General features: G+C 43.5%; 1 protein-coding gene and 1 pseudogene across 2 annotated transcripts; one reads left to right on the forward strand and one right to left on the reverse strand.

Annotated features, from left to right (window-relative positions):
* Positions 1-85167: 85167 nt before the first annotated feature.
* Positions 85168-236902, forward strand: ly75 (lymphocyte antigen 75). Of its 2 annotated transcripts, none has more exons than XM_068035268.1 (35): positions 85168-85360; positions 87269-87646; positions 109537-109707; positions 118250-118414; positions 120490-120600; positions 121222-121368; positions 125556-125744; positions 135771-135928; positions 140400-140513; positions 141076-141164; positions 144702-144871; positions 146576-146772; positions 152627-152769; positions 160974-161055; positions 161944-162015; positions 170441-170558; positions 171189-171224; positions 178898-179073; positions 182744-182808; positions 185332-185426; positions 191561-191703; positions 195279-195384; positions 198385-198545; positions 201331-201454; positions 203750-203979; positions 205300-205468; positions 206305-206472; positions 206775-206891; positions 212254-212451; positions 220113-220336; positions 227195-227369; positions 228182-228346; positions 229278-229400; positions 233151-233324; positions 234431-236902. In XM_068035268.1, the coding sequence occupies exons 1-35, from the start codon at positions 85264-85266 to the stop codon at positions 234634-234636; spliced, it is 5256 nt and encodes a 1751-aa protein (XP_067891369.1). In that variant the 5' UTR covers positions 85168-85263; the 3' UTR covers positions 234637-236902. The 2 variants fall into 2 exon arrangements, with proteins under 2 accessions (XP_067891369.1, XP_067891370.1); XM_068035269.1 differs by having other exon boundaries at positions 206308-206472.
* Positions 135191-135321, reverse strand: LOC137372447 (U2 spliceosomal RNA; annotated as a pseudogene).
* Positions 236903-248722: the final 11820 nt, after the last annotated feature.

Genomic DNA, 248722 nt, shown 5'->3' on the forward strand with positions numbered 1-248722 from the left:
AAAGAAAAGCTTCCTTGTTTCACTTTTAATTGCTCGAGCTCTAATGTTAAGATTATCAACTGCCACACCAAAGGAAATAGTTTTTCTGTACCAACCCTATTGAATCCCTTCCAAATGTTTAACACCTCAATTAGGTTCCTGTTCAACCTTCTAAACTCAAGGGAATACAAAGGAAGTTTAGGCAACCTGTCCTCACAATTCAATCCTTCAAGCCCAGGTATCATTCTGGTAAATCTGTACCGAAAATTCTTTTCAGGCCATTATATATTTGCTGAGAAGCGGCGTCCGAAACTAAGTGCAGTACTCCAGATGGGCTCTAACCATAGTCTGTACAACTAAAGCATCACTCCTTGCTTTCATTTTCAAACACCCTTGAGGTCAAAGTCAATATTCCATGATCGTTTTGATTGCATTTTTAGCTAATGATGAACAAAGATATTGGGGGCGAAATTTGTTCGAGTAGCACTGCTTGAGGAACAACGTGCGGGTCATGCAGGTAGTGGCCCGCAGTGCTGCCTGCTGCCAAAGAGCTGAACGGCACTGCACGAACGAATTCCCCCCCACCCAGTCTCTGTAATGAGGTCACCTAAGAAATGGTTAATTTTGTTTAGATTAATTCACCAATTGAGCATTAACAGTTGCTGTATAATTACTGGGATTTACAGCAAAAGCGTAGTATATGCAATGAAGCATTATAGCCTGATTATTAGGTAATGTTTGTTTTTGTGACAGTTTGTTGCATAGCACGTGTTCTAAAATTTCATTTATACTTGCCCTGTTCCATATATGAAAAATATTTAGTCTCAATCATATAATAATGAAAGGAAGCTTGCCAGTGGTACTGCAGAGAAAGTGGTGAACCAAAATATTTAATTAATTATTCAATTAACCAACAGTTGCAAATAACAGTTAATTTTACAGATTTTTTTATTTGTTTGATTTGCTTTGTTAGCACAATAATTGTACTGTCTATACCAATATTCTTAAAAACATGCTTCCTCAAATACTGTATGGTGCAGTTTTATTTAGTTACATTTACTTCTACTCATTCACCAGCCGTGGTGGTGATGTTTGCTTGTACTATCATCTATCCAGTTTTTGGGCAATGAAGATGTGATAAAAACTTAGGACAAGATGAAACTGATTTTTTTTAAAAAGATATTCTGTTATTAACCAAGTATGACTTACAAACTTTTCAGATGAGCACTGTTACCTCATGTTTATCCTATCAAATTTGGACCCGTACCTGTTTCAAAAAAGAAAAATCTCTATGCATTTCTACTGTGTTTTCTTGCTACTCTCTGTTTGTATGTGTAAAGTGGAATATTTCAATTAATTTCCTGTACATGGTTTGTTATAATAAATGGCAAAATAATTCTGGCAAACATGTTACATTTCTCTACCAGTTTTGTAAACACTGTAAATACTGCATTGGTTAGGAAATAATTTGTGTGCTAGATAATTAACAAACCAAAACCAAAACCATATTCTTAATGAAATGAATAATTTAAAGCATTTGTCTTTATTTGTCTGAAATATATTTTATTAAAGTAGAGTTTGTTGACTTGGTCCTATGGGTGCCACATTTCCTTGGCCAGAACAGCGGAAATCAGGAGGTCCAATGGACGCAGAATTCTGAGCTGGACCCGAGGATGCGGGGGTTCTCCACTTGGCAACTTGCTGACTTCCAATTTACACAGGGGACTTAGCAGCAGATCTTCTGTCCAGTCTAAACATGGCTGGGGGGGTGGGGGTGTGTGGATTGGGGGGGTGGGGGCAGGGTTGGGCTAATTATTACACCAACCGTTCCTCAGCACCAGTCTCCTTATTGCCCAGCAACCTGAATGTCAGGATGAACCACACTTATAGGTTGCCTCCATGTTGCTAGTGTCGCCTATCTGGGGTGCCACGCCTGGCCCCAAGCAGTTGACATTCTTATTTCTTTACAAACTCCTAAAAAAAAAAACAGGCTATTGCAACATTTTGCACCAGCAGCTTGTCTATGACACTTTTCCTGTCCCCTCTCCTCTATTTTTTGTCTAACTGCTTCACAAAAGCTAATTCTTTTCATTTATGAATTGAAATCATGGCAAAGTATATTCCTGATGAATGTCGCATTGCATCAGACCAATGGAATCACAGCCATAAATCATGCCAAAATTAATTGCATTTATAACAAACAAATAAAACAATGCTATTTTAAATCAAATATCTCATGTTGGGCTGTAGAGAAAGATGCCTCGATGAAAATGATCTCTTGTACTCATCATTTGTGTCTCCTGGTGGTTAAACTTGACGTGATACAGGGGTGGACCATGAAGATGTTGGCAGGTTAGATTATCGCAACCTTTCACTGAGAACAGCAAGAACAGCAACTTACATTAAAAGTGCTATATAAATATAATAAAACATCCCACGGTGTTCCACAGGGCATTATAAAACAAAATATGACACCGAGCCAACATGAGATATTAAGGTAGATGATCGGAGTGGGGTTTGAGGAGTTGTGCGTTGGTGGCAAGTTTGGGGCGGGGGCGGTCATTGTTGACAGGAAGCCCCTCAATGAGTTACGGAGCATCCATCAAGGAGGGCCCCCCCCCGGGAACCCGCGAGGGTTTACCTTGGCAATCTCCCCACATGGCAGTGGGCCTTCTCAATGTGGGAAAAATGCCCACAGCGGCAGGAAGTCACCCTTAATTGAACAGTATGTCATGACAGTGGGAAGACATCAGGCTCCCCTCCCAATGCCTTCCTCTGCAATATTGCCAGCCCTCCCGCCTCCCAGCCCGTCTCTAAAGGGCTGGGAAAAGTCATTCTAGGAATGATGCTGGAGGATTGAAAATGCCCCACCCTTGTTCAAAAACGGGGAGAAGGATAAACCTGGCAATTTCAGGCCAATCCGTTTAATGTCGGTGGTGTGGAAACCTTTAGGAACAATAATCGAGGAAAAATATTACTTTGCCACTTTGACCAGTATGAACTGGTAAAGGAGAACCAGCATGGACTTGTAAAGGGCAAACTGTGTTTGATGAAATTGAGTTTTTGTTGAGGTAACAGGATGGATGAGTGCAGTGCAGTTGATGTGTATATGGACTCTGAAAAGGTGTTCGATAAGGTACCATTTGTTAGGCTTGTTAGCAAAATTGAAGTCCCTGGGATAAAATGGGCAGTCAGAGCATGGATACAAAATTGCTTAGGGATTGAAAACAGAGTTTTGATTTTCCAGACTGAGGAGAACTATACAGTGGTGTTCCCCAGGGTTGAGTTCTCGGACCGCTCCTGTTTTTATATACATTAATGACTTGGACGTTTGGGTATAAGGCATAATTTTGAAATCCACAGATTCAAAACTTGCAAGTGTAGTAAACAATGAGGAAGATAGTAATAGACATTAAGAGGACAAAGACAGGGTAGTGGAATGGGCGAACACATGTCAGATGAAATTCGTCGAAGAAAAGTGTGATGGTGCATTTTGCTAGGAAGAATGAGGAGAGACAATACAAGTTAAATGGTTCAATTTTAAAGCAGGTGCAAGAACAGAGCAATATAGGAATGGAGGTAGGCCATTTAGCCCCTTGAGCCTGTTCTGCCACGGTTGATCTTTGACCTAACTCCATATACCCACCTTTTCCCACATTCCGTAATACCTTTGGCTAACAAAAATCTATCATACAATCATAAAATGGTTACAGCACAGAAGGAGGCCATTCAACCTGTCAAATCCCACTCCCCTGCCCTTTCCCCATATCCCTCCAAATTTCTTCTTTTCAGGTGCTTATCCCATTTCTTTTTGAAAGCCACAATGGAATCTGCCTCCACCACTCTCAGGTAGTGCATTCCAGATCCAACCAATCTCTGTATTAAAAAAAAAATCCTCATGTCGCCTTTGGTTCTTTTGCCAATCATCTTAAATCCTCTAGTTCTCAACCTCTCTGCCAACGGGAAAATTTTCTCTTAATCTTCTTTTGAATAGATCCCCTCATGATTTTGAACACCTATATCAAATCTTCTCTCAACCTTCTCTAAGGAGAACTGCTCCAGTTTCTCCAATCTATCCTCACAACTGAAGACCCTCATCCCTGAAATCTTTCCTGTATCCCCTCTCACTTCTGATGCCCAGAATGAGATACAATACTCCAATTGAAGCCAGACCAGTTTATCATAACTTCCTTGCTTTTGTATTCTTATGCCCCAATTAATAAAACCCAGGATCCTGTATGCCTTTTAAACTACTTTCTCAACCTGCCTTGTCACCTTCAACAATTTGTGTACATATACGCCCAGGTCTTTCTGTTCCTACACCCCCTTTAGAATTGTACCCTTTAATTTATATTGCCTCTCCTCGTTCTTCCTACCAAAATGTATCACTTCACAATTCTCTGCATTAAATTTCATCTGCCATGTGTCTGCGCATTCCATCAGCCTGTCTGTGTCCTCTTAAAGTCTCTCACTACCCTCCTCACAGTTCACAATCATTCCAAGCTTTGTGCCATGTACAAATTTTGAAATTGTGTCCTGTACACACAAGTCTAGGTCATTAATAGATATCAAGAAAAGCACTGTTTCTAGTACCAATCTCTGGGAAAACCAGTGTATACCTTCCTCCAGTCCGAAAAACTACCGTTCACCACTACTCTTTGTTTCCTGTCACTTAACCAACTTTGTATCCATGCCACCACTGTCTCTTTTATTCCATGAGCTTCCAGTTTGCTGACGTCTATCATGTGGCACTTTACGTTTGATATACAACACATCAACTGCATTACCCTTATCAGCCCTCTCTGTTACCTCATCAAAAAACTCAATCAAGTTGGTTAAACACAAATAAAAACAAGAAATGCTGGAAATACTCAGCAGGTCTGACAGCATCTGTGGCGAGAGAAGCAGAGTTAATTTTTCAGGCCAGTGACCCTTAATCAGAAATGAAAACACAAATATTCCTTTGACAAGTCCGTGCTAGCTTTCCTTAATCCACACTTATCCAAGTGACTGTTAAATTTGTCCCATACTATCATTTCTAAAATCTTTTCTGCCACCGAGGTTAAACTAACTGGTCTGTAATTGCTGGGTTTATCCATACAACCTTATTTGAACAACGGGTTAACATTTGCAATACTCCAGTCCTCTGGTACCGCCTCTGTACCTAAGGACAATTGGAATATTATGGCCAGTACCTCTGCAGTTTCAGCCCTTGCTTCCCTCTGCATTCTCTGATGCATCCCCTCTGGTGCTGGTGACTTACCTAGTTTAAATACACCCAGCCTTTCTGATACCTCAGTTACCACCTCCTTCACTATGATTTTGGTAGCATCTTCTTACTTGGTAAAGTACTCACTTAGTACCTCAGCCATGGCCTCAGCCTCCATGCATAGATCCCCTTTTTGGTCCTTAATAGACCCCATCCTCCTACCTTTCTATTTATATACCCATAGGAGACTTTTGGATTCCCCTTTGTCTGTTGCCAGTCTCTTCTCATACTCTCTCTTTGCCTCTCTCATTTCCTTTTTTACTACCCCTCTGAACTTGCTATATGCAGCCTAATTCTCACTTGTATAATCAACCTGACACTTGTCATAAGCACCTTTTTTTTGGCTTCATCTTTGTTTTTCGTCATCCAGGGTGCTCTGGCTTTGGTTGCTTTAACTTTCCCCCTCATGGAAATGTGCCTTGACTGTACCCGAGCCATCTCTTTAAAGGCAGCCCATTGTTCCGTTACAGTTTTGCCTACCAATCTTTCATTCCAATTTACCCAGGACAGGTCTGTTTTCACACCACTGAAATTGGCCCTCCTCCAATTAAGTAATTTTATTCCAGATTAGCTATGGAAAAGGACAAGGAGCAATCTGAATCTTATGATACTATGATCACTGTTCCCTAAATGTTCCCCGACTGACACTTGATCCACCTGATCCACCTCGTTCCCCAGAACCGGATCCACCAATGCTTCCTTCCTCATTGGGCCGAAAATGGACTGATCAAGAAAATTCTCCTGACCACACTTCAGAAACTCTTCTCCCTCTCTGCCCTTTACACTATTACTAGTCCAGTATATATTAGGATAATTAAAGTCCCCCATTATGACTATTTTATAGTTTTTGCACCTTTCTGTAATTTCCCTACAAATGTGTTCCTCTATATCTTTCCCACTTGTTGGGATTCTATAGAATACATCCAGTAATGTAATAGCACCTCTATTTTTTTCTTAACCAACAAAATAGATTCTGTCCTTGACCCCTTCAGGATATTTTCCACCTTCACGTGTAATATTCTCCTTCATCAATACTGCTACCCCTTCTGCTTTCTTTTCTTTCCTATATTTGCTGAACATCTTGCATCCAGGAATATTTAGTACCCCTTTTTTGAGCCAGACTCCATTATCGCAACATCATATTCCTATGTGGCTTTTTGCATCTGCAGCTCACCAACCTATTACTCTAAGTTTTAAAATTAACAATTGATCCAATATTAATTGTCTTTTGCCAAAGAGAGTTCTAAACTTAACCACCCTTTGCATGAGGAAGTATTTCCTAATTTCACTACTCGAAGTTCTGGCTCCAATTTTTAGATTTTTCCCACAGCCCAAGACTCCCCCCACTAGCGCAAATAGTTTCTCCCAAGCTATCCTAGCAATTCTCCTTAATGTCTTTAAAACTTTGATGAAATCATCCATTAACCTTCTAAATTCCAGGGAATACAGCGCTAGTTAGTTTAATCTCTCCTCGTATCTTAACCCTTTGAGTCGAGGTATCATTCTCATAAATCTGCACTGCACTCCTTCTATGGCCAATATATCTTTCCTAAGCTGTGGTGCCCAGAACTGCTCACAGTACTCATGGTGTGGTCTAGCCAGGGCTTTGTTCAGCTGAAGAATGACTTCTACCTCCTTGTATTCCAGTCCTCTAGTTATAAAGACCAGCATTCCATGAGACTTTTTGATTATTTTCTGTACCTGTTCGTGACATTTTAATGATCAATGTACATGGACCTGCACTATTTCTAGCTTTTCACCATTTAGAAATTATCCTGCTCTATCTAGTTTAGGTTTAAAGTAGATGACCTCCATTTTTTCTACATTGAAATCCTTTTGTCCATTCACGTAATCTATTAATATCTCTTTGTAATTTTATGCTTCCAACTACATTGCTTACAATGTTGCCTATTTTTGTGTCATTGGCAAATTTGAATATGTGGCTTTCTATCCCATCATCTAAGTCATGAATGAATGCAGTGAATAGTTGAAACCCAACACAGATCCTTGCAGGACACCACTAGTCACATCCTGCCAGTTGGTGTTCCTGTCCATTATCCCTAATCTCTCTCGACACTCAGCTGGAGTGTTGTGTTCTGTTGCAGGCACCACACTTTTGCAAGGATGTGACTGCTTTGGAGAGAGTACAGAAGAGTTTTACTAGAATGGTTCGAGGGATAAGGGATTATAGTTATGTGAATAGACTAGAAAAGTTGGGGTTGTTCTCTTTAAAGCTGAGGAGGCTAAGATGAGATTTGATAGTGGTGTTTAGAAGGGTTTAGATAAAGTAAATAAAGATGAACTGTTTCCAGTGGCTGAAGGCTTGATAACCAGAGGACATAGATTTAGGATGATTGGCAAAAGAACCAGAGGCAACATGAGGAGTTGTTAAGATTTGGAATGCACCGCTTGATAGGCTGGTGGATACAGATTCAAAAGTGGCCTTCAAAATGGGATTGACTAAATACTTGAGAAAAAAATTGCAGGGATATGGGGAAAGTGCAGTGGAGCGGGCCTAACTAAGGTGTTAGCGCAACCCTGATGGGCTGGATGACTTCCTTCTGTGCTGTATTATTCTATGATGGACAGTATAATGGCTGTTATCAGAATTGATTTCTTTCTCCTTGGAAAGTGTAGAGTTAGTGGAGATGTGTTTGAAATTTTTTGAGTGACTAAGGAATAGATTTGCTGAATACACTACTTGAGCATATAAAGGGATGAGAGCTAAAGGGCATATGTGTAAATTATAAAACCAAGGAGTTAGATGTCAGGAAGTACTTCTTTCCATAGACAGCCATTGCTCTCTGGAAAATATTACTGGCTGATTATGGGTTCCCTGCAATTCTTCAAATGGGAGCTGGAAAAGTTCTTAAGTTGGATGTCCCAAGTTATAGAGACGAGGTGTCAGGGAACTTTTTTTTATTCATTCGTGGGATGTGGGTGTCACTGGCTAGGCCTGCATTTATTGCCCATCCCTAATTGCCCTTGAGAAGGTGCTGGTGAGCTGCATTCTTGAACCGCTGCAGTCCTTGGGGTTTAGGTACACCCACAGTGCTGTTAGGAAGGGAGTTCCAGGATTTTGACCCAGCGACAGTGAAGGAACGGCGATATGGTTTCAAGTCAGGATGGTGTGTGGCTTGGAGGGGAACTTACTTATCGTGGTGGTGTTCCTATGCATCTGCTGCCCTTGTCCTAGGTGGTAGAAGTCGTGGGTTTGGAAAGTGCTGTTGAAGGAGACTTGATGATTTGTTGCAGTGCATCTTGTATATGGTACACACTGCTGCCATTGTGAGTCAGTGGACAGAGTGACTGTTGAAGGTGGTGAATGGGGTGCCAGCCAAGGGGGCTGCTTTGTCCTGGATGGTGTCAAGCTTTTTGAGTGTTGTTGACGCTGCACCCATCCAGGCAAGTGGAGAGTATTCCATCACACTTCTGACTTGTGCCTTGTAGATGAACAGGCTTTGGGGAGTCAGGAGGTGAGTTACTTACTGCAGAATTCTCAGCCTCTGACCTGCTCTTGTTGCCGCAGCATTTATGTGGCTGGTCCAGTTCAGTTTCTGGTCAATGGTGACCCCCAGGATATTGATGGTGGGGATTCAGCAATGGTAATGTCATTGAATGTCAAGGGGAGATGGTTAGATTCGCTCTTGTTTGAGATGGCCATTCAGTCTCCAGGAGACTTTCTTGTTTGCCTTTGAGAGTCCGTGAGGAATTTTCCAGAGTTTTTCCTAAATTGGTTTGTTTTTTTTCTCTTTTTGCCCCTCAGAAGATTGCATTTGGATTGATTGTGCATAAAGATTGCACCATGGATGGAGCATGCTTGATGGACCAGATGACATTTTGTCATCCATGTTATGTGTTTGTATTCAAAACTAAAATGAAATGTCGCTCTGGAACTGGTAGTTGCAATGTCAACAAATCTTATCTAATATGCTACCTGAATCTAGTAATCCCTGCCACATTAATAAATTTCAGAAGTAAACATGCTTTGCATTGACATAGAGGCATAACTTCCAATGTTGTCAGCATGTCATTTCAATATCATTTTCAAATGGGACAGTCTAATGCTATTGTTCATTTTATGTAGAACAATTTCATGAAACATTCATGGTAGGGCAGACTGGAAATAAAAACTTGATCCAATTTTTCTCCAATTCAGTAATTAGACCTTATACAACTTTTATGCTGAGATATTAATGTGTTGTATCCATAACCTAATAAACATTATCCCACCAAAGGCAGTCAAAGCTAAGAGCCATATTAGGGAAGGGGAAAAAGTAAGTAAATGGTAAACCATTAGTGCCTACGCATCAGTGTTTCATAGTTCATAATGCACTGTGAGGTGTTGTATCAAGACATCCAGACCAGGGAGGTTCCGCATTTGATCCCTGGTCTGTGCTGAGTTGGCAGATATCAGCCTGTCAGCAATGCGTGCAACAATTTGCTTCAGCCTCTCCAGGCTAGGAGATGACAACTTAGTTTGGGCTTTGCTCCTGATTGTTTCCTGATGGAAAATGCACATGTGTGAACATCACCTGGAACAAGTTCAGATTTAGGTAGGGTCAAATACAAGGAAAATACAGCTGCTTCTTGGCTCCATTGACTTTTAGATTTTTTTTTAGATTTAGATATACAGCACTGAAACAGGCCCTTTGGCCCACTGGGTCTGTGCCGACCATTAACCACCCATTTATACTAATCCTGCACTAATCCCCTATTCCTACCACATCCTCACCTGTCCCTATATTCCCCTACCACCTACCTATACTAGGGGCAATTTATAATGGCCAATTTACCTATCAACCTGCAAGTCTTTTGGAAACACTTGCTGGAACATTACTATTTTAAAAATATGCCCAATAATGAGGATGGTTAGAAGATAAAACATTAGAGTGGAAGAGCTGAGTTCACAATCTGAACTAGCATTTGCGTGGTGTTTCCCGCTGACAGACGAGTTTTGTTCAGTTTTACTGGGTCATCTCTGGAAGTGAGTGAAAAATGTCAGGGATGTCTGTGATATCCTTAAAGCCACTCAGTGGCCCATCTATGATGTTTAAACACGAGTATTGTACTTCCTGGCCTATGTATAATAAGGAAGAAATAGAGAAAGAGAAGATAACATGTAGAGCTGTTGTTCAGTGCTGCTTAAAAATGCGTTGTGTTTTTTAAAAAATCACTAGCTTCATTTGAGGTTTACTTTTTAAAGAAATTAAGTCAGCTGTAATACAGACCTGCAGAAGATAAGATTGCATTTGTCTTTGCATGCAAAAAACACTTCAATTGACAACCACTAAATGACAGTTACTCAATACTTTACAGCTGCAATAATAGAGAAAATGAGAAAGATTTATTAATGCAGCTGAAAATGGGTCTATCACAAAAAATAAGCTGTTTTACTTGGAGTGTTAAGTCCACTATCCATTATTTGTGAGTAACCTGGTATAAAACAACTGAAAACAACTTTTAAAAAAACTATGCAGAACCATTTCATTTTACACATTTCATTGGTGCCCAGTAATCGGTTTCCTAGTAAAATACGATTTTTTTTTTGTATTTATAAACTTTTAAAACATGCATATTCGTGTCCCTGTGCCTAAAAAAAAACCTTAGCTTCGAGCCTCCTTGAAGACCCACATGAGTGCAATTAGTAGAAACTTGCTGATGTGATTAATTCTGTTCCAAGGCGTGGATGGGGAACAGCTTCCAGCATGATTTTTTAAAAACTAGCACAAACGATGTCGAAGCTTGAGTTTTTTTAATTCATTCATGGGATGTGGGCGTCGCTGGCCAGGCCAGTATTTATTGCCCATCCCTAATTGCCCTTGAGAAGGTGGTGGTGAGCTGCCTTCTTGAACCGCTGCAGTCCATTTGGGGTAGGTATACCCACAGTGCTGTTAGGAAGGGAGTTCCAGGATTTTGACCTAACGACAGTGAAGTTGCACTGGATGTGATTTGCAGCTGAAATTCCTTGATCTTTTGCACTGGTTTGGCCAATTTTGGATGAATTGAGCTGAAAAACCTGTACAACCTAGCAGAAATTCCAAGCTTCTTATTGACAAAAACCCTCCATAATTCAGCATGCATGTAAAGCAAAACAAATGCAATTGCTCTGGTCATGAGTAAAAATAGCTGCCATAATATCAATGCAAAAGCCACCATTAACATTGTCGATGACTAGGAGCCCATGTAAGAATATTGAACTTTACGACATATTTCTTGAGAACTACTTTGTGCAAAGCTTTTTAATTGTCTCCCAAACATTGGACTGTGATTTATAAAGATTCAAATGACAAGGCTAGCAATTCGAGAGAAAGAAGCTGGGCTTGGGATGGCAAAATGGAGTGCCCCCTGCAGACGGTTAGTTAATTCTGGATTCCAGCTGAATTTTCTGTGTCTATAATAGTGTCATTAAATTGAAGGTTTCATTTGTGAACATTCTCTGAGGCATCAAGCTATCAAAGTCCTTATTGTATTGATTATTCTGATGAACTATGGTTGGACCAATCAGTAGCACATAGGTCAAGCAAATTACCATTGCATCCTAACAGCTTCATGAAGTTATGCAGCCAGGGCTTGGGCTCTGCAACAGTTGACTTGCCTCCGAAAACTTACTGATTTTTTTTCCCCCACATTTTATTATCAATTATTCACTTGGAATTAAATATCTTATTCCTTCTTTTTTTCTTTAATTCTTCTCTTTTTCTCCCTGTCTCATTCTGCCTTCTCATTCCAGGCGTCACTTTTAATTTCCCCCATTCATATTCCCTTTCTCTCAATAGCTCTCTTACATTCTTTTCTCATTATTGCTTTCATTTCCCTCTTTCTCTCATTCCTTTCCCTCTTTCTCTCATTCCTTTTTCATTCCTTGCTCTCTCCCTCTTATTCCATTGTCCCTACTTCCCCTCTCCCCCCCCCCCCCCCCCCCCCCCCGCCATTCCTCATTCTTTTTCCCTTCCCACAGTTACTAGCAGTGGCTCTTTGTTTTATGGATACATATCTTCAGACTTACTTTTCTCTTCCTCCATCATCCACACCAGCCAGTAGACTCAGTGTAGTCTAAATTTAACACTGTTGTCCACATTTAATGGACCTAAAACAGACACAACACTAACCAATTTAGCAGTGCAGAGATATAAGGAATGGAACATCATACAACCTTCAATTTTAGCTAACACAAAGAACAACTGCATTTATGCATTTCAAATATAGAACAACATTTTAAGGTGCTTCACCAAGGCATAATCAGAGAAAAATGGATGATGAGTCAAATAAGGTGTCATTAGAAGGGGTGACCAAACGCTTGGTCAAACAGATGGGCTTTTTAAAAAAGTAGGGGAGGGAGGTGGAAAGCTGCATGAGCTTTAACAGAAAACTCCATGGAGTCTAGATAGCTGAAGGCATAGTCAGTAATGGTGTGGCAAAGTGGCAGGAGGATGTACAGATGACCTGAATTGCGAAATGGAGAGTTCAGGGCTGGAGGATCTTCCAGAAATAGGGAAGTGAAAGACAATGAAGAAATTGAAATGAAAGGATGAGAATTTTAAATTTAAGGCATTGAGGAATAGAGAACCAATATAGGTCAGCAAGGACAAAGGTGATGGGTGAGTGGAATTTCATGCAAGATATGATGGTGGTAGAAGAACTTTGGAGAATATGAAGCCAGCCAGGAAAACATTGGAATGGTAGTTTGGAAGTGACAAAGTATGGATGATGGTTTCAACAGCATATGCCCAAAGGTAAGGATAGAGGCGAGCAATGTTAACAGGTAGAAGAAAACTGACTTTGTGATGGAAAGGATTTGGGGTCAGAAGCAAAGTTCCCTGTAAGCTATGCACACGTGGCCACACAGCAACTCATAAGATACTACGCAGGCCACTCACAAGTTGTCCTGTTTAAGATATGGCACGTGTGTGACTGCACAAAGATTTTTTAATGATATTTTGCATTCAAGTGAATAGGCTGCGCATAATGATAACTATTTAGAGGGGATATTGGTCGAAAGCACATCTTAGGATCAAATCTGGTGCACACTGTGGTTTTGCCTGAGACTAGTCAGTTGTGATGAAGGTATGGAATATGTGGCTGGGTACAAAGACATTGAGCAGCATTTTAGCTGCCAAGGGAGGCTGGTTCAGGTGCTGGCAGGACGGTGGTTAAAGCCCCAAAAAGTGGTTTAACCTGGGCTTGCAGGTGAGCGGGGACCGCCCCCCCCCCCCCCCCGGAATTATGTAAATAATTAAAATATTCAAAGAGGCATTTAACTCAGAATTTAATCCGCCATTATGGCTTTAACTGCTAGTGGGTGGGTTCCTGAGCTGTGTGCAACTTGCCAGGGTCAACTAGGTGAGAATACAGTGGAGATTGTCTCTTCAGTAAAACTGATAGGCTGGGAACATCCAAATGCTGAAACTGAACAGCTGCAGCTATGCCCAGGTGAGGCTGCTTCTCTCAGCATTTCTTCCAACAGTGTTTTCTTACTGCTGGACAGGTGATTTCCTTCACCTGTTTTGGACTTCACTCATCCCGATCTGCACTTCCCTGCTGTCAGCCTTCACTGCGGCATGGGAGCAGCTTATGCAGCTCTACCTTGTGCCTCTAATGAGGAGCGAGAGGAGCAACAACACTACCAACAGCACCAGGAATAGTAAGAACAACACCAGCAACATCTTAATAATAAAAGAAAAATACTGCGGATGCTGGAAATCTGAAATAAAAACAAGAAATGCTTGAACCCCTCAGCAGGTCTGGCAGCATCTGTGAAAAGAGAAGCAGAGTTAACGTTTCGGGTCAGTGACCCTTCTTCGGAACTGACAAATATTAGAAAAGTCACAGGTTATAAGCAAGTGAGGTGGGGGTGTGGCAAGAGATAACAAAGGAGGTGTAGATTGGACCAAGCACATAGCTGACCAAAAGGTCACGGAGCAAAGGCAAACAATATGTTAATGGTGTGTTGAAAGACAAAGCATTAGTACAGATTAGGTGTTAATACACTGAATATTGAACAGCAGCAAGTGCAAACCTGAAAAAAACAGTGGGTAAGCAAACTGAACAAACAAGATTAAATGAAATAAATGCAAAAAAAATTGTAAAAAATGTAAAAAAAAGAATGTAAACACAAGGAAGAAAAAATAACTAAAAATGAAAGTAAAATGGGGGGCTGTCATGCTCTGAAATTATTGAACTCAATGTTCAGTCCGGAAGGCTGTAGTGTGCCTAATCGGTAGATGAGATGCTGTTCCTCGAGCTTGCGTTGATGTTCACTGGAACACTGCAGCAATCCCAGGACAGAGATGTGAGCATGAGAGCAGGGGGGAGTGTTGAAATGGCAAGCAACCGGAAGCTCAGGGTCCTGCTTGCGGACTGAGCGGAGATGTTCCGCAAAGCGGTCACCCAGTCTGCGCTTGGTCTCCCCAATGTAGAGGAGACCACACTGTGAGCAGCGAATACAGTTTACTACATTGAAAGAAGTACAAGTAAATCGCTGCTTCACCTGAAAGGAGTGTTTGGGGCCTGGGATAGTGAGGAGAGAGGAGGTAAATGGGCAGGTATTACATCTCCTGCGATTGCAGGGGAAGGTGCCATGGGACGGGGACGAGGTGGTGGGGGTAATGGAGGAGTGGACCAGGGTGTCGCGGAGGGAACGATCCCTTCGGAATGCTGACAGGGGAAGGGAGGGGAAGATGCGACTGGCTTCCTTTTCCTCAGCCACATACCATTCCACAGGACAGAGGGATGGACACAGAGACCAAGTTGCAAGGAGGCAGGACCCCAACACAGAGTCTACAGGCAAAGAATCAGCTCTCTCAACATGTGTGGCCACTGGTGCCTCAGGTGGTTCAGGGTTTCACAGCAATTTGTTGCTGACATCTGCAACCTTCTGGAATTAGATTTCCTTCCCAGTGGACCAAGTGGGCACGCATTACCAGTGGCCATCAATGTGGCTATCACTGGAGACTGCTCCCACCCCATTTCCCTGCCTCTCCCTGGAGTTCTGCACTCTATTCTCTAAGGAGGGAAAGCAGCGATTTGTGAGTGCAAGAAATGAATTTTATGAAGGAAGGAATGACAACATTTGTGAAAGGTGACTATGAGGCATAGGTGTGAAATGGCACAAAGATGAGGGTGAGTGTGAATGTTAGCTGTTCTGACGAGTGTGAGGAAATGCCTGAGAGAGAGGAATGAGTGAAGCTGCAAGCTGTGTTTGGCTAAGGAGTGCTGTACTGGAGAATTCTGGGAAAGTCAGAATGTAGGATTGGCACCTGCAAGTGTTATGCCACTCCCCTTCCCTGCCCTCCTGAGGTACTTGAACCTCTTGGGCATTGTCTTCAGGTTCGAGGGACCACACGCCTGCTGCTCACTTTCACGGCCCTTCTATCCACATCTATTTGGTTTGAGAGTCTGGCCTCTTCTGTACTTGGGAAACATCACCTCACTTCAGTCCCTCAGATCCCATAGCCTGACCTCCAGGTAAGAGTCTGAGACCCAGTCTTGGGTCTCCTTTCCTGGTCTCCTTTCCATTCCTGTGGTTGCTGAAGCCAGAGGTATCAATGTACAGCTCAGGCATTCTGACCCCTGCCACATCCTTTTAACTAGAAATCCTTTGACAGATTCAGTGCGTCATTCCACCCACCCTCTCTGGTCAGGATACCCAGAAGTATTGTGCTACTGCTGTGGCTGAGCCATGAAAAAGCCCGCTGACAGAACAAGCCGGTTCCTGACCCACAGCCGGCCTCCCTGCTGCATGCGTTATGATAAAATTCCACTCAGTGGATTCTTCCTATTAATTTACTGAAGAAAATTGCAACTTATCCAAGACTGGGTGTTGATGAAGCAGTCTGACAATACTGACACAGAGAAGGAGTTAAGAGAGGGAGAGGTGTGTGCCACCCATATATTAAAACTGATCCCATGTCTGTGGATGATGTTGCCAAGCAGTAGCATATGGATGAGGAAGAGAAGGGAGCCAATGATCAATCCTAAGGAACCCCAGAGGTAATACTGCAGGGGTGGGAAGAGAAGCTATTGCTATAAATGATTGGGCTACAATTGGCTAGGTAAAAATGGAAATGAGTGAGTCAACCCCATTGAGCTGGAGGTAAAAGGTGTTATTGATCATGTCAAAGGCTGCAGAGAGGTCAAGAAGGGATAACTGAGCATGGTCAAGTCAGACCATATCATTTTTGAATAAAAGCAAAATACTGCGGATGCTGGAAATCTGAAACAAAAACAAGAAATGCTGGAATCACTCAGCAGGTCTGGCAGCATCTGTGGAAAGAGAAGCAGAGTTAACGTTTCGGGTCAGTGACCCTTCCCCAGTTCCGAAGAAGGGTCACTGACCCGAAACGTTAACTCTTCTTCTCTTTCCACAGATGCTGCCAGACCTGCTGAGTGATTCCAGCATTTCTTGTTTTTGTTTCATATCATTTTTGACTTTGGTTAGGAATGTCATGATACTATTGGGATGGAAACCTGATCGTAGAGATTCAAACAGAGTTATGAGAAAGGAAGCCACAGTCCAGAAGGCAACAGCATGTTGAAGAACTTTGGAATGGAACGGTAAATTAGAGATGGATAGTTTGCAAGGACAGAGGGGTCGAGGTTGGGTTCTTTGAGGAGGTGGTGATGATGCTGCTTTTGAAAAGGAGGGGTAATGAACCTGAGGAGAGGGAACAATTTACAATGTTCTCTACCTTGGGCCCAGAAATTGAAGTTGGATGGTTAGCAGTTTGGTGGGAATGAGGTCAAATGAGCTGAAGGTTGGTCTCATAGATAAGATGAGCTTGGAGAGGGTACGATGTGAGTTAAGGGAAAAATCAGAAAAGGACACAGGCAGTCGGGAATGTGTGGGGATGTTTTTTCTTGGTAGGCAATGTGAAGGAGGAAGCAGCAGAGGCAGATGAATCAGTCTTAATGACAAAGAAGTCCATAAGCGTTTTGTACTTGCTGCTGGAGGTGAGGGTGGAGAAGGCAGGGGAAAGGGGTTCAAAGAGATGGTTGGTAGCTGGAGGGTTATCTTCACATTTCAGGATTATCCTGGAGTAATAGTCGATGGTTTCGGTAGAGGAGTATGAGGCCCAATGGCTCCTGTTGTCTGATCAGGCTCGTGTTGATGCCTAAACCAGTAAAGTACATTGAATGCGACAGCTTCTGTTACAGCCCCCTCCACCCCTTTACTCACAACTGTTTATATCTTTCATGAGAAGGAACCTGAGTTAATATTTTTCTTCAAACCTCTTCAATATCTCTAAAAAGACAAACCCAAGACACATTTCGCAGCAGTCACGTGAAAATTTAAACTTGAAATTTTGGATTGCTTGTTGATTTTGTAATATATTCTGAGTGGTTGGAGGTGGTTGAATCTCTTTTATTTGTGTATATGAGAAAGGACAGACCATCAAGGACTGCAGAAAGGGGGTTAACTTGAAGCAAGACAATTCTGGAGTACTGCACCATTATTTGAGGAAAAAAATGAAGTTCTGGATTAAAAAGTCCTTATTTCAGACATGTTGGGCTGAAGTTCCCTCAGATCAGTGGGTTTGCAGCAGGACCAAGGTTTCTGCTCACCCATGTGGCTCGATCATTCTGAACCTAATTACATATTTGGAAAGGGTTCAAAGTAGCATTGTCTATTGGCTTAACACTGGTAGGAGGAAGGAAAAGTTTTAATACACTGCTGATTAAAAGGGAAGACATTTTTGACAGAAAGCAGAAGAAGGGCTCTCAGATTTACTGGTGCATATTGTGAATGTCATCCTAGCATAAATAATGTCCAGAAAAGAATTATTTCTGGAGACTGAAAGCAGGAAACCCCATGAAAGGGGTGGTGCAGACTTTATGAAGGCAGCTGGCAGTGACTGCAACCTCCAACTCCCATAAACTGTCACACACTGCAGGCAGAGGTTTAATGACCAAGTAAAGGCAATGTTCCCCATGCACATCCTGTTGGAATGATAGAGGAACAACTCATCACCTTACCATTCATGTCTTCACTGTCAGTATATGGGTGAAAAGAAAATTGTCCTATTTACAAAGAAACTCTGGACACAGTATTGCACTATGTTAACTCCAAACCACTGTGAGAACATGTGTTGTCTGCCACAATGGGTTTTGCTAATTTTGGGAGGCAGTTTTTTTAAATTTGTGATCTGGGCATTGCTGGCAAAGTCAGCATTAAAACCCGTCCTAAATTGTCCTTGAGAAGGTGGTGGTGAGCCGCCATCTTGAACTGCTGCAGTCCATGTGGGCAGGTACAGCAACAGTGCTGTTAGGAAGGGAGTTCCAGGATTTTAACACAGTGACAGTGAAGGAGTGGTGATATAGTTCCAACTCAGGATGGTATGAGACTAGGAGAGGAACTTCCAGATGCTGGTGTTCTCATGCATCTGCTGCCCTTGTTCTTCTACATGGTAGAGGTCACGAGTTTGGAAGGTGCTGTCGAAGGAGTCTTGATGAGTTGCTGCAGTGCATCTTGTAGATGGTACACACTACTGCAACTGTGTATTGATGATGGAGAGGGTGAATGTTTAAGGTGGTAGAGGGAGTGCCAATCAAGCACACTGCTTTGTCCTGGATGGTGTCAAGCTTTTTGAGTGTAGTTGGAGCTGCGCTCATCCAGGCAAGTGGGGTGTATTCCATGACACTCTTGACTTGTGTCTTGTAGATGAATAGGCTTTGAGGAGTCAGGAGATGAGTACACGCCACAGAATTCCCAGCCTCTGACCGTCTGTTTTAGCTACAGTATTTATATGGCTGGTCCAGTTAAGTTTCTGGTCAAAGGTGATCCCACGATGTTGATGGTGTGGAGTTCAGTGATGGTAATGCCATTGAATGTCAAGAGGAGATGGATAGGTTTTCTCTTGTTGGAGATGGTCATTGCCTTGCACTTGTGGGGCCTGGGTGTTACTTCCACTTATCAGCCTAAGCCTGAGTGTTGTTCATGTCTTGCTGCTTGCGGGCATGAACTGCATGAAGTTGTGAATGGAACTGAACACTGTGCAATCATCAGCGAGCATCCCACATCTGACCTTATGATGGAGGGAAGGCATTGCTGAAACAGCTGAAGATGGTTGGGCTTAGGCCACTACCCTGAGGAACTCCTGCACTGATGTCCTGGGTCTGAAATGATTGGCCTTCAACAACTACAAGCATCTTTGTGTGTGCTAGATATGGCACCAGCCAGGAGAGTTTTCCCCCAATTCCCATTGATTTCAATCTTACTCGGGCTCCTTGATGTCACTGTTGGTCAAATGCTGCCTTGATGTCGAGGGCAGTCATTCTTGCCTCAATTCTGAAATTCATCACTTTAGTCCATGTTTGGACCAAGGCTGTAATGACATCTGGAGCCAAGTGGCCCTGGCAGAAACCAAACTGACCATCAGTGAGCAAGTTATTGATGAGTAAGTAGTGCTTGATAGTACTGTGGATGACACCTTCCATCACTTTGCTGATAATTGAGAGTAGATTGATGGGGTAGAGGTTGGTCAGATTGGATTTGACCTGCTTTTTGTGGACAGGGCAATTTTCCACTTTTTTGGGTATATGCCAGTGTTGGAGCTATACTTGAACAGCTTGGCTAGAGGTGTGGTTTGTTCTGGAGCACAAGTCCTGAGTAATACAGCGGGCTATTGTCAGGGCCAATAGCCTTTTTCTGTATCCAGTGCACTTACCTGTTCCTTGCTATCACGTGGAGTCAATCGAGTGGGCTGAAGACTGGGATCTGTGATTGTGGAGACCTCAGGAGGAGGCCGAGATGGATCATCCACTCAGCAGTCCTGGCTGAAGATGGTTGCAAACGCTTCAGCCTTGTCTTTTGCACTAATGTGCTGGGCTCTGCCACCATTGAGGATGGGGATGTTCCTGGAGTCTTCTTGTCCTGTTGGTTACTTAATTATCCACCACCATTCACTATTGAATGTGGCAGAACAGCAGAGCTTTGATCTGATTGTTGGCTGGGGGATCACTTAGCTCTGTCTATAGCATGTTGCCTCCACTGTTTAGCTTGTATGCAGTCTGTGTTGTAGCTTCAATAGATCACACCTCATTTTTAGGTATGTCTGGTGCTGCTTATGGCCTGCTGTCCTACAATCCTCATTGAACCACTTAAAGGGAGCCTGCACCTGAAAGTCTCATAAGAATATTATGCATGCGAACATGTGGATGAAAAAATGCGACATTCTTTTAACTTTGTATTATCTTGTTGCAAAAAAACATTTATGCCTAACCAGCACCAAAAAACTGCAACTGGAGGAAAATGCCAATCTTGAGTCTGTACGAGGAAAAAGCTTTGAATTTGTAGGAAGACAAATGGGAGAGGCTGTAGGTGATGGCGATGTTGGAGGTGAGGTGCGAAGATCATCATAGTAAAGGCAGAGCAGGGGGAATGCAGGTGTTTTCAGCTTTATGTGGATTGTAAAAGCATAATGAATCAGAATGTCAGATTGCATGTGTAGGCAATGGAAATGATTTCCATACATACAGGTATAATTAATTTTTATTGGGCTTCTCAACTTTTATTTACTGCAAGCACTCAACTACAAGTTACTAGTTCCTTTATCTTGCTGCAGGATATGGCTCTATAGCTCCACTTCATCTCTTTCCTGTGTACTCTTCTCCTGATATGGGAATGAGTACCTTCTCCATCTGCTTCATTATCATAATTCCTCTCAGCTTCAAGAAATAGCAACACCTTCTGCATAGCAATATTAGATACAGCAAGCTACAATGATACTGGAAACTTTCTGGCTATAGTGCAGGGCTCCACCAGATTTATTCAGGCACCTCAAATGAGATTTTAGCATATCAATGGTCTTACCTATGATAGTTCCTGTAATTCCACGGGCCTCATTATGTTGGTTCTCAGATGTATCACCACCACCCCTGCCCTCATTTATTTATTTAGAGATACAGCACTGAAACAGGCCCTTCAGCCCACCGAGTCTGTGCCGACAATCAACCACCCATTTATACTAATCCTACATTAATCCCATTACCCTCTCACATCCCCACCTTCCCTCAATTCCCCTACCACCTACCTATCCTAGGGGCAATTTATAATGGCCAATTTACCTATCAACCTGCAAGTCTTTGGCTGTGGGAGGAAACCGGAGCACCCGGCAAAAACCCACACGGTCACAGGGAGAACTTGCAAACTCCGCACAAGCAGTATCCAGAATCGAACCCAGGTTGCCGGAGCTGTGAGGCTGCGGTGCTAACCATTGCGCCACTGTGCCAGTAAATACCACACAGAAGTTGTAAGTTATCATATATGGTTGTGAATCATCAAGGACTGGTCTGGTAGATTGGAGCATAATGAAATCATCATAACATTCCAAGGTAACAGGCATCAATAGTAAGATAATTGGCATTGTGCACTGACTGTGTATTTATTAATTAATTAAAACCTTTTTCAGCTCATGAAATTGTTGTGATTATCATATGGGACTTTCATTGTCACACAAATTCTGTCAATTGCTCCTTGCACCAATGGCAACCCTGCCTGTCTGTAGAATTGGATTGCTCTCATTTTATTACACAGGTTCCATTGAGCAGATAATAAACTATGATGTCCATCTGATGAGAATGTCATTTACCTTCTCTATAAAATGGTGAGCTGCTGCCTGATTAATGTCATCCTCAACAGCCTGGAATGATCCACTGGGGAAAAAAGATTCAAGGGAGTGGTCACTTCAAATGTTTCAAGAAAATGTTATCTGGCCTTCAGCCAGAAAGTGACATAACTCTGTAATAGCTTCTGGGGCTATGTGCAGCCATCTGAAGAGCTGATGGGCAAGTAAATAAGACTCAGAACTGTAAACATTGTTGAGTAGATATCTAGGTAATAGACACAAATGTCATGCATGTTGCCTCCCTTTAAATTCCCGCAATCTAGTAAATTCCATTTCTTCCTACTCCTCCTCCTCCACATAACATAGGACACAGCGATTACCCATTTCTCCAATCCAGTGTAGTAAAACTAGATATAATAAACAAAGGTTTTGGATAAATAGGTAAAATTGACTCCAGGCAGGCTGAAACAAAATGGGCTGTTGAGGTACACCTCAATGATTTCAACAAAAGAGCAACAGACCACAGTAGGAGCTTGCAGAACCTGCTTCCAGAGCGATTAAGTTCTACATAAACTGGCTACATTAAAGACACTGAAAAAAAAAGCATGGCTTGTCAATCAATCGTGTGGTTGTACTTGAAGAAGCAAGCAACTGCCTTCGAAGTGTGGTTAAAAAAATTACAAACCGTGTGGAGGAAGCTGGCTCATTGTTTCTTGCAAGTTATTTCATGTGCAGCTACTCTGATCATGAGAGAAACTCTGTGCTAAATCATAAACTCACGTCCATCAAGATATTTAGAGGGCCTTGGCAAGCTTGAGCTAACAATGGTAATATATAGATTTTTGCTAAGGGGGTTAGTCTGGAATAGACCTTTGTTTTCCAAATGGGTATGCATTTTGAGAGTCAAATTTTTTTTCTTGTTAAAAGAATTCTTAATTTTGCATGAACTATTATTTAATCCTCATGTCTAACTGTTCAAGTATATAATAAAATGTTTTTTTCTTTACAAAATCATAGTTAGGCCATGTGTTTCATTTGCCAAAAGATTCCACTAAGTGAAATATAAAATTCATCGTGAAGGGATAAAAAGGCACTTCCTTAAATTCAGGAACTAAATCACATTATGACATGCCAACCTAGAAAATGTACAGCAGTTGACTAACAGCTGCCACAGGCCTCAAAAAGCTGACAACCTAAGAATTGCTGTGGGTATAAGCTTATAAAACAAGTAAAAGTGAAAGGCTTTTAACTCACATTCCTTACGCTGAGAGTGTGCTTTCACTACTTTGGAGGTTTGCATATCTGATCCCCACTTTCTATCTGTCATACATAATTTATGCTGCATCATCTTGAACTTCAGTTGAGGACCCACGATGAGCAAAAGCAGTGGGGGGGTGGTGGAATGGTTAACAGCAGGAGTGTGCCAGCAGTCTCCACACAGGCCTACCATCCACAGGAGAGAGGGGATGAGCACAGTGGTGTAGTTTGTAGGAGGCTATACCCTCAACAGGGAGTATATAGGTAGAGGATTAGCTTTTTCAACATATCTGACCACCAGTATTTCAGTAGGCTCAGGACAACCTGACAAGTTGTTGCAGACATTTGCAGCCTACTGAAAAAAAACCTGCAATCAAATGGACCTAATGACCATGCTTTGCCAGTGGTTGTCAAAGTGACCGCCTCCCTCAACTTCTTTGCCTCAGGCATCTGCAGGAGATATTTGCAGAGCATCACAGTCTGCTGCCCATAAATGGATTACGTAGGAGACCGATGCCCTGTTTGCAAGACAGGAACTTATGTATACATTGCCACCAGTGAGCAGGGCATGATTGACTGCACACATGTGGCAAACAAAGCACAGCCAGATCACTGAGATCAGCCGGTAGTATTCTACTCCATCAAGGTGCAACTCGTGTGCAGGTGCATGCAAGATTCCCAGGGAGCTGCCATGATTCATTCACCCTTTTTTAAATTCTTTCATGGGATGTGGACACTGCTGGCAACCCAGCATTTGTTGCCTTTGAACTGAGTGGCTTGCTAGGCCATTTCAGAGGGCAGTTAAGAGTCAACCACATTGCTGTGGGTCTGGAGTCACATGTAGGCCAGCAGATTTCCTTCCCGAAAGAGCATTAGTGAATCAGATGGGTTTTTACAACAATCCTCGATGATAGTTTTATGGCACCATTACTAAGACTAGCTTTCAATTCCAGCTTTTTATTAATTGAATTTAAATTCCACCAGCTGCTGTGGCGGGGTTTGAATCTGTGTCCCCAGGGCTTTTGGAATTTTAGTCCAGTGACATTACCACTATGCCACCATCTTCCCTGTGTCAGTGTACCCTCCCTGAGCACTTTTGACCTCTGTGCAGACTTATCAGCCGGCTCCCTGAGGACATGAGCTATCCACTTAAAACATGACTGATGACACCCACAAGGAGTCCAAGCAATGAGGCCCAAGAGCACTGCAATTGTAGCCATATGTCGATGAGCTGTATGATGCAGCAAGCAATTGGGATGCTGAAATAGCACTTCAGATGCCTGGATGGATCTGGAGGCACCCTTCAACATGCACCAGCCAGGATTTCAAGAATTATCATTGTGTGCTGTGCTCTGCACAACATAGTGCAGCAGCAAGGTTTTGAGCTGCAGGAGGAGCAAGATGTAGAGCAAGAAGAGAAGGAACATGATGTGGCCATGGCACCAGCAGCAGCACACCTTTGGCACAAATTAATTAAATTACACCATTACACCCCTTTAGTAACCGTATTCTGAACCTACTTGTCCCCCCCTCCCCCTCCACAAACACAAAACTATCCTGCAATTAACAAAACATCCCTATCACAGACACCAATTGCTCGACTTCAAGTATTGTCTTACTATTCATCACGAGTGAGAAGGCAGTGGGCAAAAATGGGCAAGACAAGAAAGTGGTGCACACAAGTAATTTTTGTGTGACTCAAAAGTAAGCAGAAACTAACAATCTAGCATTGTGTTATTCACCCACCCTTTTGCAATTACAAATCTTTACTCTTCCTTTTGCTGCTACTCCTACGTGATGCAGCCTTGTGGCATCAGCAGAGGTAGAGGCAGGCTGCTTGGATCCCTGCTCTGACTGCTGAGATGTTCTTGGCCAATGTCTTCTGGGTTTTGAAGCCCCATGAGGGCCCTGCCAAAGACTGCTCCACCTGCACCTGTGCAGGGGCAGACGTCCATCAGGACACGAGGCAGCATGTGAGATATTGACTGAGGGGGTGAGGGGGGCAATGGATGAGAAGATGAATCACTTTCAGCAGCATCTGCACTTCCATGTCTGAGGAGTCTTCATTCTCCTTCTGCACCACCGCCTCCAGGACGTTTGATGGGCCTGTAGGAGATTAAAGACATGAATTGGAACTTTTGAGGTTAGAAAGTCTTAAGTTATCGTGATCATATTTCACTGGTTAATTTCATCAAATCAACATGAGTGAGAATTGTACGCCACGTGACTGTGTGCGCTGAAATCCTGACACCAAATAGCTAGGAATTACCCATCTCTCCATCTGTGATGGCCAGGTGTGAATAGACTTAGCTTATCTCCAACTCCTGCAGCCCTTATCTCCAGCTGTCAGTATCGAAATGACTAAAGGGCCACTTCCAGTTTTCTGCCTCTTTCTGGTGTTCTGTGCTGTCTTCTACAAGGAGGGGAAGAAGAAACCTATGAGACAGAGTCATGGAATGTGTCGAATGGATGGATAGACAATATTTGTTGAGGGTGACTGTACAGGAAAGCCGTGACCTGGCATAAAGATGATGGTGAGTGTCAGAGATGTGAGGAAGTTGTAGACGGAGAGAACTGGGTGAATCTGCATGGTGAGTTGGTGTGAGGAGTAGTGTGCAGGAGTAGACTTAGGAAGGCACAATGATATAATACACATGTCAGGATTTGGTTGAATGTGCCACTGTACTCACCTTTCCTGCCCTGAGTAGGCCATTAAACCGCTTTCAACACTGAATCCAGGAGTATGTTACCACACTCGGGCTGCTAACCTTCTCAGCAATCTCCAGCCAAGTGTTCTTGCTCTTTTAGGCAGGTTTTTTCCTTCCTGTCAGCAGGGAACAGTAAGTCCCTAGTGCCACTTACAGCCCCCAGCATCTGGTTTAGGAAGGAATTTGTGAAGCTAGACACAGCCATGCCACTTTAGGAATCCTTTGTTGCTTCCTTTGTTCCCCCACCTGCACAAGCCGTCAATTATCATCTTCACAGTTCCCCTTTAAATAGTTCCGCTGAAATCACGTCATGCATGTCATCACTATATCCTCTCATGCTAATTGGTTGGGACACCTGAAAGTCAGATGCAAACAGTGGTGAGTTAAAACGCCACTGACAAACGAGCTGGAGAGACTTCTGGGATTCCCACATGCTAACTGGGCTCAAACGCTCCCGATGAGTCAAAACGTTATAGTTCCACACAATGGGCAGAATTTTAACTGCTATTGTGAGGTGGGTTTGGGTGCAGGAGTTAAAGCCCTGAAAAGTGGCATCAGGTCGGAATCCAACATGATCCCACCCACTTCTGTTTTTAACCCAGGTGGTTTTGCAGCCAAGTAAGCATGGGAACAGCTTATGCAGCTCTAACTTGAACCTTTGATGAGGAACAAGAGGAGCAGAAACACCAGCACCAACAGCAGCAAGAGCAACACTTACAGCAGCTGCCTTCTCTTCAGCCCCATGTTGCTCCACAGGTCAGAGGGTATGGACACACAGATCCATGTTGAAGGAGGCATCAGTTCTCTTGACATACCAAGCACCACTGGTTCATGAGGCTCAGACACTCCGAGCAGGTCACTGCTGATATCTGCAGCCTCCTTCAATACGACCCCCTTCCCAGTGGACCAGGTGGGCACACATTGCTAGTAGCTGCCAAGGTGGCTCACTGAGGGCCCTTCCTCCCCCACCACCACCCCCCCCCCCCCCCACCCCACCCTCACCTCCAGTCTCTCCCTCTCCCTCGAGTTCTGCGCTCTCTTCTGCAAGGAGAAAAAGCAGAGAGCTGTGAATGTGAGAAATGGATTGTGTGGAGAGGATGGAATGTTAGCATTTGTGGAAGGTGTCTGTGAGGAATGGATACGAGATGGCACAAAGATGAGGGTGAATGTGAGTGTTGACTGTTCAGATGGGGATGTGAAGAGGTGCCAGGAGGGAGAGGAATGGGTGGAGCTGCAAGGTGTGTTGGTCTGAGGAGTGCTGTGCAGGAGAATGCTGGAAAAGTCAGAATTTGGGGCTTGGCACCTGCAAGTGCTATGCCACTCACCTTTCCATCCTCCAGAGGTCCATGAACTTCTTGGGACACTGTGTCCAGGTTGGAGGGTCCACACTCCTGCTGCTCACTTTCTCGGCCACTTCCATCTACACCTGCTTGGTTTGGGAGTCTGGCCTCTTCCTCCTGTCCTTGGGAAACATTACTTCAGTTCCTCAGATCCTGCAGCAGGATCTCCAAGTAAGAGTCTGAAGCCTAGGGAGGGGGGTGGGGGTAGTGTGAGTAATGTTGCAGGACAGCCACAGGAATCAAAGTATAGTTCAGCCATTCTGATCCCTTTTGGGATCCCTTTTACTAGAAATCCTTCCTTTGACAGATTCGGCATGTCATCTGGCTCACCCTCTCTGATGACCAGGAAACCCAGATTCTAATGTCATGGTTGAGCCAAAGAGCCATGGCAAAGCCCACTTCAATTACAAATGGTTTCCTGACCCACTACCCACCTCCCTGCTGCATGCGAGTCTATTCAGTTAAGATTCCACCAATGTCTCTAATCAATAGGCATATAGAGAAATAAACAATATTATTCCATTTTCTGTCTGGTTACAGATGCAACCTTTGTCAATCCTTTCAATCCTGACTTTCTTTGCATATTGTGAAGGAAAGTTTAAAATATTTATAAGCATCTAATCACACAAAGTGTCCTTGCTGATTCATTATGGCATGACAAGAGTTATTGTTAACAAGTCCTCCAGAATGGGGTAGTTCCTACAAAAATTCCAAATGGCCAAACTGTTTACCATTATTTAACATATAACTAATCATCTTAGCCATATTGTCCATTGCTTTATCCCAAAGACTTCCTTGGCCACTTTGTTTCACAATGTGATGACAGAAAGAAATCACATGGCATGAATCACACATCCTATAACCCACTTCCTGCACCTCAGTTGAAAATAAACACCATGGTCATTCCAATATACAGTACAAATCCACCCACCATTTATGAGTAAAAAGCAAGCAAAAACTTTAATCATAAAATTCATAATCCTGCCTAAATATATATATATATATATATACACACAAATAGGTTATCTTACAACAGCATCCTCACCCCTTCCTTTGCCCCCCCTCCCCTCCCAGGGAAATTAAAATATGATACAAGTCTTATCCAAAATTGTAATCGCACACCCCCACCCACCCCATGCTCCCATTGCACCATCTGTACACCTTCTGAATCCTAGAAATTTGGGGTCCTTGGTCTATATTTATCAGTCATTTTTAGTACACAACTTTCCACTGTCAATCATACAATGATTTTGAAGTCAGAGGGAATAGAGAACTTCCCATACTTAACTTTCAATACAAAGTTACATCAACATTACATGCAGTGTTCACCTTTGGATCGGAGTGCATTCCATCTTCTAGTGGGGATACAGTCTACTTACCTACATCCAGATCGCTTGAGCACAGCTTCACAAGAGACAAGGCTTCAGGAATCCCAAATATGATTAGGGTACGACAGGAGTTTAGCCACATTAAACTATAAAGCTTACCAACAAAGAGTATTGATAAGCTTTCCATGACCTGTTCAGCCAAGATTACACTACCAATCAGGACATTGACCATTGGCTTGCTGAGTTATCTGGAGTTGAATGGAAGGATCCTAAGCCTTGACGGCAGGTCAACTTTACAAGTTCCACTAATGAACCAAGGTGTCTAATCAAACGTCAACAGTGCCCTTGAGCACAGTAGACCTGCTTGGTACAGTTATCAGATTGCCAAGTCTGCTATGGAGGATGGGAATGTCATTGACTGAGTTTCCATCATCCATCATCAGGATCCTCACCTTGGAGAAAATTCACACAAATTTCTATTACTTGCATGCCCAGAAACAAGGTGGTTAGCAGATGCCTAAAAGGGACAGGATTGAACTCTCATTTGGTGAACAGCCAGTACCAGAATTTCTTCAAGAGTGCTGTTGTGAACAGCACAACACACCATAAAACATGGGAATGGATGGCCACCACTTCATGATAACATCATGGAGTCACATCACAGTACTCTACAATGACTTCACCAATTGGAGGTGGCTTTCCCACCAATTGAAGCCAGAAGAGGCCCAGACAGACTTTTTTTTACTTTAATTGTGGGTCCAGCAGGAGTAGGGTCCCACAAGGAAAGTTTAGGCCTCCTCTGCTGTAGACTTGACTACTCTTGCGAAACCCTTGCTAGATGGCCCTGGCAGCCAATCACACCACATTCCTAACATCAGCGGGCAGTCTCTGCATCGTGAGATTTAACACTCCTTCCTGCTAACTTGCTACCTGGATTTGAATTTGGCCTGGGAGTTGAAATAGCCTGTCCTTATTTCTGGATTAGCGGGTGAGTTTCTAACTCACACCACTACTCACCTGCCCAGAATTAAAATCAAGCCCACATTACAGCTTTTAATGGATTTCACACATCAGGTTAATTGCATGCCTAGAAGTTCTAAACCGTGAGATGGGTCTGAATTGTTTTTTTAAAAAGATTTTTAACTATGAGAATTCAGACAGATAATGATCTCATGGACAGTACTTCCATCGATTTTTCCTCCCACCTGCTATGCAAAAGGAGACATTTAAATGATGCAAAACATTTTACATCATATGTCATATGCCACTGTATAGCATGCCTACAGTCACATGAAAACAGCACTTTTGTATTTGGATGAAAGTCAGCAACAATATTACCTGTGCAAGCATACAGGAAAATAACACGCTTGGAATTTTAGAACTGCTTCGCTTCAGTTATAAGTCTGTGATAGCCCCTAAACCTACTGAAGCATTTACAGCTTGTCATGTGAGAGCAATATTTGTTTTCATGCCTGCAAGTTAACTCAATTTAATGTCCAAAAGGTCACTTGGATCAAAATGAAGAATCTGTAAGAAAATTAAATTACTGACATAATGAGTGCTTCATCCCCTGCTGTCATAGACATTGCTAGAGGGAACACTGATTCACTCAATTCTCAGTTTGTCATCTGAAAGCTAAATTAATTTTGAAAAAGAAGATAAATTTTGAGATTTTGTGTGAGTAGATTATGGTGTAGGTTTTAAATGCCTCTGTATTTATTCTTGTCCTCATAATTTGACTAACTTTTGAATGATTTGTATAATCTTTCTGGTCAACATGGGAATTAAGTTTTTACGATATGTGCAGGACTCCTTTCATACCCAGAATATAAGAAGTCCAAGACACATTGAATCATGGCTGAATCTTGTAATTGGAAGGAAACCAAGGCAGATAAAATAAGTAAGTGTAGGGGAACATCTAATCATAAGATAATAAGGTTTAAAATAATGATTGAACAAGTAAAACGAGGATCAAACTTATAGATTGGAAGAAACTAATTTTGAGAGGATGAGAACTTGGGAAGATAAACAGGAAAAAAATAAGATGATAGAACAGCAGTGGGAAATATTTAAAACAGTGATCAATAGAGTTCAGGGGAAATATATTCCTCTAAAAAAAAAGAACAAAGCAGTCAATAATGAAACACCATGGGTGAATAAAACAAGAAGGGTAAAATTGAAACAAAGAAGAAGGCATACAATAAATACATAGATAATAAAGGGTGGGTGAAAAAAGGAATGTAAAGACATTAGGAAAAAAGTCACAAAAGCAATTAGGAAAGCAAATAGGAGTGACAAAATTGAATTATCAAGGAATATAGAAAGAAATTGTAAAATATTCTACAGACACGTAAATAACAAAAATTAAAAACAGGATAGGGGATAGGGCCACTAAGGGAAGCACAAGAAAAACTCATTGGTAACAACAGTAAAATGGTAAAAATATTAAGCTGGATTTTCTGGGCCCTTTGGGAATGGGATAGAAGGCGGGAGCAGGTGGGAAATTGGGTCGAAGATGCTGGGATGGATGGAGGCCCAACAGCTTCATGTTCCAACTGGATATTCCAATGGCAAGCTGGCATGGCGGAAGGACCTTGCGCTACAACACGGGACGATAATTAAGCCAATTAATTAGCCAATTGACAGCAATTTTATGGGGGGTTTTCAGATTTTCAATAGAGTGCATGGGAATCACGGGGCTTCAGAGCCTCGCCAGGTATAAGGAGGTGGCAAGCAAGCAGAAGGTCAGTACAGGCTTCAATCAGTAGCCATCGTGAGAGCCAGCATGGCTTAGCAAGGAGGGTGGAGAAGTGCAGGCATTGGCATTCGCAACCAGGAGTGGGGAAAAAGATGCCAGCACTGTGGGGATGTGCCACCAGAGTGCCATATGGGATCTGGCACTAGTGTTGATTAAAGGGAGATGAAGGGGTGGAAAGGCTTCTGGATAAGAGGCACTGGAAACTGAGAGTGGCCACCTGCCATGGGCCTCATTCACTTAGGCTTCTGGACCTCTAGTAAGGAGGAACAGCAGAGAGGAAGAGAGCTACAGCCACAGGCAGCAGGACAGCAGCAACCTCAGGGCCAACAGGAGTGCCAGCTTTGGGGTGGGAACACAGGAAAAGGGTGCAGAGGGGCAAGCGAGCAGCCTCCGGAGCGTAGAAGAGGGTATCTTCCAGCGAGGGTGTACCGTCAGAGCAGCTACTTTCAAATGCCCAAGTGGCAGCGTTGCTAAAGACTGTGCCTCTCCAGGGAGGTTGTCACAGATCTGCATGCCATGATGGAGGATAGGTTGTGCCCCATTGGAGGTGGTGACCATCCAATGCCAATGGCACTGAACTTTTATACCTCTGGGTTTTTTCAGGGATCCACTGGATATATGTGTGAGATCTTTCAGTCTGCAGCTCATCAATACATCAAGGTGGTGACCGATGCCAGGCAATATATGCGTTTTCGCACCAATGTGGACATTCAAGCTGAGAGAGCTATTGGGTTCAGGGCTGTCGCTGGATTTTCCCAGGTGCAGGGTGTGATCAACTGCACGCATGTGGCCACTAAGGCTCCCACAGACCAGCCAATGGTCTTCATCAACAAGAAGGGCTTCCACTTGCTCAACGTACAACTGATCTGTGACCACCGGAGTTGGATCCTGTAGATGTGTGCACAGTTCCTGGGAAGCAGTCATGATGCCTACATACTAAGACAGTCCCAGGTGCCCGGGATTTTCTGTCCTCATTCAGGGATGAATACTGGGAGGTAAGGGCTACCCACTGAAGACCTGTCTACTTACGCCTGTGAGGAACCCAAGCACAGATGCAGAGGAGAGGTACAACACTTGCCATGGGGCAACCTGAACGACCATTGAGCAGGCCATAGGTCTCTTGAAGATGTGATTCAGGTGCCTAGATCAATCCAGTGGCGCCCTTCAATCTGCCCCAGCAAGGGTCTCAGGTATCATGGTGCTCTGTTGTGCTCTGCACAACCTGGTGCTGCAGAGGGGGGAGCTGTTGAACAATGAGGATATCGCAGAGTGCGATGCCTCCTCCAATGGTGAGGATGTGGAGGAAGCTGCTGACCAGGCATGATGAAGGACCCCAGGGACCACAGGCCAGGCGCAATGAGATACACACAAGGGAGGCTTAGGACGCGCTAATAAAGGCACGTTTCAGAGGACCCTTGATAGCTGATACATCCATGCCATTTCCCTGTCACCCCTGTGCTCGCTGACCTACATTGCCTCCCAGTCAAGCAACGTCTTGATTTTAAAATTCTCATCCTTGTTTTCAAATCCCTCCATGGCCTTGCCCTCCTTACCTCTGTAATCTCCTCCACCCCATAACCCTCCAAGATATCTGTGGTCCTTTAATTCTGGCCTCTTGTGCATCCTGATTTTAATTGCTCCACCGTTGGTGGCCACGCCTTCAGTTGCCTGAGCTCTGAAATACCGTCCCTACACCTCTCCGTCTCTCTACCTAGCTTTCCTCCTTTAAGACACTCCTTAAAACTGACGACTTTGACCAAGCTTTTGGTCATCTGACAATATCTCTTTTTGTGGCTCGGTGTCATACTTTGTTTTATCATGCTCCAGTGAAGCGCTTTGGGACATTTTATTATGTTAAAGGCGCTGTATAAATCAAAGTTGTTGTTGTGACTAATAAAGCTTCACCTTCTGCAGCACTGTTGCCATTTCATTTACCATTCCATTGCCCTGTGCCCCGTTACACATCGCACCATGACATAGGGAAAGCGACGCCTCACGTGGTATGGTCCCTCCCATCCAGCCCTTTGAGGGAGCCAGGGACTTCCTGAAATCTGAGAGGTCCACAAGAAAAGGAAGGAGATAAAAACAAGAAATGCTTGAACCACTCAGCAGGTCTGGCAGCATCTGTGGAAAGAGAAGCAGAGTTAACGTTTCGGGTCAATGACCCTTCTTCGGAACTGACAAATATTAAAAATGTCACAGGTTATAAGCAAGTGAGGTGGGGGTGGGGCAAGAGATAACAAAGGAGAAGGTGTAGATTGTAGAAGGAAGGAGATGATGCCACCCTGCATTCCATTTTTATTACACAGGAAAAGAGACACAAGCCTTTACTCTTTTCTGTCTTCTCACCCGTGCACACTGAATGCAGCTAGGTGTTCTTCTTAAATCTCTTAGGTGTGCTCTTACGTGGTGCTCCCCCTGTGCTGTCAGCTGAGGTAGCAGCAGGCTTCTGACCTTGCTGCCCCATGGCTTGGGAAGACCTTGGCGTTCGTCCTCTGGCTCCCTGAGGCTTGGAGGGCCCTGGCATATTTGAGGGCCTCCTGCACTGATCCCTCCTCTGTCATTGCAGCTGTTTGAGGTGCTATTGTCATTGACATAGGGGCTAAGGAGCCACTGATCGCACCAGAAGTACCCTGTGAGGGGACCCCAGATGCAGAAGGTGGCCTCTCCTCCTCTCTTACAAGGGACACTTGTACCTCCTTGTTCACCTGAGTAGCCCGAGGACCTGACGTCTCATCCCCCTCTCGCCCAGACATCGATGCACATTGCTTATGGAAGCAGTGATGGTATGAAGGTCAACGCGCATCTCCAGCATCCACTGATGGTCTGCTGGATCTGGCTCTCCATGAGGGTTGCTAGTCTTTCGATGGAGGAAGCCAAGTGTGCAAACGCCAGGAACATGGCAGAATTCATGGACTGCATGGACTCCTTCATTGTCCGTGCCAGGGTGCGCATAGCCTCTGGAAGCTTTGCCAGATGTTCCCACACCTCATGCTATAGTTCCAGCATCTGCCGTTTTACCAACAACGACAGAGGCATATCATCAGCCTGAGGCTCAGCATCACCCTGGCCTCCCATAGTCCTCTGAGTGTCATTGGCCTCTGTTGTCACATCCTCCGTCAGTTGCTCGGTGCATCTGTGCTCTGCTCACCAACTTGTGACCCCAAATCCATGCACGAATGGAAACCCACCGATGTGAGAGTATCTGTGCTGGTGGAGGGTGCAAGGAAATGATGTGACAGTGCACCCTCTGAGGTTCCCTCCTCCCGCTCAGAGGTGTGTGGCTGTCTCCTGGTCACTCCAGCACTCTGTTCTTGTAGCTGACCTGCGTAAGAGAAAAGATAGATTAAACGATTTTGCACTTCCAATCACGTCCTTCCAACTACTCCTAATGTGGAGCTCCATGTCTTCAGTGGTGGACACATGAGCACTAATGCCTCATGCTCACCAGAGGCTCTCTTGTGCCCATCCATTAGATTACTCATTCTCTTGAGTCTGCACTCCTGTCTCACCATCTGCGAATGAGCGGCCCCCCTGCTGCCCTGTCAGTTCCAGTGCCTCCTCCTCCATGGGGGTCAGGATGGCCAGGCAGGGGATGCCGCCGCTAGCTTTGGCCCTTTCCTTTACATTGTGGGCTGTCTTCTCCTGCAAGCACAAAGATCAATAACGTTTGTTGCCCAACAAAGACAAACACAATGCTTAAACAGGTGGCAGCCTAGCTGTCCATGATGGGGGCTCACAAAGGCATCCTGCATGCAGCCACTTTGGATCGACCTTGCTAGAGCCAACACTGACAGACGGGTGCCATTGACCGAGATGCCTGAGCCACGCAAAATAGCAGCATGGCTTCCAGGGCCGGCAGAGGTAGGCTCACCCCTCCCGCTTTCCAGTCGGTGGGGGGAGGGGGTATGCCTCATCATGAAATTCTGGCCTTTACCTCAGTATTTACCAGGGAGACTAATAATGTTGGCATACCATTAGAAGAAGAGATCAAAAAAGATATAAAGACATTTAAAACACAAGGGGGAAGAAAATTGCTAAACGAATCAAACTTAGGGAGAATAAAACCACTAGTCTTGATGGATTGCATCCACACATATCAAAAGAAATTAGGGAAGAGATAGCAGAGACATTATTACATATACATAAAAATTCATGAGGAAAGGGAAAAGTAGACTTCATATGCATTGACCTTCAACATATGTTTACTATGCGGTATCATGGGATCATGGCTGAATAGCCTCCTTTTTGACGTAATGACTCTGACTCAGCAACATGGGCTGCCCCCACTAAAACATCTCCCCCTGCACTACACTCCGACAACCTCCCCCTCCCCCAACCCCACCAGGGCCTAGCCAATTGTCCCCGGTGAGGCCTGACCCACACTTAATTTTTTGGAAGTTGACATCCACCATCCTCTTCTTGCTGGCTGCAGTTCCAGCAGTGACCACTACTCCAGCTGCCGTGACTGAAGAGCTTCCAGTCCTCTGATTGGCTGAGGGGGCAGAAGCCCTGACGACAGCTAATTAAGGGCCTGAGCCACGAAATGTAGCAGCATGGTTTGCAGGCCATATACTGTATTATTCTTGTCTGCCCCTTCTGCTACTTCGACAAAGAATTCAATAAGATCATGTCTGACCTTCGCATTTGGAATCCATGCTGACTACTGCTTATTATATTTTCGGTTTCTGTATGTTTTACTATTACATCACATTAAGTAAAAAGTCTTTCTTACCATAGATATTAAGATAACTGGTAAGTGTAAGGTGGTGAATTTTGGTATGAAGAATAAAGAGGTTGATTGTAAGATAATAAGATTGTAAATATAGAAAATGGAAAACATAAAAATATTACATCACAGGCGGAGGCCATTTGGCCCATTGTGTCTGTGTCAGCCATAAAAGAGCTATCCAGCCTAATCCCAGTTACCAGGTCTGTAGCCCTGTAGGTTATGGCATTTCAAATACATATCCAAGTGTTTTTAAATGTGATGAGGGTTTCTGCCTCTACCATCCTTTCAGGCAGTGAGTTCTAGACCCTGATCACCCTCTTGGTAAAAACATTTCTCCTCAAGGCCCCTCTAATCCTTCTACCAATTACTTTAGATCTATGCCCCCAGGTTATTGAACTTTTTGCAAAGGGAAAATTTCCTTCCTATGCACTCTGTCTAGGCCCCTCATAATTTTATACACCTCAGTTAAATTTCCCCTCAGCCTCCTCTGTTCCAAGGAAAACAACCCCAGCCTATCCAATCTTTCCTCATTATGTTGCCATTTCTGGCAACATCCTCATGAATCTCCTCTGTACCCTCTCTCATGTGATCACTTCCTTCCTGAAATGCAGTGTCCAGAACTGTATGGAGTGACCTAACTAATGTTTTATATATTTTTTTTATTCATGCATGGGATGTGGGCGTCGCTGGCCAGGCCAGCATTTATTGCCCATCCCTAATTGCCTTTGAGAAGGTGGCGGTGAGTTGCCTTCTTGAACCACTGCAGTCCATGTGGGGTAGGTACACCTACAGTGCTGTTAGGAAGGGAGTTCCAGGATTTTGACCCAGCGACAGTGAAGGAACAGCGATATAGTTCCAAGTCAGGATGGTGTGTGACTTGGAGGGGAACTTGCAGGTGGTGGTGTTCCCATGCATCTGCTGCCCTTGTCCTTCTAGTTGGTAGAGATCGCGGGTTTGGAAGATGCTGTCTAAGGAGCATGGATGCTGCAGTGCATCTTGTAGATGGTACACACTGCTGCCACTGTGCGTCGGTGGTGGAGGGAATGAATGTTTGTAGATGGGGTGCCAATCAAGCGGGTTGCTTTGTCCTGGATGGTATCGAGCTTCTTGAATGTTGTTGGAGCTGCACCCATCCAGGCAAGTGGAGAGTATTCCATCACACTCCTGACTTGTGCCTTGTAGATGGTGGACAGGCTTTGGGGAGTCAGGAGACGAGTTACTCGCCGCAGGATTCCTCGCCTCTGACCTGCTCTTGTAGCCATGGTATTTATATGGCTACTCCAGTTCTTTTTCTGGTCAATGGTAGCCCCTAGGTTGTTGATAGTGGGAGATACAGCGATGGTAATGCCGTTGAATGTCAAGGGGAGATGGCTAGATTCTCTCTTGTTGGAGATGGTCATTGCCTGGCACTTGTGTGGCGCGAATGTTATTGCCACTTATCAGCCCAAGGCCGGATACTGTACAAGTCTCTGCTGCATTTCTACACGGACTGCTTCAGTATCTGATGAAACATGAATGGTGCTGAACATTGTGCAATCATCAGCGAACATCCCCACTTCTGACCTTATGATTGAAGGAAGGTCATTGATGAAGCAGCTGAAGATGGTTGGGCCTAGGACACTACCCCGAGGAACTCCTGCAGTGATGTCCTGGAGCTCAGATGGTTGACCTCCAACAACCACAATCATCTTCCTTTGTGCTAGATATGACTCCAGCCAGCGGAGGGTTTTCCCCCTGATTCCCATTGACCTCAGTTTTGCAAGGGCTCCTTGATGCCATACTCGGTCAAATGCTGCCTTGATGTCAAGGGCAGTCACTCTCACCTCACCTCTTGAGTTCAGCTCTTTTGTCCATGTTTGAACCAAGGCTGTAATGAAGTCAGGAGCTGAGTGGGCCTGGCGGAACCCAAACTGAGCGTCACTGAGCAGGTTATTGCTGAGCAAGTGCTGCTTGATGGCACTGTTGATGACACCTTCCATCACTTTACTGATGATAGAGAGTAGGCTGATGGGGCGGTAATTGGCCGGGTTGGATTTGTCCTGCTTTTTGTGTACAGGACATACCTGGGCAATTTTCCACATTGCAGGGTAGATGCCAGTGTTGTAGCTGTACTGGAACAGCTTGGCTAGGGGCGCGGCAAGTTCTGGAGCACAGGTCTTCAGTACTATTGCCGGAATATTGTCAGGGCCCATAGTCTTTGCAGTATCCAGTGCCTTTAGTCCTTTCTTGATATCACGCGGAGTGAATCGAATTGGCTTTAGTCCTAGTATAACCTCCCTGCTCTTATATTCTATGCCTGCCCCATCAAACATTCTCAGGATGAGCACAGCTCAGGTTCCATACAGAGTAAAAGCAAAATACTACAGACGCTGGAAATCTGAAATAAAAACAAGCAATGTTGGAAATACTCAGCAGGTCTGGCAGCAAGTGTGGAGTGAAAGCAGAGTTAACGTTTCAGGTCACTGACCCTTCATCAGAACCGGTAGAGCCAGAAATGTAATAGGTTTTAAGCAAGTAAAGTGGGGGTGGGGCAAGAGATAACAAAAGAGAAGGTGTTGATAGGACGTCACAGAGAATAACTGACCAGAAAGTCATGGAGGAAAGGCAAACCATATGTTAATGGTATGGTGCAAGACAAAGCATTAGTCCAAAGAGGGTGTTAATTGACAGAAAACTGAACAGCCTGGCCCCAAGCACAAACATGAAAAAAACAGTGGGTAGGCACAGTAGAAACAAACTCAACAAACTAAAATAAAATAAACATATGAAAAATTAAAAAATAATAACTAAAAATAAAAATAAAAAGCGGGGCCCGTCATACTTTGAAATTATTCAACTCAATGTTCAGTCCAGCAGGCTGTAGCGTGCCTAATCGGTAAATGAGATGCTGTTCCTCGAGCATGCGTTGATGTTCACTGGAACACTGCAGCAATCCCAAGACAGAGATGTGGGCATGAGAGCAGAGGACAGTGTTGAAATGGCCAGCAACTGGAAGCTCGGGGTCATGCTTTCGGACTGAGGGAGGTGTTCCGCAAAGCGGTCACCCAGTCTGCGTTTGGTCTCCCCAATGTATAGGAGACCACATTGTGAGCAGCGAATACAGTATACTAAATTGAAAGAAGTACAAGTAAATTGCTGCTTCACCTGAAAGGAGTGTTTGGGGCCTGGGATAGAGGAGGTAAAAGGGCAGGTATTACACCTCCTGCGATTGCAGGGGAAGGTGCCATGGGAAGGGGACGAGGTGGTGGGGTAATGGAGGAGTGGACCAGGGTGTCCCAGAGGGAATGATCCCTTCAGAATGCTGACAGGGGAGGGGAGTGGAAGATGCGTTTGGTAGTGGCATCACGCTGGAGGTGGCGGAAATGGCGGAGGATGATCCTTTGGATGTGGAGGTTGGTGGGCTGGTGGGGTGAAAAGTGAGGACAAGGGGAACCCGGTCGTGATTCTGGGAGGGAGGGGAAAGGGTGAGGGTAGAGGTACGGGAAATGAGCCAGACATGGTTGAGGGCCCTGTCAATCACAGTGGGGGTGGGGAATCCTCGCTTGAGGAAAAAGGAAGACGTATCAGAAGCGCTGTCTTAGAAAATTGCATCATCAGAGCAGATGCGTTGGAGATGGAGAGACTGGGAGAATGGAATGGAGTCCTTACAGGAGGCAGGGTGTGAAGAAGTGTAGTCGAGGTAGCTGTGGGAATCAGTAGGCTTATAATGAATATTAGTAGACAGCCTATCCCCAGAGATAGAAGCAGAGAAGTCGAGGAAGGGAAGGGAAGTGTCGGAGATGGACCATGTAAAGGTGAGAGAAGGGTGGAAATTAGAAGCAAAGTTGATAAACTTTTCCAGTTCCGGGTGGGAGCAGGAAATGACACCGATACAGTTATCAATGTACCGGAAAAAGAGTTGGGGAAGGGGGCTTGAGTAGGACTGGAACAAGGAATGTTCAACATATCCCACAAAAAGACAGGCATAACTAGGACCCACACGGGTACCCATAGCAACACCTTTCACTTGAAGAAAGTGAGAGGAGCTAAAGGAGAAGTTGTTCAATATGAGAACAAGTTTAGCCAGGCGGAGGATGGGGACTGGTTGGGCCTCTGTTCAAGGAAGAAGCGGAGAGCCCTCAAACCGTTCTGGTGGGGGATGGAGGTGTAGAGAGATTGGACATCCATAGTGAAGAGGAGGCAGTTGGGGCCATGAAACTGGAAATTGTCAAAATGACGTAGGGCGTCAGATAAGTCACGGATGTAGGTGGGAAGAGACTGGACCAGGGGTGAAAAGATAGAGTCAAGATAGGGGCAGGCACAGGCTGAAACAATGAGTCTGCCGGGACAGTCCTGTTTGTGGATTTTGGGAAGGAGGTAGAAGCGGGCTGTCCGGGATTGTGGGACTAAGAGGTTGGAAGCTGTCGAGGGAAGATCTCCAGAGGAGAAGACGTCAGTGACAGTCCTGTGGACAGTCACTTGATGTTCGGTGGTGGGGTCATGGTTCAGGGGGATGTTAGAAGAAGTGTCTGAGAGTTAGCGCTCAGCCTCTGCAAGATAGAGGTCAGCATGCCAGACAACAACAGCACCAGCCTTGTCTGCAGTTTGATGGCAATATCGGGGTTAGACCTGAGAGAACGGAGTGCCTCAAGTTCAGAGAGGGACAGGTTAGAGTGAGTGAGGGGGGGCAGAGAAATTGAGATGGCCGATGTCTCGCTAACAGTTTTCAATGAAAAGATCAAGAGCAGGTAAGAGGCCAGAGGGAGGAGTCCAGGTAGAGGGAGAATGCTGGAGGCGCGTGAATGGGTCCGCTGGTTGGGGGGAGGACTCCTGGTCAAAGAAGTGAGCCCGGAGGCGAAGGCGACGGAAGAGGAGCTGAACGTCATGCCGAGTACGAAATTCATTGAGGTGGGGGCGTAAGGGGATAAAACTGAGTCCTTTGCTGAGTACAGAACGTTCAGCGTCAGAGAGGGGAAGGTCAGAGGCTATAGTGAATGCACGGCAAGGGGTCAGACCAGGAGGGGTGGAGTCAGAGGGAAGTGATGGGGAAGAAGGATCTGGAGGGGCATTAGTCCCCATCAGCTGCTGGAGCTTGCGTACCTTAACACCTGAAAGGAAGAAAAAAGTTTTTTGTTAATGCGAACGTTACATTATATTACATACAGAGTAAATCTCTGTCTAAACTGTCCCATCAAACACTCATCAAACATGGTCGGAACAGTTTAGGGGTAGATGATCCCAAGATACAGATACACAAATCACTAGAAGTAGCAATGCAGGCTAGAAGGCCATAAAAATGCAAAGCACTGAGTTTCATTTCTCGAAGGATAGAATTGAAAAGCAGGGAAGTCATATTAAGCATGTATAGAACTTTGATTAGACCACACTTGGAGCACTGTGCAAAGTTCTGCTCTCCATATTATGGAACGGATATAGAGGCATTGGGGAAGGTGCCAACATGTTTCACAAGGATGAAGGCAGAGGTTATGAAAGGCCAGATGAAAGGTTATAACTATCAGGAAAAACTGATCAGACTGGGGCTCTTTCCTCTAGAAAAGAGAAGGCTGCGGGATAACCTGATAGAGGTCATTAAGGTAACAAAAGGATTTGATAGGGTAGAGGTGGAGAAAATGCTTCCACTTGTGGGAGAAACCAAAACTAGAGGCCATAAATATAACATAGTCATGAATAGATCCGGTAGTGATTTCAGGGGAAACCTCTTTACTCAAAGAGTGGTAAGAATGTAGAATACACTACCACAAGGAGTTGTTGGGGCAAATGGCATAGATGTATTTAAGGGGAAGTTAGATAGTACATGAGGGAGAAGGAAAAGAAGGGTATGTTGATGGGGTTAGATGACGGGGTGGAAGGAGGCTCATTTGGAGCATAAACACTGGCATCAACCAGTTGGACCAAATGGCCTGTTTCTGTGTCATAAACTTGATGTAACATCTCATCAGAGGCAATTTGCGAGATGAGTTCACTTTTGCTCACTATTGTGGAAAAATGATATATACAATGTGAGCCATGCCAATTATACCACAACAATTATATTTATGAGGAAACAGAAACATTTCTTATTGACCTTTTGCTCTCCAAACACTCATTTCTTAATGACAAACAAAATTCTTATTTGAGCAGTCTTTAGAAAGGCAAGAATGCAAATATGTTATCTAGAAGTCCAAACAGACAAGCATTATTTGGTTGAACAAAGTCAGCTTTGAATATTTAAATACAGTAAACAATAGAAGACGCACAGCAAAAGGTACAAAATAGGCAATGTCGCCAAATTACAGTTTAACTTGGGTTTTTAAAACTTTCTATCGACATCCCATTTTGTAACCACATTTCAATCCACAAACTATCTTAAATTTTTCCTGATAAAACAGAGCTAAGCAATCTCACAACCAACAGATCCGATCAAAGCTCTGCAGTCCTGCCACATTCAGTTGTGAATGATGGTGGATAATTAAACAACCAATAGGAGGGTGAGGCTCCAAAAGCATTCCCATCCTCAGTGATGGCAGAGTCCAGTACATAGTGCCAAAGACAAGGCTGAAGCATTTGCAACCATCTTCAGCCAGAGTGCCAAGTGGATAATTCATCTCGGCCTCCTCCTGAGGTCCCCACCATCACAGATGCCAGTCTCCAGCCTATTCAATTCACTCCCACGTGATATCAAGAAATAACTGCAGGCACTGGATACAGCTAAAGCTATTGGCCCTGACAACATCCTGGCAGTAGTACTAAAGACTTGAGCTCCAGAACTAGCTGCGCCCTTAGCCAAGCTGTTCCAGTAGAGCTACAATAAAAGCAAAATACTGCAGATGCTGGAAATCTGAAATAAAAACAAGAAATGCTGGAAATACTCAGCAGGTCTGGCAGCATCTGTGGAGAGAGAAGCAGAGTTAACGTTACAGGACAGTGACCCTTCATCAGCACTCTGATGAAGGGTCACTGACCTGAAACATTAACTCTGTTTCTATCTCCACAGGTGCTGCCAGACCTGCTGAGTATTTCCAGCATTTCTTGTTTTTATTCCAGTAGAATTAGAACACTGGCGTCTACTCGACAATGTGAAAAATTGCCTAGGTATCTCCTGTCCACCAAAAGCAGGACAAATCCAAAACGGCCAATTATCACCCTATCAGCCTACTCTCAATCATAAGCAAAGTGATGGAAGGTGCCATCGACAGTGCTAAGAAATGGCACTTATTCAGCAATAATAATAAGGGGTAGGCAGTGGCGTAGTGGTATTATCACTGAACTAGTAACCCAGAGACCCAGGGTATTGTTCTGGGGACATGGGTTCAAATCCCACCACAGCAGAAGGTGGAATTTGGATTTAATTAATAAATCTGGAATTAAAAGCTAGTCTAATTATGGCCATGAAACCATTATCGATTGTTGTAAAAACCCATCTGGTTCACTAATGTCCTTCAGGGAAGGAAATCTGCTGTCCTTACCTGGTCTGGCCTCCATGTGACTCCAGACCCACAGCAATGTGGTTAACTCTTACATGCCCTCTGAAATGGCCTAGCAAGTCACTCAGTTGTGCCTAATTGCTACGAAGTTAATGAAAAGGAATGAAACTGGACGGACCACCCGGCATCGACCTGGGCACTGGAAACGACAACGGCAAACCCAGCCCTGTCGACCCTGCAAAGTCCTCCTTACTAACATCTGGGGGTTTGTGCCAAAGTTGGGAGAGCTGTCCCACAGACTAGTCAAGCAACAGCCTGACATAGTCATACTCACGGAATCATACCTTACAGACAATGTCCCAGACACTGCAATCACCATCCCCGGGTATGTCCTGTCCCACCGGCAGGACAGACCCAGCAGAGGTGGTGTCACAGTGGTATACAGTAGCGAGGGAGTTGCCCTGGAAGTCCTCAACATTGACTCCAGACCCCATGACGTCTCATGGCATCAGGTCAAACATGGGCAAGGTAACCTCCTACTGATTACCACCTACTGCCCTCCCTCAGCTGATGACTCAGTACTCCACCATATTGAACACCACTTGGAGGAAGCACTGAGGGTGGCAAGGGCACAAAATGTACTCTGGGTGGGGGACTTCAATGTCCATCACCAAGAGTGGCTCGGTAGTACCACTACTGACCGAGCTGGCCGAGTCCTGAAGGACATAGCTGCGAGACTGGGTCTGCGGCATGTGGTGGGGGAACCAACACGAGGGAAAAACATACTTGACCTCATCCTCACCAATCTGCCTGCTGCAGATGCTTCTGTCCATGACTGTATTGGTAGGAGTGACCACCGCACAATCCTTGTGGAGACAAAGTATCGCCTTCACAATGAAGATACCGTCCATCGTGTTGTGTGGCACTATCACCGTGCTAAATGGGATCGATTTCGAACAGATCTAGCAATGCAAAAATGGTCTTCCATGAGGCGCTGTGGGCCATCAGCAGCAGCAGAATTGTACTCAACCACAATCTGTAACCTCATGGCCCAGCATATCCCCCACTCTACCATTACCATCAAGCCAGGAGACCAACCCTGGTTCAATGAAGAGTGCAGGAGGGCATGCCAAGAGCAGCACCAGGCATATCTCAAAATGAGGTGTCAACCTGGTGAAGCTACAACACAGGACTATCTGCATGCCAAACTGCGTAAGCAGCATGCGATAGACAGAGCTAAGCGATCCCATAACCAACGGACCAGATCGAAGCTCTGCAGTCCTGCCACATCCAGCCGTGAATGGCGGTGGACAATTAAACAACTAACTGGAGGAGGTGGCTCCACAAATATCCCCATCCTCAATGATGGGGGAGCCCAGCAAATCAGTGCAAAAGATAAGGCTGAAGCATTTGCAACAATCTTCAGCCAGACGTGCCGAGTTGATGATCCATCTCGGCCTCCTCCTGAAGTCCCCAGTATCACAGATGCCAGACTTCAGCCAATTCGATTCACTTCGCGTGATATCAAGAAACGACTGAAGGCACTGGATACTTCAAAAGCTATGGGCCCTGACAATATTCCGGCAATAGTACTGAAGACCTGTGCTCCAGAACTTGCCGTGCCCCTAGTCAAGCTGTTCCAGTACAGCTACAACACTGGCATCTACGCTGCAATGTGGAAAATTGCCCAGGTATGTCCTGTACACAAAAAGCAGGACAAATCCAACCCGGCCAATTATCACCCCATCAGCCTACTCTCTATCATCAGTAAAGTGATGGAAGGTGTCATCAACAGTGACATGAAGCAGCACTTGCTTCGCAATAACCTGCTCAGTGACGCTCAGTTTGGGTTCCGCCAGAGCCACTCAGCTCCTGACCCAATTACAGCCTTGGTTCAAACATGGACAAAAGGGCTGAACTCAAGAAGAGAGGTGAGAGTGACTGCCCTTGACATCAAGGCAGCATTTGACCGAGTATGGCGTAAAGGAACCCTAGCAAAACTGAGGTCAATGGGAATCAGAGGGAAAACCCTCCGCTGGCTGGAGTCTACGGGCTGAGAAGTGGCAAGTAACATTCGAGCCACAGAAGTGCCAGGCAATGACCATCTCCAACAAGAGAGAATCTAACCATCTCCCCTTGACATTCAACGGCATTACCATCGCTGAATCCCCCACTATCAACATCCTAGGGGTTACCATTGACCAGAAACTGAACTGGAGTAGCCATATAAATACCATGGCTACAAGAGCAGGTCAGAGGCTAGGAATCCTGAGGCGAGTAACTCACCTCCTGACTCCCCAAAGCCTGTCGATCATCTGCAAGGCACAAGTCAGGAGTGTGATGGAATACTCTCCACTTGCCTGGATGGGTGCAGCTCCAACAACACTCAAGAAGTTCGATACCATCCAGGACAAAGCAGCCTGCTTGATTGGCACCCCATCTACAAACATTCACTCCCTCCACCACCGACGCACAGTGGCAGCAGTGTGTACCATCTACAAGATGCACTGCAGCAAAGCACCAAGGCTCCTTAGACAGCACCTTCCAAACCCGCGATCTCTGCCAACTAGAAGGACAAGGGCGGCAAATACATGGGAACACCACCACCTGCAAGTTCCCCTCCAAGTCACACACTATCTTGACTTGGAACTATATCGCTGTTCCTTCACTGTCGCTGGGTCAAAATCCTGGAACTCCCTTCCTAACAGCACTGTAGGTGTACCTACTCCACATGGACTGCAGCAGTTCAAGAAGACAGCTCACCACCACCTTCTCAAGTGCAATTAGGGATGGGCAATAAATGCTGGCCTGGCCAGCAATGCCCACATCCTATGAATGTATTAAAAAAAAATCTGCATTATTAGGATATTAACATTTTTCCTGAAACTTTAACTTTATTTCTCTCTGCACTGTTGCTGTCTGACCTGCTGAGCACTTTCTGTTCTGGTTGTAAATATTTTTTGAGGAAAATAGGAGGTTAGATTTTCTGCCCACTGAGTATAAATGCTTATTTTACATTCACATGACTGGTAACGTCCCATCCCATTATGTAATTAACATACTGTCCGTTCAGAAGTAAGTAATCATCTGACACTGTTCCCAAATCCCAGTCACGAGGGAAGAGCTATATAAAAAGTACGGCATGTCTTCTTTTAGTGCAGAATTTAAAAAGCTAATGATATGTTGCATTCAAAATTTGATTACTGCTTGCTGGCAGGAACTATTTAATGTCTGGATTGGAGGTTAATTCTGATTGTGGGATTTTCAGCTTCTGATATACAATATTCACTGCATGTGATGTAAGTACTCTCAGACCACAACATGTTTGGAATTGGGCAGGTGAGATCTCTTCAAATATACAGAGGTAGAAATTAGTCATCTTTGCGCCCATTTTCCAGATGAAGATGGAGGCAAAAATGATCAAATTTGTAGGACTGTGACCTGCACGCAAGCTTGCCTGAGAAACATCCGAAGCCATACCGTGTTGGGTAATTTTCACACATCCATGGCAGCCGCTAAAAACAGGCATTAGGTCTTTTGCCTATGCTGTTGAGAGGCCTACCACCTGTTTTTGGGCCCCTCAGGGAATCTGGGTGCCTTGCCTTCTCCATTCAGGGTTTGCTGCTGTGGATATGGTTGAGGAAGTTGCCATCACCAAACAAGTAAATTTTTTTCAATTTTAAAGTGGAGCCAGGAGGAACAAGATTGCTTCTGTCATCTCCACTGCATTCCTGATGGTCGCTGTTCACCACTTCATCTGGGCCTTACCTGAGACCACTGCCAGCAAGACTAGCAGCCCAAAATTCAATTCAACTGAAGAGTGAGTTGCCATAGGAAATAGGAGCAGGAGTAGGCTATTTGGCCCGTCGAGCCTGCTCCGCCATTCAAACAGATCATGGCTGATCATCTACCTCTACGCCATTTTCCCCCACTATCCCCATATCCCATGATGCCATTAGTATACAGAAATCTATCGATTTCTGTCTTGAACATGCTCAATGATTGAGCTTCCACAGCCCTCTGGGATAGAGAATTCCACAGGTTCACCACCCTCTGAGTAAAGAAATTCCTCCTCATGTCAGTCTTAAATGGCCTGCCCCTTATTCTAAGACTATGTCCCCTGGTTCTAAACTCACCAGCCAGAGGAAACATCCTATCCACATCCACCCTGTCACACCCTATAAGAATCTTGTAAGTTTCAATGAGATCACCTCTCATTCTTCAAAACGCTAAGGAATACAGGCCCAGTTTCTGCAATCGCTCCTCGTAAGACAATCCCACCATCCCAGGGACTAGTCTGGTGAACCTCCGTTGCACTCGCTCTATGGAAAATATATCTTTCCTTAGATAAGGAGAACAAAACTGTACACAATACTCCAGGTGCAGTCTCACCAAGGTGCTGTACAATTGCAGCAAAACTTCTTACTCCTGTACTCAAATCTGCTTGCAATGAAGGCCAACATACCATTTACCTTCATAATTGCTTGCTGCACTTACATTCTAGTGTTTAGTGGCTCATGAACAAGGACACCCAGGTCCCTTTGCACATCAACACTGCACAACCTCTCCCCATTTAAGAAATATTCTGCCTTTCTGTTTTTTCTACCAAAGTGGATCACTTCACACTTATTCACATTATATTCCACCTGCCATGTTCTTGCCCATTCACTTAGCCTCTCTAAATCCCCTTGAAGCCTCCTTGAATCCTCCTCACAACTGGCATCCCCACCTAGATTTATGTCATCAGCAAATTTGGAAATATTAGATTTGGTCCCCACAAATCATTTATATAGATTGTGAACAACTGTGGCCCCAGCACTGATCCTTGAGGTACACCACCAGTAACAGCCTGCCATCCTGAGAATGACCCATTTATTCCTACTCTCTCTTTTCTGTCTGTTAATCAATTTCAATCCATAGCAGAATATTACCCCCAATACCATGTGCTCTAATTTTTTTTTACTAACCTCCTGTGTAGGACCTTATCAAAAGCCTTCTGAAAATCCAAATACACCACATCCACTGGTTCTGCTTTATCTATGCTACAAGTAACATCCTCAAAAAATTCCAACAGGTTTATCAAACATGATTTCCCTTTCATAAATCCATGTTGACTCTGCCCAATCATATCATTATTTTCCAAGTGTCCAGTTATCACATCCTTTATAATAGATTCTAACATTTTCTCTACTACTGATGTCAAACTTGCAGGTATGTAGATCTCCATTTTCTCTCTTGCTCCCTTCTTGAATAGTAGGGTTACATTTGCTACTTTCCAGTCTGCAGGAACACTTCCAGAAACTATCGAATTTTGAAAGCAAACTACCAATGCATCCACTATCTCTATAGCCACCTCCTTCAATACTCTGGGATGTAGCTCATCTGGTCCAGGGGATTTATCAACTTTCAATCCTATTAATTTTTTGAGTACTACCTCTTTATTGATACTAATTTCATTCAGTTCTTCATTTTCACAAGTCCCTTGGTTCCGTACTATTTCTGGGAGATTTTCTGTGTCTTCCTCCATGAAGACAGACACAAAGTAATTGTTTGGTCTTTCCTCATTCTCCACCACAAACCCTCCTGTCTCCACCTGCAATGGACCCACATTTGTCCTTGCTAATATTTTCCTTTTCACATACCCAAAGAAGCTTTTACAGTCCGCCTTTATGTTTTTAGCTAGCTTGCATTCATACTCTATTTTCCCTTTCTTTATCAGTTTCTTGGTCCTCCTTTGTTGGATTTTAAATTGCTCCCAATACTCGGGCTTACCATTTTTTCTGGTGTCCTTATAAGCCACTTCCTTTGACATAATGCAATCTTTAACTTCTTTGGTTAGCCAGGGTTGATTCACCTTTCCGTTGGGTTTTTGTGTCTTAGAGGAATGTATATTTGTTGTAAACCATGTAATACATCTTTAAATACTAGCCATTGCCTGTCTACCATCAAGTCTTTTAATGTATTTTCCCAATCCACCATTGCCAACTTGCTCCTCATACCTTCATACTTTCCTTTGTTCAGATTTAAGATACTAGTTGCAGAATGAATTATATCTCTTTCAAACTTAATGCAAAATTCTATCATATTGTGGTCAGTATTTCCTAACGGCTCCTTGACAGCAAGGTTATTAATTAGCCCTTTCTCATTACATAATACTAAATCCAAAATAGCCTGATCCCCAGTTGGTTCTTCAATGTACTGCTCCAGAAACCCATCTCGTACACACTCCAGGAATTCATCCTCCACAGCATTAATGCTAATTAGGTTTACCCAATCTATATGTAAATTGAAATTGCCTATTATTATTGTATTTCTCATGCTACATCCAACTCTAATTTCCTGATTTATACTGTGCCCAACATTACCAGTACAGTTTGGTGGCCTATAAACAACTCCATCTATGTTTGCTGCCCCTTGCTGTTCCTTAGCTCCACCCAAACTGATTCTACTTCTTAATCCTTCAATCTAAGATCCTCTCTCACTAATATACTGATCTCGTCCCTTATTAACAGTACTAAGAAACCTCCTTTCCCCCCCGCCTATCCTTCCTAAATGGTAAATAACCCTGACTATTCAGTTCCCAGTCCTGGTTACCCTGTAACCACATCTCTGTAATGGCAATTAAATCATACCCATTTACCTCTATTTGTGCCTTCAAATCATCTACCTTGTTGCGAATGCTGTGTGCATTCAGACAGTGTCATTAATTTTGTCTTAACATTATTCCTCATTCCGATCCTATTTGATGTTTGTCTCGTCTGCCTTTGAATTTCTCTTACTACTTTTCTATTTCCTGTTACCAGTTTTGCTTCCTTCCAATCTGAGCTCCCTCTTAGGTTCCCAAACCCCTGCCAATTTAGTTTAAACCCTCCTCAACAGCACTAGCATATCTCCCTGCGAGGATGTTAGTCCCGGTCCTGCTAAAGTGCAAACTGTCCATCTTGTACAGGTCCCACCTACCCCAGAATAGTTCCAATGCCTCAGAAATCTGATGCCCTCCCTCCTGCACCAATTCTCAAGCCACATGTTCAATCATTTAACCCTCCTAGTCCTGCGCTCACTAGCATATGGCACTGGGAGTAATCCTGAGATTACTGCTTTTGAGGTCCTGCTTTTTGTTTCCTAACTCCCTAAACTCTGCTTTCAGGACCTCATCCTTCTTCTTACCTTTGTCATTGGTACCAATGTGGACCAAGACCTCTGGCTGTTCACCCTCCCCCAGAATAATGTCCTGCAGTCGCTCTGTGACATCCTTGATTCTGACACCAGGGAGGCAACATACCATCCTGGTGTCACATCTGCAGCCGGAGAAACACCTGTCTGTTCCTCTAATTAACAAATCCCCTATCACTATTGCCCTTCTACTCTTCTTCCTCCTCTCCTGTGCAGCTGAGCCACCCATGGTGCCATGGACTTGGTTCTTGCTACTCTCCTCGGAGGAACCATCTCCTTCACCAGTATCCAAAATGGAAAACTGGTTAGCAAGCGAGATCAACTCAGGGGACTCCTGAACGACTTGCCTGGTTCTCTTAGACTGCCTGGTGGTCACTCATTCCCTCTCTGCCTGCATGTTCCTAACCTGCGGTGTGGCCACCTCTCTAAATGTGCTATCTACATAGTTCTCTGTCTCCTGGATGCACCAGTGTCTCCAGCCGCCACTTGAGTTCCGAAACCCGGAGCTCAAGGTTCTGCAGCTGTTGACACTTCCATCAGATGTGTTTGTCAAGGAAATATGGTGTGTCCACGAATTCACACATACCACAGGAGGCACATTCCACTCCGCCAAGCTGCCCTGCCATACCTTATCTTTACAAACTAATTATTGTTAGTATAATAAGTAGAATAACTTACTAGTTACTCACCAATCAGCTTCTTCCCCTGTATCGAAGTAAGAACCAAATACTGGAGGCTGAAAAGGCAGAAAAAGAAAAGAGACAAAAGAGCACCTCTTTCCCCTTGCCACTGAACTCCCTCGCATACCAAACACACAGCTTCATACTCTGCTCAAGAAGCACTTTCTAATAAATTACACTAACTAAATCCTTAGTAATACTAACTTTACCACTTATAAGAAAGCTATTTGAGGGTTCAAAAAAAACTACTTTTTTTCTGATTTTCCAGCTATTCACAGGCAGTTACTCACCAACCAATCAGCTTGCGGCTTTCAAGTGATGTCACTGCTAAATGTTTTTTCACTCTTTCTTCAAACCCAGTGTGCGCCAACTCCAGCCAGCCTGCCTCTCCGCTCTCCCAGGTAAGTGCAGGTCATGAGCCTCGATCTTGATTTATAGCTCTCTCTCTCCAGCGCAATTCCTCACATCTCCGCTGCCTCTCCACTCTCCCAGGTAAGTCAGAACCTGTGGGAGTGTAAAATGCTCCAACATCTTGCCTGGAATATTTAGATGAAGCCTGAGGGAAAATTTTTGGTCATCCTTGAGACTTTTGGTTCGTCTGCACAATAGTCTGAGCCTGAAATAGGCCAAGACAAATTTCTAACCCATGTACTCCTTGCTCTCATTTCTGTTGATTATCAAGATGATGGCAAGAACTATAGATAACAAAGCAAAAACAAACTACATTGATTTAGAGGGTGTGAAATTCATGCCCCTGATTTTTCGACGTGGGTGTTGCAATTCATGCCATCCCTGCGTCCTTTGGAAACGAGATTGATAAGACACAAAATTCATCTTCCCACCTCATTTTCATGATTGTAGCATGACCCCAAGCTGCTCCTGGACAGCCCCTGTCTCCATTTCTGTAAAGGTGTTGTCTGCACACTCCAGGCGGCCCAAGTAGCATTGGAAAGAAAGCAGTTGCTCCAGGTAGCTTTCCCTTTTTAAAGGCACAGTCTCTATAAAAGGGAATTGGCAGTAATACACAGCAGGTTGCTGGATAATCGTTTTTGCCATTCAAGGACAAGCTGTGGCACACCAGAGGAAGAAGAGAAATCCCCTATTTTCTGACGCCCCCTCAGATGTACTGTGTCAAGAGGTCAAGGCCAGAAAGAAGGATGTGTTTCCAGCAGGAGGCAGGAAGCTCTCGAGACTAACCGTCTGAAGGGAATGGGAGCAGGTGGTCAGGGTTGTCAATACCCAAAGTGTGTGGCACCATGAACATGGCATAAGTGTTGAACAAAGTTTAATGACCTCACTCAGGTGGTCAACGTGAATGAATGCATCTGTACATCACATCTCTCACCCACCGCACATCTCATGCTACTCAATGCACTGCTCCTCCATCACTTACCCAGCAAACACTCTGACACTCAGGACTCACCCTTTACATCCTTACACCACACCTCATGCTCACGCACCTTTCAATACTGCCAACTGCACACCCACTTCTCACTGCCTCCACATACCTCTAGCTATTCAGCAATTCCAGGCACAGCCAAACACAGTGCTGCACAGTTACTGACATTCTGCCATCTCTTTTGCAGCAGAAGATCACCCACAACAGGCATGAGAAGCAGATGACTGGTGGAGGATCACCGAGAATCCATCCCCTCAGTGTCCTGGAACAGATGGTTCCCAGGATCATGGGCACTACTGTGATGAAGCCAGTGGCACCCGGCACTGGCATCCAGGATGACAGTAAGTTGCTGCCTTATTCAGCTTCCCCAGTAACTCCTCACACTCATCCTGAAAGGTGCCATGAACTGGAAGCTGCAAATGGAGTGACCATGGACCTTCTGCTTCCCTCATCCTTAGGCCAGGATTTTATGTGGGCGATGGGGGTCTCAATGTCTGGCAAAAGCGCCTCCTAGATCCCTGTGTCATCCCTTCCGTGGGAGGCATACTGAATTAAGTGCCAATTAGGCACTTAACTGGACAGTGGTGGGCCTTCCACAGGATCAAGGACTTTTGCAACGGATCAGAGGCCAATCAAAGGCCAGCAGCTCTTTAGCCGAGCAGCAGCACTGCAGAGGTGGTGGCTGCTGCCTGTGGAGCACCCACCCAAGGCCCAGGAGCGGCACTGGACCCAGGCCACAGGTAGGTCAGGGCAGGAGGAGTCACGCAGGGCAGGGTTTGCTGGGGGGTCAGCAACAAGGGCAGGGGGTTGGCTCTCAGCGGGTCCCCCCTTCCTGATGCCGGGTCCCTCATTCAAGCACTAAGTGCCTTTTAACAAGGGACCCCCACCCCCGAGCTGGAAAGCAAACCACACAGTTTTTCTTGCTGTGCTTCCTGCCCACCGCTCGGCTAATTGCGATGGCCCCACTCACGGGCCTCAATTGATGGCGAAGTGGGAAGGCCGTTCGCAGGCTTTATCCTCCCCTTATGCATGTATGCTTTCAAATAGTCAAAAACCGCCGGCTGCTCAGCCCCTGCGGAAGAGTGGGAGTTGGAAGAGAGCTCATAGGTTGAGTGACAGTGCTTCTTCCTAATACTCACAGCCACCAGCTCAGATATTGGCACTGCACGAGTGTTAGTAGCTAGTTTAGAGTCTCTGCATGTGGTGAGTCACCAGGCATGAGTGAACTGCAGCCAGGACAGGGGGGATAGGTCAGCTCAAGTGCAAACTTTCCAGAGGGTGAGGTCGCACACCAGTTCTGCTGCAGAGGGCTTAGATGAGGACCGCGTTGGGATGAACTATGGGAAAGCACTGATGGTGATGCACACCAAGATGCTTTGGGCATTAACAAGTCTGCCAGACAGCCTCCAGTCACTGGCTAACTGGCTAGGAGCATTGAGGAGTCCAGCTCTACTGTGGCAGGGGACATCGCACAGAGCTTGCAGCCCATCCTTTCCATTGTGGAAGTGGTGGGCACCTCCATGGCAGCACTACCTGAGTGGCCTATGATAAAGAGTCTGCTGACCACTGTCTCAGCTTCCACTGCTGCACAGGTGGAGTCCTGCTGATGTATCAGTGCCGAAGTGGAAGCTCAGATAGAGGTCATGAGATCCCTGGCTGCTGCCATCCAGGAGCAGACAGCTGCCTTCGTGGATGCAGATCTCAGTGCCTGATGGAGCATGCAGGCTGTCACAGTAGTCCAGCAATCTGTACTGCAGCAGAATACAAGGATTGCTGAGGTGCCACCCAGTGCGAGTGGAAGTGGCACCTTGGAGCACAAACCTGCTGTCGTCTTTCAGCATCCTATCACCTCCCAGATGCTTCTATGGACTGTAAATTATGATATGCTGCTGACGTCACCAGCTTCTGCCTGGAAGGATCCCGTTGTGAAGAAACAAAAGGCAATGGTGATCTTCACAACCACTGGGAGGGTCATCCTTACCCTGGTTTGAGGCTCCAGGTCTTCATGATGGAGGTGACACAACTCTGTCACTACCTCCTTGTAAAGTGAAGCTTCCTGAGGTACTGCACCTGGCTCATCCCAGTGTAGGACTGGTGCTCCCTGAAGACCCTCTCAGGGTAGGACCTTCTAAGTAGAGTCCTCCTTCCTTGCAGAGGTTCCTCTCTCTGCCTCCTCCTCCTACTTGTGTTGCAGAACAAGTGGCACTGCAGCTACTGCCCCCAGACCTACAGAAGGCACTGTAATTCTCTCCCTCTCTGTGCTCAACAGAAATCTCAACCACCTCCAGCAACACACCACAGTGCTTCCACCAATGTTGCCTGAGCACAAGTAAGTTAAAAGGATCCCAGCTGCAACTTGTTAAATAACTCCAGAACAGGGCTTACCTTCCTAACGCTTGTTTCAGGAGTGAATAAGGAAGGCATTCCCTGTACATTGGCCAGTTTTAGTATTCATGCATTGCATCAGCTCATTGAAGTCAGTGACGTCACTCCTTCACCCTCTTTGAGCACACACAGAGGATCACACTTGTGTGCACCAGTCCGGTTGCATCAAGCTCCATGGACCATGTGGGAAGTGGCCAGCAGCCCCTCCCGTGCTACAGCTTTGGAGATAGGCTGCATAGTTCTGCTAGAAGCGACGCAACATGAATGAATATTGCGTCCAGAGTCTTTAACATAGAAAAGCACCTTTAAAAGTGTGATTGAGACAGAGACTATTCCTGGACTCCAGGGATGCTCGTGTAGTTCCAATTTTTAAAACAATGGCAAAGCAATACCCGGAAACAATAGGTCCATTAGTTTGACCTCAGCCATTGTTGAGATACGCAAAGATATCATTAGAGCAGCTCTCTGTGATCACCTAAAGATAATTCAAAGGAAGGGAGAGGTGGGGGGGGGGGGGGGGGTGGGGGGTGGGGGGTGGTGGCGGTGGTGGGTGGGGGTTTAGGTAGAGACTTCCAGAGTGTAGGCCAAATCAGTTAAAGGCATGGCCCCCAATGGGAAGGGATGAGGAACCACAGGAAACTAGAGTTGGAAGAACTGAGAGTTTCGGGGAGTGTTGGGCTGGAGAAATACAGAGGAATTAGGCCATGAAGGGATTTAAACACACGAATGGGAATTTTAAATTGGAGTCATTGAGGACCATGAGGTCAGGAAGGCAAGGGGTGATAAGGGAGTGGCTCTTGATGAGGGATAGAATAGGGGTAGCTCAGTTTTGGGTGCGCATAAGTTTATAGAGTGTGTAATCATAGCATCACAGAAATCTACAGCATGGAAAGAAGCTATTCGTCCCATCGTGTCTGTGCCGGCTGACCAGTAGCCATCCAGCCTAATCCCACTTTCCAGCTAAAATAAAAGCAAAATACTGCGATGCTGGCAATCTGAAATAAAAACAGCAAGTGCTGGAATGCACAGCAAGTCTGGCAGCATCTGTGGTGAGAGAAACAGAGTTAATGTTTCAGGTCTGTGACCTTTCATCAGAATACCAGAACCAGAACGCTTACACGGAAACTCAGCTACAAAGACTCATGGACTGTCTCTCCTGTGCCTGTAACTTGTTCTCCTTGACTATAAGCGTCAAGAAAACCGTAGTCATGAGACAAGGTGTGGCATCTCCACCCCGATCACACTAAATAACAGCCCACTGGAAGTGGTTAACAAATTCTGCTACCCTGGGTCCACACTGACTGACAATCTGTCCCTTGATGCAGAGCTCGATACACGCATTGGGAAAGCAGCTACCATTTTTAGCCAAATTGTGAAAGGCGCATGTGATAACACCAAGCTGACCCTTAGGACCAAGCTGATGGTTTATAAGGCCTGTGTTCTCAGCACCTCACTGTATAGCTGTGAAACATGGGTGACTTACAGCTACCGGGAAAAGAAGCTCAATAATTTCCATCTACGTTGTCTGCGGCGCCTTATGGGTATATCCTGGCAGGACAAATTCATAAATGTGGCAGTCCTCTCAAAGGAAGCGCTCCCAAGTGTGTTGAAACTAAACAAACAGATGTGGCATTGGTGGATGGGACATGTCCACAGGCTGGAAGGGCCTTCTCTATGGTAAGTTGCCGGGGCCAGATGATCAGTGGAGTTCTCAAAGCTCTGCTTCAAGGATGCTTTGCAAACATGACATGAAGGCCCTAAATATCGACTATCACACCTGGGAGTTATTATCTGGCAAAAGAGGGAAATGACAACACATCCTGTAGACCGGTGTGCACTACCATGGCGAGCAGTTGCTACAGCAGCTTGGCAACAGGTGCCAACATCAAAAACAACAACTCACAGTGTCATTTGGCAGCTTCAAGTGCGACACTTGTTATAGAACCTGCCTCTCAAGGATTGGCCTCCACAGCCATCAGCAAAGGTGCACCAAGAGAAGACACCCCACCTAAATGGATTGTTTGCTGCCTGTCCATCATCTTTCGTAGATGGGATGATGCCAATCATTGTGTATTCTCTTGCCTTGATAGTTTTCCCTAAATGCATTACCTCAAACTCCGTTTGCCACTGTTCCGTCCACCTGACTAGTCCATTGAGAGCTTCCTGCAGTCTAAAGCTTTCTTCGTCATTATCAACCACATGGCCAATTTTTGCCAATGTCATTAGTGCCGATATGGAACACAACTGCTGGTTGTTCATCCTCCGCCTTCGGAATGTCCTGCAGCTGCTCAATGACATCCTTGATCCTGGCACCAGGGAGGCAACATACCATCCTGGGGTCACGTCTGCAGCTGCAGAACTGCCTGTCTGTTCCCCTCACTATTGAATCCCCTACCACTATTGCTCTTCCACTCTTCCTCCTCCCCACTGTGCAGCTTAGACACCCATGGTGCCAAGGACCTGGCTTTATCTGCACTCCCCAGAGGAACCATTCTCTCACCAGTATTTGGAAGTGAATACCAGTTGGAGAGTGAGATGCCCTCATGGGATTCCTGCCTTGCCTGCCTGGTCCTCCTTGTCCTTCTGGCGGTCACTCATTCCCTCCGTATCTGAACATCTTTAAGCTGTGGAATGACCACCTCCAGAAATGTGCTATCCACGAAGTTGTCAGCCTCGCGGATGCCCTGTACAGTGACTCCAGCTGCCGCTCAAGCTCCAAAACCCGGAGCTCAAGCTGCTCTAGCTAGCGGCACTTCCTGCACAAGTGGTCATCCAGACCACAAGAAGCATCCAGGATTTCCCACATGGCACAGGATCTGCATTCCAGGGGCTGAGGTTCCCTGCTATACCTTTACTTTCTAGATTATTAACTAGAAACACTTCCCAGCTACTCACCAATCAGCTCCCTCCCTGGTTGGGAGGTTACTAAGACTATTTGGAGATGTTGCTTTTGTTGTCGGAGATTTCGCTGGAGGCTCTCTTCCCCGCTTTAAATCCTCAATCTCTGTGCTCAATCTCCACCCAGGCCCACATATCTGTAATATAGATAAAGGCCTCCCTGTTCACCAAATTAATGCCTCTAGACTTCAGCTCTCAGGTCTTGCTGTCTCCCATTCCCTCACAGACCACTCCTTGTTTAAATGGCTAGAACAGCACCTCTTCCCTCCCTGTGTTGAATTCCCTCATTCACCAAATTCCCTGAGTTAAGTACTCTGTCAAAGCAGTACTCCGTCAAGCTACTTGCTACTTACTTCTTGTGTAAGCAAATTCCTCCTGTATTTATACTAGCAAAAATTCCAAACTTATGGAGGCTGACCAGAGGAGCATTTGAAATAATCAAGTCTTGAAGTTACAAAGGCATAGATGAAAAATTCAGCAGCAGATGGGCTCAAATAGTGGCAGAGATGTTATCGAGATGTAAGTTGAACTGTGCATTTTCAGCTTGCATGTGCAAGCTGACCTTATGTCTTCAAGTGATGTCACCAAGGGGCAGCCTGTAGATGAGGAAAAGGACAGAGGGGTGAAGGGAGACTTTTTGAGGAGGGAGGTGATGACCACATTTTTGAAAGGGTTGCAGCCAGCATCTGACAAGAGGGAACCATTTAGAATATCAGTGTGCATGGGGACAAGGAAGGAAGATTTGGTAGTAAGAGTAAGAATTGTGAAAGATACACTTGTGGTTCCATTAGTTAGCTAAGAAGCTGCCTTTGCCTAACTTATTAATGTTGCAAATATTTGTGTTTATTTCTCACATTTCCATTTGTGCCAATTTATGAGGTTTCATTAGTTTAAAAATAAACGGTGAGCAAACTCCTACTGTTTGAAAGGGTGGATAAAATGAATGAATGTATTGAATGAATGTAAGGGCATAATTTTTTAAATGCAACGCAAGCACAAATATGCTTTTTTAAAAAAATTGATACATGCTTGAATTAGTTCAGTGTTTGTGTAATTTAACCATATGTATTGACATATTTGTCTCATACTATGATTTTTAAATCAGTAATCAAATGTGTTCACCATGCATTTTTTAAAACTGAACCCTGGACTAAATTGAATACATCTGCATCTAGTAAAATTCTTACATAAGACCATGTGAAATTGACATGTAGGAAAAGATCAGTTGGCCGATCAAACCCATCCCACACATGATGGCTAGAGCATCATGACCATACACCTTGGCCGGGATTTAATGCTGGCAACGGGGGTCTCAATGCCCGGTAAAGGTGATGTCAAAAACCACACGCCGCCGCTTAAGTGGAAGGCCTGCCGAATCTAGTGCCAATTACACACTAAAGTGGCCAGCGATGGGCCTTACACAGGATGAAGTCCTTCCCTTAGAGAGCTGCCAGCCAATCAGAGGCCACCAGCTCTTCCACTGACCACTGCCACCGTGGAGGCAGTGGCTACTGCCGATGGAGCACCTACCTGAGGCCCAAGTGCATCGCTGGACCCAGGCCACAGGTAGGTCAGGTGGGAGGGGTCTCGTTGTGTGCGGGTCGTGGGGAAGTGGGGTTGTAGGGGGTTCATTAGCAAGGGCAGGGGTGTGGCTCTCAGTGGGCTTCCCCCTCCCTGATGCCACTAATTGCTTTTTAATGAGGGGAGCTGGGAAGCAGCCCACACGGTCTTTCATGCAGTGATAGGGCTGCCTGCTGCTTGGCTAATTGTGGCAGTGGCAGTGGTGTGAGACCTTTGACTGGGCATTAATTTTGACAGAGGCTGGAAGGTGGCGGCCACCATCCCACCCGATTTTATGCTCTCCCTGTCTCCAAACCTGCCTCGGGGAGAGCATAAAATGTCTGCCTTTGTTTTTACCCATCGCCTCCCATGTAAGGAGTGGTTTGCTTCATTTTCTTACCAATCGCATGCACCTTATTTCAAAGTTACCATGATTGCATTAACTCTAACAGATACCTATATTTAGAATGGGAACATAGGAATTGCTAGATGAAAAAAGACCATGGTCCACCAACTTTATTTTCTGGTACATGATACAACCATAATGGAGTTGTTGACTAATCATGGCAATCAATCTCCGTCATTAGCCTACAACAGACACAGACATGAAGCAAGATAAACCCCAGAGGTGGAAAACTTAGAGAACCACAGGAACTAAAATCACTTGTTCCTCTTAAGCATGTTACACATACCTTGTCCTGAATTACTCATAAAGTGTATGCCACAATTTTATTTACTGGAAGAAATAAACTATTGGACTCATTTCCCCGGTGACACTATAAGAATGTGAAAACTGCCTATCTGCTATGCTGGAAAAACATCTACTAAATGAATTCCAGTAAAATACATAATTATAAATAAAAAGATTGCTTTAATTTTGCAAACTTAAAGGGAAAGAAAAGTCCAGGAGAAGTACTTTTTGTTCAAAATACTCCCCATTTTTATATAAGAATACTTGATAGGGAGAATTTTGATTGATTTTTTAAAAAAAAATTAATATTCTTATCAGCATAGAGTCCAGCTTACTTGGCTGAGCCAGTAACCTGAAAGGGGTGCAACTTTAAACTGGCATTGTGGCAGTGGCAGTGGTATGAGAACTTTGACTGGGCATTAATTGCCGAGTTAAGGGGCTCAATTGGTGGCTGGACGGCACAGTGGCGCAGTGGTTAGCACCGCAGCCTCACAGCTCCAGCGACCCGGGTTCAATTCTGGGTACTGCACTGTGTGGAGTTTGCAAGTTCTCCCTGTGTCCGTGTGGGTTTTCTCCGGGTGCTCCGGTTTCCTCCCACAAGCCAAAAGACTTGCAGGTTGGTAGGTAAATTGGCCATTATAAAAAAATTGTCCCTAGTATAGGTAGGTGGTAGGGAAATATAGGGACAGGTGAGGATGTGGTAGGAATATGGGATTAGTATAGGATTAGTATAAATGGGTGGTTGATGGTCGGCACAGACTCGCTGAGCCGAAGGGCCTGTTTCAGTGCTGTATCTCTAAAAAACTAAACTAAAAATAAGGCAGGGCTACCAGTGCATGAAAAAATAGTCCATTGTCTGGCAACTATCATAGTTTTTGGTGGTCCACAACTCCAACATGGATTTTAGCTCCATTAAAGTCACATCTTCTGCTGTTTCTTAAGGAGCCACTCCAGGATGCACAGAAATGCCCTCTGTTGCTACTGTTATTGCAGACATCGAGTAAGGAGAGAGATTTGACTTGAAGGGTCTCTTTACCACAATGAAAACTGACATTTAAAAAATAAAATGATCAAATTTCTCCTGAGGGCTGTATTTTTGGGTGTTCGCCTTGGCTAAAAAGTCGCACTCTGGCTTCTGAGTCAGAAGGTTGTGGGTTGAAGTCCCACTTTAGGGGCTTAAGAGTATCATCTAGGTTGATCCTTCAGTGCAGTACTGGGAAGTGCTGCTTTGTTGAAACGTGAAACCAAGACACGATCTGCCCTTTCAGGTGTATGTAGAAGAACCCAAAACACTATTTGAAGAAGCACAGGGAAGTTCATCAGGTGGCGTGGCCAACATTTATCTCTAAACCAACGTCACTAAAATGGATTATCTGGTCATTTATCACAGTTATTTATGGGACCTGGCTGTGTGCATATTGGCTGGCATATTTCCATACATTACAACATTGGCTACACTTCAGAAATACTTAATTGGCTGCAAAATGCTTTGCGATGTCCTGAGGTCATGAAATTCACTATAAAAATGCAGGTTCTTCCTGTCTTCTGAAAAAAGGGATCAGTTTGAACGAATTAATCCTAAACCTCCCTTCACCTGTAAAATAGGATATAGAATTGTAGATAAATATCTTGGGATACACTTAATTAGATAATATGTTATTAAACCCATGCCCCCAAAAAAGATGTAGATGGGGATGGAAGAAATTACTGTACATGGACTATAAATATTTATTTGAAGAATGTCAATTATGATACCTAAGGAAAAGTAACCTACCTTTCGTATTCACTACCAAATTGCACATCTCTTTCTCAACAGTTACATCGATCCAGCAGTGCTTAGTGAAGCATTGCACATTACTGCAAGTTGCTGCCTTACAGATATCCTAGAGTGGCATTTTGCCTAGCTGCAAGTTATGCCCTAAGAACTAATAGCAAAGCAGAATGCAGATAGTCAATGTGGACACAAAAATATCTAATGATTTTTTTCATATAGAACACAATCAGGTTATTATCTGATACCTTAAATTCTGTCACCATAGCAACAGACACCCATTTTAAAACTAATCATTTTGAACGAATGTTTGTTCTTATGCCGATGAGGGCCAAAGTAACAGCATGGCTTTGTATCTTCCAGAACCAGTTAGATATTTGTCATCATCTTTGGCCATGAAATCAAGGCTTCAATCTCATAATATGGAGTTGGGTTTGAAGTAAAGATATTTTTTCCAGTCATTTCACAGGGAGATAAATAATAGCTGCTGTATATGCTCTAATAGAACTGGGTTTGTCACAACCACTCCCCGCACAATCAGCAAGGGTAAAAGTAGTTCATTACTTGTTCTACTTCATTGGTTACTTTTGCGCGACTATACATATTTTTTCTAAACCCTGATGCTGACACTATGTACGAACCTTGTAGTTGTGTACCTTTTATGTGCAGGGGTTGCTGGATGCTAAATAGCATATGTATGATTCAAGTTTAACGCCCATGAAGTAATTTTAATCCTCCAGGCATAAGTCAACTTCAACCATCTTCTCCATCCTTTTGGTTAGACTTTGCAATTTCAGCTTCCAGAAGAGACAAAAGTTCTGAAACAATGGTTATCCCAAGATGTAAGGATCTATAAGGATCTGTTTATGACTAGCCTCCATCTTTCCTTCTTGTTTGCCATGCTAGCTGACATTGTAAATTGGTTCCCTCTTCTCAGGTACCATCCTCCTCTATTTCAAAACAGACATCATCATCCCTTCCTCAAAAAAAACACCTTTTGCCTTTGCAAACTATCTGTTCTGTTTGGACTGAAAATAACTCACACAGAGGGCTGGATTTTGTTCTCAGCCCAACGTCGGGTTTTATGATAGTGGGGGGCCAGAAAATTGGTGTGGCAGGAGCCACCACAGAGCCCGACGTTGGGATTACCAGGCCCAATCTTCCTGGTGGCAGTGGGGACCATACATTAAATATTTAAAATACCTCACTGCATAAATTTATATTTAATTCACTGTTACAACCAGGTGAGAAAGGGGTCTAGGGTTCCCCCTCAGCCTTCACCTGGTCTTACCGTAACAGGGTTTAATTTTAAGCCCACCTTGTTTTTAGCTCCCCCTTGGTGAATCCTTGTTCACTGCTTTCCAATTATAAGGCAAAGAAACCAGCCAAACAGGTTTTCTTTGGTTTAAAGAAGAAAGGTTGAACTGTATTAAACTTAAACTCTAATTCGGTTAACGCCTATGGTAATGCTACGCGCCCACGCTAGCGTGCATACGCGATAAACACATGCAGATAGAGACAGAAAAGAGTAGAAGAAATAAAGTGGAAAATTTTGAGGCAATATCTGAAGATGGTTTTGGTTACTGTTCTTAGAGCTCGTTGTAGAGTCCTTGATTATAGGTAGGTCTTACTTTTTGTTGGGGCCCAGTATTCTTCTTAAACCTTGTTCGATGTAGAAGACTTTTCTCTCTTGAGGTTCACATCTTCAGTGGATTTCGAGTTCCGTGAGAACGATATGGGAGCAGACAGGAGAGGTCTTCTCAGTCCAGGAGCAAACAGTCGCTCTGAGTTCAAACTCTCTGTGGCTAGTTCAAAAAAGCCTGGACCAGCCAGTTAGTCATGTGACAAGCTGGTTTGACCGAGTCTGTTTGTGGATTCAGCCATATTAGCAGTCATCCTGGAATGTGAGCTTCCTCACCTTCAATGTCTAATAATCAAAGTCCATTGTGGGTTGAATTTGTCAGGGAATGGTCCTTTGTTTCCACATGCTCTGTCTGTTAGTACATAAATGTTTTTTCTTGCCTCAGCTGATCTGTTTAATAAGTCATTTCCGCACTCCAGAAACAGTTTAGAATCAATGTTCATATGACAAAATTTATATGCCTCATTCTTGGCAGGTGGGGATCTGCATGACATTCACCATGATCTTACCTTCAGTTCCCAATCTTGAGCTTGTCATGTGGCACTCATGCATCTTCACTTTCCCATCCAGGAGAAGCTGGCACCACCGAGGTGCGGAAGGAGTCAACTCTGCATGATTTGTATGGGGAAGGGGGAAAGGGATCAACGCTGCATGATTCATATGGGGAAGAGGGGGAAGGGGTCAACTCTGCATGATTTGTATGGGGAAGGGATCAACTCTGCATGATTTTTATGGGGAAGGGGTCAACTGTGCATGATTTGCATGGGGAAGGGGTCAACTCTGCATGATTTGTATGGGGAAGGAGGGAAAGGTTATATTGAATTGTATGAAGGGCTACAGCCTTTTGAAAATGACGGCAGCACCTGTTCCTGCATCAGGTGACACTGTGAACGGCATCTCCAGTGCCACCCTGCTACTGTGATTGGGGGCCGCTGTCAATATGTTGAATCGCTGCCTGCCGCATAATCAGGCTGATGGAGAAAGTGAAGGCGCTTGGGGTCCAAGGTGTACTAGCTAGATGGATAAAGAACTGGCTGGGCAACAGGAGACAGAGAGTAGCAGTAGAAGGGAGTTTCTCAAAATGGAGACGTGTGACCAGTGGTGTTCCACAGGGATCCGTGCTGGGACCACTGTTGTTTGTGATATACATTAATGATTTGGAGGAAAGTATAGGTGGACTGATTAGCAAGTTTGCAGACGACACTAAGATTGGTGGAGTAGCAGATAGTGAAGGGGACTGTCAGAGAATACAGCAGAATATAGATAGATTGGAGAGTTGGGCAGAGAAATGGCAGATGGAGTTCAATCAGGGCAAATGCGAGGTGATGCATTTTGGAAGATCCAATTCAAGAGTGAACTATACAGTAAATGGAAAAGTCCCGGGGAAAATTGATGTCCAGAGAGATTTGGGTGTTCAGGTCCACTGTTCCCTGAAGGTGGCAACGCAGGTAAATAGAGTGGTCAAGAAGGCATACGGCATGCTTTCCTTCATCGGACGGGGCATTGAGTACAAGAGTTGGCAGGTCATGTTACAGTTGTATAGGACTTTGGTTCGGCCACATTTGGAATACTGCGTACAGTTCTGGTCGCCACATTATCAAAAGGATGTGGATGCTTTGGAGAGGGTGCAGAGGAGGTTCACCAGGATGTTGCCTGGTATGGAGGGCGCTAGCTATGAAGAGAGGTTGAGTAGATTAGGATTATTTTCATTAGAAAGACGGAGGTTGAGGGGGGACCTGATTGAGGTGTACAAAATCATGAGAGGTATAGACAGGGTGGATAGCAAGAGGCTTTTTCCCAGAGTGGGGGTTTCAATTACTAGAGGACACGAGTTCAAAGTGAAAGGGGAAAAGTTTAGGGGGGATATGCGTGGAAAGTTCTTTACGCAGAGGGTGGTGGGCACCTGGAACGCATTGCCAGCGGAGGTGGTAGATGCGGGCACGATGGAGTCTTTTAAGATGTATCTAGACAGATACATGAATGGGCAGGAAGAAAAGAGATACAGAACCTTAGAAAATAGGCGACATGTTTAGAGAGAGGATCTGGATCGGCGCAGGCTTGGAGGGCCGAAGGGCCTGTTCCTGTGCTGTAATTATCTTTGTTCTTTGTTCTTTGTTCTTATCACGGTGGCGCAACGGCGGCAGGACAACGAAATCCAGCCCAGAGACTACTTAATTAGCCTCGTTGTCTTACTCCTTTAGTCAATGTAACCTCCCAACAGAGAGGGCTGTATTACAAAATGATCAGCTCTTACATTGTACAACACTCCATCACCAAGTAAAGAAAAATGATTACCTCATAATACAATACAACTCAACCAATCTCAACAAAACCTGCAATTTAACAGGTTGGGTTGCATTTTGCTTGTCATGTAATCACAACCAATACATATATGACTGGTACAACCAGAGTAAGTTACATGCTTAAAAAAATTATTTTGCCTCAATACTAGTGTGTGTATGACGACTATCATCACTGGACAGGAATTAATGAAAAGAACAACTTTTTTCCTGAAATAACACTGCAATATGTATTTGTATCGTGTGTCTTATGTACAATTTGCATTCACACAGTATCTGACTGCACTACTTCAAGTATTTCAACAAACCATTCAGTCTAATGGCCTTTTATTCAACAAAACAAATAATAAAAAAAAGTAACCCCTCTTGGAATGGAAAGAAGGCTTATACTTCCAATTTCCTAATTTCTCTTTAACTTCTTGCTTCTTCCTTCCAACAGGTCTGGTTATCTTCTACCATTTCCATGAGCTTGACTCTGCTCTCTCAACATCTCTGACAATGTCAAACCTGAACTTTGACTTTGACTACCAACTCACCTAATGGTTGGGACTATGACATTGATTGATTAGTCTTAATCCAAGTCCCTGGCTCACTTTGCTCTACTTTGCTGGAATCGGTGATACCAGCAAACTTGCACTTTCCTTGTGACTTTCCCTTTCTTCCTGACTTCCACCTGGGACTGCAGGAGGAATTTGGACTATAGCAGGGTTATCATGCTCTCCTTTCATTGGATTCCCCGTTCAAGCAAATAATCTACATGACACTGACAGAGTCTCTCTCCAATCTTCATTAGATGCATGAATGCACCTAGTCTCTTTTACAACAACTATAAACACACACTTCTTACCACTTCGGTGGTTTTTCACCATGACCTTCTGACCAGCACTGAACTCTCTAAATTTCATGGCTGGTATATCATAACTCAGCTTCACTTTGTCTTGCTTTTCTCTTACTTTGCTATTGATGTCAGGCTTAAGCAAACTTAACCTTATCCTAGGAGCATGTTTAAACACTAATTCATAATATGAGCAACCTGTTGTAGACTGTGGGGTTCTTCTGTAAGAAAACAGTAAATTGTCTAGTCTGTGTTGAAAGGAAACATGGGAATCACTTGCTTGTCACGTTTCATATACTTTTGCAAAGACCTTTTCACAATCTGCACACTCCTTTCTGCAGCACTATTTGTTGCTGGGTAATATGGTGGTACCAGAGTATGTTTGACTCCATTCTTACTCAGAAATATTCCAAACTCTTCTGAATTAAACCATGGGACATTGTCTGACAACAATACCTCTGGCAACGCATAAATTGCAAACCAACATCTCAAAACCTCAACAGTGGTATTGGGCATAAACATATCCACTTGCTATAGCTACCAAAGCAAAATACTCTTTACCTTCCACTTCAAAGAAATTGACATGTACTCATTCCATGGTTTCCTTGTGTTTCACCATGTAATGAAAGGAACTTTGGGTGGATCATTTCTCGTTCTGAGACACACTTCACAACTTTTCACCAATTCTTCAATATCCCTGTCCATCTTTGAATACCAAAAGTAGCTTCTTGCTGCTGCTTTCATATGGACTATCCCTGTGTGCTCTTGATGTAGTTCCTCTAAAAATCTCTCTCTAAATCTTGGTGGAATATGACTCTTAAATCCCAAAAGAGACTGCCTTGATTCGCACTCAATTCATTTCTATGTGTGCAGTACTCCTGTAGTTTCTCATCATCACACTTTAGGCCAGTCATTCCTGATATAATTTAGCACTTTACATCCCTGTGAGTTTCTTCACTAATTTCTCTGACAAATACTGGCATATCATTTGTGTATGTACAGTAACTCAGTGGCAAAAAATGAATTTTTCTTCATGGGAAATCTTGAAAGAACGTTGGCATTAGCATGCTCTTTTGACTTAAGATATTTAATATCATACTGATAGGCCATCAAAATCAATGCCCAACTCTGAAGCTATGCTGCCACTAGGGATGGTATCCCCTTCTTTGAACCAAATATGATCATCAGGGCTTGGTGGTCAATTAACAAAGTGAATTTCCTACCACACAGGTACTTGTGGAACTTTGTAACACCATATATGATAGCTAACACCTCTTCCTCAATTTGTGTGCAACTTTGCTCTGACTTTGTTAACGTATGTGAAGCAAATGCAAAAGGCCTCTTCATACAATTTCCGTTATGTGAGATAACACCACACGTAACCCTTGTGGTCAGGCATCACATGCTAAAACCAATTGTTTCTTGGAATCATAGTGGGCCAAAATAGCATCTCTACTCAGTACTTTCTTCACTTCTTCAAATGCTTTCTGGCACTCTACAGATCACTCCCAAGCGATTTCATTTTTGAGCAGTTCATATGGTGGAGTAAAAATGTTAGCTAAATTGGGATGAACTTAGAATAATACACAATAATCCCTATGAATGTTCGAAGTTCTTCTTTAATCTGTGGTCTCTTTGCTTTCAAAATCCCCTCAACTTTCTCCTGCATGGGTGGATACCTTCACCATCTATTTGGTGACCCAGTTATGTTACTCTTGACACCATGAAGTAACACTTGTGCTTTTGTTGCTTTAATGCCATACTCTGGAAGCTGATCTAGGATTTTGCTCAACCTTACAATGTGCTCTTCCTCTGTCTTACTTCTAATTAGAACATCATCTAAGAAGCAGCACATTCCCTTCATTCCACTTAGTACCTGATCCATGATGCTCTGGAAAACTATGGATTTAGTAGCCACACCAAATGGTAACCTATCATAATGGTACAACCCTTTGTGTGTATGAATAGTAAGCAATTCCTTTCTTTTTTCCATTAATTCTAATTACAAGCATGCATTTGACAGATCTAACTTACTGAATCCCTTCCCATTGGCTAAATTAGAAAACAAATCTTCACTGGTAGGCAGTGGGTAAATATCATTTTGATCACTTTATTTACCGTTGGTTTGTACTCTCCACAAATCTGAATGGACCCGTCTGCTTTTTTAAATATCACAATGCGTGCAGCCCATTCACTGCTCTTCACCTTCTTAATTGCCCTGATATTTCTAATCTAGGCAACTCTTCACTTACTGCTTCTAACTGGGTGTAAGTCACTGGTTTAGCCTTGCAAAATGTCAGCTGTCCTTTATCTTGACTTCAGCCTTGTGATGCCTAATTTTACCATTTGGTCCTCCTTGCTCAAAAAACATTTTATGCTCTCTTAACACTTTCTTAATGTCAATACGTACTTTTACTGATCCCTACTGTAATTAACTCAGCCCAGTTCAACCATCTTCTTAAGCCAATTCCTTTCCATAGGGGAGACTTTGTGCCCTCCAACTACTACCAATGGCAAGTGATATGGACAGGTGGGAAATGGCGTGGCTGGTTTCTACTGGTCACCTCCCAACTAACCACAGGTAGTATTTTGTTTAAATTAGTGTTTCAGCCCCTGTGTTTTGTTAGTCAAGTAAACATACAGTGATAGGTTTTCTCATGCATTTTAAACAGAAGATTAAATAATTATAAAACAATAATCACCCAAAATGTTCACAACACCACCCACCCACACATTCATTCTCTCATGCACGCTCAAGAAAAGACAGATAGAAGGTAAAGGGTAATAGGTGTTAAGAGTTCAAGATGTAAAAATCTTATGTTTTCAAAATAAACCTGTGGGATCCTCTTGCCCTTGCTGGGTTGCTGAAGTCTCCTGGCAAGCAACACTTTAGTTTGAAGATGATGCTGGCACCTCTTAGTTCAATTTTCACAGGTGGAAGAGTTGTTCAAAAGGCGCTCTCTTACTTCTCTGCTGCAGTTGGTTGCCAACTCATCTCAGTAGGGTTCAAATGTCTCAGCTGGAATTGATCTCTCTCTCTCTCAGCCTTGTGCTGGAATTAAAGACGGCTTTTGATGTTCTCTCTCTGTGGCTGGAGACCCCAGACTGCTGATCTTGATGTTCTGTTGACTGATGACTCTCTTTGTCCTCCAAAAAGGTAAGTTCATAAAGGGTTAGTTCCACCCATGTGAACTTAGGCTTTCCGTTCCTGAAGGACTATACAATGGCTCCTGATCTCAGCCCATTTGATAAGATGAGGGATGTTCACACCTTATTGTTGTGATTATATCTGAAGATGGAATGTCTGCTAATGCTTTTGTTTTAGCTCACTTTGTGGATGGCTCACATCCATGTGTGATGAGTTGTTTAATTTCAATGCAGATGGGGTTAATGAGTTTCAGTTCTAGCAGCCATGGATGTATATTTCAGTGCAGGAGAATGTATGTATCATGTGACTTTGTCCTCCATCTTGTTGAAGGTAAGTGTACCAGTCTGTTTAAATTGTTCCTTTTTATAACTCAGGTTTATTTTGTATTTCCTGTGAGCATGACATAATCAATAGGATGCATCATCATATCCCACCCTAAAACTAATTTAAGCTAGCATTGGGATACTGTTATTGGAATAATTATTCAGTTTCACACCAGTTTTGCATAAAGGAATGTGACTTAGGGATCCGTCTCCGACACATCTGCTCTGATGATGCCACATTCCATGACGATGCTTCTGATATGACCTCCTTTTTCCTCAACCGAGGATTTCCCCCCACTGTGGTTGACAGGGCCCTCAACCGTGTCCGACCCATTCCCCGCACCTCTACCCTCACCCCTTCCCCTCCCTCCCAGAACCGTGACAGGGTTCCCCTTGTCCTCACTTTTCATCCCACCAGCCTCCATATACAAAGGATCATCCTCCGCCATTTTCGCCACCTCCAGCGTGATGCCACTACCAGTCGCATCTTCCCCTCCCTTCCCCTGTCAGCATTCCGAAGGGATCGTTCCCTCCGCGACACCCTGGTCCACTCCTCCATTACCCCCACCACCTCGTCCCCGTCCCAGGGCACCTTCCCTTGCAATCGCAGGAGGTGTAATACCTGCCCATTTACCTCCTCTCTCCTCACTATCCCAGGCCCCAAACACTCCTTTCAGGTGAAGCAGCAATTTACTTGTACTTCTTTCAATGTAGTATACTGTATTCGCTGCTCACAGTGTGGTCTCCTCTACATTGGGGAGACCAAGCGCAGACTGGGTGACCGCTTTGCGGAACATCTCCGCTCAGTCCGCAAGCAGGACCCTGAGCTTCCGGTTGCTTGCCATTTCAACACTCCCCCCTGCTCTCATGCTCACATCTCTGTCCTGGGATTGCTGCAGTGTTCCAGTGAACATCAACGCAAGCTCGAGGAACAGCATCTCATCTACCGATTAGGCACACTACAGCCTGCCGGACTGAACATTGAGTTCAATAATTTCAGAGCATGACAGCCCCCCACTTTACTTTCATTTTTAGTCATTTTTAGTTATTTTTTCTTCCCTTTTTTTTGCATTCCTTTTTACATTTTTTACAATCTTTTTTTGCATTTATTTCATTTCATCTTAGTTTGTTCAGTTTGCTTACCCACTGTTTTTTTCAGGTTGTTTTTCTTCAGGTTTGCACTTGCTGATGTTCAATATTCAGTATATTCACACCTAATCTGTACTAATGCTTTGTCTTTCAACACACCATTAACATATTGTTTGCCTTTGCTCCGTGACCTTTTGGTCAGCTATGTGGCCTGGTCCAATCTACACCTTTTCCTTTGTTATCTCTTGCCCAACCCCCACCTCACTTGTTTATAATCTGTGACTTTTCTAATATTTGTCAGTTCCGAAGAAGGGTCACTGACCCGAAACGTTAACTCTGCTTCTCTTTCCACAGATGCTGCCAGACCTGCTGAGTGAATCCAGCATTTCTTGTTTTTGTTGTGACTTAGGGATTTCTTGTACTCTCCGAGATAGCAGACACTGCTGCAGCTGTATCAGAGCATCAGATGAAAGTAAGTTGTGAATCTTCTACTTTCATTTCTACTGTGGGTGCTGGAATTATATCTTCAGCCCTATAACTCCCATTTTCCAAGTGTTGTTTTCATTGCTCTCTGACAGAGTACAACTTTTGATCTCCCTGCTCGATAACATCAACTTCTGTTTCCATATCTATCATATGCACATTTGAGGACTTCCAGGCTCCCGAACTAGCTTTTGATCTACCCCAACCTGGACCTGGTGCTTGACCGTGAACCGATACTTGGCCCTGACCTGGTGCTTGACCCTGAACTGGTGCATTGCTGTTTCCTCTACTCCTGCATGCCATCTGGAAAAGACTGACATTCCCACAGGCATAGCACTTTGACTGAAAATGGAGACATTGAGATGGTTTGTGGCTACCATGGCAATGGTAACATCTGAACTTCTGACCCTGAGACTGTGGACCTGACTGCTGTGGCTTGGATCCCACTGAAATCCACTGGACCTCACCTGCCAGTTTGGAAAAAGAACTCCCTTGCAATTTGCAACTATTTCTTCCGTTTGCATGACTGTGGCCTCATCACAGGCTTCCCTCCATATCAGCTTATTTCCTTTACTCAACAGCTTGGCCTGGATTTTGTTGTTCTTCAAGCCTCCTATGAAATTGTCTCTAAGGTTTATCTCAAACAGTGCGGGAAAGTTTTTTTAACTCAAGAATGTAATCCACTACAGACTCACTTGGCAACAGTTTCCTTTGACGGAATACAACTCCCAGTGCGATTTCATTCTTAGTCTGCCACAATAGGAGTCTAGAATCTAATTTATTTTGGTGTATTGCATAGTAGTGGGGTCTGTTGGCCAACATTGGTTAGACACTACATCAAAAGCATCTGGTCCCATCATGGTAAGGAAGACATTAACTTTATTCTCATTGCCTATTTTATTAGCTTTCATCCAAATGTTAAGTCATCGTTCATAATTATTCCAACCCTCTTTGTTAGAGTTGAATTCCTCCATTGACCCCAAATAAGCTTTTACTGCCATTTTTTTCATGCAACTACATACACCACTCAGTCTGAATGCGCATCTCCTCACAGTTCATATCTGAATCACTAAGCTGTGCAGGAACGCAACATGTGCACACAGGGCAATCTTTCTAAACCGCTCAAACATCCTCAAATTTAACTTCAGGGGTTCCAAAAAGTGTCACAATGTTCTCTGGTCCTTTATTACTTCAATTAAATGTAAAAAAAATCCATACCCTCCTCATCACCATCTTTCTGTTGTGTTTGGACTGGAAATAACTTGCACAGAGACTCTACTTAATCGGCCATGTTGTCGCACTCCTTTATTCAATGTAACCTCCCAAAGGGAGGGCAGTATTACAAAATGTGTAAATGTGTCCATATATTGTGAACAGCTTGGGCCCAAGCACTGATCCCTGCAGTACCCCACTAGTCACAGCATGCTAATGCGGAATGACCCTTTTATTCCTACTCTCTGCATTCTGCCTGTTAATCAATACTTAATCCATGCCAGTATATTACCTCCTATCCCATGTGCTTTATTTTTTTGAACCAACTTCCTGTGGGGGATTTTATCAAGAGCCTTCTGAAAATCCAATTATACCACATCCACCAACTCCCCTTTATCAATTCTGTTCGTAACATCCTCAAAAAACTCCAACAGGTTCATCAAACATGATTTCCCATTCATAAATCTATGTTGACTATGCCCAATCAGATCATTATTATCCAAGTGTCCATTTATCACATCCTTTAGAATAGATTCTAGCAATTTCCCAACAACTGATGTAAGGCTAACCTAAGGTCCCTGAATAAACTCCACACCATTGATTCCCTCCCCAGTAACTGTCTCAGTTGAACCAGACTGTTTGTAATCTCACCATCCTATTTGATTCTGAACCGAGCTGCAGATACCGTATAATCTCCATCTCAAGAATTGTCCATTTCGACCTCCGTAACTTTGCTCAACCATTCCTGCTTCAGCCCATCAACTGCTGAAACCCTCATGCATGCCTTGGTCACCTCTAAGTTTGACTATTTCAATGTTTTCTTGGCTAGCCTCGCATCCACCAAACTCCATTAATTTCAACTCATCCAAAACTCTGCTGCCCATATTCTATTCTTCACCTACCCATCCAACACCTGGGCAGGATTTTTTGTCCCCACTGTGGCTGGAAACTCAGGCGGGTGGGTGCTAAAAATAGCGCTGCTGGCCAGCATGCTGGTTCCATGGCTCCACCTGTCCTCGGCCATTTTCCCGGAGACGGGATGGGGGTTGGCTGGGCATGCGGCAGGTAGCCAGTTGAAGTAATTAAAGGCCTATTGAAGGAGGCTGACTGGGACTTTTCACTCAGCCTCCAAGTCCCCATGGGTGGCGGGGGTCAGTTTAGCTGCCTGGAGGTGGCCTCCTGGCAGAGGACCGGGGGACCAATGCTCCAGGCAGGCTTAAAGGCCCTCGCTGCATGCTCGGGTTCAACAGCAGCCAGAGGCTGCTGCCCTGTGGAGGCCCCCCTCCGCCCCTCGACAGTGGTGTCCTGGCTGCAATGGCCTTTGTTTACATCAAATTTTAAAAAGTTGAAGAGAGGGTACCTCCACTTTCAAATGCGCTGTCTCTCACTTACCTGCCATGGCATCCTGCATGGCATCCTGCATCCTGGTGGGCATTCAAGCTGGAAGGCCTGCTATTGTCCCTCCAACCTCAAGAGGCTGCCCACCATCCTTAAGTGGACGGCAAGCCTGTTCTCTGGCTACTAATTGGCCTATTCGGTGAAAATCACTTCTGACTGAGCTTCTGACCCGCATTTGAACCTGACGGAAGGGTTCAGAAGCCCACAGGAAAATCCTGCCCCCTGTGCTAGCTGACCTATATTGGTTCATAATGCCTCAAATTTAAAATTCCCCTTTTTGTGCTTAAATCCTTCATGGCCTCATATTTCCTATCTCTGTAACTTCTTCCAGCTCCATAATTCTCCATGAACTATGCATTCTTCCAACTCTGGCCTCTTTTGCCTCAATCACTTCCTTCACCCCACCATTGGCAGCTTCGGCATCACAGCCTATTCCCTTCCTAAACTACTCTGGCTCTCTATTTTCCTCTCCTCCTATAGGACCCTCCTTAAAACCCAGCTTTTTCACCAAGTTTTTAGTTATCTCACCCAATATTTCTTCAATTGGCTCAGCATTCATTCTTGTCTGATTATGCTTCAGTAAAGCACCTTAGGATATTTTACTATGTTAAAGAATGCAATTTATTGTCATCACATTGAAAATTGAATGATTTTATTTACTAAACTGCTGCTTTTTAAAAATCCTGCTTCATAAGGGCAATTCAAACAAGTTGGCAAAAGTATTGGATGTTCATATTGCCACAGCATTGCAAAGAGGATTTCCTTGTTAAAACAAGTCAAGTCATATCAGGAATTTGTACAAACATTTCTATTCCAGTATTGTGCAATAAAATCGAATGATTACAGTTTCTTTTCTAAATTAGGGGCATACTTAAACTCTTGCTATACATAGTATATACATAAAAGAATTGATTTGCTATAAACATTTCATGTTTTATTATTTTACCTTTTTTGTATTGATAGCTGCCTTGTACAGTATTCTGAAGATTGTAAAGGGTATATACATGAACATGCAGGACTCCTAGACTTGTTTCAGTTTCATAAAAGCACAGCACAGAAACAGACTGTTCAGTTCAACTGATATATTCTGCTGTTTGTGTTCTACATCAGCCTTTTCCCAACCTTCTTCATCTAACCACTCTTTGGGTAAAGATCTTTCTCCTAAATTCCCTGTTGGTTTTATTAGCAATTATCCTATATTTATGACTTCTAGTTTTAGTCTCCCCCACAAATGGAAACATTTTCTCCACACCTACCTTATCAAACCCATTAATTATCTGAACAAAGTCCATCGGGTCACCCCTCAGCTATCTCTTTTCTCGAAAGAAATTCCTTAGCCTGTTCAGTCTTTCCTGACAGTTATAAACTCTCAGTTCTAATATCATCGTCAATCTTTTATTGCGCCTTCCCAAATCTGTCTATATCCTTTTCATAATATGGAGACCAGAACTGTGCACAGTACTCCGAATGAGGCCTAACTAAACTTCTATACATGTTTAACGCAACTTCTCTGTTTTTCATTTCGATGCATCCAAAAATGAATCTCAGGGCTTGGTTTGCTTATTTTTTATTATCTTATTAATCTGCATTGCTACTTTTAGTGATTTGTGTATCTGTACCCCTAGAACCCTTTGCTCCTCTATTCCATTTAGTCTCTTATTATCCAAGCAGTATGTACCCTCCTTTTCTTCCGACCAAAATGCACCACCTCATACTTATCTATATTGAAATTCATTATTCAATTATTTTTCTTTCTCCACAGATGCTGCCAGACCTGCTGAGTATTTCCAATATTTTCTGTTTTTAAACCAATTACATGCCCATTTTTAAGATTATTAATGTCTTGTGGTATTTTGTCGCATTGTTCCTTTGTATTATCTATACCCCAAATTTGGTGTTGTCCTCAAATTCAGAAATTGTACTTACAATTTCCAAGTCCAAATCATTAATGTAAATTGTGAACAACAGTGGTCACAGCACCTATCTCTGTGGAACACCACTTCCTACCTTTTGCTAGTCTGAGTAGCCGTCCTTAACCCCTGCTCTCTGTTTTCTGTTTTGTAGCTAGCTTGCAATCCATTCAGCCACAATTCCCCTGACTCCAAATACTCTGACTTTGGTTATGAATCTATTATGCGACAGTTTATCGAAGTCCTTTCGAAAATCCAAATATATTGCATTGTCATGTGTACAAGATGTGCGACAATGAAATATTATGGACTAAAACTGAAGAGTTATAAAAACTGATTTTGTCTTTTAAAAAATGGACCTTTCTTTTAAAAAGTGAACAATTTGCTCCGAAATGGCTGCCAAATGAAAAGGACTTGGCCTTTGTATATTCAAACTGTCTGACAGGGATAAAGGAAAATCTTCAAAGCTAAGAGCTGTCAACTGCATCCATCCTACACCCATCCTGAAATATTCTAGAATTGAATGGGTTCTTCTGAAACAAAGAAGGTGTGAAGTAGCCACGTCTGGGCCATTGTATGACCACCATGGGGGAGAGACAAAAGCGTCTCCTACCAGGAGGCGAAATGTAACACATCTCTACCTTAAAAGGCAGCCTAGAGAAAGAGAGAAAGAGAGACACCCAGAAAGCAGTATTCAAAAAGCTCGTTTCCAGCAAACCAGAAGGGACACAGCCTTCTGTCGAATTCTGCATCTATACTTTATACAGCAGTGAATTAGAAATGATGCACTGACTTCAATTGAACTTTCAACTAAGAGAGAAATCTACAAACACCTCAGGACCGAAACCAACGAGAACCTGACTTCCAAGAGAATTCAACAGGTTTACTGTGACCACCTCCCCCCCCCACCCCCCACCACCCCCACCCGACCGACTTGTAATCTCTTACTCCTTTTTCCTCTCTATCTGTCTCTTGTGTGTGTGTGAGTGAATGCATGAGTGGATGAAGTTGTGACAATTTCAGGTTAAGACGTATTGATCACTAAGTAATTGATTTTCTGTCTTAAACCTACAAGAAAATCATTGCTGTCAGTTTATTTGACAAATAAAACACCAAGGGGTTAAACCCTAATAACAACCACACTTGCTGCAGTCAGGTGGGAGTTGAACAGTGGGAATCACCTAAAACTCACCACGTTGCCATAATAACATCTACTACATTATGCATGTCTACTCTTTCTGTTTACTTCTTCAAAGAATTCTGTAAGGTTTAGCTAGCGTGACCTTCCCTTTTGAAATCTGTGCTGACTGCTCCTTATTTTATTTCTGGTTTCTATATGTTTTTCTATTATATCTTTGAGTAAAAATTTCATTATCTAACCTACCACTAACATTAAGCTAACTGGTCTATAGTTCCTTGGGTTTGTTCGTTTTAAGTATGGGAGCAATGTTGGCTGTCCTGCAGTCCTCTGGCGCTATGCCTTTTTCTAATTAATTTATATATATATGTATAGTGCCACTGCTATCACTTCCCTACCTTCTATTAATATGTGTGGATGCAATCCTTTTGGACCAGGCTTTTATCATCTCTAAGTCTGATTAGTTTATCAATTATCTCCCCGCTATTTATCTGATATGTCTTGGGTGGTTATTTTGGGGAAAGGGTGAAAACAGTGGGTACTGTGCTAGTAAGACACACCTGTTTTAAAGTCTGATTTTAACCCACAGTTTTGGGGCCAAATTGTGATTACAGTGATTTATATGTGCTTGGAGGCACTGAAACAGAGACTTACAAGTTTGAAGCTGTATATGTAGCCTCCACGTTCACATTTCCGCTGAAGGTGTGGAGTCTGCTGGCTGTTAGACAACGGCACATATCGTGATGGTTCAGCGACAAAGGGAGAGGGCTCACAGGTTCTCAGTGGTCATACTGGAGATCCTTGGTGGAGGAGGTACAACAGAGAAGGAATGTCTTGTGCCCATAAGGGGACAGAGGCAACTAATGAGGAGGTTGCAGGCAGGTGCAACTGCAGATTGTGGGTCGAGTGCCACAAAACATTTTATGTTTTAACAGGAGTGGTCAAGGTAAGATCTCACAAACACACTTCTCAATAACTGTGCCACCAACAGCATCACAACTTTATCACACTGGATACACCTTCTAACTATACACTGACATTCACATAAACTACAATATTGCATCCTTCACAGGCAATACTCATACATCACATTTCACAGCTCTTTAACCAAGTGAGACATCACACACACATAAACACACTTTCCAATTCACTCATTCAAAATCAGCTCTCTTTCTCTTCCAAGACAACACAAAACAGGCACCAGCAGGACCTGACCGGGGAAGGGAAAGCATGACTCCATGAGGTAACTTCCTTGAGGAGGCAGTGCCAGCGGTAATCAGGAGGGGAGTAGCAGCTGCTCTGGTCGTAGGCAGAGCAGGGAACAAATTGCCTGAAGGTATGTGGCCACTCCAGATTCCTTATATATCCACAACTATTCCTGGGCTCCAATCTCTCAAATCAATCCTCACTGACAAGCTCCATATAGACTCATCACACACTTCCTTCTATAGTGGCCACACGCATTGCAGCCTAACCCTTCTAGTTTTATCATTGCAGGCTCCCAGGAGCAAAATCCACCTTGCACCCCACTCCCTGGAGAAACTGAAAGAGGAGGAAAAGCCAGTTCGCTTGCCTTCCCCCAGTCCCCCGGAGGAAGAGGAAGATAGTGAGGATTAAGGGCAACATCAATTCCAGCACTGTCATAGGCACCACCTCAGAAACTGGCACCATGCAAAACATAGAGGCCAGGCTAGAACACAAATCCTCAAAGTGGGATGCACTGGGCACTATGGGCAGTAACCACGCCAGTTGGAAGGGAATCCACAGGTGGCAACTTAGCAGGGGGCAAGGTCACATACTAGTCCTGCTGACGAAGAATCAGATGAGGATTTTGCAGAGTCAAGCTTCAGAAAAATGCTAGTGGGTTCGACAAGCCAAATCTTTGATGCAATGGACAGTCTCCCTGAAAGCTTATGGGTTGTGGCTAGGTGTTGGAGGAGTCTGCCTCCAGCCTGGCTCGTGGTTTGATGCAGAGCCTGAAATTGAGCATGGAGAGGCTAGCCAATATCATCCAGTGGAGCCCAACATCATGCAGCATCTGACGGCTGAGGTCACAGCTGACAGCAGTTATAGCAGCTCCCGTGGAACATTGTGATCAGTACGTTTCCAGCCCAACCAGGAAGGAAATGATACAGTGCTGGAGGATTGAGGTGGGTCAAGCGGTTCAAATGTAAGTAGGGGAATATTTAGGGAACAGTGATTATCGTATCATGAGCTATAGGTTATCTATGATAAAGGAAATTGGAGGAGGGCCAGTTTCAGTGGTTTGAAAATGGATCTGTCCTGGGTAAATTTGAATCAAAGATTGACAGGCAAAACTATAATTGCCAATGAGCTGTCTTTAGAGAGAAGATGGTTTGGATACAATCGAAGTACATTTCCACAAGAGGAACTAAAGTTAGACCTCCTTGGATGGCACAAGAGATAGAATAATATGAAGGAGAAAAAGGGCGCATATGACAGATGTCATGTTGATAATACAAGTGAGAATCAGGCTGATTATGGAAAGTTCAGAGGGGAAGTGAGAAAAGAAAGAAGAGGGGCAAAGAGAGCATATGAAAAGAGACTGGCAGCTAACATAAAAGGGAATCCAAAAGTCTGCGATAGGCATATAAATAATAAAAGGGTAGTAAGAGGAGGGGTGGGACTGATTAGGGACCGAAAAGGAGACCTACACATGGAAACAGTGGCTATAGCAGAGATACTAAAGAGGAACTTTGCATCTGTCTTTAACATGGAAGAGGCTGCTGCCAAAGTAATAGTGAAAGAGGAATTAGTTGAGATGTTGAATGGGCTAAAAATTGATATTGAGGAGGTACTAGAAAGGCTAGCTGTATTTAAAGTTGATAAGTCACCAGAACAGATGGGATGCATCTGAGGATGCTGAGGGAATTAAGGGTGGAAATTGTTGATGTATTGGCCATAATCTTCCAATCCACCTTAGATACAGGGGTGGTACCAGAGGACTGACGAATTGCAAATGTTACACCCTTGTTCAAAAAAGGTTGTAAGGATATATCCAGCAACGACAGACCAGGCAATTTAACCTCAGTGGTGGGAAAGCCTTTAGAAATGATAATTTGGAACAAAATTAACAGTCACTTGGACAAAGGTGGATTAATTAAGGAAAGCCATCAAGGATTTGTTAAAGTAAAATCATGTTTAACTATCTTGATTAAGTTTTTTGATGAGGTAACATGAAGGGTTGCTGAAGGTAATACTGTTGATGTGGTGTACAAGGACTTCTAAAAGGCATTTGATAAAGTGCCACATAATAGGCTTGTCAGTACAGTTGAAACCCATGGAACAAAAGGGACAGCGGCAGCATAGATACGAAGTTGGTTGAGTGACAAAAAACAGAGAGTAGTGGTGAACAGTGGTTTTTCAGACTGGAGGAAAATATACAGTGGTGTTCCACAGGGGTCAGTACTAGGACCACTGCTTTTCTTGATCTATTCAGGATTTATTCTTGGGTGTACGGGCACAATTTCAAAATTTGTGAATGACACAAAACTTGAAAGTATAGTGATCTGTGTAAAGGATAGTGATCGACTTCAAGAAGACATAGACAGGCTGATGGAATGGTTGGACATATAGCAGATAAAATTTAACGCAGAGAAGTGCAAAGTGTTACACTTTGGTAGCAGAATGAAGGGAGGCAATATAAACTAAACGGTACAATTCTAAAATGTATGCAGGAATAGAGAGAGCTGGGAATATACATGCACAAATCATTGAAGGTGGCAGGACAGGTTGAGAAAATGGTTAAAAAGGCTCTCAGGATCCTGGGCTTTGTAAAGAAAGGCATAAAGTACAAAAGCAAGGACGTTGTGATGAACCTTTATAAGACACTGGTTTGGCCTCAACTGGAGTACTGTGTCCAATTCTGGGCTCCACATTTTAGGAAGAATATGACATTAGAGAGGGTGCAGAAAAGATTTACAAAAATGATTCCAGGGATGAGGGACTTCAGTTACGTGGATAGAAGCTGAGGTTGTTATCCACAGAGCAGAGAAGGATGAGAGGAGATTTGAGGTATTCAAAATCTTGAGATGTTTAGACAGAATAGAAAGAGATAAACTGTTCCCATTGGTGGAGGGGTCGAGAAACAAAGGACACGGATATTAGGTGGTTGGCAAATGCAGCATGAGAGAAACTTTTTTACACAGTGAGTGTTTACGATCTGGCGTGCACTGCTTGAAAGGGTGGTGGAGGCAAACTCAATCATGGCTTTCAAAGGAGATTGAATAAGCACCTGAAGGGAAAAAATTGCAGGACTGTGGGGAAAAGGCAAGGGAGTGGGACGAGCTAACTTGCTCTATCAGAGAGCCAGCATGGGCTTGACAGGCCAAATGGCCTCCTTCTGTGCTGTAGCCATTCTATGATTCTATGATAAACAGCTTTGTCTTCCATTCACTGGGCTGGCTGAACAGATATCCCAAAGTATGATCATCTCTCTAAATGCCAGCATTCCTGCTCCCTCCCCCACCACTCCACCATTGCCCTAACATTTGCCTGCCAGCCAGGTGACCCAGACTGTTCAAACCCATGCTGGGATGGTGTAATCTGAGGCAGGGCCACCAAGGCTCTCAAGGGCACCGTAGGAAGTCATTCAGATTTTCAGAAGCCATCCACGTCGCGTGCTGTTGCCATTCACGTTGCACCTTGGAGATGCACCAGATTAGGTAAGAGCACTTATAGAATAGCCACTAAGTGTAAGCACCAGGGTGTGTAGTTTAATATTTGTAAGTCCTGTTGGTTATGTTGTGCTTTCATTGTTTGTGTTTGCTGTAGATAAAGAGAAAATATGGCAGTTGTGTAGTGCTGAAATTCGTGGTCTTTTTTATTGTGTTCTTCATGGGGAAGGGGTTGAAAGGACTGAGTGCAGATGATGGACTTCTTGATGGAATCTCAGTCACGGAAAGTAAGGCATGTGACAACAGTGTTTCGAAGTCTGCTGGTGGAGGACATTTCTCAAAAGCGGTGTCAATTAGATGGTGGTGAGCATCCTTCCCAGGTGTGAGCCATCGACCCACATGAGCTGCCTTGACTTCCTCCTCCTGCTCTTGTAGCTCCTATGCTTGACCCTCTGGAATAATTGCCAGTGATAATGATTGGTTTCTCATGATTTCCAGATTGTGGAGCATGCAGCGAGTCCTCATAATTCTGGAGCCCTCCTGCTCCTTCTGTCCCTCTTCTATTCCAGTAGCTGGTGCTGCTCTGCCTGACCTCCTCTCCTCCTCCCATTCCTTCTCCAGACCAAGGAAGCTATCTCGCAAGACACCCATGACTAATCTCTCCCTTTCTCCTGGTCACTCTATAAAGTCTCCAATAAGGTATAGTAGCACAGCACTCACTCTCATTAGGTGAGGTCCTCAGAGAATTTCTGAAGTAAATGTTGATAGAATGTTGTTGAAATCTTGACAAAGTATTCCAGAAAGTCGTCTTATGTCTTTTTTAAATGCAGTGTCATCAGTTGATCTCCATTAGAAAGTGAACAGTGAAAGCTAAGCATGGCTTTAGGTAGTGCTTGCAATCCTCACCAATGACTTCTTTATTCCTGTCAGGTTGCCACAGTTAGGGGACATAGGGCTGAATTTTACAGACCGCCCCCCCAACGTCGGGGGGGTGTGGCAAGGGTGGGGGTGGGGGGGCCAGTAAATGCCTCTGGGAGAGGCCCGTCACAGACCTTGATGCCATGAAGGCCCAGCCCCATATTGCCGGTGGCGGCGAGGCCTCGTTGTGGTCCCCTGTCGCTCGGTGACGGGAGCTCAATTTAAATAGGTTAATTAATGTAAATAAATGAAATGATTACTGTTGCGCTCCTGCCCCGTCTGTCCCGGTGCGATATCGGTGCCAGTGGCTGACACTCCCGCACCTTCAGATCCCCGTCTGGGGATCCGAGGTATAACACTGGTGAAGATGGGGGAACAGGTAGGTTTTTCAGTGCAGGAGGGGGAAGCAGCAACAGAGTCATTTCATTGGTGTAGGGGATGGTGGGAAGGGATGAAGTTTAAAGTTTATGAACTTTGGGGGGAAGATCAGGTGCACAATGTAAGTATTTTGGGGGGAAGGCAAGGAATTAAATCTATGGTTGTTCGGGGGTGGGAGAGGGGCACGATGAATTAATTTAATTTTAAAAAAATCCATTCTCCTTAAAATATTTAAATGTAACAATGGGGCTCGAAGCGCTTTAAAAATTATGTCAGCGCCTGCGCAAAGGCAGTTGAGCCCATTGTTGGGCACGGACCGCCCGCTCCTCCACATCATCAGTGGGGGGGGGAGCGGTCTGTCCACCCTGGACATTTAATTGAGTTGCAGTGTTTAATATCGCAGCGGCTCCGCGACTTGCGGTTCGCATGGAGAGACTGCCATTGTTTACGTCCGCCACTGATTTCGGCAGTGGGAATGTAAAATGCAGCCCGTAGTTAACTGCAGCGCTAGCCAACAAAATGACATGCAGCCTCTTTAATGAGCATTAGGAGCAAATTTAATTGGTCATCACAGCCCTAATCATCCTTGGGGCGGCAGTTCTAAGCGCACTTAAACTCCCTTGACAAGATGGTGTCTTGCGCCAAAGGCACGCTAACCAGGCGTTAATGCTCAAGACCCCATTTTGGCCACCTCAGAGACTCCTTGACACCTAAAGTACCTGGGAGAATAGTTCTTTTGTACCTTTTTTGATCTCTTCTAATGTCATGCCCACCTTAGTTTCCCTGGTAAATACTGAGGCAAATTAAACTATTCAATTTGGGGAGGCGTTGGCGTAGTGGTATTGTCACTGGACTAGTAAACCAGAGACCCAGGGTATTGCTCTGGGGACATGGGTTCAAATCCCACCACAGCAGAATGTGGAATTTGAATTCAATTAATAAATATGGAATTAAAAAGCTAGTCTAATGATGGCCATGAAACCATTGTCGATTGTTGTAAAAAAAAAACCCATCTGACCCACAGTAATGTGTATGACTTTTACATGCCCTCTGAAATGGCCTAGCAAGCCACTCAGTTAGGGCAATTAGGGATGGGCAATAAATGCTGGCCTGGCCAGCGACGCCCACATCCCCTGAATGAATGATAAAAAAATATATATTTCTGCCATTTTGCTGTCATTGCCTGAGTTAAGCTTGTCCCTAGTGTCCTTATCCTGATTTTTCTTTTCTTATTTATGTTTTAGTGCTTAATTATTCAATTCCTTAGTTCCTCTTTGCTTTCCAAACTGCTTCTTTAAAACTTATTTCCTAACCTCTGCATATTCCTTTCTGTCACCCTCCTTTATTGCCTATGTACTTCGTGTATGCCTTTTGCTTTCGTTTTAGTTTTGTCCTTGTCTCTTTATGGTGTTTCATGATTAGCTAAAGGAACATCTATCTCTTGAACGCCTTTAATCACGGTTTAAATCTTATATGTTATGATTGCTACTGCCTAGATGAAAATCACAAACCCATATATATGTGAGCACGCAGAAGACCCAGACAGGTTTAAGTTCCATAAGAGCACAGGAATCTAAGCGTTCCCGGAAATAACTTAATACGTGCACCATTCAAACATATAAAACCCCTAAAGAAATTGATATTCCAAGGTCAGTTAACGCGTTTAATTACTGATGCAGTCAATGTATTTGTTCAAACAGATAAGGTTAATTTTTTTTAAAAAGCTGGATGGGAATGGCTTTCACTTTTGTTTCTGGTGGCTTTTGAGATATGGTGAATTATGCATATGGTGACCAGCCAATAAGAAACTGTTAATTGAAGGACATCTTGCCTCCGCCAATCGAGTGTGGTGTTGTTTGTGTGGAGCAGCAGCGGGGTGAGGACAGGCTCGGTTAATTTCATATTCCGCCGGCATCGCAGTGTGAGTACCAGAAACATTCTGGAAACTGCGCAGACATGAAGAGGTGGTGCTGCGGACAGATGCATCTTTATTTTTTTCTGATATTTGAAGTCTTTGCTGAGCTTTGGGCGATAGCAGCTTCTCAGAGTACAGGTGCGGTTAAGTTTAGAGCAGTAGCGATATATGTATGCATAGCTGTCGTGTATTTTTAGTAAATATCGATTTTTGTGTTTCCTGTCAATATATTAAATGCCGTTTTTGCACGATATGTCGATTATTAATGGGATTTTATTATCTTCCCGGCTTTAATGACAAGAAACAATTGCTCCTCGAGTAAGATTGGATAGTCCCTGGCTCAATTCCAACTATCCCAACACCGGTGAAGAAGGAAGTCGCCTGTTTGCTCACTTGCAACTGTTTTCTGGTCGGGGTGGACTGGTAATTTCTGGAAAACGTGTTCCAGCTAAATACTGAGCTTCTGCAAAGGCCTCTATGCATATTCATTTAAAAGTTCGCTTGGGAAAGAACAGCACTGGACTTCAATTTTGAACATTTGTTTGCCCCTGTCCGTTCCTTTTGATTTTGTTCCCACTTGCAGGATGCTCAACCCATTTGAACATAATTGTAGCTGAGTGGGTCTGAATTCCAATCCTCCTTATGATTCCTGTCAGATATTAACGTGATTGTGCAGAGGGGGTACATTTGGAGTTGGAAATGTCACTTTCTCTCGATACTTTCATTGGCAGTTAGAATTTAATGTGGCTTTCCTACTGAGAACTGTATAAACCTGCCGAAGTGTGGTTGACGTATTTGAGTGACAGGTGGTCCTGTGGCTGAGTTGACAAGCTGCTAGTTGAAAGTACAGCATTCCAGAAGCCTCTATTTTAGTTGACAAAATCAAATGGAATGGCATCTGGGAGGGAAATGGATGAACAATTTTCACTCAAATCATGATGCTTACCAATGATTTTGGTTTAATCAGGGTTGCCATTTTACTGTCTTGAGTCTTGATTGCAGATCAATGAGATCTAGGTTTTGTGAGCTTGCTTTGTGGTGTGTGAGGGGAAAGAAATGTTGCCAGTGCTTTGCTTCACTTGATAATGTAATCCAATATCTGCTCCTAATTTGGCTTAAAAAAGCATTTCTATCATATAAGCTTAATTTTCCATCAAATTATTGGTAAGCATACAAATTATACCTATGTGGGTCCTGTATTAATTGTCCAGTTACTCCCATCTTCTAAGTTTGTGGACAGAATGGTTGCTGCTTTATTCTTCACCTGCCAACAAAATTACTTCTCATTGAATTTTCTATTTAGCACAGCAATAGCTTTTATAAATCTTGTTAAACATTGTGTAGGACAACATTGTATGAAATTTACTGATTATGATCTGAAGCTATTTATCTCACTCCACATGCTGATGGAGAATCATTAAATGCAGGCATCTCATCTTGTGAGCAGCATTTTATTTTGTATTTTCTGTAATTGAAGTGTTGTGTAGTTTTTTTCTTTACTCTTTAGTATTGGTACTGTACCCATGACTCACCCATAAGAACATTAGTATTGAAATTACAATACTTAAAAATCCCCTTTCATTCTATAAGAACAAGGTGTGTCATATAGCATAAAGGGAAGTAAAATATTTTGCGTGTACATGTTTGTAATAATTGGCATTAATTCTGGGATTGAGAGTGGAATTCTAAATAAATTTCATGATCAGGTATCATCCTGTTGCATAATGCAGTGCACAATGGTCAACAAGGGAATACCTGGATAATTCCCCTGTGCCCTAATACATTTTTTTAGTGTGGGTCCATCAGTCTTAACTCATGAAAGACTGTGCCAATCACCCAAAGGATACAGTGCTGTCATTGCAAAAAAATATATATTTTTTTAAATTATCTTGTGGATGCCAGTTTGAAAGCTGGTGCTTTGGTCAGTTAGACTTTTATATTATTTGTATATTTGTTCCTCATGTACGAGATGAGCTTCCTCTTTGAAATAAAGTGTTTAAATTGTTTGAGTTTCTCATATCTTTTGTCTTTTTTCTTGTCCCTTAGGTAATGGCATCTTTGCCATCCAGCATCGAAATACTACAAAATGCCTCAAAGTAGATTCCTCTGGAATTGCTATTGACAAATGCAATCAGCTAGAACAGGTTCAGCAATGGAAGTGGGTGTCTGAGCATCGGCTGTTTAATATTGGCATTAAAAAATGCCTTGGCCTTGATTTTGACAACAAGAAACAACCATTAAAAATGTTTGAGTGTGATGCAGAAGTTACAACTTTGTGGTGGCGCTGCAAAGATAGCACAGTGTATGGCTCATCCTCTTATAAACTGACTGTCAAAAATGGTTCACCAACAGTGAGTATTGATGCAACTGATACATGGAAACAGAGTGGTGATGACCATGACATTTGTGAGCAACCATATCATAGTAAGTAGCATTTTGGTATCCAGTATAAATGGTAATGTAGTTGTAATGTATAAAATGAGTGTTTTGCTAAGCAAGTTATTTACATTGGACATTAAACATGATATCAACTATGATGAATTCAAGACTTTCATTAAATTTAGAGAATTTTGACAGTAAATAAGTAGAGTTTTTGCTGAAGATTGCTGAACATCTCTGACTTATTCTTTGAATGTTGTCATAAAATGAAAATGCATTGGTGTGTTTAGCAGGGGAATCTTGGACAGTGGCTAGATTCTGATCCACGCATAGGAATATAATTTATCCTAAACCCTGCCCTTGTCAGGAGTCCAGGGACCTCCCTACAATGAAGGTGGAATTTGAGAGGAAATTTTCACATCTCGGTTATGCTGGCTTTATATTAAGTTTAGAAATTTAGCTGTTGCCCTTGCTAACAAATAGCATGGGTAAGATTGTTTGCAATAGTGTTGAAGTAGAAAACTAAGGGACTCATCCTGTTTATAGTACAGAATGATTCCGCAGCAGAAGGGAAACTACATGTTTATTTGGCTGGAAAGACTTTAAAGCACCTGTATACACTAAATGGATTCAAAGTTGCACTTATAACTTTGACAGTCTGACAATGAGCTTCTCTATGGTCAGGTTAAGATCTGTTTATGTTAGCAATGAATTATGTTGCTGGCCTGTACTCATCCCAGTGTGTTGAAAGTTCATACGCAGGTGGCAGATGTAAATGGCGTTTGTGGACTTGAGGTTTTGCATCAGTTGCAAAGCCAAACATGAGTAGAGATTACTTGCTGCTGACAACAAGAGTGTTGGTTCATTGCCTCAGGTGCTAAATTACCATAATAGAAGCCTTAATAGGCGCAAATAGCAAAGTTCTGGGAGAAGGCTTCCTGCTCACATTCATTAGAGATGTGTGCATCTCGCAGACTCATAGGAAAGAAAATATAAATCATCATTGACTGCCTTGTTCATCTCAGTGTTGCCCTTTTGAATTCCAGGCTGAATGCCCATCTTTACTGGGAGAACTTTCACCTGTTCTTAGCCATAATTCTATGGAATTTTATATTGGTTCAGAGCACTTTGTTTCAAGGAGAGGAAAGGAGCAGAAATAATGCAACCTTGCTTAAGTTAACTTGTAACATGCCAAACGCTTCATACGTTATCAGAAATGGAAATAAGTTTTCTTGGGAAGGCTTTTAGTCCAAACAGGCCAGAAAAGGTCATATGCAGCAGAAAGATAATTTGGCTTGCGAGTTGGTGAGTTCTTTGTACTACTTCAACATTGGAAAGTATCTCATCCAGGCTGTTTGTTCAGGGGGATTTTCTAGTGATTTACGTGCAATTGTGACCATCCCAGAAACTGAACTTAGGGTCTAAACTGATAAGTTGGTAAATCTTTCTTTGGCCTCCTTATCCCGAGAGACAATGGGTAAGTGCCTGGAGGTGGTCAGTGGTGTGTGGAACAGTGCCTGGAGTGGCTATAAAGGCCAATTCTAGAGTGACAGGCTCTTCCACAGGTGTTGCAGAGAAATGTGTTTGTCGGGGCTGTTACACAGTTGGCTCTCCCCTTGCGCCTCTGTCTTTTTTCCTGCCAACTGCTAAGTCTCTTCGACTCGCCACACTTTAGCCCCGCCTTTTAAAGTTGGTAAATATGTCTCCTAGAATTAAGTGTCTTCTTTGGCCTATGTATGAAGATCCATGCGCCTACCAACTAGAATTTCAACATACAGGAAATTGTGATGAGCTCTGTTTACTTTTCTTCCGTAACACATTGGACGGAACTTTGAACTTCGAAGGTGTAAAATTGCCACAATCTGATCATCCCTGTCAAAATTGAAAGTTCTTGCAATTGTTGATAAATCTCAGATATTGTCAATTTAATGTTTAGCAATTTAAGCAGCACAGATAATTGACACATTTTATTTGTTCATGGGATGTGAGCATCACTGGCTAGGCCAGCATTTATTGCCCATCACTAACAGCCCTTGAAGGTGGGGGTGGGCTACTTTCTTGAACTGTGAACCTTGAACTGAATTTATTGGACCAGGATTTTCTCAGAAAATCCTGGGAGTTTAATGTGCCTGCTGTTATTAACGTGTAAATAACCCAGTAATTTGTGGCAAGGAAGAGATGTCCAGCGGTGCGAATATCCACAAACAGTTGGATGGTCGGAACTGCTCCACTGTTAGCCTCGCTAAATCAGGAGCTTGCTGTTAATCTCCCTACGAGTTTCAAGAAATTGCTGCAAATCTGCTGTTGAAACAAATTAAACCTGATGCAGAAAGTTAGGGATGGTACTTAATAATATAAGGGCCCTTTTAATGATGAGGATTTATGCTCTTGCAATTCCACTCCCCTTCTCTGGCACAAAAATGAAGCACTTGAAAGTATAGAGTCTGATTCTTGCAGATAGCAAACTGTTATGGAGGTTACATTTTTTTTAAAAAAACCTTTTTCCACTTTGTCTACCCACTCACTTAATCCAATCTTTATTTCCCCCTCTTCCTGTATCTAATTTGACTATCGCTTTGTCATTCCTCTGTTTCTTTCTCTCTCAATGAGAATCAAGCATATAGACAGTTGGTCCCATCATTCACCAAGGTCTTGGATGCACTGTTGACCTTACTATGCCAATAGCAGCTCACGTTCACGTCCAGCAATTTGCGGCACAACTTTTTCGAACTGAAGGATGAGGGGAGAAAAATCTAATCAACTGAGCAACACTGTGAGATGCCCCACCAGAAAATTCTGTGCCATTAAGCAGCATTATTCTAGAAGGACTGAATCAAAGGGACCAGGGGACATTTTCATTCCTTATCTATGTTGTTTTCAATCCCAGAAAGTAAGTAGGGATGCAGACTTGATGAATTATGGCAAAATACTATTAATTTAGATATCCTCACTGAATGCAATATGTTTTTATGTTGACTAGTGAACATTTAAATTTGTGTTTTCCATTGATACTGGCAAGGCTGTTGTCAAACTCTTCTGCTGATTATGGCAATATTTTGAAGGTTTAATATGAAGGCAATGAGAAAAAGCACAGTCAACCATTATACAGAAGCAGGAAGTCATAGTTTCACTTGCAGTGTAAAGTGTTCCAACAATTGTATGAACTTCCTCATTTAGAACATGTGCTGATTCTAACCCTGGACATCGTTCATAGATAATCCAATCTGATTCTGCATTGTCTGTAAATCAACTTCATTCCACCACTGGGTCTCAGACTTTAATTTTGTACAGTTTCATTGTGTCTGTTCCCTGTTTCTGATCAGGACATGTCTCTCGCAACCTGTGCCCTGCCTGTGTAATCAAACTTCTCTGTCTGTCCACAATTCCTGGTTTGAATTCCCTTTAATAAGTACAAGCCTGCCCTCTGTGCTTCTCTTGGCATTCTCCAACGAGCCCATTGAGGCACTTATCACACAAATTATATTTTGGTCTGTCTGCTTGCACCTTTGGAACTTTCTCCTTTTTGAATAACCTGCCCTATACAATCTTCTTGCCTCCCTTTTAAAATCCTTAGTGCATAGATTGAGGGAAGAAAGGAACTTGAAACTCAGGGTAAGGCTTAGAGGTGGTTGTCTACTTCCCTCAGCCCCTGCATTGAGGTACTCCTTGACCTCAGTGATTGCAATCTCCATCTGAATTCTTGCTGTCTTTCCTCTGTATTCACTGCTGTTCTGTCCTGTCTAAACTTCTCCCATATAAACTCTCCTCCAGTTTCCTGCCTGCCTCCCGTAACCCTCAACTCCCTTGTCGATCAAAAATCTGTCTAACTCAGCCTTGCCAGAGATCCAGCCACTTCCCTGTATCCCACACCACCAAAATATCGCTACTCACGTCTGACCTCACTTCCTTCTGCATTTGTCTCTGAAAAGGGGGTGGGGAAACTCTCTCACATTACTTAACTGCATTTTCACATGCTCAGCTGCCTAGCCTTTGGCTTTCCATTTGCTGCAGTACTTCTACAGCCATCAATTTTCTTAACCACTCACTCATCTTAAATGTTAATGCCCTTTTGCTCCAGCCAAATCTTCACCAACTCGCATCCAGGTTTTTCCCCCTGATGCCTATCTTTGCTTCTTAAGACCCAAGGGCCACAAACTTGACTATATCTAGTATATAACTGACTTTTTCCTTTGACCGATCTGGCTGGATTACTTTGGGGGTTCTACCATACAAACATAAAAATATAAATAGATGCAGGAGTAGGCCATTTGGCTCCTCGAGCCTGCTTTGTGTTATTCTTTTCTTTTCTTTTGGGCCTCCTTATCTCGAGAGACAATGGATACGCGCCTGGAGGTGGTCAGTGGTTTGTGAAGCAGCGCCTGGAGTGGCTATAAAGGCCAATTCTGGAGTAACAGGCTCTTCCACAGGTGCTGCAGAGAAATTTGTTTGTTGGGGCTGTTGCACAGTTGGCTCTCCCCTTGCGCCTCTGTCTTTTTTCCTGCCAACTACTAAGTCTCTTCGACTCGCCACAATTTAGCCCTGTCTTTATGGCTGCCCGCCAGCTCTGGCGAATGCTGGCAACTGACTCCCACGACTTGTGATCAATGTCACACGATTTCATGTCGCGTTTGCAGACGTCTTTATAACGGAGACATGGACGGCCGGTGGGTCTGATACCAGTGGCGAGCTCGCTGTACAATGTGTCTTTGGGGATCCTGCCATCTTCCATGCGGCTCACATGGCCAAGCCATCTCAAGCGCCGCTGACTCAGTAGTGTGTATAAGCTGGGGATGTTGGCCGCTTCAAGGACTTCTGTGTTGGAGATATAGTCCTGCCACCTGATGCCAAGTATTCTCCGAAGGCAGCGAAGATGGAATGAATTGAGACGTCGCTCTTGGCTGGCATACGTTGTCCAGGCCTCGCTGCCGTAGAGCAAGGTACTGAGGACACAGGCCTGATACACTCGGACTTTTGTGTTCCGTGTCAGTGCGCCATTTTCCCACACTCTCTTGGCCAGTCTGAACATAGCAGTGGAAGCCTTACCCATGCGCTTGTTGATTTCTGCATCTAGAGACAGGTTACTGGTGATAGTTGAGCCTAGGTAGGTGAACTCTTGAACCACTTCCAGAGCGTGGTCGCCAATATTGATGGATGGAGCATTTCTGACATCCTGCCCCATGATGTTCGTTTTCTTGAGGCTGATGGTTAGGCCAAATTCATTGCAGGCAGACGCAAACCTGTCGATGAGACTCTGCAGGCATTCTTCAGTGTGAGATGTTAAAGCAGCATCGTCAGCAAAGAGGAGTTCTCTGATGAGGACTTTCCGTACTTTGGACTTCGCTCTTAGACGGGCAAGGTTGAACAACCTGCCCCCTGATCTTGTGTGGAGGAAAATTCCTTCTTCAGAGGATTTGAACGCATGTGAAAGCAGCAGGGAGAAGAAAATCCCAAAAAGTGTGGGTGCGAGAACACAGCCCTGTTTCACACCACTCAGGATAGGAAAGGGCTCTGATGAGGAGCCACCATGTTGAATTGTGCCTTTCATATTGTCATGGAATGAGGTGATGATACTTAGTAGCTTTGGTGGACATCCGATCTTTTCTAGTAGTCTGAAGAGACCACGTCTGCTGACGAGGTCAAAGGCTTTGGTGAGATCAATGAAAGCAATGTAGAGGGGCATCTGCTGTTCACGGCATTTCTCCTGTATCTGACGAAGGGAGAACAGCATGTCAATAGTCGATCTCTCTGCACGAAAGCCACACTGTGCCTCAGGGTAGACGCGCTCGGCCAGCTTCTGGAGCCTGTTCAGAGCAACTCGAGCAAAGACTTTCCCCACTATGCTGAGCAGGGAGATTCCACGGTAGTTGTTGCAGTCACCGCGGTCACCTTTGTTTTTATAGAGGGTGATGATGTTGGCATCGCGCATGTCCTGGGGTACTGCTCCCTCGTCCCAGCACAGGCATAGCTGTTCATGTAGTGCTGAGAGTATAGCAGGCTTGGCACTCTTGATTATTTCAGGGGTAATGCTGTCCTTTGTGTTATGACTCAAGTCAAAGCCCATAAAGAAAATATATGATTCTGATTGTGGTGTGAGAAACAGTCAATTCAGTCCTGTCCCTCCACAGATTGCCTAACATATCACTTTAAAGCTTCCAAATTCAAGAAAACCATAGCTGAATTGAACCATCTATTAACCCTGAATGAGGCGAACCAAATCAGGTATCTTTAGATGAACAAATGAACTGTTGATTAGAGAAAACTGAATTCTTAAACACTACTAAGATATAAACAACATTGTTTTTAAAAAGTAACAAAGTCCTTGCAGATTTACACTCCTCCCGAAGTGGAATCTTCCAATGTGGAACATTCGAAGGTTGCTTGAAATCCTCGCAGCCATCCGATTGGGGGGGATAAAATGTTTTTCAACAGTAGGATAGTCAGCAGTCTAATTCAGCCGTTGAAGTGATGCTCTTCTTCTACAGCGATGAATTCAGCAATTACAGTTCAGTAGTTAAAGTAATTGGTTATTTTAAGAAATTAATCTGGCTTGAAGCTACTTTAAAATTTTGAGAGTGTATAATAAATAGAGTTTAATCCGACAGAGGGTGAGCTCTCCTATTTCCTTCATTATATGCTGGCAGATAGTCCGTGTCTGTCAAAAGCCAGTTTTTCAGCTAGTTTTAAAAATTAATTACAACATTGTATATTTAACTTCGTCTGAGTGGCTGTATCCAAGGAAACCAGGATGCACTAGCTGAAATTGGTTGGTTCAGTCTCAACAGCAACCAGAATGCACCGTCTTGATAACTTCTGAGGCTTGCTTGTTCTTAAAGCAGTACTGGTCCTTTGCTGACTTAAAGACACACCGCAAACTTCCTGAAAAAAAACCCCACCAGGATCATAACATCTGCCATTTAATAAGATCATGACCTGATCATGGCCTCCGTTCCAGTTTCCTGCCTGCCTCCCGTAACCCTAGACTCCCTTGTCAATCAAAAATCTGTCTAACTCGGCCTTGAACATTTTAATGACACTGTTCTCTGGGGTTGAGAATTCCAAAGAATAGTGACCCTCCTGAGAGAACAAATTCCTCCTCGTGTCCATCTTAAATGGGAGACCCCTTATTCTGAAACTGTGCCCCCTAGTTCTAGATTTTCCCCCATGAGGGGAAACATCCTCTCAGCATCTACCCTGTTAAGTCCCCTCAGAATGTTGTATGTTTCAATAAAATCACCTCTCATTCTGCTAAAGCCCAGTGAGTATAGGCCCTACCTGCTCAACCTTTCCTCATAAGACAACACCTTTTATCCCATGAATTAGCCTAGTGAGTCTTCTCTGAACTGCCTCCAATGCAAGTATATCCCTCCTTTAAATGAGACTAAAACTGTATGCAGTACTGTAAATGTGGTTTCACCAACGCACTGTACAATTGTAGCAAGACTTCCCTACTTTTATACTCCATTCCCTTAAATAAAGGCCAACATTCCATTTGCCTTCCTTGTTACTTGCTGTACCTGCATGCTAACCTTTTCTGTTTCATGTTCGAGGACATCCAGATCCCTCTGTATCACAGCATTCTGTTGTCTCTATTTAAATGTTTTGTTTTTCTGTTAGAACCATGGAACCATAGAAAAGTTACATAGAAAGAGGCCATTCAGCCCATTGTGTGGATAACCTCACATTTTCCCCCATTATACTTCATCTGCCAAATTTTTGCAAACTCCCTTAACCATCTGTATCGCTTTGCAGTCTGTGTCCTCCTCACAACTTGTTTTCCCCACTACCTTTGTATGGTCAGCAAATTTGGCTACAATACCCTCTGTCCCTTCACCCTTCATTAATATAGATTGTAAATAGTTGAGGCCCCAGCACTGATCCCTGTGGCATCCCTGAAAATGACCCATTTATCCTGACTGTTTTCTGTTAGCTTGGATAGAGGAGTGGCTAACTAATATTACCCCCCAATATCATGAGCTCTTATCTTGTCTTGTGACCTTTTATGGGACACCTTTTTAAATGCCTTTTGGAAATCCAGATATGCTGCATTTATTGGTTTCTCTTAATCCACCCCTGAAGCTACATACTCAAACATGATCTCTCTTTCATAAAACTATGTTGACTCTGCTTGATTTGTATTATGATTTTTGAAATGTCCTGCTGCTACTTCCTCGATGGATTCCAGCATTTTCCCAATGACAGATGTTAGGCTAACTAGCCTATAGTTTTCTGCTTTCTGTCTCCCTTTCTTGAATGGGACATTACATTTGTGGTTTTCCAGTCCACTGGGACCTTTCCAGAACCTAGAGAATTTTGGAAGATTACAACCAATGCATCCACTATCTCTAGCCATTTCTTTGCAGGCCATCAGGTCTAGGGGACTTGTCAGCCTTTAGTCCCATTAGTTTTCCTAGTACTTTTTCTCTAGTGATTTGTTTTAAGTTCCTCACTCTCTTTTACCCCCTGATTTTCTACTATTATTGGGATGCTTTTAGTGTCTTCTACTGTGACAACAGATACAAAATATTTGTTCAAAGTGTCTGCCATGTCCTTGTTTCCCAGTATTAATTCCCCAGTCTCGTCCTGTAAGCAAACACCGTTTACTTCAGCCACTTTTTTTTCTTGTAGAAGCTCTTGCTGTCTGTTATATTTCTTGCGAGTTTACTCTCATTCTATTTACTCTTTTTTTTAAAAAAAAAAATTATTTTGCTGGTTTCTAAAATGTTTCCCAATCTTCTGGTCTACCATTAATCTTTGCAGAATTGTACACCTTTTCTTTCAATTTGTTACCATCCTTAACTAACTTAGCCATTCTTCTCGTAGAGTCTTTCTTGTTCAATAGAATATATCTTTTGAGGAGATATTTCATAACTCTAAACAATATCTGCCACTGCTTATCTACTGTATTGCCTTTTAACCTATTTTCTCAGTTCTTTTTAGCCAACTCTGTCTTTGTACCTTTGTAATTGCCTTCATTTAAGTTTAAGGTACTAGTGTCAGCCCCAAGTTTCTCACCCTCAAACTGAGAGTGTAATTTATCATGTTATGATCTCTCTTCCAGAGAGGGTCCCTTACTATGAGATCATTGAATTAATCCTGTCTCATTACACATTACCAGGTCTAAAATAGCCTGGTCGCTGGTATTGTTCTTAAAAAAAAAAACTGTCCCGAATACACTATGAACTCCTCTTCCAGGCTACCTTCGCCAATTTGATAGGTCCAATCTATATGAAGATTAAAATTGCCCATGATTGTTGCAGTACCTTTCTTGCAAGCGCCCATTATTTCTTGATGCACATTCTACAGTGTAGCTACTGTTAGGGGCCTACAAACTACTCCCACCAGTTACTTCTTTCCCTTGCTATTCCTTAACTCCTCCCAAACTGATTCTACATCTTGATCTTCCAAGGCATGATCATTTCTCACGACTGTACTGATCTCATCCTATGTTAGTAGAGCTACCCCACCTCCTTTTTCTTTTCCTTTCTTCCTATCCTTTTGAAATGTCAAATAGCCTTGAATATGCAGTTCTTGGCCTAGCTCACCTTGCAATCAAGTCTCTGTAATGGCTATCATATCATATCATACCCATCTATTTCTATCTGTGCCATCAATTCATCTTTCTTATGAATGCTATGTACATTCAGATAAAGAGCCTAGAATTCTGTCTTTTTGCCATTTTTCCCTATTCTGACCCTGTTTGCTGGTGTACTATATTTGTATGCACTGTCCCTTCCTGTCACAATCTGGTTGTCATTACCCATATTGCTACCCTGCTTTGGTGTCTTGTCCTTTTCCTTTAAACTTTCTAAATTTCCCCTCACCTGAAACCTACAGGTTAAATGAGTGTATCCACACACATTCATATGTTGTAAATTGGTGATTTTGGAGGTGATTATATGTTTAACTATGTAATGAATCGTGTGCCTTGTCTTTTGTCTCAAGTGCTGGGGAATGACCAAGAACTTGCTAGAAGTTCTGGCTACACACTTACTAAGATAACGAATGTGTTTTTGAGACCTTTATAGTCTGTTCCAGGATGCAAGTAGAAATGCAGCAATTGGGGTTTTCTTGTGGGAAGTTTGGGAAGAAGAAACTGTTTGTGGATGCTTGGGGTAGCTAGGGTAGGAGTGGGGAGAAAGGAGATCAAAAATCTTTATGAATTCCCCCTCCCTTACCAGGGAAATTTACAAAATAATTTCCCAAGCACTGTTTAAGTGCATGCTGTTTTTAGTGTATTGGCACTTCCCCAGGAGGGGACATCCCAAAGTTGTCATATGACATGATCGGGAATTGGCATAAGTGAGTTAAGTATTCGCTTAAACCATTTATAATGAGAAAAGTGCAGTTGAAACATTTACAGCTTAGTGCCAATGCCCAGACACATCCTTCTGGGATTTCCTCCGTGCCAGATGGATGGGAAACACAGATTTTTGGCATGGGGAAGTTGTGGCATTGGTCAGGCAGGGGGGTGACAGCAACCAGTGGGGAAAGACCATCTTGGTACAGTAGGGGGAAGAAACCATTTCTGGAGAGGCAAAGAGAGCCAACAAGGGGATTATTCATTCTGAAACTGGACACTGATTTCTTCCCAAAATTGCACTGTGGAATCCAGCACATGACCCAAAAATAGAAGTTGCAGCTCCCTCTGCAACAAGCACACAGGAAAGTAACCAAATAAGACAGGAAATACCTTACCCAAACTCCAAGTGCTAGCCAAAAAGGTTCTGATCCTATTTTTTTCCACTCTGACTTCCTCATTGAGGGCATGTTCCCATTCTTTGTGCCCAGTGGCCACGAGGACACCACTGAATATTTTTGTTCCCAATTGTGTTTCATGTACCACCTCCTGGAAAGAGGGGGAGTGTGAAATCACAGAGCATCTTGCACTTTATTCCAATGCACTTGGCTCCCACAACAAATGGATCAGATTAAAGCTCTGCAGTCCTGTCATATCCAGTCCTAGTCATTTAAGGTACAGTCGTGAATGGTGGTGAGCAATTAAACAACCAACTTGACGAGGAGACTCCACAAACATCCCTATCCTCAATGATGGTAGAGTCCAGCATGTTGGTTCCAAATACTTCAGCATAGTGCAAAAGACAATCTTCAACCAGAAGTGCTAAGTACATGATCCATCGATGCCTCCTGCTGAAGTTTCTAGCATCAGCGATGTCAATCTTTCAGTTCATTCCACATGATATCAAGAAATGGCTGAAGGTACTGGGTGCAACAAAGGCTATAGGCCCTGACAATATGCTGGCTGTAATACTGAAGACTTCTGCTCCAGAGCTAGCCGCGACCCTAGCCAAGCTGTTCCAGTACAGCTACAACACTGGCATCTATCTATGTGAAAAATTGCCCAGGTATATCGTGTGCACAAAAAGCAGGACAAATCCAATCCAGAAAATTACTGCTCCATCGGCCTACTTTCAATCATCAGTAAAGTGATAGCATTGTTGAAGACAATTTCCATCAAGCAGCACTTACTCACCAATAACCTGCTCAGTTTGGGTTCACCAGGGTCACTCGGCTCCAGACCTCCATTACAATCTTGGTCCAAACATGTACAAAAGAGCTGAACTCCAGAGCTGAGGTGAGAGTGACTGCCCTTGACATCAAGGCAGAGTGTGGCATCAAGGAGCCCAAGTATAATTGAAGTCAATGGGAATCGAGGAGAAAACTCTCTAGCTGGAGTCCTACCCAGCTCAAAGGAAGATGGTTGTGGTTATTGGATGCCAATCCCCTCAGCCCCAGGACATTGCTGCAGAAGTTCCTCAGGGCAGTGTCGTGGGTCGAACCATGTTCAACTGCTTCATCAATGTCCTTCCCTCCATAAGGTCAGAAGTGGGGATATTTGCTGCTGATCGCACAGTGTTCAGTCCCATTTGCAACTCCTCAGATAATCAAGTAGTCCACACCCACGTGCAGTGAGACCTGGACAATATACAGGCTTGGGCTAATAAGTGGTAAGTAAAATCTTGTTCCCCACAAATGTCAGGTAATGACCTCCTTCAACAAAAGAATTTAATCACTTTCCCTCGACATTCAATGGATTGCCATCACTGACCTATTCCCCCACCAGCAACATCTTGGGGCTTACCATTGACCAGAAACTTACCTGGACCAGCGATACACTGTGGCTACAAGAACAGATCAGAGGCTAGGAAATAGTTACTTCACCTTCTTTGTTTCAGAAGAAACCATTCAATTCAGAAGTGTCTCTCTTGATGGGTTCAAGATGAGAATAAATCCGGTTACAAAGTTTCCACTTCACACCTTCTTTATTTCAGGAGAATCCATTTAATTCAGGAATATTTCAGGATGGTGTAGAATGGGTGCAATTATCACCTCTTAACTCTGAATTCTGTGATGTGTACCTTTAGTTCCTGGACAGTGCGGCTCCAACAACATTCCAGAAGCTTAACACTATCGAGGACCAAGCAACCTGCTTGATTGGCACCCCATCCACAAACTTAAACAGTCACTCTCTCCACTACCTGCGCACAGTGGCAGCAGTGCATACTGTCACACATACAAGATATGTGACAATGAAAAGTTATGGACCAAAACTGAAGAGTTATTAAAATTGATTTTTTAAGAAGTGAACAATGTACTCCAAAATGGCCACCAAAGGTTAAAAGATTTAGCCTTTGTATATTCAAACTGTCTGAGAGGGACAAAGGAATATCTTCAAAGTTGAGATATTAATTGCACCCATTCTACACCATCCTGAAATATTTCTGAATTAAATGGACACTCCTGAAACAAAGAAGGTGTGAAGTGGAAACTTTGTAACTGATTTATTGAACCCATCAAGTGACATTTCTGAATTGAATGGGTTCTTCTGAAACAAAGAAGGTGAAGTAACTATGTCCTAGGCAATTATCGATTACTAGTTTAGTTTAGTTTAGAGATATAGCACTGAAACAGGCCCTTCGGCCCACCGAGTCTGTGCCGACCATCAACCACCCATTTATACTAATCCTACACTAATTCCATATTCCTACCACGTCCCCACCTGTCCCTATATTTCCCTACCACCTACCTATACTAGGGGCAATTGCTAATGGCCAATTTTACCTATCAACCTGCAAGTCTTTGGCATGTGGGAGGAAACCGGAGCACCCGGAGGAAACCCACGCAGACACAGGGAGAACTTGCAAACTCCACACAGGCAGTACCCAGAATTGAACCCGGGTCGCTGGAGCTGTGAGGCTGCGGTGCTAACCACTGCGCCACTGTGCTGCCCTACAGAGAAGAAAATACCTGTCTTCCAGCAGAGTTGAGATGTGATACATTTTTACCTTTTAAAAGGCAGCCTAGAGAGAGACCCAGGGAGCAGTCTCCAAGAATCTTGTTTCTAGCAAACCAGAGGGATGTGCCCTACTGTAGAATACTATATCTACACTTTTTATACAGCAGTGAAGTAGAAGTGATCCACTGTCTTCAGCTGAACTTTCAACCAATAGAAAAATCTACAAATACCTCAAGGCTGCAACCAATGAGAAATTGACTTCCAAGAGAATTCAACAAGTTTACCGTGATCCTCATTCTAAAACCTATCCCCACTAAAACCCTCTTACCCCTTTTCTTCTCTATATCTGCTTTTTCGTTTACGTGTGTGAGAGAATAGATGTGGTTGCGATATTTCGGGATAAGGCATATTGATCAATAAATAATTGATTTTCTGTTTTAAACCTGCAAGAAAACCTGTTGCTGTCCGTTTATTTGACAAATAAAACACAAAGGGGTTAAAACCTTAATAACAAAACACACTTGCTGCAATCAGGTAGGAGTTGAACAGTGGGAACCACCCAAACCCCCGGCCCCCCGCCAACAACGTGGCCATAGCAGTACCATCTACAAGATGCAGTGCAGTAACTTGCCAAGGCTCCTTCGACAGCACCTTCCAAACCTGTGGCCTCTATCACCTAGAAGAACAAGGGGAGAAGGTGCAAGGGAACACCACTGCTTCAAGTTCCCCTCCAAGTCACGTGCCATCCTGACTTGGAAATATATCGCCGTTCCTTTATGGTTGCTGTGTCAAAATCGTGGAACACTCTCTCAGCACTGTGGGTGTACTACTACTTGGTCTGCAGCGGTTCAAGAAGGGGTTCACCACCTTTTCAAGGGTACTTAAAATGGGCAATAAATGCTTGCCACTGTGGTCCACAACCCATGAAAATTTTTTCAAAAATCATTGTCATAGAGACCCCACCTTAGTCTTAAAATATGTTGCCTTACTGTTCTGTCTGTCATCACTAGAGCCTCTTCCATTTCCAGCACCTCCAGCATGATGCCACCACCAAATATATCTTCCCTTCCCTTCCCCTGTCAGCATTCCAAAGAGATCGATCTCTCCGTGACACCCTGGTCCACTCCTCCATCATCCCCATCCTCGTCCCCTTCCCACAGCACCTTCCCATGCAATCGCAGGAGGTGTAATCCCTGCCCTTTTGCCTCCTCTCTCCTCACCATCCAAGGCCCCAAGCACTCCTTCCAGGTGAAGCAGTGATTTACCTCTACTTCCTTCAATTTAGTATACTGTATTCGCCGCTCACAATGCGGTCGCCTCTATATTGGTGAGACCAAAGACAGATTGGGTGACTGCTTTGAGGAACAGCTCCACTCAGTCCGAAAGCATGATCCCTGAGCTTCTGGTTGCTTGCCATTTCAACACCACACCCCCGCTCTCATGCCAACATTTCTGTCTTTGGCCTGCTCCAGTGTGCTAGTGAACATCAACGCAAGCTCAAGGAGCAGCACCTCATCTTTCGATTAGGCACTCTACAGCCTTGTAGACTGAACTTTGAGTTCAACAACTTCAGAGCATGACTGGCCTTTTAATATTTTATATTATATTTTTATTTTATTTTATTTTCTAACCATGCGCCTGTTTTTCATGTAGATAGAGCTGTTCATTATTAACACTCTCTCTGGACTAATGCTTTGTCTTTCACCATAAGCATTAACACACTCTTTGCCTTTGTCCCAGGACAGCTTTGTTATTTAATCTCTCCTGCCCTATCACACAGCTTCCCTTTTGTTTTCTTTCGCCCCACCCCCACCCCCTTCACTTGCTTAAAACCTAATTCTTTTCTAACCTTTGCCTGTTCTGATGAAAGGTCACAGACCTGAAACGTTAACTCTGCTTCTCTCTCCACAGACGTTGCCTGACCTGCTGTGTATTTCCAGCACTTTCTGTTTTTATCGCTAGAGTTGATTTGTTGTGAAACCACAGAGCTCTGTGTGTGTGACCCACCTTTCCTGGCTATGTCAAATTTACTCACTGAACCAGTTCTACCAGCTTCAGCGTCAGATTGGGCGAGTATGTTGATAAAACAGTTTCAGAATGTCAATGATATTTACAATACGTGATGGTTTTTCAGGTGTTGTGCTGGCTCCACCTGATAATCACTTGTCAATGTGGCTGTAGTTTAACTTAGGTGGAAGATATGAATTGGAAGTAAAGAAAAGCTGAAAATGCTGAGCAGGTCAGGCAGTATCTGTGGAGAAGACAAAGCAGTCAACATGATGGGTGTGGACCTTTTGTGAAAACTGGAATATATCACAGATGAACAGCATTTAAAAAGGAACAAAGGGAAGTGTGTGAAAAGATATGCGGTTGCTCTCACGAATATACTTGCACACAAGAAGAGAGACTGATCTGCAAAATGCTTGTGAAAAATAGGAAATAGTTAACTGACAAGTGATATTAGAATCAGACAGTAGGAAGGATAAGGTTTTCCAGTAAAGCTCTTTACAGGACATCATTTTATTTTCTTGTCTGTTACATATAGTACATAGAATGTACAGCACAAAAAAGGCCACTCAGCCCAACTGGCTAATGCTTTACACAAGCCTCCTCCTACACCTCTTCATCTAACCCTATCAGCATAACCTCCTTTTCCTTACTACTTCATGTGTTTATTTAACTTCTCCTTTAAAGGTTTCTATGCTATTCACCTCACATGCCTTCCACAGTCTGGGTAAAGAGTTTTCTCCTGAATTTCTTATTGGATTTATTGATGACTACCTAATTTCTGGCTCCCAGTTTTGGTCTCCCCCCATGGGTACAACATCGGGCTGAATTTTAACACCTAAAAACAGGTCATTTGGAGTCAACTCTGATATTCAATTTTTTAAAATCTGAAACTTGACTCCGGCCCACCTACTTCAGGGTTTAGCAAGACGAGGGACGGGCAGCCAAGCTGCTCGCAAGAAGCAGGTGGGTAATTTAAATATTTTAATAAGGCTGGGAGCCTCTGATCTAACCTGTTTTACAGGTTTGACAGTGGCTGACTGGGTTTACCAGGCTTTGGGAAGCTGATGGGAGGGGAGGACAGCTTCAGGGGAAGATAAGTGTATTTACAGCACTAATTGTGGGTCAGGTGGAACAACACTACGTCCCAGCTTGCATCTTTTGGTGGCCTACTGTATGTTCTCTGCTTCCCCTTCATCAAAGCCTTGAACCATCAAGTCCCTGCACTTTGGAATTACCTTCCTAATCCCCTCTGTTTTGGTCCATCTCACACGACCTTTTAAAAAAAAAAACTGTTCAGAGTTGAGAGGCTTTTTGTATTTGTCTGTGGGATGTGGGCATTGCTGGCTAGGTCAGCATTTATTGTCCATCCCTAATTGCCCTTAAGAAGGTGGTGGTGAGCTGCCTGCTTGAACTGCTGCATTCTTTGGGGTGTAGGTTCACCAACCGTGCTGTTAGGAAGGAAGTTCCAGGACTTTGACTCAGTGACTGTGAATAAATGGTAATATATAGTTCCAAGTCAGGATGGTGTATGGCTTGGAGGGGAACTTGCAGTAGTGGTGTTCCCATACATCTGCTTCCCTTGGCCTTCTAGGTGGTAAAGGTCGCAGGTTTAGAAGGCGCTGTCAAAGGAGCCTTGGTGAGTTATTGCAGTGCATCTTTTAGATGGTACACACTGTTGAATGTTGAAGGTGGTGGATGGGATGCAAATCAAGTGGGCTGCTTTGTCCTGGATGGTGTCAAGCTTCTTGAGTGTTGTTGGAGCTGCACCCATCCATGCAAGTGGAGAGTATTCCATTACACTCCTGACGTGCCTTGTAGATGGTGGGCAGATATTGGGGAGTCAGGAGGTAAGTTACTCACTGCAGAATTCCCAGTCGCTGACCTGCTCTTGTAGCCGCAGCATTTATGTGGCTGGTCCAGTTCAGTTTCTGGTCAATAGTTGTTGATGGTAGGAGATTCAGTAATGGTAATGTTGTTGAACATCAAGGGGAGATGGTTGGATTCTTTTCTTGTTTGAGATAGTCATTGCCTGGCACTTGTGTGATGCAAAGATTACTGCATAGATAGTGGGTTGAGGCAATGGAAGGATTTATAAACAAGGCTGACAATTTGATAAATCTGTTCGCTGGAGTGTCCCATTTTGCAACATTAAAAGGCTAGAAGGTCATCATCCAGTCAGTTGGATAGCCGTGGCAAGCCCTGGGCAGCAACTGATCCAGCCTCTGTGCTAGAAATGCTGTGTGGCAATAAAGAGAAAATTGTTGTTGTTATGGTAACAATAGATAAGATGCGAAAAATATATAATGCAGGAATAAATGGATAGTTTTGGAATATGATTGATGACTTTCCCAAAGAACATTAAATCTTTATTGGGGTATGGTTCTACAGGTGGCAGGTGCCTTGCCACGCTGTCCAAGCAGCCATTTTTCATGCATCAGCTGAGATAGTGAACGCCAGCAAGCTGTTAAACTGCATTACAGCTGAACTCACCCCTGTAGTGACCCAACATGCACACTTGCATCAGGAGTTTGCTGGACAGCAAGCAGGAGCAGCAAGCCTGGCCAATTTTCACTTGGCCACTGAAGCCAATAGCAACACTCAACATCATCTCCATGAAGATCAGGTAACTTGTCACAGACTAAGAAGTAAACCTGGTTGTGTTTCTCCCCCATCCTTTTTGTTTTTTTTTAGATGCTGTTTATCTGTAATATCTTCCAATTCTAATGAAGGGCCCACATCCGAAGTATCGACTCTTCTATTCTCTCCACAAATGCTACCTGATCTGCTGAGTGTTTCCAGTATTTGTTTTTGTTTATAAAATAAAGGAAGGCTTCGACTAAATGGGAATATATAATTTGTGGTATTTCAGGTTTATTATAACTTTAGGAATTGTTGGAATAGTTTTTTTAATAATCTGTTTATTTAGCACTGGTTGAAGGTGAAATATCTTTAAGTGGGTGTACTGCTTTATGTTCTGATTTTTAATCATGTAGAAATGCAGAGGTCATGTGATTGGCATATCAAGCAGCTGCAGCTTTCATTTTAGAAGTTCCCACTTGTTTTGTCGTGAAACGTATTCAGACAACTGAGCCTTTTGTTTTGCTAAATATTGGCAGTAATTTCAACTTCTGTTGAAATTGAGGGGGATGTCCTGTCACTGCAGCTGCTGGTTTAAAAAAAGATGGAGATACCTTCCCTTTTGTTTGAACATATCCTGAGGAATTGGGCAGGTTTCTCTTGGGAGTTCTTTGTTTTATAATGTGCTATATCTAATTTTGTAGTTTCGGTATGGTGTTGGGCCACTGAAGGTTTGGTAAAACCTTCACTGTTGCTTCTCGTGAAAATGTGCCATAACTTTTCAAGAAGTTATGTCCTGCCCGGAACTTGTTATTTTAACAGCTGCTTAACCTGAGAAAGACTGAAATTTTGGAAATCAAAGTGGCCCACCATGCACAGCAGTGATTTTCTTCTTTAAAGACTAATTTAGAGATTTGCAGGAAACCTGAATGCCACTGGTGGAAAATGCAGTGTAATTCCTTTACTTAGCTGTTGTATGGTTGCTTTTTGAGTGATGTGCCTTTAAGATCTTAGTATGCTAATGAGCCAAGTACCAAGGCACAATCTTATGACTTGGAGCCAGAGTCTCTCTGCAACTGTAACATCCAGAGTAAGGTTCTGTCAATAGTTAGCTCTGTACTGTATATAATAGCCAAGCTGTAAATAAACCTTTTTGAGATCTTCAGCTAACTGGACTCCACGCATCTCATTTATATTGAATCAGACAACACAAAATAACTCATTATATGGTGACAGCTGTGATGAGAAGACAAAGTCTGAGGTTGAAGATCATGGTTAAAACAGCCTTGAAAATGACCTTCCGATAGCCATTAGAGAGAAAGTTCAAAAAGAAAACTGGCTCAAACAGTGAAAAAAGAACTTGTCTCCAGCTGCAGAAGACAGAGCACAGAACACAGGCTGCAAGTAAATCGGGTGAGTCATTGTGCCAACGGGCGAGGGATACTGCTTTTTTTTAAGAAAAAACTTTGAAGGCCTTCAAAAGATCTGTTTTTTCAAAAGACCCAACTCTTTTCTCAAGCTGACCAAGGTCGGCGCCATTACAGGACATGTCCATTAAGAAAAATTGTGGGAAAACCCAGATCACTGCAGAGTCTTCATCCATGCAGCCAAAGTTTAAAAAAAACCCCATTAACCCAATTGAGCATGAAGAACATAAACAAACTCTAGCAAAAAAAAAAGCGACTGAACTGCCCCTTGAGCAGCTGAGTAAATAGAACAGGCTTAAGTGCTGGAGGCACTTGCAGTAGCAAATACCTGCTCCTGTTAATAAAAGCAGCTACTTTGAACAACAGAGCTTCTTAAATGGGAAACGATGTAGGGTTACAGAGCCAAGTCCTAAAGCAAGTTTTAAGCAAAAGAACAGCAGGAATATGGATACCAAATTTCCCAGCATTAATTGGAAGGCCTTGGGTATCCTATCTGTGTTCCGACTGTTCAAACAAAGAATGCAGTTGTGCTTTACAGACCAAGTAAGACTAGAGAGAGAAAAGCAAGCTATAAAAATACTAATAGCAGTTGGAAATGAGGGATTACTCGGAATCAATACTTCTGGCTTATCTGAAGAGGACCGCAAAGATATGGAAAGTGATAGAAGATCAAATCCAATTGAATGAATTTTTGAATTCACCACCTGGAATTGATGTCCTACGGGTAACAGCCACAGGAATCAATCGACCAGAACATTAGTAGATGCTGTAGTAAGGGCAACGAATGCGACTTCTCAGAAACTGAGCTGTTAAATTGAATAATGGAGCTAGTGATTGTATCGACACCCATTGAAGCATTTCAGAAAGACCTTTTGGGATAAAAGGCCACAGCAGTGATGCGCTGCTGGAAGGTAGCAGGAAATACGAAGCCATTGTAGCTGGACAACAGCACCTGTAGGCAACACCATCGGCACAATAATCAGGTTGAAAGGAGTAAGCAAACTGTGGTAAGTATGGTTTGTCCCACTCGCAGCGAAGTTGTTCTGCATTTCAAGACATGTGCAAGGCGTGCAGTGCAAATGGAAACTGGGCCCACCTATGGAGGAATTCTCGCTCCAAAGACGCGGCCAGAAGTTGCAGCAGGGCACAGACAAACAGACAGGTGCAGCAACAGCAGCAAGGAGAGCGCTAGAGACCTGCGTAAACACAAGCCGATATATGAAGTCCACAGCGAAACAGACCTGAGTTGAGACTCAACGAGGAGCAATTCTCAGCCAGAAGACAAACAGGCGTTGCACTTTGTGAACCTGACCCATCATGTTGATGAAGTCAAACAACCGAAAGCTTTCGCCACTACTAACATCATGTGCCCAAAGAAAGCAGGCAAACGGACACTTGGTCAAGGTTGAGACCGGCGCTAGTGCAAATATCCTATCGGTCCAAATACTCAAAGGTATGTACCAGAGTTGTTGGAAATCAATGATAAAACTGACAACTGCCAAGCTATCTGTATATAACAGGTCACCCATTCCTTGTAGTGGCACGCTAATAATGCAATGCAGCAAGTCGGCATAGAAACCACGAATGTTCTACCTAGCAGACACAAACGGACCAGCAGTGGCAGGACTACCAGTGTGTCAGGACCTCAACGTCATAACTATGCACAAAAGCATTGCCAAGGGGAAATCTCCAAGGACCGAACCCGCTCATAGACTCTGGCCAGCATCAAAAGGTGTAGTCTGGAAACCCAGCAACAGCACAACTATGCCACGCCTTCTCCTCTGCTCTCTAGAGAACCGCCAGTACAACGAACCAAAACTGACCGGTACCTCCATGAGGCCAAGTCCTCCTCCCCTATCAAGTCCTCGATCTTGAGCCCCAGGCTTTCAGACACAAATGGCGAGGAGAGGCAATGGACACAGTGTCCTGAAGAGGCAGAGGAGGAATGAGTTGAAGCATTGTCTGTTGGCTCTTTGAGATGAGGTGCTGGAGTTTTCCAAGAATAACAAGGCCTCAAAAGTGGTCGTCATGAGAAAAGCAACAGAGTATATTAGCAGGCTGAAGGCAGAGCAATAGAAACTGAATGCAGAGAGGGAGAAATTTCAGAAATAACAGCAACAGATAAGACGCAAATTCTCTGAGCAAGAGTTGGCAAGCCACCAAAACGATATATGGACTTTTGAGCCTCTATACTTGTAAATTTTATAATCTATATCCTGTACAGCTAGTTTTGGTGTTAATTTTGTGTTTTTACTTTTTGGCATATGAGACTTCCCTTTTGGAAAGAAGGGGTATGTTGTATGATTGCCTTTTAAGAGTGATGACCTTTAAGATCTTAGTATGCTAATGATCCGAGTACCAGGACGCAGTCATGTGACTCAGAACTAGAGTGTCTCTGCAACGGTAACACCCAGAGTAAGGTTCTTTTTAAATAGTTAGCTCTGTACTGTATATAATCTAGCTGTAAATAATCATGTTTGAGATCTTTAACTAACTGGACTCCACGTATCTCATGTTGCATCAGAAAACATAAAAACTCATTACATTAACCAGGTCTAAGCTAAGTTGTATTTATGTAATATAGTTCCTTTTAGCAAATATATAAAGCTAAGTTAATGCATCTCGATACACTTCTACAGTTTATTCATTTATATTTCTTGCCACAGAGATTTACACAACTGAAGGAACTGCTTATGGAAAGCCCTGTGTCTTCCCATTCAAGTATGGAAAAAATTGGTATTACGAATGTACCACTGACGGAAATGGCGAAGAGGAATGGTGCGCTACAACTACTGACTATGTAAATGACAGAAAGTGGGGGAAGTGCTTGAAACCAGGCAAGTAATGATCTTCACAGCTCAAGATTTCAAGATAGCAGATGAAAACATTTCGCAATCTCATTGGAAATATCATGGAAACAAGAGTCGGCCATTTAGCCCTTCGAGCTTGTTCCACCATTCAGTGAGATCATGGCTGATCTGTGACTTAACACAGTATAACCAACTTTGCCTCATATTCTTTAATACCTTTGGAAAGCAAAAACTTATAAATCTCAGTTTTTAAATTAACTATTGATGTAACATCAATTTCTGTTTGCAGAGCTTGCCACCCTTTGTATGTAAAAGTGTTTCTTAATTTCACTGCTGAAAAGTCTGGCTCGAATTTTTAGACTGTGCTCCCTAGTCCTAGATGCCCCAACCAGCGGAAATAGCTTCTCTCTCTATCTACTGTATCTGTTCTTAATATCTTGTAAACTTTGATCACAGCATTAACCTTCTAAATTCTAGGGAATACAATCCCAGTTTGTGTAATGTCCTTTCTTTTTGTAATTTAACCCTTTGAGTCCAGATATAATTCTGGTAAACCTACACTGCATTGCCACCAAGGCCAAAAAATTCTTCTTAAGATACAATGCCCAAAACTGCTCACAGTACCCCAGGTTTTCTCTAACCAGGGCTTTGTATAGCTGCAGCACGACTTCTACCCCTTTGCATTCTAGTCCTCTAGATAGTATTCTGTTAGCCTTTTTGATTATTTTACGTCCCTGTTCATGACATTTTGATCTATGAACCTGGACCTCTACTGTTTGTAGCTTTTCACTGTTTAGAAATTAACCTGCTCTAACCGTTTTAAGTGCAAAGTAAATGAACTCCTATTTCTCTACATTGAAATCCATTTGCCACAGTTTTGCCCATTCATTTAATCTGTCTATATCTCTTTTTTTTTGTAATTTTACACTTCCATTTACACTGCTTATCTTCATGTCATCTGCAAATTTGGCTATATAGCTGTCCATCCCATCATTTAAGTTATTCAAATATGATAAATAGTTGAGGCCCCAACACACACCTCTGTGGGACACTACTAGTAACATCCTGCCAATTAGAGTACTTGCCCATTATCCCTACTGTCTGTCTTTTGATGCCCAGCCAATCTCCTAATGTGGTCACTAATTTGCCTTCAATTCCATGAACTTCACCTTTAGCTAATGGCCGAGATACTATTCCAAATTCCTTCTGGAAGGCCACATAAATAACATCCATAGACAGTCCCCTGTTCGCTACTTTCGACATCTGCTTAAAAAAAATTAGATGTTAGTCAGGCATGACCTACCTTTTACAAATCCATGCTGGTGCTCTCTAATCAGCTGAAAATTTTGAAGGTGTTGAATCACTCTATCCTTCATGATAGACTCTAGTAATTTCCAGACTTTAGATGGTAGGCAGGTGAAGCAGCGATTTACTTGTACTTTTTTCAATTTAGTATACTGTATTCGCTGCTCACAATGTGGTCTCCTCTACATTGGAAAGACCAAACGCAGACTGGGTGACTGCTTTGCGGAACACCTCTGCTCAGTCCAAAAGCATGACCCCGAGCTTCCGGTTGCCTGCCATTTCAACATAGGTTTACCGATTAGGCATGCTACAGTGTGCCGGATTGAACATTTGAGTTCAGTAATTTCAGAGCATGACAGGCCCCCCTTTTTTATTGTTTTTTTTTTGCTGTATACTTTTTATTTTATTTTACTTTGTTTCATCATTCATTTTTCTTTACTATGTGCCTGTCTGCCCATTTTTATTTTTCTTGTTTATGCTTTGGGCCGGGGCTGTTCATTTTTCTGTCCATTAACATCCCCTCTGTACTAACGCTTTGTCTTTCAACAGACCATTTGCCTTTGCTCCATGACCTTCTAGTCAGTTATTCTCTGTCACCCTGTCCTATCAACACCTTTACTTTTGTTATCTCTTGCCCCACCCCAGCTTTACTTGCTTAAAACCTATTACATTTCTAACCTTTGCCGGTTCTGATGAAGGGTTACTGACCTGAAACATTAACTCTGTTTCTCTCCCCACAGATGCTGCCAGATCTGCTGAGTATTTCCAGCATTTCTTGTTTTTATTTCAGATTTCCAGCATTTGCAATATTTTGCTTTTATTATATATAGATGGTAGGCTAACCGGTCTATAATTCCCTGGTTTCCCCTAAATTCTCTTTAGTGCTGTGGCATGTGAAATTTTACAATCTAAAGGTGTGGTTCCTGAATTGATGGAACTTTTGGAAGATTATAGTAGGGGCATTGGCAATGTTTGCACCTACTTCCTTAACCCCTGGATGGAAACCCTGGGGATTTGTCACTCTTCGGATGCATGATTTTCTTCATTATTGTAGTTTTGCTTATGTTAATTTTGGTGAGACCCCTTTCTCTTATTCAATATTAGTTTCCTTGTGATTTCCAGCATGTTGTTCTGTTGCTGTACGGTAAATACTGGGTGCAAAGTAACTATTCAACAGGTCTGCCATTTCCTTACTTTCATTGACAATATCACAGTTATCAGTTTTCAAGGGGCACCCATTTACTTCTGACCACTTTTTTTTCTTAATATAATTGTAAAAATGTTTGGGTTGATTTCGATATCCCTTCCTCGTTTCTTTTTATGCTTCCTTTTTGTTGCTCTTACTATCTGTTTTGTCACACTTTATGTTCTTTGTATCGCTCCCATTTGCCAGGATCAGTTTTTCATTTTGCATTTTTGTATGCTTTTTCCTTTTTAATTTTATGTCATCTCTCACCTCTTTTTTTTTTAAAAGTTGTCCACGATTGTTTTATGGCAAGTAGAAATCTTGTCCCTTCGGAGTACAAACTGGTTCTCTAACTCATTCTGTTTTGAATGCCTCCGACTGATTATCTGTCATTTTACCCATGAACAGATTTGCCCAGTTTACTGTGAACAGTCTGTCTCACCTCATTTGAAATCAGCTTTAACTATGGCCAGATTTTTATGCCCCTCCCCAAAGAGTAGGCTGGTGGCCAAGAGGAGAGGTGGGTATAAAGTAGAGTGGTGGGGCTCAGGGGGCCCTTCCTGACCCGCTGCCGCCTCCACTGCCATTTACCATGGGGCGGCAGCAGCGGGAAATGGCCCGCCCACCCCAGGCCAATCTAGGCCCTTTAGTGGCCAATTAATAGCCACCTGAGGGCCGGGCGGCCCAGGCCTGAGAAAAGCCACCTGACAAAAGCAGACAGCTTTCTGACAGCCTGGTGGGGGCCCTCCTGATTTGGCACCCTGTGCCTGACGGAGGGCCTCCCCTGATGCCCCAACCAGCCCCAATGCACCTCCCAATCGATCCGACCCCCCCCCCCCCCCCCCTCCCCACCTTGCCTCGCTGGTGCCCGACTGATCACCCCTGGCAAAAACCTAAAAACCTACCTTTTCCCGGGGCCATCCTTCCTTCTCTTCTTGAAGCTGGGTTGCAGTCCACTCCGCTCCAGGTGGGACTAAGTGCTGCTGGCCCGCTGATTGGCCAGCAGCTCCATTCGGCGGGACTTCCTGTCGCAGTGAGGTGGATGTCCCACCTAAGACCAATTAAGGGCTTGGGGACCGTAAAATGCGGACTGGATCTCCAGGCCCAACGTTGGCGGGATCGCCACTGAATTTTCGGTCGGTGGACAGCTCTTGTCCGACAAGGGAAAATTTCTGGCTTATATCTAGAATCTTGGTAGCCTCTTCACATTTCTCCCTTTTTGAACACTATTGAACATGATCGTGTTATGATTGCTATTAGGTACATGTTTATGCACAGTTAGGCTGTTAACTAAATCTGGCTCATTGCTCATTAGTAAATCTAATGTGACCTGCCCCCTTGTTGGTTTTAGGGCATATTGTTGCAGAATATGCAGACACTCAAGAAATTCACTTCCATTCTGATGTGTGTTAGTCTGCTTGTCTCAATCTAATTAAAATACACCATTAAAACTACACTGCCTTTACTACATGCTTGTCTAATCTCTGCACTTACACCATCTACCCCTTCACAGTTGCTACCAGGGGGTCGATACACAACTCCTACTACAGTCTCAAGTCCTTTTGCTATTTCCCAATTCTAACCATTAAGTCTCCACTGCCTGGTTACCTCTCCTTTATATCCTCTCATATCATTGAAGTGATTTCATCCTTCATCAGCTAAGGCCACTCCTCCCTCTTTACCATTTTCCCTATCCTTTCCTGTAGACCTTATAATCTGGTATATTTCGTTGCAGTTCCTGACTGTCTTGAAACCATGTCTCATATCAAACCTGTCTTTTTTTAACGTCAAAATCAATTTGTAAGTTGTACATAGAGAGAGAGAGAGTCCTATAGAGATACAGCACTGAAACAGGCTCTTTGGCCCACTGAGTCTGTGCCGAGTCAACCACCCATTTATACTAATCCTACATTAATCCCATATTCCCTACCACATCCCCACCTTCCCTCAATTCTCCTACCACCTACCTACACTAGGGGCAATTTATAATGGCCAATTTACCTCTCAACCTGCAAGCCTTTGGCTGTGGGAGGAAACTGGAGCATCCGGCGGAACCCCACACAGTCACAGGAGAACTTGCAAACTCCGCACAGGCAGTACCCAGAATTGAACCCGAGTCGCTGGAGCTGTGAGGCTGCAGTGCTAACCACTGCGCCACTGTGCCGCCCGTTCCTTTGTATTTGGATATGTCACTCTGTATTTTCCATTTTTTTAAAAAAAACAGCAATTTCAGTGCCAAAATTGCTATTTTAAATAGGTAAAGAGTAATTTTATTTTCTAACTTCTCATAGCATAATTATGGATTAGGAAGACCATTTAACTGCTCTTGATCCATCCATGAGAAATATATAATTCCTCACCAATTTCTTAAATGATTCCATGGTTTGCGCCTGCATTACTCTATAAATATTCATTCAGTGTTTTCAACACTGCGTGAAGAAGAGCTTCGTGATGGCAGTCTTAAATTAACATTTTTACTGATGTGAACCATAATTCCTTTGATTTTGAAGACTTGCCTCATGCTGGGGACTGTTTTCCTGTGGTCACTGATGTTGGACTCCAGCCATCTGATTGTAATGCTCGGTCAGTCAATTCCCAGCAACTTCCTCTATGTTTTGATTGGGAAGTTGGCCAGCGGAATGGTAATGAGGCCCAACCATTAAAATCAGCTGTGCCTCTCCACCTCGGCTTGCTAAAGAACCAGCTGCTTACTCGGCTGTGGTCTTGCTCAGACTTAAAGTCAAAATCCTCCTCTCCAGGCTGCATTGCTTAACTTTCATCCAGTCTTTCCTCATAATGTAGACATCTTCAGCTCCCTCGATCCTATTCTAACTAAATTGTTGACTACTCAACTTCCCTTACTGGGACCTATGTTAGCTGATATTGTTAATAGTTCCCTTTCCTCGGGTACCTTTTTCCCCTCCCTCCTGCTTCAAATCTGGTGTCATCATCCCTCTCCTCAAAAGAAACAACTCTAGACGATTCTGTACCTGCAAACTATCAGCCCATTTCCAACCTCCCTTTCCTTTCCAATGTTCTTAAATGTATTGTCGCTTCTCAAATTCATGCCTGTCTTTCCCATAATTCTGTGTTTTTAAAGTCACAAATGAAATGTTTTTGTGACTGTGACTGTAACCTTTAATAAACTATTCCTTTATGTCCTTCTAGACCTGTCTGCAGCTTTCGGCAAGAGTTGACCATGCCACCCTTTCTCCATCGCTGCTCCTCTGTTGTCCAGCAGGGTGGAACTGCCCTTGCTTGGTTCCATTCTTATCTATCTAATTGTAGTCAGAAAATTGCCTGTAATGGCTTCTTTTCCCACTCTCTCTCTATTACTTCTTGAATCCCCAAGGATCTGTTCTTGGCCCTCTTCTATTTCTTATCTACATGCTAACCCTTGGTGATATTATCTGAAAATGCCACATCATGTTCCATATATATGCTGATGACACTCTGCTCTATCGTGCCACCATCTCCTTGGACCCCTCAACTGTCTCTGATTTGTCGCACTATTTGTCCAACATCCAATGTTGCATGAACAAAAATTTTCTCCAACTAAATATAAATACTGAAGCTAATGTCCTTGGTGCCTGCCACAAACTCTGTTCCCTGTCTGCCATTCCTGGTAACTGTCTTAAGACCATTTGCAATCTTGGTATTGTGTTTGACCCCTAAGTTGAGCTTCTGACTGCAAATCCACAACATCACCAAGACTGCCTATTCCATCTCTAACATCACTTAACTCCGATCCTCCCTCAGCTTATCCGCTACTGAAACCCTCATCCATATCTTTGTTATCTCTAGACTTGGCTAGTCCAATGCTTTCCTGGCCAGCCTCCCATCTTTCATCTTGCATAAACTTGTGCTCATCCAAAATTCTGCTGCCTGTATCTTGCTCCAAATTTCATTCACCCATCACCCCTGTGCTTGCTGGCTCCCTGTCCATCAACACCTCAATTTTAAAATCATCATCCTTCATTTCAAATCCTTCCATGACCTATATCATCATAACTTCCTCCAGCCCTACAATCCTTCGTGATCTCTGCTCTCCTCCAATTCTGGCCTCATGAGCATTTCTGAATTTAGTTGCTCCATCATTGGCAGCCATGCTTTCAGCTGCCTCGGCCCTAAGCTCTGGAATTCCATCTCAAAACCCCTCTGAGCGCAAGCTGTCTCTTGCTCAGTAAGATGTGCCTTAAAAAAAAAATCCACATCTCTTTTTGACCAAACTTTTGGTCACCTTTCCTGGTTTCTCCTTGTATGACTCGATCTTTGACATCTTTTGACACCATCTTACGAAGTGCCCTGGGGCATTTTACTGTATTAAATGCACCCAGCTGTTTGACACCAGTGTGGTTCTTCTCTGCATTGCTTCCAGCAATTTAATGCTTTTCTCACTTCTTAGCAACTACAACTGGATAGACTACTGTCTGGGCTGACTAGAGCACTGTACACTTGGATCACAGCTTCTCCTGACTTTATTCTACTATTTTGCTTATGTGGGTCAATGTTCTATTGAATTTGCTGACTTTTGCATTAGTTAGTTAACATTCAACATCTCTTAAGACTCTTGGATCGCTTTCAGATTCATTCTTTGCTATTTCAACCCTGTCCACGGAATGTGTATGTCACCCATTTTTCCTCTTCGATACAATAGTTTACACTTGTTTACATTAAATTTAATCTGACATTGTACTGTACGCAAATTTTTTTTGTACAATTTTTTGCTGGGATTTCTGAACTGCATCTTGATTCCACTGTCACTCCTAATTTAGTATCATCTGCAAATGAGACTTAATTTCCATCGAGTTTCTGACTCCAAACAATTGACGCCAATTAGAAACCGAAGGAGTCGAACACCGCTTCCGTAATCCGTCTACGAACTGCCCATGGGGTGACTGCTTTCTGCACCACACTGAGGCTCGAGAGAGTGGTCAGTTTGACTTGGAGCAGCACAATCATCCAACACTTCATGCCACTGTACTGATCCTGGTTGTCTTGTAGATCGAAGAAGGCTTGTATCATCCATACCGCACACCTACCTAACTTTACAATTCCTTTTGCCATTTTTCTAAATATAACTTATTTACTTTTAGATGCTATAAAACAGGCTTTTCTTTTGATGAGTTGAAGGGGTGGTGGGTGCGGGGGTGGGGGGTAAATAACAATCCAGCAATGGGTTATCGGGGCTGTACTATGAAAAACAAGGTGGCTGCCACTGTGTACAAACTACAGTGAGTCTTTTTTTTGCATCTGCACATATGTGAATGCTGTGTAAAAAGGTGAAAATACTTGAATACTGTTGGCTTTTCCCAAAATTGAACACGATCTATCTCTGTTTAGACATGAGGCTTGTAATTTTCCACTTCTGTGCGTCCCAGCACTTTATTTTCTTCTCCCATCCCCGTCATTTTAACTCTAAATAGTTATTATAATGTGAAAAAATTGCCCCCTTTCGCTATGATGACGAGATGGGAAATTGCTAGCAGTCTGTTAGAACTTCTGTGACAACAGCTTACTGACAAATGTGTTGGTTTTATTAGCATTATAGCTTTTTTTGGACTGAACAAGACTATGTGCTGAGGGGCACGCTAAAGCTTGGGACAGCCGCCACAAAGCCTCAATGGGGAAAGGCCACAATTGAACCCCACCTCCTGCAATAGTATACTGAGGGGCTGGAACCCGTGTCAAACCCGCCTGACAGTATGATTGACATAAAATGTATTTTGTAAATATAACCTGTAATTATTGGAAGTACAGTGAGGCACCTCCGTGCCACATACTGTATTGAAAGAAATTGAACTGTATTGCACTGTGATGTCAGATTTCAACTGTTACATTGTACTTTTATAAATTTTATGAATTAAGTATATTTTTGGAAAAAAACTTAGTTGTTTTGGACTGAACACAGCAGATCTGCAACTGCTTTTTGCCTATCTGCTTGAGGTAGTAATTTATCTAGAATGCAATTTTCTCCTTTCCTTCCCCTGTCTCAAGTTAATTATTGAACCAGGTATCACGATATATGTTGTGGTTATTTAGCATGATGAAAGTAAATTCTCTTTCACTGTTTTACAGATACTGAATGCAAAACCTTCTGGGAGAAAGATAGTGCAGAACAGACTTGTTACGAGTTTAACTTTCAGTCTTTTCTCTCATGGAATGAGGCTCGTCTTTCCTGTCAGAGTCAAGGAGCAGATTTACTGAGTGTTGCTGATCCACAAGTACAAAAGTACATTTCTGGTGAGTTCGTGTTTAATTATCCAGGACATGCATGAAGTGGTCTGTCAAAACACACCAAGATTTGCTGTTCCATTCCATCCATGACTTAGTCTACATTAATACTGGCAAATTGTGAAAATGTAGACCAAATTATGATTAGAATGTTGCATCCAAAATACCAAACTAATTTGATAATGCTCAGTTAAAATTTTGTAGCGTGTTCAGCCCAGATTAGTTGTAGCAGTTGGCTATGTTGCAACTTATTTTGATTTATATAAAAAAAGTAATAATACTTTGGGTGAAGGTTGGCTAATGTGGCAAAGCAGAGGAATTCAGGGTTCAGATTTCCAAGACATTAAAAGCAGCACATTAAGTGGGTATGGCATTAAAAAAACTGGTGAAATACTGGATTTTATGTATCTATATAAAATCTGCAGTTTTGGGCTCCATGCTATAGGAAAGATGTTGAAGTAACAGAGAGGATACACCACAGAATCACTCACATGGTGCCTGGTATGAGGAAATAGGAATGCAGAGAAAAATTCTGAAAAATTGGGGCCATTATCACTTAATCAGATTTAGATTATAGGTGATTTAATGGGTGCTTAAAATTCTGAAGGGATGGAATAAACTAAGTAGAAACAAACGGTGTTTCCAATGATTCAGGGTTTTAAAAAAAGGGATGGGCATAAAGGATTAAGTTTGGAGCGGAGACTGGAGTGACTTTTCTTTACACAGAGGGTTGGGAGGCTGTGGAATGCATAACCAGAGTTGCTGATTGAAGGAGAAGCCATATTAACTTTTTAAAAATAGGTTACTATTATTACAACAGTGACAGCCAGGGAGTTAAAGGGATAGGGAAGCAGAGTGGGCACATGGGATTAGGCCTACTGCTAATATGGTGCTAAAACACTAGCACTAATTTGTTGGGCTGAACAGCCTGTTTCCATGTGTAGTTTCTACATAATTCACCATTTGCCTACCTTGGAATAGTTACAGTACAGGAGCTCTGACAGATTCTAATTTTTTTTTTAGCTTTTCTATTGAAACATTATAAATAATTTATTTGTGACACTAGGTGGCATCCAAACATCGGCAAATGTATCTCCTATATATAATATAGTACTATGGTATTTTTCTTTTTATGGCTCTTCCATTGATGCTACCTGCTCTCACCTGAAGAGGTAGAATGGTTCAGGCCACAGTCTTCTGCATTGACAGCTATCAATGTCGGTTGGTAATTGGCTAACAAGTATTATCTAGCTGTAGGGTCATATCAGTTCTTCCAACTCCCCTCGTCCTGTGATATTTTGTAAGTTCAAATTGCAGTTGAAACGGAGACTCGAACCCAAAAGCCTCGATGTTAACCTCACCATGACAGATGGGAGAAGCTCAGAGAGAGATTAAATCTTTAAACGGGAACCCACTCCCGCTGCAATTTTTTTTTTAAACAGTGGTGGGTTTTGAGACATGTAAGTGTCCCATCTTGGGGATGCAGGACACTTCACCACTAACTTGTTTAAATCAGGCCTCCACCTCCAATTGGGAGCCTAATTTTAAATTTAACTGTTGCCAGTTATGTTTGCCAGGCCTTGGGGGAACCCAACAGCAAAAGGGAAGCAGGAGTTTCCGCCTCCAGAAGTCAAGAGCTCCCCTGACCCTCAAAGCCTTTAGCCTCTCCCCTGCTGATTGCAGTCTCTCACTTCATCCCAGCCCTGCCTTGATCTACAGGCTGTCTTGCAATCATGGACCCCCCTCCCCCCACTCCCCCACCACCAACCCAGTCTCAACTGGCAACCGGACAGAAATTTTTTTTTTTTTTTAGGTCCTGCCGTTGAATTCAGCAGGACCTTTGTGTCCCCAGCCTTGATTGGTTTGCTCTACACTACCTCATTTCCCCAACACCCTCCCTGCCTCCTGCTAAATATTGAAGCCAAGCTGTCATGTTTAAACTCTAACTTTCTAGAAACAGCTACAGCATCTTCTAATATGCAAAAATGTTAACCACCTCAACATGTTTGGACCAAAGCTCTTAAATGTTACCCGAACTAAATATTTCTACATGTTTCGTTATAATTAATGTGCTCTTTTAATAGAGCAACCAAATATTCCGAAGAAAATGTGGATTGGTCTGAATCAACTGAACATGGCTGGTGGCTGGCAGTGGTCTGATGGAACGCCTCTTGTATTTGCTAATTGGGACGATGGTAAATATTTTTCAGTTACAAGGCTGTGTTGGAACAAAATACGTGGTGAATATCAGAAAGTTGGCGGAGACGAGAGATTTGAACTCTAACAGTCAGAATGCACATCACCATAACTATTCACAACAAAATATATGTTTAGATGCTTTTTGGTTTAGAAGAAAAAATGGTTTTCGTAGTGATTACATGAAGTCAACCTGAGCGTTACAGAAAAGGCCTTTTTTCCTTTTCTGCCCTTGCACTTTTTGTCTCATCTTTATTCTCCTTTCCCTGTTCTGTCCCCCCATTATTAAAATCATTGATTTTATTTCTTCTTCTGTCTATTGATTTTTAGATTTTTTTTTTGTTATTCTATCTCTCCTATTCCAGTTAACTATTTTTTGATTTTTGTTTCCGTCTTCCATCATTTCATTTTCATTGCTGTTCTCTTCCATAATGCCGACCATCCTGTTCATCTCGTTCAGCGCATGAGGTCATGGTGAGCTGATCATTTAATGAAGATGTAGAATGTAGTGCACACTTTTAATTTACCTCAAGCTCCTCTGAAACTAAACCAACTAAATAGTTATTCCCAGATAATGATGAGACATCTCAGCTAAAACCTTGCAACTTATTAATGTTTAGGTATACTTGATTTATATCATCTTGAGGAATCCAGCTGTGCTATTATGGACTCTGAGTCTGACGGTCGCTGGCAAACTAGCCCCTGTGAAGCTGCCCTACCATATGTATGCAAGAAACCATTCAATCAGACAAGGATGGTGTCAAATGGTAAGTGTAGTTTGCTTTTCTTTTCCTCTCAGTGCCCTCGGGCTTTACGATGTGGTTTTGTGTGTCAGCAGCCCTCTGGTAAAATCAACCAAGTGGCTGCTCCTCATGATGAATGTTGGCAATCAGTGTTTGGTCAACTGTTTGATCATCCTGCCGAGCTCGGCCTTAACACCTGTATAAACGGACTTCCAATCGAATATCAGGGTACAAATGAACACCGCCCTCAAAGTGCATACTTTCTTTTGTTCTATTGAATGAACTTTTGGTCCATTTCAAGTCCTGATCAGCTGGCAAAGTCCATAGAACATTTGAGGGATTAAACTCTTTTATTGCTTCACATTCTTGTGAAATCAATTCCTCCTGGTCTGTTACTGATTAATCTCTTATTCTGAAGAAGGGTCACTGACCTGAAACGTTAACTCTGCTTCTCTCTCCACAGATGCTGCCAGACCTGCTGAGTATTTCCAGCATTTCTTGTTTTTATTTCAGATTTCCAGCACCCGCAGTATTTTGCTTTTATATTGATCTCTTATTCTTAATTGTTTGTTCTTTTGGTCAGACATATCTGTTTGGGCTATCTTAATTGGCACAACCACTGACAAAATGGTGCTAGGGACATGGGACGGAATTATTTAGACGTTAGCAAGATTTGAATTTATATGGCACCTTTCACTACCTCAAGATGGCCCCAAGTGTTTTACAGCCAATGAGGTACTTTGAAGTGTAGTGACTGTTGTAAATTGCTATATATCAAAATGCAAGCAACTTGATGACCCCAGCTGCAAATGTACAATATAAATTAAATTGTCATAAACCTTGCCACATTCTGGGCAAAGTTATTCTTGCATCCTATTTAGTAACGAATTATTGGGAAATCAATTGGAGCATACAAGCCAGGGAAGAGAAAACATTTCACCTGGGGGAGAGACACGTCACATGGATGGTCAGCTTAAGGCATTCGGGGACCCTGATGTGGGACTAATAAATCTTGCACATCTCTGATCTTTGAATAACAGAGGAACATCTTGTACAGCATGCTGATCAGGGTCCAAGAAGCAATGTGGCAACTGAAATAGTATGCATACTGATCAATTGCGTGGGGGAATGGGGTTCGGAGAGGTTGGTGAAAGAAAAAGCTAGCATTCACTAAGAAAACTATACAGTTGAGCAATGTTAGTAGAATAACAGAAAGCACCAGGGGCACTCATCTAATTAGTCTCCCTCCGATAATGTGCTCTATCAGATAAAGACAGCAAAAAAAAAAGAGAAACCCAGGTAGATGGAGAGCATAATAAATACAGACATTGATAGAAAATTAGAAAGTGTATGGAGAGTGTAATGGAAAAAAGAGTAACTAAGACATAGGAGGGGCAAAAGCTCCCATCCTTGCTCGAGGAAACCCACATTTATACAGTTGGCAAAACTGGACGCATGGAAAGGTTGGGGGAGAGAAATGGAAAAAGGGGCAGAGTAACAATGAGATACTTCTATTGAATCTACAAAAAACTGAGATCTGAAATAGATGAATGAGGTAAGCAGAACTTGTTTGAATATAATTGGAAATCCCTACTTATGTGTTGGGTTGTATACTGGAAACAAAAAAATAGAGAAATACAACAAATTGTGTCATTTTGTATGTACACATATGGATTTTCCACTCCTTTTTGTGCATTAAACCCAGAATATGGCGATTAAAGCTGCAAAGCTTCGCTTGCAGGAGACTCCCAAACCTTTTACATGCATGTGTTGGTATGGAAATCTGTGTTGCCTCTATTTTTCACCAACGTGAGGAGACTGAGGTTGTCTTTATTCAATTACTTTAGCTTAATTTCAAGAACTATTCTGTGCTGTGTTCCAAACATTAACAGGACTTTTTAAAAAAAAAAACTGCTCTGAAGCCCGTTTTGCCATTCACGTCAGATGTTCTGTTTTAACATGAGTGCGGCCAGATTCTTCCCTGGGTTTAGTTTTTTTTTTAGCATCTTCAGAGCTTGCAAAATATCTTGCGTCACAAATTCAATTTTTTTTTTGTCTTTTTTTACAAAAAAAATGCTGACAAACAAAATTGAACCTTTGGCCCCAATCTTGATTGGGGTGGGATTTGTGAGCTGACTGGAGGAGTTTTCATTAGGAAACCTGGATGTCCAGCTTTCCCCACACACTGTGCAGTTTTAATGTCGCAGCTTGTGTCCTTTTTCCCCAGCTCATTCCCTGCCCGGAAGCCAGTCTGGCAGACAGACATGGTTGTGTGTTAGGCGGGGAATGCGCTAGAGGAGGCTGCAACCTAGGAGCAGGTAGGAGCCTGTGGCTGGGTTTGTGGTAAGAAGGAGTGGGCTGGGGGGAGGAAGGTAGGTGTTGCTGATCCTGGGGCTGAGGGAGAGGTGGGGGGGCTTGCTGGTAACCGTAGGGAGGGAGGCTTTCTGATTGCAGCAGGGAAGAGGTGAACTGGGAGGAAGCATTCCTACTCCTTTTTGCCTTTTACAGCACGACTTGTTGGTGCTTACCCTTTCCATGAAGCAGTCCTTGCCTCCCTTTAGCTGTTGGGTTTTCCAAGGCCCAGGAAATGAGGCCAGCCAAAGTTAAATCTGAGACACCCAACCTCATTATAATCATGTGACTAACCTGCCTCCTGGGAGCTGGTTGGTTGCCTTAAGGTACATAGTAATGGCCCTCATCACTCACTCTTTTCTCTGCACACCTTATTTAAAACTGTGTAAATGTACCCTCTGGCTTCAAACTTGGTTTTTTTTCCAATCAAGACTGAACTCCAGTGATCTTGTCATGAATCCAAAGTTCTAATATTTTATGACTTGCTCATATATATGTATATTTATTGGTGTATAATTTATTTTTATATTTATCCCCACATAAATACATGTTTAAAACATCTTTTCATGGGTCAGAAGACAGGAAATAGTCTCTGCTCTTTTCCAAAAAGCCAGTTAAATGTGCATATCAGTTGTCAAAGTAAATTGCTTTCACTTTATGGAACTGCTTTACTTCGACTTGGCATTTCTCCCGATGTTCTTACATTGCTAACCTGCCATGTGATGCATCACAAGTTGCAAAACCAAGTCATATACTACAGTATGCAACAACCAGCCACACCACTGGCCTACTTCCTCACTTAATTATATTAATTCTTAAATGATTCTCGATTGGATTATTGCTTAAGGGATACATGAAACCATGCACCGCCAGTTACAGAATTATTTAAGAAAAATAAAATAACAAGTAGATAAAACTTAATGTTTCACTAGAATATATCCCATTTAGCACTTTACGTGAATTACTAGCAATAATTAAATGTTCACTGGTGGCTGTGCAATCTCATTACTTCAGCCATGTTTTTCTTTTTGAAGATTGGTTTTATTCTCTCTGTCTTGATAGGGTAGAATCATTGTAATGAAAAGTTAATTTTGAGAGCTTTTTTCTCTTTTAAAACTTACAAAGCTAAATTTGTATTTTCTGAAATTTGCTCTGGTCATCAAATATTTGTTCTTTTGTAGTTTATTTTGCTGATTAAACTTAATAGTCTAGAAATTCTTAAGACATGTTTAAAGCACCAAATAGGTACGTGAACAATCTCTGCAACCAAACACAGAGGCCCAAGGGTCACAAGAAATTGGTCCTCAGGCTTCATCATGGTGAGCTGCCTCCACTGACAGCTAACCCCTGCAATAAATCGCAGGGCAGGTAAAGGACAGTTGCGGGGGGTTGGGGGTGGGGTATGGGTGGTGTCAATCACAGCTGTAAGTGGCCATTGAAAGTACTGCAGCTCCTCCTGGCTCCACAGATCCTGAAAACCTGAATGAAGTAGGCACAAGGCCTGCTTCGATCAGGGCAACCTGATTCCTGGTAACAGTCCTTAAACAGATGATAGGTCCTTCATTAGAATATGCAAGAGGTCTAATGTGTAAGGTGGCCATCCTGAATAGCTAGAAAATGGCTGGAGCAAATTTCAGGTTGGATGTTTCTCAAGCATCCTTGGGGCCTGGGATGTTGTGTCCCAAGATTTACACCTGTAACATGGGCACAATGAGAAACAATTTGTAGCCTACTGTTTACGAATGACTGCCAAACATTAATTTCTTAGGAAGTTAATATACAAGAAGGAAATTGTACAAAATAAGATAGAAGTTGATGTTTGAAATTTACAAATTTATTCTGGCTGCTTTTATTATCAGATCCTTGGAAGTACTCCAGTACAGAATGTGAAGCTGACTGGCTTGCATACAATGGCTTCTGCTTTTATATGCACAAGAAAGAGTTGAAATGGGATGATGCAGATAGTTCCTGTAAATCCAACAAAAGTCAATTGATCAGCATACATTCATTGGCAGATGTGGAGCTGGTTGTCAGCAATCTTCATAAAGGTAAGAGTAAGCATAATCTTTTTCCCAACAGCAAAAATAGTGTAACAAGCCTAGATTAAACCTGACCAAACATGTATTCATATCACCCTGGAAAGCTAGCAAAAGCTGACCAACTTCTTAAAAGCTGATGCTGTTTACAAGGAACTGACCCTAAAGAATCACCCGTATTGCAAGTCTGTGATTTGTGAAAGCAATTACATAGATGGAAATTACAGCATAAGTTTTGTTTGTAAAATGATTGTCTCCATAGGTACTGTCTTTCTCCCTTTCAAAGCTCCCTCCTCAAAAAAAAAATACACCTTTCTTCAACCAGAGGACTCCATAAGGAAGGCTCCAACTTGTGCAGGGATTGAGGGTTGGGAATCCGTGCATAGATTGAGAAGGGAGAGATGGAAGGCAAGAAATTAGTAAGTGACTTTGGAAGGCAGAGAAAATAAAGGCTAGAAAATATACAACAAAGGTGTTGTCCACTGATTAGTGATGTGTAATGCAATGCAAGGAGTCTAGTGAACAAGGCTGATGAGCTGAGAGCACTGATAGACACTTGGAAGTATCATATCTATTACTGGCATGCTAGGGTGCCACCTGCCAAGAATGAGGCACATTAATTTTGTCATGAACATTGATGTTAGACTGTTACTGGAGTGAAGAAAGGACTTGTTAAACAGATCAGCCGTAGCTGGAAAAGACATTTGCATATTAACATGGTGATTGGAAGGACAAAAGACCATTCCCTGACACATTCAACCCACAATGGACCTTGATCACCAGGTATTGTGTGTAAGAGGAGCATTCCAGAGACTGCTAAGGTGATACAATCCAACACATGGTCAGACCAGTTAGTCACATGACTAACCTGCTTGGCAACCTGAGTTTTTCCGAATTGTACAACAGTTTGAACTGAGAGTGTCTGTTTGCTCCTGGACTGAGAAGATCTCTCCTGTCTGCTCCCATCTCTTTCTCATGGAACTCCAAATCCACTGAAGACACATGAACCCCAGGGGTGAAAAGTCTCCTACAGCGAGCAAGGTTTAAGAAGAATGCTGGGCCCTAACAAAATGCAAGATATACCTACAATCAAGGACTCTACAATGAGCTTGAAGAACCGTAACAAAAACTTTTCAGATGTTGCCTTAAACTTTTCCACTTTTTTTTCTTCTCTTTTCTGTCTCTATTTGCATGCGTGTAACGTGTACGCATGCTAGCGTGGGCATGTCGTGTATCCATAGGCGTCAATCGAATTAGAGTTCAAGTTTAGTAAATTTAAACTTTTCTTCTTTAAACCTAAGAAAACCTGTTTGTGTTGATTTCTTTGCCTTATAATTGGAAAACAGTGAACAAGGATTCACCAAGGGGGAGCTAAAAACATGGTGTGTTTAAAATTAAACCCTGTTACAGTAAGACCAAGTGAAGGCTGAGAGGGACCCCGAGACACCTTTCACACTTGGTCGTAACAATTACTGAAACGTGGCTTAAAGGGCAAGAATGGCAACTCAACATTCCTGCTTAGAGTTTTCAGACTGGATAGAGAGGGGGATAGAAAAGGAGGAGTGGTCCCCATATTAAACAATCTCAGCTGTTGGTGGGGGGATGATAAGCTAGAAGAGTCATCAAATGAGACCATATAGGCTGAACTGAAGAACAAAATGGGGCAATCACACTGCTGGGAGTATACTATAGATCCCCAAACAGTCAGAAGGAGATATAACAACAAATAGGCAAATTGCTCAGAAGTGCAGAAACAATAGGGCAATAATAGGAGGTTTTAAGTACCCTAATATTAACTGGGATAATTTCAGTGTAAAAGGTATAGAAACATAGAAAATAGGAGCAGGAGTAGGCCATTCGGTCCTTCGAGCCTGCTGCGTCATTCATTATGATTATGGCTGATCATCCAACTCAGTAGCCTGTTCCTGCTGGAAGGATGTTCCCGATGGTGGGGAAGGCCAGAACCCCCTAAGGATACTATCTAAGGATACGGGGTAAACCTTTCAGGACTGAAATGAAGATAAATTTTGTCACCCAGAGAGTGGCGAGCCTGTGGAATTCGCTACCACAGAGAGCAGTTGAGGCCAAAACATTGTATGTTTTCAAGAAGGAGTTAGATATAGCTCTTGGGTCTAAAGGGATCAAAGGGTATGGGGCGAGGGCACAGAATTGTTAAAATGCATTCAAGAGAACATTTTTTTGCAGGTGTGTAGCAAGTCCAACAAGAGCTGGGGCAATTCTAGATTTAATTTTACAAAATGAAGCTGGGCAGGTAGAAGGGTAACAGTGGGAGAATATTTTGGTGGAAATTATCATAATTCAGTTACATTTAACAGTTATAGAAAAAGTCAAAGACCAAGAGTAAAAGTTTTAAATTGGGGAAAGGCCAATTTTACTAAGCTGAGATGTGATTTGGCAAAAGTGGACTGGAAACAGCTACTTAAAGGTAAATCAGTGTCAGAATTTTGGGAGGTATTCAAGGAAGAAGTAGATTTCAGAAGAAATATGTTTCCAGAAAGAAAAAGTTTGGATTCTCAAATCAAGACCCCTCCTTTCTTCGCCACCATACCCCCTCCCACCGGACAAAGAACATACAGGGTAGGATGGGGCAAAAAAGGGAAGATTGTGTTAGATACCAAGAGCTGAATACTGCAGAAAGCCTAGAGGACTATAGAAAGTGCAGGGGTGAAACTAAAAAGGAAATTAGGAAAGCGAAGAGAGGGCAAGAAAAATTATTGACAAGTACAATCATGGAAAGTCCAAAAATGTTTTATAAATACATAAAGAGCAAGGGGATAACTAAGGAAAGATTAGGGCCGATTAGAAACCAAGCCCTGCAGAACCCCACTGAAAAGAGCCTTCCAATCACAAAAACACCCAACCATTACCCTTTGCCTCCCGTCACTGAGCCAATTTTGGATCCAACTTGCCAATTGCCCTTAGATCCCATGGAATCATACTTTTGTGACCACTGTGCAACATGGGACCTTGTCAAAAGCCTTGCTAAAATCCAAGTAGACTACATCAAATGCGCTCCTCTCATCGATCATCAAAGTGATGGAAGGTATCATGGATAATGCTATCAAGCTGCTTTTGCTCTGCAATAACCAGCTCACCAGTACTCAGTTTGGGTTGTGCCAGAGCCAGTCTGCTCCAGACCTCGTGACAGTCTTGATCCAGAGTGACTGCCCTTGACATTAAGGCAGCAATTGACTGAGTATGGCATCAAGGAGCTATAGTAAATTGAAGTCTATGGGAATCAAGGGGGAAACTCTCCACTGGTTGGAGTCATACCTAGCACAAAGGAAGATGGCTGTCGTTTGAGGCATTCATCTCAGCCCGGGACATTGCTGCATGAGTTCCTCTGGGTAGTTTCCTAGGCTCAACCATCTTCAGCTGCTTCATCAATCACCTTCCCTCCATCATAAGGTCAGAAGTGGGGATGTTCAGTTTCACTCACAACTGCTCAGATACTGAAGCAGTCCATGCCCACATGCAGCAAGACCTGGACAACATTCAGCTTGGACTGTTAAGTGGCAATAACATTTGTGCCACACAAAGTGCCAGGCAATGACAATCTCCAACAAGGAAGAATCTAAACATCTCCCCTTGACATTCAACAACATTAACATCGCTGAATCCCTGACCAACAACGTTACCATTGACCCAATACTGGACCTGCCACATAAATACTGTGGCTTCAAGACCAGGTCAAAGGCTGTGTATTCTATGGCGAGTAACTCGCCTCCTGACTGCCCAAAACCTTTCTGCCATCTACAAGGCACAAGTCAGGAGTGTGATGGAATACTCACCACTTGCTTGGATGAGTGCAGCTCAAGAAACACTTGAGAAGCGTGACATCATCCATGACAAAGCAGCCTGCTTGATAGGCACCTCATCCAGCACCTTAAACATCCGCTCCCTCCATCACTAGTGCACAGTGGCAGCAGTATGTACCATCTACAAGATGCCCTGCAGCAACTCGCCAATCAGGCAAGTGGGGAGTATACCATCACACTCCTGACTTGTGTCTTGTAGATGGTGGATAGGCTTTAGGGAGTCAGGAGGGGAGTTACTCGCTGCAGAATTTCCAGCCTCTGACCTGCTCTTGTAGCCACGGTATTTAGATGGCTGTTCCAGTTAAGATTCTGGTCAATAGTTACTACATGGCACTTTTGTGGCACAAAAGTTCTTTGCCACTTATCAGCCCAAGTTTGAATTTTGTCTAGGTCTTGCTGCCGTTATCTGAGCAGTTACAAATGGGACCGAACACTGCAATCATGGAGGGAAGGTCATTGATAAATCAGCTGAAGTTGGTTGGGCCTAGAACTTTTCTTGTCCCAAAATATATTTTATTCATAAAAATCTGTTTTAAAAAAGAAAAATACATGACAAAACCGTTCCAAACAGCACCAAGTCAAAAATTACAAACCGTGCAAAGGAGGTCAGTTTCCTTCAATGTAGGAGTGAGTTGCCTCACAACCCTTCCATTTCATTTTTCATGCCATATACATTTTACAGCAAACGAAAATTTTCCCGATACAGTTCAAGGGGTTTTCCATGGATCCAGCCCCTCAGTTCAGCTTGGTGGGGGGACCTTACACAGTGGTCTTTCTCCATTGAGCCTTTGCTGCGGCTGCTCCAAGCTTTAGTGCGTCCCTCAGCACGTAGACTTGGACCTTGGAATGTGCCAGTCTGCAACATTCGGTCGTGGACAACTCTTTGCGCTGGAAGACCAGCAAGTTTCGGGCAGACCAAAAGGCGTCTTTCACCGAATTGATAGTCCTCCAGCAGCAGTTGATGTTTATCTCGGTGTGCGTCCCTGGGAACAGTCCATAGAGCACAGAATCCTGTGTTACCGAGCTGCTTGGAATGAACCTCGACAAAAACCACTGCATCTCTTTCCACACCTGCTTTGCAAAGGCACATTCCAGAAGGAGGTGGGCAACCGTCTCTTCCCCACTACAGCCACCACGAGGGCATTGTGCAGAGGAGGTGAGACTTCGGGCATGCAGGAAGGATCTGACGGGGAGGGCTCTTCTCATCACTAGCCAAGCTACATCTTGGTGCTTGTTTGAAAGTTCTGGTGATGAGGCATTCCGCCAAATGACTTGGGCGGTCTGCTCGGGGAACCATCCGACAGGATCCACCATCTCCTTTTCGCGTAGGGCCTTGAGGACATTCCGTGCTGACCACTGTCTGATGGATTGGTGGTCAAAGGTGTTTTTCCGCAGAAACTGCTCCACGAAGGATAGGTGGTACGGCACCGTCCAACTGGATGGAGCGTTCCGCGGCAATGTGACCAGGCCCATCCTTCGCAACACCGGGGACAGATAGAACCTCAGAACGTAGTGACACTTGGAGTTTGCGTACTGGAGGTCTACACACAGCTTGATGCAGCCGCACACGAAGGTAGTCATCAGTATGAGGGCGATGTTGGGTACATTTTTCCCGCCCTTATCCAGAGGTTTAAGCATCGTGTCCCTCCGGACACGGTCCATTTTGGATCCCCAGATGAAGAGGAAAATGGCTCGGGTGACCGCCACAGCGCAGGAGTAGGGTATGGGCCAGACCTGCGCCACGTACAGCAACAACGTGAGCGCCTCGCACCTGATGACCAGATTGTTACCACAATGGAGAGATCACTGCTCCCACATGCTCCGTTTGTATTGTACCCTGGCTACTCGCTCCTCCCCAGGTTTTGGTGCACGCCCCTGCCCATCCGAACCATATCCCCTGCACCTTCAGGTAGTCTGACCTGACGGTGAAGGGGACAAAGGATCAGTCAGCCCAGTTCCCAAAGAACATGGCCTCGCTCTTGCCGTGGTTAGCCTTGGCTCCCGAGGCCAGTTCGAACTGGTCGCAGATGCTCATCAGTCTGCGCACAGACAACGGATCCGAGCAGAAGACGGCGACGTCATCCATGTACAGGGAGGTTTTAACCTGAGTGCCTCCACTGCCTGGGATTGTCACCCCTTTTAAGCTCGCATCCTTCCGAATAGACTCAGCAAAGGGTTCAATACAGCAAACAAACAAGACAGGGGAGAGAGGACACCCCTGTCTGATTCCAGATTGGATCGGGAAACTTTCTGATTCCCACCCATTGATTGAGACTGCGCTAATGATGTTTGTGTCGAGCAGTTTGATCCAATTGCAGATTCCCTCCCCAAACCCCATTTTGGAAAGCACGTCCATCATGTAGGTGTATGATATCCTGTCAAAAGCCTTCTCCTGGTCCAGGCTGATGAGGCAGGTGTCCACCCTCCTGTCCTGTACGTAGGCGATCATATCCCTGAGTAGCGCGAGACTATCAGAGATCTTCCTGCTGGGTACAGTACAGGACTGATCAGGGTAGATCACCAACTCCAGAGCAGACTTGACTGGCTATAACTTTGGACAGAATCTTGTAATCAACATTAAGCAGTGAGATGGGCCTCCAATTTCTGATTTCTGCCCTCTTCTCCCTTCCGCTTGTAGATGAAGGTGATGATGCCTTTCCTCATGGATTCTGACATGCTGCCGGCCAGGAGCATACTCTCGTATACTTCCTGCAGGTCCAGGCTGACCCAGTCCCACAGGGCCGAATACAACTCAACCGGTAAGCCATCCGGGAGTTTTACTCGTCTCGAAGGACTCGACGGCCTTTGTCAGCTCGTCCAGAGTTAGCGGCTTGTCCAGTCTCTCCCTCCTGACGTCATCTAAGACCTCTGTGATCGATGACAGGAAGGACTGGGAGGCTCTGCTGTCTCTGGGCTTCACATCATACAACCCAGCATGAAAGGATTTGCTGATTCTTAGTATGTCGGACTGCGAAGACGTTACCGAGCCATCCTCTTCCTTCAGGCTGCTGATCACAGAGCTCTCTCTGCATACCTTTTGGAAGAAGTAACGCGAGCACGTCTCATCCCGCTCAATGGAGCGGACTCTGGACCGGAAAATGATCTTGGAGGCCTCCGTGGCAAAGAGCGAGGCCTGCTGGATCTTCACCTCATGGAGGTCCTCCTTGACCTCGACCCCCATCGACTGCAGCCAGAGCAGATTTTGCATACTTTTCTGGAGCCGGGACATTTCCCTCTGTCTCTCTCTCTCACCCTCTGAACACCTTTTGAGGATAAAGAACCTCTTGAATGTTCTCCTTGATCGCTTCCCACCAGTGAACTGGAGATTCAAAGAGGGGTTTCATGGTTCTCCAACCTTTGTAATCCCTTTTGAGTTCCTCAACATTCTCTGGGGTTAGCAGTGTAGCATTGAGCTTCCATATCCTCCTGCCAACCCGCTGGTCGTCCTGTCAGTGACAGTCGGCCAGTAAGAGGCAATGGTCGGAGAAGAACACCGACTTGACGTCGGTGGATCTGACCGTGACAGCACGGGACACAAACAGGAAGTCAATCCTGGAACGGGCAGACACGTCCAATCTTGACCAGGTGTATCTACGCTGCGCTCCGTCTGCGGGTTTGCTGAAGACGTCGTCCAGTTTGCTGTCGTCTCTGCCGGATCGTCCAGCTGCATCGATGATTTAGTTGAAGTCACCACCTAGGATGACCGGCCTGGACGTCGCCAGCAGCAGTGGGAGCTGCTGGAAGACGGTCAGCCACTCGCTGCATTGAACCGGGGCGTACACATTGATCAACCGGAGCGGAGCATTGTTGTACATTACATCTGCTACGAGGAGGTGACCGCCCACCACCTCCTTAACTTCAGAGATGGTGAAGTTACATCCCGCAGCAGAATACCCAGGCCGGAGGAACGGGAATGATTACCCCCTGACCAGATCGATGGCCCGTGGGACCACCATTGCAACCATTGCTTGTAGGTGCTGCGGTGTGGTATTTCACACTCCTGCAGAAACAGTAGGTCGGCTTTGACCTTGGCGAGGTAATCCAAGATTGAAACACATCGCGTAGTGGATTTAATGCTACGCACATTAATTGAAGCAATCCTTATACCCATTTTTTTAAAGTTAGTTGTTGCTTCCCATACCATTTGTCCTTGCTAGTCCCAGTCCTTCGGGATGTTCCTGCATACCCATAGTGTATGCAAGCTGTTTCACGTACATTGGGCTCAGAAAACCCAGGGTTTGTTCGGCTGGGGTTACATCGGTGGGGTCTTGTAGGCAGCAGAGATTGGGCTGTCCTCTGCTGTTGCCCTCTGTTTCTCCTCGAAAACATCACTGCTCCAGGCTTCCCGGACACCAGATGTGTCTTTGCTCTCGGTGTCCCGGAGCTGGGATGCGCGGGCCATGTCGCTAGGTGTGGCGCTTTGGGGTTGGGGCACGCCGGGCCCATCACAGCTTCCAGTGCCCGGGGGCTGGGGGGCTTTATCTTCCAGCTGCTTTGAGTTCTGCCGCCTCTTTTGAAGGTGCCATTGTTCCAGCACTTCCTCGTCCAGTGAAGAGGAGCTGCTGTAGTCTGTCTCAGACGGTAGCCTCCTCTTGCCATTGGTTTGGGTGGTGGCCTGTTCTGCTTTTGGAGGTCTTTTCTTTTGTGGTTTTCCTTTGTACCACTTGCCACTGACCTGCTTGTTCATCTGCTGCCTCCTCTTCCATTGATTCTGTCTGTGGAGGAGGGGTTTCCGGGAGCAGGGTAGGTGCTGGGTCACTGGTTTCAGCTGCCTCCCCTTTCTCCTTCTCAGGTAGACTTTCCTCGCTGCGGAGAAGGTTGCTTGTCTCCTTTCCAGCACCGGATGCCTTAGTCATACCTTCTCCCGGCCTTTCCTTGGACCTTGCCGCCTGAGCATAACTGAGGCAGCGTTTGGGGCAGGTTTTGTAGAGGTGGCCTGCCGCACCGCACAAGTTGCAACACTTACTCTGCTTACAGTCCTTGGTCTGATGGCCTTCCTGCTTGCAGTTCTTGAAGACAACCGTGCTGCAGTTAGCTGCCACGTGACCAGATTTGCCACAGGTGCGACAAACTCTGGGCTGCCCAGCGTAGACCAAGAAGCCTCGACTTCCCCTGATAGCGAAGCTGGAGGGAGGGTGGATGATGGCTCCATTGGCATCGACCTTCAAGGTCACCTTGACCTGCCGCTTGCTGGTCCAAATCCCAAAAGGGTCCTTGACATCAGTGCTGCTGCCGGCCACCTCGACGTACCTGGCGAGAAAGGTGAGTACATCCACCACCGGAACATGGGGGTTGTAGAGGTGAATCGTCACCAACCGGTCACGTTGTGACGGAAGCGTGAAGAGCGGCTTCACTGTGAGGATCGACAGCGGCACCAGATTCCTTTTTCTCCTTGAACGCCTTCAGGAACTTCATGCATCCCGCCATATTCTTGAACGTCATGTCGAAATATCCACTGCTGGGGAAATCCTGCAGGCAGAAGATGTCCGTAGCTTGGAATCCACAGCAATCGATGAGAATTTTCTTGTTGAAGAAGGTGCGATCAACCGGTGCATCTCCTTCCTTGTCCTTCACCACCACCCGAACAGTGTTACGCACTCCGTGGCCTGAAGCTCGAAGATTGGTTGTAGCCATTTTAATCAAAGCTTACCCAGGATCAAAGGCCACTGATCATGGTTTCTCCTCTGCCAAGTAAGTACTGATGAGAACAGATACTACACTTGATCTTAGCCAAAAGGCCCAAAAGGTTGGGCCTAGGACACTGAAATTCACAATGCATTCTTCTGTCTTTGATTTTCTGTGTTGTCTCAATGATTTCCCAAGTCAAGGTTAGTACTCTACTTAAAGGTGGAAAGGTGCTTGCAGCTGTCAAATATCTTAATCTTTGATTTTTAAAAAAATACGATGAACAGCCCGGTTTCGGTGGTATTTACAATATTTTTTTCAAAACATAGCTATTGCCATTGTGTTGACATTGTCCAGATTTCTAAAATTAAACCTTTGATAGGTGTTCATTACCACCTTATATGCCACAATATTTCCCGGTTAAAGTCTGTGTAACTTCACATGCAAATATCAAAATTCAATTATGCTATTTGATTAACTATTCTCTAAATTATCCCAGGATTAATGTAAGTTTCTGTAAAATATAAATCTCCATTTAATTTCTCTAGCTATTATTACGTAAGTTTTTTTTTAGATTACAGATCCAAACTGTGGACTGGATTAAGAAGTAATGAGTTTCCAGCCTTGTTCAAGTGGTCAGATGGGTCTTCCGTGACCTTCACTTATTGGGACCAGGCTGAACCTAAAATCCCCTATAACACCACAAAGCACTGTGTATCCTATGCAGGAAAGGCAAGTTCATTACTAATTCATTACTTCTATATTTTCTCCTCCGAGTGCATTTCTTCAGTACATTAACAGACTGTTAAGCCTCCTTTTTTTTTAAACTCTGGTTGGAAATCAGGTGGCCAACTGACCTGACCTTGGCAGCCTGAGGCCTGGGAGATTTTTGACTCCCCCAGGTCTCATCTGCATGCCCACAGACAGTTTCCTGCCTAAACCATCAAACAAAATTTCACTTCTTCCCTCCCCTTCATAACAACATAATCCTTGAGGTCTTTCATAATTGGGCACCAAAGGGTCCAGGATGTGTAATGGATTGTGTAAATATTATTTAAGTTTCATTTGTTTTGTGAGATTTGGGATTCTATTACTTGCACCCCTCTTGTGTTTTTTTTTAAAAAGGGGGCACTTCTGGTAGATTTTATTTGGGTTGATTCTGGGACAACCCATCGCCTCCTTATAGGTTAACAGGAAAGGAACGATCCACTATTCCATCCCCACAAACATCTGATCTCCTCTTTGCACCTTTCCATGTGAGTGCAGTAGAAACAACCAGATTTTAGCTGATTGTGACATCAGCTGGTTTCCAACATCTTGGGAAGTAGCCCAGCACTAACATTAGTGAAAGCTCTCCTCCTCTCCGCTTCCTGAGTCAGCCCATTTATCAGGCATCACAGTTGGGCTCCTTGCAAATGCTAATGAGGGGCCTACCGGCCGGCCCACCCACCCACCACACCACACCATCTGATGCAAGTACCCCCATAGTACTGTTAGGAGCAGAGTTCCAGGATTTTGATCCAGCGACAGTGAAGGAATGGTGATATAGTTCCAAGTCAAGATGGCGTGTGGCTTGTGGAGGAGCTTGCAGGTGGTGGTGTTCCCATGCATTTGCTGCCCTTGTCCTTCTAGGTGATGGAGGTTGTGGGTTTGGAAGGTGCTGTCAAAGGAGCCTTGGTGAGTTGCTGCAGTGCATCTTGTATATGGTACACACTGCTGCCACTGTGCGTCAGTAGTGAAGGGAGTGAATGTTGAAGGTGATTGATGGGGTGCCAGTCAAGCAGGCTGCTTTGTGCTGGATAGTGTTGAGCTTCCTGAATGTTTGTGAGGCCGCACTCATCCAGGCAAGCGGAGAGTATTCAATCATACTCCTGACTTTTGCCATGTAGATGGTGGACAGGATTGGGGAGACATGAGGTGAGTTAGAGTTCCCAGTCTCTGACCTGTTCTTGTAGCCACAGTATTTGTAGGGCTGGTTCAGTTCAGTTTCTGTTCAGTGGTAACCCCCGGGATGTTGGTGGGGGATTTAGCGATGGTAATCCCATTGAATGTCGTGGGGAGATGTTTGGATTCTCTCTTGTTTGAGATGGTCATTGCCTGGCACTTATCAGCCCAGGCCCAAATTTTGTCCAAGTCTTGCTGCATATGGACATGGACTGCTTCAGTATCTGAGGAGTTGCAAATGGTACTGAACATTGTACAATCAACAAACATCTCTACTTCTAACCTTATGATGGAGGGAGGTCATTAATGAAGCAGCTGAAGATGGTTGAACCTAGGAAGCTACCTTGAGGAACTCCTGCAGCAATTATAGTGGGGCTGAGATGTTTGGCCTCCAACAACCACGACCATCTTCCTTTGTGCTAGGTATGACTCCAACCAATTTGGGGAGTTTTCTCCCAGATTTCCATTGACCCCAGTTTTACTAGGGCCCCTTGATGCCACACTCAGTCAAATGCTGCTTTGATGTCGAGGGTAGTCACTCTCCCTCACGTCTTGTTCAACTTTTTTTTTGTCCATGTTTGAACCAAAGCTGTAATGAGGTCTGGAGCTGAGTGGCCCTGGCAGAACTCAAACTGAGCATTAGTGAGCAGGTTATTGCAGAGTAAGTACTGTTTGATGGTACTGTCAACAACACCTTCCATCACTTTTCTGATGATTGAGAGTAGACTGATGGGGCAGTAATTGGACGGATTGGATTTGTTCTTATTGTGCACAGGACACACCTGAGCAATTTTTCACATTGTCGGATAGATGCCAGTGTTTTAGCTGTACTGGAATAGCTTGGCTAGGGGAAAAGCTAGTTCTGGAGCAGAAGTCCTCAGTACGATTGCCACAATGTTGTCGGGGCTCATAGCCTTTGCAATATCCTGTGCTTTCTGCCGTTTCATGATGTTATAGAGTGAATCGAATTGGCTGAAGACTGGCATTTATGCTGCTTGGCCCTCAGGAGGAGGCTGAGATGGATCATCCACCTGACACTTCTGGCTGAAGATGGTTGCAAATGCTTCAGCCTTGTCTTTTTTTTTATTCATTCATGGGATATGGGTGTCGCTGGCTAGGCCAGCATTTATTGCCCATCCCTAATTGCCCTTCAGAAGGTGGTGATGAGCTACCTTCTTGAATTGCTGCAGTCCATAACTGATGTGCTGGGCTCCACTATGATTGAGGATGGGGATATTTATGGAACTTCCTCCTGCTGTCAGTTGTTTCATTGTCCACCACCATTCGTGACTGGATGTGGCAGGATTGCAGAGCTTTGATCTGATCTGTTGGTTGTGGGATCACTTAGCTCTGTCTGTTGCATGTTTGGCATGCAATTAGTCCTGGGTTGTAGCTTCACCAGGCTGACACCTCATTTTTAGGTATACCTGATGCTGCTCCTGACATGCCCTTCTGCACTCTTCATTGATCCCATGGCTTCCTGGGCCATGAGGTTACAGATTGTGGCCGAATACAATTCTGCTTCTGCTGATGGCCCACAGCGCCTCATGGATGCCCAGTTTTGAGCTGCTCGATCTGTTCTGAATTTATTCCAATTAGCATGGTGGTCGTGCCACAGAACACTATGAAGGGTATGCTCAGTGTGAAGACAGAACCTCACCGCACAGTCCTTGTGAAGACTGTCACTGCTGCCAATACTGTCATGGACAAATGCATCTGCCACAGGTAGATTGGTGAGGACAAGATCTGTGGACTTTTCCCTCGTGTTGGTACCCTCCCCACCTGCCGCAGACCCGGTCTTGCAGCTAAGTCCTTCAGGACTCTGCCAGCTCAGTCAGTAGCGGTGCTACCGAGCCATTCTTGGTGATGGACATTGAAGTCCCCATCCAGACTACATTCTGTGCCCTTGCCACATTCAGTGCTTTCTCCAAATGGTATTCAATGTGCAGGACTACTGATTCATCAGCTGAGGAAGGGCGATAGGTGGTAATCAGCAGGAGGTTTCCTTGCCTTTGTTGGACTTGATGCCATGAGAGTTCATGGGGTCCGGAGTCAATGTTAAGGACTCACAGGGCTACTCCCTCCCGACTGTATACCACTATGCCACCACCTCTGCTGGGTCTGTCCTGCCGATGGGGCATGGCATACCCAGGGATGGGACATTGTCTATCAGGTATGATTATGTGAATTTGGCTGACTGTGTCAGGCTGTTGCTTGACTAGTCTGTGGGACAGTGCTCCCAATTTTGGCACAAGTGCTCAGATATTCATAAGGAGGACATTGCAGGGTTAGATGTGCCATTATCGATGCTAGGTGGGTTCATCTAGTTTTATTTTATTCCTTTTTGACTCTGTCGCAGTTTAGCTGCCGTGGTGGGATTTGAACTCATGTCCCCAGGTATTAACCTGGGCCTCTAGATTACTAGTCCAGTGACATTACCATTGCGCCACTGTCTTCACAGTGTTGTAGGACTCTTAGCAAAAGTTGGGCTGCCATAATTTTCTCTTTAAATTTTGGGGAAGTCAGATAAAACATTGAAACCTATGAAAAAGCCTTCAAAGTAAATTTAATAAAAACAAATTAAGAAGCATCCCTTCAAGTGGCATATTTAAGTCCATGATTTGTAATCCCAAATACCATGTATCTCTGGGATCTTAATTCTCAAATACTCATTCCTTCTGAACATATCGCATCATTGTACTAAAAAAAAAATTTTATTTTAAAAACTCAAATGAAACAAATTATTATTTTGTTGCTAATGTATTAGTTTTTAAGTCTGCCTGTTGAATGCATCATCACTCTAGCTTGGAGTTTCCTGTCAGCCATGTTGTCTCAAGTCCCAGTCCAGAGACCTGAACACAGGATCTATGCTGACACTCCAGTGCAGTATTGAAGGGAGTATGGCATGTCAGAGGTGCCATCTTTTGGATGAGGCACTAAACTCTCAGGTGGATAGGAAATCTCCCATGGCACAATTTAATGATGATCGGGGGAGTTCTCTGCAGTGTCCTGGCCAATATTTATCCCTCAGCAAACATCACTTAAAAACAGATTATCCAGTCTCTATCACATTCCTGTTTGCTGTGTGCAAAATGGCTGCTGTGGTTCCGACATTACAGCAGTGACTACAAAGTATTTCATCGGCTGTAAAACACTTTGGGATGTCCTGAGGTCATGAAAGACACTTTGTAAGTATAAGTTCTGTCTCTATATAGAGAATTTATTGATGGTAAAACTTTTAAACTTCCTTATCCCACAGTTGGGACGATGGCAGTTTACACGCTGCGACAACAAGCTATCATACGTATGTAAGAAACTAGGCAGGATTGCGAATGAAACAGGTCAGCCTGATGTCGGATGCCCTCAAGATGAGGTAATTATTTTATTTTATTGTAACCCCTGCAATGCTTTTGAGTTCGTCTTGAAATGTTCAGTTTTCTTGCAGCTTTAAATATAAGCTGGTAAAATAATTATTTTAAAACACATTCACAACTGCTAGTATTATAAAGTTTTCTCATGGTTACTAAGTTCAGCTAAAAATTAAATTTCATCCAAGTAATATCAATTCAATGTGTTCACTTAAAGTTTCCAATGTTGTCTTACTAGGTGTCACTTTTATTTTTAACCATTAGTATTTCTCATGCTGCTATTTCATTCCATGCATTTCTGTACCTGTATTATGGACTGGTGAGATATGTTTCTCCATTCTTGCCAATGAGACGGAGAGAGAATTTCAAAAACAGTAATAGTTTTAAAAAGATTATTATAAATGTGAAAGTTTATGGCAAATTAAATAAATACACACTCGTACATAACAATTTCCTGCTTTATTTGAGGATGCATCATAAATATAAACCAGTAAGAGAAAAACTATGTTGCATCTGTGACTCCTGAAGGTCAAAAACAACTCTAAGTCTTATGTTCTCCCTTTTAAGAACTGGAAAAGGCATGGAAACTACTGCTACAAACTTGATCCAGCAGAAGTAGCGTTTGAATCCAAATGTCATCTCACAGTACAAAGCAGGTACATAAAGTCTTGTAATTTATTTTCTATTTTTAAGAGATGTTTACATTTTTGGATCATTCTCATTCAAACACAGTATTTGTGTCTACCAAAAGTATGATTTTTGTACCATTGGCATGAATTTGTGTTGGTTAGTGAGTATAAAGGAATGAATATTGTTCTGTTGCACTGTGACAACGCCCCATGATGATTTATATATAAAAAAAATTCTCTCCCCCTCTTCCCCCTCCCTCTCTCCCCCTCTTCCCCCTCCCTCTCTCCCCCTCTTCCCCTCCCTCTCTCCCCCTCTTCCCCCTCCCTCTCTCCCCCTCTTCCCCCTCCCTCTCTCCCCCTCTTCCCCCTCCCTCTCTCCCCCTCTTCCCCCTCCCTCTCTCCCCCTCTTCCCCCTCCCTCTCTCCCCCTCTTCCCCCTCCCTCTCTCCCCCTCTTCCCCCTCCCTCTCTTCCCCCTCTTCCCCCTCCCTCTCTCCCCCTCTTCCCCTCCCTCTCTCCCCCTCCCTCTCTCCCCCTCTTCCCCCTCCCTCTCTCCCCCTCTTCCCCCTCCCTCTCTCCCCCTCTTCCCCCTCCCTCTCTCCCCCTCTTCCCCCTCCCTCTCTCCCCCTCTTCCCCTCCCTCTCTCCCTCTCTTCCCCCCTCCCTCTCTCCCTCTCTTCCCCCCTCCCTCTCTCCCCCTCCCTCTCTCCCCCTCCCTCTCTCCCCCTCCCTCTCTCCCCCTCCCTCTCTCCCCCTCCCTCTCTCCCCCCTCCCTCTCTTCCCCCCCTCCCTCTCTTCCCCCCCTCCCTCTCTTCCCCCCCTCCCTCTCTTCCCCCCCTCCCTCTCTTCCCCCCCCCCTCCCTCTCTTCCCCCCCCCCCTCCCTCTCTTCCCCCCCCTCCCTCTCTTCCCCCCCCCTCCCTCTCTTCCCCCCCCTCCCTCTCTTCCCCCCCCCCCTCCCTCTCTTCCCCCCCCCCCCTCCCTCTCTTCCCCCCCCCCCTCCCTCTCTTCCCCCCCCCTCCCTCTCTTCCCCCCCTCCCTCTCTTCCCCCCCTCCCTCTCTTCCCCCCCTCCCTCTCTTCCCCCCCTCCCTCTCTTCCCCCCCTCCCTCTCTTCCCCCCCTCCCTCTCTTCCCCCCCTCCCTCTCTTCCCCCCCTCCCTCTCTTCCCCCCCTCCCTCTCTTCCCCCCCTCCCTCTCTTCCCCCCCTCCCTCTCTTCCCCCCCCCCTCCCTCTCTTCCCCCCCCCTCCCTCTCTTCCCCCCCCCTCCCTCTCTTCCCCCCCCCCTCCCTCTCTTCCCCCCTCCCTCTCTTCCCCCCCCTCCCCCTCTTCCCCCCCTCCCCCTCTTCCCCCCTCCCCCCTCCCCCTCCCTCTCTTCCCCCCCTCCCTCTCTTCCCCCCTCCCTCTCTTCCCCCCTCCCTCTCTTCCCCCCCTCCCTCTCTTCCCCCCCTCCCTCTCTTCCCCCCTCCCTCTCTTCCCCCTCCCTCTCTTCCCCCCCTCCCTCTCTTCCCCCTCTTCCCCCCTCCCTCTCTTCCCCCTCTTCCCCCCTCCCTCTCTTCCCCCTCTTCCCCCCTCCCTCTCTTCCCCCTCTTCCCCCCTCCCTCTCTTCCCCCTCTTCCCCCCTCCCTCTCTTCCCCCTCTTCCCCCCTCCCTCTCTTCCCCCTCTTCCCCCCTCCCTCTCTTCCCCCTCTTCCCCCCTCCCTCTCTTCCCCCTCTTCCCCCCTCCCTCTCTTCCCCCTCTTCCCCCCTCCCCCTCTTCCCCCCTCTTCCCCCCTCTTCCCCCCTCTTCCCCCCTCTTCTCCCCCTCTTCTCCCCCTCTTCTCCCCCTCTTCTCCCCCTCTTCTCCCCCTCTTCTCCCCCTCTTCTCCCCCTCTTCTCCCCCTCTTCTCCCCCTCTTCTCCCCCTCTTCTCCCCCTCTTCTCCCCCTCTTCTCCCCCTCTTCTCCCCCTCTTCTCCCCCTCTTCTCCCCCTCTTCTCCCCCTCTTCTCCCCCTCTTCTCCCCCTCTTCTCCCCCTCTTCTCCCCCTCTTCTCCCCCTCTTCTCCCCCTCTTCTCCCCCTCTTCTCCCCCTCTTCTCCCCCTCTTCTCCCCCTCTTCTCCCCCTCTTCTCCCCCTCTTCTCCCCCTCTTCTCCCCCTCTTCTCCCCCTCTTCTCCCCCTCTTCTCCCCCTCTTCCCCCCCTCTTCCCCCCCTCTTCCCCCCCTCTTCCCCCCCTCTTCCCCCCCTCTTCTCCCCCTCTTCTCCCCCTCTTCCCCCCCTCTTCTCCCCCTCTTCTCCCCCTCTTCTCCCCCTCTTCTCCCCCTCTTCTCCCCCTCTTCTCCCCCTCTTCTCCCCCTCTTCTCCCCCTCTTCTCCCCCTCTTCTCCCCCTCTTCCCCCCTCCCTCTCTTCCCCCTCTTCCCCCCTCCCTCTCTTCCCCCTCTTCCCCCCTCCCTCTCTTCCCCCTCTTCCCCCCTCCCTCTCTTCCCCCTCTTCCCCCCTCCCTCTCTTCCCCCTCTTCCCCCCTCCCTCTCTTCCCCCTCTTCCCCCCTCCCTCTCTTCCCCCTCTTCCCCCCTCCCTCTCTTCCCCCTCTTCCCCCCTCCCTCTCTTCCCCCCTCCCTCTCTTCCCCCTCTTCCCCCCTCCCTCTCTTCCCCCTCTTCCCCCCTCCCTCTCTTCCCCCTCTTCCCCCCTCCCTCTCTTCCCCCTCTTCCCCCCTCCCTCTCTTCCCCCTCTTCCCCCCTCCCTCTCTTCCCCCTCTTCCCCCCTCCCTCTCTTCCCCCTCTTCAATCGCCCTCTCGATCTCGCGCCCTCTTCAATCGCCCTCTCTCTCCCTCTTCCCCGCCCCCCACCCTCCCACCTCCCGTACAGGAGTATATTGCCAAGTTCAACATGACCACAGCAGCAGTTCCTGCTTCTGCATGTCCATTAAATTAACATACATTAGAATTTTGTGCTGTCGTGCAAGTGAAAAATATTGTTTGATTTTATATGGGAAAGGATAATGTCCTTATTTGGTAAAAGTGGAAAATTTTGCATTGAGTTTAAGGACACATAAGGGCAACATTTTAACAATTTATATCAACATTTTTTTTTAAATGTGTATCCTAGTATGAAAGTTTCCACACTAGTTTCCCAGGCCTGCAAACTTGTGGGCTGCCCTGAAGTGGGGTCGGAGGCGAGGGGGCCCATAGAATCGCGACGAGTGGCGGGGGCAGACGGCCAGTTGCCACCCCATCATCCAGCGATTTTTGCCAGGGACAGGATAGACCGAGGACTGACTTCCCACCCAGAGGCCAATTCAGGCATTTAAGTGACCTATTAACAGCCCCTTCAAGGCCTCTTCCCACCGCTGCAGGGATCTAGTGGCCTAGCAAGCAACTCTCAAAGGCAATTGGGGATGGGCAATAAATGCTGTCATTACCAGTGACACCCAGATCCTGTGAATTTCAGTCCTGTACTAGCCACAGAGTAGTTCGTTTCTTATGTAGTTGCATTAAGATTTGAAAGGTATCCATTTTGTGCAGCATCTACTCAATAGATAAGAACCATTGATTTTATTTCTGAAAAATAAATGCACGTTTTGTCCAAAATGCAGGTTTGAGCAAGAATTTATTAATAGTCTGATTGCAAAACATACCACAGAAAATGGCAAGTACTTCTGGACTAGCTTTCAGGATAGAAATGGTACTGGAGAATACACATGGTTTACTACACACGAGGAAAAAGAACCTGTAACGTATACAAACTGGAATGCATATCAGCCAGGTAGGTAACTAAGAATATCCCTGATAAAGACACTAAGTACTATTATATTTGTTATCAAAATCAAGAAGTTCCAGGTCCTTCCCAATAGCTCGGTTGCTGAATGCCCTGTCTAATTTAGAACTGAGTCACACAGATCATGATGATCCCAGGTTCTATCCTTTATCTGCACTGAGTTAGATCATCTTAATTGGGGTTGCATGGGGTTACATTTGGCCTCAGTATCTTTTGAGCTATGGTGGGCTAAACCCAGCTTTCTCCCTCTACTAAGCTGTTCACCTCTCTGGATTGATGGCAAATATTTACAAATGGTCATCAGACAAAGACAGGATTGGGTTTGCTTTTGATGCCTATTTAGTCAAACAGCTTGTTGGCAGTCATAGCTCAGGTGCCTTTCGGGCGCAATTGCTGCAAGAGCATGATCTATGATTTAATTCATTAAAGAAAGAAGGGGGAACATCTTTGGGGGAAGAAATTGGACAGGTCATATGTGTCTTTTACCACCCAAGTCCAATTTATTTCTTTGGTAACTTAACATGTCATCATTGTGTAATTTGACAAATGGTTTTGCAAAAATATTTGATAGACTTTGAGGAGGGCTGTTCTTTTTCATAGAGATAATTATGGTTTTAAGGATATAAAATATCTGGTATGCCAAGATGAGGTGCCGCCAGCCATAATTTCTATTATCCAGACCTCTGTCACATTGTTCAGATCAATCTTTTTGTGGATATTTTTGATCCCATGTCTTCTCCACACAGCTTTGGCAAATTACAACATGGTCATTGGTGGCATGGCGTTAGACCCTCTGTATTATACCTGCAGTAAAATGCTTATATGTTTCCACAATAATATCCTCTACAATGTCAGATTCTGACTTGAGATAATTTGGTATATATATCATGCTGAATGTGATCACCAAGCGCACAGCCACCATCCACATAAGTGTCCATGCATTCCACCCTCTACATTCTTACTGGAGAGGCTGTGACTAGAAAGTTTGCCTCCACATTTCTTGGTCATCATCCTACAATCAATTTTTCTGGATAGTGATCCAGAAGACGACAATTCCAGAGGGCAAAGCTTCCTAGCCCTACCCACAGAACCATGAGAACCCCTCATTAAAAAGTCTAGAACAGCTCTTTTTACAAACTGCAAGAGGGTGCACCCCCTTAATGGCAGGGCGCAGGCATTCCCACAATAAATATAAACACCTTGCTGAAGCACAAATAGGACATGTCCCAGTGATGAAGAATGATGCCTAGCTTTTGCCGAGAACTAGGGAAATGTGAAGTAGTCTGGGGCTCTGTTTTAAAGGCTCACTAAGCACAAACTCCTCCCTCCTCTTTTCTCCCTCACTTTAACCTGCAATAAGGACAGTGATCCCAATTGACAGCCACGAGTCAGCAAGACCTCCTCTTTCCCTGCACTCTGACACCCCGCTATGTATTTCCAAACACAATTTGTCCTCAGAATAGAAACACACTGGTTCTTTTAAACCCCTCAGCATACATTGTTCCCAGCACATGCACAGTAAAGGTAAGAAACTATGAAGTATCGATGCACCCTTTCTGCAAATATCATGTGATTAAAAGTATACACAGGCTGCTTTAAAAAAAAAAGTGAACTACCTTTCAATAGTGTACAATTTAAAATATTGAAAAAACCTACTGCATTGAAACAAATACAGAATCTCTTTTCTTCCAGCATCTCCTGGTGGTTGTGTTGTTATGGCCACAGGAAAAGCTCTTGGACGGTGGGAGGTCAAAAACTGTAATGGCTTCAAAGCAATGTCCGTTTGTAAGAAGAGTATTGGCAATACAACAGAAACGGAGGAATCTCTCCCAACAGGTTCTTGCCCTCCTGGGTGGCAGACTAATGCAGACCTTCATCACTGCTACAAGGTGAGAATAACTGAAAAGCAATTGTATTTGATGTGTACATGTTTTTTGAAAACAAGTATCAGTGCATTTAAAGATTTTTTTTTCACATTCGGGCAGCAAGAGGTAATAATATGGTCTGAGACTTAAAGGGTAAAATAGGCAAATTTACCACCATGCTGAAGTGATTTATATGAGAAGGGATGTAGCAACATTTTTCTTTGGGGGTAAGACTCCAAAAAAAAAATATCAGGAAACAAAATGTATAACCTGCATTTTGGATGGTTACATCCAGAGATTCTTTGCTTTATTTAAGAAAAACTTTTAACAATATGGATGCATATCCTCACAGCAAAAATTCCTGGAACTTTAAGCTCCAGGAACAGGCCATTTGGCCCACCAAGCCTGCGCCGATCATGATGCCTGTCTAAACTAAAACCTTCTGCACTTCTGGGGTCCGTATCCCTCTATTCCCATCCTATTCATGTATTTGTCAAGATGCCTCTTAAATGTCGCTATCGTACCTGCTTCCACCACCTCCCCCGGCAGCAAGTTCCAGGCACTCACCACCCTCTGTGTAAAGAACTTGCCTCGCACATCCCCTCTAAACTTTGCCCCTCACACCAAAAACACATGTCTCCTAGTAACTGACTCTTCCACCCTAGGAAAAAGCTTCTGACTATCCACTCCGTCCATGCCACTCATAACTTTGTAAACCTCTATCATGTCGCCTCTCCACCTCCGTCGTTCCAGTGAAAACAATCCGAGTTTATCCAACCTCTCCTCATAGCTAATGCCCTCCAAACTAGGCAACATCGTGGTAAACCTCTTCTGTACCCTGTCCAAAGCCTCCACAGCCTTCTGGGAGTGTGACGACCAGAATTGTACGCAATATTCCAAGTGTGGCCTAACTAAGGTTCTGTACAGCTGCAGCATGACTTGCCAATTTTTATACTCAGTACCCCGACCAATGAAGGCAAGCATGCCATATGCCTTCTTGACTACCTTATCCACCTGCATTGCCACTTTCAGTGACCTGTGGACCTGTACGCCCAGATCTCTCTGCCTGTCAATACTCCTAAGGGTTCTGCCATTTACTGTATGCTTCCCACCTGTATTAGACCTTCCAAAATGCATTACCTCACATTTGTCCGGATTAAACTCCATCAGCCTATATCTATATCTTGCTGTATCCTCTGACAATCCTCATCACTATCTGCAACTCCACCAACCTTTGTGTCGTCCGCAAACTTACTAATCAGACCAGCTACGTTTTCCTCCAAATCATTTATATATACTACAAACAGCAAACGTCCCAGCACTGATCCCTGTGGAACACCACTAGTCACAGCCCTCCATTAGGTAAAGCACCCTTCCACTGCTACCGTCTGTCTTCTATGACCGAGCCAGTTCTGTATCCATCTTGCCAGCTCACCTCTGATCCCGTGTGACTTCACCTTTTGTACCAGTCTGCCATGCGGGACCTTGTCAAAGGCTTTACTGAAGTCCATGTTGACAACATCCACTGCCCTTCTTTCATCAATCATCTTCATCACTTCCTCAAAAAACGCGATCAAGTTAGTGAGACACGACCTCCCCTTCACAAAACCATGCTGCCTCTCGCTAATAAGTCCATTTGTTCCCAAATGGAGTAAATCCTGTCCCGAAGAATCCTCTCCAATAATCCCCTACTACTGACGCAAGGCTCACCGGCCTGTAATTTCCTGGATTATCCTTGCTACCCTTCTTAAACAAAGGAACAACATTGGCTATTCTCCAGTCCTCCGGGACCTCACCTGTAGCCAATGAGGATGCAAAGAATTCTGTCAAGGCCCCAGCAATTTCCTCCCTTGCCTCCCTCAGTATTCTGGGGTAGATCCCATCAGGCCCTGGGGACCTATCTACCTTAATGCTTTCCAAGACACCCAACACCACCACCTCTTTGATAATGAGATGACTGAGACTATCTACACTCCCTTCCCTCGGCTCATCATCCACCGAGTCCTTCTCTTTGGTGAATACTGATGCAAAGTACTCATTTAGAACCTCGCCCATTTCCTCTGGCTCCACGCATAGATTCTCTCCTCTGTCCTTGAGTGGGCCAACCCTTTCCCTGGTTACCCTCTTGCTCTTTATATACGTATAAGAAGCCTTGGGATTCTCCTTGACTGTTCTACCATATTTTAAGATACAAAGTAGAGCAGGGAAGGGAAAATTGGGTAACCTCCCTATTCCTGATTACTCCCCCCTGGAAGTAAATGTATGTGTGGACATGAGAAGAGGACAGAATTTTATCAATTGTGATCGTACGCACAATCAAATAGCTTGCCAACACTTGGCTGACATTTAGGTATTGAAGAGCGTCCTTTGCCTACAGAATGATACCCTTTCAGTAGAGCAGGGAAGGGGAGAATATTGCGGGAAGGAGGGTCGGACATATCGGGATGTAAAGTCAGTGAGGGGCTGAGGTCTTGGCAATCAGGAGAAAGCTAACTATTTTTTTCCCTCACTAATCAAAGACACTGAGACTAATTGGAGTTGCCTTATTGCTGCCCATATAATTTATTAAAATTTTACATTGTACTCCATTCCAGCCACTGTCTTGGAAAAAATATTTAAGTATCTAATAACTAACCAGGTATTGTTTCATGTGAATATGGGATACCCTGCTGTGTAATAGGAGTGCCAAGCCCCAAAGGCAGCCATTGCTTCCACTCCCAACAATTCCACAAATCAGTGACTTGAGTGTCATTAACAGAAACTACACAAGCAGATGACATGCACAGTTGTCTGGGGAATCTGCATTATTATAGGTGCTTTCAAAACTGCTAAAATACGTTAGGTTTAGCATATTTGTGGCAGCAGTGTGTTTGGGTATTTGAATGGGGGCTTGTGTGTGCATTGTGCAGGTCGACTATGAAGTTTGGCCTCTGGGTGAGGTTTATGTGGCTGCAAGTTTGGAAGCATTTGGGATGGAGCATGTTAGAGGCCAGGCTGTGCTTAGGATATTGGTAATGGTCGTCTTCGGTGTGTCTCTTCTTCAGTTCTGGTTCAATCAGAAAATCAACTGATGGGGTCCTGGTGGTGCAGCTAGTCTGACATTGGTTCATTGACCTAGATTTGATGAACTGAAGGCCTGTGGCTGTGTCATAACTTTTTCTATGATTTTATTCCTGTTTCGTGGACAAATCCAGCCCAGGCTCCTGTCTGTTTTGCACCTGAAATATGGAGGCCAGCAATTGGAAATGAGTGGGGGATGGGGAGGCGGGGGGACACTGGGCATGTGCAATATAGCCACCTCAGCTGCTCTCTCATACCCAAGGAACACCAGATGCAATATTCAGGTGGGCCTGTAATTGGCAGTCAATTTCGGGCAATTGAAATGGTCATATTAAATATGCAGACCTAAGTCATACGCCACTTCTAGGATGCTGATTTTGCAAAATTCAAATACAAATGAGGGGAGTTTGAGCAGTGCTGCTTCACCTTATTGTAGCAAATGTGAGTGTCCTAACGTGTCTAACTCCTGAGAGACCAGTGGAAACCACTCTACAATGGCCAGAGGAATTCTTAAATTTTATTGTGGGTGTGTTGGAAATTCCGGTATGCTGCTGGTGATTTCGAGACCCCACCTGATCCAACCTTGCCCTTCCTGACCAACACACTGCAGGCACCTATTTTGCACCCATCACTCGGTGGCATTTCAGTGAGGCATGTCATCCCCTCTGCTGACTTTATATCCATACTGGAGGCAATTCAGATTTCTCAGTTATGCAATCAAAGTCATTTCTGTCTATTTGGTGTAGGGGTCTCCTGTGAAATGAGTTTGTGCAGTTTCAATTGAATTCCTCATGAGCAAGGGCCTAGAAACACAAAACAGTCCATTATTTGGTACAAATTGGCTATTTCATTAAGACAGCCTAAGGTTAGTTGGGATGGTAAAAGGGCCACACTAAATAAGGTTGAGGCTGATGGACATTTGAAGAAGCTTTCCTCTACATCTGGCTAATGCAGTTAAGTGACAGGGGAGTGCTGAAACTGCCTAAAATTAAAAATGTTACGTTCCCCAGCACTGCTATTCCTCATCTCGACAAGTCCAGAAAACAAAATCTGGTCAGTTCATAGGGCCAAAATCATTTCATTCTATATTTAACTATATAGAGTCAAAGAGTCGTACAGCATAGAAACAGGCCCTTCGGCCCACCGCGTCCATGCCGACCATAATGCCTATCTATACTAATCCCACCTGCCTGCATTAATTCCATATCCCTCTATGCCTTGCTCATTCACGTACCTGTCCAGATGCCTCTTAAATGTTGCAACTGTTCCTGCCTCCACCAACTCCTCTGGCAGCTCATTCCAGATGCCCACTATTCTTTGTTTGAAAAATTTACCCCTTTGATCCCCTTTAAACCTCCTCCCTCTCACCTTAAATCTATGCCCTCTAGTTTTAGTCACCCCTACCTTGGGAAACAGACTCTGGCTATCTACCCTATCTATGCCTCTCATAATTTTATATACCTCTATAATGTCCTCTCTCAGCCTCCTTCGCTCCAGGGAAACAGACCCAGCCTATCCAATCTCTCTTTATAACTCGAGCCCTCCAAACCAAGCAACATCCTTGTGAATCTTTTCTGCACCCTCTCTAGCTTAATCACATCTTTCCTGCAGTGCGGCGACCAGAACTGCACACAGTACTCCAAGTGTGGCCTAACCAACGTTATGGACAACTGTAACATGACGTCCCAACTCTTGTACTCAATGCCTCGGCCAATGAAGGCAAGCATGCCATTCACCACCTTCACCACCCTGTCTACCTGTGTTGCCAATTTCAGGGAACTATGTACTTGCACTCCAAGGTCTCTCTGCTCAAGAACACTCCCTAGGGCCCTGCCATTCACTGTATATGTCCTGCCCTGGTTTAACTTCCCAAAATGCATCACTTCACACTTGTCTGCATTAAATTCCATTTGCCAATCCCTTGCCCACTTTCCCAGTTGATCTATATCCTGTTGTAACCTGAGACAACCTTCTTCACTGCCCATGATACCATCAATTTTGGTGTCAGCTGCAAACTTACTAATCATGCCCTTTACGTTCACATCCAGGTCATTAATATATATGACAAACAACAGAGGGCACAGCACCGATCCCTGCGGCACACCACTGGTCACCGGCCTCCAATCTGAAAAACAACCCTCCACGACCACCCTCTGAGGGCCTCCTATCACCAAGCCAATTTTGTATCCAATTTGCTAGCTCACCCTGGATCACATATGTTTGAACCTTCTGGACCAGCTGACCATGCGGGACCTTGTCAAAGGCCTTGCTAAAGTCCATGTAGACAACGTCCATCTCCCTGCCCTCGTCAATCCTCTTGGTCATCTCCTCGAAAAGATCAATCAAATTCGTGAGACATGATTTCCCACGCACAAAGCCATGCTGACTATCCCTAATCAGACCTTGCCTTTCCAGATGCATATAAATCCTGTCTCTCAGAATTCCTTCCAATAACTTTCCCACCACTGATGTAAGGCTCACTGGCCTGTAGTTCCCTGGCTTATCCCTGCTGCCTTTCTTAAATAAAGGCACAACATTAGCTATCCTGCAGTCTTCCGGTACCTCACCCGTGGCTAACGATGATACAAAAATCTCTGCCAGGGCCCCAGCAATCTCCTCCCTTGCTTCCTATAGCATTGTAGGATACAGCTGGTCAGGCCCTGGAGATTTATCCACCTTAATGTGCTTCAAAGCCTCCAACACCACCTCCTTTGTAATGTTGATATGCTCCAGGATATATGGTAAATACGGACGATATATATCAACTTTTAACAACACAAGGTAAAAGAACTAATGGTTATCTAATTTAAATTTGTAGATCTTTCATCATGAGAGGGTGGTAAGAAAGAGAACATGGGAGGAGGCTGAGCGATTCTGTGAGGCACTCGGAGCCCATTTGCCAAGTTTCAGTCACCATGATGAGATGTTATATCTTCATAATATGCTGAGAAAAACAATTACGTAAGTAAAGCTGCAAAAAGAACTGTTGCTTCTATACTTGGCTTTGCATAATTTGCAAACTAATTTTTAAAGCTGGTCATTTAATTTCTTCATTGTCAGATACTTTCTGTTTGTACCTAACTAGGTTATTCTATGTACATCACAAGCATTTCAAGGGTTATACAGGACAGTTGGATGTCTGCTTAAGACATTCACCAGATCGCCAACCACATTGTGGTACCCAATAATTTGCGTGCCCATGACTTCAGGGTGGGAAGCTCTTAGTGAAAATGGCAAGAATTTCATTTCAGTGTTATAATGCAAGTCAAATGAATGTGCATGGAATTTTCTGTATTGCAAAGTGTATTCATCCCATGAATATAAACCAGACATTTCAGATTGCTTGATTTTTTTTTTTTTTGTTCTTTCATGGAATGTAGGTGTCACTGGCCAGGCCAGCATTTATTGCCCATCCCTAATTGCCTTTGAGAAGGTGGTGGTGAGCTGCCTTCTTGAACCGCTGCAGTCCATTTGGGGTAGGTATACCCACAGTGCTGTAAGGAAGGGAGTTCCAGGATTTTGACCCAGCGACAGTGAAGGAACAGCGATTATAGTTCCAAGTCAGGATGGTGTGTGGCTTGGAGGGGAACTTGCAGGTGGTGGTGTTCCCATGTATTTGCTGCCCTTGTCCTTCTAGTTGGTAGAGGTCGTGGGTTTGGAAAGTGCTGTCTAAGGAGCCTAGGTGCATTGTTGCAGTGCATCTTGTAGATGGTACACACTGCTGCCACTGTGTGTCGGTGGTAGAGGGAGTGAATGTTTGTAGATGGGGTGCCAATCAAGCGGGCTGCTTTGTCCTGGATTGTGTCGAGCTTCTTGAGTGTTGTTGGAGCTGCACCCATCCAGACAAGTGGAGAGTATTCCATCACACTCCTGACTTGTGCCTTGTAGATGGTGGACAGGCTTTGGGGAGTCAGAAGGTGAGTTACTCGCCTCAGGATTCCTAGTCTCTGACCTGCTCTGGTAGCCACGGTATTTATATGGCTACACCAGTTCAGTTTCTGGTCAATAGTAGCCCCTAGGATGTTGATAGTGGGGGATTCAGCAATGGTAATGCCATTGAATGTCAAGGGAAGATGGTTAGGCTCTCTCTTGTTGGCGATGGTCATTGCTTGGCACTTGTGTGGCGCGAATGTTACTTGCCACTTATCAGCCCATGCCTGGATATTGTCCAGGTCTTGCTGCATTTCTACACGGACTGCTTCAGTATCTGAGGAGTCACGAATAGTGCTGAACATTGTGCAATCATCAGCGAACATCCCCACTTCTGACCTAATGATTGAAGGAAGGTCATTGATGAAGCATCTGAAGATGGTTGTGCCTAGGACACTACCCTGAGGAACTCCTGCAGTGATGTCCTGGAGCTCAGATGACTGACCTCCAATAACCACAACCATCTTCCTTTGTGCTAGGTATGATTCCAGCCAGTGGAGGGTTTTCCCCCTGATTCCCATTGACCTCAGTTTTGCTCGGGCTCCTGGATGCCATACTCGGTCAAATGCTGCCTTGATGTCAAGGGCAGTCACTCTCACCTCACCTCTTGAGTTCAGCTCTTTTGCCCATGTTTGAACCAAGGCTGTAATGAGGTCAGGAGCTGAGTGGGCCTGGCAGAACCCAAACTGAGCGTCACTGAGCAGGTTATTGCTGAGCAAGTGCCGCTTGATGGCACTGTTGATGACACCTTCCATCACTTTACTGATGATAGAGAGTAGGCTGATGGGGCGGTAATTGGCCGGGTTGGAATTGTCCTGCTTTTTATGTACAGGACATACCTGGGCAATTTTCCACATTGCAGGGTCGATGCCAGTGTTGTAGCTGTACTGGAACAGCTTGACTAGGGGCACGGCAAGTTCTGGAGCACAGGTCTTCAGTACTATTGCCGGAATATTGTCAGGGCCCATAGTTTTTGCAGTATCCAGTGCCTTCAGTTGTTTCTTGATATCACGCGAAGTGAATCGAATTGGCTGAAGTCTGGCATCTGTGATGCTGGGGACTTCAGGAGGAGGCCGGGATGGATCATCAACTCGGCACTTCTGGCTGAAGATTGTTGCAAATGCTTCAGCCTTAACTTTCACACTGATGTGCTGGGCTCCCCCATCATTGAGGATGGGGATATTTGTGGAGCTACCTCCTACAGCTAGTTGTTTAATTGTCCTCCACCATTCACGGCTGGATGTGGCAGGACTGCAGAGCTTAGATCTGATCCGTTGGTTATGGGATCGCTTAGCTCTGTCTATCGCATGCTGCTTAGTTTGGTATGCAAGTAGTCCTGTGTTGTAGCTTCACCAGGTTGACTCCTCATTTTATGGTATGCCTGGTGCTGCTCCTGGCATGCCCTCCTGCGCTCTTCATTGAACCAGGGTTGGTCTCCTGGCTTGATGGTAATGGTAAAGTGGGGGATATGCCGGGCCATGAGGTTACAGATTGTGGTTGAGTACAATTCTGTTGCTGCTGATGGCCCACAGCGCCTCATGGATGCCCAGTTTTGCATTGCTGGATCTGTTCGAAATCTATCCCATTTAGCACGGTGATAGTGCCACACAACACGATGGTGGGTATCCTCAATGTGAAGGCGGAACTTCGTCTCCACAAGGACTATGCGGTGATCACTCCTACCAATACTGTCATGGACAGAAGCATCTGCGGCAGGCAGATTGGTGAGTACGATGTCAAGTATGTTTTTCCCTCGTGTTGGTTCCCCCACCACCTGCCGCAGACCCAGTCTAGCAGGTATGTCCTTTCGGACTCTGCCAGCTCTGTCAGTAGTGGTGCTACCGAGCCACTCTTGGTGATGGACATTGGACATTGAAGTCCCCCACCCAGAGTACCTTTTGTTCCTTTGCCACCCTCAGTGCTTCCTCCAAGTGGTGTTCAATATGGAGGAGTACTAAGTCATCGGCTGAGGGAGGGCGGTAGGTGGTAATCAGTAGGAGGTTACCTTGCCCATCTTTGACCTGATGCCATGAGACTCCATGGGGTCCGGAGTCGATGTTGAGGACTTCCAGGATGACTCCCTCCCTACTGTATACCACTGTACCACCACCTCTTATGGGTCCGCCCTGCCAGTGGGACAGGACATACCCGGGGATGGTGATGGCAGTGTCTGGGACATAGTTTTTATGGTATGGTTTTGTGAGTATGACTATGTCAGGCTGTTGCTTGACTGGTCTGTGGGACAGCTCTCCCAACTTTGGCACAAGCCCCCAGATGTTAGTAAGGAGGACTTTGCAGGGTCGACAGGGCTGGCTTTGCCTTTGTCGTTCCCGGTGCCCAGGTCGATGCCGGGTGGTCCGTCCGGTTTCATTCTTTTTTATTGACTTCGTAGCGGTTCGATACAACTGAGTGGCTTGCTAGGCCATTTCAGAGGGCATGTAAGAGTTAACCACATTGCTGTGGGTCTGGAGTCACATGTAGGCCAGAGAAATACCCTGGGTCTCTGGGTTACTAGTCCAGTGATACTACCACTGCGCCACCGCCTACCCCTAGCTGTGCTAATGGGAAGTTAGCACTTAGAGGGGTGGAAAAAATGTATTAACTTGAATTTTTGAATGTTGCTGGAGAGGATTTTTTTTTGTGGTATTCATTTTAGCCTGATTTTATTTTCATAGACTTGGTGCAAAGAGTTTTAACATTGCAACATCAAAAAAAAGAAATGTAAATTTGGTCCATAGATTGCAATCAGAACATCTTTATGCAATCTACTCCTGAATTAAAATTGACTTAATTAAAATTATTAGATTTAATTTTCTATGTTACTTCAACTTTGTGTTACTTATGCTGCATAATTCAAATTATTTGATAATACAAATTTTTGTGGCAAGAAATTGATTTCAAATTATCAGGTGTAGACTATATCTGGTCTTCAGAGGAAGACAGAGAGCAAAGGAGAAGTGATGGGCAGGTGAAATGGCACTAGAAGTGGACAGTTCAAACCCCCTGTTAGCCTCGAACCCAGATATACAGGCAAAGGCAACTTTTTAACCTGGATTTGTTGGAACTCTTGCCCTTGTGCACTGCATTCGAGTGGACAAATTGTGACCAGAGTTTTGCTGAATGTTAAAACTCCACCATAGGAATGGCACAACTAGTGGTTATCATAGTTCCCATAGCATTCAAATTTTCTGCATGAGGTTCACTCCAAGTGATTGGATGTAGCATGCTGCTGGTTACTGCCTTATTTGTCGGAACAAACAACTATATCAAATGTCCCATGGACACCAGGCCACTGCATGAGACAGCATTGCGCCTCTTTACAAGGGTTTCCGATTGCGGGACATCATTGGTCAAGGACCATACAAAGCCACTTATTATGAATTGCACTACCAACATGCAGTTTGGCAGTGATGATCAGCACAGGAATATGTGGGTTAATGCCAGCTTCCTAGGCAGCAGCTATGAGTCATTTTAAGGCAATCCATCCTTCCACCATTAATTCATTTGCAAAGTAGAGTATGAAGTTGGCTCCTCAGAAACCAAGGCTACTGCTTTCCCACCTTGGTTCATAACACCTATGTGACGGCCTTGAACAGTTGTTGAGCGCAGACATAATGCAGTGTATGTAGTGAGTGACCATGATCTCGGCACCTTGAAATAGTGCTTCAGAATTTTGATACAACTGGGGATGTTCTGCAATACACCTCATTCAAATTGTCTAGGATCATCATCTGTCTGCTGTAGACTTTGTTTTCCATGCAATAAGGCATAATCATAAAGTCCCTGTAAACAGAGGACACTCTGTCTAGGCAAGAACACAAAAAAGAGCAGGCAGAATTGGACAGTCCCGATTATGGAGACTGTTAGAGTAACAATACCTGCATGCAAAAGAGATGCCATGACTTGCCTGCCTTGGAGTGTGGGTGGATGGGTTCTGCTGTGGATTTCCCTGGAGTTCCCACACTTCTCCAGGATGTGGTAGTGTGAATCTGTCATAAATCATTTTTTTCTCTTCTCATGGGATGTGTGTGTCACTGGCAAGGGCAGTATTTGTTGGCCATCTCTAATTGCCCTAGAACTGAGAGGCTTGCTAGGCCATTTTAGAGGGCAGTTAAGAGTCAACCACACATTGCTGTGGTTCTGGAGTCACATGTAGGCCAGAGCACATATGGATGACAGATTCCCTTCCCTAAAAGACATTAGCGAATCATTGGGTATTTATGACAATTGATCGTTCATGGCTTTCAATTCCAGATTTTTATTAATTAATTGGATTTATTGATTTAATTGAATTTAAATTCCACCAGCTGCCATGGTAGGATTTGAACCCATGTCCCCAGGACATTAGCCTGGACTTCTGGATTACCAGTCCAGTGACTGTTTTAAAATTCTTTTTATGGGGATGTGGCTTCGTTGGCTCGGCCAGCATTTATTGCCCATCCCTAATTGCCCTTGAGAAGGTGGTGTTGAGACGGCTTCTTGAACCGCTGCAGTCCATGTGGTGTAGGTACACCCACAGTGCTGTTAGGAAGGGAGTTCCAGGATCTTGACCCCACAACCGTGAAGTAACAGCAATATAGTTCCAAGTCAGGATGGTGTGAGGCTTGGAGGGGAGCTTGCGGATGGTGGTGTTCCCATGCATCTGCTGCCCTTGTCCTTCCAGGTGGTACAGGTCCCGGGTTTGGTAGGAGGAGCTTTGGTGCATTGCTGCAGTGCGTCCTGTAGATGCTACATACTGCTGCCACTGTGCATCGGTGGTGGAGGGAGTGAATGGCACCCCATCCACAAACAATCAAGCGGGCTGCTTTGTCCTGGATGGTGTCGAGCTTCTTGAGTGTTGTTGGAGCTGCACCCATCCAGGCAAGTGGAGAGTATTCAATCACACTCCTGACTTGTGCCTTGTAGATGGTGGACAGGCTTTGGGGAGTCAGAAGGTGAGTTACTCGCCTCAGGATTCCTAGTTTCTGACCTGCTCTGGTAGCCACGGTATTTATATGGCTACACCAGTTCAGTTTCTGGTCAATGGTAACCCTCAGGATGTTGATAGTGGTGTACTGCTCCATACTAGCCTTTAGCTGTTGTAATTAGATTGGCTATGTCTTCAATTACTGCCATAAATGTTCTGTGCTCAGAGAATTTCTCTTTCAAATCTCGTGGCTTCTTCAGAGAACAGAAGAATCATTTATTCAAATGCTTTTATTACAATTCTTCGATTGTAGCTAGCTTGACAATCCTTTACACAGTATTGACCTTCACTGTAAGCTTTGATGCCATGTAGTAAGTCAGGGAATAAATGAGCTTGATAAGAAAATGAGAAGGATGGTACTATCGCTATAGTTGGAGAGGCCTTCTACTTCTGCATTCCTCACTTGCTCAAACTCAAGGTTGTCAAATATTTAGAGAGTAGTCAGTTCAAAATCAATCTATCCATCCTTGGATGTGAATCGATCCATCTGGGTTTATTCACACCTGTTATTTATGCTGCAAACACAAAATGATGTGCAAAGTTCCAATTATCTGAAGCACAGACAGTGAGAGCCATGTTGTATCCATTTCAGTAACCTTATGTGTGCATGTACTTTGTAGTTACAGGTGATAGGAATCCCATTAAGGATATGAATTATGTAGAATGACATAACCCACGCACAAAAGCAGGGAATTCAGCCCAACTAGTCTCTACCAGTGTTTACACTTCATACAAGACTTCTTGATCAATGAATAAAGAAAAGATCATACTGAAGACCTTTTCTCACAGTTTCAAATGCACTACAATGCATTGGCCACTCTTGCTACCTGTCATTACAAAATATGTGTTTGTACACTTCTGAGATGATCCTTCAGATAAAAATATATTAAACTTGAAATTGTCACATTATTTTCAGCTAGTTAAGCAGCATAATATTGAGCTACTTTTGAATGAGTATTCAGTTAACTTTGGGCTGCAAATCTATTTTAATTTCTGGAAACCTGGACACCAAGGGAAAGTAGAGTCGCAGAAGCCTGCCAAAGGAGTGAAACACTGCCCTAGACTGTACAATGGTGTATTAGAAGATGGTGCTTTTAAGTTAAATTATTCACCTGAAGCATTCTATGCACGAGTATTCGTTTTTAATAATGGTATATAAATAGATGTTGTACTGATTTTGTCTTTCATTATACTGAGTGGTTTTATCTACGATACAACAAAGCATCTTATGAATCGGATTGAACATCGTTTTGCCTCGTGGTATGCAAGGGCACAACAGTGAAGCTCCGTTGTATTCGGCATCGGATTTTTGTCTTGCACAAGTGTTCTCCTTAAAATCTCTTTGGCAGATCAAGTTAACACGAGACAAGAGCATGCTTGATTTGATTCATGAGATTATATTTTATTCTACAAAGAAAAAACTTCACTGAACTTCACTCTGGGTTTCTGGGCTTGTGTTTGGGAGGGATAGAGTGGCTACCATGTGTAAAGGGGGGCTAGGGACACAATGCAGAGGGGCTTGATTGCTTTTGTTGCTTTCGTTGCTGTGGCATACCTGGTTAGTGATACGCATTGTTGACTGTACATTATTTAAATGTAAGAAATGGAGTTCAATGTGGAGAAGCTTGGGGCTATCAACTTTGAGTCTGAGAGAGACAAATTAAAGTTCTTAATGATGAGAGACTGGGACCCTTGGCGGAGGAAAGGGGTTCAGGTGTTCGTGTACACAAATTAGTAAAGTTAGTGCACAGGTACAAAAGTAATCAAAAAGGCATACAGTGCAAATTCACCAAGAGGATGCCAGGACATAAAGGGTTAAATTCTAAGGACCGGTTGCATAAACTTGGCTTGTATTCTGTTGAATTTAGAAGGTTGGGGTGATCTACATATTTAAAATCAGTAAGCGATTCGATATGGTAAATGCGGAGAAACTACATACTGGCGGGGGCGGAGTCCAAAACTAGGACAAATCTTAACTTTAAAGCTAGGCCATTTAGGATTGAAATCAGGCAGCATCTTTTCAAACAAAGTGCAGTTTGGAACTTACTCTGCAAAAGACTGGATGCTGGGTCAATTGAAATTTTGAGGATTGAGATTGATAGATTTTGTTAATAACAGTTTTGAGGGAAATGGAATGTAAGAAGGTAAATGTAGTTGAGGTACAGATCAACCATGATCTAATAGAATGCTAACAGGCTCAAGGGACTGAATGGCCTTCTCCTGTTATATGTTCTTAAGCCTGTTGTGCTGTTCACTTTTCCCTTTACAGTGATGAACGTTGGTTTTGGGTTGGATTAAACAAGAGAAATCCAGATTCCAAAGGCTCTTGGGAATGGAGTGACAGCAGGCCGGTAAATATTTCATCTCTTGCTGCTTAACAGATTTTGTTTGTTTATAAACCTAATTAGAAGTCCAGTGTTGCATCAAAATCCTTCAGAGGGTTTCTCTTTGCAAGTATGTTCTAATGTTTTATTCCTACTGTGATTTGCTAATTTTGCCTTTTCATCTGGGACTCATAATTTCAGAGTTTTTTCAGTACTGAGGTCAACTTCATTCATTTGAATAGCTCAGTGTAATCATAGAACTGAGGCCACAAGTGTATCTAAATTGTTTTTACTATATCCACAGTATTGTGGAGTGATGTCTACATTGTGACAAACTAACTTCTGTTGTAAAATAATAATAGTGATGGCAGTTTTGATTTGGCACTGACATGAATAACCACTGAAGTTGAATTTTAAAAGAAATGCATCCCTCAAGATATAAGGAGGTGAGGTTGAGAAAAAGATTCAGCTCGCTAGATTCCTTTGGTTGTCCATTATGCTTTTCTGGACTCAAAACAGTCCATACAGAATTGGTACACCTTTTGTTCTTTGTTGAGTTGGCACTTTGTTCATCTTTTAAAAATTCTTCATTAATGCACCATGCCAACTTGTTCCAATAGTTCACAACTTGAAATTTAAAATATACAACTGGTGCACCTGTACCTGTCACCAATGTAACCTCATATTAAATTCAACCAGTGTGTCTTTTCATGGTATATATTTCTGAGCCATTATTCACTTCTTGTACTTATTAGAGGTAATTTTGCAAACCCAACAGGGAGCCACCCCCATGGAGAGCATGGGTCAGAGACTCCTCTCGCTGATCTGGCCTATGTATGATTTGTTGCTGCCCACTGAGAGCGCATTACCTGAATAATCTTTGCCAGATATGTTCTAATCTTTTATCTTTGATAGGTTTCCTTGGTGATGTTACCCTTTGAGTTTAAAGAAGATGATTATTCTGTCAGAGATTGTGGTGCATTTCAGGTGAGATTCAAACTCTTTTCTGGAATTCAACATTTTTTTTTCATTTGTTCAAGATATGTTGTGACGCTAGCAAAGCTACATTTATTGCCCATCCCTTTTTACCCTAAGAAGATGATAGTGAACCTTCTGCTTCAATTGTTGTAGTCCTTATCCTGTGTTAAATCAGGAATTCCAGAATTTTGACGAAACAACAATGTAGGAACAGCGTCTAGATTCACCTCAGGATGGTATGATTTGGAAGTGAACTTCAAGATGATGATCCCGTAAACATGCTGTTGTTCTTCTCAGTGATAAAGGTCACAAGACAGGGAGGTACTCTTTAAGTAAGCTTGGTGAGTTGCTACAGGACATTCTGTAGCTAGCTTATGCTGTAACCACAGTACACGAACTGTCGAGGGGATAGATAAGAGTTCAGTGACAGAGGCACTGGTCAAGTACACTGCTTAATCCTTAATGGTATTGAGTTTCTTGAGCATTGTTATAGCTGCACCCATCCATTTGAGTAGTGAATATTCCATTACACACCTCACTTGATTGTGGAGAGGCTTTAAGAACATAGAACATAAGTAGGAATGGGAGTGGGCCATTCCACCCCTCAAGCCTGCTCCGCCATTCAATAAGATCATGGTTGATCAGATTGTGGCCATAACTCAGCTTTCCCGTCTGCCCCCCATAATCCCTGACTCCCTCGTAAATCCAAAAATCTATCTAACTCCGCCTTGAATATATTCAATGACCAAGCTTCCACTGCTCTCTGAGGAAAGAAAATTCAAAAGATTAACAACCCTCAGAGAAGAAATTCCTCCTCATCTCCATCTTATATAGGAGACCCCTTATTTTAAAACTGTGCCCCCTAGTTCTAGACTCTCCCATTAGCAGAAAACATTCCCTTGGCATCTACCCTGTCATGTCCCCTCAGAATCTTGTATGTTTCAATAAGATTACCTCTCATTCTTCTAAACTCCAGTAAATATAGGCCCAACCTGCTCAATGTATCCTCAAGAGAACCCTTTCATCCCAGGAATCAACCTAGTGAACTGTCTCTGAACCGCTTCCAAAGTAAGTACATCCCTCAAGTAAGGAGACCAAACACCGTACTTTAGGTGCGGTCTCGCCAAATCCCTGTATATAGTAGCAAGACTTCCCTATTTTTATACTCCCCCGCCCCCGCTTGTAATAAATGCCAACATTTGCCTTTCTAATTACTTGCTGTACCTGCATGCTAACCTTTTGTGATTCATGTACAAGGACATCCAGATCCCTCTACCACAGCATTCTGCAGTCTCTCTCCATGTAAGTAATCAGCTTTTCTATTCTGCCTATCCAAGTGAATAACCTCAAATTTTCCCACATTATACTCTATCTGCAAAATTTTTGCCCAGTCACTTAACCTATTGATATCTCTCTGCGGACACTTGGTGACATCCTCATAACTTGCTTTCCTGCCTATCTTTGAATTATCAGAAAATTTGACTACAATACACTGTCTCTTCTTCCAAGTCATTAATATAGATTGCAAATAGTTGAGGCTCCAGCACTATTCCCTGTGGCACCCCACTAGTTAGTCGGCCAACCGTCTATCCATACTAATATATTGCCCCCCAAAACCATGAGCTCTTATCTTGTGTAGTAATCTTTTTTATGTGGCACCTTATCAAATGCCTTTTGGAAATCCAAATACACTGGCCAGATTTTATGTGGCCCTCGGAGGCGGGGGGAGCACGTAGTATTGTGACTGATGGCGGGAGTGCGGAGGGCCCGTTACCAAGCGATCTTCTCAGGTGGGATAGGCCAACCCTCCCAGAGGCCAAGTGAGGCCCTTAAGTGGGCTATTAGCCCTGCAATCTTACCATGGCAGGGGATGCCTGTGCCACATCAGGAGGACACCTTGTAAAACTAGGGCACCCTCCCTGTGGGCTTTGGGGGCGGGGAGAGGTTCTTTCTTTTGCAGGAAATCTGTGGCCCATGGAGGACCCCTGCTGGAACCAGTTTAACCCCCCCCCCCTCCCTAAATTGCATGCCCACCCTCTCGCCCATTGCCGGGGCCTTCCGAACCCATCGCACTTACCTTGGGTCTGGGGTTCCAACACTGGGCCTGGGTCTGAGGTCTGTGCAGTACTGGCAGTGGCCACCATTCCTGGGGGCGCTGCAGATACTGCTGAGCTGCCAGCCCTCTGTTTGGCCAGCAGCTCTCAGAGGCGGGATCCCCGTCTTTAAAGCGACAGGGATCCGAGTTTCTGAAACTTAGATTTAAAAAGTCTGGAAGATCACTCTGTGGGGGTGGGGGGAGGTGGGGAAACGGGTGCATAAAAAGGCCAAGGTGGACTTTCCCCTGCCTTTTCAGCTCAGCGCTGGGAGCCCTGCCTACGATACAAAATGCAGCCAACTATACCTACTGGTTCCCCTTTATCCACCCTGCTTGTTATATCCGCAAAGAACGCTAATAAATTTATCAAACATGATCTCCTTTTCATAAAATGTTGTTGACTGTCTGATTGCATTATGTTTTCTAAATGTCCTGCTACTACTTCCTTAATAATGGATTCTAGCATTTTCCCAATGACAGATGTTAGGCTAACTGCCCTATAGCTTCCTGCTTTCTGTTTCCACCCCTTTCCTGAATAGAAGTCTAACACTTGCGGTTTTCCAAGCTGCTGGGACCTTGCAAGAATTTAGGGAACTTTGGAAGATTGCAGATCCTAGGAGCAGGCCATCAGGTCAGCCTTTAGTCCCATGAGTTTTCCGAGTATTTTTTCTCTCGTGATGATGGTTAAGTTCCTCCCTTTTTTCTTAACCCCCTGCTTTTCTACCATTATTGGGATGCTTTTAATATCTTCTACTGTGAAGGCAGATAAAAACTATTTGTTCAAAGTCTCTGCCACTTCCTTGTTTCCCATTACTAATTCGCCAGTTTCATCCTCTAAGCGACCAATGTTTGCTTTAGCTACTGTTTTCCTTTTTACATATTTGTAGAAGCTTTTACTGTCTTGTTTGTATAATTTTTGTTAGTTACTCTGACAGTCTAATTTCTCCCCTTTTTTAAGTCCTCTAATTTCTAAAATGTTCCCAATCTTCTGGTTTACCATTAATCTTTGCAGCATTGTACACCTTTTCTTTCAATTTGATACCATCCTTAACTTCCTTAGTTAGCCATGGATGGTGGTGCATCCTTCTCAGTCTTTCTTTCTCAATGGAATATGTCTTTTTTGAAAGTTATGAAATATCTCCTTAAATGTCGGCCACTGCTTCTCTACTGTCTTTGCCTTTTTACTTTTTTTTTCCCCAGTCTACTTTACCTAACTCTGTCTTCACACCCTTGTAATTGTCTTCTTTAAGTTTAAATTTAAGGCACTAGTTTCAGACCCAATCTTCTCACCCTCAACTGAATGTGAAATTCATCATGCCATGATCACTCAAAGATCCTTTACTATGTGGTCATTTGTTAATCCTGTCTCAATACACATTACCAGGTCTAAAATAGCCTTATCCCTGGTTGGTTCCACACGTATTGTTCTAAGAAGCTGTCCCGAATACACTATGAACTCATTCTCCAGGCTACCTTTGCCAATTTGATGTGTCCAATCTATATGAAAATTAAAATTGTCCATGATTATTGCAATACCTTTCCTACAAGCCCCCATTATTTCTTGATTTATATTCTGTCCTACAGTGCAGCTACTGTTAGGGGGCCTATCAACTACTCCCACCAGTGACTTTCCTTTGCTATTTCTTGTCTCCACCCAAACTGATTCTATATGCTGGTATGGGTTGTTTCATCATTTGGAGGAGTTGAAAATGGTGTTGAACATTGTAGAACCATTCACAAATAACCCCATTTCTGATCTTAAGACAGAAGAAAGTCCCTGAAGCTGCAGAAGTTGATTTGGCCAAGAACATTGCCCTGGGGAGCTCCCGCAGAGATGTTGTGGGCTGTGATGATTAGCCCCTGATATTCACAACTATCTTCCTGTGTAGGGTATGACTGTAGCCACTGCAAAGTATTCCTCTTAACTGCAGATAACCTCAGTTTTGCTTGGCCCCCTTTAGTGTCATACTCTGTTAAATGCTGACTTAATGTCAATTGTTTTTGCCTTTTGGATTCCTTTTAGTTGCAATTTGATTGTTGTGTTACTTCCTGCTGAATCTTTGCACTATATCACATTACATTAGATTTCTCCCGACTCTTTTCACACAACAGTCTTGCTGACAGCTACAGTTTGATTTTCAGTAAATAAATGCTGGTAATGAAGTCCTTTTGAGGATTTTACTTATACTGATAGAATTGGAGGAGGAAGAAATGTGTGAAAAAAGCAAATAACAGCTGGAATGATTAGTCTGACAGTCACTGACAGCACATTTACAAAGGTTGCTAATCCAAGCCTTTTCCCAGTAGTTCTGTACAGTTGTGCATGGTATAGTAGCCCAATAAACAACCAATGTCTCTATTACCAGCCATGTTCTATGTTAACCTAGCTGCATGACCATCCCATTTGATGCTAACTATTCCTTTCTGTAAGTGAACTGTCATGGCAATAAGTGTAACAAGGTTTTTTTTTCCTTCTTGCTGTGTGGCCAATGTTTAGTACCAATCAATTGTTATATCTCCAACGTGTTCTTGGCTAGCATTGCAACATCAGCTAATATCCTGCCCACGCGTGTTTCAAACAGGCGACTGCTGAATTAGTCATCATAACCAACAGTTCAATCATTTTTCCCAAGTCTCGTCATCCTTCTCAGCATTAACAACTCCCATTATATAACCGTTTTAATGTAATAAAATGGCCCAAGGTGCTTCACTGGCATTGCCAAACAAAAATTTGACATTGAACTACATCAGGAGATGTTCGGACATGTGGCCAAAAGCTTGGTCAAAGAAGTAGATTTTTAAGGAGCATCTTGGAGGAGACGAGCAAGGTAGAGAGACGGAGGATTCCAGAGTTTATGGCTTTGTCTGTTAAAGGCATGTAAAGAGATGGAGAAGTTTAGGGAGGGATTCCAGAGTTTAGGGTTATGTCAGCTGAAGGCATGGGTCCAGCGGATAGTGATTTTAAATTGGGGGTGCACAAGAGGTCAGAATCAGAGGAGCACAGACAGCTTCCCAATGTGATGAGACAGCTGCATTTGGCCAAGTGTAGGTTGTCATTAATGCCAGCCATCCAAGCAGTAGGTTCCTGCCCATTTTTTTCCATTAACATTTCTCCCTCTTCACCTGTGCACTGTCTCCACCACTGCTACCTGCTCAAGATTTTAACTGTATTCTCCAGAGTATGTGCTGCTCTGTTAGTATTTTCAAACTTCAGTGAGAGAAACAGAAGATGCTGTGTGCTGCTGCCTCCCCCTGACACTATTGTACAGAGAGACAGCACTTTCACGACTGCAGCGACAGAAAAGGGGCTATTGTTAGAATGCAGGCTGCAAGAAATATTTTTACATAGACTTGACATTGCAATATGCTTTGTTAAGAAAGTGATTCTTTTTTTGTTAAAAATACTTTTAAAGGAATTTATGGTTAAGCTGTATAAATGTTGGACCAGCTTTTTTTTTTAAAGGAAGACATCAAGAGGACTGAGGGAGCCAGATTGGCAACAGTGTTGCTGGTTGTCACGTGGCTCGGATTAGGGATGGGCAATAAATGCTGGCCTAGCCAGCGACGCTCAGATCCCATGAATAAATTTGTTTTTAAATACTTCAAACAGAAACCCTGGCAACGGGCATGAAAGTGACGAGCGCTCCTTTGATTGGGCAAGACCAGTAGTAACAGAGAACACCTGGGATGGGCAGAAAAACTGAATAGCTCTTTGGTTGTGAGTCAGTGTGTGTGTGTGTGGTTTCCCCTTCTGGAAGGAGATAAATGTCAAGTGCTGCTGAAGTGTCAAAAAAGGACAAAAGAAAGAGAATTCCAAGGAAGAACAGAAAACTACAACCCAACTTGCTTTTCTGCACTTCCCTAAAAGATTCTGTGAAGTCCACTCTGTCGATTTCAGCTTGTTTCCTGTATTTGAGAAAAGGCCTGCTAAATTACGTTTCAATGCCACCTGAAGAGAAGAATTCTGGAAGTGACCTGTATGCGTGTTCTCAGAGGTGTGCCAGTTTGGTGCTGTGTGTCTCATCAATTTTCATCAGGGCTGGGCAAGTGATCTGCCCGGATGTGTTGTTTTTGTCTGTAATAGAGCTCTGATCTTAAATTCCTTTGGTTTTATCTTTTTGGTTAACCGATGTTTGTGTGTTTGTGTGTGTTTGTGTGTGTTTGTGTGTGTTTGTGTGTGTGTGAAGGGACTAAGGTAAAAAGAGACTTTAAAGTTTGGTTAAGGTGGAAAGGGGACTTTTTAGTGTTGGATTTTCAAAAATTTGATCTGTTTGATATTGTTTTACTTCATTACTAGTTAAGACTTGTTTTATGATAAACTGATAATTTTGTTGTTCAGTAAGGAAACCTGGTTAGTGTGATTTATTCTGGGGGAAATACTGTATCTGATTGACTGTTTCAGTAAGTAGGAATTTTTTTTTTAATGTTGTGACCTGTGGAGAGGAGGGACTGAATTAACAGTGTCTTCCTCCCGCTTCGGTCGCAACGTGTATGATTTTATATTAGTGTGGGGGTGTGTGAGAAAAGAGATGACTTAAGTGTAGGATAGTTGTAGGCTGTATAGGCAAGGTGCAATGCAGTCCTCTGCGGAGGTGCCTTGGAGATCCTTTGGAATTCTCTTCCCCAGGGAGTAGTGGAGGCTCGATCATTTAATATATTCAAGGCTGTGTTGGACAGATTTATGATCTACAAGGGAGTCGAGGGTTATGGGGGGGAGGCGGTGGAGAGGTGGCAAGAAAATGGAGTTTAGGCCACAATCAAATCAGCCATGATCTATTGAATGGTAGAGTAGACTCAAGGGGGCCGAATGGCCTGCTCCTGTTTCTTATATTATGTTCAAGCACTTTGCCAGCCTTTCTATACCTGCCACATACAGCTGCACATTTACTTTTTAAGCTATCAAACAAGACTTTGGTGCTGTACAACATACCAATGACTGCATTTCATGTGTCTACAGGCAGTTTCTTTTCACTTCATTTTTGCTTGGCACTTGTTTGTGCCTCACCCCCACCAAACAACCTTGTTAGCAAAAGCTGATAAATACTGTGAATCATTTTGAACCTTTCTACAGACTTGAACAGTATTTGGTCCCAAAGCCAGTTACTTAGCTTTAAGTGGCCACATTCCTTTAAATTTGAGATGCTAGCCATATTTTCCACATCCCAGCTAAGTTATCTTCCATCTGAAGGCCAATGGTAAGCTGGCATTTCATGGTGATTATTTAAATGATTTGACCCTGGAAAATTGTGAACAATCAACCCTATGGGTTTTGGTTAATTTTGGCTGGCAGCTAGCCATTTGCCAAGATTGCAAAATTGACCTTTTGATGTTTTGAGAGAGAAATTGTGCAGAATTCAAACCCGCCCCGCACTCCCCCCCCCCAATCCCAACGACACCATGTGAATTTTGTGGAATGGCCTTACTGCCTGCCAGAAGCTAGCATTTTGGGGCCATTTGCAGGTTTGGCCCCACTTAACTGCATCCAGGGAGCTGTGGCGCCAGGCGGGTGCTTTGCTGCAACTTATTGGTTGTGGGTGCTCCAAAAATCCTACTTAAGTGGTATTCACAACACTACGCTGACCCGGTCATCAGGTTAGAACTTGGAGGTGGGAGGGGAACTGCCCAAGGACAGCCAGTCCCACTGAAGGTAGGCACAAGTCAGCAGTGGACCACAGTATTTTTCTGGAGCAAAGCAATGCTATTTTTGTGGAGCAGCCATGCTCTTGCATTTGTGCTTCAAGTTTGCAACCGGAGTCCTACAACAAGTGCAAGACTGCATTTGCATATTTAAATAGGGTCTTGCATGAAATGGGTGAAATGCTGTTAACATTTGTACAAAACTAGCTGAAAATTACATCAGGTGAGCCTTGGACATCCAAGGAACAGGCAAACTGTCTTCACCCTCCTTCCCACGCCCCGTCTCCCTAATTTTCACCTGCCAGCCACTGAATTTTCAAGTGAGAAGCAGGTGGGAATCAATTGAATGTCATTGTCAATGTGTAAATGTTTGAAGGTATTATTTAAATGTTTAGAAGCATGGAATTGGTCAGAGATTTTGTAAATTAAAAATCAAAAATACTTATCTTCCCAGGATATTAGGAGAAAATGCTGCAGTTAAGCAGCTGTAATAATTTTGACTTACTCAGGTAGGAGTTCAAGCATGGATCTGTTAATGTGTAGATAACATTGTCAACAGTAAAGTGCCCCAATTTCATAGCTCCTGTACAGCTGGGAATGTTCAGCTATTAATGACATCAGCTGGAAGCATCAAATTTGCCATTTAAATCTTTTTGATTAAATGGAACAGTGCCTTACAGTTTTCTTTTTGTACTTCCACAGACCCAGAAGCCTATCTGGCATCACTTTATGATGATTGACATCAGAAGGAAATTTGACTATCACTTAATGCCCTTCCGCTGTGATATTCAACTTGAGTGGGTGTGTCAGATACCTAAAGGTAATTTATAGTTTATCTAGATTAACTGTAATTGTTCACAACAACATTAGTCAACTTTGTTGCCACAATTATCATTGCATCACTCATTTAACGAAATATTTAGTGTTGTGCCTTTATGTTGCTAAATTCATTACATTATCAGAGAAGATGGTACCCAGAAATGGTTTAATCTTGCTGAGTTTCATTTGTTTCAATTGACGAGAACTAGACAGTTAATATGGAGCAAGTTTAGGATTTATTTAATCCTTTTAATTTTTGATTTCTACTGTTTATATATTTTTTACAAGCCAAAGAGCCAAGATAGGGAGAATTGAATCACAGCAAGCTTAGTTTGTGACACTAATAAAGCAAGCTAATGTTCGAAAAGCCGTGTGGAGAATTTCCGCAGGTTTCTCCATATTTTTTGCTGCAACTTCAGGGAACTTTGGTGAAATTCCAGTAGAAACAGCATAAATGGCCATTTATAGCCATTTACACCATTTCTCCAGCAATGTTGCCAAACTCGCAACAGGAGAACTTCCATGGAAATTCCAGGTGACCATTCATTAAGTGATGCCTTTTTATTTATTTTATTAAGTTTTATCATTTGACTGCAAGTAATTCATTCATTTACACTTTTTGTTTTGGCAGGGGCTAAATTGAGGACACCTGACTGGTATGTTCCTGGTAAGTCAATGTACAGAGACTAACCTTGGTCTGAATTGTACTGAATGTAGGTTCAAGTACCAAAATAATAAAGACTGCATGGTATTTTGTTTCCCATATCACTCAGAACAAGACAGATAAGTACAGGAAGCCTAGAAAATTTAGTAACAGTCAACAGAGTTCCTGAGCACTCATCACCACTGGTCAGTGTTCAGGAAACAGAGGCAACACACAGTGCCAAGAACTCAACAATTTCTGTCAATGCAGGAGACTTGCCTACATCAGATTACATCAATGCAGCAAAATCCGAGAAGACTTTTCTGTTCTTCAGTGCTGAGACTTTTTCAGCACTGAGGAAACATTGACAATGATGGAAAGGAGAGAGGTCTCGGAAATCTGGGGTAAGGCTTTGTGTGAATTTGTGAACGAGGACAAAGATTCTGGATTTGGTCCAAAATAGATCAGTGAGGATATTGGGGGGGGTGGGGGGCAGTTGTGATTGGAGACTTATTATGGGACAGGGTGAAGGCAATAGAGTTTTGTTAGAGATGGAGTTTTGGTAAGTTGGCTCTTGTATATAGTTGAGGTTGGAAAGCTAGTGAGAATTTTGGAGAACTCCAGTCTAGAGATAATGAAATAGTTAAGGTGAGGTGGAGATGTGCAGTATTGCTGAGTTGCAAGTATGCAGTTTAGTGTTCCTGTGGTATGGGCCAAGAGTTTCCACTTTGGGAGCAATTGGCAATCCGATGCAAATTGTGCTAGTTTTCTGAATTGAAATTTTTGCTTGGGTTTCTGCTTAAATACGTTTGCATACCATCGAACGCAAAGCTATCCATGAATCAGCACAAACGGGCAGCATTTTCAAAAGTAATTTTTTCAAATGTTAGCATTGAAAAATCTTTCTTTATTCGAGTGGTGTCCTTGGTGCAGTTTTATTAATATAACTGAAAATAGGTTTATCACAAAAAGCAATATTAATCAGTGGTTAGTCCACCACCTGTGAATAACCTGATTGTAAATAATTGAAAATGACTTTAAATAACCATACAGATTCATTTGCTAGTTTCATTTTTGTACAGTAGCCCGTTTGAGGAAATGAAATACTTAAAACCTATTAGTGTCTTTATGTTTTTTTTTAAAAAAAGCTTAATTTTAAGAGCCATCTCAAAGGCCCACAAATGGGTGTAATTTGTAGAAATTCAACAAGGTGATTAATTCAATTTGAAGGTGTGGCAAGTTTTTAAAACTCACACAAAGGTATGCAGCAAGTCAATTTGCACTTGAAATTCTTCAATCTTTTGTGCTAGTTTGGCTATTTTGGGTGAACAGCACTGGAAAGTCAACGCAACCTAGCAAAACGCCAGGCCACGGGGTTTGACATTCATCTCAGGACAGCCGATGCAGTTCACTGAGTGGGCAAACAGCGAGCATGGCACGCTTCGCAGGTGCCTATTCCACATATTCTACCAGCAAGCTAGTTTGGACATACTTGCTGGCATAAAAGTTGCATTTCTTCTACTGCTTATTAGGGTGGCTGTGTGCATGAAATCTGAAAATGGAGCCAGAGTGTAGAATAGGGCAATCTACAGTGTAGGTGACCAGCACAATCTTACTGGTTATTGCTTAAGGAAAGAATGAGGTACTGAACATCTCAAACTTAAAAGTTGAGTGCCTGTAACTGTAGAATTAAACAATTAATTTAAAGTTCTAGTTTTGTTGTGATGGGTGACTTATATGACTTATGTTCTGCTATCCCATTGAAGTTGAGTTTCACCCGATAGGGTTGGTTAAAATAGCAGAGAGAAATATTCTAAGACCACGTGAAACTTTCGTTCACTAACGTCACCAGTAGGCATCTCCAGAATAACGTTTATGAAGGGCTTCATTAACTTGTGAAGCAAATTTGAGGAAGGAACAGAGGAAACTGCCTGGAGCACCTTGTGAAAGATATATAAATGTCTCTTTTTAAAAACAGAAATGTATTTGTCAGTTGGGGATATATCCTGATAAAGCTAGAAATAAAGTGGACTCAAAATAAATTTGATAAGTTATTTTGCACCAGAGATTAGAAATTTTGCTTTAACAAAATTAGGTGTTTCTATCCTTCAACCCAACCCCATCTGTGTGTCATAGTCATAGTGACACAGCACAGAAACAGGCCCTTCGGCCCATCGTGTCTGTGCCGGCCATCAAGCGCCTAACTATTCTAATTCCATTTTCCAGCACTTGGCCCATAGCCTTATAAGCTATGGCATTTCAAGTGCTCATCTAAATACTTCTTAAATGTTGTGAGGGGTCCTGCCTCTACCACCTCTTCAGGCAGTGCATTCCAGATTCCAACCACCCTCTGAGTGAAAAAATGTTTCCTCCAATCCCCTCTAAACCTCCTGCCCCTTACCTCAAATCTATGCGCCCTGGTTATTGACACCTCCGCTAAGGGAAAAAGTTTCTTCCTATCTAACCCATCAATAATTTTGTACACCTCAATCATGTCGCCCCTCAGCATTCTCTGCTGTAAGGAAAACAACCCTATCCTTTTCAGTCTCTCTTCATAGCTGAAACGCTCCAGCCCAGGTAACATCCTGGTGACTCTCCTCTGCACCCTCACCGGTGCAATCACATCCTTCCTATAGTGTGGTGCCCAGAACTGTACACAGTACTCCAGCTGTGACCTAACTAGCGTGTAATAGAGCTCCATCATAACCTCCCTGCTCTTAAATTCTATGCGTTGGCTAATAAAGGCAAGTATCCCATATGCCTTCCTAACCACCTTATCTACCTGTGCTGCTGCCTTCAGTGATCTATGGACAAGTACACCAAAGTCCCTCTGACCCTCTGTACTTCCTAGGGTCCTACCATCCATTGTATATTCCCTTGCCTTGTTAGTCCTCTCAAAATGCATCACCTCACACTTCTCAGGATTAAATTCCATTTGCCACTGCTCCGCCCATCTTCCCAGTCCATCTATATCGTCCTGTAATCTAAAGCTTTCCTCCTTACTATTTACAACACCACCAATTTTCGTGTCATCTGCGAACTTCCTGATCATACCTCCTATATTCACGTCTAAATTATTAATGTACACTACAAACAGCAAGGGTCCCAGCACCGATCCCTGCGTTACACCACTGGTCACGGGCTTCCACTTGCAAAAACAACCCTCGACCATTACCCTCTGCCTCCTGCCACAAAGCCAATTTTCGATCCAATTTGCCAAATTGCCTGGATCACATGGGCTTTTACTTTCTTAACCAATCTCCCATTCGGGCCCATATCAAAAGCCTTACTGAAGTCCACGTATACTACATCAACTGCTTTACCCTCATCTACGCATCTAGTCACTGCCTCGAAAAATTCAAATCAGTTAGTTAGACATGATATCTCCCTGAGAAAGCCATGCTGACTATCCCTGATTAATCCCTGCCTCTCCAAGTGGAGATTATTCCTGTCCCTCAGAATTTTTTTCAATAGTTTCCCTACCATTGATGTTGGACTCATTGGCCTGTAATGACCTGGTTTATCCCTGCTACCCTTCTTGAATAATGGTACCACATTCACTGTCCTCCAATCCTCTGGTACCTCTACCATGGCCAGAGAGGATTTGAAAATTTGTGTCAGAGCCCCTGCTATCTCCTCCCTTGCCTCACATAACAGCCTGCAATACATCTCATCTGGGCTTGGGGATTTATCCACTTTTAAGCCCTCTAAAACAGTTAATACTTCCTCCCCTTCAATGCTAATATGTTCAAGTATATCACAGTCCCCCTCCCTGATCTCTACACCTACATCGCCCTTCTCCATAGTGAACACCGATGCAAAGTAATCATTTAAAACCTCACCTATATCCTCTGGCTCCAAACAAAGATTGCCACTTTGGTCCCTAATGGGCCCTGCTCTTTCCCTGGTTATCCTCTTGCCCTTAATATACTTATAAAACGCCTTGGGATTTTCCTTTATCTTGCCTGCCAGTGTTTTTTCATGTCCCCTCTTCGCTCTCCTAATTACTTTTTTTAAGTACCCCCCTACATTTTCTATACTTCAGGGCCTCTGCTATTTTCATTACTCTGAATCTGCCATAAGCCTCCTTTTTTTTTTCTCCTGATCCACTATATCCTCTATATCCCTTGACATCCAGGGTTCCCTGGACTTATTGGTCCTACCCTTCACTTTAACGGGTACATGTTGGTTCTGAACTCTCACTAAGTCCTCTTTGAATGACTCCCACTGGTCTGATGTAGACTTTCCTACAAGTAGCTGCTCCCAGTCCACTTTTGCCAGATCCTATTTTATCAGATTGAAATCGGCCTTCCCCCAATTCAGTACCTTTATTTCTGGTCCATCTTTGTCCTTTTCCATAACTACCTTAAATCTTAGAGTTATGGTCACTATCCCCAAAATGGTCCCCCACTGACACTTCTACCACTTGTCCGGCTTCATTCCCTAAGATTAGGTCCAGTACTGCCCCTTCCCTTGTAGGACTTTCTATGTACTGGCTCAAAAAGCTCTCCTGTATGCATTTTAAGAATTCTGCCCCTTTTAAGCCTTTTGCACTAAGACTATCCCAGTTAATATTGGGGGAGTTGAAACCCCCTACTATTATTACTCTATTATTTTTATACCTGTCTGAGATTTCCCTACATATCTGCTCCTCTGTCTCTCCCTGACTATTTGTTTGTTTGGAGGCCTGTTGTACACTCCCAGCCAAGTGATTGCCCCCTTTTTGTTTTTAAGTTCTACTCATATGGCCTCATTTGAGGAACCTTCTAAGATATCATCCCTCCTTACTGCAGTAATTAACTCCTTGATCAACAGTGCAATGCCACTTCCTCTTTTACTCCCTCCCTGTCATATTGAGCTGCCAGTCCTGCCCCCCGCCCCCTGCCAACCATGTCTCTGATAGCAATAATATCATAATCCCTTGTGCTAATCTTCGCCCTCAATTCATCTGCCTTACTAGTAAGACTCCTTGTGTTAAAATAGATGCAATCCAGCCTTGCATTTTTCACTTGTGCTTAACAGGTCTATATTTGCTCTGCCTTCCAGACTGACTCCGTTTCTCTTATATTTGACTCTGCATCACCCCCTACTGTACCTCCACTCTGTATCCCATCCCCCAGCCAAATTAGTTTAAACGCCCCAACAGCATTAGCAAACCTCTCAGCAAGGATGTTGGTCCCATTCCGGTTCAGATGCAGCCCGTCCAACTTGTTCAGGTCCCACCTTTGCCAGAAACAGACCCAGTGATCCAGGAAACTAAAGCCCTCCCTCCTGCATCATCTCAGCCATGCATTCATCTGCTCTATCCTCCTATTCCTAATACTGACTAGCACGTGGCACTGGGAGTAATCCAGAGATTACAACCCTTGAGGTCCTGCTTTTTAATCTCCTACCTAGCTCCCTAAATTCTTGTTGCAGGACCTCATCCCTCTTTCTACCTATGTCATTGGTACCAATGTTTACCACGACCTTTGACTGTTCACCATCCCCCTTCAGAATGTCCTGCAGCCGCTCTGTGACATCCTTGACCCTAGCACCAGGGAGGCAACATACCATCCTGGAGTCACGTTTGTGGCCACAGAAACATCAATCTGTACCCCTTACGATAGAATACCCTATCACTATAGCTCTTCCACTCCTTTTTCTCCCCTCCTGTGCAGCTGAGCCACCCGTGGTGCCATAGACCTGGCTTTTGCTGCATTCCCCTGAGAAGCTATCTCTGCCAACAGTATCCCAAATGGAAAATCTGTTCGATTGGGAGATGGACCCAGGGGACTCCTGCACTACCTGCCTAGTTCTTCTACTCTGCCTGGCAGTCACCCATTCCCTTTCTGCCTGAGCAGTCTTTACCTGCGGTGTGACCATGTCCCTGTACGTGCTATCCACGATGAGCTCAGCCTCGCGGATACTCCACAGTGTCTCCAGCCGCCACTCCAGATCCAAAATGCAGATTTCAAGTAGCTGCAGCTGGAGCACTTCCTGCAGGCGTGTTTGCCCTGGACACTAGAAGTGTCCCTGACTTCCCACATTGCACAGGAGGAGCACTCCACGTTGCCAAGCTGTCCTGCCATGACTTACCCTTAATTTATCCCCTTAAATTACCCCAAAATTTTATTATTTACGCTAGGGACCTTGATTCCCTTAAAAAAAAAAACACTACTTACTATATTAAAAATGTTTGAAATGGAATCCATACATGAAATACCTTTGCCCTTCAACGTATTTCTGAATTGATTTAAGTTGGAATCCAGTGTTGTGGCTTTGATCCAGATATAGCATCTGTAGCAGCCATTAGAATTCTGAAAACAAATGCTTAGGCACCATATTATGCTCCTAATGACAACAGTGTACATTAAATTCAAAGCTATGGGGTGCAACTCAACTTCGATGGGAAAGCAGAATAGAAGTCGTTGATCTACTGCCCATTATGTACACACACCTGATCTTCCTTGCCATTGACTGCAGTGCAAGGGAAAATTGGGTGAGGTGTGTAATGGGAGGCCAGTCCACTACTCCCTGTTTTGTGACTCCATTGAGGTTAAATTTCAGCCTCTGTCTAATGGGGAAAAATTCATCAGACGCATTCCCTGTTGATGGATGAGCGTGAATGTTCAGGGGTAGGAAGGTGGGTAAACCTCCTGAAAAATGGGAAAATATAATGGGGCGCATTTACAGGCAAGTATTTAATATTCGTAACACATGCTTATGAGTTACTTGGTTTGATTTTTCTCTTTAGTATTTCCTTCAGAACTGTGATGGACAGGCTTTATGTCCACTCACGACTCTTGGACTCTGATCCCAGTGAATGTTCCTGCAGCAGTTAATTTTTAAAATTTGTTTCATAGGTTGCCATTGGGAGTTCCAACAGTGTTGTGGAGCCTAATGAAGGAGAGGAATGTCATTACTTCAGGTCTTAGATGCCTGAAAAAATGTACAATATATTTCCAAATTTTACTTTTGTCATTCAGGTCAAGTCCATTTCATTGCACTTGACATGCAGGCCATTTAAAAGGTCAACCCCCTCCATCTCCTTAGCAACATTTGAGATGTAGTGACATTTCTGACATTAAGTATTGTTAATGCATTAATGAAGGAAAATACATTGGATGATTTATTTTCTTCACTGACATGCCATTTTCAACATCAGTTACCTGTTCCAGAGGAAGATCCCAGAAGTCAGGGGTGATTGGTGAGAAACAGAACAGTTGTCTGGCTGATGTCCGTTCCCTCACTCAATACCACCTAAAAAATGTGTGGCCAGGTCTAGCTTATTGTCTCTCAGCATTTAATTGGAATGTTTCAAGTAATGCACTGTGGCACAAACTGATGGAATGTTAGTGTGTGCTTGTATGTACCCGCCCCCCCCCCCCAATCCCTTTGTTGGGCTTCCAATTGTAGCCAAGATTCACCAAAGCCATGCATTTCTGGATGGGGAGGGAGACAAAAATTGATGAGTTAATCCCAACTTGGTTCCTTGTACATCTTAACAGACAGCTGGGAATGCCATTGGCAGAGTGTCTGAGAGCAGGTCATCACAGATGTGTCGAAGTCACCAGGAAAGTAAATTGAAAAATGTCCTCACAAAAGAAAATGTCTTTTTTTTTTCATCATGAAAAATTACAAATTCTTAACACTGAGTACAAATTGACATATTCATTTTCTTAATTGTCTGTGTTTTCCTATGCACACTTTTTTAGATGGACAGAGTATTCATGGGCCCACTGTTGTTATTGATGGTAATGAGTATTGGTTTGTGAATAATACCAAGTTAACTTACCAAGAAGCTGATCTATACTGTGCAAGGAATGAGAGCAAATTGGCTTCTATAACATCCAGACCTGCAATAAAAATGATTAAAACTCATCTACAAAAGGTCAGTCTTTTATTCAGTTTTTAATGGGGATTTTTTCGTCTGTATATTTGCAATATTGATGACTGAAGTATTTTTTCAGTTTATGATCTGAGATAGCATCAAGCACACCCAAGAGATAATGTAGTGACTTTGCGATGTTGATGGGATCCACCCAGTGTTTCCTTTTAAATTTTGTTCTGCTCAGCTGTTTTTTTCAATGCACTGCACCTTTTAAAATTTTTTGTGTGGTCACATACACTGGGTATTTAACACAGAACAAAGCCTGCATGCATACAGCTTAGCGGGAAGATTGGATGCATCACATGAGGAAAATCACGTCCAGTATGCACTCCCAGCAGATGAGGCTGCCCACGAAGCACAAAATCTCCAGTGTACAACTTTGCACTGGTGAGGCTGGGCTACATGATCTCTTTCTTCATAGAAAACTTGATGGCAACATTTTGCTGTGAGCTGCTCAACCAGGAGCTCGACTATTATCCTGTATCTCAGACCAGACAGGAGAAAGGAAAAGTCTTTCCTCTCCACTTTCAGAGCCACTGTTGGAATACAATGTACTATGCAGGTCCCGTCTGCAGGAGCTTTCAAGATTTATTAAAGTCTTTTCTTTCTTTCCTTCTTTCCTTCTTTCTTTCCTTTTTCTTTTCTTTGTTTCCTTCTCTTTCTCTTTTTCTTTCTCTTCTCTTTTTCTTTCTCTTTTTCTTTCTCTGCTTTTTCTCTCTCGCTCTCTCTCCTTTTTTTCTTTGTCTCTCTCTCTCGCGCTCTCTCCGCGCGCGCTCTCTCTCTCTCCGCGCGCGCCCCCTCTCCCCGCGCGCTCGCGCTCTCGCTCTCCTTTTTCTTTTTTTCTCTCTCCTTTTTCTCTCTCTCTCCTTTTTCTCTCTCTCTCTCTCTCTCTCTCCTTTTTTTGTCTCGCGCGCTCTGTCTCGCGCGCTCTGTCTCGCGCGCTCTGTCTCGCGCGCTCTGTCTCGCGCGCTCTGTCTCGCGCGCTCTGTCTCGCGCGCTCTGTCTCGCGCGCTCTGTCTCGCGCGCTCTGTCTCGCGCGCTCTGTCTCGCGCGCTCTGTCTCGCGCGCTCTGTCTCGCGCGCTCTGTCTCGCGCGCTCTGTCTCGCGCGCTCTGTCTCGCGCGCTCTGTCTCGCGCGCTCGCTCTCTCCTTTTTGTTTCCCTCTGTCTCTCTTTTTCTCTCTCTCTCTCTCTTTTTCTCTCTCTCTCTCTCTTTTTCTCTCTCTCTCTCTCTCTTTTTCTCTCTCTCTCTCTCTCTTTTTCTCTCTCTCTCTCTCTCTTTTTCTCTCTCTCTCTCTCTCTTTTTCTCTCTCTCTCTCTCTCTTTTTCTCTCTCTCTCTCTCTCTTTTTCTCTCTCTCTCTCTCTCTTTTTCTCTCTCTCTCTCTCTCTTTTTCTCTCTCTCTCTCTCTCTTTTTCTCTCTCTCTCTCTCTCCTTTTTCTCTCTCTCTCTCTCTCCTTTTTCTCTCTCTCTCTCTCTCCTTTTTCTCTCTCTCTCTCTCTCCTTTTTCTCTCTTTCTCTCTCTCTCTCTCTTTATTTCCTTCCTTCCCGAGACAATGGGTGCACGCCTACAGATGGTCAGTAGTTTGTGGAGTAGCACCTGGAGTGGCTATAAAGGCCAATTCTAGCATGACAGACTCTTCCACAGGTGCTGCAGATAAAATTGGTTGTTGGGGCTGTTACACAGTTGGCTCTCTCCTTGCGCTTCTGACTTTTTTCCTGCCAACTGCTAAGTCTCTTTGACTCGCCACTCTTTAGCCCCCCTTTTATGGCTGTCCGTCAGCTCTGACGATCACTGGCAACTGACTCCCACGAGTTGTGGTCAATGTCACAGGACTTCATGTCACGTTTGCAGACGTCTTTAAAGCGGAGACATGGATGGCCGGTGGATCTGATACCAGTGACTAGCTCACTGTACAATGTGTCTTTGGGGATCCTGCCATCTTCCATGCGGCTCACATGGCCAAGCCATCTCAAGTGCCGCTGGCTCAGTAGGGTGTCTATGCTGGGGATGTTGGCCGCCTCGAGGACTTCTGTGTTGGAGATACGGTCCTGCCACCTGATGCCAAGGATTCTCTGGAGGCAGCAAAGATGGAATGAGTTGAGATGTCACTCTTGGCTGACAAATGTTGTCCAGGCCTCGCTGCCGTAGAGCAAGGTACTGAGGACACAGGCTTGATACACTCGGACTTTGTGTTTTAAATTTTATGTCCATGTCTGTTATACCTCAAGTTCTTAATACTAACTACGCTTGGTGTTCTGATTTCGAGTCTATTTACCAACGATAGAACACGTTTAAGAACAGTGTCATGCAGGCGCCCACCTGCCAAGCATAAGGCATATTCATTTCGCCACATAGACATCACTTCAACAAGAGTTTGAAATTTAAAGAAGGGACTTGCTTTAAAGAAATTGCCAGATCATGGCTGGAAAGACATTTGCATATCAATAGACAGTGTTTGGAAGGACAAAGCAGCCATTCCCTGACACATTCAACCCACAATGGACTTTTGATCACCAGACGTTGAAGGTGGGGAAGCTCTCATTCCAGTTTGACTGCTAAGATGGCCGAATACACAAACCAGCATGGTCAAACCAGCTAGTCACATGACTAATCTGCTGGGCAACTTGAGTTTTTTGAATTTGTACAAACAGTTTGGGCAGAAAGCTGTTTGCTCCTGGATTGAGAAGATCTCTTCTGTCTGCTCCCATCTCTTCCTCACAAGCCTCTTAATCCACTGAAGACACATGAACCCCAAGAGAGAAAAGACTCCAACAGCGAACAAGGTCTAAGGAGAATACTGGGCCCCAACGAAAAGCAAGAACTGCCTACAATCAAGAACTCTACAGTGAGCTCGAAGAACCGTAACAACAACTCTTCAGATATTGCCTCAGAGTTTTCACTTTATTTTTCTTTTCTGTCTCTATTTGCATGTGTGTATCGCATATGTATGCTAGCGTGGGCACATCGCGTATCTGTAGACGTCAACCGAATTAGAGTTGAAGTTTAATAAATTTCAACTTTTCTTCTTTAAACCTAAGAAAGCCTGTTTGTGCGGTTTCTTTGCCTTATAATTGGAAAGCGGTAAACAAGGATTCACCAAGGAGGAGCTAAAAACACAATGTGTTTGGAATTAAACCCTGTTACGGTAAGACCAGGTGAAGGTTGAAAGGGAACCCCTAGACCTCTTTCTCTCCTGGTCATAACAACAGCCTTTTTAAACCTCCACAATTTAAATAGTTCAAACCAATAAGCACAAAAAAGACTGAGTTGTCCAGATCTTGAGGGCCACAATTTGGACAGCACTGTTAGTATTATGTAGCCTCATGGCATCAGATGGGAAAACCACCATCTGCTGTCATTTGCACACGGATTGCCCTTGAGGTCAGCAGGGTATAAAGAATAGCATGGAATAGTTAACATTCTGGACCAAAGTAAGGGAGAGGAACTTGGCCAGCAACTAAGTCAGAGATAGCAATGCTGATGGCCAGAGAGCAACCAGATCATCCAACCTCCTCAAATAGGAAGGAGGACTGGAATGTGGGTAGTTCTATTTGCCAGGGAAGTAAAATTTAAATATACTAATGTTATAGTTTTCGAATTGAAGCCTAATTTGAAACTGCATTTCTTTTATTAAAAAAAATTAAAATTCACTTTCCTTCCTTCCCACAGCATTTCGCTTCATTGCCAAAGTGGTGGGTAAAGATAATCGATTACAATATGATGAGTAGTCCATTGTAAGTATAAAATACGATGGCATAGAATATATATTCAGATTTTCTACTTGTTAGTATATTTTCTGTTCATTTTCTTAGCCTACTTCTACAATGTGATGGAAATCTGTCCCTTCTAATGTCATGGATGTATGTTTTTGTAATATAGTCTGTACCAAGCATTTCATGAAAACCATTCTCTCTCTCTGTAAATTAAGATTATTTTTGTGGATTTTCATTCCAAATGCAATGCAAGTTGTATTTATTTTACATTAGGACTAATTACAGTAATATTACATTCTAGTACTACCACTGGCAAATTCATTATGGAAACCCATCATTTATTGTACTAAACAGCTTAATTAGATATTTTGCTACAAAGGAGACCACAGAATTCCAAGATGTAGTCCTCAATCCATGGTGACCTAACTGAAAATAATTGGGATTTGGATGAGGAAAATTGGCCAGATTTCCACCACCTGATCATTATCCAACAATCCGATGCTTCCACTAACTGTCAGACTTGTGCATGAAGGACAGTAACTCGGGTGAGGTACTAAACAGTATCTGGCACCTGCAAAACATATCTTAGCTAGAATCATTCTAGATAGCAGAAATAATCCCCAGCTGCTTTTTTTCCACTATGAACTGCCTCCTTAATCCCATTCTCGCCTCTAACAGCAAGTGCAAAGAGTTCTTAGACTTCTTTGTTGCCAAGATAGAAATCAATGGTTCAGCTGGCTTTGCAGCATCACCTACTTTCCCCTGTCCACCTAGCTGAGCTCTGTCCCATCTACCCCCAAGCCCTCGCTGAGCTCTTCCTGTTCTGGCACTTGTATTACCTGACATTGTAATGGTTGCCTCGTCTCGAGCACTGTCCCAATTCCTTTCAAAATTACCATTGCTATCACCCCGCTTTAAAAAAAAAACCACACCCAGCTCCTCTTTCCTATTTTTAACCTACCTTTCCTTACCAACATTTTCAGCATGTTATTACTCCCCAGATCCATGACCAACTTTCTAACAATGCCCTTTTTGAATCTCTCCAATTGGTTTTCCTCCTGCAGCACTAAAATTACTCCAACCAAGGTTATGAAACAAAATATTTGAGACTTTGATGCATTTTCTCCTCTTATCCTCATCAACCTTTCTGCAGTCTTTGACATGAATAACCACACCATCTTTATCCAACTCCCCTTTCCTCACGTACCTGCCACCCCCTCCATTCTCCAGCTCAGTAGGTTTTCCTTTGCTTGGTTCCACTCCTGCCTATGAGTGTAGCTAGAGCATCTCTATCACTGGCTTCTCTTCCCAGCCCCACACTGTCATCTTGGGAGCTGACCAGAGATTCATTCTTCCCATCTTCCCCACCCCCCCTCCCCACACCTCTTCCTCGTCTATATGCTGATCCTTGATAATATCGTCCACAGATTTAGTGTTAGCTTCCCAGTATAAACTGACGACATCTAGCTCCACCTCTTTTGACTCCTGTACTGTCTGTGCTAATACTCTGACATTCAGTCTTGGTGAGCCACAGCTTTCTTCAGCTAAACAATTCAATGGCCGAAACCGTGGTCTTTAACCCCAGTCACTTGTCACTGATTCTATCCCCCTCCCTAGCTACTATCTCAGGCTGAACCAGACTGTGTTTAACTTCTGCATCCTGTTCACCTCAACCCTATATCTCCTTTTTTTAAAGGCTGGCAACTACCACACTGCACACCTCTGCTCCTGCCTCAGCCTATCTGACACGGATATTCTTTTGTCGGCTCCAGACGTAACTAGTCCAGTGCTCTTCAGACAAGCTTCCTATCCTCTACGCTCCAGAAACTTTAGCCCATCCAAGCAGGGACAATATTAGCACCATGCAACTTGTGCAATTAGATGGAGCTCCGCGCTAGTCAGATACCCTGGACGGATCAGGTGATAGGTTTGTCCAGAAAAATATAGGGACCCAAATTTAACCTTTGCACAGGGCTCTCAGAAGGTGAACATCGCCCTTGAAACCAAGCACTGCTCCCTGTATCTTATTCCACATCAAGTCCTTGCCCTCACTGACCTATATTGCCTCCTAGGCCTCCAGCTTCCCAAATCTAATCTCATATCTAAATTCCCCCAACTCAGTAACATCCTGCAGCAATACAGTCACACCCAATCTTCCATTCCTCCAGCTCTTGGGCATCCTTTCCTCCCTTTGCCCCATCATTGGCAGCTGTACCATTGGTCACATAGGTTCAATGCTTTGGAATTCACTTTCTAAATTCGCCTGCCTCTCCACCACCTCCTGTAAGACGCTCCTTAAAGTCCACTTCTTTTACCAAGCTTTTGGGCACCCCTTTTAGTATCTCCTTTGTCTACATGGCCAATTCATTCCCTTTTTTATGCCTCTGAATCAACTTGGAACATAGTTGCACAGTAAAACATTATACAAAACAACTTGTTATTCGTTGCCTCAGAAGAGCAGAGGAAACATTTAACTTCTGTTAATTAAGCATATAATATATTTTATTGCTCTATGACCTATGTTTGTTTTTCTTTCATCTTTAGTTTTGGTCCATATTACATTTACCACCGATTTCACTCCTTCCAAAACCGATATAGGGATTGTTGGTTTATAACTCCTTATCATGTCAGGTGGAGTGGTAAGTAACTTGTGTATTATAGGTTTATTTTGTATTTCAATTACAGATTCATCGATCTCGTTGCTGTAATATTACTGGAATAGTGGCAGCATGGATACAAATTTGTTTACAAGGCAGAAAGTAATAATGAGTGGTTGATTTTTTCGTACTGGAGGGATGTATATAGTGATGTTCCCCCAAGAGTTGGTATTCGGACCACTGCTGTTTTTGATATATGAATGTTTTGGACTTGGATATGCAAGGCATAATTTCAAAGTTTGAAGATATGAAATGAAACTTGGAAATGTAGTAAGCAATAAGGAGTATAGTAACAGACTTCGGGAGGACAGAGACAGGCTTGTAAAATGGACAGACAGATGGCAGATGAAATTTAACACAAGTGAAGTGATAAAGTTTTTGGTAGGAAGAATGAGGAGAGACAGTGTGAACCAACTACTACAATTTTAAAGGGGATGCAGGAACAGAGACACCTGTGGGTGTGTGTACACAAATCTTTGAAGGTGGCAGAATAAGTTGAGAAGGCTGTTAATAAAGCACATGGGATCTTTGACTTTATGAATAAAGGGGAATGGAGTACAAAAGCAAGGAAGTGACTCTAAACCTTGATAAAACACTATTCAGACCTCAGCTGGATGTCAAGGCCTTGGAGCAAGTGCAGAAGAGATTTACTTGAAGGATACCAGAGATGAGAGATTTCAGTTATTTCGAAAGAAGTTGGGGTTGTTTGCCTTAGAGGAGATTTGATCAAGGTTTTCAAATTTATGAAGGGTTTTGACAGAGTAAATAAAGAGATGCTGTTTCCAGTGGCAGAAGGGTCTGTAAACAGAGGGCACAGATTTAAGGTGATTGACAAAGGATTGGTGACGACATGAGGAAATGTTTTTTACACAACGAACTATGATCTGGAATGCATTGCCTGAAAGGGTGCGACGACATGAAATTTTTTTTTTTACAGAATTGTTGTAATCTGTAGTGCACTGCCTGAAAGGGTGATTGAAGTAGATTCAATCGTAGCATTCAAAAGAGAAGGATGGGCTGAATATACTGTATTATTCTATAAAACATGTTGGTTTTTTCAATTATACTGTGGCAGACTGTTTTTCAGGTTAAATTGGTTATCCTGCTCAACTGATTCTTCTTTGTGTGTGGACCCAGAGAAAGTGAGCATTTGAATGTGTGCACTATTTAACTGCGGGAACCTAGCATTAGTTCATCAATGTTTCAAGCTGATACCACCCTCTCTATAAGTCAACTTCATCCCATCACAGAATATCTGGCTTGAACTTTGGATTGTTCTCAATTATCTCCTCCCTGTTCTCTGTTTATAACTATCCTAATTTTTGTCATGTCTATGCAGCCAGAATTCCTTGTGTTTTTGTTTCTGCATTTGGACTGCTACTCCAGCACAGAGCAATATTACTTCCCTCTCCCTTTTTCTTTTTCTTTGCTCTGGGGCCCCTTGTCTCATTCCCTTCCTGTTATCAGTTTTGCCGTGTTTCATTTCTCTCCTCTTTGGTGACTTGCCCACCCAATTCTCTACCCCATCCTTCGCTATTCCTTGAGCTTCCTATATCTGCTCCCATCCCAGGCTTATATAACTTTTGCATATGGCCACAGCTTCCTCTTGAGCCTTTCTCTGCATTCTTCGAAGGGCCCATCGAAGCAGATTGCAACCACAACTGCTGCAATCTTTCTTGCTGATTTTATCACCCAGTGCACCAACTGGGGGTTAATTTTGCCTCCTATCCATCCGTTCACCCCTCCCACTGTTAGCCCTTTGGAGTCTGCAGGTGAGTCAGCCATCACCGGCCCGCTCCGAATGTGTCTCCTGCATGTCTGTTCACTTGCAAATAGGACCCTTGCCATCCACAATGTCGTTGTTTATGATTACATTGATGTTGTGACCATGAAGGAAACTTGGGATCAAGAATGAGGACACCTTGTTCTTTACTGAAGTCTCCCTGCCTGGCCGTACAGTGTATCCCCTACCCCATCCAAACTGCTGTGGGCTTATCGGCAAGTCTCATCCTGGTCTGCACTTCCCCCCCCGCACCCCCCCCCCCCCCCCCCACCCCCGGCATTTTCTGACCTGTTCAGCACCTCGCCTTGTTCCACCGCTGTCGCTTCTCCTTTAAAATCCTCATTCACTACCACCCTACCTGATTTTTCTCACTGTGATGTCATCACTCCTCCCCCTCTCAGCCTCTGTGCTGAATGATTTCTTATCCTCTCAAACCTCCATTTCAACTTACCCTGCCCCCTTTCCTGAGTTCTGCCCTCCTGTCTTCCATTAACCTCTGCATATAAGCTCTATTGCACATATTCACAATACACCCCTTGACCTCAGCTTCTGTTCCCCCTCATAGACAAGGCCATCTCTGATCATTTCCTTGTAACACTCACCAATCCTAATCCCACTTCCAACCCCACTTCCCTCTGCAATCATCCCTGGGAGAAAAACCTCTTGTCCCAAGTCATTGAAACTTGCATTTTCAAACTTTCAACTGTCTAGTTATTAGCCCTCCCATCGTCCTGATACTTCTGCAGCTGTTAATCTGCTCAATCACTCCATCATCTCTGCCTTTGATACCGTTGTCTTACTCTCTATCGCCCTGGTCTTTTCCTCCAGTATGACTCCCCTCTTGGCTCCCTGCGATGCAGGCTTTAACTTGTATGGTGCTGTTCCTTCATTGCCACGGGGTCAAAATCCTGTATTTCCCTACCTAGCATCACTGAGAGAGTACCTTCACCACAGACTGCAGCAGTTCAAGAAGAGTGCTGATCACCTACTCAAGTGCATCTGGGCATGGCTATGAATGAGTCTTGGTAACAATGCCTATAGCCAGAGATTTTTTTTTTTTTTGAAAAAGCAACTGGTTTAGCCATTCATTGCCAAAACTGGCTGGGCCACATCAAGTGCCATTGGGCCCTGCTCTCTGCCAGACTTGCTTGCTACTTCAGGATCATCCTGGAATGCAAAGATAATCCTGGCTGCTGCTTCTGTCCACTATCAACTTTCTCCTTGAATGCCTCTCGCCTGCCATCTTCACCCTCCCCTCCAACCAGTGCAACAAGTTCTTGGACTTCTCTGTCACTAACATTGAGTCCATCTGTGCAGCTGTCTCTGCCACATCCCTCCCTTCACCTTGACCACCTCACCAAGCTTCCCCCAAAGCACCCCTATACCCTAGCCCTGAACACTCATCTTTCTCTAGTTTCTTTCCTATCTCCTCTTGTGCCATCTATTGTCCGTGACCTCCAGCTCTTTCAACCCTACTTCCAGTAAATAGCTGAACACCCAACTTCCCTTCCTAGCCCTCCAGCTAGCTGATCTGCTAAATGATTCCATCTCCTCAGGTACTGTCCCTCTCCCTTTTCAAATCTGTCATCATACCCCTCCTCAAAAAAAAAAATCCACCTTAACCCCTCTCCTTGCAAACTACTACCCTATCTCCAACCTCTCTTTCACAGTCCACATTTGAGTTGTCCCCTCTTATGTTTGAACCCATCCAATCAGGTTTCTGCTCCTGCCACAGCACCTAACAGACATCAAGTCCTGGACGAGCTGCAATTTCCTCCAAATATACAGTGGGGAGACCAAAGCCACGATCTCTGTTACCTCGCCATCCTTCTCCATGGCCATTGTCTCAGTTTGAACTTGACTCTTCGCACTTCACTGTCCTATTAAACCCTAAGCTGCTGACTCAATATCCTTTCCATCAAAGACCACCTATTTCCCCATCTGTGCTCTTTCTTCTGCACATCTGAAACATTCAACCATACATTTGGTACCTCCAGATTCACCTATTTCAGTGCTCTCTGCGCTGGCCTCCCATCTTCCATCCTTCATAAACTTAAGCTCATCCAAAACTCTGCTGCCCTTATCCTAACTTTTGCTACGTTCTGTTCACCTGTCACCCTTGTGCTCACTGACGTAAATTTGGGTCCGAATCCACCAACGCTTCACGTTTAAAATTCTCATCCTTGTTTTAAATCCATCCATGGCCTCCCCCTTATATTGGTAACCTTCTCCAGCCCAACAACCCTCTGGGAACTCACTGTTCCTCTAACTCTGGCCTCTAATGCAGCTGCCACTCCCTTGTACCACCACTGGCAGCTGTCTCGAGTTAGGCTCTAGAGTTCCCTAAACCATTTTGCATTATCCTCTCTCTCTCATTCAAGATCTGCCTTATTCAAAATAGTAGGGTTTTTTTTTAAGCTTTCAGTCTCCCCTTCTAACATCTCCTTTGGCTCAGTGGCATATTTCATCTGATTATGTTCCTGTGAAGCTCCTTGGGATGTTTTCCTAAGATTAAAAAGTACCAGACAAATGGCAGATAGTAATAAAAGGATTGTGACAACGTGGATAGGAAGTTGGTCGAAAGACAGAAAACAGAATACTGGCTAATTTGTTTTTTTCAGAGCAGAGAAATGTAAACATGGTTAGCACCCAAGGTTTCAATGTTGTAACCATTGAACAAGTCTTAGATGTAAGGGCACATTGTTAAAATTGTAGACACAAAAATTAGTCATTTACTGAAAAGAGAACTGTAAACCACTTCACGAGGACAAAAGTGGATTAGTAGATTGAGCAGACAAATGTCAAAGGAAATTTAGCTGGAGAATTATGAGGTGATACATTTTTGGGAGAAAAGTGAAGCTTCAAAAAGAGTTGAGCAACTGAGAGTCATCAATCTGAACCTTAACTCTCTTTCTCGCTCCACAGATACTGCCAGATCTGCTGAGTATTTCCAGTATTTTCTGTCTTTGTTTCAGATTTTCACCATCCGCAGTACTTTGCTCTTGTATTAAGGTTAAGTAGTAATTTAATGCAAATTCATGGGAGGGTTTTGATGATGCAAATAGGAAAATCTACTTCCAATGATCAGTGAGTCCTTTATTAGAGGACATCAATTTAAGATCATTAGCAAAAAATGAAGGAAGAGGTGAAATTCTTTTATACAGTGGACAGTTAGGACATTGAATACCCTATTAGAAATAGTGGTGTAAGCAAAATCCATAATCGCTGTTTTAAAAAGTGAGTAAATATTTGAAAATGAAAAACTTAAAAAGGTTTGACAACTTGAAAAGAGTGGTGTCATGGGATTAATAGATGGCTCTTTCAGAAAACAATTGTGGGCTAAGTGGCCTCCTTCTGTGCTGTAAAATGCTGATTGTATTTGTTGGCAGTTGCAGTTTTTAAAATGTAACCGCCCAATCAGTGGACTTGACTGACTTCCAATGCATGTTATGTTCTTAGAAGAAGACTTTGTGAAATTTTTGATGTTTTTAGATGGTGAGAGGGTCTAATAGTTGCATTTGTGAATAGATTAATCTATGTAAGGAGAGGCTTTTTGTAATCCAATTAGGACAGGATATTTGACATTTTCTAGGCAAGAAAGAAATAATTCGCATTTACATAGTGACTTTCAGGATATCACAAAGTACTTCACGATCAATTTAGTTTATTATAAGTTTAATCATTGTTTATAACATATGGAAGTACAGCAGTAATTTGGACATAGCATGGTCCCACTAATTGCAATGAGGTAAATGATGATTGAGTGATACATTTTGACCAGGATCCCAGGGGAATTCCTCTGCTCTTCTTTGAATAGTGTCATGGGATCTTTTACATCCACTGGAGAGGATGGGGGAGCCTCAATAACATCTCATTTAAAAACAAAAACAAAAAGCACGTCCAACAATAGAGCACTGCACAGAACTATCAGTTTAACTTATGTGCTCAAGTGTCTGGAGTTGGGCTTCTGACCCTGACAAGAGTTCTACCACTGAGCTAGAGCTGACACTGAGTAACTGAGTTTGCAAATTGCTTTGTGTGGGGATATGACCTGTTACATTGCACAATTTCATAATGTATATGTTAGTGAGGAATGCTGTATTGGGATGTGCTGAAATTGTGACCAACAGAACTGAGAAACATAATACATAGAGGAGAGATAAAGTTCCTGCTCAGGTTGATTTTATCTTTTAAGGCTGCAGAGTCTATATAAAAGGGCTGTGCTTAAATAGTGGAAAGTTAACTGACAAGCTGGTAGTTCTAAAACTGATGAGAGTTGCCATTGTTACAAAGTTAAGCATCCTATTGCTTTAACATTTTTTTTCTCCCACAGAGTATCATGACTACGTGGACTGCTCCAGACAACTTCCCTTCATTTGTCAAAAGTTAAATATATCATCATTGGAACCATGGTCTCCAGAAACCAATGTAACCGGTACCCCGTGTACTGATGAATGGATCCCCTTTGGAGATAATGTAAGAGTAAAGAAGCTTTCTTCTATTTGTCACTTTTATTTAAAAGCACAATAACTACATAAGCTTTGAGAATATTTGTAAGGATGTATGATATCTTTTTCAATGTTAATTGGAAAAGGCATTGAAAGACAATGATATTAATGCATCATTAGATACAGAGCTAATTAAGGATGAGGATGAATATTTGGCTCATTGTCCATCCATCCAGAATAACCCCTCCATTACCTCCATTATCTGAAGTCCATTCCATGTGTTGATAACACTGTGAAGAAAGCCTTCAGATTATTGGTACTAAATTTGATTAGATTAGAGATACAGCACTGAAACAGGCCCTTCGGCCCACCGAGTCTGTGCCGAACATCAACCACCCATTTATACTAATCCTACACTAATCCCATATTCTTACCAAACATCCCCACCTGTCCCTATATTTCCCTACCACCTACCTATACTAGTGACAATTTATAATGGCCAATTTACCTATCAACCTGCAAGTCTTTTGGCTTGTGGGAGGAAACCGGAGCACCCGGAGAAAACCCACGCAGACACAGGGAGAACTTGCAAACTCCACACAGGCAGTACCCGGAATCGAACCCGGGTCCCTGGAGCTGTGAGGCTGCGGTGCTAACCACTGCGCCACTGTGCTTGCTATTAGTTTGAATCTGTGGCCTCTTGTTCTGCTCTTGCAGCTTAAAGTAATTTTCCAGATTTACTTTATCTAAACCGTTCAATCTTTTATACCTTAACAAGATCACTTCTCAACATTTCCTTTCAAAGCTGAAGAGCCCAGACTTTTCCAGTCTTACTGACTCAGACTTTTATGAACAGTCTAAACTGCTTCCAGCATTTGAATGAACATATTAAAAGGGCCTGGCTCAGGCAGGCACTCCAGCCATCCACTGGCAGGCCTTTGGGAGGATGGCATAAGCCACACCAATGGTGGGAACTACAATAACTTGTATTTATATAGCGCCTTTAATATAATAAAGGGTCCGAAGGAGAGTTATAAAGAAAAATTTGACACTGTGCCACATGAGGTGATATTAGGGCAGATGGCCAAAAGCTTGGTAAAAATGGTAGGTTTTAAGGAGCACCATAAAGGAGGAAAGCAGGCCAGAGAGGCAGAGAGGGAATTCCAGAGCTTAGGACTTAGGCAGCTGACAGCTACTAATGGTGGATCAGTTAAAATCGGGGATGTGCAACAGGCCAGAGTTCGACAAGATCAGATATTTTGTGAACATGTGGGGCTGGGGGAGATTAGAGAGGGGGAGGGGTGAGACCATGGAGGGATTTGAAAACTAGAATGAGGATTTTAAAATCAAAACATTACTTAACTGGAAGCCAATGTAGGTCAGCGAGTGGAGGGGTGATGGGTGAATGGGACTATGTGCGAGTTAGGATACAGACAGCAGAGTTTTGGATGACCTCATGTTTGCAGAGGGTAGAAAGTGGGAGGCATTGCCAGGAACGCCAGGAGTGCATTGGAATAGTCACTGAAGGCAGCAGCACATTAGATAAGATGGTTAGGAAGGCATATGGGATACTTGCCTTTATTAGCCGAGGAATAGAATATAAGAGCAGGGAGGTTATGATGGAGCTATATAAAATGCTGATTAGGCCACAGCTGGAGGACTGTGTACAGTTCTGGGCACCACACTATAGGAAGGATGTGATTGCACTGGAGAGGGTGCAGAGGAGATTCACCAGGATGTTGAGTGGGCTGGAGCATTTCAGCTATGAAAAGAGACTGAAAAGGCTAGGGTTGTTTCCCTTAGAGCAGAGAAGGCTGAGGGGAGACCTGATTGAGGTATACAAAAGTATGAGGGGCATTGATAGGTTAGATAGAAAGAAACTTTTTCCCTTAGCGGAGGGGTCAGTAACCAGGGGGCATAGATTTAAGGTAAGGGGCACGAGGTTTAGAGGGGATTTGAGGAAACAATTTTTCACCCAGAGAGTGGTTGGAATCTGGAACGCACTGCCTGAAGGGATGGTAGAGGCAGGAACCCTCACAACATTTAAGAAGTATTTAGATGAGCACTTGAAACGCCATAGCATAAAAGGCTACGGGCCAAGTGCTGGAAAATGGGATTAGAATAGTTAGGTGCTTGATGGCCGGCACAAAGACGATGGGCTGAAGGGCCTGTTTCTATGCTGTATAACTCTATAACTCTAATTCTAGAGATAACAAAAGGCATGGATGAAGGTTTCAGCAGCAAATGAGCTGAAGCAGGGGGGCATTTACAGAGATGGAAATAGGTGGCTTTAGTGATGGCACGAATATGTGATCAGAAGCTTATCGCAGGGTCAAGTATGACACCAAGATTGCGAACAGTCTGTTTCAGCCTTGGACAGCTACAAGGGAGAGGGATAGAATCAATAGAGTTTGTGGTAGGGACTGAAGACAATGACTTCAGTCTTTCCAATATTTAATTAGAGCAAATTTCTCATTCAGTACCAGCTGGACAACAGTGGAGAGGCGTTGGAGGAGGATGGTATGGTCAACCATGTCAAGGGCTGCAGACAGGTTGACAAAGACGGGGAGGAATAGGTTTACCTTGGCAAGAACTGTTTCGGTACTGTAGCAGAGGTGGAAATCAGATTGGAGGGAAAGATGGACTTGGATTTGGGAGGCGTCACATGTTCAAGGACTTGAGAGGATGGGGCGGTATTTTGCAAGGATAGAGGGGTCAAGGGTTGGTTTCCTGAAGAGAGGAGTAACGGGAGATTTAAAGGAGAGAGTAGCTGAAGAAAGAGAACCCTTAATATCAGTCCATGTGGGGACTAGTATGGGAAGTTGGGTGGTTAGCAGTTGAGTAGGAATATTGTCACGGGAGCAGGAGATGGGTCTCATGGACAAGATAAGCTGAAAGAGGGCATGAGGGGAGATGGGAGAGAAACTAGAGAAAGATGTGAGTTCAGGGCTAAGGTAGCAGGGATCTTTAGAGAAAGATTGGCCCAGTGAGCTAGTGGAAGAGAGGGAGGAGACAGAGGCAGCTGATCAGATGGTCTCGATCATAATGACAAAGAAGTCCGTGAGTTCCTCACATTGTTGGAGGTGAGCATGAAGGAGACAGGGGAGAGTTGTTTAAGAATACATTTTGCAGTAGAGAAAAGAAACTGGGGGTTGTCTTTGCAGAATGAGGCTGTAGTTCATATCCCACTATTCATACCCCAGTGCTCCTTTCCAGTGGGTGGGAGGCCCAAACAAGCTCCCCCATACTGTCCTCTTAACAGGAAAACCATGTCCTCCTTTCACAATTGAAAGACATTATTAACCTAAATTTTTTTGATGTTTATATCTGCTTAACATTATGAATGAAATACATGTTGTTTTAATCAGGTTGCTCATAGGTATTTATAACTTAATTAATATCAGAGATTTGGATGCTAGGATTACAAAAAACTGGGTTATAGAATGGTGTTTCCTTTGTGAAATATTTTATTTTCCAAAGCGCAAAAAATTTTGAACCAGAATATCCACTTCCAAAAAATTGTAAGTAAATAAGAACTAATGGTATGTACAGTACAAGTAGTAGAATAATGCATTGAAATGAGTCTTATTTCATCTTTCTTAGTGCTATAACTTTGTAAAACCACAATCCATGTCATGGGAAGCAGGAGCACGAATCTGTCAGAGTCTAGGTGGGACTTTGCCAATTATCGCCAATTCTGTGGAACAAGGTATGTTTAGTTTAGAGATACAGCACTGAAACAGGCCCTTTGGCCCACCGAGTCTGTGCTGACCATCAACCACCCATTTATACTAATCCTACACTAATCCCATATTCCTACCACATCCCCACCTGTCCCTATATTCCCCTACCACCTACCTATACCAGGGGCAATTTCTAATGGCCAATTTACCTATCAACCTGCAAGTCTTTGGCATGTGGGAGGAAACCGGAGTACCCGGAGGAAACCCACGCAGACACAGGGAGAACTTGCAAACTCCACACAGGCAGTACCTGGAATTGAACCCGGGTCGCTGGAGCTGTGAGGCTGCGGTGCTAATCACTGTGCCGCTGAACCACAGTATAAAATAAACTCCAAATCCAAGTAGTTCCATTTTATTTTATTTAAACGGTGAATTTTTTTAATAAAAAGGAAAATTATTGTTTTGTCAAAATTGCCTAAAGATTGGATGACACTTGTGCATTTTCTGGGCAGTAAATGGGTGCTTAGTTTCCAGTATAGCAGGCAGGAAATGTGCATTCATTGATCCAGGAGTGCACTGCCCACCATATTGATGTATACAAAAAATGCATCCAGAGCTTGTCTGAAGCAAGATTGAGTTGCCAGAGCCAGGCCTACATGCAGCCTAACAATTGGTCCTTAAAGGGATCACTTCAGGCTGAAACCAATAAGGTGTTTAAAGTATGCCTACCTGAATGTGAAGCCAGGAAGGGTAGGAAATGCCCATTAGGAGCTGAATTTTATGTGGCCCTTGGAGGTGGAATGGGAGGCAGACAAAATGCCATGGGGAGGCGTCAGTTGGCATGCCCGACATTCTCCTGCCACAATGCCACTTTGTTCATAGTGGGGAAGATGGAGGACGACCCTCCTACCCGAGGCCAACTGAGCCACTTAAGTGACCAATTAAAGGCCACTTGAGGGCAGTTTTCTGCTTCCGCCCTTATTTAACTAGTGTCAAGGGGCTTGCTGCTGTGTGGAGACACTGCCAGGTGAGACCTGCAGCCTCTTAACGGGCTTGGAGGGTGGGTGGGTGCGGGCTCCCTTTTGGCCACCCCTGTGGCAAGACCCCACCCCAATGCCCCTTACTGGGGCCTGACTGACTGCCCCAGTGACCCTGACCCTACGTAACTTGGTCCTAGGGCGGTGTTCACAATGTTGCTCTGGCCCCGGCCCTCTGACGGCAGGCAGCTCTTGGGGCAGGATCTTCATCCTTAAAGGGGACAGCAGCACCAACAGCAGACAGTTAATTGCCTGCCTGTCATGGAATTTGTCCGGGGTCCGACATGTTTCCAAGGCTGGGTCACCCCCCACCAGTTTCCAGCCTATCGCCTGGACCCCAGTCCCACTGAAATAAATTTCAGCCCTAGGTGTCTGAAGCCCGCCTGTCTGTTGATACTGAGGCCTAAGGCCCAATATTACATGCATCTTGGGCTTATCCAATCAGGAGCAGGGATTGCTATTGCATGCCGGTTTATGGGTACACACTCAATTCTAGGCCTGCATCTTTATCGATGTATCTTCCTAGGACATCATTAATGTTAATACTCTTTTTTTTAAATGCTCAGTTTAATTTCCTATTTAGCTTGTACAGACATGGGAATGGGAAGTGTACGATGAGTTTGTTGTTGTTTCAGCTTTGCATCTTGTGTTTAAATCTGGCCAGACTAATGACATGATGGTCTCTTCACAGTACTTTTCTTCGGATTCAATTTAAAATGAATATGGACAGTGTCCTGGTAATTCCTAGTAGTCACAAATCCACAATGAGAGTAACTGGAAATGCATCCCGTTGAAGTTCCATATTCTAGCACTTAAATCCCTTTGTTCAATCAATTCTAAAATTCCCCAGTAGATGTTGGGGTTCACTATTTTCAGGATGGTATGAAACAGGGCGTTAATGCACTATATCTACTTGTTCTGCATAACAGTAATATTGTGCCAGCCTTGGCTCATTAGCAGTACTCTGAGGTTGCTTCAACTAAAGAGCGTGCTAAGAGGGAAGCAGCAAGTGTGTAGAATGGGGAAGTGCTCTTGTGTAAGATTGTGGCTGCAAAGAGAAAAGATGGACGTGATTATAAGAGGGAAAGGCCTTGCAGTTGTGACCTACGTAAACCAGACTGCTATTCATGACTGTTGAGCAGCAAGTGAGTTTGAGATTGTAACGAGAGAGAGCTGCTGCCCTGACCCTCCTAAGAGCAATGAAGAAATATGCAGTGGATGGGGCAGGGTGGGGGTTGGGGGGGAGGAGGATGGAGTGAGTCATGCAGAAAGTAGGGGATGTTGCAAAAAAACTGCTTTGGAAAGGTTTAACTCATATAAATGGAGAAAGCAAGACCTACGTGTATTCTTGCTGTTCTAGTCAAGTCATTGAACCTCTGCACACTGAACCCAAGATAATCCTGTGGGCACCCACCTCCTCAACAATCTCATTTTAGGCCTGTTGCTGTGATTGTTTTGGTATCCTTATGCTATCTTTCTGCGGCAGTGCCTCTACTATGGCATCACTGAATCTAAAAGTTTGAGCCTTCAACATTCTGTATATGCTGCAAGCAAGTGAAGAAACAGCAGAATTTGCTCTTCATGGGGCCACTGAACTAAAAGCTAATGCTGAAAAATCACAATTAAAAAAAAAAACAAATTAAAGTTCTTGTCCTCCTGAAACAATACCAATTTCTGATAAATCAGGAGCACCCTTGACAGGGTGCCTCATCATGTCTTTAAGAAGTGTACTGATTCCTTATGTTGAATGTTGGGCAGCAATGCTATCTCCTAATTGGGTCAATCCCACTGCCTGGGCGTCTTGACAAGTGCCATGCAATAAGGCCTAGTTAGTGTCTCAAAATTGCTCCAGGTGAAAACCTACCCCATTATTATCTTCACAAGAGATGGGTGGGACGGAAGAGGAAAGAAAACTGTCAATAACCATTATTTTTGTTTCTGTATTGATTTGATGTTGAATTCTTAAATCTGCACCTTTCTGTTCAACAGATTTTATTGTATCTCATTTATCGTCACTGCCACGCAAAATTTGGCTTGGTATGCAGGCCTCAAGTAGAGTTGGAAGCAACAAGTGGGTATCAGGAAGACCGGTTAACTACACAAATTGGCAGCCATCATTTGAGATGGAAGTGGATATGCTAGATATTGATGTAAGTCAAAATATTTATATAGTTTTTTAAATTCTTTGGAGTTAAAATGTGGTTTTATTGCTTTGTGTCTAGCCATGAGTGCATTTGGATTGCATCGCAGACTTTTGCCAATTCTTTTATAAAATGAGCGATATGACTTTCTACAATAGGAATTCCTCAGGGTAATGTCCTAGGCCCAACCATCTTCAGCTGCTTCATCAATGACCTTCCTTCAGTCATAAGGTCAGAATTGCAGATATTCACTGTGCGCTGTTCAGCACCATTCGTGACTCCTCGGATACTGAAGCAGCCCATGTAGAAATACAGAAAGACCTGGACAATATCCAGGCTTGGGCTGATAAGTGGTAAGTAACATCCCCACCACACAAGTGCCAGGCAATGACCATCTCAAACAAGAGAGAATCTAACGATCTTCCCTTGACATTCAATGGCATTACGATTGCTGAATCCCCCACGATCAACATCTTCGGGGTTACCATTGACCAGAAACTGAACTGGAGTGGCCATATAAATACCATGGCTACAAGAGCAGGTCTAAGGCTGGGAATTCTGCCATGAGTAATTGACCTGATTCCCCAAAGTCTGTCCACATCTACAAGGCACAAGTCAGGAGTGTGATGGAATACTCTCCACTTGCCTGGATGGGTGCAGCTCCAACAACACTCAAGAAGCTCGACACCATCCAGCACAAAGCAGCCCACTTGATAGGCACCCCATACACAAACATTCACTCTCTCCACCACCGATGCACAGTGCCAGTAGTCTGTAGCATCTGCAAGATGCACTGCAGCAATGCACCAATATACAATGGATGGTAGTACCCTAGGAAGTACAGAGGGTCAGAGGACCTTGGTGTACTCGTCCATAGATCACTGAAGGCAGCAGCGCAGTTATATAAGATGGTTAAGAAGGCATATGGGATACCTGCCTTTATTAGCCAGTATAAGAGCAGGGAGGTTATGCTGGAGCTGTGTGAAGCGCTGGTTGGACCACAGCTGGAGTACTGTGTATGGTTCTGGGCACCACACTATAGGAAGGATGTGATTGCACTGGAGAGGGTGCAGAGGAGATTCACCAGGATGTTACCTGGGCTGGAGCATTTCAGCTATGAAGATAGACTGAAAAGGCTAGGGTTGTTTCCCTTAGAGCAGAGAAGACTGAGGGGGAACCTGATTGAGGTATACAGAATTATGAGGGGCAATGATAGGATAGATAGGAAGAAACTTTTTCTTAACGGAGGAGTCAATGACCAGGGGGCATAGATTTAAGGTAAAGGGCAGGAGATTTAGAGGGGATTTAAGGAAAACTTTTTTCACCCAGAGGGTGGTTGGAATCTGGAACACATTGCCTGAACGGATGGTAGGGGCAGGAACCCTCAACATTTAAGAAGTATTTAGATGAGCACTTGAAACACCATTGCATACAAGGCTATGGGCCAAGTGCTGGAAAATGGGATTAGAATAGATAGGTGCTTGATGGCCGGCACGGACACGATGGGCCGCAGGGCCTGTTTCTGTGCTGTATAACTCTATGACTCTAATATTCTATTCTCTGTGAGTAACTGGGCCTAATAGGTCCCAGAACATGTCTCTTGAGTTGTACTGAGTTAATTAATCTTTCCACTCCGAAACTTTTTTAACAAATATCTTTCTACTGTTCATACACAATCATAAGAACATAAGAAATAGCAGGATGATCAACTTTGAGACCAGTCTTATCATCACCCAAGAAACACATGCATATTTTCTGGACCACTGAAGAATGGGAACTGCTCCCTACCTTTCTTTTCCTAGTCAGGGATAGTGAAACCAATTCTACTGCTCCAAGTTTACTCCAGCTGAAATCTGCAAACTCAGCGCAACTAAGTTTCAAATTACGGATTCTCCTGACCTGCTTTGTAGAGTGCCATACAGGAATGGTGTTCCTGTAACAATCTAATCTTTAAACAGAATAGGTAGCAGAGGAACTTCTATATTTTAATATCGATACCTGCTTTTCCCAGAGAACATGTTTTTTCTAGCTTGTGATTGACAATAAAGTAAGTGTTGCCTCTATTTGATAGCTTACAATGTTTGTGCTAAATCTACATGTATAGCAACACAGATTAAGCATGAAATAGTTGTGACCTACTTAATCTCTGTCCAATATGGTACAATCTCCACTGAGCTCCACCCATAATAATGGACTATGTTGTATGCCATGTGCATACCAGACCTACCTAGTAGTATGAAAGTGGTGCTTCAGTTCACTAGACTCGTGTCAGTAAGTTGCTATCAAACTTTGCAATCAATACATGCTGGCATTATCCAGTGGTGCTTCAGACTTTAGAGAACAGAAATATCCCATATATACAGCAAGTTGTTCTGTTTAATGCACTTCATTTGTGGTAACTAAGTAATTGCAGTGGAAGCAGAAGATACTGACTAGTTATCAGTGAGAGCTGACCTGGTATACTCTGATGATTTGTAAAAATTGCATACACTGAACTTAAATAAAAAGGGAACGTGCTGGAAATACACAGCAGTTCTTTTTGTTCAGTATATGTGAAGAGAAAACAGTTTCATGTTTCAGATATAGACCCTTCAGCTTGCTCATCTTTATTTCAGATTTCTACCATTTGTAGTTTTTTTAATGCTGAATTTGCTGTAACGCTAGTTTAAAAATATTGGGCTGTAGCAAAAATATCCTGTTAGAGCTTAAACAGGTCAATTACTTTACAACAAAATATCAGAAATTGCATATTTTTAATGAGAAGTTATATCCTATTCATGTGATTTGTTTTTAGTTCTTTAATTTAGAAAAACATTGCGCTCTTCTACTAAATGACCCGGGCACACCATTTGTTGGAAAATGGGATTTTGCAGCTTGTGATGATAAGCAGTTCATTGCTGTGTGCCAGAAACCTCGAGGTAATATCTGAAGTATTTTCTTTCTATAAATTATTTCCAGTTTAGTTCCAACCTCTATTATAAATAGTGGTATAAAAACTGACAGCATATTCTTTTTCAGCAATATGCTCTTCATTTCAACTAAAAGAACACGCATTTTATTTTCCAGTGACTCCCACTAGTTTGTGGGAGAATTGGGATTGATTTCCTTCCAGATAATCTCAAAGAACAAAGAACAGTACAGCACAGGAACAGGCCATTCGGCCCTCCAAGCCTGCGCTGATCTTGATGCCTGTCTAAACTAAAACCTTCTGCACTTCCGGGGACCGTATCCCTCTATTCCCATCCTAATCATGTATTTGTCAAGATGCCTCTTCAACATCGCTATCGTACCTGCTTTCACCACCTCCCCCGGCAGCAAGTTCCAGGCACTCACCACCCTCTGTGTAAAGAACTTGCCTCGCACATCCCCTCTCATTTGGCACATTTACATTCAGAGCTATGAAAGTACAAGCAATGAGTGGCTATAAACTTGATTAAATTTCTACCTCTGTAACAGTGGAAATGTAAACATTATTAGCTGACTGTGTCAGCCATGGCTCAGTTGGTAGCACTCTTGCCTCTGAGTCAGAAGGTTGTAGCTTCCAGGACTTGAGCACAACAATCTCAGCCTAGTATTGAGGGAGTGCGGCACTGTCAGAGGTGCTGTCTTTCAAGTTGAGACCTTAAACCAAGATCCCATCTGCTCCCTCAGGTGGATATAAAAGATCCTATGGCATTATTTCAAAGAAGAACAGGTGAGTTATCCCCAGTGCCCTGGCCAACTGGTCATTATCACATTGCTGTTTGTGGGAGTTTGCTGTGTGCAAATAAGCTGCAGTATTCCTTACACTACATGTGACTAAAAGGTACTTAATTGGTTGTAAAGCGTTTTGAGATGTCAGGTGGCTGTGAATGACGCTGTATAAATACACGTCTGTCTTGTAAATTGGATGAGATTAATTTTTTTCCATCTAGATATTAAGACTTGAGCCATGATCAGTCCCCACTACATACCTTTGCCACTGATATTCTTCCCCTCCCTTGCCCCTATTTCAGGCTGAACCAGACTGTTTACAACCTTGGTGCCCTTCTGGAACCCAAGTTGAATGTGCATCCCCATATCTTCTCCAGCACAAAGATGACCTGCCTCTGCCCCTACCTCAGCCTTTCTGCCACTGAAATGTTTAGTCATACCTTTGTAACCACCAGACATAATTATTCCAATGCTTTCCAAGCCAGTTCCCCATCTTCCATCTTCTGTTAACTTCAGATCATCTAAAACTTGGGCTGTATTCAATCCTGTACCAAGCCCTGCTCACCCATTGCCCCTTTCCTCACTGCATGTGTTGGTTCCCCACCTCTCACTGCCTCAAATTAAAATTCCCATCCCCATGTTTTAAATTCTTTCATGTTCTCACTCCTCCCTATGTCTGTAACCTCCTTCATGCCAGCCCCCTGCCCTTCAAACCTACAATGGGTAGATGATTCACTCTTCCAGGTTACCACTCAGCCAGCAACGTTTAAAATTACACCATTGTCTCTGTTTTCAAATAGTCAGATTCCAGACCTGATAATGAAGGAGAGAACTAAACAGGAAAATATAAACACTAGGAAAGGGAAGAGGTGATGAGCATTTGAAGCAGATGATACAGGGCTATGGAGGGAGAGAATAAAGCATTGGGATTAGTTTTGAATTGCTCTAGAAAAGAATTAGTACAGGCACTATGGGTCAAATGACCTCATTCTGTGCTGTTAGCTTCTATGGTTCTAAATAATAAATTGTATTCTCATACAGTGCTGCTTTTTGTAATGTGATAAGCCCGTTAATTTTCTTGATCAGATTTTAAACTCAATCAAAGGTCAGAAGGACCAACAGAATATGTCTTGTATGTTTAAAAGTGTGATTCCTAAAGTAAATTAGAAGGATTTGTTTGTTTGAGGTTTCTGTATAAATTGGAAGTGATTGGCCATCTTTTCTTCTTTTCATTGTGTGACACAAAAATGTGCAGGTTGCACCTTTAAATGTGGTAAATATAACCTGAAACTATAATGCAGATGAATAGGGCCTCTAATTGGGATAAATAAATTGCACCTTCAGCATCTTGGAGTTTATTTCATTGGAGTCCAAGCACACAAAATCGTGCTTTTTGAAAAATTAAACGGTTATAGGCTACATTGCCAGTGTTATTAACTTGCACCTTGAGCAATTTTGTAATCTATGCATTAACTATTTATTTAAGCAGTCACTAACTTTTTTCCATATATTTTCTTTAGAACATTCCATCAATGAAACGGTCGCTCAGCCTTTAAATGACACCTTGCATTTTCTCAACCATACCTATATCATAATCAAGAAGAAATTAACTTGGGAAGAAGCACTAACTGAGTGCCAGAAGAATGGTAACAAGTTGGTTAGCATCACTGAACCCTACCATCAGTCTTTCCTCACCGTTACTGTAAACACTCTTGGGTATCAAGTATGGATCGGACTGTACAGTCAAGATGTATGTTCCTATTGTATAATTCCTACTAATTTTTTGAATGGGGAAGGTAGCTTGGATTTTAATGGAGCTAAAGAAGAGCATAATGAATACTCACTGCAGTCTATTTCTTGCTGAATTAATAAAGGCCATGGGGCTCAAAACAAATAGAAAAAAACTAACAATGCAGAAATAAATTTGTATATGTAGCTGTGAAGTCATCACAAGTACATCACAAACCAAAAATTCCCCAATTAAGATAAAATATACTTCGATAACTTTTTAGCTTCCATCATTATTATAATACATTGGTGTTTCTTGCAACCTTTAGTTAGTGGTTTCTACATGTGCATATAATTGACATCAGACTTGTTTGCATCTTTGCAAAGTATCCTTAACCATGATGCTCCCATATATATTGCCATTGATCGCTGGAGCCCTGTATACAAAGCAGTGTTGTGTGACCAGTTTGTAAGCAGCAGTTGGTTACATTCAGCTTAAAGATGACTTTTAATCATTTTTTGAGGACATTAATAGCTTTATATAAAAGTAGTTGTTACATATTGTAGTGCGTCCAGTGTGGGGGAAGCATAGTCTATGATGCCTCCACATATATCACAACGGTATTCACAATTATTTTGTTCAACCCACTCTGAAAGATATTAACCCCCCCCCCCCCCAAAAAAAATGTATTAACTTAAATCTGTTGGATCATTGAAGGCATAAAGTGTGAATTATGATGCTAGTCAAGTGTACTACATGTTAATTGTATAGAATGTGCAGTATGATTGAAGTTCATTGAACCCATTCTCCCTTTTCTTCTGCTGCAAATAATTGGCTTATTTTTTAAAAAGCCTAGAACATTTAAAGCTATTTTAAACCGATCTTCTCAGTTCTCAACTCAGCTAGGCTGTTTGGGAAGATGTCCATAAGGCAAGCTTCTTGATGAGATTGTGATGAAACCCCAATACTTCCATGTCTCCTGTACTCGCAGTTGAATATGACAAACTGCTCCTTCTAAAACTGAATCGCAGCCCAGTACACAGCTGCCATCAAAGGGACATTGTTTGGATCTATGGCTACAATGCTATAGTGCCAATTTCCCAATCCACATTCTCTCAAATTCAGGTTCCCTGCTAAAGGTCTAGGATTGGTTAATTTATTCTCTGTTTAGCGAACCATGAAATCCAATTATTGGTCTGCACTTCCAGAATTGAGGAAAACAACCAGTAAACTGCTTGTATGTGATCTCTGTAGGTGTCTCTAGGTGCATGTGTAAACTGTGGATGTCTTGAATATGTTCGTTTGTGATGTGCAATGTAATGTTTTTGTTTTCAATATCAGGATGGGTTACACTTTCGTTGGTCAGATGGAAGACACACAGTATATAGTCACTGGAGCAGAGAAGATTCTGCGCCTACAGATAATTGTGTGTACATGGCTGTTGATGGGTTCTGGAGAACTTTGGGTTGTGATTCAGTTTTAGAAGGAGCTATTTGCCATGTTCAACAAAGTAAGTATCCCACCTGATTTCAAAATATTTGCTATACTTATGCCTGAGGGAATGCTTGACTGCCAGAAGTGCTATCCTTCAGATGTGATGTGAAAGTTAACACCCAGTCTGTCCTCTTGGGTGGATGTAAACAATTCCCTAGTACTATTTGAAGAACAGTGGAGTTCTCATTTATGGTTAATATATATCCCCAACCAACATCACTGAAATAGATGATCTAATCATTTATTTCTATGCTGGTTGTGGTATCTTACTATGTAAAAATTGGCTGTTTGTTCCTACATTCCAAGAGTAATTGTACTACGTTAGTGTTTAATAGCTGCAAAGTACTTTGGGACGTCCTGAGGATATGAAACATTTTATATAAATGCAAGTTCTTTTTTCTTTCTTGGGATCAGCAAAAAGCAACACATTTATATAGTGCTTTTAACATAGTAAACTGTCTCAAGATGCATCACAGTGGAGAAATGGACATTGAGCAACAAGAGAGTTGAGAAATGGCAAAGCATGACAAAGATTTTGAGGATATAGACAGAAGCAATAACGCAGAAGGGTTTAAGGGAGAGACTTCCAGAGGGAGTGAGATGCGTAGGAAGTCTGAATCGGGGGATCAAAAGGCTTGTGATGAAGCGTGGAACTGGTGGAAATTGTTGCAGTGGAAGGGGTAGGTGAAGCAGCAGACAGATTTGTAAATCAGGACAAGGATTTTAAATTCAGTGTTTTGAAGTAACAATATTCATGTAGTGATGGATTATTTTGTCTCTGCTTCTTGTGTAATCAATTCGGAACAAAACCAGTAGATTGCATATTTTAAAATGTGTACTTCAATTTGGCAGAAGAATTAGCACCCAAAAAGCCTGATGTTGAAACCGTGAGCTGCCCTCATACGTTTCAAGGAGCATTATGGATACCGTTCAGAAATAACTGTTACACCTTTCTACTTAATGCTGAAAAGCCTGGGTTTTTCAGAGAGAGTATTGTCCACAGCATGTGCAAGAACTTGGGTAAGAATTATTCTGTATATCTGTTGCCAGTTGTAAATTCTGTAGCTTGCTTTATCAGGAGTTCTCGCCAGTAGGTTCTCCATACATATTAAAAGTAGTTATATCTTCAAGTGACCTTTTTATGCAATATGCTTTAAAATCTATTTTTAATATGTACAGTTGCTGAGATGTGAAATATAATGTAACCAGCTGTTTCTTTAAACCCTAGTTTTCCTTTGAGTAAATGAATTAGAAACTCGTAGCATGGATGCATTTTAACCAGGTGGAAGGTAACATTTATGCAAATATTTTTTGACAAACAGATCCAAAATCCAATATTTTGACTATTAGAAGTGAAGAAGAGAACAACTTTGTCACAGAACAACTTAAAATCCACAGTTATCTATTTAAATGGGTGTGGCTAAGTGTTCAATATGATGGTAAGTAATACACAATGTCTAACTCCTGGTTTATATAGTCAGAATTCATCTGTTGGTGCTGGATTCATGATAGGCGTGTGTTCCTCAAGTTATCCTTGGATATATAACATTGTCAGCATTTCTTCCCCATGTTGGATGGATTGTAATTTGTTTAAACATTTATTTCTTTGAGAAATGCAAAGATAATGTGTAATAAACTGATCTAGAATCTAATTTGTCACTTACTAATTATGATTACAAAATTAATTTGAAATTTCTCCTGATATTACAACTGTTGAACAATCTTGCATAAGTTCAAATAGTTGCCATTTGTTAATTATGTAGTTTGGCTAGAAGACCATCTTAATGGTGTCAAGATAACGTGCAGTTTCTTCTAACATACTAAAAGTTTGATAAAATCATCGAAAGATGGAATTTAAAATTAGGTTTATTCATGCTGCTGATCTTCATTTTTATTTGTCGTGGCATTCCCACCAATCACTGAGCCAGAGCATTGGGGTGAAGAATTGCAGCCAACAGTTCAATCATGTTAACTGCATCATTCCAGGAAAAGAGACCTTTTATCATCTTTAGCTTCAACCTGCACTTCAGAAAACTCTAATTATGGGACAATGTTGGAGAACAGCGGGCTTAACACTAACACTTTCTCCCATTTCCCTCTGGTAAACATTTTCTGCAATCAGTCACCAATTAGGTGACTGTCTAATTGAAATTAAACAGTTATAAATTCTCACATTATAGGGATTAAATCCTGTGTTACAATAACAACAGTTTTATTAGCATGAAGGCCTTTCAAACTGCATAACAACATTGATTTCCAAAAGGTGTTCGATAAGGTGCCACACAAAAGGTTAATACACAAGATAACATTTTTAGTCCATTAACACCCTATCTGGACTAATGCTTTGTCTTTCAACCCACCATTAACATATTGTTTGCCTTTGGTCCACGACCTTCTGGTGAGCTATTCTGTGACCTTGACCTATTTACACCTTCGCCTTTGTTATCTCTTGCCCCACCCCTGCTTTACTTGCTTATAACCTTTTACATTTCTAATATTTGCTAGTTCTGAAGAAGGGTCACTGACCTGAAACGTTAACTCTGCTTCTCTCTCCACAGATGCTGCCAGACCTGCTGAGTATTTCCAGCATTTCTTGCTTTTATTTCAGATTTCCAGCATCCGCAGTATTTTGCTTTTATTATATAAGAGCTCATGGAGTGGGTAATATACTAGCACAGATGGAGGGTTGGTTAACGAACAGGAAGTACAGAGTAGGGTTAAATGGGGCATTAGTGGAGTCCCACAAGAATCAGTGCTAGAACCACATCTATTTACAATCTGTTAATGACCTGGACGAAGAAACCGTGAGTAATATATCCGTGTTTGGTGATGCAAAGCTTGGCGGAATGTAAGCCATGAGGAGGATACAGAGGCTGCAAAGAGATAAAGGCCAGAATGTTACAGCCCCCAAACAAGCGGGCTGGTGACGGTGGGGGCGGGGGGGGGGGGGGGGTGCGTAAAATTGAGTGGGAGGTGGAGGCCCTTCCCGACCCGACCCCTTCCAATCTCCGCTGCAATTTTACGCAGAGTGGCAGTGGCAAGATATGGCCTGCTTGTCTCAGGTCAATCAAAGCCCTTAAGTGCTCAATTAACTGGCACTTAAGGGCCTACTCCCGCTGCCATGGGTATTTTACCCTTGGCGGCCGGACGGCAAAAGCCTCAAGAACCCCTCCTGGTAAAACCAGATGGCCTTCTTGCAGGCTGGGGGAGGGGCCCTCCTAATCGGGCACCCTGTGCCCCATGGAGGGCTGCCCCTGAAGCCCCAACCGTCCCCAATGCACAACACTCCCCTTGCCTCACTGGGGCCTGGCCAATTGTCCCCAGCGAGGCCCTAAAAACTTACCTGTCTTCCGGGCTGTCCTTCACCTTGCTTGCGATGGCTAGATGTAGTTTCAGCAGTGACCACTGCTCCCGGTAGCACTGCTGGGACTAAGAGCAGCCAGCCTGCTGATTGGCTGGCAGCTCTATTGGGCAGGACATCCTGCCTCAAGGAGGTAGAAGTTCCACCCAAGACCAATTAAAGGCCTGGGGAGTGAAAAATTCCAGCCTGGCTCCCCAGGCCTGGTGGAGGCGGGCTCACCCCTGACTTTTCGGGGTCTTCCGCCCAACGAAAAATTCTAGCCATATACAGGTTAAGCGAGTTAGCAACAAAATAGTAGATGTATAATGTGTGGAAGTGTGAGGTTATTCATTTGGGTAGTAAGAATAGAAAAGCAGCATATTTTTTAAAAAGTGTGAAACTTCTAAATGTTGATGTTCAGATAGACATGGATGTACTCGTACAGAAAGTTAGCATGCAGGTACAGCAAGCAATTAGGAAGACAAATGGCATATTGGCCTTTATTGCAAGTGAATTGGAGTACAAGAATAAGGAGGTCTTGTTACAATTATATAGAGCTTTGAGACCACACTTGGAGTACTGGGTGCAGTTTTAGTCTCCATATCAAAGGAAGGATAAACTTGGTTTTGGAGGCGGTATAGGCAAGGTTGTCTTGATTTTTTTTTTCTTCCTCAAGTTTCTTTTCTATCTTCCCTCATGCTATCTCCGAGCTCATCTAGTCCATGAGACCCACTTCCTGCTCCCTTAACCCAACTTCCCCTCCTGCTTCCCAAGTTCGCCGATATTGTTAACAGTTCTCTTTCTTCAAGTGTTGTCCCTCTCCTTTGAATCTGCCGTCATCACCCCCTCCTCAAAAAAAAACCCTTGACCTGACTGACCTTGCAAATTGCTGCCACATCTCCAACCTCCCTTTCCCCTCAAGTCATTAAACATGATGTTGCCTCCCAAATGCATGTCTGTCTTTCCTGGCACGCCATGTTTGAATCCTTCCAATCAGGTTTCTGCCCAAGCCACTGTACCAAAATAGGGCTTATCAAAGTCACAAATGACCTCCTATGTGACTCTGTGACAATGGTAAACTATCCCTTCTCATCCTTCTCGACCTGTCTGCATCCTTTGGCACAGTTGAGCACATTGTCCTCCTCCATCGTCTTTCCACTGTCGTCCAGCTGGGTGGGACTGCTCTCAGCTGGTTCCGTTCTTATCTTTCAAATCGTAGTCAGAGTATCACTTACAGTAGCTTCTCTTCCCACTCCTGCGCCATTACCTCTGGTGTCCCCCAAGAATCTATCCTTGGGGCCACCCCTTCTATTTCACATCTACATGCAACCCCTCGGTTACATCATCCAAAAGTGCAGTATTTGTTTTCACATGTATGCTGGTTACACCCAGCTCTATCTCACCACCACATCTCGTGGGTCCTCCTATTGTTGCTAATTTATCGGACTGCTCATCTGACATCCAGTACTAGATGAGCAGAAATTTCCTCCAATTAAATATTGGGAAGACTGAAGCCGTAGATGTCTGTTTCCACTCCAAATTCCATTCTCTAGCTACTGACTCCATCCCTCTCCCTGCAATTGTCTGAGACTAAGCCATTCTGTTCACAATCTTGATCTCATATTTGACCCCGAGATGAGCTTCCAACCACATATGCCATGATGTGCCATCACTAAGACTGACCAGTTCCACCTCTGTAAAAGCGCCGACCTTCACCCCTGTTTCAGCTCATCTGTTTCTGAAACTCTCATTCATGCTGGTCTTTTTTCATTCATTTCATGGGATCTGAGCATTGCTGGAAAGGCCAGCATTTGTTGCCCATCTCTAATTGCCCTTGAAAAGGTGGTGATGAATTGCCGCCTTGTTCATCTGGTGTGGATATACCCACAGTACTGTTACGGAGGGAGTTCCAGGATTTTGATCCAGCGACTGAAGGAATGGAGATACATTTCCAAGTCAGGATGGTGTATGGCTTGGAGGGGCACTTGCAGATGGTAGATTTCCCATACATCTGCTGCCCTTGTCCTTCTAGGCGGTGGAGGTCACGGGTTTGGAAGCTGCTGTTGAAGGAGCCTTGGTGAGTTGCTGCAGTGCAGGTGGTATACACTGCTGCCACTGTGCATCGGTGGTGGAGGGAGTGAATGTTGAAGGTTGTGGATGGGGTGCTGCTCAAGTGGGTTGGTTTGTCCTGGATAGTGTTGAGCTTCTTGAGTGTTGTTGGAGCTCAACTCATCCAGGCAAGTAGAGAGTATTCCATCATACTCCTGACTTGTGCTTTGTAGATGGTGAACATGCTTTGGGGAGTCGGGAGGTGGGTTACTTGCCGCAGAATTCCCAGCCTCTGACTTGCTCATGTAGCTACAGTATTTATTTGGCTGCTCCTGTTCAGTTTCTGGTCAATAATAAACCCCAGGATGTCTCCCACATTGTACCCTACATAAACTTGTCATCCAAAACTCTGCTGCTCATGTCTTAACTAACACGAAGTCGCATTCACCTCTGTGGTTACTGACTTACATTGGCTCCCAGTCAAGCAACTTCTTGATTTTAAAATTCTCATCCTTGTTTCCAAATCCCTCCATGGCATTGCTCCTCACTATCTTTGTAATCTCCTTCAGCCCCACAATCCTCAGATATCCACATTCATCAAAATGTGGCTTCTTGAGCATCCCTGATTTTTAATTGCTCCACCATTGGTGGCCATGCATTCAGCTGCCTAGGCCCTAAACTCTGAATTCCCTCCCTACACTTCTTGCCTCTCTACCTCACTTTCTTCCTTTTAAGGCACTCCCTAAAACCTAACTCTTAGGCCAGATAACCAAAAGCTTGACCAAATATCTCCTTGTGGCTCAGTGTCAATTGTTTTTATAATGCTCCTCTGAAGTGCCTTGAGATATTTTGTTACATTAAGGGCACTATAGAAATATCCGTTGTTGTAAATTGGTTTCTGGGATGAGAGGGTTGCCCTATGATGAAAGGCTGAGTAAAGTGTGCCTGTACTCTGGAGTTTAGAAGAATGAGAGGTGACTTCATTGAAACATACAAGATTCTGAAGGGGCTTGACAGGGTAGACAGGGTCTACTGGCTAGAGATCTAGTACATGGGGGCACAGTGTGAGGATAAGGATTGAGGTAAAGAAAAATTTCTTCATTCAGAGGGTTGTGAATCTTTAGAATTCTCTACTCTAGTGGGTTATGGATGCTCCATCATTGAATATGTTCAAGGCTGAGATAGACAGGTTATGGTTTCTCAGGGAATCGAGGGATATGGGGAGGAGGCAGGAAAGTGGAGTTGAGGTCGAAGATAGTATTGAATGACTGAACAGGCTTAATGGCCTACTGCTGCTACTGTTTCTTATGTTCTTTGTTCATATTGCATTGAATTAAAATGCAAAACGTGTTCATAAAATTGCAGGGTTTTTTTGTAGTTCTAGAAAGGTGTAAAAAATTTTTCTGTTTCAGGTAATCATACGATATGGTATGATGGTTCTTACGTGAAATATTCAAACTGGCGCTCTGGAAGGCACAACTTTCAGAATACACAGAACCATTTTCTAGCAGCTGCCCTTGATATGGATGGTTTTTGGTATGTGTTTGGCCATCCTTTCCGGCGTACACAATTGATATTGCAAAGTATTTTTGCTTGTAAAATTGAAAAAGGTAAGAGACTAATTTAACAATCTCTCTTGATCACAGCTAATCCTAGTGATAAAAAGTATTTTTTAATATACTTTATCAGATCCCGAAAGGCATTTAATACCTTTACTAAATGTGACCTTACAGCAACCATAAAGTTTTTTAAAAAACTGAAAAAAACTTTATTTGCAAATCTTTTGTGAAGAATGCACTGTTTTAAAAGGACTGAAACATTATACAATATAAAATACAATGTAGTATTCTTAAGCTGCAGACGTGTGTGTCTTTAAAGCTATAGATCTTGAAATTCAGTTGCTTTGCTAAGGCATAAATTCTAACCCTGCAGCATTATCTGGGAGAAGAGTCAGAATTTGAGACTTGGCTATGCCAGTTTTATGTTCGATTTAAGTTACGCCCCAAATTCTGCTGTTGTGCAAGATTAGCTCACCCTAGCTAAGATGCAGCCATGCAAATGATGGATATTGGTCAGGATGACATCATAAGCCCTAAATTCTGTCACTTAATGATAGGATTCACACATCTAACCTAGGATCAGGAATAGGCCATTTAGCCTCTCGGGACCGTTCTGCCATTTACTGAGATCATGATCAATCTTTATCTTACCTCCATCCATCTACTTTGGCTGTATATCATTTTATACCCTTGCCAACAAAGATAAATCTATCTCCAATTTGAAATTATTAATTGAGCTAGGATCTGTTGCCTTTTGTAGAAGAGAGTTCCACACTTGTACTACACATTGCCTGAAGAAGTATTTCCTTATTTATTACCAGAATAGCCTGTTCCAGTACAGCTATACCACTGGCATCTACCCAGCAATGTGGAAAATTGCCCAGGTATGTCCTGTATATAAAAAGCAGAACAAGGCCAACCCGGCCAATTATGCCCCATCAATCTACTCAAACATCAGTAAAGTGATGGAAGGGGTCGTTGACAGTACTATCAAGCGGCACTTGCTTATCAATAACATGCTCAGTTTGGTTTCTGCCAGAGCCACTCAGTTCCTGACCTCATTACAGCCTTGGTTCAAACATGGACAAAAGAGCTGACCTCTAGGTGAGGTGAGAGTGACTGCCCTTGACATCAAGGTAGCATTTGACTGAGTATGGCATCAAGGAGCTGTAGCAAAACTGGAGTTAATGGGAATTGGGGGGGTGGGGGGGAATCTCTCAGCTGGTTGGAGTCGTACCTAGCCCGAAGGTTGTTGGAGGTCAATCATCTGAGTTCCAAGACATCACTGCAGGAGTTCCTCAGGGTAGTGTCCTCAGCCCAACCATCTTCAGATGCTTCATCAATGACCTTCCTTCAATCATAAGGTCAGAAGTGGGGATGTTCACTGCGCAATGTTCGGCACCATTTGCGACAACTCGTACTGAAGCAGTCCGTGTAGAAATGCAGCAAAACCTGGACAATATCCAGGCTTGGGCTGATATGTGGCAAGTAACATTCACGCCTCATGTGCCAGGCAATGACCATCTCCAACAAGAGAGAATCTAACCATCTCCCCTTGACATTCAATGGCATTACCATCGCTGAAACCCCCACTATCAACATCCTAGGGGTTACCATTGACCAGTAGCCATATAAATACCATGGCTACAAGAGCAGGTCAGAGGCTAGGAAACCTGCGGCGAGTAACTCACCACCTGACTCCCCAAACCCTGTCTCCCATCTACAAGGCAGAAGTCAGGAGTGTGATGGAATACTCTCCACTTGCCTGGATGGGTGCAGCTCCAACAAGAAGCTCGACAACATCCAGGACAAAGCAGCCCGCGTGATTAGCACTCCATTCGCAAACATTCACTCCCTCCACCACCGAAGCACATTGGCAGCAATGTGTACCATCTACAAGATGCACTGCAGCAATACACCAAGGCTCCTTCGACAGCACCTTCCAAACCCGCGACCTCTACCATCTAACAGGGCAAAGGCAGCAGATGTATGGGAACACCACCACGTGCAAGTTCCCCTCCAAGCCACACACCATCCTGACTTGGAACTATATCACCATTCCTTCACTGGAACTCCCTCCCTAATAGCATTGTGGGTGTACCTACCCCACATGGACTGCAGCTGTTCAAGAAGGCAGCTCACCACCACCTTCTCGAATAATTAGGGATGGGCAATAAATGCTGGCCTAGCTAGTGACGCCCACATCCCAGGAACGAATAAAAATAAACTCCGATTTTAAGATCATATTCTCTTGTCCTAGACTCCCCCATCAATGGAAAAAGTTTTTTTTTGTATGTACCTATATTCCTACAAGCCTAGTTTATGTATTCACTCATTCTCTAATCCTTGGTGCATCTGCGCTGCACTGCTTCCAAAGCAAGTATATCCTTTCTAAGATGCAGTGCCCAGAACTGTACACAGGGCTATGTATAAATGTTGCATAACATTTCTCCCCCCCCCCCCCCCCCCCACCCCCCAACCTTATATTCTAGCCCTCTCTTTATAAAGACTAGCATTCCATTAGCCTTTTTGAATTTTTTTTTGTACCTGACTGTCATATTTTAGTGATCTGTGGATGTGGATCCTTAAATCACTTTGGATCTTCACTGCCCTAGCTTTTCACCTTTTAAATAATACTTTGATATATCTTTTTTTGGTCCAAAATGGACGACCTCACACTCATTTACCTGCTTTGAAATCCATCTGCTACAGTTCCACCCACTCAATTTTATGCTCCTGTCTATACTACTTGCATGCCACTATAAAGTAGGGGTGAATTAGAATATCCGCTCAGGAAGACTGATGCTATCTTTCATTGTGCTATTGGTATTAGGACAATCCTCAGGCCTCTCCGTTCTGGCACCCTGTCACTGTGTACTGCTGGTATTGTGTTCCGTTTTGGGTGTGGTCCAGTTTCTACCCCTGAGTCTATACGTCCTGGTAGCTGGGTATCACTCTAAGGTCTGAATCTCCTGGAGTGCTGCTTTGAGTGAGATTTTGTGGGTTACTGCTGTTCTACCTCTACCTCTTGCAACAAATAAATGATTGAGGAGTATCCCCTTGAGGAACACAACTTGAAGCCTTCCCTTCATTTTAGGGAAATTTCTCCATACAGAGAATAGTTTTGAGGGGACTTCCAAATGAAACTAAGAGCCTCCAAGGTAAAGAGCAAAAAATATCTTGATAAAAGTCCAATCCAAAGTAAAGAGGCTCTTAGCTTCCTCTGAGCTGTTTCCTGCTCTCTAACTAGACATGGGATCAAGACACTGGTTACTACTGATCTGCGTGAACACCAATTTTATGTAATTATAATACTTAATCCATGGGATATAATATCCTGTGTCTCCTGCAAACACTTCAGAATGGTTTCCTAGAGTATTTGGAATTTGATGGATGTTGATATGTATATTTTGTCATCCAAGGTCTGAATGTCCCCAGTGCAAACCTACAAAGTAATTTGCCTCCAGGGTCAAATAAGCAGTGAGTGCTACTGTTGCCATTTCTCCAGGCTGCTCTGCATTGTTGAGAAGTCCTTGCCATTGTTGCTGCAAAGGAGAACATTGAACCATGCCTTCAGCCTGTCCATCTGCACATTTTCAGAGACTTTGTAGGAGCTTCATATACAGTTGATGCTCTGCTAGCAGAGTTTTTATGGCAGGTTCCCTGAAATCATCTAAATGCTCTTCAGACATCTAACATTTACTCATAACCAAGGCGATACGAGAGGTCCTGCACTCAGCTTTGGTTTGTGCACAAGTACTGATGTCCAAAATCCTAAAAGTGAAATTCCTTTATTCACTGTCATAGCCAAGGTCAGAACTGTCGACATTTGCCAAATCTTAAAAGTGACCTTTTTCAAAGAATAATAAACGTGCTGAAAAGCGGCAAGCTGTGCCTGTCACTTGGGCCAGAAGGGATAGCCGAGTTCTATTGATGTAATCTTCTCTCCTGTTTTGTATCCTCTTTTTTCCTTGTCATAGACTTGATTTTTTTCCCCCTCTATTCAAAACATTCAAAAAAGGAAGAGACGATCAAGTCCAGCAATGCCCACACCATCCACTAGGCAGCAGAGCCTCCCTAATAACCTCTAACAATGCTAAATCCTGGTTGGTAGTTGTGGGGGTGGGGGTGGGGTGGGGGGGGGGGGGTGCGGGCATGGAGTATGGTGGGTGGGAAGTGTTTTTTTTAAAAGAAGAAATCTGTGGCCAATTTCAGAACAACTTGGACAATTCCTACCCAACCATATTTGGCAATTAGGCAAGCTCCATGAGACTGTGGTTGCCTGTAACTTGCCTAATCCAAGCCCTGCCAAAATATTCCAATATGCTCCTCAATCAGGAACTTGTCAATTTCTTTCTGAAAAGGCCATAATGCGCCCATCCTCATCATGTCTTTGGGTGACTTATATTTGTAGAAACAAATACAACATGGAAAATCAAATGAGTCACAATGCCGTAGAGGAGGAATTCTTGGAGTGTCTACGGGATGGTTTTCTGGACCAGTACGTTGAGGAACCAGCTAGAGAACAGGCCATCCTAGACTGGGTATTGTGTAATGAGAGAGGAATAATTGACAATCTAGTGGTGCGAGACCCCTTGGGGACGAGCGACCATAATATGATAGAATTCTTCATCGAGATGGAGAGTGACGTAGTTGATTCTGAGACAAGGGTCCTGAATCTTAGTAAAGGAAACTACGAAGGTATGAGGCACGAGTTGGCCATGACGAATTGGGAAACGTTACTTAAAGGGATGACAGTGGATAGGCAATGGTAAACATTTAAAGAGCGCATGGATGAACTGCAACAATTGTTTATCCCTGTCTGGTGCAAAAGTAAAATGGGAAAGGTAGGCAAACCATGGCTGGCAAGGGAAATTAGAGATAGCGTTGGATCCGAGGAAGAGGCATATAAATTTGCCAGGAAAAACAACAGACCTGAGGATTGGGAGCAGTTTAGAAATCAGCAAAGGAGGACAAAGGGATTGATTAAGAAGGGAAAATAGAGTATGAGCGCAAACTTGCAGGAAACATAAAAACTGACTGTAAAAGTTTCTATAGGTATGTGAAGAGAAAAAGATTGGTGAAGACAAATGTAGCTCCCTTTTAGTCAGAAACAGGGGAATTTATTATGGGGAATAAAGAAATGGCTGACCAACTAAATGCATCCTTTGGTTCTGTCTTCACAAAGGAGGACGCAAATGTCATACCAAAAATGTTGGGGAACGCAGGGCTTAGTGAGAGAGAGGAACTGAAGGACATCTGTATTAGTAGAGAAATGGTGTTGGGGGAAATTGATGGGATTGAAGGCTGATAAATCCTCAGGGCCTGATGGTATGCATCCCAGAGTACTTAAGGAAGTGGCCCTAGAAATAGTGGATGCCTTGGTGGTCATCTTCCAAGATTCTATAGACTCTGGAACAGTTCCTACAGATTGGAGGGTAGCTAATGTAACCCCACTATTTAAAAAGGGAGGTAGAGAGAAAGCAGGGAATTATAGACCAGTCAGCCTGACATCGGTAGTAGGGAAAATTCTAGAGTCCATTATCAAAGATTTTATAGCAGAGCACTTAGAGAACAGTGGTAGAATCGGACAGAGTCAGCATGGATTTACGAAAGGGAAATCATGCTTGACAAATCTACTAGAATTCTTCGAGGATGTAACCAGTAGAGTTAATGAGGGGAAGCCAGTGCATGTGGTTTATTTGGACTTTCAGAAGGCTTTCAACAAAGTCCCACATAAGCATGTAAAATTAAAGCGCACAGGATTGGGGGTAGTGTATTGCAATGGATAGAAAATCAGTTGGCAGACAGGAAACAGAGTGGGGATAAATGGGTCTTTTCCGAATGGCAGGCAGTGACTAGTGGGGTACCGCAGGGATCGGTGCTGGGACCCCAGCTATTCACAATATACAATAATGATTTTGATGAGGGAACTAAATGTAATATCTCCAAATTTGCTGATGACACAAAACTGGGTGGGAGGGTGAGTTGTGAGGATGATGCAGAGAGGCTTCAGGGTGATTTGGACAAGTTGAGTGAGTGGGCTAATGCATGGCAGCTGCAGTATAATGTGGATAAATGTGAGGTTATCCACTTTGGTAGCAAAAACAGGAATGCAGATTATTATCTGAATCTCTATAAACTGAGAGAGGGGAATATGCAGCGAGACCTGAATGTTCTCATACACCAGCCGCTGAAAGTAAGCATGCAGGTGCAACAGGCGGTAAAAAAGGCAAATGGAATGTTGGTCTTCATAGAGAGGATTAGAGTACAGAGGCAGGGATAATTTTAATTTTTTTAAATTTAATTTAGAGATACAGCATTGAAACAGGCCCTTCGGCCCACCGAGTCTGTGCCGACCATCAACCACCCATTTTATACTAATCCTACACTAATCCCATATTCCTACCACATCCCCACCTGTCCCTATATTTCCCTACCACCTACCTATACTCGGGGCAATTTATAATGGCCAATTTACCTACCAACCTGCAAGTCTTTGGCATGTGGGAGGAAACTGGAGCACCCGGAGGAAACCCACGCAGACACAGGGAGAACTTGCAAACTCCACACAGGCAGTACCCAGAATTGAACCCGGGTCGCTGGATCTGAGGCTGCGGTGCTAACCACTGCGCCACTGTGCCGCAATTATACAGGGCCTTGGTGAGGCCACACCTGGAATATTGTGTGCAGTTTTGGCCTGCTTATCTGAGGAAAGATGTTGTTGCTATAGAGAGAGTGCTGCGAAGGTTTACCAGACTGATTCCTGGGATGGCGGGACTGACGTATGAGGAGAGATTGAGTCGGTTAGGATTATATTCACTGGAGTTCAGAAGAGTGAGGGAGATCTCATAGAAACCTATAAAATTCTAACAGGACTTGACAGGGTAGATGCAGGAAGGATATTCTCAATGGTGGGGGAGTCCAGAACCAGGGGTCATAGCCTAGGGATACGGGGTAAACCTTTCAGGACTGAGATGATCAGAAATTTCTTCACCCAGAGAGTGGTGAGCTTGTGGAATTCGCTACCACAGTAAACAGCTGAGGCCAAAACATTGAATGTTTTCAAAAAGGAGTTAGATCTTTTAGGTCTAAAGGGATCAAGGGACATGGGGCGAAAGCCGGAACAGGCTACTGAGTTGGATGATCAGCTATAATCATAATGAATGGCGGAGCAGGCTCAAAGGGCCAAATGGCCTACTCCTGCTCCTATTTTCTATGTTTCTATATTTCTAAATTTAATGAGAAGCTTTTTATGTTGTCTCATGAAATGAGATATGTGGAGTTCAGGTTATTGAAGATCTCAAACAGGTTTATTAACAGCTAACAAGTATACACAGTGCAGAGCTATCTATTTACATGACTTGTCTTTCGGTGTTCCAGTAGCAAAGTGAGATTGGCATGTAGTCACATGACCTGGTACTTAGCTCATTAGCATACTAAGATCTTAAAGGGACATAACTCTTAAAGACAACAGAAAAATAAACCTTTCCAAGTATCTAACCAGTCTTTTTGCATAGAGTTTTATAACACTGCCTCAATATCTGAACACAATAAGTGACAAGACATCTAACATCTCTAGGTCTCTTAAAATTTCCTTCTTTAGAAATCCTGCCCCAGTCATATGAAGTGTTTTTCCTCAAAATTGTAATGTGCTATAAATGATGAATAAAGACTTGTGGTTTAATTGTTACAATCTTTTGTATGTTTAGACCCTATCCCAGGTTCCTTTGAGCCTCCACCTGAAAAGTCACAATATGGAAACCACATGTACAAATTAATTCAGAAGAAGGTGAAGTGGTATGAAGCACTGCAACAATGCCAAATGTCTGGATATCAACTTGTCAGTGTCTATAATGAATCTCAGCATTTGTTCCTGAAGAGCTTGGTGAAGTCAGATGGTTTTCCTCTTTGGATTGGCTTATTTAGTCAAGATGTAAGTTTTCTAAAATGATGCTTTACACATTGTCATCATAACTGTATAACAGTATAGTACCTGCAAACAAAAAATATATATAAAATATATATAAAAATATATATAAACTATACAGAGGTATTTAGTAGCTTTTGTTTTAGAGCTTTTTTTTCTATTATTATACTACTTTTGCTTCAATGATTACCCAGCAATAGGTCAGGTCCCCACTAGTCTGAATTTTGAATTGGTAAGTACAAGGTGTGTAAGAGCAATCGTGGATGACTCTCAGTCTGATATATTGTTCCTCCCTGTGGAATGTCCCTAACGTGTGATCTGTCGGTTTGGCATGCCACTTGGATAAAGTGGGGTAGATCTTGACTTTGTGCAATAGTGTAGGACGGTTTGTTTTACATAGAGTACACAGCACAGAAAGTGTGAAGCACAGAGTGATCAGAAAACAAAGTGCTTTGTAAACTGAGTGCTAAACTTGGGAATTTGGTGCAAGTGAGTTCTCTCTGGTAAGTATAGCTCAAGCTATAATTCAGATTAACATTTAGAATTTGACTTAGAACTTTAGAACTGCAAAATAAACTGCAAGCTAGTTAAGATACATAGTTAACAGAAACTGCCTGTCAGTGGCAGTGAACTATCAATCAGCTGAAAGTGGTTGCCTGAAAAAGTGTTAATTACTGTAGCAGGAAGCTGACTTCGCAGTTGTAACTTGGGTGTGAGTCATAAGCTCGCTATATAAGTAGACCGTGTTTGGTATCACACAATGTGTGAAGCACAGACTGATTGGGGAACAGAGTGCTAAAGTCTGGAGTTTGGTGCACATGGGAATTTGGTGCAGAAAGGGAAAGAGGTGCTGCATTTTATTCCTTTTGTTTTTAAATTCTACTAACTGGTGAGTGTTCTTCTACTGTCTCAATGCTATTACGTTACTAAATTAGTAACTGGTTAACTAATCAAATAAATAATTAAGGATGGACATACATGGCAGGGCAGGTGGTGTGCAATGACTGCAACTTATGGGAGTTTGTGGAAGGCATTGCAGTCTCGGACAACCATATCTGCGATAAGTGTCTGCAGCTTGAGCTCATGATTTGTTGACCTGGAGTCTGAGCTGCAGACACTGTGGCATGAGAGAGGGGGAGAGTTACCTGGGCACTTTGTTCCAGGAGGCACTCATGCCTCTTAGGTTAAGTAGAACTTGAGAGTTGGTCAGGGACAGGATGTTGTGACTGAGAGTCAGACAGGTATGGGGGATCAAGGACACCGTGATGGAGGACCCTCAGCTCTTGATTTTGATCAAGTACTTGTTGGCTGTGTGGATGAGAACAAGGACATTAGGGTGGATGGGCAAACTGACTGTAGTACCATAGTGCAGGAGGACATTCAAGTGGGGGAAGAGAAAAGTAAGGTGGTAGTGATATGGGACAGCATAGTCAGGGAAATAGATACTGTTCTCTGCAGCCGCGACCGAGAGTTCCGGACGTTGTGTTGTCTGTCTGGTGTCAAGGTTAAAGACATCTCTTCGTGGCTTGAGATGGTGGGAGAGCGAGGATCCAGTTGTTGCGGTCCATGTAGCAACTAACAACATAGGTAGAAGTCCGAAGAAGGGTCACTGTCCCGAAACGTTAACTCTGCTTCTCTTTCCACAGATGCTGCCAGACCTGCTGAGTGGTTCTAGCATTTCTTGTTTTTATTATAGGTAGAAGTAGGAATGATCTGAGAGTTTGAGTAGTTAAGATCCAAATTAAAACGCAGAACCTCAAAGATAATAATCTCTGGATTGTTACCTGAGCCATATACCATGGCATAGGGTCAAGCAGATTAGGGAATTGAAAGTGTGGCTCAAAGAGTGGTCTGGGAAGAAGGGGTTTCGATTTATGGTGCACCAGTACTTTGGGGTGGGCTCCACTTAAATGGGGCCTGCATCAGAGTCCTGGCGAATCATACGTCTAAGGCTGGAGATAGGGCTTTAAGTAAAAGAGTTGCGGGAGGGGTCAAGTAAAGAGAAAAGTTGAGGCAATAGAGCAGTGTAGCGTTTTGGGTAGACAAGTGGAGTGGGACAGAGAGTTTAACAGTAATAGTGCAGCAACAAATAAGATACATGCAAATGCTCAAAGCATTCATAATGGATGAACTAATGGCACAAATAGAGATGAATGGTTTAGATCTAATTGCGATTACAGACATATGGTTACAAGGTGACTAAGTTTGAGAAATAAATATTCCAGGGCGCACAATATTTCAAAAAGACATACAGGATAGAAATGGAGGAGAAGAAGCCCTGATAGTAAAAGATGACATAAGGTGAGAAAGGATCTTGGCTCTGAAATCAGGAAATAGAATCAGTATGTCTGAAGATTAGGAAAAACAAGGATCAGAAAACACTGGTGGGAGTAGTTTATAGGGTACCTCACAGAAGTGACACCGTTAGACAGAGCATTAAGCAAGAAATAATTGTATCTTGTAACAAAGATAAATGGGGATCTTTAGTCTTCATAGACTGAACAAATCAAATTAGCAAAGGTGGTCTGGAAGATGAGGTCATAAAATGCTTTCACAACAGTTTCCTGGAACAATATATGATGGAACCAACTGGAGATGAAGCTAGCTTGAATCTAGTATTGTGCATTGAGGCAGATTTAATTGGTAATCTCATAATAAAAGATTCTTTGCCAGGAGCAGCAGCAGGCATACCTTAAAATGAGGTGTCAACCTGGTGAAGCTACAACCCAGGACTACTTGCATAAGCAGCGTGTGGTAGACAGAGCTAAGCGGGCCCATAACCAACGGATCAGATCTAAGCTCTGCAGTCCTGCCACATCCAGTCTTGAATGGTGGTGGACAACTAACAACGAACTGGAGGAGGTGGCTACACAAATATCCCTATTCTCAGTGATGGGGAGCCCAGCACATCAGTGTGAAAGATAAGGCTGAAGCATTTGCAACAATCTGTAGCCAGAAGTGCCGAGTGGATGATCCATCTCAGCCTCCTTCTGAAGTCTCCAGCATCACAGATGTCAGACTTCAGCCAATTCGATTCACTCCGCGTGATATCAAGAAACGACTGAAGACACTGGATATTGCAAACGCTATGGGCCCTGACAATATTCCGGCAATAGTACTGAAGACCTGTGCTCCAGAACTTGCTGCGCGCCTAGCCAAACTGTTCCAGTACAGCTACAACACTGGCATCTACCCAGCAATGTAGAAAATTGCCCAGGTATGTCCTGTACACAAAAAACAGGACAAGTCCAACCCGACCAATTATCGCCCCATCAGTCTACTCTTAATCATCAGTAAAGTGATAGCACTGTCGATGACACCTTCCATCAAGCAGCACTTGCTTAGCAATAACCTGCTCAGTGATGCTCAGTTTGGGTTCCGCCAGGGCCACTCAGCTCCTGACCACATTACAGCCTTGGTTCAAACATGGACAAAAGAGCTGACCTCTAGGTGAGGTGAGAGTGAATGCCCTTGACATCAAGGCAGCATTTGACTGGGTATGGCATCAAGGAGCCCCAGCAAAACTGAAGTCAATGGGAATCGGGGAAAGCTCTCTGCTGGTTGGAGTCATATCTAGCACAAAAGAAGATGGTTGTGGTTGTTGGAGATCATCATCTGAACTCCAGGACGTCACTGCAGGAGTTCCTCGGGGGAGTGTCCTCGGCCCAACCATCTTCAGATGCTTCATCAATGACCTTCCTTCAATCATAAGGTCAGAAGTGGGGATGTTCGCTGCTGATTGCACAATGTTCAGCACCATTTGCGACTTCTCGGATACTGAAGTGGTCCATGTAGAAATGCAGCAAGACCTGGACAATATCCAGGCTTGGGCTGATAAGTGGCAAGTAACATTAGCGCCACACAAGTGCCAGGCAATGATCATCTCTAACAAGAGAGAATCTAACCATCTCCCCTTGACATTCAATGGCATTACGATCGCTGAATTCCCCACTATCAACATTCTAGGGGTTACCATTGACCAAACACTGAACTGGAGCAGCCATATAAATACCATGGCTACAAGAGCAGGTCAGAGGTTACAAATCCTGCAGCGAATAACTCACCACCTGACTCCTCAAAGCCTGTCCACCATCTACAAGGCACAAGGCAGGAGTGTGATGGAATACTCTTCACTTGCCTGGATGGGTGCGGCTCCAACAACACTCAAGAAGCTCAACACCATCCAGGACAAAGCAGCCCACTTGTTTGGCACCCCATGCACAAACATTAATTCCCTCCACCACTGGTGCACAGTGGCAGCAGTGTGTGCCATCTACAAGATTCACTGCAGCAACGCACTAAGACTCCTTGAACAGTACATTCCAAACCTGCGACCTCTACCAACTAGAGAGACAAGGGCAGCAAATGCATGGGAACACCACCATCTGCAAGTTCCCCTCCAAGTCGCACACCATCCTGACTTGGAACTATATCGCCGTTCCTTCACTGTCACTGGGTCAAAATCCTGGAACTCCCTTCCTAACAGCACTGTAGGTATACCTACCTCATGTGAAATGCAGCGATTCAAGAGGGCAGCTCACCACCACCTTCTCGCGGGCAATTGGGGGTGGGCAATAAATGCTGGTGTAGTACTGGAACAGCTTGGCTAGGAGCACGGCTAGTTCTGGAGCGCAAGTCTTCAATACTGTTGCCAGAATGTTGTCCAGGCCCATAGCCTTTGCAGTATCCAGTGCTTCATCCGTTTCTTTATATAACCTGGAGTGAATCGGATTAGCTGAAGATTGGCATCTGTGATGCTGGGAACCTCAGGAGGAGGCCGAGATGGATCATCCACTCGGCACGTCTGACTGAAGATGGATGCAAATGCTTCAGCTTTGTTATTTGCACTGATGTGCTGGGCTGTCCCATCATTGAGGATGGGGATATTTGTGGAGCCTCTCCCTCCTGTCAGTTGTTTAATTCACGTCTGGAGGTGACAGGACTGCAGAGCTTAGATTTGATCGGTTGATTGTGGAATGGCTTAGCCCTGTTTATTGCATGTAGCTTCTGCTGTTTGGCATGCAAGTAGTCCTGTGTTGTAGCTTCACCAGGTTGACTCCTCATTTTTAGGTTTGCCTGGTGCTGCTCCTGGCATGCCCTCCTGTACAATCACTGAACCAGGGTTTGTGCCCTGGCTTGATGGTAATGGTAGAGTGGGGGATTTGCCGGGCCACGAGGTTATAGATTGTGGTTGAATACAATTCTGCTGCTGCTGATGGCCCACAGTGCCTCATGGTTGCTCAGTTTTGAGTTGCTAGATTTGTTTGAAATCTATCCCATCTAGCATGGTGTTAGTGCCGCACAACACGATGGTGGGTATCCTCAGTGTGAAGAAGGGATTTCGTCTCCACAACGACTGTGCGGTGGTCACTCCTACCAATGCTGTCATGGACAGATACATCTGCGACAGGTAGATTGGTGAGGATAAGGTCAAGTAGGCTTTTCCCTCTTGTTGGTCCCCTCACCATCTGCTGCAAACCCAGTCTAGCAGCTATGTCCTTTAGGAGTTGGCCAGTTTGGTCAGTAGTGGTGCTACCGAGCCACTCTTGGTGATGAACATTGAAATCCCCCACCCAGAGTACATTTGTGCCCTTGCTATCCTCAGTATTTCTTCCAATTGGCTTTCAGCATGGAGAAGCACTAATTCATCAGCTGAGGGGTTGTGTTAGGTGGTAATCAGCAGGAGGTTTCCTTGCCCATGTTTGACCTGATGCCATGAGACCTCATGAGGTCCAGAATCAATGTTGAGGACTCCCAGGGCAACACTTACCCTGACTGTATACAACTGTGCTGCCACCTCTGCTGGGTCTGTCCTACCAGTGGGACAGGACATACCCAGGGATGGTGATAGTGGTGTCTGGAACATTGCAAGGTATGATTTTGTGAGTATGACCATGTTGGGCTGTTGCTTGACTCGTCTGTGGGACAGCTCTGCCAATTTTGGCACAAACCCCCAGATGTTTGTAAGGAGGACTTTGCAGGGTCAACAGGGCTGGTTTTGCTGTTGTCATTTGCCTAGGTCGGTGCCAGGTGGTCCATCCAGGTTCATTCCTTTTCTTAGACTTTATAACGGTTTGATACAACTCAGTGACTTGAGAGGGCATTTAAGAGTCAACCACTTTTTGGTCCTGGAGTCACAAGTAGGCCAGACCAGGTCAGGATGGTAGATTTCATTCCCTGAAGGACATTAGTGAATCAGATGGGTTTTACAACAATCAACAATGGTTTTATGGTCACTACTAGACTAGCTTTTGCTAAATTAAATACAGGTAGCTTGAAGAACAAGTGACTCCAAACCACAGTGCTATCAATCTAAAAATTGGTTTGGTTGCCTTCTCACCATCTGGGAGAATACTTTGCAGAGAAATAAAAATGTCAAATTAATTTTAAAATTTATAATTTCCTTTTTCTTTTTGAATAGTTGTCACATAACCAGAGTTGGAACTGTTTGAGAACACATTCCTCACTCATCATTAGACAGCTTTGAGCTGCTACTGTATTTCCGATGAATGTAACATTTGACATATTTAACAAAAACCTAAGGCTTCATCATGTGAGGATGCTCCCTGGCGCTTCACAACTACTGGAAATGCAGTCCCTTGTGATGTAGGCAAACATAGCACCAGTTTGCTCACAGATCCAAAAAAAGAGAAAATTAATGAATGGCCTGTCCATCGAATTTTCGTAGTTTTGGTCTGGTACACTCGGAGAATTTCCTGCTCTTCTATAGACAGTGCCATGGGATCTTTTACACCTTCTTCTGTTCAAAGATGAGGCCTCAGTTTAATGTCTCATCTGAAAGATATAATTTTAATTAGCTCATTGCAATTATCCCTTTATTTAATTTTCCTTTTCTTGTTCTAGGAAGGATCAACATTCGAATGGTCAGATGGAAGCAATTCAGAGTACAAACCTTGGGAGTATGGACATCTTACTTCAAATGGCAGTTGTGTGTTTATGGACACTAAAGGCTTCTGGAACCGCAGTGATTGTAACAGTGTGGTTCAAGGAGCTATATGTTATACTTCAATGAGTAGAAGTACGTATCAAAGTCAGACAAAATAATTTGCTCTTTCCCAGAATTGTGAAAGTAAACTCTTTTCATGTAACAAAAGTCTTATTCAGAGTAACTTTTTTTTAATAAATGTATGTTAGCATTATTTCTAAGACATAAATATCAGAAAATGCAAGTAGAAGTCCTGAAATTCCTAAAAGAAAACCTCTTTCATTTCTGTTTGCAATCCAAACAGTAACTGGTTAAACAAGTAATATTTCGAATTTTTAATTACAAAAATTATTAAATTTTCAGTTATTCTGGATTTTATGTTTTCACCAGAACATGTAGGGCTCGTAAACTTCAGCTTCATTGATATCGTAAATAACACCTGTAGCATCCTGACTACACAATTAAGTTTCTAGTTAACTAAGAATGCATTTTCACATTGCTTCATTCTTGCAGGCTACTGTTGGTGGGTGCCTTGTGCTCCAATAATTGAAATACTAATTATGATGAAATTCTCCATACTGGCTTATGCCCCATAGTCTTGTGCACATAGCAACCTCACACCATTGTATTTTCTTCAGCGGGCTCGGATGTATGTTATATGTAACATTATTCCAAGCTGGGAAATTCTGTACTTGAAGAGCTGAGTGAAGCATGCTTGCAACACATGTGGCACTCATGCTGAGCACCATTGACACAAACAGCCTTACAGGGAAAATCTTTTCAACCATATGGAAGTAACTCAAAACATTTACAGCCCAGCCTGTTCTAATCTATAATTAAGATATTTTAAGGTAAAGCAAGTCTGTATCACATTAAAGGTATCGCTGGAAAATATCTTTTTGCAGATACATCACCTAATCAGCAGGAAAAAAACTCAAAATTCTGCCCTCAGAAAAATGGGAAGTCACCATGGATCCGATTCAGAGAATACTGCTATGCGTTTGACATGGGTTTATATAACTGGTCTGTATTTACTATGGAAGAAACCAAATCAGTTTGTCATATGCTAGGTATGTTCTGCTTCCCTGTTTGGTGTAACTTACTTGGACCACCAGGTAGTGCTGAAGAAAACATCCAACATCTGTGATGAGGCACTGTATATATGTATATTGGATTAATTACTGTTGCTTTGAGTTTTTTTTTGCTTTTGCTCTAATTTATAATGTAATTCATAGTACTTCTTGTCGATCCATTCTCTAATCTCTCAAATGCCTGTTTAGGGATGCAAAAGTTGAAATAACTACAGTTAAAATGTTTAGAAATGAATTTTGTATTGTATAACCTTGTTAAGTACCTATTTGTAATCATCTCAGTCAAATCTTTAAGGATCAAGAATACAACATTCAATTCGATCATGGCTGATCTGTACCTCAACACCATTTACCCACCTTTGTTCCATATCCCTTAATTAATACAAATCTTTCTACCTCTGTCTGAAAACTCCATTTGATGTTGCACCGACAGCCTTTAAAGGGAAGAAGAGTTCCAAATTTCTATTACCCTTTTTGTGGAACAATGCTTCCTAATTTTGCTTCTGAATGAGCGAGCCCTGATTTTAAGATTTTATCCCCGTATTCTTGATTCCTCCACCAGAAGAAATAGTTTCTCTGTATCTACTCCATCAAATCCTTTTTAACATTTTGAGCACCTTAATCAGATCGCCCCCAATCTTCTGTACTCTGAGAAATACAAGTTTATACAACCTGTCCTCATAATTTAACACTCTAAATCATAAGTTCCTTCTCTGTGTTCCACCACCATGTGATAAAGGCCAACATTCCATTATCCTTTTTGATTGATTTTTTTTTTGTACCAGTATGCTAGCTTTTAATATTTGTGTATCTGGACTCTCAAATCTCTTTGTTCCTCCACAGTTCGTAGTTTTTCACCATTTACTAAATATTAGTGTTAAGTAACTTACCATAAACTTTTTAAATCTAGATCCTTCTGCTACTATTCTGAGCATAAAAGATAGGGAAGAAAATGATTTTGTAACCAGACAAATACAAGAAGAGCAAGGAATCACTGGACGGGTCTGGCTGGGAATTTTTCAAGACCTTGAAGGTAAGGGAATGTGTGTGAGCAATTAATAGAAACCTTGGTACATGAGGCCGTTAAGTCCATCGGGTCTGCATCGGCTGGAAAAGCTAGCTGCCCAATCTACTCCCAAATTCCAACACCTGGGCCATAGCCTTGCAGGTTACAGCACCTCAGGTGCATGTGCAGGTATCTTTTAGAAGAGTTGTGGGTTTCTGCCTCCATGGTTGATTGGGTAGTGAATTCCAGACACCCACTATCCTGGGTGAAATAAATATATATACATATCTCTCACGCGCTCTCTGTCTGTCTGTGCCACGGTATCTGACGGACTCCCGCCGGCCGTCCAGCCGGTGCGCGATCTCCCCCTCCATCAGGCGCCACCTTGCCCCCTCTGTCGTGCTCTCTCCTTTGCCTTTGAGCGGGGCATGCTGGCCCCCCTCTCCGGCACCGCCCACCTCTCTGCCCGCGAACCCGCTTGCCCCCCCGCATCCCGCGAGACTCCTCGCCCCCTCCATCTCGTGCCCGGGTGCCCTCATCTTGTGCACACGAGCTCCCTCGTTTTTCCACCCCCCCAGCGCCTGCGGGCCCTTGCTCCTCCTGTCACACCTGCGAGCACCCTCGCCCCCACACCACACCCCCCCCCCCCCACCGTGCCTGCATTCCCCCTCACAGCTCCCTCGCCCCTCCTCGCGCCCGCGAGTTCATTTGCTCCTCTTCTCGCGCCCGCAAGCCTCCTCGCCCTCCCTCTTGCCCCCGTAACCCCCTCGCTCCCTCTGTCGCACCTGCAAGCCCCCACAACCCCCCCCATTCTAGGCCCGCGACCCCCCTGGCCACCCCTGTCACGCCCACAAGCCCCCTCGCGCCTCCCTTCTCACACCCCTTCCTCTTGCGTCCCATCGCCCCCTCGCTCTGCTTCTCGCACCCCCTCGCCCTGCTTCTCGCAGCTTCTCGCACCCCCTTGCATCCTCTCTGGTGTCCGCTTACCTCCCCATCTCGCACCCGTGAGCCTCCACGCCCCCTCTCGAGCCCCATGGCCGCCATGCTCGCGCCCGCCTGCCCTTTTTGCCTCCCTTCTCTCGCACCCGCGAGCCCCCTCGCCACCTCTCTTCCGCTCCCCCTCGTGCCCCCTCACCCCCCTCACCACCCCACTCGTGCCTGCGAACCCCTTTGACCCCCTTCTTGCGCCCCCTTGCCCCTCTTTCGTGCCTCCTCGCCCCCCCCCCCTTTTCGCACCCTCCCTGGCCCCCCTCTCTGGTGTGTGTCTCTCTCTCTCTCTCTCTCTCTCTCTCTCCCATTTCTTTTTCTCTCCTCAACCACCCCCCCCCCCCCCACCCTGCCCAGTGAAAAACAATAGATCAGTGATCAGTTTTGTTCTGAAATTAGTTGTAGGCTGATGTCTCTCCCTCTGTCTTTCTTCTGTTCTCTGGGAGTCTGCTGCAACTATTTAGTGGTGCAGGTTATGATGGGTACAAAGCACATCTGTCCACTCAGTAGTATTTTTGGCTGTTGCTCCACAACGCAATTACGCATCGTTTTTTCTTTTCAAAAGAACAAACACGTTCCTTTATATAGCATGTTATCACATTCCTCAGAAATATCCTAAAGTGCCTCGGATTGAATTACTTACTAAATTTTCATGCAGGCGAATTTGATAGCCATTTTGCACAAAACACAAACCTACAAATAGCAAGAGTATAGCACTAGATGTCGGCTTAGATTATGTGCCCATGTCCTAGAATAAGACTTCAAACTATAAACTTCTGATTCTTAGATGAGAATGCTACCAGCTGAGCAATGCTGATTAATACTTTTACATAAGATATGAGGAGAGAAGATAAAATGAATGTTGTCAGGATGCAGGGCATTGGAACTTTTGTCATAATATGCCATTTTGTAGAATATGTGTTTCTCACCTGTATTTTTCCAGTCTTGGTTACACTGAGCTGTTGTCAGGTGTAGGCTAGGCTCTTGTGCATAGAGATGATATTCATGTTATGCTTTCTCAAGCTCTGTTGGGCTGCATTCATATTCGATGGAAATCACACTTTCATATTTGAAGAGCTAAATTCCACTATTATAATTACCATCTAATTAACATTCTTACTCTTGAAATATGAAGTAAATATTGACAGACTTTATTAAGAAGCAGTTGTTTGAGGAACTGTAATAAGTTTTATTCCTAAAATTACTGCTTTTTCTCCATACAAATTACTAAGTTTTGGATGCAGCCAAAATAAATAAATGCATTTCTATAGTAAATTTAAAGAAGGAAAAGTTGAGATTATGCACTGGACATATAATGCCCTTAAGGTGCAGACGTTTTTTGTATTTTTTTTTCACATTGCCCCACACAGCATCACTCAGTATCCGAGACAAAGTGACTGTGTAACTCCAGAATCAGATGACAATCCATAACAGACAAATGTGAGACTCCTTCAAGTAGGCTGTTTCACATCAGCTGTGCTGGGCAGCATGTGGAATATAAGGGCAATGTATTGTGAAGCTGGGTTTAAAAGATGTTCAAGGAGTAATACCTTAAAATTACGATAGCATCTTTTTTTATTGTCAAAAACTAGATGCTGCCACCTAACACAAGTAATGAAGCTCTGGATATCTATTTCTCTTGACTGGTAGAGTGAAATTTGCAGCGAGCGATCCCCAATAATATAACTTGTGTGTTGCTGCGTGCATTTGCAATTTACTGTAATTGGGAACAAAACTGGTATTGCAATAAACCTGCAGTCCTGTCGGCACAAATGGAGATTCAAAGTTGAAGCACGGTACTAGAGATGCTGTTGAGGGGGAGGCACAACTGAAGCAAGAGAATTTCAAGAACTGGTTCCCATTGCCATACCAAAAAGATACAGCAGGAATTTGATGTAAGGGATAGTGAAATACAAGTCAAACGTAGCAAAATACCCACATACAGTTATCATAAACTGTGGCTAACTGCCACGGTCATCCACTGCCGTTTATAGATGTGCAATACTTGTCTTAATGTGTCATCTGTACTGTTTACTAGTAATGCAATATATCATAACTCCCTAACTAAACAAAATATGCAATACAACTTTTTTTTATAAACTTCCCCTCTGAATCATAAATGTCTGCCATAGTACGGTTGGTAGCACTCTTGCCTCTGAGTCAGAAGGTTGGTGTGTTTAAGTCCCACTCCAGTATTTGAGCACAAAAATCAAGGCTGTCATTCCAGTGCAGTACTGAGGCACTGTCCTTCAGATGAAATATTAAACCAAGGCCCCATCTGCCCCCCTCTGGTGGATGTAAAAGATCCCAGGGCACTATAATGAAGAAGATCAGAGGAGTTATCCCCAGTAATCAGGTCTGGCAGCATCTGTGGAGAGAGAAACAAAGTTAACATTTCACAGACCTGACGTTTTATTTCAGATTTCCAGCATCCGCAGTAGTTTGCTTTTATTTTAGAGTTCTCTCCAGTGTCCTGGCCAATATTTATCCCTCAATCAACATTACAAAAACAGAATATCTGGTTATTATCACATTGCTGTTTGTTGGAGTATGCTGTGTGCAAATCAACTACTGTGCTTCCCATATTACAACAGTGACTACGCTTCAAAAGTACTGCATTGGTTGTAAAGTGCATTGAGATATCCGATGGTCGTGAAAGGTGCTATATAAATGCAAGTCTTTATAATCACAATCATACCCTTTTGAAGGCTTCCTCTGTTGAGATTCAAATGTACATTTTGCAGTAATATACTTTGTTCAATTAATTAACACTTTTGTGCTTCCACATAGATAAATCCTTACTGTGGCTAGATGGTTCAAACCTTGCTTATGCTAACTGGATTCATACAAATCTCACTGTTCCAACTCCTGATAAGTGTGCCGTTATATCATCCAAAAATGGGACATGGATTCTAACCAGCTGTTCAAAGAGTCATAGCAGGCTTGTCTGCAAAGCTCCAATGCGTAAGTTTTACATTAACAACCTTCAATGGCTCACCAAACTTTCTTAATCCTTGCCTAACATGTTCAACTGGATTTTACTGTCAATTTTAGGAAAAAAGTTGTTGCAAATTCCAAGTGATGTAATGTTGGTACAAAGTGCTCACAGACAATTGCTCCATGTTTAGCAGTGATCTCATCATGTAGTTTGTGACTAAAATGCAACAAGCAATTTAAGTGGTCACGCAAGTCCCCATTGAGCTCAACTTTTATGTCAAAGATTTTCTAGGCCTCTACAGGTGACATCTAAGTTAGCAGGTACTTTGTAATAAAAGCAAAATACTGCAGATGCTGGAAATCTGAAACTAAAACAGAAAATGCCAGAAATATTCAGTAGGTCAGACAGCATCTGTGGAGAGAGAAGCAGGGTTAACATTTTAGGTCTGTGACCTTTCATCAGAACTAGGTACTTTGTTCAGCTTTTGGATAGCTGACATTTTTTTCCTGTGCATTGCAAGAATGACAATTCAAGAGGCAATAAAAAAAAAAAATCATTTCATTGGTGGTGTACAGGCCTTGCAAAATGGTCTGAACCCCTCTTGAAGAATATTTTTTCCAATTTCCCTCTCTTTGGGAGCTCATCAGAGCATTGTGTGGAGGGAGGGAATGAAATACCTGAGCAATCAAACTTTTCCCCCATGAGAGTATTTGGCCAATGATATGGAACAGGCAGGCACCAAAGATGTGCCCCAAGTGGTGCCTGTGCTTGACTGTGTACGTGCAAATGAGATGCCTTCGCACTGACCCTGCAAACTCCAGTGAAGGTCAGTGTTTGAGGACAACAGGGGTATGCTACCAGTGCGACTGGCAGGATCACCACTCTTGGAATTTCAGGGCTTAATTGTTTACAATCATGGTTGTGGAATAATCACTTTCAGCAGTTCAACTTTTCTGTGTATTCTTGCTTAAAGCAGCCATAATTCTTCTTGTATCATTCACTATTACAATATGTATTTCATTTACTGAGTGAAAAATATGCAGTATTCGTTGGTTTTGCTTAAATGTTTAAGAAAAAAGTATATGATTTAACAAAAACGTAATAATGTTTTTAATTTCTGTTGTTTTTGCAGGATCCAGTCACAGAGTTTCAGCTTTAGTGGTAACAGGGATTTTTCTCCTCCTGCTAATCAGTGGAGCTGTGTGGTTTTTGTACAAGAAGAATAAGTGGCGATGGGCTTATCCCTTTGGAACAGTGCAGTATGAACGTAGTTATAATGATCCCACAGATTCTGATAGTACAGTTATGATAACAGAACTTAAGGAATTCCATGATTGAAACCAACTGGTATCTTTGTTGCCAAAATGTTTGAGAATTTTCAAAATATTACTATCCTTTGTCTTTAATTTGAAAGATGGCTAAAAAAAATTTCACTTATATAAATATTTCCTGACTTGCACTACTTAGATTTTTGATAAACACTGCTACATAGTTACTACTGTAGCAGTTTCCAGAGGTTGTGTTCTGTTGTGAAATATTTGCTTTATAAACATATTTTTATACTGTATTAAGTAAACATTCCAGTGTTGTAAAGATTCATAATATATGCAAGATCTTAATTCCAAAAAAATTTTGTAATAGTTTTCTGCGGTCATCTGTCTCAATATCATGCAATTGCTTATGCGACAGACATTTATTGATATATATATAATGTGTTAAAAGCCATAACATGTATATTTGGGTTTTAGATGACTTGTGTAAACCGGGGAAAATTGCTATAATGAAATCATCCTTACTCCTTCTGTGTCAGTGCCTTGTAACTTTTTTTCTCACAGCGGAACCTCAAAGTTAAGAATTAGTTATGAATTGATGTCACCCAAACGTAATATGTACATTAATAAATCACATTAATGTACATGTATGCTGTTATACTCTTCTTAGAGGTTTGGTTTATTAATACATATACACTCACTATTACAGTATGTAAAAATTGAAATTACTGTTTCCAGTAAGACCATTTCGAAAGCAAGACTTGTTTTAACCTAGAAAATTTTTGCAGTCTAAATTATAGTGGATATTTTAAGGACTTTATTTTTGAGGTTCTGCTCTACTTCTATTTGTGTGTATTTAAAGCTCTGGCTATTAGAAATTTAACAGAGATTAAATTTTTTTAAATTGGTGGATAGATGCATTTCTAATTGACAGATGCTCTTCTAATTGAACATCGGTCATAGAGTCATACAGCACAGAAATGGGCCCTTCGGCCCATCATGTCCATGCCAGCCATCAAGCACCTATCTATTCTAATCCCATTTTCCAGCACTTGGCCCGTAGCCATTATGCTCTGGTCTACCTATGACTATGCTACTGTTAATTTCAATTTAATGTATGCCACAATGCTCATACAGTGTAAAGGAAGAGCATCACCTGTTGCTTTGTACAGATTTACAAAGTATAAAAGCCAAAAAGGTATAGCATTACTGGACTGTATTGCTGATTATCCTTACCTTGAATTATTTTTTTAAAGTGTGAACTAAATTTACTAATTGTACTATTGGAAATTAAACATCTGTAACAGTGTTCAAATGGGCAAATTCGTATTATAACTTTGCCATTTCATTTTTTGAAATGTATATAGAATTCTTCAATTTCACTTCAAAAACTACCTAATAAAATTTAATGTTTACCTGAGCTCCGAACAAATATGTGGGTTAGGAAGAGGAGTGGGTGGTGATGTTTGATCAACTCTATCTGTTTATCCCACACAAATTAACTGGTGGAAATTGGCAAAAAAAAGCAAAAGTAACATCCTTAAGTAATATGAAATATTCTTTTGGTTTTTAAACTTAATTTTGCTTGCATAGATTTTACTGCATTAATGGCACACAACAGTGGGTACTTGGAGCTATGCAATTGGACTTGAATAATGCATTATTTTTCAAGGTTTTTTTTGTGCATACAGTGATATTATTGACATCCTTTTGATGAAAGGACTTCATAATACTTAAGGAGTAGGGGTAGCTCAACATTAAATGCCTCATTCCTAATTAGGTACCAAATTCTGATTCCAGGATTAACTTGATTCTGTGTGCTTCATTTTGGGTGACTTTACTTCATTCTCAAGATGTGATCCAGAAAAATGAATACAGTGGGTTGAGAGTGTTACATTTCCCAGAACTAACAACACTCACCTTGGTGAGCACCAAAATTCACCAAACAAACTTGCCCCATGTTTCTTGTACAGTAATTGTGCAGCAGCATCTCCATGGATGATGGAGAAATCTGCGGTACAAATACTTCTACCCATGGGGATTGTTGACACATGAAGAAAATAGAGAGTAAAATATTTTCTGAAATGTAGATGGGTGTCGATATCAATATAAATTTCTTGTTCTTCAAAGCAAACTGTCAGACGGTGTTCCTGTAAAATTGTGTGTGTATGTGTTCTGCACATGCCTTTTGCTGTTACTGGAAGCTGTGAAATTAACTGAGGAAAAAAATCATTATTTGTGAAAATTATTTAAGTGTGGACTGCTCTGTTTCATGTACTGATAATGTATGTTACTGTAACAACGAGTTATTAAAAGCAGCACATGGATAGTTAGCAGAGTACTTCATTTTTCCCTGTTTTGTGATTAACTGTTGTGGCTGTGGACACCATATCATTGCCGATGATGAAATAGAACGGAAAATATGGCCATTACTATTCTCTGCATTTGGATCAGGAGAGTTCCAGGTTCAGCCATGGATGTGCAGATTGGGTCCACTCATGCACTCTTTAAATATCTGAGGTGCCAAAAATTAGTGCTGTTCCTGCTCAGCTCTTCAGTGGCACTCCCCTTGGTAACCATTTGCCGCTCAGGGTATGAAATGCTACTGTGGATGGGATATTGGTCAAGAAAACTACATATTACAAAAATACCCACACCCAGCAGCATTTCTGCTATGGAGGAGGAGTAGCTTGAGCAGGAAAGGGAGAGACAGTGGTGCAGTTATAATATCACTGAACTAGTAATCCAGTGGCCAGGCTAATGCCCTGGGTACACCGGTTCAATCCCACCATGGCGACTGGTGGAATTTAAATTTAATTAATTTTGGAAAAAATCTGGAATTGAAAGTTAGTTTCATGGCACCATTACTGATACTATCATTGATTGTCGTAAAACCCCATTGGCTCACTGACTCCCTTTGGGGAAGGAACTCTGCCATCCTTACCTAGTCTGGCCTACATAGAAACATAGGAAACAAAGGAAATAGGCAATTTTTAAAAATGCAGCAGAGGGAATGGATAGAAGGTGCCATTGTGAACTCAAAGGGCAGATTACAAATATAAGCAGAGAAGGAAAGGAGAGAGAGAGAGAGAGAAGAATGTCAATGTAGACAGAGTGGGAAGGAGGTTAGAAGGAGATAACCAAATTTTCATTCCACTGCGGAGTCTGGACCGGAGATGGGTAGGCTGGTAATTTCATGCTACTGGCCGGCATGCCAGCTTGCTGCCATGTTCTGGCTTTTGGGACATTTTGGAACAGGCTACTTTGGGAGGATGATGACTACTCGCCCACAAATGACAGATAGCTATTTAAGCCAATTAAAGGGCCTATTAAGACCACTCCAATGCCAACTGAAACTTTCCCCTGCTGAGACCTTAACCCGGCCGATAAATGGAAGCATAGTAACCCCTCTGTTCTGATGTGAAACCTGTGTTATACCAGGCTGTTTTTCCGCCATCAGGACTTTGCTGCTCTGCAGACATGTATATTAAAATCAGTCTGGTTTAAATGTTGCTATAAAATGTGAGTTGTTCCCAAGTTTCAGACCGCAAGGGGGCTGTTGTGTGTTTGGTCAGTCTCTCTTGGAGAGATTACTAAGTCTTCAGTAGGTTGTAACAATAACTAGTTTATTGCATTTGAAGAACTATATACAGCTTCATTCAAGCATGACTGACTCTCTGATGCCATGCTGCTACTGCTTCTCCAGTCATGTGATCTCTTACATCATACGCGGAGGTGTTCCACTGTCCCAGACATTAACCCTTTCAAACCCTTATACCACATCTGCCCCCAAGTTTTTGTCCATATATTTTTTTATACATTCATTTTTACTTTTACATACTACCCCTTCTGCCCCCAAGTCTCTGACATCACTGATCCAATCTGTGAGGAGGCTTCACAGCTCTCCCTGATCATGATGTTGTCAGACTCGGCAGATCAGTAGTCTTTCTCTGAACTCTTATTTCTTGGCCTTCATTGAAGTTTGTAGTATCTGATGCTTTCTGAATTCAGGTTCAATATCTGATTCATCCAAATGTATGACTGATTGATGTCTTTGATAAATAGAAATAAAATTTCTTTTAGTATATACTTCAGAAGATACTATATAAGATCTCTGTTGGTTATCATCTCTTGGAACAATTACTCCTTTTCTGCATTAGTCTCTTACCCATACCTTTTCTCCCATCAACTTGGGTAGCTTCCAGGTATGATATCTCCTGTCATCGAAAACAACAAGCTTTTCTCTGTCTTGATCTCTCTGATAGTCATGGACTTCTAGCCCTGGTATTAATTTTTAGGATAGGATGGGATCTTGTGTTTTAAGCTTCCTTTCCATCAACAGTTCTGATGGTGCTAATCCACATAGTAATGGAGTAAGTCTGTAGTTCAGGTAGATTTTCCCATTAAACATGAACAGATCCATCCCCAGAGGTTTCCATGGTCTGGTTGGAAATTGAGTCAGGATAAGGGGTTCCTTCTGTTCTGGTCTGTGCACTGCGCATACCTGGCAATTAGAAATCATTTCTTCTGTATCCCTGTATTCCTGGCCCCCACACAGATGACTGAGCCCATGTTATGCATTTTGTGATACCCATGTGGCCCTAGTGTATTTTTTTCCGAGATGTCTGCCCAGTGAGAGATGAAAATCACAAGCCTCTCGTCCTATACTAGCAAATCATCCACAATAGTAAAGTGCATTCTGTACTCAAAGATTTTCATCACTGTACCACTAGGCACTGCTGTGGCCAACCTTGCATGCAATATTGATGGATATGGATGTATTCTTCATCTTGCATTTGAGCATAATGAATTTCTTGGAGCTTTTTTGAGCTTCCTTTGTGATGCTGTGAACTGAGAATATGACTCAATCCCATTAATAGTTAACATCCTGTTGTGTAGGATGGTCAACAGTAGCTCTGGGCAATGCATTTGCTTTCGTTCGCAGCTTTCCCTGAACATATATCATTTCATATGTGAATCTCATTAGCCTCAAATGGAATCTCTGGATTCTCGGAGGCATTTTCGTTGAGTTCCTTTTCACCAAATAAGGAAACTAAGGGTTTGTGGTCTATCTTTATGACCAGCTTTAAGTCCATGAAATAATCTCACAACTTTTCGCAAGCCCACGTGACTGCGAGAGCTTCTTTCTCTATGACAGCGTATCTCATCTCTGTCTGAGACAACGCTTGAGATGCATAATAAACCGATCTAAGACATCCATCCAGTTGTTATTGAAAAAGGACTAACCCGCTAGATGAGGTGTCTGCTGCAATCATGAGGGATTGTAATATCGGGCAAAATCAGCATTTCCTTGATCCTTTGAAATGCGTGCTCCTGATGTGCATTCCAACACCATGTTTGAACTTTCCTTAATAGTTGTCTTAAGGGTTCAGTAACTTGTACTAGATTGGGCAGAAATTTTGCCAACTGGTTAACTATTACAAGGAATTGTTGAAGATCTTGGACAGAGGTAGGAATTGGGAGTTCACTAATGGCTCCTGTCTTTTGCGGGTCTGCCATTATGCCCTTGCTACTAACAACGTGCACTAGGAAACAAATAGACGTTTTCGAGAATTCGCACTTTTCATTAAGTGTCAGGCCTCCTTGAAGATGATTCAAAAACGCTCTAACTCTCAGGTCATGTTCTTCGGATTCACCATGGACTAAGATGTTGTCCATATGGTATATTACTCCTTTTAAGACCCTGTAGAATGTTTGACATAGTCCTTTGGAATATTTCCAGCGCTGATGTTATACCAAATGGTAAACGATTAAAACAAAATCTTCCGAATGGAGTGATAAAGGTTGTCAATTACCTTGACTTCTCATCCAAAGGAACTTGCCAAAAATCACCATTCCCATACAGCTTTGTGTACGTAGTACTTTTGGATAACTTTGCCAAGCTTTCATCTACTGCAGACATCAGATGAACTTCTCTTGCCACAGCCTTGTTAAGCCTCCACAAATATGGAGTACCGATAGGTTTAGGAGATAGAACCGTTCCAGAGCACCACTCTGTAGGTTTAATGACAGGAGAAATGACTCCCATCCTGGTCATCTCTTCTAGCTGATTTGGACTTGCTTCATTAGTGGGTGTGGTATCTTCCCAGGCATGAAAAGACATACTGGTTTCGCATCTTCCCACAAAGTAATACTATATTTGGTCTTAAGTCTTCCTAGACCAGTAAACAATTTCAGAAGATCTTTTTAGAAGTGTCTCCTGGATTCTTGCTGCCTAACTTCTTCCACTTTCCTGATCAGATTAGGTCTATACACGTTCTTCTACTTAAAAGAGAAAATTCTTAATTTTGTAGAACAGAGTGTTTCCAATATCTGCTTTCCCTTGTACTGCAGTGTTGTCTGTGGCTTTCCCTTGACTTTCAGTTCAATTCCTCCTGGACTGTGTAACTGAGTTTCTGTTGGTTGCAGGCAATGCATTGAGAACCACAGTTCATTGTCTGATAAATCATTACACTTGCTCCAGTGTCTAGTTTAAAGTGTCTGTTGACATATATCTGCAGTCCAGAATGCACGATAAAGGTCATTGATCTCACCAAGGAAGTTTTCTGATTTCTCTTCTGATAGAGATTGTTCAACATCATTAATAGCTCTGTGAAGACTTTTCCTTTAGAACCTTTTAAAGTAGAACTTTTTCTTTCGCACAGCTTCCCAAAATGGCCGACTTTCTTGCAGTGAAAGCATTCTGCTTTGTTTGCAGAAAATAGTCCGCACCTGTGGGTCTTTTTGGCACCACAATACTGGCAGGGTTTCATGGCATCTTGCACTTTCCCTCCTAAGTATGCCACCTTTTCTGGTGCTTCATTTACAGTCTTGTGCTTAAGGAACTGTATGGTCATTGGATGTTTCCTGAACCAAGGTTTTTCTTCACCTCTCGGGATTGTTCTATTCTGGTTTCAGACCACTGCTTGTTTCACTAGCTGTATTGCTTTTTCTAGGGTGAGGTCTTCCTTAGACTGCAATAAATCTGATGGGGCTTCATCAGCAATTCCTATTACAATGCAGACTCCTATTAATCTGATTGTAGGTCTTCGTATTCGCATCTACCAGTTCACCTGGTTTCTGGACCCTTCTGTTGAATTAGGCCCTTTCTAGAATCTTGTTACTACACAGGTTGAAATAATTATCAAAGGCTTTTAAGACTTATTCAAATTTATCTGATGTCTCATTAATGCCTTGTCTTGCAATAACATCATCTGCTATTGCTCCAATGGAACAAAGTAGTGTGTTGACTTGTTCTGCTTCAGACTTGTCTAATTTTGAAGCCATTCTGTACCTCAAAATCTTTTTCTCCAAAGTGACCAATTTTGAGTTTGATTTGGTCCTTCCATGTGTCCAAACCTCTCAACGTTAAGATCCATAGCTTTTCTATGCTTCTGAGGTAGTTTATTTTCTGAATTAAATTTTCCTTCTAGTATCGGAGGTTTTCCCGTGCTTCAGCCTCACACTGACTCCCATTGTGGTCGCTGTCTCTTCCCGAGAAATCTCTGCTAGACTAGGATTTTAGCATTATTTGAATAATCTCTTCACTCCCTTCCCCAGTAGTATCGAGTATTTGCAGCTGCTTTTTTTTCTTTCCTGCTTCACGTTCGCCATATGTAATGACATCAACCTGGGATGCACCCTTGTTAAGGATAGTTTTCCCAGTGCTGCCTGCCTAGTGCGCCAATAGAAACAAATTTCTACCCTCTTTAAGGGTTGCTCACCAGATCCCTGACTGTTGCTTGGTTCTCCAACTTGAAGCCTGCAATTGCTGGACCAGGATTTATTTTCACAGACCGCCATGCCTCTGTGGTGCAGCCTGAATGGCTCTGCAAGCCATTTCCCCAAGTTTCCATGTCTCTACTGCGACCAGGGAGCAGCTCTGGAGCTCCTCACAGCCCCTTCTAGAGTTCTGAAATTTTGGAGTTTTGGTGCCACTTTTCCCAGGTCTGACTTTCCATCCTCTTTTTTTTTTATTCAAAGTTTTCTAGGTGTTGTAGGGCAAGAGCCACCGCTGTTCACCAATTGTATGTTTGGTCAGGCGACATTACTGAGTCTTTGGTAAGTTGTAACAATGACTAGTTTATTGCACACTAAGAACTATATACAGCTTTATTCAGGTATGACTGACTCCTCTGATGCCATGCTGCTTCTCCTCAAGTCTCTCATGTGATCTCTTACATTATCACAGTGGGAGGTGTTGACACTTTCAAACCCTTATACTACAGAGGCCAGCAGTCCATCATTAAAGATAGATTCCCCTGCAGTCACAATAACCATGGGGCCATAGGCCACCTTGTGGAGGGGATCCCCTACACAATGGCTGGCAGCTGGCCATTTTTATTTTAACGTTTTGAAAGTCCTTCAGATGGTGCCTCCATCTTGATTTTTTTTCAGTGCTGGGGGCCTCCTATTGGCCTTGGGAGTCCATCCGCTGTCCTTAATTGTATCGCAAAGGCACCACCTGGTGTCTAATTAGCCAGCTTCTTGAAAATTGTGTCAGGCATCGTTGCAGAGTTGGGACCAGGAAATGCCCTCGATGGAGGAATATCTGTTCAGTAATCTCTACTAGGACAATGGGCGGTATTTTATGCTCTTCCCCCATGGCAGGTTTGGAGGTAGAGAGGGCATTTAATCGGGCGGAATGGTGGTGGGTGAAGACCATGGATAGCCATCCCACCCCACCATCAATTGAGGTCTTTAAGGGACAATTAATGCCCAATTAAGGGCTTCTTCCTGCCACCGCTGGTATTAATCCAGCAGCGGACTGGCCTGTTTGCATGCACAACATGCAAATCCATGTGGGGTTGCCTGTGATCTCCCGGGGGGGGGGGGCCACATTCAAAGGCACAGTGCCTGATATTGAGGGACCCAACATCAGGAAGAGGGGGCCCTCTGAGAGCTATGCTCCCCCGCCCTTGCTGATGTCACCCCGCGAAACCCCTCACTTCATCACTTACCTTTGGCTTGGATTGCTCTGTGACCCTGGGCCTCTGGTGGGTTTCATTCTGGCAGCAACTACCGTCTGCCCGGTGGCACTGCTGAGCAAAAGAGCTACTGGCCTCTGATTGGCCAGCGGTTTGTTGGGGAGGACTTCCCACACCTGGGGGTACTGATCCCGGGAAAGGCCCACTAGTGGCCTCATAAGTGCCTGATTGTAGTATGGTGGGCCTTCCCCAAAGAAGGCAACGCGGGTCTCTCTCTCCAGCTCGTGGCCGAGACCCCTGTCGTTCCCATAAAATTCCCCCCTATGTGTGTGGATGTATGTCCCTATAGCCAAACAGCAGGACAAAAATGCTCCTCAGGCTGGCCATTTGAGGGAGGTAGCAATGGAACCATACTCTAGCAAGAAGTTAACACCGTCAGTAGAGAACAGGAGGGAAATTGACAAAAGAGAAATCCAATTTCTTGCATTCATATTTCTCATTGTACAAAAATCTAACTGGTTGCCGTTTAGTCCAAGAAGTAGTGATGTAACAAGCAAGAATCTGTTCAATCTTTCTTCTAATGCCACAGCAGAAGAGCCTCTTTTAATGCTTTGGCATTAAAAAGAACTAATAAATCTAATATTAATTGTTAACTTGGATTAACAATTACAAGGACATAATGTAATTTCCTTTTAAATGCTATTCTGGTGGGACAAGCCATGCCCAGGGTTGGTGATGGATGATTCTGGGACATTGGCTGAAAAGTATGATTCTCTGAATATGAGTATTGCAGGCTGTTGCTTGACTAATCTGTAAGACACAGGGTTGACTGGGCTGGGTGTGCCTTTGTCATTTCTGGTGCCTATACACAAACACTGCAGTAGCAACATTTGTAGTGTATTTTGCTTATTACAAAATAAGTGACTAAAAACAAGAAGCCTAGAAGGTCTGTTTTAATTTTGACCATAATTATTCTGTTGAAAAAGCAGATTTGTATGGTTTGTTCAAACAAAATAAGTGATATATATAGAATGGCAATTATGTAAGTGATGCCCAAGGTTGTTTACTAAACTGGAAAAGCGCTACTCACCCTGAAGGCGCATTGCAATTATTTTCAAGGCACTTCATTAAAGCTTTTAAGTAAAAGAAACTGCAGTAACCCATGCTCATTTCCCCAGACTCTTCTCCCACATCCTGGCTGACAGTTACAGATCATCACTGCCAGGTGCCTGGAAGCAAACCACCTGTCACCAGTTCATCTCGTGAGTGTTGTATTTCTTTGTGGTCTGGAAAGGTAAGAAAGGGAGAATGTAGCTGAAAAGTAAAATGTAAGGAAAGTAATTGCATATCTTTAATCTGTGGGAAATACAGTTCCTAGACATGGAATAATTAAATAACTCCTTGTATTGTTAGCATAGAAAAGTTTTGAACAGAAGAAAATTTGTTCAGATAGCCTATCCTTCCAAACCTCCCTGGTGGTTCTTTACCATGATTTTGAAATAATATCCCTCTATCCCTTTTTTTCAAAACTAACATAGTTGCTGTTCTGCCATTGCTGCTGGTAGTCTGCTGCACAATTCCGTCATTATCTTGCTAAGAAATTGGTGTCTAAATTTGCAATTTTCTTCCAACACCCTTAACTTTAAATCATGTCCCCATTGTTCTTAAATCCTGTGCCCTACAAAACAATTTCCTGGATCCAAATTCCTTATACCTACTGAAATATTTAAAGATGTCTATCAAATTGACCCTCATAGGAACAGGAGTAGGCCATTCAGCATCATAAGTTTGTTCCACCATTCCATTCGATCCTAATTAACCTGTACCTTAATTCCATTTTCACACCTTTTCTCCATATCCATTGATACTGTTATGACCAGGTGAGGAAAGGGTCTCAGACTCCCCTCTGGCTCCTTTCCTGGTTTGGTTGTAACAGGGTTTAACTTTTAAAACAGTGTTTTTAGCTTCCCCTCAATGAGTCCCTGCTCACTGTTCTCCAATTGTACGTGTAAAGGAACTAATCAGACAGGCTTTCTCGGGTTTAAACAAGAAAGATGTAAGTTTATTAACCTTAACATTCTAACTCAGTTAAAACTGCTAAAAATACACGACGCAACCATGCTAGCATGCATACGCGATAAATGCACACAGAAATAGATACAAAGGAGGAGAAAGAATTAAAGGGGGAAGGTTTGAACTAGTAGATGGAATTCAGTTACTGTTTTTTGGTTTGGATGTAAAGGCCTTGATTGGAGTTAAGTCTTGCAGTTCTCATTGGGGCCCAGTGCACACTTTCAAACTTGTTTCACCAGTACCAGAAGGCTGCAGGGGTCTTCTGTCTTGAGGCTTAAGTTACTTCCATAGGTCCTTGGAACTTTGTGTGAGACAGAGAGATAAAGAGAGACCTTGCTTCTCTTTGGTCTTCAAAATTGCAATCTGCCTCAAAACTTTTCTATGATGCCTAATTCAATCAATTACCAGATTGGCCAGCAGGTTAGTCATGTGACCAGCTCTTCATTTGACACACCATCACCTGTGAGGTTTGTTGATTCTTCAAAGCTTACTAGACACACTCGGCAGTGGGTGGGTGGGGGTGGGGGGGGGGGGGGTGTGGTGGTGTGCAATGACTCTCAATGTCTTTTGATCATCACTATTGACAAAACCCATCTGGCTAATTGAATCATGGAATACTCCCATTGTCTGTCTCTGCAATTGTCTTTCACAATGCAAATGTGCAGCCATGTTTTCAGCCACTGCTCTATGGACTTTTTAGACAAGTTATGTTCAATGTCCAGTAAGTGTTCAAATAGTATTCCATGTGATGAAATTAATAAAACTTAAAATTAAAAATTAATATGTTGCCATTTGGCAATGAAATGCGACATTAAGGGGAGCATTTCATTATAAATTAGGAGGAAGCGAAAGTACATGAAAACACACATGTATTCATCTCATTCATTCTTATTCATTCAGAAATCTTAAAATTGTTGCAGTCTGTCTTTCCTTTGTAGCAGTGCTGCTTTAAGCTGCCCCTTTTCTTAAGGTGGGTCTGAGATAATTATGTGTCGCTCAAGGGGTTTAAAATTTCTTCACTATCAGCCTGCAATACATTGAGAATAGTCATCTTAATAAACATGATTTTTTGGTGGGGGAGGTTTGCAGTTTCCATATTTCCATGATTGCCTAGGGTGCCTTTGTTCCTGTTGAGGTCTGCAGGGGGATGGTTAGATTTAATTAGCCCTGGTTTGGAGTTCTGATCATGGGAGTCGGCAGTGGGTGAATCCACTCTGATCTCTCTTTCAGTGATCTGATGAGTCATGCAAGTGCTACTTACTTCAAGGGATGGTTGGTTCCCTTTTCTCCTGACTCGGGGGATTCTTTGCATATCTTCCATTTGTCCTCTGGGATATTCCTGCTTACAGGTATTTGTCCAAATTCCACTGCACTCCCCTGCAGCACTTTGACTTGGGGAGGCATCAGCCTCACAGTTTCTCTGCCCTCTTGAGGACTTTCTTCATCCCTGCAGGTTTCTGTAAATGCTGTTAGCAACTCTGGTGGGGTGTTTCTGGTGTCTGCATTTACATAGGAGGATGTGGGGTCTAATTTTTCAAACTTTTCAGGGTTGGCTGACTGGGCAGTAGGTGTTTTTATTTGGGAATCCTCCAGGACCTCTTGTAACCTGTCCTTTTTGTCCCTTTTTCCCCTTTCCTCTCCAACTTTTTGCCAGCCCTGTGCCTGTCTGTCCCCTTTTGTTCTCGGCAGGGGTCCCTTACAATTCACCAGCCCTCTGCTGAAGGATTTCCCAAAAGTCAATATAGGAATTAGGGGTGTAGATTTCACTACAGGTAGGGGTTTCTCCTCAACCTGGCATGTGGCAATTCCTACAGTACTCCACCACATCTTTGTGGAGTTTTGGCCAGTCAAACTGCTGTCTTAGGTTTCTCGCATACCGACATGTACAGCCATTGTAATCTCATGGGCCATCCTTAATATTTCTCTCTGGTACCTCTGTGGCACCACTACCTGGTGAACTACTGTCCACTCTTTGGCCTCAGGTCTGTGAGGAGAACTGCATTTCCTCGTCAGTAGCTCATTCTTTAAATAGTAGCAATCAGGGACTCCCTCAGCTTCAATTTCAGTCTGGGCAGCCTTTTATTTATTTATTTAGAGATACAGCATTGAAACAGGCCCTTCGGCCCACCGAGTCTGTGCCGACCATCAACCACCCATTTATACTAATCCTACACTAATCCCATATTCCTACCACATCCCCACCTGTCCCTATATTCTCCTACCACCTACCTATACTAGGGGCAATTTATAATGGCCAATTTACCTATCAACCTGCAAGTCTTTTGGTGGTGGGAGGAAACCGGAGTACCCGGCGAAAACCCACGCAGACACAGGGAGAACTTGCAAACTCCACACAGGCAGTACCCAGAATTGAACCCGGGTCACTGGAGCTGTGAGGCTGCGGTGCTAACCACTGCGCCGACCTGTGCTAACTCTCTCAGTACTGGGTTGGCTTGCTGAGCCTCAGCGAGGGACGATCCATTTCATCAATTCCCTGGGTCCTCTGACTTACCGAAGAAAGTTTCAGACAGACAGACCTCATGGTCACCTTCGCCCCCGCCAGATCATTACAGAGGAGCAAGTAAACCCTGTCCACAGGCAAACTAGGGACAATCCCTACAGTCACTGGTCCCAAAACTAGGTCACATTCCAAGTGCACCTAGTGTACAGGTACAGGCATACACTGCCCTCCAATAATATTTACCACCATTCTGTTGTTTACTGCACTCTCTGGGGGAAAGGCCAGGCCTTTTCCCAGCAAAAGGGATCTCATGACCTCTGTGTCCCTGAGGATTACTATGGTCTTTATTGCCCCACCTGAGGGGTATGGGGTTACTCTCCCTTTAGACACAAAATCCTGTAACCTTCAGGAATCCTATTAAATTTTCCTGCACCCACAGTGGTATGTTTTCTGGGTCTTACTATTGCTGCAGTTAAAGCCACAGCTTGTTCAGTTGTTTTTTCCATCAGGGTCTCTTCACTTTCACCAAGCGGGTGTGCCCTGATTAACCCGACAGGCTTTCCCCGTAGTTTCCAGCAGTCAGCTCGCAGATGACTTGCCTTATTACAATGGAAGCACACAGGTCTCCGGGTCTCACCCCTACTTACAGCACTATCCTTTTTGGCTGGAGGAAGGCCCCCCTGTGTGTCCTG

This window comes from Heterodontus francisci, chromosome 7 (assembly GCF_036365525.1).
Source record: "Heterodontus francisci isolate sHetFra1 chromosome 7, sHetFra1.hap1, whole genome shotgun sequence".
In the NCBI taxonomy this organism is placed as follows: domain Eukaryota; kingdom Metazoa; phylum Chordata; class Chondrichthyes; order Heterodontiformes; family Heterodontidae; genus Heterodontus; species Heterodontus francisci.

Coding starts and splice junctions, on each gene's coding strand:
- ly75 (XM_068035268.1), top strand. CDS start 85,264: ATGAAGAGGTGGTGCTGCGGACAGATGCATCTTTATTTTTTTCTGATA. Junction 125,745..135,770: donor TGTCAGCAATCTTCATAAAG/GTAAGAGTAAGC, acceptor GTTTTTTTTTAG/ATTACAGATCCAAACTGTGG. Junction 206,473..206,774: donor CAGCATGTGCAAGAACTTGG/GTAAGAATTATT, acceptor TTTGACAAACAG/ATCCAAAATCCAATATTTTG.